Source organism: Chanodichthys erythropterus, chromosome 3 (genome assembly GCF_024489055.1).
Source record: "Chanodichthys erythropterus isolate Z2021 chromosome 3, ASM2448905v1, whole genome shotgun sequence".
Lineage (NCBI taxonomy): Eukaryota > Metazoa > Chordata > Actinopteri > Cypriniformes > Xenocyprididae > Chanodichthys > Chanodichthys erythropterus.
The window spans coordinates 35,022,837-35,242,294 of record NC_090223.1 but is presented as its reverse complement, the minus strand read 5'-3'; the positions used below and the strand labels follow the sequence as shown (position 1 = coordinate 35,242,294).

Below are 219,458 nucleotides of genomic sequence, written 5' to 3'. Positions count from 1 at the left end.
AGTATTTTTTATGCCATTACATTTTTAGAGCATAATACAATTTTTGAAAAATGATATTTTATTCATATGTTAGGCCCTATGCTATGTTCTCTGTGGTGGAAAAAATAAAAATAAGAAAATAAAACAAAAATAAAATAAGACATGAATAGACATGAAAAGGCAAAAACAATGGGATAAATTTTTAGGTTTCAGGATTTTTTATACCAAACTTTGTATAAAGATGATTCTTAACTATGTTATGAAAGATATAACAGAATGATTTGTTATACCCATTATTTTCCCATTATATACAATGTATCTACACGCTGTGTGTAATTTGCATATTAATTTTAATATTATAAATATTAATATAATAACAATTAATATACAATTATTAATATACAAACTATAATATTAATGTTTTTGGAGCAATATAATGAAAAAAGAAGTGTAACAATGGTTAATAATTGGCAAGATTTTCATAATCTAATATTTCATAGGAATATTGATATATAATTTCTTTCCTTATTCACTTTTTTGTCTCCCAAAATGCCTGATAAACATGCTTTAAGTCCTGGTGTCCTCTACAGTGGACATGTATGAAATCAATGTCCTATTTCGTAACAGACGGTCATATTTTGATTTGAAACCCCACAACATTTTCCTGAGGTGTTGATTTATGACAAACAATTTTAAAATTAGTCATATGTAAATGATAACTAAATATTATCATATTTCCATAAGGATGTTACATTTGATCACTAAATTAATGTCAGCCATTTTTAAAGACCAAGGAGAGTGAGTGGTCATGGTGAAACCTCTGAAAAGCCCTGAATGTGCTCTTTACAGGACTTAAAACTGTGACATGTAAGGTCTCAGAGAAATTCACTGAAATATATTTTCCTCTACAGAGGACAAAGCTCCATAGCTGGTAGTCAGGAGGATATATGGAAATCAAGTCCTTATGGTCACTGGTGGAGTTTGACTGTCACTGTTACAGTACAGAAGGGTCGGAGACAACAGGAAACAGGTAATAATGGATACCATGTCCTGGGGATATGCATGTTCATTTATAGAACAGTCTGTCTCAGTGGCGGCTGGTGCAAAAATCTTTTGGTGGGGCGCAATTTTTTTTTTAATATATAAATGCAGGAATGAATAGGCTAATTGTTAAATAATCATTTAACAAGTGATATTATCATGTATCATTATTGATTATCTAAAAAGTGGAAAATTCAATATTTAAAGCATGCCATAGGGCTGGGATCTAAAAATATATATCTGTATTTAATTTTTTTTTTTTTTTTAAATTCACATTCTGCCCAAGATTGTCCTAGAAACAATGTTCATATTGAAGGCTATAAAAACCAAACATGAATGTTACTGTGTAGTATATGATATATTATGTGCACAAAAGGTGGTCAAATCACATTAGGCCTAGGCTATATTCTAATATTCTAACTTTACAATCTAAAAACAAAATGTTTTTTAAAGCAGAAGTTAAATACACTAAACTAAAAATGAAAATAAATAAAAACAATAGAACAGACTAATTATTATTATGTTGATTAGGCCTACCCTATTAACAGTCACTTTACAAGGTTACTGCTATTGTACAAATACACTGTTGTATTTTAGAAATTCTACATATGGCATAATTATGTTCGCCAACAAAAACAAATTTTCAACAACAAATATTTTTAGCAAAATGTATTTGACTCAGATTGAACTCCGTCTGTATGGCGCGCATGCGCGCGGCGGCGCTCATTCACGGAAGTTTGTGCTTGCTGATGGCTCGTCCACGCCTGGCTGCAAAATGGAAATATTTTCTCGACTTTCTAACATTTGCAGATGGAGAATATACCTGTGAAATGTAAACATGCACTGAGGAAATTATTGAATGTCACTTCAGCTTAAAAAAAATATTATTAATAGCGCTATGTTTGTTTGCACCAATCGCTGCACAAGTTAAGGTTACGTATGATGACGAAAGCACGTTAGTGCTAGCCCTCCCGGAACCCATAGAGATTGCATTGCAGTGCCTGCAGTTCGAAAAAAAAAGTTTTTTGAATGGAAGTCTATGGGAGTAGTCGGGGCAAATCTCGACCAGACTGAAATCGCCCAAAAAGAGGCGGTACTCCACAGAGCGTGACTCGACGCTGATTGGACTATATCCAGAGCATGATCCAGAGGCAGAACAAACAGCCTAGCAGTGACAGCTAGCGTAACTCTGTGGTTGAATGTGATTGAAAAATCCATCCCTTTCTCACTTTGGTGGTGCGTTGCCCAATTGCCCTAATGAAGAAACCGCCCCTGGTCTGTCTATAAATTAATGCAGAAAGGTCTGTTTTCAGGCTTTGTGTGTCTTTCCTATGGGCCTAACTCACAATGACTTTTGATGCAGAGTTCTGCATATCTGCATAGTTTCGGGTCATATCTGATGGTGTCTTATCTGATGGCGTTCCTAGTACTTGAGGCCCTTGCTCAGTCTGGTCCATGGGGGCATGGGGGGTTTACTAATATATATATATATATATATATATATACATATCTGATGGCGTTCCTAGTACTTGAGGCCCTTGCTCAGTCTGGTCCATGGGGGCATGGGGGGTTTACTAATATATATATATATATATATATATATATATATACATACATATATATATATATATACATACATATAGTAAACTTAAACTTCTATAACTTTACATATATATATATATATATATATATATATCTATATATATCTGTTTTTAGTTCTAAAATAATCTGTGATGTTTCGCCTTTAAAAAGATATCAAACTTAAAGGGTAAATAACACACACAGTTTCCGCCAATCTCATGTTAATCTTGAATACCTATAGAGTTATATTGCATCCTTCATATCTCGGAAAAGTCTTTAGTTTTATCATATTTATAAAAGACACTGACTCTTTCTGGAAAAAGCCAAGCTCCTGGAGGCGTGTCTGCTGCCAGTGCCGTGGGCAGAGCTAAAGAGATCATCTGCAAGCTGCGACATTATTATAAACAAAAAGGGAACAAAAACTTTCATGTTGTTTAAATAATATGCACTTGCGTGCCGATTGCCAACAAAACACAGACATCTAATGAAGCTTTACTCACCACCTGCGATCTGCAAATCCAGTGTTGAACTGGGATTTGTTTACAAAGCATTCATCACCGAAATTCCAGGAACAAACAAATATACAGTATGTGCACAACTCCACTGCTGCCCTGGAAAAAACAAACTTCATCCACTGTTCCCTTAATACTGGGTTCTTTGGGAAGCTGAAAAATGTAATCTTCCCGTCACAACCAAAAACTCACTTCTTTGTTGACACTGTTGAAAAATCTCTCAGCTTCTGTTACCTGAACGAAGCCCGTTGATGCACGTGCTCTTGCTCTGGGTGATGTGTGTGTGCACGCTTATTAGGGAAAAGTGCCCATACAAGGAATTCCACCCTTTATAATGTGATACAGGGCCATACTCAAAAAAACTTTCTGAAACATATCCAAATCCGGAAGGAGCGTTTTTGGCACAGAAATACTACCGTCATACGTCAAAACTCATGTTTTGAAACTTTGGCCATGTTTAGCATAAGAATGCAACTCTTTAACAGTGTAAATAAGTCAGAATGCCTGAAATAGCATTAGATTCAACCTAAGAAGAACTTCTTAAGCCTTACATCATCAAGTGCAATGCAAAGCGTCGGATGCAGTGGTGTAAAGCACACCGCCACTGGACTCTAGAGCAGTGGAGACATGTTCTCTGGAGTGACGAATCACGCTTCTCTGTCTGGCAATCTGATGGACGAGTCTGGGTTTGGTGGTTGCCAGGAGAACGGTTCTTGCCTGACTGCATTGTGCCAAGTGTAAAGTTTGGTGAAGGGGGGATTATGGTGTGGGGTTGTTTTTCAGGGGTTGGGCTTGGCCCCTTAGTTCCAGTGAAAGGAACTCTTAATGCTTCAGCATACCAAGACATTTGGACAATTTCATGCTCCCAGCTTTTTGGGAACAGTTTGGGGATGGCCCCTTCCTGTTCCAACATGACTGCGCACCAGTGCACAAAGCAAGGCCCATAAAGACACGGATGAGGGAGTTTGGTGTAGAGGAACTTGACTGGCCTTCAGAGTCCTGACCTCAACCCGATAGAACGTCTTTGGGATGAGACTGCGAGCCAGGCCTTCTTGCCAACATCACTGCCTGACCTCACAAATGCTCTTATAGAACAATGGTCAAAAATTCCCATAAACACTCCTAAACCTTGTGGAAAGCCTTCCCAGAAGAGTTGAGGCTGTTATAGCTGCAAAGGGTGGGCCAACTCCACATTAAACCCTACGGATTAAGAATGGGATGTCATTAAAGTTCATGTGCACGTAAAGGCAGGCTTCCCAAAACTTTTGGCAATATAGTGTATGGGTCTAATTGACCCATGAACATCAAAATCGCATAAAAATGTATGTATTCATATTTCACTACACATTGGCGTGTTGAAACTTTGCATGCAAGTTCATGACCCTAAATGGGAAAAAGTTACAAAATTTCAAGAATAACAACAGGTTAAATATTATTCAGACAGCTTGAAAAAAATGAATATAGCTAATTTTTTAACATCTGTGGCTGACAAAATATTTTTTCTATATTGAAATAAGTGGGAAAAAGCTCCTTTTTAGTTCCGTAAAAAAACAAAAAAACAAAAAAAAAATAATAACCAAGTTGGTCTATAACCAAGAAATGTTATTATTTTGAGTCTGTACATTAAAATACATGGGTCAGATTAACACACAAACATACTATGAATTATCTGTGTATATGTCAAAACACATCAGCGTGTGTAAATGTTGCATGCATGTTCATGAACATAAAGTTCACAAAATGTCAAGAAAAATCAAACATAGCCTAGGTAAACCTGTATTTCCGACAACTCAAAAAACATGGGTTAAATTGACTCGCAACATAACACAAGGGTTAAATTAACCAACCCAATGTTCTTTCTCTCTCTCTGCAGGTCTGTAGATAGTAAGGTGAAATATATATTAGTTAACCAGGCTATGACTGTTTCCAGGAAAGATACCAATTTTTTGCAGCTCCATCCTTGCTGAAAAAAGCCAACCTAAGGTTTACTGGTCTTACAAGCTGGCCAGCTGAGAAGTGCATAAATCCTCACTAAATAACAACAAGCAGAATCTTCTTTGTCAAACGAGACTGGTGTGAAATAGGCGTCCAAGCACTCACCATAACCGATATGTTTGGTTCAACTTTAAAACATCATCAATCAAATAAAATCTAGACTGAAACTGACCAGACCTGATTTGTTTAGTTTTACAGCAATCAGGTGTTTTTAAAGGTAAATAAACAACGCAACTTGCAAACGGGAAACTCTCTCAAGAAGAAAAAAAAGAAAAGATTTGGTGTTTTCAACGTCTCATAGAGGGCGCTGGTGTGTTAGAAAATGATCCTGAGAAACATGAGCAAACCTGTCATTAAACACTTAATGATAATCACAGCGCGAGCGCCTCGATATAACATTGTGTCCCTGAGCTTTTATTTATCATGATGCATACAGTCCCTAAACCTAAAGTACATTATAAGTGCCAGCAATTTCACAGTACTTGAACATCCCCTCGCCCGCTCTCTCATTTTTTCACCTCATTGACGTCATTACTTTACAACTCGGGGCGGAGCTGCGGGCGAACATCAGCCAATGAGCGACCACACCCTCAGTTCAAATGTGAGGTGTGAGCCAATCATATCCACGCGTCTACAAGCGAAGGCGGGCCTTATCAGCCTCCGTTGATTTCGCTCTTCATCAACACGGTCTTTTTTTAAAGTTCCGTAGACGATGAGAGAAGGGGGATTGTGAGGATACGGAAAACAGGGACAGTTTGAATATTTTAAATGCTCACGGGACACAAAAAGAATCAAAAGAAGAGGTGAAGGGGTATATCTGGGCGTTTTTTGTACCATATTAACCATTTCCTGGTGTTTAAATACGGGTAGGCAATAGCTAGCGCCATCAGGCTAACGGCGTTAGCAGCTAGCGATCAACCAAACGACAAAGGAAATATAGCCAGTAAATTCACATTTCCAGAACGATATCTTTTATACGCTTTGCTAATTCGGATTGGGGCCTTATTTTTTGACCAATCACCAAGATAATAGAAAACGGCAGACTCGACCTGTTTGAATAAACCCTACAAAAATCCACTAAAATGGCGGAGCCGGACAAATTAAACATTGACTCCATAATACAGCGTCTCCTGGAAGGTGAGAGGAACTTCACATATCACTTTGACATTAACTGTTGTTCTGAAAACAAATGTGTAAAGCCAACAAATACTTGTGCATATGTGTTTGTATTGCATGTGTGTCGTATTATTGAAATCATATTTTGTGCTCTGAAAAAGCCGGGGGAAGTGGAGCGAATTAGCAGGTACTAGCCAACCATCTTCACTAATTTACTAAATCTCTGCCTGCGATTTCATCCTCAAAGTCGCATTTCTGTTATTCTAAAGAAGAGACGCAGATGACAATTGTATGCTATTTTTTTTTCATAATCTCGTAACTTTAAGGTTATGATTCGAAGTGAGCGGAAAATCTGCCAGCATTTAATTCAATGACTACTGGTGTTTTAAAGTTATTTTCATTTCTGTCTGTGTCAGGTTCACACCTGCTGTTTGGTTACCTTGAATTTCAGCAGGAGAAGTCCTCCTGCGTCTAATTAAAACTGGCAGCAATAGGATTACTTTAACTAATGAGGATGTAGTTAGTGGAAGTGCATTACAATGTGATCTTCACAATAGAGGCCTTCACAACATGACATAAGTCGTGGAAAACTTGATTACTTTCATTTCTGCTGAGATTCTACATTTAAACTTTTATTATATGAAGAGAACATTTTTGTACGTAAACAAATGGTGATAATGCAGTACAGTATTATTATTATTATTATTATTTTTCTAAATCCTTGCCAGAGTTTCATCCTTTTGGAAGTCCAATGTTGTTCAAGAGAAAATTGATGTTTATTTCTACAAAGTTTAAATATTTCAGAAAACACTTTTTTGTAATTAGTGTTAGTTCACCCAAAAAAGAATGTCATTAATTGTTCACCCAAAAAAGAATGTCATTAATTACTCACCCTCATGTCGTTCCACACCCGTAAGACCTTTGTTCATCTTAACAAATTACACAACTTAAATTAAGACAACACAAATTAAGATGTTTTAGTTGAAATCCGATGTCTCAGTGAGGCCTTCATAGGGAGCAATGACATTTCCTCTCTCAAGATCCATTAATGTACTAAAAACATATTTAAATCAGTTCATGTGAGTACAGTGGTTCAATATTAATATTATAAAGCGAAGAGAATATTTTTGGAGCGCCAAAAAAACCCCCACTGCTTTCAAAACACTGCTTCATGAAGCTTCGGAGCACAAATGAATCAGCGTTATGAATCTGCTGCTTGGAGCACCAAAGTCATGTGGTTTCAGCAGTTTGACGCATGATTCGACATGCTGATTCATAACGCTTCGAATCTTCCTGAAGCATTGTTTTGAAATCGGCCATCACTATATATGTCGTTATCTAGGTTTTTTTGGTGCACCAAAAATATTCTTGTCGCTTTATAATATTAATATTGAACCACTGTACTCACATGAACTGATTTAAATATGTTTTTAGTACATTAATGGATCTTGAGGGAGGAAATGTCATTACTCCCTATGGAGGCCTCACTGAGCCATCGGATTTAAACAAACATATTTTAATTTGTGTTCTGAAGATGAACGAAGGTCTTACGGGTGTGGAACGGCATAAAGGCGAGTAATTAATTACATTCTCTTTTGGGTGAAGAAACCCTTTAATGATAGAGGTTTGAATCAAGTAAGGATGTAGCCCTCACACTGGGAACAGATTTTCATCTCTTTAGTTACACCAGTAATGACTTTTGTACTTAATGCTTACTGATGTCTACTGAGGGTAAATATTGCAAACCATAGCACAGATGGGCTTTATAAACCTAGGCAAGCAGTTTATTAAATATCTGAATCACATCAAGCATGTGTTGCTGCATAATGGGAATGCTTCAGGCCTTTTTGTAAACTATGTTCCATCTTTCTAGCCGGTTCCGTAGCAAAGGAAGTTGAGTAAGGTGGTAAGCAGGCCCACACGGCACCTGAGCCCCCGGAACTCCACAGACACCGCCTTAGTTTCTGTGGAATTCATCATTCATAAAAATCATGCAAATCTCCTCCCCATGCGCATTAATTTATTAAATATTTTTGGCTTGATTGGGTATGCTTTCAGCTCTGTTTAGCAGTTTACTATTTTTTGAATCCATTCCACCAAATTACTGTATTTGCAGATTCTGTGTGGGCCTGGTCATGAGTAGTTGTTGTGAAGTTTAGACATGGTAATTACTGATGCTGCTGGGTCATTTGGTCTGCCTTTGCAAGAGTGATAGAATAGTTTCGATTTTATTTACTTGGCAAGAAATCTAATACCATTTTATGTAAAGAAAAAGAAAATGCACACACTGTCATAAAAAAAACACACAAAAAAACAGAGTTCCACATACGTCGTACCTTTTACCTATTGGCTTTGAATCCTGTTGGCAGCACAGCTGTGTAAACCTTTTTTTTTTTTTTTTTTTTTTTTTTTTTTCTTTCTGCAAATCGCAGCGTAAAAAAAATAAACAAGCCAGATAATGGTTGCATATAAATCTCCTTATGTAATCATGCTGTCCTTTTTTCCCCTCAAAGCTTGATGCCTTCATCCAAAGTCCTGATTCTCCTGAGGATGATATTTTTGATGGCTGCTCTTCAGATTACAGATATCGCTATGATAGAAAATATTGCATATTTTACATATAGATAATATATATTTTTATTTATCGTGACTATAATGATCATATCTACTCTGCTATTATACAAAATGTAGGGAATATTTAGTGAGTAGAGAGCTATTTGTTTACCTTTTCTCTTGACCCGAGTTGTTGTTGTCAGTGATTTTTAGGGTAGAGGAGAAAAAAAGGCCCATTGCTGTGACATGCAGATATTGTCGGACTCTGCATGCAGGCAGGTTGCACTCAAGACACAAGTGTAATACAACGTATCAGAATCTGAGTGCCCTATTTACCAAAGTTTTCTTGTGTACTTAGGTTACTGTGCTTGTAGGTTGGAAATAATTACAAGATGTTACATAACTTAATCCTCCCTTTTTAATGAACACAGTGGTGCCTTTTTTGACAGGCACTTTTTTTTCCTTTTTTTTTTTTTTTTTTTTATCCGGATCCCAAGACTTGTTTGTTGGAATGTTCAGAGATTCCAGCTTTTAAGTCTAGATCCTTTCGGATCATGCTGTTCTGTACTGCAGAGCTGTTGTGCCTGAAGCCTCATGGCCAACCAACGGAAAATCAATTGTACTGATTACAGGTGACATGAAGGAAACTTGTGCACATAGGCCGTTGCCTTTGGTTGTTTTATGCTGGTTCCTGTGTTTTCCCAGCATCTGCTAACATTTGTCATTCTGTTGAGGTGTCACATAAATAAGTTTTTTTCTTCGCCTCAGATTGTCCCTCTATCTCATTGCCTTCATTGGATTAAGTGTAGAGGGTATCACCTCTGAGAACCTGAAGCTTTCGAGGGAAACACATGGATGTCCGTGTGATGACCGTCTACGTGTCAAACCAATTAGGCGCTGGACTGTTGGCATAACTTTTTCCCCATCGCATGAGACCGCTAGATGCAAACTTGTTAAATTTCATTGATTACCTTTGTTGTTCTCTGTGATATTAAGTTAGAACTTAGCACACCTACTAGCTACAGTTCGAATGGTTTATTTATCAACCAAGTACACCCCCCATTTCGGTGGGCGGTTGAACTCTTCTCTGCACCATTGTTTATTTATACTTATTTATGGAATTTAGCACACCTAACCTAAAACACCTACTGGTTATCGTTTGAGTGGTTTGTTTGCTTGTTTGTCATATAGATCCACCCCCAACCTTGTGTTGAGTCTAAGCTCTGTGATGCTTATTGGCCCCGTGACTAACTTTAGAGCAAGTGCTGTTGGGGCATTAGCCGGCCTTAATCTGGGTTTAAAGTGACGAGCGGCAGGATCCTATTTATACCCACTTTTCACTGGCTGAGCTGACAGGCCTCCGGTCACCGTCCAGGCCCTCAGATCACTCATGTGCTGAAACCTTAAAGGCCTCCTTTTTAGCAACCCCACCTAACTGTTATGGTACACCATTTGGTGAGCATCATCTGATTTGTTTGCTCAAAAGTCCTATTAAAATGAAACCAAGGTACTTCAGTTATCAGTAACAAAAAAAAAGCGAAGTGCTTGTTCTGTAATATGGAAGTCAAATTCAGTGTATTGTTTTTCCTTTGTTGTGCAGGGGAGAAAGTGAAATGTAGCTTCCCAGGTAACTTTGACGCAAACACACACTGTTCGTGACAGAGCAGTAGCAACCATACAATATGCATTATCAATATGCTCAAACAATTAACCTGAGGGAAGATGAATATAGATCTTATTCAAATAAGCTGTGCACACAATGTCAATCACACAGGTTAGTTCAGCACCAAGTCAATATTTAAATAAAGAACTGTAACAATATTTTCATTTCATATATTATCTACATAATTTATACAATCTTTCTGCAGTATTAGAAGCATCATATGCAGACTGCATTCAGTGCCGAGTGCTGTTGCATGCATATTTGCATTCATGCGCTGTAAATAATCCTCATGGTAAAAAAAAAGCTACAATACCATTTAAAAAGTCTGTCTGTACGATTTTTATAAATGTTTTTAAAGTCTGTTATGTTAAAATGTTGTGTTAAAATATTGTGAACATATGAATACAATTTATATTATTATATAAATGTATTTTAAAATGGTAATATTTCTGTGATGACAAAGCTATATTTTCAGCATCATTACTCTTCAATGTCACATGATCCTTCAGAAATCATTCTAATATGATGATTTTCTGCTCCAGAGCAGTTCCCATTATGTATTAATGTTGTGCTGCTTAATATTTTGAGGAAACCGTGATAAATTTTTCAAGATTCTTCGATGAAAGGAAAGTTCAAAAGAACAGTGCTCATTTGAAATGGAAGTCTTTTATAATATAAATGTCTTTCCTGTAGCTTTTGGTCAATTTAATATGTTCTTGATTCCTTTAAAAAAAAAACCCTTTTGAATAGTAGAGTACATGCTTGAATGTACAAACACACTTCTTGGTAAAATAATAACTTATTATAGTGATATAATTCAAAAGTGCTCTAAGTGATCCTGGGTGGAGTAACTTCCTGTTGAGTTTCGAAGTGTTGTCAAACAAAACAGAGGCTAGCTAGACCCTCCCTCCTCCTCCTCCCCTCCCCTCCGTGCTTCCTTAAATTTCATTCTTGTCGGTTATTGGCTGCAGCATGTTTATGTTTTGTAGTCCAGGCTGCACCAGTTTGTTTTTATTGGCGTTTTCGGAGCTTGTGGCGACTACAGAGACCGCATTTTTTTTTTTTTTTTTTTTTACAGTGTGTTCAGGGGACAGGCAGCTAGCGGATAGTGAGGAGATGTTTGCTGTATGTACAACATTAACATATGGATATATAAAAAATGACAACTTAAAGGTGCTCTAAGCGATGTCACGTGTTTTTAGGCAAAAAAAAATGTCGTTACTGCAGTATGAAAAATGATACTGAGAATTGTGGCACTGCATGGCATGCAGAAATTTTTCTCTGCACTGTGAAGGATTGTGCTGGTGTCTTTTAAACAGCTGTACGAATATGTATTCAGTGTGGATGAACATTCAGTCAGCCAGCCAGTTGTTTCTCTCTGTGGAGGGAGACCTCTTCTTTACTGCTGCTTTAGATTGATAGAGATGGGTGGATGCGAAGAAGCATTTTGTCATGCACTGTAAAATTGTTTTGGCGGTAACATTGTTCAGCATTGTGATGTCATGATTTTTTTTTTTTCCTGTACTGACTATTTGTGTCCTTGGTTCATTTGTGTAAAACCACATGCTTTAAACGGTTATTTAGAGGTGTAGGCTGGTTGGATCGATTTTTGTGACTGCATAAATAAGCCATCTTCCAAATCCTTGCATAACTGCCCGATTATGTGAGTCACCAGGATACGCTCGGTATACGCTACAATATTTCTTGCCTGAAGCAAGCCATGTGAAATGTATATTTAAAACCCAGCAACTGCTTGACTACAACTGCAGGGCTGCCTTTGGGTCTTTTATCTTCCTGTTCTGAACATCCCAAGCACTGATAGATCTCTTCTGATGTATGGCCATTGTGACCTCGAAGATGTCCTCTTCAGCCCTGTCCAAAGAGGTGGCTATTTCTCCTTTTGCAGATGCTTCATATGCGCACTCTTTCATCTGCTGCTGCCAGCTAAACTCCCTGAACAGCGTGTCGTGCAGCCAGTCTAAAAGGGCATGTTTGAATAATACCACAGGTCTGTGTTGTGTGAGATGACAGTCTGTTTAGACCCTGCAAGCCTTCTGTCACAGCACGGCAGCAAATCACTTTGGGGCTCTTTTTTTTTTTTTTTTGGGTGGAGGAACTTCGAGGATGAGTACAGGATCTGTTGACCCGTGTCTGGTTGGTTGTCATGAATATTGAAAATCTGTCTGAAGTAGGGCTGGACCGAATACCATTTGAGCTTTGAAATTTCGGTAGTAATACAAAATGAATATTTGAAGCTTTGGAAAGAGGGGGCTTAACACATTCTTCCCTCTAATAAAGCCAGTGTAACGAGTAGAAATATGGTGTGGCCCCTGTAAAGGTGCCCTCGAATGAAAAATTGAATTTGTCTTAGCATAGTCAAATAACAAGATTTCAGTACATGGAAATGACATACAGTGAGTCTCAAACATCATCGTTTCCTCTTCCTTATATAAATCTCATTTGTTTATAAAACCTCAGAAGAACAGGCGAATCTCAACATAACAGACTGTTACGTAACAGTCGGGGTGTACGCCCCAATATTTGCATATGCCAGCCCATGTTCCCAACATTATGAAAGGCATTACACAAGGGCAGGACGTCTGGATGTGCACAGCCGAATCATCAGACTAGGTAAGCAAGCAAGGACAATAGCGAAAAATGTCAGATTGAGCAATAATAACTGACATGATCCGTGATAACATGATATTTTTAGTGATATTTGTAAATTGTCTTTCTAAATGTTTCGTTAGCATGTTGCTAATGTATTTTTAAATGTGGTTAAAGTTACCATCGTTTCTTACTGTATTCATGGAGACCAGAGCCATCGCTATTTTCATTATTAAACACTTGCAGTCTGTATAATTCATAAACACAACTTCATTCTTTATAAATCTCTCCAACAGTGTAGAATTAGCCGTTAGCCATGGAGCATAGCTTCAAACTAAGTGTACAATACTCACATTATCCGCCGCATGCATGACGAACACTTTGTAAAGATCCATTTGAGGGTTATATTAGCTTTGTGAACTTTGTTTATGCCCTGTTCAAGGCAAGCGTGAGCTCCGTGGGCATGGAGCACGAGAATTAAAGGGCCACACACCCTGAATCGGCTCATTTATAATGATGCCCCAAAATAGGCAGTTAAAAAAAATGAATTAAAAAAAATCTATGGGGTATTTTGAGTTGAAACTTCAGACACATTCAGGAGACACCTTAGAGTTGTAAATGCATCTTTTGAAAAAAAGTTCTAGGGCATCTTTTAAGAACTGCACGCTGCCGGTTGAACTGTCAGTCTGCATTGTATGTGTGACTCGCATTTTCTGTTGCTCATTTAAAGTCATTTCCTTTTTGTTAAGTAACGCTGTGGACGGCATAACAAAAAACAAAAAAACAACGAATATACAAATCCCAAAACTGAAAATCGAATACCAACTCACAGAACGAATATTTGGGTCCAGCCCTAGTCTGAAGTTAAATTGCACATGGTCTTCAACACTGGCCAGCTGTGCCTCAGAAGAAATATCTTTACCATGTATTGTTTTTGTTAAAAGCCATATGTGCGGTTGTGCTGGTGTGTTTGACAAACCCTAAGGAATGCTTTAAAAAACCTGCTAAATTCTGTAAATGCCTGTGCTGGGTCTTGTGCGGTTGGGATGCCTGCCTCAGAGACGCATGGTATGGTGTTTAAGTGCACTGACGTCTATGTGTGTCAAGTTTTTCATCCTCTAGTTCTTCCTAGTTTTTAAAGCACTTATTTTCTGATAACTAGGTATAATCTGACACATTTTGCTTTTTGTTTGTTTTGGCTTATTTCCAACTATTCTCAGTTGGTCTCTTGTGTTTTTTTGTTTGTTTTTTGTTTGTTTTTTTCCCAGTTAAAGGCTCCAGGCCAGGAAAGAACGTACAGCTGACAGAAAGCGAAATCCGTGGTCTCTGTCTCAAATCTCGGGAAATTTTCCTCAGCCAGCCCATCCTGCTGGAGCTGGAAGCACCTCTCAAGATCTGTGGTATGTGTCTTGTATAATTCCCACAATCATGGAAAACCTTAGAAGGACTTTAGATCTTAATTAGTAGAAATTATACTGACCGTACATTTTATTTATTTTTGTTTTGTTGCCTGTGCAGGTGATGTTCATGGTCAGTACTATGACCTTCTTCGTCTCTTTGAGTATGGGGGCTTTCCTCCTGAGAGCAACTACTTGTTCCTGGGGGACTATGTGGATAGAGGGAAACAGTCTCTAGAGACCATCTGCCTCCTGTTGGCCTACAAAGTCAAATATCCTGAAAACTTCTTCCTTCTGCGTGGCAACCACGAGTGCGCCTCCATCAACCGTATATATGGCTTCTATGATGAGTGTAGGTATCAGTATAAATTCTGAATTTGATCTTTTACAACTACATTAACATTTATAACAACTTTTGCATATACACAGTTTATGGTTTTGAATGCTCAAAAGCTATTTTTCTCCCTATCCTGTCAGGTAAGCGACGGTATAACATTAAGCTGTGGAAGACCTTCACAGACTGTTTCAATTGTTTACCTGTGGCTGCCATTGTAGACGAGAAGATCTTCTGTTGCCATGGAGGTGAGTGCAGACAGAGGTCTTCTGTCCCCATGGCAATTTTAATGTTCTGTCATAACTCCTGTATTGACTTTGCAATTTCCCTGGAGAAGTTAAAATATAGCTGTTTATAGCCATATCACTGGGAGACCATAAAGTTTGGTTTATTTGACTGGTATGAAACTCAGGGACACACCAGGGGACTAACTAGAGTCCTCAAAAAAAAGTTTAGTGTACACATCATGCAGTGTGGTTTGCAAATGACTTGAGTAATCTGATGTGGGAGTAATCTTCCCTGGAAATGAACCATAATTGATTTAGTTTATTTAATTATTTATTTTGGTGACAGTCATCTTATCCTCAAAATAATTGCTGTGCTTGGCAATGAAATGCAATAAAAACTGAACTGTTGTAAACAAAGAGCCAGTTGTAGTGCTCATATAAACATGTTTTTGCTTACAAGCTTAAACTTACGGTTCGCTAGACTATTGATTGATATGATGAATGCATATGTGGGAGAAATGGCACAAACAACCAGCATTTCCTGCACTGCTAATCTACCACCATCAAGAAAAAACAATATCATTTTGTAAGCGTGCAGTCTGAATTGAGTTCTGTTGAGTTGTCGTCACTGACTGCGCTCAAAACAATACAGGAAATGCAGCTTGACTAGTGTAGTTTGATTGATAAAGTTGGTTCTTTATATGAATCTCATTAAGACTTAAGGTGATGATACACAGGGCAACTTGTTTGAGCAATGTTGCCAGGCAATGTAGCCATGCAACATTGCTTGGGCACTTTCCCATTGAGAATGAGCAACAAATTTATATCTGGATACGTTAGATCGGTCGTGGGCAATCAGAATGTTAGCAGCCGATCACGTGACCGGTTCAGAGATTTCAGAAAAAAATGCAAACAAGATGGCGGCCTCTCACCGGCAGTGGAGTGGAGAAAGAGTATGAACTTATATCTTTTTACTCTAGTAAGTTGTCATGCGTCAACCCAAAACAGGGAATTTACCTCATATCATGCTTAAAATACCAACAGGTGTCCAATGTGATGCGTGTATACTGTAATTAAGCCATTGAATGTTTTCAGTTAAATACTAAAAAGAGTTAGACGTCTGTAGTAGCGTAGGCTGTAGGGCGTATGACACATGATTATAGCTTTTGATGCGATTGACGCGGGTTCGAATCCGCCTTTTGCTGAACTCGCTCTTCTCCCTTTTTCTATCACAAATCAGATCGGAAAAGCATTTATTTTTAATAAAAATGAAGAAAATATTTGAAAAGTCGAAAAAGTGCCTATAAAGGTGATGATACACAGGGCAAATTTTTGAGCAATGTTGCCGAGCAACGTTGCTTGGGCACTTTCCCACTGAGAATGAGCAACAAATATATATCTGGATACGTTAGATCGGTCGTGGGCAATTTGAGATCCTCCAATCAGAATGTTAGCAGCCGATCACGTGGCCGGTTCAGAAATTTCAGAAAAAATTCAAACAAGATGGCGGCCTCTCAGCGGCAATGAAGCGGAGAAAAGGAGTGTGAACTTTTATCTTTTTACGCTAGTAAGTTGTCATGCGTCAACCCAAAACGGGGAATTTACCTCATATATTGCTTAAAATACCAACAGGTGTCCGAAAGTAATGTGTGTATGCTGTAATAAAGCTATTGAATGATTTCAGTTAAATACTAAAAAGACAAAATTTTTCAACGTCTGTTGTAGCGTAGGCTGTAGGGCGTTTGATATTTGAATAGCTTTTGATGCGATCGACGCAGGTTCGAATCCGCCTTTTGCCGAACTCTCTCTTCTCCCTTTTCCTGTCACAAATCAGATCGGAAAGGCATTTATTTTTAATAAAAATGAAGAAAATATTTGAAAAGTTAAAATAAAGTGCCTAACAAGTGTTTATAATAAAGTATTTGAGTTGGCAATAGATTTGCTCCTCTCTGATTAGTTGCTGCCAACTGTCTTTTGCCCTAATTAGTTGCCCTGTGTCTCATCAGGTTGCCCGTTGACGGCAACATTGCCCAGCAACATTGCTCAAAAAGTTGCCACGTGTATCATCAACTTCAGAGTTATTGGTTTGAATTAGTCTGATTCCTTCAGTGAGTGAACTCACTAAATCCTGAATTAATCCTGAATCGTGGTTACTAAATTAACATTCGACTCTCTTATTGAATCGCAATATATATATATATAATATTATGTTTCATTTTTCATTATAATACATTAAGTTGTTGCCTTATTTAAATTTGGCTCACCAGTCATTGATGAAGGATTCTGTCATTATTACATAATTTCTTAGTCTTGCTTGTAAAGAACTTTTTGGTCATTTCTTGTGCTTGTTTTGCAGCCCATGGTGTATGGATGCTGCCTCTTATTTTTTTTTTTTTTTTTTTTTTTTTTTTTTTTTTTTTTTTAAAAAAGAAAAAAGGTTGCTCCCTAGAAATGCACTGTGAAACATAATGAATTTTCTGCTCCAGGCCTCTCTCCAGACCTGCAGTCAATGGAGCAGGTGCGACGCGTCATGCGGCCCACGGATGTGCCTGACCAGGGGCTGCTTTGTGACCTGCTTTGGGCTGACCCAGACAAAGATGTGCTGGGTTGGGGAGAGAATGACCGTGGTGTGTCCTTCACCTTTGGTGCAGACGTGGTGGCCAAATTCCTTCATAAACATGACATGGACCTAATATGCAGGGCACATCAGGTTAGTATATGCTATGCTGTGGTAGGAATGCTTTAAAGGTGCAATATGTAGAATTTTCTGTCCGCTAGAGCTCGCTAGAGGCCTATTAAAAACAAAGGCGTAGCTTGATGATTCCAAGTTTGAGCGTGGAATCTTGGGACATGTGATCTTCACCTCACAGCCGGTTGAAACGAATCGGGATAGGACTCGGGATAAAAATAATGTTCATGGATGCGATCATTAACATTACTGTAGTATGAAGCAGAGCAGGACCGAGTGTTGTGGTAGCTGAACGCGGCCGCTGGAGCGATTGTTAACGAGAGACAAATGCAACACGCCGTAAGCAGCGAAACTTTTATTATGCCACATTCGCTGGCGTTGCTTCCGTTTTTCTTGTTACCAGAGTATGAGGTAACGCAGCTCTGTTTATCATATTAGATACATTTGAGTGTGTTGAAAATGTTATAGCGTTACTCTGTGCTCGGTGGCTGTTGAGACACTTGTTGTGTACTGCAGTAAGATGGATCGATTTTAGAATATATTAAATGCTTTTAGTAATTACTGTTACTAAAAATAAAGCTGCGTCTGATTATGCTATGTTAGCTACTTCACAAAATGGTGTTTCTCTGAGGCATGGTAAAGCATGGTACTCGCAAAAAAATCAAGAAAATTGGATTTAAACAATAAGACTAAACATGTTGAGCTGTATAACAATTAGTTTTCTGTCTATAAATATATCAAAACAGATGTTACCTTGTCTATTAAAACATGTAATATATTAAAGCGTCTTTGTGTCCATGGTGTCTACAAAATAAAACCAGAAACCGAGGGTAACGCGGGTATGACGCAATTGACAGGCAGCGACTCGCACGTCCCGGAGCCTTGAGTAAAATTGCAATTTTCTCACGATTTACAAATAGTTGAAAACCATTTTGGATATTGTAAGTACTCCAGTGAACAAAATATATAACACTGGCCTAGTGGTTTTTGGATACTTTACTGCAAAATTCTTACATATTACACCTTTAACAAAGCATTGCAACATTAATAGACTCCCCAAAATGTGACGTTATCTTTTTGTGCAGGTGGTGGAGGACGGTTATGAGTTTTTCGCGAAGAGACAGTTAGTCACCCTGTTCTCCGCTCCGAACTACTGTGGCGAGTTTGATAACGCCGGGGCCATGATGAGTGTGGATGAGACACTCATGTGTTCCTTCCAGGTAAGAGATGAGCTGTTATTTTCCTCCCTTTCTTTTGCCTGTACCTGATTACAAGGCTTTCAAGTTCCTCTGCTACATCATCTAAGTATACTTTATGTATTTGCAAACTCCCTCTGTAGATTTGCATTAGATCATGCATTTACAACGATTCTGTTGTTCTGTTCCAAAACCTAGTGTGCTGCCTACAGATGCTTTTTAAGACATCATGTGCACACTCTCAGCACAAAACCAAAAAAGCTAGGCAGCTTAATTATGCTACAATCTAAGATAGCTCATTCTAAATGTGTAGTCACATTAGCAAAATGTTGGGTTGTCTATTGTCAGTATTGTAGTGATTTTTATTTATTTATTTTAAAATCAATTTAATTGATTTATTTTTATAATTTTGAAAAATGGGCTTTAAATATCTTTTGGTTTCTTTAAAATTTAAATAAATAACAAAAAAAAATAGTTTTTACTAAAATATTTGAAGAAGCTGGCATAGTGTTAAAGGGGTGGTGGTTTTATTTATTTATTTATTTATTTTTTTTCTTTCTCTCTAGGCTTGATTGTGTTTTGGGGTGCAGTTTAACATGTCTTAATGCCTACTTTTTTTTTTAAAAATGCTGTATTTTTCATATATTTTGCCTTTATTCTACACCTCTGTTTCCACTGTCATATGAACGGCTCGTTTGACTTCCTGGTTCTATGAAGCCACTCCCTCCAAAATACACAAGGTGCTCAGATTGGTTAGCTGGCCCAGTGTATCGTGATTCGCTGAAGCGTCCGGAAACGCCACACCCCTTACCATTAGTTGTTACATGTGCTTTATTGGAAATGTAAATAATGGCGTCTATATTGCTGTATAAAATTGAGCCCAAATCAGACCCAGATGAAGAGGGTAAAGCAGGACCTCTGCAATCGCGGCTTTTAAAGGATGTTTATGAATGGGATTTCATTTTGTATTTGTGTCAAAGTGTTTAGATATGCTGTCACTGCTGTTTGTTAGCTTTCAATATACAGTTTTATCCTGATTAAAGCTTTACTGTAGCTGAATACATGACTGAGCAGTCGCATTTTTGTAAAGGTAGCGTTTAATTTATAGCATGGACAGCTGCTTGTCTATGAACATAAGTTTGTTGCCGTTTGTTGAAGTATGCAATAGAATTTAGCTAACTGTTTAGCGAAGCAAAAACGCGTTGGTCTTTGTTTACGTCCTTGATGCAACCCAAAAATAGCAACAGAACTATACATTTAAAAGACCTGTACAAACAATAAAACGTACTTACAGTTTGGGGCACATAAACAGCAGCTTCTGCTTTTAAAGAACTGCTTCATCTTTCAGTAATAGTCTTGGTTTAAATCCAGCATTGAACTCGTGTAGATTCTGGAAGCTTCTTCAGCGCCGCATCCAGTGTAGAAAAATCACAGATTACAATGGTTATATTATCTTTTGATGCGTCGCTTGTGTCCGGTGTACACAACTCTTTCATTATGCTGCGCGACATGGCCTCGCCAACTTTGTTGCGTGTTCCCGGGGGCAGTGGTTTGCAGGGTTTATGATGTCACCAACCGGGAAGAAACTCGTTGTAGTCCAAACCGGTCGTTATTGTAGGCCTTAAACTGCCATAACTTTAAAAGACAATATCTCTGTTTGCATTGAACTTTCAGTGCTGTAACTTTGCAGATACTGTTTATGCTCTACCAGCAACATCACACACTAACTAAAGTTAAAAAAGTGAAATTGCAATGAACCACCCCTTTAAATCCGTTGTGGAAATAATAGCTTATTGCTAATATCAGTCCTCCAGTCAAATCAATTGTTAGTCAAGTCTCATGCAGTGGTGCTACCAGTGAAGAGTTAAATTGGTCAGTTGTGAGGTTCCATGGCGGTTAGAATGGTCCCTATGTAGTAGGGGTGTAACTGTACATGTATTTGTCCCAAACTGTACAGTACAGATGTCACTGTTCGGTTCATGCAGTTAAATGAAGAATGCAGTCACAGGCGGTCCATACTCCAATCCATACTCCAATCCAGAAGGGGGTGCGCATGGTAATGCAACACTGTTTGTTTGCTAACCCGCACAACAGGAAAAGGAGCAGAAGAAGAACAGAACATGTACAAATGACTGCTTGAAAACAATTCGTCGAATGTCTTTCTGTGCTCAGACAAAAAATACTTTGAAAGGCTTGCGCTCTCTGCTGTGCAAGAAATGGAGTGGAATGTGGAAAATTAAGTAGGGTTGGGCTATGAGCTCTGAATGTTTAAAGGTGCAATATGTAATATTTTTGCAGTAAAATATCCAAAAACCACTAGGCCAGTGTTATATACTTTGTTCACTTGAGTATTTACAATATCCTAAATGTTTAAAACTATTTGTAAATCGTGAGAAAATTGCAATTTTAACAAAGGCCCCGGGACGTGCGAGGAGTCGCGGGTATGATGCAACTGACAGGCGTTACCTTTGGTTTCCGGTTTTATTTTGTAGAAAACACCAAAGAGAACACCGATGCTTTAATATTTACACATTTTAATAGACAAGGGAACAGCTGTTTTGATATATTTATAGAATTGTTTTTCATTTAGTACTGCTCTTTGGAACCAACAGAAGATACTTTCATGTTTCCCAGAAAAATTAAATAAAATTTTTACCTTGATATTTTAATTCAAAAGTTTTCACCCCCCGACTCTTAATGCATTGTGTTTCCTTCTGGAGCATCAGTGAATGTTTTTTAATATTTGAGTTTGAGTCCCTCAGTTGTCCTCGATGTGAAAAGATGGATCTCAATATCATTCAGTCACTGCTGGAAAGGGTTCAAATATGCAAAAAATGCTTAAACTGAAGAATGCAGGACCAGGAGGATTTTTCTAAAGAACAGAGCTTAGTTTAACTGCCCAGGACAAACAAGAGACTCATGAACAACCATCACAAAACATAAAAACAGTCGTACATCATCCCGATGCTCACACACAGTATTGAGAATCAATGGTTCACATACTTATGAATGGGGTTATTTTAATAAATTCAGCTATTGTTTTGTCTTGTGAACTAAATGTAAACATCTTTAGTGTAAAATATCTTACTCAGGACAGTACTAAATAAAAAATAACATGCATTTTGTATGATCTCTCTTATATTATTAAAATTATTCACATTTTCACAGATTTTGCAAGTGGTTCACATACTTTTTTTTCTTGCCACTGTATCTTACTGCACTGTGCAACAGTGTCTCACAGCAGCCACTGAACGAACGCACAGAGTAACAATATAACACCATTTTCAACACGCTTAAATGTATGTAATATAATAAACAGAACTGCATTACCTCATACTCATGACTGGAGAGGCGGAAGAGATGATTTTTCAGTTTTGTAGCTAATTGAGACCTTTTTTTTTTTTTTTTGAAATCAGCCCTGCAAAAAGAGAAAAAAATGTATGCAAGTATGCATTCTGTTTACTGCTTAGTACACTAAAGGATGATGTACTGTATAAACCAGGGGACTAAATGCCACTAGGTGGAACAAACTGTAATTTGCACTACTGTACTTTTTTATATTATATTATATTATAATATTATATTATATTATATTATATTATATTATATTATATTATATTATATTATATTATTATATTATATTATATTATATTATATTAAACCTAGCATTGTGGATTTGTTACTTTTTCAGGTAACACTTTAGTTTAAACCTTAACTTCACTAACTATTTGCTTAATATTATGCATATTACTAAGATATTAGTATTTATAAAGCACATATTAGTGCCTTATTCTGCATGACCTTAATCCTACCAATACATAAACTTAACCTTAATAAGCAGTAATTAGAGTAGTTTAGTTAGTTTAGTTTAGTTAGTTTAGTTTAGTTAGTTTAGTTAGTTTAGTTAGTTTAGTTAGTTTAGTTAGTTTAGTTAGTTTAGTTAGTTTAGTTAGTTTAGTTAGTTTAGTTAGTTGAGAATTGAACTCTAAAACTGAAGTGTGACCATTTTTTCTTATTTTTACCAAACCGTGACCCCAAAACCAAGGTATTGTACGAACCGGACCGTGACTTGTGTACCGTTACACCCCTACTATGTAGGTAGCTCACTAGGCATTGGAACAGAGCTTATATGTACTGAAGAGCTCTCTCTGTGGGAGGACGTGTCTATATTTGGAAGTCTGTTAGCTGTCATACACCGTTGCTTACGCTTGTCCTCTGTCTTTTTTTCAGATCCTTAAGCCAGCTGATAAGAAGCTGTACTACGGTGGAGGAGGTGGAATGGGGTCAGGACGTCCAGTCACCCCGCCACGAAATTCAGCTAAGGGTGGAAAAGCCAAGAAATAACACCCGCTGGATGACCCCTCCACCCCCAACGTCGTCTCTCCTGAAAATTCCCTGTTCTCACCCTACTCTTTCTCTACCTCCCTACTTTCTTTCCGTCTCCAAACGGCTATAAAGCAAAACAGTACCCAGGGTTGAAGTCCTTTTCTCTCTCTCTCTCTCTCTCTTTTTTTTTTAATCTTGTTTTTTTTTTTTTTTTTTTTTTATTCATGTAACTTTACAAATGTGTGTTTATATATGAAACTGCGTGTGTGAGCATCGGTTACGTTTGTTAGGCTCTTTGTGTTTGTCTTTCCACCCATCCTTCCCTTCCCCTCCACCACTCATTGCCCCCATCTCTCCACCTGTCTCTGTCAGGGAGCCTCCGACGAAGTCTCTGTTTGAACGCCCAGCTAGGCTCTGGGATAGATTTGAGACGACAGGGGTCAAAGGGGGCGGGTCGAGAGGTGCGGGTGAAGTCCCCCCTCACTGTTTATGTCCTGACACCCTCCTGCATTGTTTTAAACACAGAACTTGCACATCCTGCATTAGTTAGAGAGCCAGTCTGAGTGAAATGTGATAAATGTACACACACACACACGCAGGAAGAATGGATGTGCAGAGAAAGCGCGAGGTAGAGAGAGACTGTCACAGGTGCATAATTTCCATTTAGAGATCCAGTGATTTAAAACAATCAATCATGTTGGAACTTTTTACTTTTTTTGTAGATGGATCACAACAAAAGCTTTGAAATTCTTTGCTTACTATGTGTGTTTTTTTTAGTGTCTTTTTTGAAAGACAATTATCAATAAAGAGAACTTTATTTAAACATCCTGTACTATTTATCTTACTGTGTCCCGTTCTCCCAAGTTACGACTCTCTTCCTCAGGTGTAAGTTTACTGTTGCGAATCTGTCCTGTTCTCTTTTTCTTTTTATGTATTTATTTATTTATTTTTTAACTAAAGTGGATTGAATGTAGTCTTTTAGGGTTGACCAAAGTTGACATTTGCTGAGAAGGACCGAGATTGTGCACCTAATCATTTTCTGTTTGTCTCCAACTTGCTTGGTGCTGCTTTCTCTCTGTCTGCTTCCTCTCAACAGTAAACTCAGTCTCTTCCCCTTTGCCTTCCAATTATGCTTTTGTCCTCTGACATTTTTAATAACGCAAATATTACTCTTCTCTGTCCTAATGGTCTGTCCTTCTCTTTTCACTTTTTGCTAATGGTTAGCATTATCTGGGTTTTAAAGCACTGGGTGTCTCACTCAGCTCCTGGATCTTGCTTTGCCAGCTCAACTTGTCCTTTTCCTCTAGAGATCTGTTGTCCTTTTCATTCCCCTCCCTCCATTTCAAACTGTGTGTTTTGAGTTGCCAGACAGGATTTAAAGTTTGATCCATTTAAATCTCAGAGGAGTTGCTACTGTAATTAGGATTTAAGAATTTTGTTTGCCTCAAACTCATCACACTAGTTCCAGCAGATGGCGCACTTCACAAGACACTAGTTCTTCAATGTGTTCATAAGGGATAAGAATATTGCAAAGCAATACACTAGTGTCCTCTGCTGGCTCAAAGACACTGACGTTAGTTTCTTTTTTCTCTCTCCCTATAGTGGCCTGCTTTATATGTTCTGAGATGAATAGTTTTGTAATTTAAAGCAGGGTAGCAACCTCTAAAATTGCTTAATTCAAGCAGGTCATCTTTGGTTAAGCATGTCGATTATAAACTAGGGGTGTCCAAAGTCAGTCCTGGAGGGCCACTGTCCTGCAGAGTTTAGCTCCAACTTGCCATCATACACCTGCCTGGAAGTTTCTAGTATGCTTACTAGTGAGACCTTGATTAGCTGGTTTAGGTGTGTTTAATTGGGGTTAGAGCTAAACTTTGCAGAACTGGACACCTCTGATGTAACCTATATGATGGCCTAGTTTTTAAAAAAAGAAATAAACTAAAAAAAAATAATTATCTATGGTTAACTATGCTTCAGATGCTCAAAGAAATCCCATAATTGAGATCTTCAGTTCAAAGTGTTCCTTTCATTGCTGATGTAAAATTTTTAGCCACTATAGGAGACTAGCCCTGAAAAATTAGAGTAATGAGTAATAGACGGATGTAGTGACCGCACTCCTACACACACTAATTGCTTTCTTGCATCACAGAACTGTCATATACAGAACACAAAGTGGCAACGTAACAAATCTATGCCATTCCTCATCTAGCATCTTCTGGTCAGATTCAAATCAAATATCATAACCATAATATAATAATATTGCTCTTTTCTGATAGATCTTGTATATGTTTGGGGGGGATTTTGAATGGAGTGTGTGTGCCGTCAAAAAAAACAAAAACAAAAAAGCAAAAAAAAGTTAATGTATTTCCTTTGGTTGATGGCCTTTCTATTATCTCTGATCTCCTCAGCAAGGCTGGTAGATTGTGCACATTTTGCTTCGCAGAAACACTGAGATTAAGACTTTATTAGTAGTAGAGTTATTGTTGTTTATTAATTGTACTTTTATTTGTTTTACTTAACGGAGAGCAGGATATTTAGATGATGTATTTTTTTTTCTTTCTCTTATAAAGCAATCAGGGATGTTTTTCCTCAATGCACTGTAGTACATTATTTCAACTGTACCATAAGTAGAAATAAGCCAATAAGAGGTTTCAAGAAAAGAAAAAAAAAAATGGTCTCACGATTTTGCTTTTTCAATGCAATTTGATTTCCAACCACAAATCCTGTTTCTCAGCTACTGGAAACAAAAATAAAACAAAAAAGTGTATTTGTACTGGCTGCTTTGATATTCCTTCTATATTTTTAATAATTGGGCATTTTAATGTGAAAGATTTTCCACTTCTAAGTAGGGTGTCTTTCAGTAAATTAAACTTTTTTTTAAAAAATTGATCAAGCTTAAAGTTTTTGGTAACACTTTACAATAAGGTTAATTTGTTAACATTAGTTAATGTAACATGAACTAACCATGAGCAATACATTTACTGTATTTGTTCATCTTTGTTAACGCAAGTTAATAAGAATACAGTTCAGAGTTTGTTCATGTTACTTCACAGTGAATTAAATGTTAATAAATGTTTAACAAATACATACAATATAAACATTAAATGTTAACAGATATTAATCTCGGTTTTAATAATGTGCTAGTAAATGTTGAAATCAACATTAACAAAGAATATTAAATGCTGTAGTAATGTTAAAGGGTTAGTTCACCCAAAAATGAAAATTCAGTCATTAATTACTCATCCTCATGTCGTTCTACACCTTCGTTCATCTTCAGAACACAAATTAAGATATTTTTGATGAAATCTGATGGCTCATTGAGGCCTGCATTCAAAGCAATGACATTTCTCTCAATATTTAAAACAGTTCATGTGAGTTCAGTGGTTCTAGCTCAATATTATAAAGAGATGAGAATATTTTTGTGCGCCAAAAAAACACAATATTGACTTTTCATCAATATAGTGATGGGCCGTTTTCAAAACACTGCTTCAGAGCTTTACGAATCAAATCAGTGACTCAGAGCTCCTATCAAACAGCTAAACTGCTGAAATCACATGACTTTGGCGCTCCGAGTGACTGATTCGATTCGTAAAGCTCTGAAGCAGTGTTTTGAAATCGGCCCATCACTATATTGATGAAAAGTCAATATTGTGTTTTTCTGGCGCACAAAATATTCTCTTTGCTTTATAATATTAATGTTGAACCACTGAACTCACATGAACTGATTTAAATATGTTTTTAGTAGCTTTATGGATCGTGAGAGAGGAAATGTCTTTGCTATCAATGCAGGCCTCACTGAGCCATCAGATTTTATCAAAAATATCTTAATTTGTGTTCTGAAGAATGAAGGTTTTACAGGTGTAGAACGACATGAGGGTGAGTAATAAATTACATTATTTTCATTTTTGGGTGAACTAACCCTTTAAATAATGTTAACTAATGAACCTTATTGTAAATTGTTACCAAGCTGTTTAAAAAAAACATACAGTTTCTGAATTGCTTAAATAAAGTTCTTTGTTTTGCTTTCTTTTCTACAAAATATGTTCCACCCTGACAGACAGTGTTCTCTCAGTGGAGAACGGTTAGAAAAAACAACAGCGAAACCCATGGGAAAAGGTTTTGGGCATTTGTGAGTTATTCACATGTTGGTTAAAAGGATTAGAAATCCTAATTTGGGCATTTAAGATTTTTCAACATTAAATATTTAAATCATAACTGGAGCTTAAAAAGCATTCACAACACATTTAAAAAACAGTGTTTATTGTTTTGAGACAATGTGCAACACAAATAGTACATTTAAATATTACATTTAAACCGCACAAAGAACACAGTGAGGGTAATGAATATTTAAAAAAACAAAAACAAAGTCTTAATCCCATCAAACATGCATTTTGCCTAACAAACAGACTGCTGTTTAATTGCGTAACTCGAGGAGGTCAACAGGACACGGTTACAGAGATGAGGCGGGCATCGGAGCTTCTTTATCGACCACTGAATGGTAGAAGCGTTTGGTATTTTCTCCATCTGCACTCCTATAGGTCAACCTCAACGCCGTGTAACTTCACCAGCTAATCGACGGAGGCGAAGCACGCCGAGAGCCCTGCCACTCGTCACACTAGCCAATAGGAGCGCGACCATGGATGTCAAGGATTGGTTGAATTCATCTCGACTCCAGGACGACACTTCTACGCTCGAAAACAAACGCAGTATAGAAAAATTAATGCTAGTATAATTCCCGAATCCTTTCAACGGGACTGTCAATTTTTGGGTTGGCGATCTTATATCCGCAGCAGAAAGGTATAAATCATGGAAAATGGGTCCAGCAGGAGCAGATGGCTGCGGCGCTCGTAGCCAACAGGAAGAGCTAGCCTGCTAGCTTTCAGGCGAATTTCACTACGGACAAATCCACCAGAAATTTGAAGGAAAGCCCGTCAGGTAAATATGCTGGGCTGCTTATTATACTACAAGGATATGCTCCCGCCGCTTTTGAAACCATATAATGTTCAAAATGAGCAATATACCATGTTTAGAGATTCAAATTGGACCGTGTGTGTCTGCCTGTGTTGTCCAGTGAGCTAACCGGACCTCGGTGGTTTGGGATGAAGTCCATTAACTCGACTCCCCCGAAACTGATTTATGGCCCCTCGCGCTGCTGTGACCAGTAATAACCAGCATTTATGAACTGGCGAAATCAATTACCCTATTACATCTAGTCAGGTGTGCTGTTTTTATATCAACTAACGTTAATTGGCGCGATCAAAGGTGCTCGATGACAGATGAGGGTATCACCGCGAGAGCATGTCGCCAAATGTGTTATTTTTACTATAATCTAATCTAACGTAATCTAATCTAATCTCTTATAGTTTTTTTTTTACTACCCATTTTGACTTTCATTTTCTCTTCGGCGCTGTGATTTGTGGAGCTGCTGTCTGTTTTCAGGCTCGAACTCGATCACAACTCAAGTGTTGAAGTGTTTTCAGACTCAGTCGCTGCTTTGTAGTGCGACTCCTGACCTGTCAGCGGAGAGCAAGTTTATAATATGTATTTTAATCCACCAGAGGAGGAGATTTGCTTGCAACAATCCGCAGAGTTACAATGACACTATGCTATGCAGAGTAATATAAGATTCAGTCAATGAATTTACAACTAAATGTCTTCTGTCATAAACAAGTTATATCGATGGCATTTTATTCTGCATTTGCCAACTAGAGTCTCTTCCTGAGGAAATAAGAATGATTTTGCCATACATTTTTTTTTGTTCTTCTGCTGATTACACACTGTAAAAAAAAAAAAAAAAAAAAACCTTATGCTTTGAGATTTTTAGATTCTCTGAACTATAATTAAATTTGGATTTGTATGTTTACTAAATGCAAAATGCTACATTCAGCCAATACATTTATCAAGATGTCTTGTTAAAGAACATTTTAATTAGTAACAGTGAGTTGATCTATAATTTTGGTTTATATATCTATAAGTACACTAAGATTTTTATGTTTTTTAAAGAAGTCTCTTCTGCTCACCAAGGCTTCATTTATTTGATCCAAAATACGGCAAAAAACTGTAATATTGTGAAATATTTTTACTATTTAAAATAACTGTTTTCTATTTGAATATATTTTAAAATGTGATTTTATTCCTGTGATGTCAAAGCTGAATTTTCAGCATCATTACTCCAGCCTTCAGTGTCACATGATCCTTCAGAAATCATTCTGATATGATGATTTGATGATTAAGAAACATTTTTATCAATGTTGAAAACTGTGGTGTACAATTTGATGAATAGAAAGTTTAAAAGAACAGCATTAATCTGAAATATACAGCTTTAGCAACATTATATATGTCTATACTGTCACTTTTGATCAAGTTAATGCATCCTTGCTGAATAAAAGTATTCATTTCTTTACAAAAACTTGTTTATTTCAGATAAATACTGTTCTTTTGAACTTTCTATTTATCAAATAATCCTGAAAAAGCCACTTTGGTATTTTATTTTCCCTAAAAAAATGGTTTTAAGCCAGTTATTTACATCTGTAGTGCAGGGTTGTCCAAACTCAGTCCTGGAGGGCCACTGTCCTGCAGAGTTTAGCTTCAGCTTGCCTCAACACACCTGCCTGGAAGTTTTTAGTAATCCTGAAGACGTTGATTAGATGGTTCAGGCGTGCTTAATTAGGGTTGGAGCGAAACTCTGTAGGACAGTGGACACCCTTGCTGTAGTGTGTCAGTATGAAATATCAGTTTACATTTCCAAACATTCCTTTTGTCATTAATTGTAATAATCCAGTGAGATTTTAGTATGCACAAGGAGTCTGTCAACAGCCGGTATGCTCCACACATCTGATCTGATCTTTGCATTTAAAAACGTTTTTTTCCTAGGTACACTTGCACATAGTTTTTATTAAATGGCTTTGGAGGTGGGTTTCTTCAAACATCTTGGAAACGTTGTCACAGTTCTTCTGGATTTAGGTTATAAACTATTCAGAATTCAGTATTAAAGTTAGTGAGGTTATTACTTTGATGTGTGCTATTTTACAATGGGTTATCAATATTATTGGTTTTTTTTTTTATTAATGCAGAAAGACAATTACAATAAGGCAGTACAAAATCATATAAAAGAACAGAGCACAATTCTGTAAAAAGGAAACATAAATAGGAAAAAGGGAAAAAAAGAATACAAATAAAAAAAATTGTACATCAGGGTCTTCTAATGGCTTAAATTTCTTCAATAAACCAAGTAGTCTTCTTCCACTTTGCAGTTTTACCATTCTTATAGATTTACAGAAAATCCAAAATTATTTCTGAAAAACAATGGCTTTGTTTTCAGGCACTTGCATTTATGAATATAAAATTTCCACAAAATGGAAATATTGTTCAGAAGAAATTGAATTTGTACATCTTCCATTATTATACAAAAAGTCTGTCCTTTTCAGAAAATGGAAAAAATCAAATTAACTGTCTTTTTGAGCCACTCGTAAATGTCAGACAAAAAGGCTTTACTAAATATACAAAAAAAAAAAAAAAAAAAAAAACGTGCTAAATGTCCTGTTGTTTCTATTTTGGAATCACAGAAAGTACAATTATTGTGATCAATATTGAATCTATGCCTAAGAAGCTCTAAGGATGGGTAAATATCATTAAAAGTTTTAAAGTGCATTTCATTTACTTTGGGAGGTATAGGAAAGGAAAGATACATAGTTCTTAAAGTATTAGTTCACTTACAAATTTTCCTGATAATTTTCTCACCCCAATGTCATCTAAGATGTCCATGTCCTTCTTTCTTCAGTCGAAAAGAAATGAAGGTTTTTGATGAAAACATTCCAGGATTATTCTCCTTATAATTGACTTCAGTGGCCTCCAGACAGTTGAAGGTCAAAATTACAGTTTCAGTGCAGCTTCAAAGGCCTTTAAACGATACCAGACGAGGAATAAGGGTCTTATCTAGCGAAACCATCTGTCATTTTCTAAAAAAATACAACTGTATATACTTTATGAACACAAATGATCACCTTGCATGAGCTTCCGCTTTTTGTATTCTTCAAAAAGCTTATGCTGTATGTCCTACGCCTTCCCTATTCTACTTACGGAAAAAATGGAACTGCCGCTACGTTCGTTCCGTAAGTAGAATAAGCTTTTTGAAGAATACGAAAAGCGGAAGCACATGCAAGGTGATCATTTGTGTTCATAAAGTATATATAGTTGTATTTTTTTTTTTAGAAAATGACAGATGGTTTCGCTAGATATGACCCTTATTCCTCATCTGGTATCGTTTAAAGCCCTTTGAAGCTGCACTGAAACTGTAATTTTGACCTTCAACCGTCTGGAGTGTTTTCATCAAAAACCTTAATTTCTTTTCGACTGAAGAAAGAAAGACACGAACATCTTAGGTGACATGGGGGTAAGAAAATTATCAGGAAAAGTTTATTTAAAAGTGGACTAATCCTTTAGTAATAGAGCTCTTTGGAAAAAGTTGAGTCACACATTATTTCGACTAACTTGATTTGGATATTTCTAACTAACATAACAAAAGCCTTTGGAATACAATTCAATACCTTAACATATTGCTTGTGACCACACTGAAACTTATACTTTTCACAGAAAGTCCTGTAATTCATAAAATGACCTTCCTCATCAAAAAGATGAACAACAGACCAGATACCTCTCTCCCACCAATCGCTTATAAAAAGTGGCTTGTTCCTAAATAAAATATACCTATTGTTCCAAATTGGTAAATTGTGAGGGGAAAAATTGTTTATAAATCAACTTCCAGTATAAAAGAACTTTCTTATGTAATTCTGACAATTTGAGATGGAGTTGTTGTAAAGTGAAGTCACAGCGTAATAAGAATTCAACACTTTTAAAGATACTCCTAGGGGCACAAAACAAAAAAAAAACTTATTATTTGTTAGAAAATGTTTAAGCCAATTAATTTTAAATCCCATTCATGCAGTCAAAATCTATGGCCTGTAATTGATGTGTGCTATTATACAATGGGTTGTCAATATTTTAAATGTTATTGACCACAACTGCTGTTACAGTAGGCCCAGTAACACTTTGTAATAAATTCAATATTACAGTCTAGTTTTTCTCACTGCAATTATGTTAAGAGATACTTAAATTTGTGTAAAATACAGTGGAGTTCAAAAGCCTGAGACTGCATTAATCATTTATGTTTCAAAATCTGAAAAAAAAAAGCAAAGCTTCATGGTGGACAAACACATTTAATGTAAAATAAATTGTAGATATTTCAGATTCTTTTTATAGGTCTCTAAAAATGCACATTAAAAAATGTAGATTTGTGGCACTGATCATCTGGCTTATTACAGATTGTCAGATGTTCTTGCTTGCATTGAAGCTTAAGATGCTCTTTTGAACATTCTCTCACATCATACTGCTGTCATTAGGGCAAAATAATCACATTTCATTCAAATTGTGAATAAATAAGTTGTTTTAAATGGAAATATTTTCACTAGTGGTCTCAGATTATTGGACACCACTGTAAATAATTTCTTTTACAGTAAGATGAAGTTATATTTGTAGAAAGGAAAAATCACAGTCGCTCTCCTTCTTTTCTATGCTTTATGCTTGTGTTGAATGACCTGCAGCTGTTCGAATGTGTAACTCACCAGCTTCATTTTGTTCCAGCATGTTGATGGTGGGCGACCATGGAGGGATCTTATAGAATGAGTGTGAGAGAGCTTTGTGAGACAGATGATCTGGCCACGAGTCTGGTGTTGGATCCCTTACTGGGGTTCAGCACCCATAAGATGAACATAAGGTACTTATTCAGCTCTACTCTTTTGTGCTACTGCTGTATACAAGATGGACAGATTTTATGCACAGTATTTAAAGAAAAACTATTTTTGTTTTGTTGTTCTGATAGTATTTTCATATACAGATAAATAATAAAATCTGAAATGCAATCTGTCTGTTTTACATAGTAATGTGTAAAACATAATTTGTGTCCCAATTTGCATACTATCTGCCCTGAAAAGTATTTGAAATTAGAATTAGTGAGTCCCAAATCGAAGCATGTTGAAATGTGGATTCCAAAGATATGGTCTACTTCTTCCAGTTACAATCTGAAGTGCAGATCCGTGCACACTCTGATAGCTAATATTGCCCACAACCCATTGCGTGTTGGACGAGGATTTGATTAGAACTACAAACTTGAATAAAAATTGTTAAAAAACTACAAACATGGCAGATATGTAGGTAGTAGAGAGGTTTAGATAAAGGGGTTTGAGTGATTCATAATCAGTTTATACGTGTTACCAATGTCTTTTCATCAGGTTAAATACTATGACTTTTCCCTCAATAAACTCCTAATTTACTGCTTATTATTAGTTAGTAAGTTAGTTAAGTTTAGGTATTGGGTAGGATTAAGAATGTAGAATAAGTTGATGCAGAAAAAGGCATTAATATGTGCTTAATAAGTACTAATAAATAGCAAATATTGTATAATATGCATGCTAATGAGCAACTAGTTACAAGACCCTAAAATAAAGTGTTACCAAGATATTTATTTAATGTTATCCACATTATATTTCATCTGTAACAGCATTGTGAACTTTTATAAAGATACGTTTGGTTATTAACTAAGGAGGGTTCTCCACATGAAAGCGACTGGCAGATCAACGTGCTACTACATTTCTCTCAGATATGGCAGGAAATTAAATTAAATTGAATTTGGAGGAATTTAACTGTGACAAGATGACTGACAGGGCAGTTTAAACGGTGACAGGATGCACATAACTAAGTGACAGAGCTGTCCGTTGAAGACGCAAGTATGACTAAGTAGTATGACCCAAAGCTTGCTTACTGTTCTGCTACACACTCAAAAGCATGTACTTTTTCTTCAAAAAAACAGTATATGCTTTTAGGACATAGTGTAGGCAGCATGTAGGCAAATCGGGATGCAGCAATAGACTACTGTTCAGATTTTCAGGTTCGTGTTTTTGAAAGCAGTCTCTTATGCTCACCAAAGCTACATTTATTTGATTAAAAAAAAATAGTAAAACTGTACTATTGTGTGAAATTATTACAATTTAAAATAACTCTTCTATTTTAATATATTATAAAATATAATTCGTTCCTTTAATAGTAAAGCTGAATTTTCAGCATCATTACTCCAGTCTTCAGTGTCACATTTCCTATTATTAATGCTGAAAATGGTTGTGCTGCTTAATATTTTTGTGGAAGCACTTTTTTGAAATCTTCTGTAACATTATGAATGTCTTTACTCTCACTTTTGACCAATTTAATGTGTTCTTGCTGAATAAAAATATTAATTTCTTTTTAAAAATAGGTTTTATTGGCCCCAGACTTTTAAACTGTAGTTTTTCTTCCATTTATAATTGTTTTGTTTTTTTTTCACTCTGTGAATGTTTTAAGTCCTCCCCCTGAGATCCGGCGATGGGGCTACCTCAGAGAGACCCTTCTGCGCTTCAAACGCACACATGACTTCCAGGCCACCTTTGATGCTCTGTTGGATGGGGAATGGGTCAGTGGCTATTTCACTGAGCTGGGTTCACACAGACAGGAGTTGTTAAAGCAGCATGTGAGTATAATATGTTATCCATAATTGGTGAACGTTCACCTTTCCCTGTTTGTTCGTGTGTCATCACCATCACCAAATAGGAATGTGTGAATGGGTTTTGAATGTGTAGCTGTTTTTGTGTTTAGTGAAGTAACGAAGTAGTGGTTTGCCTTTACTTCAAAATGTTTGTCTTTGCTGGATCACTTGTTTGCTATCTTGATGAGTACAGTCTCTCTGTACACATTTATTGTAGACTAGATTCATTCATTTATTCATCTGTGTGCGTGTGTTCCCTGTATGATTTACAGGATTACTGAGGGAGAATCTCTTTCATAAATAAGCAAAATGGACCAAAAATACCTTTTAAAAGTTTGGGGTCAGTAAGATTTTTTTGAAAGAAATAAATTAATTCCTTTAAATACTTTTAAAATATGAAAAGATCTTGCTGACCCCAAATGTTCGAAACAAAGTCTCAAATTTTGTAATTTTTAAAGAAATGTAAACGATAAATACCGTTTTGTGGCTCTTTAATGTCGTGACAGATTGTTGTAGCGCCTCAGATCAAGCGACTCATGAACCGATCATCTCTTTTTAATAGTTAATTTATGGCATCAAATAAACATGAATGAACCACATTTCAACCGCAAAAAAGATGTCAGTACACATAATTTAAGTTCAAGTCCACCAATGTTAATCTACTAACTTTTCCTGTCAGATAAAATGGCGGATTCTGCTTTATGATTGGTTAGATCGCCTGTCAATCAAACTCCCGGCAAAGGGTCAATTGGAATTGAATCAACTTGAGAAATCTACACTGATACCTTGCCCTAAGAAAGACAACAGAAATGTTCCTACTATGCTCTACCATAATTTGTCTCCCTGAATTTGAATCTCCAAACGCTCCAGTAGTAAACGTTCTGAGTGTGGTGTCGTGTCTGTGAGGGCTTGGCTTTTGTAATACAAGTTATTAGAATTTGGTCTGATTAAAGACAAGCACAGTGCACAGCATTAGTTTGATTCAAAGTATGGTAATTTTTGAATGTTGCAGTGTGCTTTTAAAAACTACTTCATCTCTTTTCTTCAGATGTATCGCTATATGACAGCTTTTCTGTTGGACAGTGGAGTGAACATTGAGCCGTGTAACCGCTATTCCTCTGAGACTAATGGAGCCAAAATCACATCCACCCGGCACTGGTTAGAAACACCTTTTTATATATATATCATAAAATATAATAATTATGATTTAATTAATGATCATTAAATCATCATTATTTTCCTGTATTGTCTGTATTGTATGAAGTGCTATAAAAATAAATGTCTTAACATGTAACTTTTTAATTTTGGTGAACACTATATTTGAGGATATAATAATGTTGAATTCTCCAGGTTTGTGGGAGAACGGGTGGAGGTACTGCAGGGCTGTATAGCTGAGTTAAGCCCTGAAGATAGTGCCGTGCTCAGAGCAGGAGTGAATGACTTCAGTGTCATGTACTCGACGCGCAAGAGATGTGCTCAGCTTTGGCTGGGGCCCGCTGCCTTCATTAATCATGGTGAGAGAGCCTGTATACATTTACTCATCAGTAATATTTAATTTTTCAAAATTTGGTCTTTGGTAAAGTACATGATCTGATTGTGCTTTTTTTTTTTTCTCTTGATTTTTGTTGTTTGGAGAAGACTGCAGACCCAACTGTAAGGTAAGATGCGAAGTTATGACTCTTGCTTTCATGGGGAATATTTTGAATTGCTTGGTTGTATAAAGATCCTGTACATATGTAGTGTATCTTGCAGCGTAAATGTACATTTATACAATTAATGCGTTAAACTCCTCTGTAGAGGAGTCACAATAGATCTGCACATACGGTCTGGCAATGTAAATGCAGCTTAATATAACTGTTGCTGTTTATGTCTTTAATCATTTTCAAAAGTCTGGGTCCTAGACAACAACTTATACATAGATGTATATAGAAAAAATACACTGTTCAAAAGTCAGTAAGATTTTAATACTTTTTAGCAAGGATGTAATAAATTGATATTGAGTATCTGTAAAGACATTTATAATGTTACAGAAGATTTCCATTTTAAAAAAAATGGTGTTCTTTTAACACATATATTCATAAAAGAATCCTGAAAATAATGCATCACAGTATCCACAGAAATCACCCCCGCCCCCCACACACCTTATTTAAATGACATTTGCATAATTTGTTTTACTTGTTTCCTAGCATATGACAACAGATTATAGTCAAACAGTTTATACTGAAAAGTAATTTGCTCATAATGTTTGTTTCTGTTCCTCCTGTTAGTTTGTCCCGGGAGACAAGAATGGAGCTTGTGTAAAAGTGGTGCGGCCCATCTCACCAGGGGAAGAGATTACCTGTTACTATGGGGACAGCTTTTTTGGGGAGAATAATGAAATGTGTGAATGTTGCACATGTGAGAGGTGAGAGTAAATCTGTTAATACTGCTTTAAGGCCATCTGCTATTGACATTTTAGTGATGTTAGATCTATGATACATAATTATCTCAATGGATGCATGTAATTATTATGAGCTGTATTAGGTTTTTAATGTCAATTAGGTTTCTAATGACAGAAATCCATTTAAAAGCCTTTTAAATATATTTTTATCACAAATCTAATGATGCCAATCTATGCAGGAGAGGGGAGGGATCATTTAAGAAGAGAGACCAGTTACCAGATGAGGCTTGCTCCGGAGATCCTTCAGGACAGAAATATGAGTTCAGAGAGACCGATCTAAGGCTTAACAGGAATAGGGGAAATGGCACTCCAAAGCCATTTCTCACTGTATCAAACTCTGGTATGCTTGTTATACCATTCACATTTTCTTTTCTTATATTATTTGTGTCACAGAGCAAAATGTATGTGTTTTGAGTGTACAATCACAAAGGATATAATTAAACATACCATGCAATTTCCTAATAATCTGGTGAAAAAGCGAGTATTGTCAACTAATCTCACTATTATCAACCACTTAACTCTGGCTATCTGTTCTTCTCATTTGATTCTTTGTCAGTCTTGCCAATGAGGAATACATTTTCCCAACGGACGAAGAGGAACGCCCTTGTTTTGAGCAAGATGAGAAAGACTGATAGGCGGAGGAGGGAGGAGCATTGCAAACAGGTGGAAAAGAGAACACAAAACCTCTTATCTTTTCCTCACCTTGAGCTAAAGGAGCTGAGCATCTGCCTCTATCGGCACAGCACAAATTTCCTATTAAGCTGTAAGGACCCCTTGAGCAAAGAAAGGGCCCTGCTCTACCTAATTGAGAGAGAGCGACCAAAACCAGAGAGGATCACAAAGAGCAGCAAATTTGTCTCTCCAACAGCCACCAGTGCTAACGTGAATGGACCAGAGGAGAGAAAGGGCAAGGATGGAGAAATGTTAAATGCAGATCCTGTCATTAGATTTAAACCTTTCACTCTTGGATGTGTTTCCAGTGTACATGAAAGAAACGGTATGAAGGCCAAGGGACGTAATAATGATGCATCTTCTGTTAGAATTGTCCAAAAGGGCATTTCCTCAAGGACCAGGAATATTCTTCGTAGTCGTTGGAGCAGTCTCCGAGCAAGGACTGGATCTAAACTCTCCAGATTCAACAAAAGGAGGACCAGACTGATCAAATCGAACTCTAAACTTTCTACAGACCGAAATGAATGCTCTGACTCGCAGACCAGAGTTGGGAAAAAAGGAAGTGAGGTTGAGTCCAAGGACATTACTAATGCTGTTTTAATCTCTCCTGGTAAACCGTGTCCTGATAAAAATTTACACATTGATGGAGACGCTGGAGCTAACAGTGACAAATCATCACAAACAGAGAGCATGGTGATCAGAAAGGCGCAGCAGAGAGTCTCTAGGGATCGCCTCAGGGAAGTGGCTGGCGACGGGAAACACATCAGCAGTTCCATTACTCCTAGGGAAGGTGATGTTAGTTCTTGTGTAGCTTCAGAGACCTCAGGGGATAACAAGCAAAACCACAGGCAGTCTGTCTCTTCTAGTGCTGTAAGCGTTACGCCCTCCTTGTCTTCACCATCTCTTAACAGTTCTATCTCTTTCCTCTCAGGGTCAAATCGTTACCTCAGAGTAAGTCTGGTTAGGGTGGCTATCCCAGGAAAACCAGAAGTCGAAAGTACAGGTCAGAGGAAGGCAGACAGTAGAAAAGACAAGGGTACAGCCCCACCAGCAGCATCAGTACAGCAGAGCACAAAGTTAAATGGGAGCAAAGAAAGCAATAGACAAGGTAAGAAAGGGGTAAAGGAGTTGTATTTCACACCAGTAAATATGGAGAGTGCAGATAAGTACTTAAAAGTAACTTGTGATTTAGAGATTGGCAAAACACATCCTGTTGTGAAAGAACTCGTGGATGTGTACGGTAAGGATAGCCACAGTGAGCGTGAAATTGATTGTAAGGAAGATAATAACGTTGTAACTGTTGCATCTGTTGAGGTCACAATTCCCAAAAAATCAGAAGATTCTATAAAGAAACGGAAAAGAGCAGACAAGGATGAGAAACAAACAAATGTTGAGGATATAACTGAGGTGCAAGATAAAGAAAGAGTCAAGAAGCAGGGAGAAGGAAATTACTTGAAAAAGAAAGCGTTAACGGCACATTTTGGGGGCAGGACTGTTGTTGTTAAAGAGGCAAAGGTACTCTTGACGGATATTAGAAAGAGTTTGAGTGACAAGTTTAATCAACAAGATAAAAATGCTGATGACCACCAACTTCCATGCAGTTACAGTGATAACAAAGAAGTTGATAACCTGAAGACACTATCGCTTGCTGACAAAGAGACAAAGGACAAGCATGATGCACTTAACAGAAATGAGCACCCTATTCAGGGACTCCCTGCAGCTGATCAGTCATATGTACGTCGAGATGCTCAAGTGAGACAGCCAGAAAACACTTCAGTTTCCTCAGAGCCTCCATCCATGGTTTGTCTGGATCATAGTCCCCAGAGCAGTATACCCTTAAAGAAACGAGCATTTCGAGAATCACTTGATACAGACCCGGAACAGGACGTTAATGCACCTGCAAAACCGTGTACGGATGTCAGTAACGACACAGAACTCAATTCGGACAATCTGTTACCTAAGCCAAGTGAAAGCAGTGTGGAGACAACATTGCTGAAATGTTCAGTACCAGAATCAAGTTTAACTCTTAAAGGCAATGTTGGTGTTGGGTCCAAAAAGCGTGGCTCATCCAAGTTGAAACAATGCTGTAAAGGTCTTCAGAGTGCTCGGCGTGGACCAGTAAGAAACAGTGTCAGAGTTTCTGAATACAGGAATAGCACAAGTAATGTACCTGTTTGTGAGAGGACAATCAAAGACCTTAAGAGTGAAACATCCAAAATTAATGAAGAAATGGTTAAATGCAACATGAGAGAGGAGAACCAAGCGAAAAGTGAGGAAGGAGTAGAAGGAAGAACTACAGGACCAGGGGACTGTGAGAATATGGATAATATAGAAGATGCCATCAGAGATGAGTTGTCTACCTCAGAGGATTTGGATAAGACAGAAGAAGACCAGAGGCTAAATGTCAGAATCCGCCTGAAGAGGAAAAGGGGGAAGGAGTGGGAAATGGAGAGTACAGATGAAGCAGAAAGTGTTGTGGACAAATCAAGCCCACAACAATGCTTGTCTTTAGGTGACCCTTTTAGGGCCATTTTGGATTCTGTCTCAATTTTAAATGCAGAAATGGAGAGGATTCGGGGTCATGGGGAGGCTGATAAAGGCATAGGTTTGGAGAAAGCCACCAAAGCAGTCCAAGACGTGTTAGAGCATTGCAGAAAAGAATGTGCAACTAAGAAAAAAAAAGAATCAAAAGTTTGCATCAACAAAAAAAGCAGCAAATGCACACCAAAAGAAATTGTTCAAGACACTCCCGATGTAACCAATGCACAACTCAAACAAAACTCATCTGGTCCAAAAATTGAAACGGACATTGATGATGTTAAACCGTTACCTCTGATTAGATTGTGCAGGAGAGCTGAAGGCAAGTGGGAGGTGGAATGGAAAGAAGTTCAAAATGAAGATGGGAGCGTTAATACTGTGTACAGGGAGCCAAAGAAGTTAACATCTGTCTCTTCTACAGCAGCAATACTGGAACAGATGCCTCTCAGCAAAGTTAAAGAGGAAAACCCATCTCCGTGCCAGCAAATAATGGCAGTGCGTAGTTGTACCAAGGGGACTGAGACCTTCAAAGATCCAGTGAGTTTTCAGACTTCACCTCTACTATTATCCCTTTCACCTTTATCACTTTACTCTCCCTGTTATGATGGGCTGACAGGAGTTACTAATGTCAATAGGACCACTGAAGCAAAAGAGGATATAAGAGAGCCTGTGTCAGACAATTCCAATACTCTTAAGCCTGGAGTTAGTAGGACTGAGAATAAAGGAAGGAATGACATTTGCTTGAGTCACAATTTGTTTCAGATTAATAAAAGTCTGTCAAAACTCCAGGCTCTGAGCCAGTCACAGGTATCCGAGAAAAGTGTTCCTACTAACACCAGTGTAACCTCCTCTCAGAACCAGTCTCCTCCGATCTCTCCCTTCACCACGGAGTGCAGCTTTAGTAACTATTCAGAGGATGTGCTTGACTTTCCATGTTTAAATCTTGAAAGCTACGATCAGATGCCTGCACAAAACAGCTTGGCAAGCTCTTTGATAGATTACTGTCCTGGTGAACCACATAACACGGGATCCTTCAGCAGCCCCTTCTCCCAGAGTCCCACTGATGCATGGAATCCAGAGACCCCTTACCTAGGATCCCCAAGCCCAGTGAGTAACTTCAGTAGCGGTGAAGATTTAAGCTTCCCTGATCTTGTCTTTGCTCAGTCTGACACATCCTCATCTATTGGTGCGCCTCAACTGCTCTTCAAAGATAAGTTATGTAATACAGCCACAAGTTCTGCTCCTCTTCAAGACCCTGAGAAAGATCTGTACTTGTCTGATGATGAGTTGTCAAAAAGTCCCATAGATCTCCAGGTGCAGGAAGATTCAGCAACACAGTTTCTCCCCAAAGACCTGACTATGTTTAACAATGCTTCTACAAGTGCTAAACAGCCTGTACACTCAACTGTGCGCTTGCATCCTCAGGATAAAAAGTTAAACTTTCTTGATTCCATTGTTAACACAAAGTCCTCTCAGTCAGGCCTTGCTAAAGTTGATGCTAAAGACAAAACTCATGGACCTCTCAACTTGCATAGCTCAAATGCTAAGTCCGAATCTGTCATTTCAAACCAGTCAATGCAAAGCCTACATGGTGCTGGACCTCAGAGTAACCTTGTTACACCCTTCCATTCCCTTCACGTAGGAAATAAATCAACCTCACTTGGCGAGTATTCAGGTGCATTCAACTCTGGTAATGCACATTTTCGTAGCAATGATAAGAAGCTTCCTTTTTTTCCAAACCCCAAGAATGTCCCAAAATCAGAGGTAGGCCAAAATGCTTGTCAAATTTCCATGGCTGCAGGCAGCTCAAAATCTCACAACAACCTGGAAAGCATCTTTACTTGTCCCGGACCATCAAGTTCTCACAGTGGAAAAGATTCTTCGGCTAGATGTCCTAATGCTGGTTTCTCGAGATTTACTGAAAATCTGCAAAAAAGCCCAAAGAACATCCTTTCCAAACAGTACCCTGCAAATCCCGGTCAGCAAGGTGATCACATTCACCCTGTCTATTTCATTAGCTCTAGCAAAACTACAACAAATGCTTTCAAGAACATTGCAGGTATGAAACCTCAGATCTCAAGAAATGATAAAGATCCATCCTTGCCCTCCACATATTTATTTTCCTCATCTCAAAGTTCTCAATGTTACAGTACAACACAAAGCAAACTCTCAAAACTGGAGAAACCCCATGCTGTTGTGGCTCCCACTCAAAACACTCAGCTTTCTGGAGTGTCTTCTGTTCAGCCCAGTAAGAACCAGATGTGTCCAAACGTTTCTCACTGTGATTCTTCTGATTTCAACTTCAGCTCCTCCCTTTCACCTCCTTTGTCGCAGCACAGCAGTCCTCATCTGGGACGCAGAGAAACCTCAATCAATGAGGTCCCATTGATTAAAACTCAGTCAACCACCTTTGAACACAGTCAGCCTCCTCACCAGTCTTATGTGGTAAACTTTACCGGAGATCATTCTGTGACTCTGGGGTACAGTGGCGATGGTGAAAGCTTAAATTACACTGGTTCAGGACCTGCAAATTACACTTATCATTGTCTTATGGAGCCTTCAGGAACACAAGGAAGGCTGGTTGTAGAAGCATGTGGTCCCTCAAACTTCACACCTGCTCCCTCTGTGAGTAGGTCTAAAGTCCACGGAGGCCAAAGTGGAAAGGTTCAGCAGCATCAAGGGCAGCCTGGAACTCACCCATATAATTCTCTACACTTCTCCACCTCCCACTCGCAAAGCACCACCATAACGGATCGCAAGCCTAAGAGACTGAGGCTTGTGGTGACTGACGGTACAGTGGATCTGGACCTACAATATACTGATTAATAACGTCCTTTTGTTGTTGATATGCTAAGAAGTTATTTATTTGAAACTTCATTGTAATAAGGTGTTCTTTTTGTTTTCATTAAACTTATATGGATTTATGAAAATTGTCCTGTTCTTAGCATCAAAACTTTCTTGAAATATTTAAAGACTTATTTTTATTAGCACACTTGCTTAATTATTTGTATGCTACATTTAATGAGTTTGTTTAGTACATTATTATAGAATACAATATTTTCATGCTAGTGGTTCCTGTAAGTACAAAAACAAAGGAAAATAGATATTCTGTTGATCCTGTAGTACATAAGACTTGCCACATGATGGGGATGTGGTTCTCCACCATGTGGAAACTCTATTTCCTCCTAGCCTTTTCTGTTCAGAGTTAGCAATCTAGATTGCTGTTGTTAAAAGAACATGTGTCGATCAAATGAGAGGAAAAAAAAGCGTGTATGTCAACTTGCATGGTTCAGTGGGTTTGCACATGAAGGACCAGAGCAAAGTTCATGTGCTTTTGATTTGTCAAGTTGAACAGGAGTGTGCAGTCAATGGTGCATATAATGACACATAATTAGAGCAGCTCTCAGGTGTCCTGTATTTGGATTCCTGCATGTCACATAAGAGAACTGTAGTAGCTGCTACATTAAATGCTTACAAATCACACAAATTTCTGGATCTTGCCATCTGGGATGTAATGATGTAAAGTGGAAAAGATGGGATGTTATTCAAATAAATGTATTTGAATAGCATCCCATTTTTCCACACAAATCACACACTCTTTGCAAGCACAAATGTGTTTTGCTGTTTGATGCTTTTTTTTTTTTTTTATCCAATCATTTGTCTATATCAGCTTCATGGGTTTTTGTATCATATTGGGTATTGCTTTGGTACATTGGGCAAATGCATAATTTAATAGTTACCACTTGTATTACTCTAGAGAGATGTTTAGTGTCCTTTTGGAGCTGATCCTTAATCAGACTCGCTTAACACTTGATAGAATATTGTTACGATAATGTACTGTAGCCCTGTAGGTCACCAAGACCCCAAACCTGACATCACCTCTGAACTTATATTATTATTTTTTTATTATTATTTTTCCCTCCCCAGTCCATGTCAGAGATGGAAGCATTTGTTGGCTTCTTCTCAGTTCTAACAGTTGCAGACATGAGAGCCCTGGGCTGTCCTACATGTTTTTGACATAGTTGTGTTAAGCCTTGCCTTGGTCTATAAAAAGCCAGTGTATTCATTATATTTATTTTAATATGTTCTTAACATGGTGCTTCAATATAACTTAATTTTTTGATTGTACTGAATTTAATGTATTTTACTGTTTTTTAATATCTACAATTCAGATGTCTTTTTTCCGGTATGTCTTGTATGGCCATCCTGTTTGTTACTTAGGACATTTGAGATAAATTTTAAATTGTAATGTTCCACTGTATAATTGTAAAAAAAAAATGAAAGTAATGCAATTAAAATGAAATGATTTTAAAAGAAACTGCTCTTGGTATTTAAGCATATTGAAATTTAACACTGACATTTAGTTTCTGGTATCTCTCTGTCTGTCTATCATACCCAGGTGGGGGGAAAAAGTACACTTTTATTATATATGTATGTATGTGTATATATACATTCACTCACACACACACACACACACACACACGTTTGTTTTTGTGAATTGTGGGGACTTTCCATAGACTTCAATGCATTTTACACTGAACAAACTGTACATTCTATCCCCCTACCCTGCCCCTACCCCTAAACCTAACCCTCACAGGAAACTGTGCAAACTTTTACTTTTTCACAAAAACTCATTCTATATGATTTATAAACCCATTTACATTGTGGGGACCGCTGGCTGGTCCCCACGATGTAGGTGAACTCAGGTTTATATTACATCATGGGGACATTTGGTCCCCACAATGTAATATAAACAAAAGCACACACACACACACACACACACACACACACACACACACACACACACACACACACACACACACACACACACACACACACAAAGTTACCACTTGTAGTACACTTGAACCCATGGTATACTACAAGTGGCAACTAAATACATTTTTTTAAATACCATAAAAGCACATTTTAGTTCATATTCATGGTCTCTCAAAATAGCACAGTTGAGTATGCTTAGATTTTCTTCAGATTATCTTAAGTACTAAAGAAGAATTTTTAGTATATTAAGTACAAAATTAGTGTGTGAAAATAGGGCACTTTAAGTACACTATGGAAGTGTACTTTTTTTTTTCATATATATATATATATATATATATATATATATATATATAAAATACACTGCCCTCCAAAAGTTTGGAAACACTAGAAAAGTGGGGTGTTGGACAATATTGGCATGAATCCTTTTTAATTTGTGATCATTTTGCACTTATAATGGACAATACAAACTATGAAGACATATTTTATTACATAAACAGTTTATACATAGAAAAAACAAAAATTTTTGATTCATCAAAATATCCACCATTAGCAGTTATCTGACCTAAACTGGGTTCTGATTGGTTCAATGTATTCTAAACTTAATTGTCAATCAGTCGTTGAAGCTATTAAGACCCAAAAATCTTTTACAAACCTGGGCCAAGTTTAAACCAGTAACCAGCATCACAGCTGGCAAAGGGGCATGTCTGACTTTGACATGTATATATTGTCATTATTATGTAATCATAATGAAAATTATTATTGCTGGTGTTCAATGATAATGTCAAGGTACTTTAATGTATTTGAAAAAATGATACAATTGAACCAAAAAATGATAAAGATTTATGCTGATATTGTTCAAAACCACACTTTGTCAGGGGTGTTGGAGGGCAGTGTATATATATATATATATATAATGAATCTATAAAAGGTCTCTCCTTTTTTCAACCCCACCAATGAAGCCAGCTAAACTTCCTAAATGTTCTGAAAGAGCACTACCAGTATATTTCTTGAAGGTTATAGGTCTTACGGGTTTTCTCTGCAGTGTCTGATATAGCTGAAATGCTGCAAAGACTTTATTGACTTTTTATGATCAACTGTCATTCTGATATCTTTCTATCGTCCAAACTGTTTAGTATTTACATTTGCCTCTTTTGCCTTTTACAGTGCTTTTGATTCTTCCTCATCCCCCAGTTCTCTTTTGACTTTTTGTCCACTTTCTTTCTGCTTCTTGCTGCCCATTCATCCCCTTTTCCCACTCATGACCCATTTTCTCTTTTCTCAACAGTCAGCAGAGGGTTAACTCTGAAACCAAGTGGAACAGCTTTTTTCATAACGAGGACACAGGCAGCAAGGCAGTGGATAGAGAGTGAGGCGGTGAAAGGCTAAACCTTTGAGGCACTGCGGAAAAAAAAAACGTAGGATCCAAAAACCTTACATACACCATGAATTCCTTGGTGCAGAATTAATAATTTATAAACCTCACAGTTGTAACAAAGTAGGTGACGAGAGAACTCAACATGCAATTCATGCTATTGACTCAGATCTAGTGACCCAAGCTTTTGCTTCTTTTGAAGACACTGCCTTGCTCACTGGCAAATATATGAGACAGATTTGTGCAACAAAAGAGATATACACTAGCATCCTCCATTTTATAGAGCTTGTGTGTGAGACAGGCATTAGCCTGCTTGATTCATCTGTGCTTGTTCTCTTTTTGAATTATTCAGTAATCCTTTCCTACACCGAGCCATTCTCCCTCCCTCCCACTTTCATGTACATGTAATGTTAATAAACGTTGAGTTTAGAATAGCAAAATGAACTTGCATGGTTAAGTGGGTTTGCACATGAAGGACCAGAGCAAAGTTCATGCGCTTTTAATTTATGATTGTTTCAATGCTCATGTGTCAAGTTGAATAGGAGTGTGCAGTCAATGGTTCACGTATGGCAAGCATATACTTAGAGCAGCTCTCAGGTGTCCTCTATTTGGATTCCTGCATGTCATGTAAGAGAACTGCTACATTAAATGCTTACAAATCACGCAAAATCATCCCTCTTTTGTGCTCATTCTGTCACTAGTTCAACATTCAGTTTGAACACCCTCTCCAAAATATTATGTGATGCTTCTAACTTTGAAGAGTAAATGTACATCCTAAAAGTGTAACATTATCTACATGAAGGACCAGTGACCTCACTTAGAGAGCTGTGCATATGGCGCTATTTACCGGGACCCTGGGCAGCCTGAAAGCTTGTCATGTCTGTTGAGGGTGGAAATGGATGGATAATAGATTAGGACAGTAGATAGGAGGAGGTGATTTCACCTATTTAGATGTGAAACTGGTGAAGCAGACAAACTGCCAGTATTAGTGTCTGAAGGGAATGAAATCCATCCAGAAGTGAATGATGAATTCTGCTCTTAACTGGATCTTCAAGTTCCACAATGTTTCAATGCAAATTTAGCACAAAATTGTATGAACTATACATGCTCTATGACGTTGTTTGTAAACTCTCTTCTCAGTGTGTTTGCGTGTGTATTGTCAAGGGCCGTTAGTGTTGATATAATACATAAGTATATACAGTGCTGCTTGAAAGTTTGTGAACCACTTGCAGAATTGGTGAAAAGTGAATAATTTTAACAAAATAAGAGAGATCATACAAAATGCATGTCATTTTTTTATTTAGTATTGTCCTGAATAAGATATTTTGCATAAAACAAAAAATAGCTGAATTTATAAATATGACCCCATTCATAAGTATGTGAACCATGGATTGTCAATACTGTGTGTGGTTACCTGGATGATCCACGACTGTTTTTATGTTTTGTGATGTTATTCATGAGTCCCTTGTTCTGGGCAGGTCCCAAAAACTTTTCAGATTTCCAGCATCTTCTGCATATTTGAACCCTTTCCAGCAGTGACTGAATGATTTTGAGATTCATCTTTTCACACTGAGGACAATTGAGGGACTCAAACTCAACTATTAAAAAGGTTCAAACATTCACTGATGCTCCAGAAGGAAACATGATGCATTAAGAGTCGGGGGTGAAAACTTTTTGAATTTGAAGATCAAGGAATATTGTACTTAATTTGTCTTCTGGCGAACATTTAAGTGCCTTCTGTTGCTTCCGAAGGGCAGTACTAAAATAAAAAAAATAAAAAAATTTAAATGAAATAAGAGACAAACAAGAGACTCATGAACAACCATCACAAAACAAAAAAATCATCCAGGTAACCACACACAGTGTTAAAAATCAATGGTTCACAAACTTTTGAGGGTCATTTTTATAAGTTCGGGGTTTTTTTTGTCTTGTGGACCATATGTAAACATTTTTTATTTAAAATATCTTATCCAGGACAATACTAAATAAAAAATAACATGCATTTTGTATGATCCCTTTTATTTTGTTAAAATTATTCACATTTTCACAGACTCTGCAAGTGGTTCACAAACTTTCAAGCAGCACTGTATATAACACAGCTGTATCAACCAAAGTCTTTTTGAATGTGGTTTGGGGGTGAAGTTTAAGAGCTTGGATGTTATGGACTAAGATGCAGTCAGACACAACCACATCAGAGCTACTGGTGTAAAACAGCTACTTAATTCTGAGGAACAGTTGTGTGATGAAACAAAAAGGGACACAAGTGCTATGAATCAGTCTCAAAGAGCAAGATGGGTTGAAAGAATCTGCTAGTAGAGAGATAATGGATGAGTAGGGAAAGATGTATGGAGGAGTTTCAGAGACAAAGCACCTAGTGCTATAAAGCAAAGTAAATGGTAGGAGTGATAAAAGCTTGATAACGACAGTGGATGAAAATGGAGCAAGGAATTTGTAGATGGAAGTTAAAAGCACGATTGATTTAATGTTGAAGGCAGAACCATAAAGGGAATTCCTGAGAAATATTTGCCCAAGTAGCAGGAAGCATGAAAGGAAGTGATGGAGTCATAAAGACAAACCTTTGCAGTGGAGAAAGACAATAGCAGGGTGCAGAAATGACTGTCATGTGTTTACTACTGCACTGCTTGTCCACAAGCTAAGAGTATTGTTGAGGGTTGATTTGTTGTGTATCATCACCAGTTTGTTAAATTGCTGCACAGTTGTGCAAACTGATATGCAGTCCATGTCAAACTTTATAATCTGTCTTGTATCACACATTGATTTTCAGTCATGCATGCGATGCATTGACATGATCATCTTATGTGCTATAAATCGGATCTCTCATGCACATATAAGCACATACTTTCACACATGTGACAACACAAATGCCATGCTCATTTAACCGAGCTGAATATAAAGCCAGCCAGTCACACAAATATCAAATATGTGACCCTTTTTACATGTGGTATTGACAGCAGGGTTTGACACAACTCAGAATGGAAGAATTGCCTCCAATTTTTTTGATGAGTTGGAATTTCAATTGGAAGCTGAATTGGAATGGCATGAAGTCAAATTTACTGAATTTCAGTTCCCTACCCTGATCCCTCTGTCTGTGAGGCTTTTAAAACCTTTAAAAAATCTTGTTACAACCATTGGGGCTATATGAATTTTATTGAACTTTGATCAGTTTATTAATTTATTTTTTTATTTTAATGCACCTGCACATTTTTCAAGAAGTAGCCCCTCTATAAAAGGATTCTTATTAAAATGCAATTTAAAAAAAACTATCTGAAACAATGTTTGTTTATTTATTTATTGGAGAACTTTAAGTGCTCTATTTTCTGTTTATTAAAGGGTTAGTTCACCCAAAAATAAATTCTGTCATTAATTACTCACCCTCATGTCAAACACTTTATTCAACAATATCTAGTGACGGGCGATTTCAAATCACTGATTCATGAAGCTTCAAAGCTTTACGAATCTTTGGTTTTGAATCAGTGGTTCGGAGTGCGTATCAAACTGCAAAAGCCACGTGATTTCAGTAAACAAGGCTTTGTTACGTCATAAGTGTTTTGAAATTTCAATGGTTCACCAATAGGGGCATGACATTTGCAGTTTGATACACGCTCCGAGCCACTGATTCGAAACAAAAGATTCATAAAGCTTCGTAAAGTGTTTTGAAATCGTCCATCACTAGATATTATTGTTATATTGTATTATTTTGTTTTTTTGGTGCACAAAAAGTATTCTTGTCACTTTATAACATTAATGTTAAAGGTCCCGTTTTTCGTATTTTTTTGAAGCGTTGATTGTGTTTATAGTGTGCAATATAACATGTGTTCATGTTTCGCATGTAAAAAAACACAGTATTTTTCACATAATTTACTTATCTGTATACCGCTGTTTCCACTGTCATAAAAACGGGCTGATGACTTCCTTGTTCTATGAAGTCCCTCCTTCAGAAATACGTAACGAGTTTTGATTGTGCCAGCGGTTCCTGTGTTGTGATTCGACAGCAGCTTAGCGCTCCTTGCCCGGAAAGGTCACGCCTCTTACATAACGTGGAGATGCACACGCTCAGTGTTATTGTAAACATGTCTTTAATTTTACCCTATCAATTTGAGCCGGAATCAGACCCGGTGATTGGACTGCGGGATGAAAATAACAGCGTTTCGACGACATGGCGACAAACACGCTCTACAAACGCAACTCTTGTGTATTCCTGTGGGCGGAGGTTAGTCAAAAAACTGTTGTAGTGACGTCATTAAAGAAGGAAGTAGAGGGATGTAGTCCAAACTGGCCGTTCGATGTAGGCGACTTCTGTTAAATAAAATATCTCGCTTGGCATTGAACTTTGAGCTTTAAAATTTTACAGATTTTATTTATACTCTAACAACAACATTGCACACTAACTAAAGTTTGAAACATGGGATCACGAAGAACGGGACCTTTAAACCACTGTAGTCACATGAACTGATTTAAATACGTCTTTAGTAGTTTTCTGGGCATCTGAAAGTGTTAATTATCTTGCTGTCAATGGAGGCCTCACTGAGCCATTTTATCAAAAATATCTTAATTTGTGTTCTGAAGATGAATGAAGGTTTGGAACGACATGAAGGTGAGCAATTAATGACAGAATTTTCATTTTTGGTTGAACTAACCCTTTAATCGTAAGGCGATCAGATCCAATCTGGGGATTCTCCATCAATACCCTACCCCTATAAATACTTCTGTCCTAGTAAGCACTCACTGAACCTCTTTATCCCATCTATAATTAATCTATAGTCTTCCTTCCTTCCAGATGTATTGTCAGTTCTCAATTTATGTTGGCCTTTGCCGCAGACCCGGCGTTGCTTCTTTGGACTGCATGAAAAGGTGTGTTTGCTCATAAAGTCGCTATACTGCATCTTCCTCAGTCGTTTTCACCCCATGCTCCTTTTGTCTTCCATGTAATAAATTTAGCCAGAGTTCACATTATTGCTTTGTGCAGAATGTGTAGCCTGATGTATTTTATCTTTTATTTCATTCTCAGCAACCACCATAGTCTGTGAAAGACGTCTCCTCCTTGTCCTCGTCTACAACTCCTCACAACATCAAAGAAAGCTGGAGAGAAGGAGTGTGGGAAGGAGGGGTCTGCCTTGTTTCTGGGTTCTGATGGAGAAGACGGTGGAGGAGAGGGGGAGGGGCAAAAGAGATTGTGTGTGTGTGTGTGTGTGAGAGAGAGAGAGAGAGAGAAAGCAGGTATGGAGGGAGGGAAACAAGAGGATGAGAGAGGAATGAAGCCAACCAACCAGCTGAAAGAGAACGAGCGATTGGGGCTATTTGAACGTGGCAGGGAGAAAAGGAGGGAGGGGGAGAGAGAGAGAGAGAGATCGATTGTCAGAACCGAGGAAATAGAAGTGTTACTATTGCACGGCCACTGGAACGGTGTCTGCCCGCTGAGGATATGCATTGGCTCCCAGCGCTCACCGGCTCGCAGGACACACTCTAAAATGTAATTTCCAAAGGCCTTATTGTTGCCACGGTGATTTATTTTCCTCCATTTCATTTTCCTTTCTTTCTTTGTTTTATCTGCCTTCTCTATCTCCTCTCCTTCTCTTTTTGTCGTTGTTGTATTTTTTCCCCCTTTTTTTTACCAGCTGCTGGATTTTCCCCTTCGTTTATAACTGCTGTCATTCTCTCCATTTACAAAGGAGGGATCTACAAATACAGGCAACCACAGCAAGACAGTAAGTGGGGCTTATTTCTCTTCACGCCTGTGTCGGGGTGATGCATGGAACGGGAGACTGGTGAAAATGTGCAGAGGATGAGAGATGAATGGATCCTGAAGAGGGTTTTAAGAGTAGATGCTGGCGGTTTGCCATTCAAAGTTGAACCGTTCAGATCTGGAAATATGAGCTATTGGGAAACAGAGGCGACTTGTGCATGTGCTGTATCTGCTGTAGGGAGCGAATGGTGTGAGGAGATCAGACTTGAGTTGGTGTTGCTCATTATCTGTATTTTGGCTGCAACTGCATGTCGTTTCATAAAGGGGAATGTGATTCTACATTAAAGAGACATGCTGAGGTTCGATTAAAACAGGAGATGCATGAAGCACAGAACGAATAGGTGAATAATGCATCAGCAGGTAGTAAGTTTTTCTGTATATATATATATATAAATGTGTGTTGGCGTGAGAGAAAGAGCTTGGCACAGAAAGAGATCATCATAATGATAAAATGACAAGTGAATATAAATCAGTTTGGTCTCATCTGTATTTTAAAGAGAAAAGACTGATATTGCAGTATCCTGTCACTCCCTGAAACACACCCACCCACATACATTGGCATGCATGCAGACTTACTCACCCAACAGTGCTAACGGACTGATCTGCAAGTGTGGCAGCTCTCTCATGCCATTGCTGCTCTTAAATGCCACATTAGTTTTCTTTTCTGTACACTGCTTTTTGACGTTCTTTCTCCTAAGCATATGCAGTGCATGCAGCACTTGCTGTCAAGGGGGTAGTTCACCCAAAATGGAATTTCGGTAACACTTTCCTTTAAGCCTTTATGTATAATGTATTGTAAATGTATTCATAATGTATGTTATGATGCATTATATCTTTTCATAAATAATTGTAACTAAAGTTAAAATGCATTATAATATTTGGAGATTCCTGGTTACATCTGAAATTGGTTGTTTTTAATGCATAATACTTTCTAAAGGTGTAACATAAGTATATTATAACGATAGTTACAGTTATTTATGAGAGCATGCAATGCATTATAAGGTGCATTGGAAAGCATAATTAATGCGTTTAAAATACTTTTATAATGCTTTATATATATAAAGGCTTAAAGTAAATTAATTATCAAAATTTCTATCATAGGTTATTCACTCATGTTTTATGACTTTCTTCATTCTGTGGAGCATAAAAGGTGGAATATTGAATATTACGCCAGCCGCTCTTTTCCATGCAGTTACACTGAACTTGTAGCTCAAAAAAGCCCTATAAGTGTATCAATAATGTGGTCCACATGACTAGTGCAGTAACCCAAGATTTATGAAGCCAAACAATTAAAACAGACCAAAATTTAGAACATTATTCACTTTGTTATTCTCAACGATTTATTGCAACTGATCTGAATCAATTTGAATCCACAAACACAAATTTTCATTGAATAACAGTTTAAATGTCTTTGTTTTCATCTCAAAAAGAGCTACTGTGTAACTTCAGATGATGGAGAATATTGCACCTGAGTCATATGGACCACTTTTATGATGCTTTTGAAACATTTTTGAAGCTTAAAAGCTTCAATATCCATTAAATGTAAGTGAATGAAAATGAACATGGAAAACAGCCTTTAAAAGAAGCAAGAAAGTCATACCGGTTTGGAACAATGTGTTTGAGTGAGCTTTTTTTGGATCGTGTTTATTTGGTTTATTAATATTTAATATAAAAAGCTGTGAATAGTCCAGGTACTTTTCAGGCGATTCCCATAATCACTGTTTTCGCTACAGATTGTTCTCCGCCCACAGACACACACTGGTCCTCAGACAGCCCACTGAATGCCCCTCAAGTAGATAGCAAACTCCTCATCTCTCAGGCTAGAAGTGGCACACGAGTTAATGACAAGAAATCATTCTATCCTCTACACAGATGTGAAGCGATCTTGAGGCAGCGGCAGTGTGTCAGTGTGTGCTGTTACACAGGGTGTGCGTGGGGATTTGGTTTGGGACTGTCCCCTGCCATTATCTGCTGAATCTATTATTAGAAGCCTTTATTTCTTGTGCATATCCTCCTCTGATACATTGTCTGCATGCAGAAGAGGGAAATTGTTGCAGGTCTTTGCTGCGGTCACCTGTAATTACATGATATTTGTATTTCTAGCCAGTTATTGAGAGAGAGGGAGAGAGAGAGAAAACATGGGGGAGGGAAAAATAATATGTAATGAAGCCAAAGAGAAAAGAAGCTCTGTTTAATTAGCTCTATCAGCTGATAAAAATGAAGACCACATATGGCAGAGTTTTTTTATGCTGAGTATAAAGGCAATATTTGGAAAAATCACAAAAAAAAAAAGTATTTTCTTTCCCCAGAAAATTAATAAAATATTCTTGAAACTAATGACTTGTTTTTGAGAGTATGTTTTAAAGGACTTAATTTGGTAAGATATAAAAAGATATATATATAAAAAAAAACTGATTAAGAAAATGATATTTTTGCAGTGGAGAAAATGGAGGGAAAGGTATGTAGAGTTGTAAATACTCAAAAGGAGTTTATTTCCTCACAAATATAATAAATCTCACAAATATTGATAAATTGATGCGTAATGGCATAAAAAAAAATCTATTTCTTTGCAAATGGGCAGAGAGACCAAAGCTCTCAAATATGTTTTCCTGGCACAGATATTGGGGGCAGCATGGTGTTGCCATCATTGCTTGTAATAAAACATCTCTTCCTCAGTCACACGCTGTCACAACTGTCACACGCTCTCATTTCCCACACTCACTCACTCTTCCCTAAACACACACATACACACAGAGTCTCTCCGGTGTAGTGTGAGTGGGTTCGCTTCAGGGGGATATGAGATAGGATGACAGAGTGGATAATCAGACAAAGGCACACAAAGGGAGTTAAAATTAGCCACATTGAAAGGGCCATTGATAAATTGGGAAACTAGAACACCACTGACACCCTTCTGCTCAATGCTCCGGAAAAGCCAGCCTCTCCCCTCATCTGCATTGGCCTCTCCATCTCATGCATACACATGAACGTGTCCAGAGTAGGGATGTGCGAAAACATATATATATATATATATATACGCATACCTTTTTTTCTAAAAAAAATAAAATAAAATTTTTGAAAGAAAACTTTTATGCTCACCAAACCTGCATTTATTGGATCAACAATACAGCAAAAACTGTAATATTGTAAAATATGATTGTTTTAAAGTAACTATTTTCCGTTTTACAATGTAATTTATTCCTGTGATGGCAAAGCTGAATTTTCAGTCTTCAGTATCACATGATCACATGCTTCTTAATATCTTGGCGGGATCTGTGATCCTTATTTTTCAGGATTCTAAAGTCACCATTGAATCAAAAATGACCATTCTTTCTTTTTAATGGAATATTGCAGTATTTATTATAAATGATTTATCCATGCACATCATTATTTTTTTATTTTAAATCTATGTTTTTTCTTACTCGAGAAGTTGAGATATACGCCACAAAAGGGAAGAAAAGACGATCTGAACTTCCGTTTCATGCCGACTTTAAAATAGAAATTATTTGTAACACTAAAAGTCTTTACTGTCGCTCTTGATCATTAAATTAATTCTTCCTGAATAAAAAAGTGACTAGTACTACTAGTTCCCCTAAAGTGACTACAGTCCTGATCCATCCCTAGTGCGTAGAGGGAAAGTATTTCTTTCCATTTACTTCATATTTGTTTGTATTGCCTCTTCCATGTCTTCATTTGGAGCCGTGCTGGTAGTAAGTGTACTACCGCTCCCTTTTTAGTTCAAACACTTCTCTCTCATTATGCTTAGCAGAAAGATCTCCTGTCTCACACTTGTAACCGTGGATGAGAAATTTTCTCATCTTAACATAGTAACTGCTCAAACAGTTTAACAGGCTTAGATAAATGATAACACGCTCACACAAAATCTACTGAAGTTGTGGACAGCCTGACGACTACAACACAGAACAATTGTGATGAATGTAGTCTGATGTTTTTCTCACGCTGTCCTATAAAATGAGTAGATAAAAACATGCAATCAGTTAATGTCATTCAACAAACATCTCCACCCTGAGTGTTTTCTAAAGACACACGTTTGCCTGTCTAAGCTGATGAGTCTAGGCAGTGGGCGCTACCTGGCCAGCTTGAATCGATACCAGGTGGATCAGTTTAAATTAAGCCAGCGTGGAGACTTGATATGGTGTTCACTGTTCCATTCCTATTCATTTTACTCAACTAATGTCAGGTTATATTTGTTCTCCAATCCATCCTGTGTTTTTCGCTTTTCCTGACCACTCCTCCTCCTCTTTGTCCTCTCTTTGTGCACTTTACTTCTCGGCCTCCTGTACAGTGAGTTTTTCGTGCCCTTTCGTCCTCTTCTCCCTCTCAGTGTGTTTGCCCATCTCTCCCTCCGCTAATATTTGCTGTATAGGCTCTTGGGGGGCGGGTAGTTCAAGCTTTCAGGATTTAGCCCAGTCGTTTTACGCACTTCCGCTCACGTTTTTCCTCCCTCTCTCATTCTGCTCGCGATAAAGGACTGATCTGGGACAGACGGTCTCCCTTGCGCTCTGGCCTACTTCAGCTCTGTCCTTTCTCTCTCACCTCCCAAAACTGTCTCCTCTTTTCTTCTTTCCATCTGTTTCTCCCTCTTTTGCCCTAAGTGTGTCTCTTTTTGGCGTATGGGCTGATGACTAGTGTTGTGGGAAGTTACTTGTAAAACTAATGCATGACAATATTACATTGCTCTCACTAAAAGTTACATTATTTGCTTTTGTGTAACTTTTGATCCCTGACAGCTAACTTAGAAGTGAAGTTAGTGAACTTAGTAGAAGTGCTTTGCTTGGCTTACAGATGTTTGTTTTTTTGTTTGTTTTACATAAAAGTGTTTATCCATCACATACAGGCTATACTGCGAAAAGCACACACTGATTGTCACGACAATGGCAAGGTTTTGTCAGCCGTACCTGTGGGCTCAAGGACAGAGTAGATCCACCGCTGCTCTGAGGCATCACTCAAACTCTGTTATTTTGTCTTCAACATATAATGAGTACAACAGGATTTGACTAAAATCTTGAAAATAAATCTCATGGTTCACTGAAAGAAACTTTGCCAAGCTCAGTGCATCAGTAAGTACAGTTAGCTCATTATTTTAAGTCTGACTAAAATAATTTTTTAAATGTTGTGTGAACACTTTAGTCTTTCTGAAATTGCAGTGGTTGTGTACATTAAAGGGATAGTTCACCCAAATGTGAAAAATTATCCCATAATTTACCCTCAAGCCATCCTAGGTGTATATGACTTTCTTCTTTCAGACGAACACAATCAGAGATATATTTAAAAATATCCTTAGTCCTCCAAGGTTTATAATGGTTGTGAATGGGGGGCCGCGTTTTGAAGTAAAAAATAATGCATCCATCCATAAAAAAGTAATCCATACGACTCCAGGGGGTTAATAAAGGTCTTCTGAAGTGATGCGTTTTTGTAATTATTTAAAACTTTATGAATTCAAATAACTAGCTTCTGGTGGACGACTGTACGCAGAATGCGCATGTCGACATGCGCCAAATGAGTAATCCTCTGACGCGATGTTGGAGTGTTGTGGGCTTAGACGTCTCTCGCGGTTCAAACATTTCTCTTTAAAATCATCGTTTTAGACTTATAATCCGTGACCGGTGAGTTGCTTTGATCTATCCTCTGCGCCTCCAGGTCAAAGATACTCTTCCGCCACAAAATGACTTGCGTATTCTGCGTACGGTCGTCCACCGGAAGCTAGTTATTTGAATTTATAACGTTTTAAATAGGGATATTTTTCTTACACAAACGCATCGCTTCAGAAGACCTTTATTAACACACTGGAGTCATGTGGATTACCTTTTTTTAATGGATGGATGCATTATTTTTGACATCAAAACGCGGCCCCCCATTCACAACCATTATAAACCTTGGAGGACTAAGGATATTTTTTAAAATATATCTCTGATTGTGTTCGTCTCAAAGAAGAAAGTCATATATCATTAGCCTCATAGCATAATTGCCTAAGTCATTTTTTGGCCAAATTGTGATATCTGCCTTTGAAATATGATCTGGGCAATTATGCTATGAGGCTAACGATAAACCTAGAATGGTTTGAGGGTAAGTAAATCATGGGATAATTTTTGGGTGAACTTTTAAATCTGTATGGCTTTATTTATTCTGTGTTTTTTTGTACATACAATGAAAGTCAATAACGTTCAATGGTGTTTGGAACGTTTTTAAAAATATAACATTTGTGTTCTGCAGAATGAAGAAAGTCATACAAGTTTGAAACCACATGAGGGTGAATAAATGATGACAGAATTTTCATTTTTGGGTGAACTATGCCTTTAACTTTAAGATGTTAAAGTGTAAGATTTTCAATTGTATGAGTGGGTAAATAAATATTCACAAAAGTAATACATTTTTTTATTTGAAATGGTGTAAATTTTAAGTATCATGTTACTTTACACATTACTTGTGAAAAGTGACCTGCTTATGCATTGCTCATGTTTCATCAGAATATGATGCTGCTTTGTTGGTACACCAGGCTTTTTTTTTGCTATCTTAACCAGCAAACTTCCTGGGTCAAACATCTTTACCAAAAAAAAAAAAAATGCTGGTCCATTAGCTAGATGAGCACCAAACCAAGACTAAGCTGGTCTTTTCAGAAGCAGAGTATGATGTTATTCAGATTGTCTAGTAGTTTATAATAGCTGGAGTGTTGGTGTCATGTACTCTGGTCATATCTGTCTTTGAACTGGAGAACTGGAGTGGTCTGCCAAAGCCCCCTTGCACTAACAGAGCTGTTTCCCCTTGTGACTAAAGAAAGACCCAAACACAAGTCCTGCTGCTGAGATTGGTCTAGCACTTTGGAAACTCGGGCTCAGCCAGAGTGTGATGGTGTCTGTATCAGTGTGAACACAGGGCATCGGGGTGTTTCTCACAGCAGTGGTTGAGCGTGTGTATGCACAAAAGTAGAACAGAATCCTTTTGTTGAACCTCAGAGGACAGCATTGCATCTTTCCCTCTCTATCTTCCCTCACTGCATCGCTGCAAATGCAAGAGAAATATCATTGCAGTAATGCAGCCGCATGCTGCCGTACTACTTCCTTCACACTCGCTGCATGAGGATAAGCTCATTCATGCCAATTGATCTGAGTGATTGGCCGGAGTCTCCTGCTCTTCTGTGGACCGGATCCCAGTGTATTAGAGCTAATTGCACCATTGAGAGGGAAAGAGGGATGCAGCAAAAGAGGGGGAGTGGGGCATGAATTTTCCCAGCAGTCACCAGTGCATCATCAAAGTACAGCTATTTTTAGACTCACAAGCAGTGGTGGTGAGCCAGTCGGCCCAGAACAGCAGTTTCTTCTGCCATGGCAGTGCATTACGCCCCATATTGACTTTTCTATGGACGGTTTTGCTGCTTATGCACATTTATCAAGTGTTGATGTTCAGGTTCAGTAAGATGACTCTTAGGAGTATATATAATGCCCTATTCCAAGAGTTTTCAAACTGAGGTCAGCAAGGGGCTTGCTAGGGAATCCATTGAAAATTTCAGCAAAAAAAGTTGACTGAATAAATAGACTGACATTACTGTTGTCCCCCCCCCCCACACACACACTTTTTAAAGACATAAATCATGAGATTGAGAGCCATAGCTTTATAATAATAGTATAAATTATATATAGCAGTGGTTCTCAACTAACTAAAAACCACGATTCCTCTAACAGCTTTTTTTCTTTGAAGAACCAGGGTTCCCACTGTCATATGCGGTAACTTAATTTTAAAAGTGTAATTTCTAGACTTAGAAAACTCATGTAAATTAATACAATCTCAAAACATATCAAAATGTAATTAATATAATTTTTTTAGTTATGCCAAAAATAATTTATCAGGCAGAAATTATGAGTAAAAAATATTTTTAAATAAACCTTATCCTTAATTCTTTTCAAGTAAATCATGATAGCTGGAAAATACATACATTTAAAAAGAAAGAAAGAAAGAAAAAAAACTCCTAGAATCATGAAATGTAATTTACAGAAATGAGTGTTGGGCCTTTTAAATCCCCGTTTACACTAGTGCATTTTCGTTTTAAAACGATAAGTTTTGCTACGCCTGTTTACAATTACGCCTGTCATTTACACTACGTCTGCGTTTTTGAACCTCAAAAACCGGAGACTGCAATGGAGAATGAGCTAAGAAGTGCTCATCTTCATTCAGAGGGATTATGCTACTGAGACGTGCTTAATGAAGACAGGAAACAATCCATTACTCATGAATACTTCTGCATAAAATCACATTGTTTGCAAAATCATACAGTTGCACACAAAACCTGTATTAATCCGCCAACGCTTGCTCTTCTTCTTCACTAGTTCACTAACACAGTTGTCGCTTCTGATGAGAATACCAGTTATCTAAAATGGCTATGGCTTACCCATGCAGATCCACGAGACTGAATGTAATTAAGGCAAATGACTCCATCTGGTTTGTTTATTAGGAGCGTGTTTTAGAGTTGCGCCGAACAGATTAACTTTGTGTGTGATCCACTGCATTAGTTGATGAATAGCTCGTTGGAGGCCAGTGATGCATGCCTGCTATACTTCAGTCTCTGCTCATCTACTGCAGGTCTAATGGCCACATACTTCACTGAATCTCTATCGCAGCAGCTATGCTAAACTTGCTAATGTACCTCTCAGTATGCTGACGGTTTTGGCTCATTTTATCAGTGTCAACTGCACACAGACCATCAATCAACCTTCAGCTTAGCTGCGGTGGCAGTGTCGGCTCAAGTCAACAACTAGATCAATAGGCTTTTAGAGCCATCCTACTCGTCAGTCATGTCCTTTTCTAGACTAGAGTTGACATGGAAAATTTTATGAATTCACAGGTTGTTTTGTGTAATTAGTTAGCCTACTTTTATGAATGTTTTTTTTCTTGTGTGTTTGTGTGCATTGTCTAGGCACTTAAAGTGATAGCTCACTAATTTTGTCTCACATTTTTGTTTTATTCACCCTTACTCATGCAAGTATGCATTTCTTTCTTCTGTGAAACCAAAAGAAGATATTTTGGAAACACTTTTGTTTAGGGTCCAGTTCTCACCATTAACTATTTGCTTATTAGCATGCATATTACAAGGATATTGGCTATTTATTAGTACTTATAAAGCACATATTAATGCTTTATTCTGCAAGACCTCATTCTACATCCCTTAATCCTATACCCAATACATAAACTTAACAACTTATAACATAATAATAAGCAGTAATCAGGAGTTTATGGAGGCAAAAGTCTTAGTTAATAGTAAGAATTGGACCCTAATCAAAAGTGTGACCATATATTATTTATAATGCAATATTTTTATTTTTGTTGGTATTTGGTATTACCATGAGCCTGGCTTAGTTAGCCAAGTTTTGGATAAGTGTTTTTCCAGGGCCGTGGACACCTGCTGTTATGTGTTTTAAACAAACAATACAAGGATAGATGTCTAGTGTTGGCTTGTGGGGTTTTGTATTCGAGAAAAGGAAGAGGAGAGTATAGCAAAAACAGATTCCGAACAGTTCTTCTTTCACCGAAACAGGTGCGTGTTCAAGCCTAAAGCTATTAGCCCGAAGAGATGAGCAATATGTGGCAGCATAAATTATAAGAAAACAAGAACCCATCTGTGCACTTGCATCAAGTTTTAACAATCACTGTTGGTTTGAGTTATATTTTACACGTCTTTTTAAGAACAAGTGGCAGTACCTGTTAGTATCTGTAGATTTATTACATATAGCACAAAAGTCAACCATCAGATGTAGTATTGACAATAATAGACGTTCTCTGTCAGGATGTATATTATTACATGGCACTCCTAAATACTTGATTCTAATTGGTCGCAACAACTAATTGTACCTAACAACTGTTAGGTATGTCATATTATTCATCCGAATAACAAACCGGCACTACTTTGATGTTTCACACTGCGGTCTTGCTTTCTCTTGTTACATACAAATGCAACCACCACCATCTTGCATCTCTGTTATCGAATGTAGTGAAAATGACCTCAGTATTAATATTACTATAATATTGCTGCACACTGCAGACTGATCGCTTTTTACACTTCAAAAGATTCTGAAATTACAAGCTCTAGTGCTCTTAAATGGTTTCAGGACTCAGGTCAAAGATTTTTTTAAGCAGTCATTTTGGCATTTATGTAGTTAGCCACATTTCTTTTTTTCATTTTTGTTCTTATTGTTGTCATGTTTTGTGCTGCCATTGAAAACATTGAGATTTTGACTAACTGGAAAAAAAATCATAATATTTCACCAAAAAGATATAAATTACTTTAATACTCTCTCATACTGTAGCACTGGGACAGTGTGTCCTCAGGTGTGTCAGTGCAGTTATATTGCCCTCACTATATGCTCGGTCATCCGTTCATCCCATTTATAGGAGATTAAAGTGAATGAGCCAGACCCTCATCCACACCAGGATCCCTGTGTTGATCCTCTTCTAAAGCCTGTGCTGAGCTGCAGGTCTTATTCAGAAAGCTGTGGGTGGGTCAACCAGGCAGTCAGGCATCTGGAGGTGGTGCCGCTCAGCTTGCGATGATGGATTCAGGATAGATTGGTGTGATTGGCTGGAGTGGCTGTGCACATTAATAATGGAGGCACTGCTGGTTGTATTTATAGTAACAGTGGAGGGTGGCGGCACTGCGAATGTGGAATGATATATGACAGAACCTCCCTAACCACTCAGCTTCCCGCCTGCTTGCTTGAGAGGCCGGCGTGTGAGTGGACGCCAACTGCCGTGACTAACAGCTGTAGAAATTACAGGCTATAACGTCCTGGAGACGTGCATGTACACTGGTAGACTTTGACGCACACAAACAAACTAACTTGCTTCTTTCAGTGCTCCATTTACCTGAAAACTTATCTTCCTTTCTCTTGTCTAAACTGGTCTATCCAAACACTTAGAGGAATATTTTGGGGTTCAGTACAAGCTCAATTGACAGCACTTGGCATAATGTTCATTTACTAAATGAATTTAAACTGTTAGCACTTACAATGGAAGTAAATTGGGCAATTTCTGAAGTATTTAAAAGCAAAAATGTGAAGATTATACGTTTTAATAAAAGCTCTTACATTAATTTTTCAGTTAAACCTTGCATTAATAATTTTTATTGTCATTATATGGTTTTTAGGTGTTACTTTGTCATGGTAAAAATGTTGTAAAGTTGACTAACTTTACAGAAAAGTTACAAAAAAACATGTTAACACAAATATTGTTTACGTCTTGTGGCTATACTACTGAAACAATGATATTTTAACATTCACAAATTGGCCCCATTCACTTGAAGTTACTGGAATCTTGATGTTGAATGAGCTTATTGAAACCAAATGGCATTAAGCTTTTCTTGCAGACACAATGGATGAATGTATTTTCTACTCTTTATGAAGCTTTAAAGGGTTAGTTCACACCCGTAAGACCTTCATTCATCTTCAGAACACAAATTAAGATTTTTTTGATGAAATCCAATGGCTCAGTGAGGCCTGCATTGCCAGCAACATCATTTCCTTTTTCAATGCCCATAAAGCTACTAAAGACGTATTTAAAACAGTTCATGTGACTACAGTGGTTCAACCTTAATATTATAAAGCAACGAGAATACTTTTTGTGCACCTAAATGACAAAATATCGACTTTTCAACAATATCTAGTGATGGGCGATTTCAAAACACTGCTTCATGAAGCTTCGAAGCTTTACGAATCTTTTGTTTCGAATCAATGATTCGGAGAGCATACCAGACTGCCAAAGTCACGTGAACTATTGAAATTTCAAAACACGTAACGAAGCCTTGTTTACTGAAATCACGTGATTTTGGTGCTCTGAATCACTGATTCAAAACAAAAGATTTGTAAAGCTTCGAAGCTTCATGAATCAGTGTTTTGAAATCATCCATCACTAGATATTGCTGAATAAAGTTGTTATTTTGTTATTTTTGGCGCACAAAAGGTATTCTCGTTGCTTTATAATATTAAGGTTGAATCACTGTAGTCACATGAACTGTTTTAAATATGTCTTTAGTAGCTTTCTGGGCATTGAAAAAGGAAATGATCTGGCTGGCAATGGAGGCCTCACTGAGCCAGATTCAGATTTCATCAAAAATATCTTAATTTGAAGGTCTTACGGGTGTGGAACGACATGAGGGTGAGTAATAAATGACTGAATTTTCATTTTTGGGTGAACTAACCCTTTAAGACTTACTTCTGGCTTTCTTTCAATGTAAGGTCAATGTTGTTGGCTCTTCATACTCCAACCAGTTGGCCGATCTTATGTCATTCAGGGGGCGCAGATTTTCCAGAGCTTCGATAATTATGAAAGAGGCAACATAATAATGACTGTAATGATCACATTAACATTTGAAAGCAGAAAGCTATCACACTAGAAAGGATTGATTTCATTTACATCCTTCAAATGCATTATTGCCAGATTACTGCTTTATTTTCAAATCAGCCATGGACCATTGAATGCCTAATTGATCTCAGTCTTAGAGATTAGAACGAAGAACGAGCATCACTTAAGTTGCGTCTACATCAAAAGAGTCTATTGGAATAATTTTGCAGAATCAATAACATGAATTATAAAGTTAGACTAAATATGTTCACAATAATATTCAGAAGATTATACAGTAACATCATTTTTCTTGTACTATGCCACTGCACCTCAAAATCCCATGCCTGCTTGCATCGTAACGGAGTAAAAATTATGATTCCTCCCATTCTTGTGAAATTTTTGACACAGATTGCAAATGTTTCTTTAAGCATCACTCAGATGTACAGTAATCAAATAACGCTGTCATGAAATCACTCTTCATCATTTCAGTCATCTAGCATTGTCCTGGGAGAGCGCATTCCCACGTTTCCTCAAACATAATGTGTGGCTTTGCTTGACAGCCATAGATTTGGAGTCATGTAGAATCTGGAGGAATGCTAAGTGTCTGTTCTGTTCTTTTTTATTGCTTTGAATAATTTAAAATGCAAACACAATTAGGAGGTGAAGCGCGTACATTGTCGAAGCCGAGGGGCCTGGAGGAGAGGGAGGGGGAGAGAAGTGCTGTTTGAAGTGTTGCCATATTGATTGGCCTATATAGAATAGATTAGAATGATATAAAGACTATTCCTCACATTAGTTTCCCCCTTTCTTCCACAGTATACATGTACAAAGTCAAACGTACAAAGTCAAACTTAATCTCCGGCTTCTTGATGCTTTTCTCTGTTTTCCATCCGACACTCTCCACTAAAATTAATTAGAAAATCAAGGCTTGTGTCATTAACTATCAAAGACAGAAGCTTTTAGAGGCAGTAGTTAGTGTATGTTTATGAATAATATGATTAATGCACATAAAAAAAAAACATGTAGTTGAGATAAAAGCCACTCTCATCTATCTTTATGTTTAACTCTTCATTTACGTGTAGATGCTAAGCTAATGACTTTGAATGCATGGAGAATTTGTGGAATGAAGGGTTTGAAATAAAGCTTAAAATAAAGGTTCTTTATTGGCATCCGTGGTTCCATGAAGAACCCTTTTCATCCAGAAAAGTTCAAAAGGCCCAAAAGGGGGTTTTCGCAGTGATGCCATAGAAGAACCATTTTTGGATCCCAAGGAACCTTTCAGTTAGCAGTTCTTGAATGAATGTTTTTTTTTCTTTTTTTTTTTTCCCCCATAAAGCACTATTTGTGAAATGCAAAGATTCAATGGAAGTTAAAGGTTCTTCATGGAACCATGAATGCCAATAAAGAAACTTGATTTCATTTAAGAGTGTGGAACTTTACCATTGCACAAATGGTTCTTTATAGTGGAAAAATGTTCTTCACACTAAGAAAAGGTTCTTTGGGGAACCCAAAACGGTTCTTCTATGGCACCACTGTAAAAAACCCCTTTGGGAACATTATTTTTTTTAAATGTTCAGAGACTAATAAATGTGCTATGGTATTCACAGTATATAACACAGCGTCAAATCTAACCACGAGAGCATGCCATCTGTCAGATTATACCTTTAATGTGCGGTTGATGTTTTATGGTGGTCATGTCACTCTAAGGGCTGACAGGAATATTTATTATTGATTATGTTGAAGGCGGTTAGAGAGCTGCCCACAGAACTCGGCACACTCTATTAAATACCAAGCAGCTTCATTTCTCTGGAAGATTTTCTCATATCAGTGACATCAGCACCACGTGTTGCAATATTGACATTGCTGAAAGCAGTCTAAATGTCAGGCCGCTATCATTTACACAAGATGACACTTCTTTGCAGTAGTTTATGCTCAGATGGTGCTACAGAAAAGAAAGGTGAGAAATGACAAAATTCATAACATTACAAAATACTAAATAATATTAAATTGAATGCAACTGAATAGTACAAGAACAAGCATTGGAGGGTGCAATGAAAATACACTGTACAGGACACAGTAGCTTGTATAATAGCTGACATGTCCTTTCTGTCACTCATGTTGTCAGTTTATAATACCCAAATGGAGTGGTTTTAAATTGATGGTTTTGATACTAAATAATCCAGAGGAGATCTGCACACTTCGTCAGGCACACATACATAGAAAGGCAACAACTCAATACGTAGGTTACTCAGAATGAAACAGTCTCATTATTGTTACAGCTGTTGGCAATCAAGGTCAATCATGTGAACAGCTATAGTAAACCACAATTAAAAACTAGACAACTACATTGAAGCATCATTTAAATACAAATCCAACATCAAAACATTCAAACAACCTCAAGATAACACCCAATGTCCCCCATCTTTTATACAATTTATAATTAGTAGTCCTAGAAGCAATCCATACATAGTTATATTATACTCATACTTAGGTACAAATAGGGCTACGATAACAACATTCACATTTCCGTACAAAAAAAAAATACCAATTAGAAAAATCTATTGAGATCAAGTTCTAAATTCATACCTTTGGGGAAAAGAGTATTAAGTGTATAAATATAGTACGCTTCTCTTTTTAATAAAATGTTGTTGACATCACCACTTCTTCCAGGTAATTTAAAATGTTCAATTCCAATGTACTTGAGTGTAGAAACTAAAGGTTATGTCTTAATAAGTTAAAATGTACTGCCACTGGATTTTTTTGATCATTTGTACGTATAATGCTTCGATGTTCTTCAATCCTAGCCTTTAAAGCACATTTTGTTTTTCCTATATACACTAACACACGGACATTTTATCATATAAATGACGTTTTTAGTAATACAACTGATGACACCCTTAATTTTAAATTCCTTTCCTGAATGAGGATGAGCGAAAACACTCGTTTTTGCAGTAAAATCACATTGGGCACAACTATAGTTACCTATAATCTATCCCTCCTACAGATAAATTAATGTCAGCTCTTACCAAAAGATCACGTATGTTAGCAGGACGTTTATACACACATCTTGGTGTTTTCTCAAAGACATCATTAAGGAGAGGATCGGATTTTAGGATACCAATGTTTATCTATGATCTTTTTTTATGTCTGAGCAAACAGGAGAGTATCGAACGACATTTTATTTTCTGATTTTAACAGTTTTTATTTAGAGATGTCTCTTGATTTTCATTTTCAAATCTCTTAACTGCAGACTGTATCCAATCTTCAATCTTCACCTCTCTCCCTAAATCAGTACTTTGTTGTATATATGATTCTTCAGTACTGCAAATTCGACGAATCTGATTGAATTGACTATTAGGTAAGCTATGTTTCAAAGTTGTAGGATGGTAGCTCTGTCCATGCAAAAGTGTGTTACGATCGGTGGGATTTTCTATAAAGATCTGTAATTATTTTTTACCATCCCTAATAATGCAAATGTCCAGAAAACTAACACACAAGGTTTTCATACTGCAACTCACATCCCAGTGAGGAAGACATTATTGTGTCACTGGTTGATTTGGAGCCTTTAATATTAGAAAGTGACAGCGGTTTGTATAGATCTATTTGATGGATGGCTCAACTGGTCAAATCATAGTGTGTGTGTTAAAGCACTTTCTACAAACTACAAAATATGGCCTTTTTCTTTATGTACGGATATGATGAGACACGCACGGGCGAGTGATGTATGTGAGCAAATGAAAAATTGCATGTAATTGGCTTACTGTACCATAGTGAATCAGGGTAAGACAATTAAACAACAGCAACAACACTTGCCTTTTGGAAGAAGGATTGCTGATGAATTTGGTGATTAAAATAAGTAAATATATATATTTTTTTTACTACAAGGAATTGAATATAAAGTTGATTAAAGAGTAAGTTCACCCAAAAATGAAAATTCTGTCATTTATTACTTACCCTCATGTCGTTCCACACCCGTAAGACCTTCATTAATCTTTGGAACACAAACCAAGATATTTTGTTGAAATCCGATGGCTCCGTGAGGCCTCCATAGGGAGCAATGTCACTCTGTCAGGATCCATAAGGGTACTAAAAACATATTTAAATAAGTTCATGTGAGTACAGTGGCTCAATATTAATATTATAAAGCGACGAGAATACTTTTGGTGCGGCAAAAAAAACTAAATAACGACTTATTTAGTGATGACCGATTTCAAAACACTGCTTCGGAGATTCGGAGCATAAATGAATCAGTGCATCGAATCACGATTCGGATCGCGTGTCAAACCGCCAGCAGCTGAAATCGCGTGACTTTGGCGCTCCGAACTGCAGATTCGACACACAGATTCACAATGCTCCGATGCTTCCTGAAGCAGTGTTTTGAAATCGGCCATCACTAAATAAGTCGTTATTTTGTTTTTTTTTGCCGCACCAAAAGTATTCTCGTCGCTTTATAATATTAATATTGAGCCACTGTACTCACATTAACTGATTTAAATATGTTTTTAGTACCTTTATGGATCTTGACAGAGTGACATTGCTCCCTATGGAGGCCTCACGGAGCCATCGGATTTCAACAAAATATCTTAGTTTATGTTCCAAAGATTAACGAAGGTCTTACGGGTGTGAAACGACATGAGGGTGAGTAATAAATGACTGAATTTTCATTTTTTGGTGAACTAACCCTTTAATGTCAAAATTATGAAAAAGTATGATTTGTTATATGATGCAGTTATCAATTTCAGTATTTCAAATGGTGGGACAGGCCAAAATAGTTGTTTAAAACTAGCTACTTTTATTGGATATTATCAAATGTTATATAATAGTTCTCACAACAACAAACATGATTTGTGCTCAACTGTTTTAAAAAAGCTATCAGACACCAAAGAGAACTGTATTCATGGGAAGGGTCATAATCTTTACCATTTTTTCCCATTACCATATCACTCCTCGGTTTGGCCTATGTTTGTGGAATTGAATTTTGACATCTGAAGTGTGTCTGTGAATTGCACTTTCGCGGAGGAAGAGAGAAGCATGTACTTGTTGGAGTGCGAGCTCCACTGATCCAGCTTCTTCCCGCCCTCCCTCTCAGCCATCTATCTGAAACAGACACACAGAGACATTTTAATCCAGTGCTTGCCCATTCAAATCCCTCTGATGGCTGTATCATTGCAAAATATGTCCGTCACAAAATGCCAAGTCAGCTTGGCTTGCACCTGAGGGAGCTGTGGCAAAACAGCAGTGTAACCTGTCAGGAAACTCTGTCAAACACCATCAGTTGGAGGAAGCCCTCAGGCCACAGTGATGACACATCGGCGCACGGCACTGTCTCAAACACAGTGAACCAGCTTTATTTGACATGCTAATACAAAATATGATTTACCCAAGAATGCCATCATAATTTTGTGGAAGTTTAGTTTGTGGTAAAATCCATTTGGACCCTGAATTGAATACAAAACCAATTGCAGCCAGATAGGAATTTTCAGTTTTGTTTTTAATACTCTCAAACACATTTATTTATAGATCAAATACTCAAAAAATTGTTAAAATATAGCAGTATGAAAAAAAGACGGAGTCTGCAAATACACTACCACATCTTATGGGAAACGCATTAATACTGCAGCAGCTTGGGCAAGTGAAGGATTTTGGTATTGATTCCACTCAGTTTTTTTGTTTGTCTATTCTGAGATGTATCTTTCTCTTTGATTTACTTCAGACTACATTCAATTATCTTTTCTTTCTTTTTTTTTTTTTTTGCTGTACCTGTCTGAGCTTTAATTTGTAATAGCCAAAGAGTGGCTTTTATCCCAAAGACACCCCTAGACTAAAAAAACATTTTTCTTCTTCACTTCACAATATTGATTTATTGTGGGCATATTATGTGTCTGATCCATTTGTAAGCTTTTATGATAGCTTACATAGGCTTTATTAAGTTCTTCCTAGTTTTATTGTATAAGCTGTGTCCATTAGCTCTGTTTTTAACACAAACCTTCAGTGCATTAGCTCAGAAAACCTACACGCTGACCACAACGGCTGAGTCAGTGAAGCTTTTGTGGACTGCACAGATCCAAAGTGTCCTGTTCTCTTAAAGTTCGCTTGAGGGTGTCTTTTCAGACATACAGGCAAGAAAAAAGAGAGGCCAGGAGAGTTTATTGGCAAATAAGACGAGGTAGTCTGATTGTGTAACACAGTCATTTAACAAGTATAATGCAGTATTTTGCTTCACAAACATAAACTTAATTTATTTATGTTTGGCACCCGCCAACTCTATTCTATAGGACAAATATGTAATGAAATTGATATGGAATGAGAAATTGGTTGTTCTATATAATGGGACTCTATTAGGGGTTATCAAAGTGATCATTCTGAAATATTTTGCTCACCACAAAATAATATTGGAAACTTGCTTTTTTTATATGTGACCTGGGACCACAAAACCAGTCATAAGTTGCATGGGTATATTTGTAGCAATAGCTAGTTTTCTTTCATGCCAAAAATCTTTAGGATATTAAGTAAAGCTCATGTTCCATGAAGATATTTTATAAATTTCCTACCGTAAGTATATCAAAAAACCTATTTTTGTGAGTGGATATGCATTGCTAAGGACTTAATTTGGACAACTTTAAAAGGAGATTTTCTCAATATTTAGATTTTTTTGCACCCTCAGATTTCAGATTTTCAAATAGTTGTATCTTGGCCAAATATTATCCTAACAAACCACACATCAATGGAAAGCTTATTTATTCAGCTTTCAGATAATGTATAAATCTCAGTTTCAAAAAATTGACCCTTATGACTGGTTTTGTGGTCCAGGGTCACATTTAATATATACTATATCAGTATACAGAATTTATTAATATTTTGAAAGCTTTTATATATATATATTATATATATATATATTTTTTTTTTTTTTTTTTTTTTTAGCTCATTTTTCAATTGCAGTTAGTTGCCAAAGCAACATTTCTGATTTTCATATATGTTACGTTTTCCATCTAATATTTGTTTTATTTTATTTCAGATTTATTTAACTGGAGTTTTAGGTGTACTGCCCCTGGGTTAGTTTCCCCAAAAATGAAAGTTCAGGCATTAATTATCCACCCTCATGTCGTTACACACCCGTAAAACCTTCGTTCATCTTCAGAACACAAATTAAGAGATTTTTTATGAAAACTGAGAGCTTTCTATCCCTCCATAGACAACCTAATTGCAACTTTGACACTTCATAAAGAGATCGTAAAACTAATCCATATTAATTGAGACTTGATCGTTTTACAGTATATGATACTGTACTCTTCCGGAAGCTCAATCATGCTGCATAACACACGAGAATGAACCTCACTGGTTACGCAGCATGTTTGAGCTTCCGGAAGAGGTTTGTTCTTTGCGTCATTCAGGTTCGATTGAGCTTCTGTTTATGTTTGCTGATCAATGTTTATATGTGAATAAAAGCATAAATTAAATCTGTTCATCATAAAAAACACTAAATTTTGAACTTTTTGAAGCATCAAAGTTGCAACTGCATAGGTTGTCTAAGGAGGGACAGAACAACTCTCAGATTTCATCAAAAATATCTTAATTTGTTTTCTGAATATGAAGTCTTATAGGTGTGGAATGACATGAGTCATTAATGACAGAATTTTCATTTTTGGGTGAACTAACCCTTTAAGACTGCATTCTTGACTACATCTGCATCTATCTTCTGCAGTATTATAAAAGAAAAGGACTAAAACCAGCATGGCATTAATATGTCTCATTTGTAGTGGGATGATCCGTCCTGCGTTTGTGCCATCAAGCATGGTGTCTCCAATCATTTTTAAGCATGAAAAACCCTAGCTTCAAACCCCGAGCCCACACACTCTCTCCCCCTGCAGCGTTCCGCTCTAATGTGTGTAACCTCTTTATGTGCTTCCATTCAGGAATGTTTCAGGCAAGCTCTTTTCCCATTGAGATGTCTGTGCTCTTATCAGTCTAGCCAGAAAACGCAGGCTAGTGAGACATTGTTCGGCCTCTCAGAGGTGGTCCGGACTAGAGCTGTTTTCTTGTTATGACATTATCGCCGCGCCCGTTGAGCCAGGTTTGTGCCCTGAAGAAATATGACGCTGTCATGTGCCCAATGGCTGGCTGATGAACAGGCCATGATGTGACATTACTGTCACAAGCAAGCAAAAGAAAGGTGCAAGTCGGTTGCCATTATTTTTTGTTGTTGGCAAAACATTGTGACCTTTCCCCTCTCCAACTATTTTCTACATGCTCGCTTATTCTTTCTCTCCATCTCTTTGAAACATGCTCACAAATACTCTGTATGTGGGCCGCTGCTCTGTGTAAGAATCTCACGCTCTCCTTATAGAACCACAGGTCACTGGCGATTGATGTTAAACTCAGAAGCATCATTGTGTGAAAAGAATATGAAATCACTCAGCTGTAATGTAGGCATGATGCTGAGCTGTTTCAAGAAGTGGCCCTGGAAATTTTCTCTTTTCAAGCTGTCTCTCTTCTCTTTTTTTTTTCTCTCTGTGTAATTTTACTAATTTCATATGCAAGTATGTTTTTAAGGGTGTGAGACAGATTCTGACTCAGAATAGCGTGTTTTGTCAGAGTACAGTGCTGAATGAAATAATCGGCTCCTTTTCAGTTCATAAATTGAAATTCGAATTGATTTGGCCATGGATCACAGGAAGTTGAATTGGAATTTGATCTGGAATGGCAAAAAGAGGAATTTACTGAATTGCACGCAATTAACCAACTAATGTATTCTGGGAAATTAAGTGTTATTCCACCCTGGTCTACAAAAGTTAATTTATTAAATATGATTAACAATACATACACTACTGTTGAAAACTTTGGGGTCTGTAATTTATTTTTTTTTATGTTTTTTTTTAATGAAGTGTCTTATGCTCACCAGACTGCATTTATCAAATATACAGGAAACAGTAATATTGTGAAATATTGTTTCAATCAAAAATAACTGTTTTACGCCAGTCTTCAGTGTCACATGATCCTTCTAATATTCTGTTTTTAAACAAAGACTAGATATAGAAAGACTGTTCACTCCTATTAGTTATGAATTGGAGAATCTGCAACGCGCAATATGGTAGTAAAAAAAGTAAAAGAGCCAACTGCTGATTGATAAAGTCATTGCGTCACTGTAGACTGAGACTCGCACTTATGCTGCACAAAAATGCGCTTTTTTAACGCTATTTGAGCATACGAAGCAACATTTATGGGACACTTCATGTCAGATTTTGTTGCCGATTTGAAATATGTTATTTAAATGTGAGTTCGCCAAGCAGTTTTTGAGATTTCAGGATTCCCCCATTCAAACAGATAGGACTTGGTCTTGGATGCCCGAAATAGCTGATCGGAGGCGTTGCAAATGTGGCCGCCGAGTGAACAGACTTACTTTGAAAGGGACTTTGTTTGAAATCTTATTAACAGTGTTGAAAACATTTGTGCTTTTTAATATTTCTGTAGAAACTGTAATACATTTATTTCAGGAATATTTGATGAATAGAAAGTTCAAAAGAACAATGTTTATGAAATAGATAGATAGATTTATCTATCTTTCTCTGTTTTTCTATCTGTCTGTCTGTCTTTCTATATATCAACATTCTCAATTTAGTTCTAAATGGTGCACAACCCTGGTATATTGACATTTTAGTAAAAAAAATAAAAATCTGTTAGAAATGTCAGTAGGAGAGAGGGACGTTATACACTGCATTCCAAATTATTATGCAAGTGACATATCAGTAAGATTTCAGTACAATTAACATTCAGAATTTAGTTTTTCTAAGAAAATGTTTGTTTGTTTGTTTATTTATCCATGTATTTTTAGATAACTAGTATCAATCTCAGACAAAATAATTTGCCAGATCTATGGAAACCCTACTTAGAGGTTGTTCCACATTATTAAGCAAGTCACAGTTCTGATGCAATATGGGGAGGAAGAAAGATCTTTCTGAAGATGAAAAGCATGAAATGGTGCAATGTTGTGCAAAAGGCATGAAAACAACTAATATTGTGTGAAACTGAATGGAGATTATCAAATTATCATAAGATTTGTGAGTGATTTAGAGCACAGCATAACTCGGTCAGATAAAGGCTTATTAAGGAAAGTTCCTGTCAAAAAAAATTTATTGTAATAAAAGGATAAAAGTGTTGAGCAGCAAACAGGTATTTGAAGCTGCTGGTGTCTCTGGAGTCTCAAGAAACTCTTCATGCAGGCTGGCAGTTGTGCGTAAAGATGAATTTCAGCCACTCCAAACCAAAGCTCACAAAGAGAAACATTAACAGTGGGTTTAGAAATACATGAAGACTCATTTTTAAATAGTTTTATTCACTGACTAATGCTGTACTACAATGGATGGTCTAAATGGATGGATTTCTGAATGGCTGGTGAATGGCCACCACGTTCCAACAAGACTGCGACGTCAGCAAGGAGCTGGTGGGTGATGATTTGGGCTGGAATATTGGGAAGTGAGATGGAAGGTCCCTTTAAGGTCTCTGAAAATGACTTTTGCAAGATATGTGGAGATCATACCTGGCCATTTTCAGCTATGGTATAAAGAGGAGGATAGTGCCTTCTGAAATACAATGCACTATGCACTATCCCATGCTGCAAAAAAACACCAAAGCAATAAAACTGTTTGAAAATATATTTCTAAACCCACTGTAAATGTTTCTCTTTGTGAGATTTAGTTAGTGATGGCTAAAATGCATTTTTACACACAACTGCCAGCCTGCATGAAGAGCTTCTTGAGACTCCAGAGACACCAGGAGCTTCAAATACCTGTTTGCTGCTCAACACTGGCTTTTTTAGCTGCCCTTTTAATACAATACATTTTTTTGACAGGAACTTTCCTTAATAAGCCTTTATCTGACCGAGTTCTGCTGTGCTCTAAATCACTGACAAATCTTATGATAATTTGATAATCTCCATTCAGTTTCACACAATATTAGTTGTTTTCATGCCTTTTGCACAACATTGCACCATTTCATGCTTTTCATCTTCAGAAAGATCTTTCTTCCTCCCCATATTGCATCAGAACTGTGACTTACTTAATAATGTGGAACAACGTCTAAGTAGAGTTTCCATAGACATGGCAAATTATTTTGTCTGAGATTGATACTAGTTATCTAAAAATACATGGATAAATAAAGAAACAAACAAACAAACATTTTCTTAGAAAAACTAAAATCTGAATGTTTGTTCTACTGAAATCTTACTGATATGTAACTTGCATAATAATTTGGAACACGGTGTAGTTGAGTGAGTTATATCCTCAAAATATTTTACAAATCTTGTAGTATTTTATAAACGTCTTTTGAAATTGCAGCCATTTTGGAGAAGACAGTCTGAAAGAGTGGGATCTGAGATCTTAATTAGCCCCATGGTGGAGAGTTGTCGACTCAATGGGGGAGTTTGATTTGTAGCTTCCCCTAAGGTGCATCTATGTGGAAGTACAGCTGTTTTCAGTTCTCTAATTTGATTTCTGTTATATAACCAGACCAGAATCCTTCAGAATACACAGTAGAGATTTGAGCTTTTGGCATCTTTTGCTGTGGGAATATATTTCAGATAGTTTCTATACAAATGTGAACTTGTATGGTGTCTGTTGACGAGCCCGTTTCACAATGAAGAGAGTATTTGATTTAATGACATAATTGGAAATTCCCAACACTTCAAAATAGGAGAAAATGACAGGGAAAAGAGTATCAGAAGTAGGTCACTGTTATTACCCACGTCATGAAATATGGTGTGGCGGTTATTGTTTTATGAGCTCCCGTGTAAAGATGGCTGATGGAGGGAGGGAATTGAAATGACTTGCTTCATTATTCAGAGGAGATTGCAGAATAACTCTCTGAGGACTGAAACTCTCTGAGGAGCCGAGCTTGTGTCTTAGTTGGTTGATTGGTATATGTGCTCTAACGTTTCTAATAAGCAAGATCGTGAGGTCATGAGAGACAGAAGTGAATATTGGTGCACACACGTCATCCTGTCCTACCTGTATGGTCTCTCACATGCAAAGAGCATTACGGAAGGGCACGTATGTATGTACGTGTGTGTGTGTTTGTGTGTGTGTATGCGTTTGTGTGTGTGTATGCGTTTGTGTGTATGTATCAGAGAGAAATTGGCCGCTCCAGTTTCGTGGTGTAAAAGTGGGACGGTCTGTTCCTTGGAAGTTTCCCAGTATAATGTCCTGGGGGCCGAGATACTGAAAATATCTATCTATATAGATGCTTTGTCCTACATTTAAGTGAGGGTGAAAGAGAGAGAGTGTGAGAGAGAGAGGGCAGAACACCTGAGAGTGTTCAGCGATAAAAGAGAAAAGCCATTTTAGGGATGGCGGAAGGACTATTCGGATTTTCCAGCTGAAAACTCACAGGTGGTCCTGACGGTGTGAGATGACCAGTTGGTTGTCCTATACATATGACTATTGCAGTGGGTGAATAAAGATAAACTTCAAGGGCTGATGACTGACAGGTGGGTCCAGGAGCGCAACAATAACTATAAGCCAGTTTAAGCTGGTCTCCCAGCCTGATTAGCTGAAAAGTTCCCAAAAGTTCACTAAAACCAGCTGGGAGACCAGCAAACAAGCTTAAGGCTCACATAGACTGAAATTTATATGTATTTTTGTGTAAATAACTGCTATTTCTCAAAGTCTCAACACTATAAAAAAGAAACTGAGAAAAAGTTAAAAATAAATAAGTAAATAAATAAAAGCAACATGTTGCACTGGAATTCACAATTAAAACGACAATAATAAGCCACAAGTAAACTACTTTGTTTGACCTGATTTTTTTCACTAACTACAGTTTAGGGCTGGACGATATGGACAAAATTTATATCACGATATAATTCTTAATTTTGGTCGATACGATATAATTCCGATATCGATATGAACTATATAATAGCCTCAGAAAAACTGCCAAGAACGGCCACAATGGATGTCTGTACCTACAAATGTCTGAAAAAAGAATTTGCCAAATCTATGAAATCTCTTCCTATAAAACTATATAATATTTTAGAAAAAAAAAACAGTACAAATAAATTTATGTTCAGCTTTTATTTGTATTTAGCCTTCATACAAACATAAAAAATAAACATAAGACTCAATCACTTTAGTAATATTAATATCTTTAACATTAAACAATAATGTAGGCTGATTTTATTATCCTTAATATAGATTAAAACAAAAGTGCTTCAGCCAAGATAAAGATTGTGAACAGTAAAAACAGAAAAAAACAGTGAGAAACAACAAAAACACATTGCTGGGGCAGGGACGCTGTTGAGTGTTGATGACACTAGGGGTACAACGGTTCAAATTGCTCACGGTTCGGTTCGTATCACGGTTTTAGGGTCACGGTTTTGGTACGTGCTATTAGCACATACTGAACCGTACCGAAACCGTGACCATAAAAATAGGACTACTGTCAAATAAAAATAAAGAAAATAAGAACAAACAATCAAACTACAAGCAACATCACAAATAAGTACAATAAAGCAAATATTCAAATAAAATAAACAGTGCTTTTCAGGTTTTTCAGGTATCTAACAGTAGTTTTCAGGTACAGAAAATGGATAAAGTAATCAAATATAAAATAACACTGCATATTATCCTCACTGTATAAAATAAATAAAGATGAATCATTATTGAAGTTACAAAAACTATTCAGTCAAGAGCAGTGAGTGATTTCTTTGTTATTTGTTGATTGATTTAACATTTAAAAACAGGCAGCAGGAATAGTTTTTTCCCCTTTAAGACATGCACGATCCAGTACTGTTACACATGCGCTGTCTTTCTCGACTGTTATACGTTCACTTAAGTCTTAAGACATAACTGACTATGTTTGCTAGGATACTCGCCATGTTGACATAATTTTTGTATGAATTTGTCCGCTGAAGCGCAAGACGTGAAAGAGAACTCAGTATTTGCGCGCTGACTGAAATAAGCGTGTGCGCGCTTCGGATGAGCGCACACAAATCTTCTCACAGCGCGCGAGCTCTCTTTCGCGACTTGTTCTTGAAAGTTTAAATCAGCAAGGCTTAAATGAGTTTAGTTTAAACAAAGATGCGTGTCTCACCTGCACTCGCGCGCTATCAACGGGTGATGACGGTGTAAATGACTGGACATTACAGCAGACGGCACTCGCTGTTAACAGTTTACAAAGAGTGACTGTTTTATCCATGCTTTCTGATTATCGTTGTTGTAACGTTTTGCGCATCCATCGACTGAAACATACATTATCTGAACTCTGTCTGTTTTCCACGTTGCTATTTTAAACAAAGCATATTAACCAATAGATATGCTGAGCACTGGCTGATGGCTGCCTGTCTATGTGGTGTACGTCATCACGCAAATAGCCAATCGCGTTCTGCTCTTTCTAACCGCTGCGCCTCAGAGAAATGCAGTAATGTACGTTATATATCGAAATACCGGAAATGTGTTTAAAAATCATATCACCGTTATCGAAAAAAAATATATCGCGATATATATTGATATTGAATTATTGTCCAGCCCTACTACAGTTAAAGGTACAATTTGTGATATTTTTTTCCGCTAGAGGTCGCTAGAAGCCTATTCAAAACAAAGGCGTAGTTTGATGACGCCAAGTTTTAGAGCGGAAACTTGGGACATGTGGTCTCCATCTCAATGGACGGTGCAAAAGAATAGGGATTGGAGTCTGGAAGAACTCATGTCCGTGGATGCGATTACTAACGTTACTGTAGTATGAAGCAGAGCAGGACCGAGTGTTGCGGGAGCTGAACGAGGAGCTGGAGCGATTGATCATCACACGCCTCACGAGCAGCGGGACTTTTATTATGACACAGCCTCCGGCGCCGCTTCCGCTTTTCCGGTCATGAGTTTACGGGAGCTGTCCTTGTCGACAGAACCAGCGGCAGATGGTAAACAGTAATTATGTTCCATAAATAAGTAACACAATCCACCATAAAACGTGCAAGAAGTAAATAAGGAACTGCTTGAAGCGAGCTAGTGGTTTGCTGGACGCTAGACACTACTTCCGCATTTGTCCACGGCACTGTTGTCATGTGGTTTCTACGTCAGTAAAGACGGTAACAAAGGTAACTGACGTCATTGACAGGCGACTGCACTGCCCCGTGTCACTGTTTAGAACGGGAATTTTCTCATGATTTACAAGTAGTTGAAAACATTAGAGATATTGTTAGTAATCAGCTGGACAAAATATATAACACTAGCCTAGTGGTTTTTGGATATTTTACTGCAAAAGTTTTACATATTGTACCTTCAATGCAAAATGTCTCATTCAGTCAATAAATTCTTGTCAAGACAAATATAGATAGCTTGTTCATCAAACCATCACTAAATAACACACACATTAATGGTTTTATGTCATTCTTAAAGATTATTCACTCAAAAATGAAAATTATGCCATCATTTACATTTAAAAAATATGACTTTTTTTCTGTGGAAAATAACCACATTTTTTGAGGGAATTATCACTTCAGTACTCTACAATAATTATTTCTTTTGGGATCTTGCCAGGTGAAGATCCAAAAAACTCAACACAAACCTCAATAATGCTGATAAAATGTAATCGCTTTTATTTCTACAGCATGTAAAATTAACGCATTTCATCATTTACAACTCTGATTGGGTCACATTCAATGATCAAAACTAAATAGAAAACGAACTCAAAATAACAGGAAAAGCAAGATTTAAAAAGACGCTCTACATGACACGATGGCAACCTGAGGTGCTACGTCAAACTTTAGAAACCTCGATACCGAGTAATCGCTAAACAGGTGCCATAACCTTGAAGCTCATTAAAATTGTGTAGAAATACAAAGTGGAAGTTCGCTTGGACAGAGTAAATGAGAGAAGGGACCCATGGGAGGAGAGCGAAAAAGAAAGATACCGTAGAGGGAGAGATACTGTTATCTTGCACTTGTTATCGCTCTGTGTTTCACTCTTGCCCTACAGAGGGCATCAATCACTTCCTTTGTCTTGATTTATCTCTCCTCCTCTGCTGATGATTAATTGAGATATGCTCAGTTCATTGTGTGCTCTGACATCCTTCATGTCCTTTCCAACTCTGTCCTTAAAGGAAAAGTTCACACCAAAATTAAAAATCCATCTACTTACTCACCTCCATGTCGCTCCAAACCCATATTCTGCATCTTTTATGCAAAAATTATTAGTTTATAAAGATTAAAGTTGGCATGAAATGAAAATTCACCATATCTATTTTGTAAATATTAGTTATTGATTTTATTTTGAACGATTCATCCTTGCATATGTTTCTTTTCTTTTCTTTTTTTTTCTTTTTTTTTTGACTTCATAATTTTTAATCAAAATGTCTTAATGTGAAATGACAGACTTTGGTCTGGTGATGTGTACCAAACGTCTCCAATCATTTAATCAACTTGAATCCCATCCCTCCACAATCAACTTCCAGTTTGCATTCATTTTTGAGTGCAACACCCACATCTCAGAATTTTATTGATGGATAGAACCAACATTTTTCATATCACTCGGATGTACGTCACAATGCAGAAGAAATTATCTGTAGCTACAGATTTATCGAATTCACAGGAAAGGTTCATTTAAAAATGAAAATTCTATTTACTTACCTCCATGTCCCATATGTTTATAGTAATTAGAGGTTGTCAAGCTCTGAAAAAGACAGGAGAAAATAAATAAAAAAATAATAGCATTTTTATTATATTAAAGGGAAAGTTTACCTAAAAATAAAACTTATCCCATGATTTACTCACCCTCAAGCCATCCTAGGTGTATATGACTATCTTCTTTCAGACGAACACAATCAGAGATATATTTAAAAATATCATGAATTCTCTTCCAAGCTTTATAATGGTGGTGAATGCCATCATAAAAGTAATCCACACTGCTCCAAGTGGTTAATAAAGGATTTTGTGAAGTGAAGTGATGTGTTTTGTAAGAAAAATATCCATATTTAATTTAACTCTTTCTGTTAACTCTTAATTAACTCTTTCTGTCTTTCTGAAACTTGACTTGCGTATGGCTGTTGCCGGAAGCCAGTGATTATAGTTTATAAAGTTTTAAATAATTTAAACATTTATAAACTATAATCACTGGCTTCCGGCAACAGCCATACGCAAGTCAAGTTTCAGCAAAAGAATGACCTCTGCATCCTATAGGATATAGGGGTAACGTAAGCTTAGGTAAGAGTAGACGCAGTTCTATTTTCTCAGAGGTTCATATGCAGTTCAAACAAACAATCCTTTGATAATTCTCTTTAAAAATTCTCCTTTTAGACTTCTAATTTGTGTTTTGTTGTTCTCTCTGTGCCTCTGCGTTCATCAATACGTTGGATCAGAGGTCACTCTTCCACCGGAATCTTGACTTGCATACGACCACTGCTGGAAAGTCAGTTATTTTTTAATATAACTCCAATTGTGTTAGTCTGAAGAAGATACACCTGGGATGGCTTGAGGGTGAGTAAATCATGGGATAATTTTAATTTTTGGATGAACTATCCCTTCAAGTTTTATTTGAAAATTATTGGAGGGTAAATAGAGGCTTCATGGGAGGTGAAATATATATATTTTTTTAAATCATGTCCTTTTGAAGAAAGAAAGAAAGAAAGAAAGAAAGAAAAGAAAGAAAGAAAGAAAGAAAGAAAGAAAGGATTGAGGGCAGCATTTAGATTAACATTAACTATCCCTTCTAGGTCCCTTTAGCTCTTTTTCATTCCTGTTTTTCTCAATTTTAACTCTCTCTCACATATTTCCCTGCCATTATACACCTCTTCCCACATGTGAGTTTAGCTCCTCAGTGTTCTGCTTTTTAATCTATCTGTTCAATTCACATTTCTCTCCTCACGCTGTGCCAGAGTTCCTTTTCCCTGGATCCAGAACCTGCCGAGACTAATCCCCCTCTATCACCATCCTAGCCTTCACTCTTTCTGTCTTTCATTCATTCTCTCACCCCAGCTCTCTCCACCCTTCTCCTTTTGCCCTCTATCTCAGCTCCCTCCTGCTTCCCCTCCCCTCATCTTCAATCCCCCTCATCTGTGATTAGTCAGCAGGAAAAAATATACTTTCTTCTTTTGCCAGTTTTTTTTACTCTTTCATTTTTGTCCTTATCCATATGCTTTTTCAGATTCTACCAGCTGGTCTACCTCTGATCACTGCTGTTTTTATCCTACTTTTTCCAACCTCCTCTATTTTACTACCTGTACTGTCATTACTCCCTTAATCATGTTTTATTTTTTATTAATTTATTTTTGTCTATTTCATTGCTCTGTTGAACAGTGATTTTCTGGGTGGCCAGTAGCATGAAAATGGTCAGTGTGTTTGCCCAAATCACACCCCATTTGTGGTTCTGTTTCTTGGTTTAGGGCGCCATTCATGACAAAGGAGGATTGCACAACGGCACAATTTCACAGAGCTTGCCAAAGGGCCATTAGTTTGATCTTTGGTTGTAAATAAGAGGGCTTTGTGTTTCATTTATTGTATTTCTTTCATATTGCCCTCTCTTCCCACTCCATTTCTCTCTGCCATTGTCATTTATTTTCTTTGACAGTCATATTATTTCTTTTACAACCCTTTAATGTTCCCATCACATATTTTTCACCCTTTTTCATCCCTCTGGTGTTTATCTTCTCCATTACATATTGCTGTTCCTCCTCGTTCTGTCCCTCACTCATTGTCAGATCAGGTCACGCCTGTCATTATGCATCAAACACGCCCTGTTTCATAACACTTCTCTGTTTTTTGTATTCTGTTTTATGCAGTCACCTTTCGCTTTAAAAGCGTCTTTGCTCAGCAAAGTCAGAATGAAAAGGAAGTTGCGATAATCTTATGAAGTATATCCAAATGAAACGGCTTCTTGGACAAGAAAAAAATTATTAGATTGCAATTGATTGGATTGTTGGATCATTGTGGTTTGCTATTGTCATGTGAGTGACAGGTTGTCCCACCCTCACGCCAGTAAATACATCATCAGAGAAGAGAAGAGATGTCACAGGGAGAGGAAGTTATTTTAATTAAAGATTGATTAAAGCATTAGGGCATGCAAATTAAAAAATAATGATGTGAACAGATAAACCATTTATAATAAATATTGCAATATGAATGAAATATTCATTCTCTTCTTCACTCCAGTTGATGCGTTTTCCATCGCCGTTTGACATTTTTCCTATCATACACAGAAACGACTGTTTATACATATATTGCGCGGTGTTTCCGTGACTGCCCAAAGCGTGTGCATATAAGGCACGTGATTGGTTGTCGGTTGCTAAGCATCTAGTTGTAACATTCTAACACCGCAAAAGTGGCGCTAACCCTACTCCAGAGCAGGGTTTCATAACCAAGGTTAAAGGTGCTACAGAGGATCTTTTAGTGGACTGAGAAACCAAAGACTGTTAGTGAGTTTTTGAAATGAGCGCATGCGTAAGAACAGCCCCCCTCCTTCACAGCTCATTTCGAGGGAACGCCTCCCAAACCTCCCGCACGAGTATTGGAACATGAGTGTTAGTCCCCTGGCAATCGCTGTATCGTGTTAGTGGATTCATTATGTCGGACTCACCGCAGGTAACTCATAATCTGCAGTTGTTACTCCTGTCTCCGGACAAAAACATTGCATGCGGCGCCTGTGGAGTGTGGAAAGTTACTGGAGCGCGGCGCTCGACTCTCACAAGGAACGTCACGGCAGTGATTGACAAGCCAGAGGGCCAATCGTTTACGCGATGATCGCATTAACGATTGGTTGATGTTTTTAAGGCCCTACCTCGTGCACAGATGATGTATATTAATATCATTACTTTCAGTGCACCTAATAAATAGTCTTTTATCAGTTAGTAAAGACAGTTTCAAGTAATATTGCAAAAATGTATAAAACAAAACATCCTCTTTAGCACCTTTTAAAGGCAGTTCTAAATTACAAGTGTGAAACGCTCCTTTGCTCTGGGTTAAAAGCGGTGTTTAGAACAAAGATAACCTGGGGTGAAAAGCCCTATGGTGACTCTGAGGTGGAGTATTGACACTGACAAATTATATATTTATACAACATTAGTTCCGGTCCATTAATTTGCTCAGTTGTTCTGACATTTATGCTGCGTTCACGCCAACTCTTATTTACCGGAATCTTGAGATGACAACACGTGACGTTATATTCACAGCTGTTTACGTCCCTTGACTGGGAATTATGCGTTTCTATGGCACCACTATCAACGCCTAAATGAACGTGCTTTCACGCCATATCGTAATTACTGTAACTACGAGATTCTGGCTTGTAAAAAGTGTCCACGTGTTCGTAGAGCTCGTAATTACAGCTTGTAAGCTGGGAGTTTTCTGAGAGCTCCCACATGTACCACGTGGCCGATGTACCACCTGACTGTAGATTCATTTAGGCGTTGATAGTGGTGCCACAGAAACGCATAATTCCCAGTAAAAGGATGTAAACAGCTCTGAATACAACGTCACGTGTTGTCATCTCAGGATTTCGGTAAATACAAGGTGGCGTGAACTTAGCGTGAATCTACAGCGGTCAGGTGGTACAGAGCTTTCAGAAAACTCCCGGCTTACAAGCTGTAATTACGAGCTCTGTGAGGACGTGAACACTTTTTACGAGCCAAAATCTCATAGTTACAGGAATTACAATATGGCGTGAATGCACCTTTAGTGCTGATATTTTGTCAAACAGCTGATATTCACTACTGATCAAACAAGCCAATCAAACATGTGCTTCTAGGAGCTTCTTGTGCTCTGTTAGAACTGCTGTGGCTTCCTTTGGATATATTTTTGTTGGTGGAGCAAAAATAAACCAAGTAAATGTCACTGCTTGGAAGTTAATTGTAAGTTACACAATATAAACTTCTTATTTATCAAACTATTGTATAAAACAATGTCACACAGTCATGCTAGTCTTAACAGCGTTTAAATGGTATGTAAACTGCTTCAGATGCAGTGCCTCTGCCACTTTGCATTGCAAGTGATAGGCTACATAAATAGCATAAAACTCATTCATGCACTAAAATTGAATCACGCTCATGCATAAGCACATATGAACCTCTAAGAAAATAGAATGCAATCAGTGTTGTAATTGCATTGCCCACGCATACACAATCAACTTCTCTTTTCATAAAAATTCAAGCTTAAAATGACGGATGGTCAACAAACTAAGGGTCAGAATGTTGCATTGGACTCAAAGGAAAGTCCTAAAGCAAGTATTAAGATACTCTGTCAGGAAGCATAGCTGTTTCACTAACTCTGTGGGGCACTTCACAACAAATCCACAGGCTCACAGCTATTATGATTTGTGTGCTTTGTTGAAGATGCAAATTGGGTGTAATTGTATTTGGCACATTGTCAACTTTGATAGCGCTGCTCGCTGTATATTTTACACAGTGTTGTTTTTTTTTTTTTTTTATTGAATGACTGAAATTCTTCATGCAGCTAAGCTGTTTTACGGCTATTTTCCTATCGTTCTGAATAGTTTGCTTCTGCGCTGAGGATATGGGCATGTGAGACAAAGAAATTATGTTGCTGTACCCCCAGGAACAGCTTCTGAATTAAGTGTCTGCAGAGACATTAACACCAGCTGCCCTCCAGTTCTGAGTCAATAACACTGGTGGCGGGCAGGCAATGATGTCTTGTTCAGTGCTTCAATTGCTTCTAATCTTTCTGAGGTAAAACACAGTGCTTCTAATGAAAACTCAGTTAAGGTGATGGCAGACATGGACTTTGGACAATCTATGTTGAAGAGTTGAAGTCTGGGGACCCCCAAGGTTCCCTGAGGGCATCCTGGGGTATCCGTAAAAAATTAAAGAGAGAAAGAAGACCATATTCTTATGGCTGTGAAAGATAAACGGGGGCATATTAAAATCAAATCATAAGAAAACTAATTTGGCTTGATCTTATATAAGAGGTCTTTGTACCACTACAACATCCTGTGCAAGTTTCAGAGCTTACAATGTCCTCATTATAAACAAAGCATTCATTTAAAGGCACAATATGTAATTTTTCGCTGCTCTAGGTCGCTTATTAAAAACAATGGTGTAGCTTGATGATGCTTTGATTTTGCGAAATCATGGGAGGAGTTGTCTTCATGTCTACAGCCGGTGGAAAAGAATCTGATGGATGGGCTAATGTATTAAAGATTTATTAACATTACTGTAGTATGAAGCAGGGTGTGGCTGAAAGCTGTTAAAGTGGATCGAGGCCACTGGAGCGATTGCTAATGAGAGACATGTGCGACACGCGGCTCGAGAGCAGTGGAGCTTTTATTATGCCGCAGACGAGCGCTTCCGCTGCTTCCTGTCATGAGTATGTGGGGTAACACAATGCTTATTTATCCTATTAGGTACATTTGTGTGTTGAAAGTTGTTATAATGCTACTCTGCGTTCACTCTGCACCAACTATGAGACACTTGTTGCACACTGCAGTAAGCTAGATCGATATTAGGCATGATAAACCATGGTACTCGTGGTAAATCAAGAAAACAAGATTCAAATAATAAGACTTAATGTGTTGAGCTATATAACATGATTAGTTTTCTGTCGATGAATGTATCCAAACAGTTGCTCACCTGTCTAATAAAACACATAATATATTAAAGCGTTTTTTGTGTTTCTGTGGTTTCTACAAAATAAGACTGAAAATTTGAGGGTAACGAGGGTATGATGTCTTGATAGGCGATGATTGGACACAGTCCGTGTCCTGGTTAAAATGGCTTATTTCTCTGGATTTAAACATTCTTGGTAACATTTGGGATAATGTAAGTACACAAGTCAACAAAATATAGCATTCTTCTAGTGGTTTTTCGATATTATAATTACACATTGACTTAATACATTGGCATATGCCTGCCTCTAGAGCAAGACACTGACAAATAGTTTTACTTCATCACACCATAAGCCCAGTCTACTGGCTTTCAGTCGCTTAAAGGCTGACTTGCCTACACTGGATGCAAGCATCGCCGCCGTTGTGTCAAAAAGCATATAGAGCCCATTGTAATCACTGAAGCTGTCTACACTGGATATAATATACAGATGCCTATTCACTTTACTTCATGCACTTGAGTCTGCTGACAAAAGGAGAAATACTCTTCCATTTCTCCTTTTGTCAGCAGACTCAAGTGCATGAAGTAAAGTGAATAGGCATCTGTATATTATATCCAGTGTAGACAGCTTCAGTGATTACAAAGTGTAAAGGTACGTTCGCTTTGAAGCATCCTGCTTAAACAGTACAGACTTGAGATGGATACCGGCATCAGGAACGATGGTTTATTTCTAATGACGTCCTGGATCGCGTCTGAGAATTAAGTTTGTTCATAGAATTTAATTGAAGTTTTTTTTTTTTTTGTAAACAAGGCACAGTGTAATGAGTTTGCAAAGAAACTTTTGTTGAAAGATGAAGCTACTGCAAATCGTGAGTAAATGATTTCATAATGCTTCATTTGTATGTATGTATGTATATATATCTATATATTATATGTGTGTGTGTGCAAAAAACATTATAAGTGAACCTGAAGGAACATATTAAAATAATCATTAAAAGTCATGACCCCTGTAATGTGTTAAATGTAAAGATTTTCTATTTTTACATTCACTAAATTTTATCAAATTGCTAGTTTGAAGGGTTAGTTCACCCAAAAATGAAATTTTGTCATCAAGTACTCCGTTCCACACCCATAAGACCTTCGTTCATCTTCAGAACACAAATTAAGATATTTTTGATGAAATCCGACGGTATCTGTTCCACATAGGCAGCAACGATATTGCACCTTTTGAGGTCCAGAAAGGTACTAAAGACATTGTTAAAACAGTCGACGCGACTGCAGTGGTTCAACCTTAATATTATGAAGCGACATGAATGCTTTTTATGCGCAAAAACAAAACAACAATAACGACTTTATTCAACAAATACTGCTATGCTATTTTCGTTGAAGAGCTTCAGTGTTTATGTCTGAATGCGGGCTCAGTATTGGCCAATACTGAGCCGCTGTTCGGACATAAACACTGAAGCTCTGCAACGAAAATAGCTTAGCAGTATGACAAGGGACAGACAAATTTGTTGAATAAAGTTGGTATTTTTGTTTTGTTTTTGTGCATAAAAAGCATTCATGTCACTTCATATTAAGGTTGAACCACTGCAGTCACTTCGACTGTTTTAACAATGTCTTTAGTACCTTTCTGGACCTCAAAAGGTACAATATCATTGCTGCCTATGTGGATCAGATACCCTCTGATGTCATCAAAAATATCTTAATTTGTGTTCCGAAGATGAATGAAGGTCTTGCGGGTTTGGGACGACATAAGGGTGAGTACTTGATGACATAAATTTCATTTTTGGGTGAACTAACCCTTTAAGCTTTCTGAAGACTGGTCTGACCACTGGCTATGCCAATGGTAGTTTCTGAAAGTAAAAATTCAAAAACAAAAATTTGCACAAAATTTTTGGGGAAACATAGTAAATTTAAGCTTTGTAAAAACTTTAAATACTATCTGGGAAAAATCTTTACTATTTATTACATTATTAAAAAGTTTAAGATTACTGTGATTTTTTTTTCCCACAAAACTATGCAGATAGATTTCTTAAAATATTTTCTATTGGGAAATCTGCATTTAGTTTTGTGAAAAGAATCAGTAAACTATAAAAAAGCTATAAAAAGTAAATCTTTTTTTCCCAGATATTTTAATAAATTGCTTAAGTACAATTATTTTAGTTTATGTTTTGTTTATAACATGAATATACAGCTGCCAATATAATACTATTGTGGAAAATGCATCATCACATTGAATCACATCACATTAGGATCATCTTATTTGAGAATTTTTGGCATCAAAATGTTTGAAAATCTGTGTGCGAGATTTGATTTTATGGGTAATACTGAACACTTTGGGATGCCACAGCAGATTGGCACAAGAACAAGACACATTGTCATATGATATCCTCCACATCTAAAGTGTGGGTGCAGCATCTGAGCCCTTACAGCAGCTGTGGGTGAGTGGCACTACAGAGAAGTATTTTGTTCCCTCAGCTAAACACAGTAATCCTATTTTGAAGAGGTCTGTTTGAAGGAGAGTGCTAGGCTACAGTGGTTTTGTTACTGATCTGGGACATACGAGGAGTTACAACACTGTGCTGTTTGTGTGTGTGTGTGTGTGTGTGTGTGTGTGTGTGTGTGTGTGTGTGTGTGTGTGTGTGTGTGTGTGTGTGCGCGCACAGAGACGAGTCCCGTCTGTGCTGTAATATGAGAGGTGCACGAGTGTGTACTTGTAAAGAGACGGTGGAAGCCAAATGTCTTTTCTCTGTTGTAATACAAGCAGTGCTTGACTGTCTGTACATGGACAGTTCACTCACATCATTGTAAGGAGTGTGTTTGTTTTACACAAGGGCAAGTGGGACATGAGGGGTGGTAGTCTGTGAATGAGAATTGGCTTCTTGCTGAGGGGCCGTTCCCACGGAGACTGTTCTTGCGTTCATAACCAGCTAGACGGCATTCGATGGAATGGAACAGAATGTAGGTGTCTTCAGAATTAGAACTGTTCTTAAAGGGACTGATCACCAAAAAAAAAAAAAAAACCCAAAGATATCTGTTTGAGTTAATTCAATACAATTGCAGTACATAATGATTAACTTTAATGCTTAATAAGGCATCCAAGAGCATAGGCAAAAAGCAAAAAAACTACATGCAGCTCACTGATCATTTTCAAAGTGCTCCTGTTTTTGAGAAAAACAATCAAATATTTCAGTCAAGAAATGTTTTATACATTTTTATGTATACATAATTAAAAGTTAAAAACGAAATCCTGATAATTTTAAGAAATTTTAAGAAATCTCCATAACAGAAAACAACCCTATATTTAAGCAATGTTATCAGATAGATCTGAAATGTACAGTTTTTAGCGTTTTAGCGAGTTTTTAGCTTTATTCAAGTCAGATATTTGAGCTGATTTTAAAGATGTGAGTTTCACATTTCTGCCACATACTTGACTGAATTGTGAAGCTGGTGCACAGGATGATGATGATAGAATTTTTGGGAGAAAAAGAACATATTGGGAAATAGAATTCCTTTAAAGGGATAGTTTTTAAATTTTGTCATCATTTACTCACCCTCAAGTTGTTCCAAATCTGTATGAGTTTCTTTCTTCTGTTGAACACAAAAGAAGATATTTTGAACAATGTTGGTAACCAGACAGTTGATGGACCTCATTGACTTCCATAGTAGAATAAAAAAAAATACCATGTAAGTCAACAGGTGCCGTCAACTGTCTAGTTACCGACATTCTTTAAAATATCTTCTTTTGTGTTCCACCTAGATGCCTGTGCTGTTTTTTATTGTTTTTCTTTGTACATTTTGTACATTTTCTTTGCAATAGGCAGACGCCTGTAACCATTGCGTCAAGTCTTGCTTATTTTTTCAAAGTTTCCTGCCGTGAGAGCCACGTTTTCAGACCATGTTAAAAGATGTTTGTCTTGATTCTGTTCCATTTCACTGAGTCTCAAAATGTAATGCTTGTGGAACTTGACGTTTAAAATACAGAGCCATGTTGTGAACTTGCGACAGTCAAAGATGTCACTCTAGTGCATGTTTAAAAATGCTGCAAATGCAAGAACACGTCCTGCATGAATGGCCTGTTGCAACTTGGTGGGAGCCACTGAGTGATGGAGTGATGTGGGATTGTTTGTTCTTTATATTCTCTCAAACTCCTACTTCTGTTCTCTCAGTCTGCTCTCTCCTCCTCTCATCATCCACCTCTCGCTATTTCTCATGCCTGCACTCCTCCTCTCTTTTCACAGTGTGTCTCTGGGGATGATGCCGTTGCCGCTGGTGCCACTCTCCCTGTCGCCATGACGATGCCGCTCAGCCCCCTCTCCAGCGACGAGGAGCAGCAAAGGATGCTGGGAAACAGTCAACACCTATATCCAGGGGCGGAAGAGGAAGAGGAAGAGGAGGAGGAGGAGGAAGAGGAAATGGACGATGATGGCGTGGACGAAGAAGGCGAGGAGGAGAACGGAGAGCTGGAGTTGGACGACGAAGAGGAAGTGGACGATGAAGATGACATCAGGCGAGGACCAGGGCGTTTGAGAGGAGGCAGGGAAGAGGGGCACAGGCAAAAAGGCACAATGGCTGGACGACTCCCAGGAGACAGACCGCTACGACCTGGCAACCCGGGCCATGCGGCCAACCCGTATTCGTCCAACCCTGGACCCACCCACCAAACTCCGGCTAATCAGCAGCAGCAGCAGCAACAACAGCAGCGGAAGCTACGAGAGCGGAGTTCGAGCAATGCACCTGATGATACACACATAGCTATGATGGTCTTTCGGATTGGCATTCCTGATATCAAACAGACGGTTAGTCACACACACACAAACCCACACCTGTTTCCCAATTACCCACTCATACACTATGCAATATCCGTCTTTTGCTAACCATGCCTGGTTGAGCCCACAGCATACATATTAACCAGGCAGTCAGAGCGCCGCCAAACACCATTCAAAAAACCAATTAGGCGAATACTGGGAGTGATCTAAGTATACAAATCTGAAAAAAAGGGGGCAGGAATAAATTACACAGATTGGAAAAGCTCAAATGTTCAGTGCCAGTGTGAACATCTGAAACAGTCTGGAGCGTGTGTTCTGCTATGTCAGACCTCGCTCTCCCCTCAAAAGGGACAGATGTTTTCTTGGTCAATACACATGACTTATGCTGCACAGAAGACCTGCTATGCTTGCACTTATCTCCCTCACAGTACCTTATACATGTATAAAATGTGAATAGACTTTGAAATAGATCCCAGAGCGCACCAGCTGGTGAGCCACACTCTCAACAGATGCACATATAGTGCTGCTGCTGCCACCACAAAGCAGCCATTAGTACTTTCAATAAGTTTGTTTACATGCACTTTAAAAGTTCGATTTCAGTCGCACTAGAGCAATAATTCATCTTTTTTACATGCTTAATCTCGCACCAGTCCAGTTTCCTCAAAAGCTGAACTAACAGACCTCCTTGATGTGATTGTAGTTCGGCTTAGTAAACACATCGCATTCTCCGAAAAAAGGGGTGATGCGTAATGTGCGTTTAGTCCTTCAAATATTCAATTAAGCAATGTACCTGACGGACGAGTTGATGAAGATTGCAGCTCGATTATTGCTGCATATGTACACTTCAGTTCAAAAGTTTGGGGTTAGTAAGAATTTTTGGGGGAAGAAATTAACTATACTTTTATTTAGCAACGATGCAGCATTTAATTGATAGTACAAACATTTACTGTATAATGTTACAAAATATTTCTGTTTCAAATAAATGCTGTTCTTTTGAACTTTTTTATTCATCAAGGAATCCTGAAAAAATGTATCTCAGTTTACATAAAACAATTAAGCAGAACAGCTGTTTTCAGTACTGAAGACTGGAGTATTGGCTGCTGAAAATTCATCTTTGCCTTCACAGGAATAAATTACACTTTACAATATAATTATTAAAGGGTCATGAAACCCCCCTGTTTTACCCTGGTCGTTCACACCTCTGAGCTGCAAAATCTTTGTTAAAATGGGCGTGTAAAGCTGGAAAAGTGGGAGTGTAGAGGGGGAGAAGAGGGGAGAGAACAACCAATGAATCACAGACATACAACACACTCATTATACAGAATAATGAATATTAATATATGAGCACTGAGAAAATGACAACAAACTCCCAAGCACAAGGGAGAAATGCGAAAGAATATTTAATAGGGCGAATAATAGGCTACTTTGATTACGTTTACGAGCACTGCAGTCTCAAAATCAGTCTTTTGTCTATTCGAATAATCGTGTCGTCGCGTTCAGATAGGCTACACTACTGTATCAGTGTCCAATTCATTTGAAGAAGACTTGATGAAATATGTGTGCATAACTACACCGTGCTGGTTAATGTTTGGTGCAGGAGAATATGTGAAATAAAAACTTTAAACACGGATACTTTATTCTGTATGAGCTATGTGTCACGTGGCTAGTGTTGTTAAACTCATCGTGGAGCTCCGCGCTGAAACCGAACATATGCGCGCTCCGCCTGTGTATCATAAAAACAATCGTATTTTCCATGTGTTCGTATTCAAACTCCAGTTCTGACCGCATCGCGAGCAAAATACAAACACCACACGTGCTGCTGTGCTGAGGGAAACAGCCTACGGCTCGCGTATTTGAACGCAGCTAGAGCAGGCAGAGGTGAATGAGCAGCACTTTTGTGACATTTGAATTCTCCGCTGTAATGTGATCTCGCGCGAACATATTTTTTTTTTTGTGCTGGTAGATTACAGCAAAACAATCCACATGCACCCAAACCTCTGCTCTGGTTGCGTCTCAGGAAAACACATTGTGTTGTAGCACTGAAGAAACGAGCACCAAGAAACATTGTAGTAATATTACTGTTTTGACTTAAAATAAATCAAATAAATGCAGCCTGAGAATGAGGGACTTCAGTCAAAAAACATGTTACCTATCACAAACATTTGAACAGGAGTGGTACTTAGTGAACCAACTGAACTCAGTTCAGTTTCATCAGTACTGAGTCCAATGATTCTCCACTGACGCTTTAATTACTCATTCATGTCAGGAAGAGTTTCAAATAAATCATTGACATGTCCAATTACTTTGAACTCTTAAACCATATTATTTCATACATCTCTTTATATGGTATATGGCTTTACGGGATTCTGATTGCTCAGGAATCTATATTTAAATATGGGCTGACGCTGGCTGGATCTGCTGAAATTGCCCCCCGAGTGAACACTCATACGGTCTGTGTGCTCGCGTGTGTGTGTAAGTAGATTTTATCCAAACGTGTCCTCCATGCAGATGTGCAAACGTCAGCAAAATTCTGTTTTTCCCAGATAAAGCAAAAAGAAAGAGCGAGTGAGAGAGAGAGAGAGAGAGAGAGAGAGAGAGAGAGAGAGAGAGAGAGAGAGAAGAAAACAGAATAAAAGAACAAGGGAAATTAAGTAAAAGGACTCTAGTCAAACATCCAATGGTAAAAATCCTGCCCAACAAAAATCCTGTAAACAACCGAATGACTTTCAAATGGAAACAGACTCAAGGTGACCTCAACTGTTTTAGATGGAGAGGAAGAGAGAGGATCTGGGTTTAAAGTAGCCCAGTTAAAATGTTCAAGTGAAGCTCTTTTTCACAAGACTTGTTAAGAGGTCGTGATTTGAGGAATGAAATCTCCACTGCTGTAATCCGTTTATTGTACATCACAAATTAAAGCAGCCACTTTTAATTAAAGTCACTGTGGGCCCGTTTGCCAAGAGGGATGCAAACAACGGCACTGCTCCCTCCCAAACCAGAAACGCATGACAGTGTCGTCTAGTATGTGTTTATAGATGTGCTTCACTTTCCTATCATGCCCTCCAGCCCTCCCTATAGCTGTGGGAAGTGGCAAAAGATTAATGATTCATGAATAATATGATTATGCTTGATAATTGAATTAAAATGGTTGGTAGACCTGGACCCAGAGTGCTCTTTCAATGGCAGTCAAACTGAATGCAGCTGCTTTGCCACCCAGTCGACCAATGACTCAACAGATTGCATTTTTATTACTTGCTATTTGGCACCGTACAGTATATAATTTATACCAATTCAATCCAACTCATTTCACATTTATTTGAATAGCACTTTTCATAATACATATCATTTCAAAGCAGCTTTACAGAAAATGCATGTGTCTACATTACAATTTAGAGTTTTATCTGTTATCAGAGGTGACTAAGTAATATATTTCAGAAATGTACATAATGCAGTTAGCCAACATCATGAATTCATGTGTTTATTTTAATATTAATGTTGTACTATTATAGCTTTTATTATTTTGAATGAGCTTTTTTTTATATTTTCAGTTTATTTAGATTTTTAGTAATTTTATGTATGTCATTTTTAGTAGTTTTTATCAGTTTTAGTTTGTTTTATTTCAGTTAGTAATTTTATTACTCCAGCTTAAACTTATTTCAGTTAGTTGACAAGGCAACATTTAATATGTAATATTTATATTTAATTTAACATAATTTATATATATATATATATATATATATAATATTCGTAGTTAACCCCTTAGCATTCCTGTAAAATTTGCCTATAATGCCTAAAAAAAGGCATACCCAAAGTAAATTGCATGCTGTTCTTGAACCATTTCACTTCATTTCAAAATCACTCGTGTTGAATTTTAACGCATTAACAGTTTGAAAATATTGACCTTAAAGCAGGCCTATTCCTCTTCAATACAAGTTATATCTCGAAAAACATGAATGAACATCAAAGGTATGTTCAAAGGTATGTTAAAAAATATTGTACAACTGACCGGAATGTATCACGTCTCATGTTCTCATTTTATCTGTGTTTCAACCATGAAAAGACGTCAATAAAACAGCTTGTGAACAATAGGTCACATCATGTTACATTTACCTCAGGAATGTTTTCCAGTGTTCACAGCTCCTTAGCTATCTATATATTAAAAAACACTAGAGAGGAGCTTATTTAATGTTAATTATATGTTTGTGTAAATTTGCCATGAAGACAAGAAGTGCTTATGAAAACTACCTTATGTAATACTAAGTTTTATGCATTTCAGTTTTTATTTGAGTGAAATTATTATATCTGAAAATAAACAGCAGCTGAATATAATACATCTGCTGTCAATTGTACCCTCTAATATTGTAGTGTACCAAATGAAAGGTTGCTCTGTTTGCAACATTATTTGGGAGAGTTTTGTTTTCAAGGTATCGGTATCGGCATAGGCTGATATCATTGTGAATAATTGGCTATTGGTATATCAGCAGAGAAATTTAGTATCGGTGCATGGTTTTGGTCTCTTTTGAAAGGGCGTTACAGCAGGTTAATAATAACAACACTGATGATACATCATATGATTGTGAGCTTTAGACATAGCCAAGCAAATATTTAAGTCATACTTTTTCTAAAAAAATAAAAACAATTTGGCCATCTACAAATTAATTTGTTAAAAATAACTCAGTTGGACAGGATTTTATTCTTGCAACCAACTGCCAAACCAAAAGCACAGGATTGTGGGATATCTGCATTCAAATATTGACCAGATGGAAGCATTTAATAGACTGGATGTTGATCTAGATGAACATTGGATTTGGATGTGCCTGGTAAGGCGGCATATTTAAGGTTTCGGACAGCCTTTCTCTGTCTGTCTTTCTATTTTATTCTTAGTTTTTAGTAAAACTGAACAGTATTTGCTCTGCTTATCCCCTCTCTCCTCTTGTGTGATTGTGTAATTAATGTAGGTGTGCGTATGTGCATTTGTGTGTTTGTGAGGGGGAAGTTTGTGTATGTTTGTGTGCGAGTGAAAGAGAGAGACAATGAGTGGTCTCTTTCTTTGTTCCAGTTATCCAAAGCTGCCTATTTAGTCCAACAAGCCACTAGCAAATTGTAATTAGTATAATATTGGTAGATAGATGAAAAAGGATGGCAGTGAAACACCTGGAGGTGATCTGAGCTGATTCGAAACACTCTGCCAAACATTTTTCTTGCGATTTTAGCCCATCTGCTACACCTGCCTGTGCAAAAATGATATATGACTCAAATGCTGCAATATAGTTTTGATTTTTTTTTTTGTTTCGATCTATTAATTTTTAATCAAAATGTCATCTAAATGGATCTTCCAGTGAAACGACAGACCTCTGACAAATGCCAGACTTCTCCAATAATTTAGTCCTCTTAAACCCCACCCCTTTCTTACAATCGACCTCAAGCTCACAATCAGATCTGCCTTCAACCAATTAACAAGCAACAATAGAACCAAGTTCACACCTTACTTTTTTTTCAATACATTTTACTCAGATGTATGTCACAATACAGAAGAAAAGATCTTTGTGACTTTGTTACAAATAATGTTATGATATTATTATTATATTATTATTATAATGTTATTGTTGTTAATAATGTTATTGATCTGTATACATTAAAGAAGGCAGTCAGGTGTGGAAAACTGTCAATGATGTGTTATTTAAAATACCCAGAATGAGATTCGTCTAACTTTCAAATTCTGTTTCATGTCTTTCTCTCCTATGCCTTCCTGATTTGTGTCTTGCCTCAAACCATGTTCTTTTGAGTCTCTCTCTCTCTCTGTTTCTTCTGTGTAGAGTAATACGTCCACATAATCCCAGTACATTAGGCCTGCTCTACATACCAGCTAATTCACCCTCAATAAACTGCAATTGCTCGTTAATTGTGGTTTAATGAGTTCGGGGAGAGACAGGAGGTGCACAAACACAACCGAGCAAATGTAGGGCTGCGGGAATGCCCACTCACCCTGTAATGCGCTACACGCTTTTGGACACCGATTTTACATCGGACTTCAAACCAGTTCCAGAATTGTTTATCGTACAAAATGTACATTGAAATGTATTAATATTACAACAAACTGCATAGGAACTTCAAGCAAAAAGATAAACATGACGGAATAGGAAAGCTGATAATTTTCTAAGTGCATGTGACTTTTTTTTTTAGTCGAACAGCTGTGTTGGCAGTGTGGGGCACTGAACCCTGAGGGGCATCAGGGCAGTAACAGAGCGACCCTGCATCTCACACTCATTAACCACAGAGTCTGCCTGCAGGTCTATGAACCAGTGATCGCTGAGAGAGCTGGGAGCTACAGCAAAGAAGTAAAGAGGGAGAAAGAGAGTGAGCGCGATGGAACAAGATAGGACAAGATAAGTCAGGAAGGGAAAATATTACTAAACTGCAAAAAAATCTTCATCAGTATTTTGTCTATCAAAACATCTTTAAAACAAGATACATCTACTGTACTTGATAACCAAACATCCATTAAATAATAAGACCTGTTTTTAGAGAATTCACTACTGAATTCACTACTAAGTCAGATTTCTTAATGTTTTTTTAAAGAGGTCTCCTGTACTCACTAAGGCTGCGTTTATTTGATTAAAAAAGTAAAAAACGCAATATAGTGAAATTATTGTAATTTCAAATAACTTTTTTCTATTTTAAAATATTGTTTTTTAAATGTATTATATTCCTGTGATAACAAAGCTGACGAGCATCAGTGTCACGCGATCCTTCAGAAATCAGTCTAATATGATGATTTGATGCTCAAGAAACATTTCTCATTATTATCAATGTTGAAAACCGTTGTAATTCTTAATATTTTTTTTTTTTTTGGAAACTATAATAAATTTTTTGCCAGTATTCTTTTTGTAACAATGTTAAAGTCTTTATTGCCACTTTTAATCAATTTAATGCATCCTTGCTAAATAAAAATATACATTTCTTTCTGACCCCAAACTTTTGAATGTACATCGGCAATGTACGCGGCCCTCCAAAAGTTTGGAAACACCCCTGGCAAAGTGTGGTTTTTGGTTCAAATACATTAAAGTACCTTGACATTATCATTGAACACCAGCAATAATAATTTTCATTATGATTACATAATAATGGCAATATATACATGTCAAAGTCAGACATGCCCCTTTGCCAGCTGTGATGCCTGGTTACTGGTTTAAACTTGGCCCGGTTTGTATTGATTTTTGGGTCAGCACACCTTAATAGCTTCAACAATTGATTGACAATTAAGTTTAGAATACAATGAACCAATTAAAACCCAGTTTAGGTCAGATAACTGCTAATGGTGGATATTTTGATGAATCGAAAATTTAAGTTTTTTTCTATGTATAAACTGTTTATATAATAAAATATTTTTTCGTAGTTTGTGTTGTCCCTTATCAATGCAAAATTATCACAAATTATAAAGGATTCATGCCAATATTGTCCAAAACCCCACTTTTCTAGGGCGTTTCCAAACTTTTGGAGGGCAGTGTATATCTTTTTTTAAATTTGTTTGTATTTACTCCATTGGCTTTACTTTAAAGGATTATTTTTTAATTCATTGATTAGTTTGCTTTCAAATGACCCCCGGAGCCGGGTGGAGTACGTTTATGATGGATGGATGTGGATGGAGACACTTTCTTCAGCTCATACTCGTGACCCCTGTTCACTGCCATTATAAAGCTCGGATGCGTCAGGATATTTATTAATATTTCTCCAATTGTGTTCATCAGAAAGAAGAAAGTCATATACACCTAGGATGGCTTGAGGGTGAGTAAAGCTTGGGCTAATTTTCATTTGAAAGTGAACTAATCCTTTATGCATAAACCTCACTAAATTTGGTTGAGTTATTCTTTTAATAATAATAATAATAATAAAAACTCTCAGTATGAAAATGTTTTTTTTTTCCAGTGGAAGAGGAAAAAGGTGCAAAAGATGTGGAACTGTGAAGATTAGATGTGAGTGGTCATTAAGATGGCAATGAAAGAAAGAGCGAGATAGAGGAGGAGGAGGCAGTGAAGGTTATTTCCCTATAGGTCTCATTAAAGGCTACTAATCCCCCTGCTCTTGCCCTGCAGAAATGGCCCTGAGGGAGCCCACAGAATGAGAGAGAGAGAGAGACATATGGAGGGTTACATTAAACAATGTACCAATCGAACATGAATAAACACTTTAAAACATCATGTTACATTTGCATACATGAGACTGCTTCAGAACAGCGATGGTTTCCTTCTTTATCATTGGGATAGTTACTCTTTTTGAGCATATTTTCATGATAATGTATTGAAATTGAAAGTCACAATGGTGTTTTACAATGGTGTTTATATCTTTACTGAACACCATGTGAGATGTTGGTTAGAGCTGTCCAGCCTTTTTGAGTTTTTAAAAGTTGGGTGCAACAAGACAACAACCTAAAAGCACAGGATTATATCAAAAACAACAGAATGACTTCAGCAGGCCCAGTCCTGACCTCAACTCAACTGAGATGCTTTGATATGATCTTAGGGGTGTGATTCACTCATGACATCCCAAGATTATTGCAGAGCTGAAACAGTGCAGAATTCCTCATGACCTCCAGCAAGTCTGATCCGCAATTACAGGAAACATTTGGTTGAGGTTATTGCTGGCAAAGGAGCAAACCGGTTATTAAATCCCACTATTCTTATTCTTATTTCAATCTGCACTGTGAATGTTTCCATAGTGTGTTCCAGAAAGAACATTTTTGTGTTATTTGTTTAAGCAGACTATGTTTGTCCATTGTTGATAACATTTTATGAACATTTAATCTACATGTAAATCATATTTCCTACAACTGTACACACTGGATTTCTGTAATGGTTCAGGCTTATCTAGAGTAAGGTAAAAAATATTGGTTTGTCATGCACAGCAATCATTACGTGTTATATCAGCAAATTTTGGCTTTTTTTTTCTATTATATATGCATATATTATACACATTCTGTAGATATCTCAGCCCCCTGAATCAATAATGAATCAGGCTAATCTAAGACATAATGAGGGACAACTAAACACAATTATGTGCATTTTTTGTAATGGTCACAATAGCAAATCTGTCCTAACGTGACCATATTCTTTCCTCATTGTTATTTGATAAAGACTCATTGATTGGTCTGACAGTCAAAAGTGCAAAAAATATGATTTTGTTCATGTATGTATATGCACAATTTCTTTCCTCCTGAGGGTGTTGGACATACAGTAATAGAGATGCTGATGCTTGTGCAATAATGTAAAATGATTTATAACACACTTAGCCATGAAATCTCAAAGATTTGTTCCCACTAACTTAGTACAATAAATGGACTATGAGGGCCAGTCTCATCGGAGCAGAACAGTTTTAACTATTAAACCAACTATTAAGCATTTTTGATATTTTAACTTTAACTGTATGTTGTACCTCTTGGCACCGAGCTTAATGAGAAAAAGTAGAGAGGGAAAGAATAGAAATCAAAGTAATGGACTCAAAACAGAATATTAGATAAAGAACAGAGAAAAACAAGTACGAAAAAGCCAAACGATGGAAAATTGAGGGAGAGATGAAGCTCTTAAACAGAATCATTATCAACTTAGACCAGGGGATGCAAGCAAAGACATTTAGGTACATCTTGTTTAATCAAATAATCTGTTTAGAACCTTTATCTATAAATTGTTCCTCAACATAGGATGTCACGCTTATTGTCAGGGGGGAAAAAGAGGACAGTATTATGAAGAAGTCTGTAGTTTGGATCTGAAAATAATAGCTCTTAGATTAACCGCTAAATTACTGTAATTAGATATCATTAAAATAAATCATTTTCCAGGTTGATTATCATTCTAACAAAATTATTGTAATCACAAGGGTACAAATGAACTCACATCTGCATCTGTTTTGTGCACCTTTTTTTTATCATTTGCATTTTTGTGCGTACTGTGTAGTGTTAAAAGGATAGTTTACTCAACAATGAAAATTCTGTCATTATTTACTAACTCTCAACTTGTTTCATTCCTGTATGGCTTTTATTCTTCCATGGAAGGCTGCAACAACTAATCAATAAAATCGATAATGAAAATCGTTGACAATGAATGGCATTATTGATTAGTCGCGTCTGCCCACCGTGCACAGAAAACTTCCACCAGCCGCGTCAAAATTACAGCACTGAATAATGCATTTCTATGGACAAAATGCATCTAAAAATGGTGGAGGAATAGTTGAGCTCCTGCGGGAAAGGTACATGATCCAAGCTGCCCAAAACATGAGAATTCTTTATTTTAAGTTTCAAGTTAATGCATTAGCGTAATGTTTAACATGGCTTTCCCTGTCAGGCACTTTGACAGATGAGTGTGCTTTTTAATGTGTGATATGTTTCCTCAGCGGGAAAACTTTCATTTTACAGTTATATCCTTATTTGTAACTGTTACATTTTCATGTGAGTGTTTCCATTTTGCATGAAGGCTCATCCAGCGTTAAACTTCAGACTTAACTGAATGACGGGACGCATTAGAGAGGGAGAAAAGCAAAAATACTCATTTTGTTGAAATGCCTGTTGGATGTTAAATCTAGGTTTAAAAGTCCACATGTAATTCAAGTATTTTATAAGAGAGGTACATGTCAAGGGATAACTGCGTTTAATTGAATATAAATCTAAGACGTTTACATTTACAGGATAAAGAAATGACAGTAAGAGGTTACTGTGCTCAGAGTGAATGTGTGTGTTCCTGCAGAACATTCCTCTTATCTGTTTACACTGAGTTTGTGTTTTTCTTTATTATCTTTCTTATTATCTTAATTTTTAATGTAGGGATTTAAATTGTCCTTTTGCTTTATAGCTCTTTTAACTACAGCAGAGATATAGATATATTCACTATATGTTTTCATAGCATTCAGTTGGGCAGAATGTGGAATAGTTTGTTTTGTCAATCAAATAAAATAAAATAAAAAAGAATGTTTGTATTTTTAATCTTAGAAATAATCGGCCAACTAATCGATTATCAAAATAATCCTTAGTTGCAGCCCTAGAACACGCAAAGAGATGTTTTGAAGAATGCTCTTATCCATTCAGTGAAAATGGATGGAACTAGCTGGTTTCCAGTTCCAAAAACATAAAAATAGAATAACGCACTATAAAAGTAGTCCAAAGGACTTGTTATGCACCATATTTCATGTCTGAAGCCATATGATAGTTTTGCACAAGACTCATTTATTGAAATACTTGCATTGACAGATGTGGTCACATCCATGTTTACTATATGGAAGAAGACTGGCTGCATCCGAAATTGCATACTTCCCTACTATATATAGTACTAGGCGAAAAACAGTATATGACAAAAGCAGTATGTCCAAATTCACAGTACTCATAAAACCCAGATGACCTACTACTCCCGGCGAGAGGATATGCATACGATGGACTCTTTACTATCCCATGAGACCACGGGAGAGGATTTGTGAATGGCAGAGAAGTGACATAACTGATGCTGGTTGATCACATGATAATGGCAGCATGGTGAACGTAGTACATCCGGATTATATTCATACTACACACAGTCATGCTATATAGAATGTACTTTTTTTAGCGGCTGTAAATGAATTACTTATTCAAAATAAGCACCAACTCAAGAGAGTGTGCGATTTCGGACGCAGACATGTTTTTTGACTTCAAAAGAGGAAAGAAAGTCTTATGGGTTTCAAAAGGCATGAGGGTGTAGAAATGATGACAATATTATTTTTAGGCAAACTATTCCTTTATGCATATGCAAGATGTTTCACATGTACGCACTGAAATTGAGTGATCTTGACATGCCAAATTGTATGTGGAGTCATCCACTACACCTATGACCTCTCTCCAGCAGAACTGCCCCCAGTGCACATACACTCCTTAAGATCACACTGAAACACATACACCATACCATAGCGCACATAGGGACTGCTGAGATGTTTCTATGGCAACCTGCAGCTTGCTCCACTAATGAACTGGTTGCCATGGTGATGGGGATTGGCTGTGCGCAAAGTGAGAGACTGAATAACAGAGGGAGGAAGAAATTTCACACTTCTCTTTGCCACTGCACATATATACACACACACACACACACACACACACACCGTGGTAGAGCGAGCAGGAAACTGACCGTTTCGGACTTAAACCCTAAACACAACCACGGACCAATCACAGCAACTCCTCAAGGTCAGAGGATGGGATTTAATTCCAGCACTCCACTGCAGGGCCATCCCATTTTCACAGTTGCTGGAACAGCACTGCTGTCCCAAAATCCAGCCTGAGCAGCTCGAAGCTAACATGTCCCTTAGCCCGGAGCTTGTGCTCAAGCTAGGAGGCTACAAGAAGGTTTAGGCAATGTCATAGCAGGAACTGTGCGGAGTGGGGTGTGCCACAAGTCACATAGGAATTCCTGACGTTCCAAATCATCTATTACGGCACCTGAGCAGGCTATGGATTATAGCTATTACTGCAGGCTAATTAATCAATTAGCATTGCCATTTAGCACTACCAAGGTGACCAAAGTCTCAAATGAGATGTTAATGAAGCTGATGGACAGTTGCTGGTCAGGGGTCTGCTAATCCCACAAGCAGTGCTGTTTCACCTGAGTGAATCACAACGTCTCCCTCTAGTGCACATTGGACAGAACTGTCTTTTTTCCCCTTTTAGAGTCAATAGGGATAAACATGGTCTGATTTTGTAGTTATTATTAATTAATAAAAATGTAGTATATTTGTTTATATGATCAAATAAAGAACAAAAGATCCACACCCGCTTGTGTCTACAGGTTCCCACATGTATGACTGCCGAATCATTTGATCTTGATCTATATGTGCTTTGTTGCATGATAAAAAAACTAATAATTAATTCATTTTATAATTCTACTGATCTACACACCCCCTCCCCCAAAAAAAGGTTTGAGTGCAGTGATCTTATCTTTTTTTTCTATTTATGTACATATAAATAAAAATATGAAAACAAATACTTAAATTATAATTTAAAAATATAATACACTATCATTCAAACGTTTGGTGCAATTTTAAGAAATTTATGTTTTTATTATCCAAGGGTGCATTAAATTGATCAAAAGTGATATTTATAAAGTTAGAAAATATTTTTATTATTTCAAATAAATGCTTTTGAGCTTTATATTCACAAATAAATTGGATTTTCTGTATTTTGCACAAAAATATTAAGCAGCGAACTGTATTCTACATTTATAATAATAATAAATGTTTCTTGAGAAGCAAATCATCATATTAGACTGATTTCTGAATGATCATGTGACACTGGAGTAATGATGCTGAAAATTCAGCTCTGCATCACAGGAATAAATTACACTTTAAAACGTTTAAAAATAATAATATTTCACAAAATTATTGTTTGTACTGTATTTTTATCAAATAATCAAAGAGACTTTTTTCAAAAACATTAAATCTAATCGACTCCAATCTTTTGAATGGTATGTCTGTATATACATAAAATATATTAAAAATTGAAATGTAATATTATAATATTTTAATATAATAAAAAAAAGCAAATAGCCGAATAATTTAGTTTTTCTAACAGCCTCCCCCCCTCTCTGTCTCTGTAGAAGTGTCTGAGGTTCAACCCTGATGCAACCGTATGGAAGGCGAAGCAGCAGGTGTTGTGTAGTCTAACCGAATCTCTAAGGGATGTTTTAAACTATGGCCTTTTCCAACCTGCTACTGACGGGCACGATGCCAAGTTCCTGGAGGAAGAGAGGCCGCTCCGCGAGTACCCACAATCCTTTGAGAAAGGCGTACCCTACCTGGAGGTACCCTTCCTTTTATTCTCCTCATCATTTTAGGCATTTTCTTTTTTAAAACTCTTGTTCTATAATTGAATGTGAATGTTGGTGCTAGGAAACTGCTGCTTCAAATTGTTTGTTGCCTAGGAGATGATAATTCTTTAAGCGGCTTCTCTGGTAACTATGAATCTTAATAACCCTGATATGGTTTATTGGAGATTGGTCTTGCAAAGAAAATGATTAATTTTTTATTATTATTTGTAGAGCACAGAGCAATTACTGTTACACAACAATAGTGAACTCAAAGTCTAATTCATTCACAAGAAGCTCTTTTCATCTGAAGTTAATCTTCAGTAAATATATTTAAAAGCCATACTTTTTAACAATTACTATGGAAAATATATAGCTAATATAGCGAATTAATGCTTTAGTTTTTTCATTTGTAACAAAAATTAATTACAGAATATGATTAACATCAACTAGGCTTTTCATAATTTCTGCTTGTTCAGTTGCAATGCTTGATACTTTGATACCTTGAGGTTGATCATAAGTGTTTATTAATTTTTAGCTTTTATGTTGTTTTCATTTTAATTTTAGCCACTCGAGTACTTCAACTTAAACATATTTGTTTCAGTTAGTTGCAACATTTAGAAATGTCCAGTTTTTAAAAAAAATTTAAGTAATTCTTTTATTTTATTTAGCATTATTATAATAATCTAAAAACATTTGTAATAGTTTAAGTTACTATTATCTGATATACACAACAATGCTATGAAAAGGAAAAGGAATTGTCCCGTAAACAGAAGTCAGTCCACCAAGAAATTTAGTCCTGCCTCCAAAGGACAGTTTAGACAAGTTAACTGATCAAAATATAACTTTCTTTTCTGAATAATTTGTGTAAGAAAACAGAGAACTGCTTTTTAAGCCTCCTTATATTACATTACTGTAAACATCTGACTGATGAAAGTGTCTTCCACTGATTTTGACTAATTTCCTTTCGCACAGTTCCGCTACAAAACCAGGGTGTACAAACAGACAAATCTAGATGAGAAACAGTTGGCCAAACTACACACTAAGGTAAGGCCTCGCCACAGAAATCATCTTATTCCTGGTTGCAAACAGAAATATTTAGTGAACGTGTTAGTATGTGTTACATACAATAATTAGCTTATCCTCAGGGCACTTAATGGCTGTGAGCCATGAGTTGTATTTGTCTCCCCCTACAGGCCAGTCTGAAGAAGTTCATGGACTACATCCAGACAGGCGCTGTGGAAAAGGTAGCCAAACTTGTAGACAAAGGACTTGACCCCAACTACCACGACCCTGATTCAGGAGGTGAGGTGTCAGGCACTGCTCTGTTTACTTCCTGTGAGAGTTAATGGACTTCCCATTAGTGAGATGAATAATGAATTACTGCCAGCAGTGCATGAACTGGACCACACACACATACTATATGCTTATGGAAATAGGGCTGCATGAATATTCAATGAGTGTTTACAGGAATGGACATTTGCATCTTCTCAAGCGATCCATGCAGTTTCTAACAAAAGTCATCTGGAGTTTAAATTATGCAACAAAAGCGTAAGGTTAACGTTAGACTCAGTGGCTGCTTCGTAAACAAACAAACAAACAAAAAACCCAATTACTGCTCTTGGGCAGTTTAATGAGATGAGACTATTACTGCAGCTCACTGGTTCAGTTCAATGCGTGTCAACAGAGGAAAACCACTGAATAATTTGAATGTAACAGGGCAGCATCTTTTATGGCATATTAACACATGTTTTCAGCGCTTTGGCGAGCATTTGGTGAGCTGGAGACGTGGCCAGACATGCCGTGAAAGTCAATTTTATGGACCAGATGACAATGCAGAGTAATATTAGCATTCATTTGCGGCAGAGTGTGATGTGCGAGACGGCTACCTTGAGTGTTGTTCACAGTTTGTGTCGTCTGCGTTGTCACAGGCTGACAGTCACTTCTCAAAGCAGACCCTGCTAACGTGGAGGAGTGAGAACTGCTGCACCATTAGCAACCACTAGGGGGCTGATCTGGAATACTGTGATATTCTGTTGCATAGTTGACCCCAAAATTAAAATAATCCCACCTTCGTGTTGTTCTAAACCTGTATAACCTATATAATGTTTTTTTTCTGTATAACACAAAAGGAGATATGTACTGAAAAATATCATAAAGATGTTAACCACTGAAACTGAATCAGTTGAACTCAAAATCTGGATCAGTCTGATTTGTGATTGAATCTTTGTGAACTGGATCAACTGATTTATTAAATAGATAAATAGACAAACTAGGGTTGATGCTAAGATTAAGACAAAGAAAATATGAGAATAACGTACTTCCACATTGCTTGTAAATATATACATTTGCCTCATAGATTAATAATTCATCATTGGTGTACTTAAATGTATTTGGGACAAATTTGTACCCAGAAAAAAATCCCCAAACCTGATTTGTAATAATAATAAAAAAATGAATAATAAAAATGTTTTCTGTTAGCGTTAGGTAGCTGTATATAAAAACAATAGAAGTAAAAGCTAAGTAAATGTGTGTGTGTGTGTGTGTATGCGTGTTTTTGTGACATATCAGGACACAAATGTGTATAATGTTATGGGTATGACATAGGTATTACAAAAACTTATGAGGACATTACCCCATGTCCCCACTTTTCAAAAGGCTTATAAATCATACAGAATGAGTTTTTGTGAGAAATTAAAAATGTGCACAGTTTCCTGTTATGGGTAGGTTTAGGGGTATGGTTGGTGTAGGGCGATAGAAAATACAGTTTGTACAGTATAAAAACCATTATGCCTATGGAATGTCCCCACAATTCACAAAAACGTGTGTGTGTGTGTGTGTGACAGAGACGCCACTCACTCTGGCCGTACAGACTGAGCCGGGCGGAGGGGAGAACATCAGATTGCTGGTGATGGGGGGAGCTCACATTGACTTTAGGGCAAAGGATGGCTTGACCCCTCTCCACAAGGCCGTCAGAGCACATGGACACACTGCCCTACTGGTAACGCATTCACAAAACCACAACAGAACCTCAGACTCATGATTAGGATGAAATAAATTATGCTCATAATGAAATATTCATATTTAAATCTAATCATCTGTTTTCTTTTTTTGTTTTTAGACGCTGTTGTCTTTGGGGGCATCTCCTGATTATAAGGACCGCCGTGGGCTCACACCTCTTTACCACACTGTGCTGATAGGGGGCGACACCTCCTGCTGCGAGACCCTCCTGTACCACAGAGCCAAGCTGGGGCTCCGTGATGAGAATGGCTGGGACGAGACCCATCAGGTACAGAGAAATGCTGAGAAGAAGACTGTGTGTGACATATGCAGGATACACGTGCTATTGCATAGTTGTCTGTGAGTGTTATTTTAAACATACAATTTTATTAAATTCAGATTTTCAGTGATTCTTATGCTGAGAAAACAATTTTATATTCTTTCAAAAACATTGAAAAAAAACCCCATACATTTCATCTATTATTTTGTTGTCCCTGGGTTTTTTTAAGTACCTCCACAGTACCTTCTTCAGTAAGACTCAAGTACCGCTTCACAGAGACTAACCAGAAATGTTCCTTTTGACTCATATTATATATCATTTAGCATTATAAGGAGTAATATTATTATGGGTACTATTTCAGTGATTCACTTTAAACTAAAAACTGTCAATACAGTGGGTTGAAAACATTCGCCAAGTTTCTGTTCCCTTAAAAAAGTCAACTCAGCTTTTTTTGCCATTCAAGTACAGGGGGAAATCATACTGAAACTTAATCAGAGAAAGTCCTTATGGGGTATTTGACTCATAAATGAAATCCAGATGGAATGTTTAACAAAAGTAAAGTAATTTGCAGTCTTTTATGGTGGAATTTAATAATCCTCAAAGCTAAAAAGTATATTAAAGGGTTAGTTCACCCAAAAATGAAAATTCTGTCATTAATTACTCACCCTCATGTCGTTCTACACCCGTAAGACCTTCATTCATCTTCAGAACACAAATTAAGATATTTTTGATGAAATCCGTTGGCTCAATGAGCAGGGGCGATTCTAGGATTTTGATTTTAGGGGGGCTCAGCCCCCAATAAGGGTATGATTAAAAAAATATTATTTGACTGACTGTTGCTCATTTGCAGACCTACTCCCGCACGACAAGAAAAAATGTTGTATATCCATCTACAATGAAATATAAATTGTTTTAGTTTTTTTAGCTTTTTAGCCTTTATAATCAACAATACGGTTGGATATTCATAAAGTCACCCCATGAAAATTGATGTCATTTTAAGTATTTTAACTAACCAGCTAATATTCATTAAGAATATAGACAAACCATGTATTAATGTAATTGTCTATTGGCAATATGATTAATCTGTTCTATATTTATTTCTATTTATTAAAAATAACAACATGAATTATCAATTTGCCACTTCTATAAATCAAGTACAAATCTAGTATAAATAGTAAATCAAGAAAATCAAAAATCCCTTTACTCTACGCTTACTCTAATTTATGTATGACACTCCTCCTGATTCATTATTACTTAATACAAAACTATATTTAATGATACAAAACAAAATAACTCCACATTCTCTCTCTGGGCCATCTAGTGCTTTCAGACAATGATGTGTGTCATTTCTGTGCATGGCTGCATAATGTAATGTCAAAATACATTATAATATGTCTGTAATTGTAAAAAGTAAATTAAAATAAATCATGATCGTTTTCTGAATCTAAAGTATGTTTTCATGGGTGTAAATCACTTCATTTTTGTAGGGATAAAAAACAACTATCACACAAGGGCTGAAGGTGAACGCAGCGAAACGTATTGGTATTGGATGAGAAACCGAGCCGTCCCGTGTGCTCCCAATGCTCCAGTAACATTACATTATGTAAACTGCAATGCATTTATGACAAAGAACTGCACCGATGCAGATGTAATATCATAGCATTAGCAATCTATCAATAAATGCACGCACACACGACACACACCTTGTGCTCTCTGATGTTCGCTCTGCTCGGCGCCCCTGCAGATTGAAATATGCGCTAAATCCAAGCAGACTCAGATAAGGGGAGGAGCCGAAACTTGACGCAGCTTGCCGCCGTTTCAGATGAGTTTTTTTAAAGGGGACTGAAGCGATCAAAAATTTATTAATCAAATATTTTTTTAGGGGGGCTGGGCAGAAGTTTAGGGGGGCTGAAGCCCCCCTAAAAAGGGCCTAGTGACGCCCCTGTCAATGAGGCCTCCATAGACATCAAGTTAATTTACACTTGCCCAAATGCCCAGAAAACTACTAACATTTAAAACAGTTCATGTGACTACAGTGGTTCAACCTTAATGTTATGAAGTGACGAGAATACTTTTTGTGCGTCAAAAAAAACAAAATAACCACTTTTCAACAATATCTAGTGATGGCCGATTTCAAAACGCTGCTTAGAATCTTTTTTCAATTCAGTGGTTCGTAGCGCCAAAGTCACGTGATTTCAGCAGTTTGGCAGTTTGAAACGTGATCCGAACCACTGATTTGAATATTCGAAGCAGTGTTTTGAAAAAAGTGAAAAGTTGAATAAAGTTTGTTGAAAAGTGGTTATTTTGGTTTTTTTGGCGCACAAAAAGTATTCTAGTCGCTTTTTAATATCAAGGTTGAACCACTGTAGTCACATGAACTGATTTAAATATGTCTTTAGTAGCTTTCTGGGCGTTTGAAAGTGTTAATGAACTTGATGTCAATGCAGGCCTCACTGAGCCATCAGATTTCATCAAAAATATCTTAATTTGTGTTCTGAAGATGAACAAAGGTCTTATGGGTGTGGAACGACATGAGGGTGAGTAATTAATGACATTATTTTAATTTTTGGGTGAATTAACCCTTTAATTCACTGTAAATCTTTACAAATTTTAATGAAATACAAACATAGTGTATCGGTAACAGAGACATTTTTGAATTTCTTTCAAGTACCACTGGTGGAGAATCTCTGCTGAGTCCTTCTCCTCTCTTTGTGCATGTGTGCATTTCCATATCTATTTTGATTCTTTCGTTCTCTTCCTCTCACTCACACATTCACTGCGGTGTTAATTAGCAAAGGTGTCTGTTCTGACAATGTATAAAATCTATTCTTCTCTCCCTCTTCTTCCTTCCTCATGTCAAATGACTGTTTCTGCCTCTTCCTATCCACTTCTCTTTTTTTCTTTCCTCCTCTCTGAACGGTCCTGTGGATCCTTTGTCCATCCTATTTCCTTTCCCTTTCTCTCTCTCTCCCTCTCTCCAGGCTTGTCAAAATGGGAACTCTCAACACTTAGAGCACCTACTTTTTTATGGTGCGGATTCCTCATCCCAGAACGCCTCAGGAAACACTGCCCTGCACATATGTGCTTTATATAACAAGGTATAACTGCCGCTCTAGGCACAAAAAGCAAACCAAATATCAAAATCTAAAAAATGTCCATCTTACACCAGAATGAATTTTCAGGGTGTTTTATGCTGGTTTGGTGCCATGCTCTTCAGCAGCAAAATTAAAGCCATGCTTTTCACAACTGGAAAAGCTAGTCACTAGCATGGCCTTTCTAGTGATGTTTTGAAGATCCCTGTCAAGATTTCATTATTTTGAGTACAAGTGGTGTATTTACTGCAGTGCTACATTTTTATGAACTGTGCTTATTATAGTTTATGGCCAGCATCAGATGTCTTCTGTATAATTCTGCCGTTTAGGAGAGCTGTGCCCGAATTCTGTTGTATCGAGGAGCCAATAAGGACACAAAGAATAACAGTGGGCAGACCCCCTTCCAGGTAATTATGAGACTGTCACTTGCAGGTTGTTATTTCGATTTGTTTTTCAACACTTTGCATATTATTAACAGCTTAAACCAAGCAATTAAAGAAAACCAAACTCCTCCAAACACTGTTCCAGCCTTTTATATATCCAACATCCCAAAAATACATTCTTTACATCTACACACACACACACACACACACACACACACACACACACACACACATATATATAAAATATATATATATATATATATATATATATATATATATATATATATATATAATATATATATACAGCTATGGAAAAAATTAAGAGACCACTTAACATTGATTTCTGAACTTGGAGTGGTCTCTTAATTTTTTCCATAGCTGTATATATATATATATATATATATATATATATATATATATATATATATATATATATATATATATATATATACTTAAAGTTAATGTGAAGAATATAACAAGGTATAACTGTATTTTTTTGAATGTTAAAATACATCCTTCAGTTCCAGTTAAATGAGACAACTCTAAGTTATACTTTATTATTTTCATTATTATTATGCTAAGATCAATGTGTTGATAGCAAAACTGGAGAACATTTGTTTTTGTTTTTTTATTAGTCTTTATGATCAAGTTTTTTTTAATTAAATTTAAAAAAAAAAATTGTGCTTGTAAACACATTTTTTATTTTTGCACTCCCATCTGGTGATGCTAGTGGCACAGAAATGACACATTTCACTTTCTGTTCTGAAGTTTGTAGTGTGTTATCGTGAAGCGTTTTTGTATGCATTGCGAGTCCCAGGTGGAGTGAAGCTGCAGTGAGCTGAAATAGTTTTACTTAACCTCAGCCATCTCCACAGACCCAGCTGTGATCATGCGTTTGTGTTTAATATGAAGGAAAGTGGATGTGTGTGTGTGTGTTTGTTAAATATTGTGTTATTCCCAAGCCTTGCGTCACTGTGCGTCATTCACAGATGCAAATATTTAGCGTGTGTGAACTTCTTTTCTAGGTGGCTGTGATGTCTGGCCATTTTGAGCTGGGAGAAATCATTAAAAACCATCGAGAATCAGACGTAGGTAAGGAGCGGAGATTTATTTTGGTTGTGCTGGTATTTTTATTCTGTGTAAAATAATTTATTTGCTCTGCAAACTGAGTGTCATTTGGTGCATGATACTTTTGTCTCTCTTTAGCTGTGTAGCGATTCACAGTCCCTAAGCAGTGTTCACTGCTCCCTACACACTCAGCAAGGGAAATGTTGAAGTTCACTTCATTTGTATTGCTTCGCAGCATCATCAAGCACAGACGACACATGCAGAATATATTATGAAGTCTATTTCGTAGGACAATATTGGGCAATTTTCTGTCTCTTTTTGCATCTGTTCTCTCTCTGTATTACTATTTTTCTCCTAATTTGATGTCAGTTCCATTTTTGGAGTCTCCGAAGTTCGCCCCCCAGAGGAGGGAGAGTTCACGTACTCTTGGATTGCCCCATCCTCACCCCTTTATGAGGGCCAACAGTGACAACAGTATGAATGTACCAGACTGGATTGCCTTTCCCAACGCTGCTGGATCAAACATTGTCTCCGTGCAGGTAATTTATGAGTTTGTGTGTGGTGTTTTTTTTTTTTTTTGCACAAATTTATATTAATACTTTATTTCTGCAAGAATGCATTAAATTAATCAAAAGCGACACTTTACTCAAAAAAAAATGAAGAAGGATCTTGTGACACTGAAGACTGGAGTAATGATGCTGAAAATTCAGCTTTACCATCACAGAAAATGAATTATATTTTAAAACATATTAAAATAGATTTTTTTTTTTTAAATTGTAATAATGTTTCACAATTTTATTGTTTTTACTGTATTTTTGACCAAATAAATGCAACCTTTTTGAGCATAAGAGACTCTCCTCTTTCAAAAACATAAAATCTCAAACTCAAAACTTTTAAACGAGTAAAAATGTGAAAATTATACATTTTAAAATTAGAAGTTTAAATTTATAAAAACTTTCCATTAGCATTCCAAACTTTTGAAAGGTAGTATACAATAGTTATATAAAAATATTAAATATGTAAAAACAAGGTGAAAATTATACATTTGAATCCATTAAAGCTATTCATTAGCATTCCTGTTCATCTCAATAAGAGGAATTAAAGGACTAAATGGGCCATACTAACCAACCAAACCTTGAGCCTTTGGTTTGACAGTGTGTGTATAATAATGTTTTACTCTGTTGGTTTGGACAAAATACTTACCCACAGATGTTATCAGAGCATTTTTTATTGTTACTCTCCTGCTCATTGTATTTATGTGTATCTGTCAGGGTCTAAAGCATGGCGGCACCTTGCGTAGCTCCAGCAGTCCCCGTGGAGCACGAACCCGTTCCCCGTCCCGTGGCCGAACAGGTGACAGAGACGATCGGAGCCGGCAAACACGTGGAAGACAAGGGTGAGAAAGATAGAGTAAAAAAAGGACAAGGTTATAGCTTGTCATTCAGTGAACTCTATGCCTAAATCATCATCAATATTCACGTCCTATGAAGACAGACGCCTGAATGAGTAGAGCCAGTAATAAATGTGCATAAATGAATGTTAACCCTGTTGTCTGATATGCGTGCCTTTGTACAGGGCGGGCTCCATCAGTAGTCAGGGCACAGCAAGCGGGCAGCGGCGGCGTCTCTACAGCGCCGTGCCTGGCCGTGTCTTTGTGGCCACCCGCTCGCACACGGCCCAGGGGGACCGCGAGATCAGCTTCAACAAGGGAGACAAAGTCAAAGGTGAATGTGTGTGTGTGACTCTTCGTGGACAGGAGCAATGATATGCTGTCTGTCGGCTAGAGTGCCATTAAATGTGTCTTTGTTTCTGTATGTTTTTCACAGGTGTGGATAAACGTTGTCTGTGTATGTATTCTGGTGATATGTGTTGGTATGTCAGTATATGTCTGTTTGTGAGCAATGCCAATGTGCATGCAAGTGTGTGTGTGTGTGTGTGTGTGTGTGTATGTATAATGCTAGTGAAAATGTTTCGATCTACCACCACAGCTTGCATATATGCATGTCCCATCATACATTAAGTAAACTCTTAAGTGATGGTGACTTTGCATGTGATTTGTGATGTGTGTTTCAGTGTGTTTGTGTGTACCTAAGAGTGTTTATCAGGGGCATCATGCACCGTTTTGGTCAAATAAATGCAGCCTCGGTGAGCATAAGAGACTTGTTTAAAAAAAAAAAATTGTACTGACCACAAACTTTTGAACAGTAGTATAAATATGAATGTAAATCTATGGATATACATTTTTTCGGCTTAGAAAGCCAAATTCATCATTGAGCTAGATAAATCTCTGACTGTTTTAGATGCATTCATATTGTTTAAATCTATTAATTTCAAAAACTGTGTCTGACATATGAATAGAAGTTCTCCCCAAAAGTTTCTAATATGGGACAGTCATGCAAAAGTCATGGAAACGAACTGGTCAAAAAGGATGTGAAACATGTGTTTATAGCCATGTATGAAAAAAAAAAAAAAAAAGGACTACAAAAAGTCATGAACTGCAAAAGCAATACAGTTTAAAGAAAATAATTAATGGAAGGTGCAACTCAATTAGATGTAAATTCATAAATGAGTGATTTCTGCCACAGCATTTTAGATAAACCCTTTTTACCACAATAATCGTGTAACTTTATAATGAAAGATTGTATTTGCATGTGTTTGAATGTGTATTTGTGGCTATACACTGTTCAGATGTTTACTGCTCACACACACACACACACACACACACACTGTTGTTTCTCTCTTGATTCTCTCAGTGCTGAGTGTGGGCGAAGGAGGCTACTGGGAGGGGACGGTTCGAGGGCGCACGGGCTGGTTCCCCTCTGACTGCGTGGAGGAGGTGGCTCTCCGCAGCCTAGAGACTCGTTCAGGTGAGACTCCTCTCTCACACGCACACACATTACACACACTTTATAAGTATCAAAGACATCCATGCTACACTCTGAGCTGTCGTTTTGATAGTCCCAGATGTAGTTGTAGGACAGTCGGACTGCCACAGCTTCTCTGTGAAGTTGTGATATCAGACTCGGTGAGGGAGAGCAGCTATGATGACTATTAATAGTTTACAGCAATACTGGAGTGTGAGAGGGACCGATTGTGCCATTTCACACTAGCTAAATTCTCTGTGGTTTGGGCCACCGTGCTCTGACAGAGCGGGAAACTACAAGTCAGACATATATTTTCTTGTCATGCTGTAGTTACACCTTCATACACACAAACTCGTGATGATGTGGATGCGGTTGTGTTTGCGTCATTCAGAGAGCCGCAGTGAGAGAGCCAAGCGACTCTTCCGACATTACACCGTTGGATCCTACGACAGCTTTGACGCGCCCAGGTAAGAACAATTTTACACTTTTTATGTTGGTGGATTGCTGATGTGTTGATTGTAATGAAGGACTTCCTGGTAAGAAAACCAGTTTAGAGGTGGTTTAGCTAGTGGACCAGCATACAATACTCACTAAAGCATAAAATACAGTATAAAATACAAAAATGAGTTGTTAAAAGGAATCTTGCTGGTAAAGGTAGTTAAGCTGAGTATAAATAAGCTGTTCATTTCAACATGCAGATTCTTTTCTCACAACTGAAAAATCGAAAGTGATGTGCATGCATTCTCGATCATTTGCTCACCTCTCATGGGTTTGACTGAGTTTCGTTCGTGCACGTGGAGAGTTTTCTGTCAATTCTTCTTCTGAACTGCTGCCGTTGGCATCAACTCACCTGAGGAGGCCTTGGCGCCTTTTCTCGCACTGCTGTGAATGTGAGTGAGTGATAGACTGACAGGCATGGAAATGGTGATGCCAGTGTGTGATTCATGCATCGCAATGTTTGCGGCCTGTGAAGCTGGTTTTGGAAATCAGACGCAAGTCTGTTAAATTAATTTCAGGATTAAATAGCTGAGGTTGACATTGAAGAATGTGATGTGTCACTTTAATGGTTTATGTACAGAATAATTTCTGTAATATATTTTGTATAAAGCGATACATGCATTGATTGTAATTCTAAAATAAATCTGAATTACAGCTTACAGATTGTTCAGATATTCTGTGAAAAAACTACTTTACATCTAGTTGTTGTGCCGTGGTCATTGAAGTGGTTAAAGTGTGACATAGCACAGCTCATGCTCTTAGTATGAAGGTTGGTAATACGAGACGAGTGTGTGTGATATATGAATCCGGCGTTACTCTTGCTGAGGGTAATAATTGAAAAGTGATTTGACCAATAGTGTGCAGGCATTGTACATAATCGAACAATTGTGGCATACGAAAATTTGATATCTACACGTCTATGGAATGTATGAGGGCTGTAGAGCCCTCAATATCAAAATCCCTGACATTTAGAAATCCCAGTGGGATGCACGTCCAGACGTATAGTATGGTCACACTACCTTATTTTGTTACAAACTAAATAAGGTAGTTATTTGTGCAAAAAAGATGTTTTTATGACACTATCCTTTTGGGATCCACTACAAACATTTTTACAAACAGTCTTTAATTTACAGAGCCCCTAAAGGGACAAGGTGATGGAAAAAATATAAGATGGGAGAAAAAAATATATTTAAATGATTTTGCGTTTGCTCGCAAAACTTCTCCTGCATTCTTTGCGAGCAAACGCAAAAGCATTGAAATTTTTTTTTTTCCCTCCCATCTCATATTTTTTCCACCACCATGTCCCTTTTATGGAAGCTTGTTTCCGCCACTGAATAAAAAAAAAGGTAATGACTTTTTATCTCACAATTCTGACTTTTTTATTGCAATTGCAAGTTTACATCTCGCAATTCTCACTTATTTTCTCAGAATTGTGTGATATAAAGTCGCATTTTCGAGTTATATTAAGAATTGCTTGATATAAACTCATAATTGCGAGTTATAAAATCAGAATTTCGTGATATAGTCGCAATTGCATGTTGTAAAGTCAGAATTGTGAAATAAACAAGCAATTGTGAGTTATAAAGTCAGAATTGTGTGATATAAAGTTACAATTGTGAGTTATAAAGTCAGAATTGTGAGATAAACAAGCAATTGTGAGTTATAAAGTCAGAATTGTGTGATATAAAGTTGCAATTGTGAGTTATAAAGTCAGAATTGTGAGATAAACAAGCAATTGTGAGTTATAAAGTCAGAATTGTGTGATATAAAGTTGCAATTGTGAGTTATAAAGTCAGAATTGTGAGATAAACAAGCAATTGTGAGTTATAAAGTCAGAATTGTGTGATATAAAGTTGCAATTGTGAGTTATAAAGTCAGAATTGTGTGATATAAAGTTACAATTGCATGTTATAAAGTCAGAATTGTGAGATAAACAAGCAATTGTGAGTTATAAAGTCAGAATTGTGTGATATAAAGTTGCAATTGTGAGTTATAAAGTCAGAATTGTGAGATAAACAAGCAATTGTGAGTTATAAAGTCAGAATTGTGTGATATAAAGTTGCAATTGTGAGTTATAAAGTCAGAATTGTGAGATAAACAAGCAATTGTGAGTTATAAAGTCAGAATTGTGTGATATAAAGTTGCAATTGTGAGTTATAAAGTCAGAATTGTGAGATAAACAAGCAATTGTGAGTTATAAAGTCAGAATTGCATGATATAATCACAATTGCATGTTATAAAGTCAGAATTGTGAGATAAACAAGTAATTGTGAGTTATAAAGTCAGAATTGTGTGATATAAAGTTGCAATTGCATGTTATAAAGTCAGAATTGCGAGATAAACAAGTAATTGTGAGTTATAAAGTCAGAATTGTGTGATATAGTCGCAATTGCATGTTATAAAGTCAGAATTGTGAGATAAACAAGCAATTGTGAGTTATAAAGTCAGAATTGTGTGATATAAAGTTGCAATTGCATGTTATAAAGTCAGAATTGTGAGATAAACAAGCAATTGTGAGTTATAAAGTCAGAATTGCATGATATAATCACAATTGCATGTTATAAAGTCAGAATTGTGAGATAAACAAGCAATTGTGAGTTATAGTCAGAATTGTGTGATATAAAGTTGCAATTGCATGTTATAAAGTCAGAATTGTGAGATAAACAAGCAACTGCGAGTTATAAAGTCAGAATTGCATGATATAATCACAATTGCATGTTATAAAGTCAGAATTGTGAGATAAACAAGCAATTGTGAGTTATAAAGTCAGAATTGTGTGATATAATCACAAGTGCATGTTATAAAGTCAGAATTGTGAGATAAACAAGCAATTGTGAGTTATAAAGTCAGAATTGTGTGATATAAAGTCGCAATCGCATGTTGTAAAGTCAGAATTGCGAGATAAACAAGTAATTGTGAGTTATAAGGTCAGAATTGCGAGATATAAACAAGCAATTGTGAGTTATAAAGTCAGAATTGTGTGATATAAAGTTGCAATTGCATGTTATAAAGTCAGAATTGTGAGATAAACAAGCAATTGTGAGTTATAAAGTCAGAATTGTGTGATATAAAGTTGCAATTGTGAGTTATAAAGTCAGAATTGTGAGATAAACAAGCAATTGTGAGTTATAAAGTCAGAATTGTGTGATATAAAGTTGCAATTGTGAGTTATAAAGTCAGAATTGTGAGATAAACAAGCAATTGTGAGTTATAAAGTCAGAATTGTGTGATATAAAGTTGCAATTGTGAGTTATAAAGTCAGAATTGTGAGATAAACAAGCAATTGTGAGTTATAAAGTCAGAATTGCATGATATAATCACAATTGCATGTTATAAAGTCAGAATTGTGAGATAAACAAGTAATTGTGAGTTATAAAGTCAGAATTGTGTGATATAAAGTTGCAATTGCATGTTATAAAGTCAGAATTGCGAGATAAACAAGTAATTGTGAGTTATAAAGTCAGAATTGTGTGATATAGTCGCAATTGCATGTTATAAAGTCAGAATTGTGAGATAAACAAGCAATTGTGAGTTATAAAGTCAGAATTGTGTGATATAAAGTTGCAATTGCATGTTATAAAGTCAGAATTGTGAGATAAACAAGCAATTGTGAGTTATAAAGTCAGAATTGCATGATATAATCACAATTGCATGTTATAAAGTCAGAATTGTGAGATAAACAAGCAATTGTGAGTTATAGTCAGAATTGTGTGATATAAAGTTGCAATTGCATGTTATAAAGTCAGAATTGTGAGATAAACAAGCAACTGCGAGTTATAAAGTCAGAATTGCATGATATAATCACAATTGCATGTTATAAAGTCAGAATTGTGAGATAAACAAGCAACTGCGAGTTATAAAGTCAGAATTGCATGATATAATCACAATTGCATGTTATAAAGTCAGAATTGTGAGATAAACAAGCAATTGTGAGTTATAAAGTCAGAATTGTGTGATATAATCACAAGTGCATGTTATAAAGTCAGAATTGTGAGATAAACAAGCAATTGTGAGTTATAAAGTCAGAATTGTGTGATATAAAGTCGCAATCGCATGTTGTAAAGTCAGAATTGCGAGATAAACAAGTAATTGTGAGTTATAAGGTCAGAATTGCGAGATATAAACAAGCAACTGCGAGTTATAAAGTCAGAATTGTGTGATATAAACTCTTGCAATGTCTGTTTTTTTCAAAATTATGAGTTTATATCTCGTAATTCTGAGGAAAAATTCAGAATTGTGAGCTAAAAAGTCACAATTATTTTTTAAATTGAATTATTCTGTGGTGGAAATAAGCTTCCATACCCTTTAGAGGCTCAGTTTTAATTAAGTCTTTTTTGGCACTAAAGAACTCTAAATATATCTAAAGAATTTTTAGATATTTTGACCTGGAAAATGAGTGTATATGTAAATGTGTGCTAAATGAAGTTTGACCATTGCCTTCACATCTTGTGTGTTTTGCAGTGTTTAACAATGCAGCGCAAATTAAAAGAGGTTCAACGTTTAAAAAGTGTTCATTCCACTTCCCTGCTTCTTGCGTTTTTAAACACAAAAACGGGTTCTGTGTGAATAGCCTCCAAGTCATCATCAGTAATCTACTTTTATAGGATGGTTCACATAAAATGTGTCATCTACTCAGGGCTATCGTCAGGGGCTTGGGAAAACGAGGGGAGTCACTGAAGTCCTCTATGTTGTATCCTGGGGGAGCAGGATGGGTCTAAAAATATTGTCCCAGCCCCTTTGAATTTAAGTGACAGTCTAATGAAACTTTGCACAAGACTGTAATATCTGTTTTTGGTGGCCATATTGTACTCTCATTCTCTTTCTCAGTCTGTCTAGTTGTCTGTGAGTCGTGTGCTGGTAAATTAACACTGCTGAGCTCTTTTCATTAGCGCCTCACAGTAAACAAAGCTGCTTCATGTGATGTCTTTCTGTCCCAGCCACAGAGAGAGCTCACACTCACCTCATCCCAACAGCCTGCACTACAACACACAATACAAGCACAGCAAATTATTTACATACAAATATACACATTATAAATCACATTCATTATTATACTCTGAATCTCGCAGGTCACTCGCTCCCATTCGCGTACATGTAGAAATACACTATCGCACACATTAATACTCTTTACTGTGTTTTCAGTTTCAAATTATTTCACCCCTCTATTTTTGGCTTCCTCACCCCCTTATCCCGCTCTTACTCTCCCTTGTGCTCCCTCTCTCTCTTTTAATTCCTCCCATTTTACTCACCCCCTGCACTCTTTCATTTTCTCTCCATCACCCTCCCACCCCTGTGGTGACTCCATCTGGAGGTCAGACTATGAAGGGCACTAAAGAGAGAGAGAGAGAGCAGCTGAGCAGCAGCAAGAAAAAAAATGAGCTCCTGATTTTAATGTTGTTTTAAGATAAGACAGACATTCAGTTTTGATAAATTTCAAGAATACAAGACTTCTACAACTTATTACCTACAAAAAGAATTTAAATTAATCAAGAAAACTAGCTGACAGTAGGCCAAAAGGTCTTACAACTGCCACAGAGAGAAAAGAAGAGCTCTCAGAGTGAGTACAGATATACTACATGAGATCTGCAATCAACTGCCTATATTTTGGGAAAAGATTTGCCCAAAAACTGTTTTTTGAACAAATTAAGCTACAATATATGGGTTAACTCCAGTGGATATCGGCATGTTTATAAAACAACAACAACTACCAGAATATTTGAACAATGACATCTAAAGCTACCAATGAGATCTTAAAGAAAAGACATAAAGAAATACATACACACAAATACTTTTACAGCATATATTAATCTAGATTAATGTTTCTACATATTCTGCAATACATTAATACATTTTAAGGTTAATAGTTTAATAGTAGTTAATGTATTATCAATAAACATCAAATAACAATTAACACATTTTATACTGGTAAATTAATATTAACCTAGATTAATAAATGCTGTAAAATTCACTCTTTTGTTATTCAAAATGTCTCTCCTTCCTCCAACCTCAGTTCTTCTGTTTTCATCTCAGACCCACTTTTCCAAGACCTCACAGATCACTGAGTCCTTTCTGGCATTGCCTCACCACCTCCATCATTGTCCTTCTCTCGACGAGTCATTTTTAATGGCAACCTCCTCTCTCTGCTTCATCCCTCCTTGTCTTCCTTCGGTCGGTGCACATTCAATTGTGTCACAATTCCAGCGCCCCTGTCCCTGAGCACCCTGCAGCACTCTCTTTTTCCCTTTCCAACGCACGTGATCTCTTTATAGGACAGTGATCTGTGAAATAGGGTCAAGGACGTACAGTATAATTTCAGGTAAAAGTTCACCAAATGAGTCCTGCGCGGTCTTGCAGTGAAAATGTGCCAGCAAGTTTTCTGGCATCGATACAGATATGAGAACACGTGTACAAATACATACTGTACTGTACAGGCACACATACGCCTTCTGCCACTATCCACACTTCCTTACCCCTTCTCTTCCTGCTGCTTCTCCCTCTCTTTCGCTCACTCTCGCTCTTTCTCCCCTCCTCTCTCTCTCTCTCTCTCTCTCTCACTTCATCACACACATGCTCTGAATGAACAGCGGTGTGGTGTAGTACCATGTACCAGGATAGAAAGAGTGTGAGAGTTGTAGAAAGAGGAAGAATAAGGCAGTAGATTGTGGATCCAGCAATGCCGTAGAGAGAGCGAAGGAGGCAGAGGGAGACGGAGGGGGAGGGCAAAGAGGACCAACATCGACATCCAACGAAAGAGGCTTTGACAGAGATGATGTGAGTTCTTGCTTTCTCTCCCCTTTAGCTCACTCTTTCTCTTCTTGTTCATGTCTCTCTCTTCCCAGTTCCCTCATCCCTGACCGTTTTCCTCCTGAGGGACGGAGATGCGCGGCTGTGTTTCCCTCTTTTTCGATTCCCTCGCTCCCTCTCCTCCTGCATTCATAGGTTCCGCTTTGTTTACAGACATTGTTAAAGGAGGGGGGAGGTGACACGGGTAGGGGGAGGGGTCTTTCTCTACCTACTTGTGTTTGCGTTGTCCGGTGGGTACATTGTGTGTTTGTCTTTAAAGGGATAGTTCACCCTAAAATGATCATTCTGTCATCATTTATTCACTATCATGTTGTTTCGAAACCATATGAGAACTTTAGCAAATGTCTGAGCTGCTCTCTTCCATATACATTTGAAGGTGATAGGGGACTCTATCACTGTAAAAAGTAGTCCAAAAATAGTTTTGTAGGTATAAATTAAGGTGTTTTGGTCGATTCAGCGATATTAAATAATGTTTTTGACTTGGATAAAAACAGTTCATTAAGATGTTACTTTTTTTCAGTGTAGGGCAGTGGTTCTCAATCGGGGGACCGAGGCCCACTAGAGGACATCAGCTAACCTCTAAGGGGGCGTAGGCAGAACTTTATTTTTGGCCGGGCCTGGGCAAAAGTGAGCGAGCACTTTTACGTAGGGTCCTTCACTTTCCTACATATTCCTTATTTCCAAAAGCAAACTAACTGACTCAATATTCAGGTAATTACAATAATTTTTTCTTTTTTTTTATTGAAAATTAACTGCAGTAGAACACGCACAGTACTGTAAAACTACCATGTCTTCATCACAAACATGTTTGTAACTCCGTGGGGGGAAAGCATGTCCAGTGTCAACATAACCAAAATGTATTAACGATAGGCCTAAGCACTAAATACTGTTGCATGTTTCAATACTCAATAATGTTATAACAAAGCTGTGTAGAAACAATCACTCACGTCTGTTCAATTGACCCTTCGCAAAGGCCCGCCCCCCTTAGTTACTGTTGCTTTGTCCGACAAGCCGTGGCTCTGTCACACCACACACAGTGAAAAATACATCGCAGAGCAAAGAGGACACTGACAACATGTCAACAGACAAGACAGAGCAGGTTATTTATGATATTAAACAAAGTCCCAGCTTTCAAATTGTGTAATTTTTTTAAGAAATTTGAACAATAAAAACCATTTTGTGGCTCTTTAATGTGTCGTGACAGATCGCTGTAGCGCCTCAGCTCAAGCGGCTCATGAACCGATCATCTCTTCCTACTAGTTAATTTATAGCACCACTGAGGTCTATCTTATAACTCCTGACTGCTTTGTAGGACAACATGGCAGATTCTGCGTTATGTTTGGTTAGATCGCTGGTTAAACTCCCGGCGAAGGGTCAATTACGAATAAAAAACAGCTGTGGACAATTATGAATTAAAGGGTTTGTTCATCCAAAAATGAAAATTCAGTCATTTATTACTCACCCTCATGTTGTTCCAAACCCGTAAGACCTTTGTTCATCTTCAGAACACAAATTAAGATATTTTTGATGAAAGCTGAAAGGTATCTGAACCATACATAGGCAGCAATGACATTGCACTTTACAAGGCCCAGAAAAGTAGTAAAGTCATTGTTAAAATAGTTGACGTGACTACAGTGGTTCTTTTTATTTTTGGGTGAACTAACCCTTTAAGTCATACAACATTGACAAAAAAGAGCACCTAGAATGGCTATTTCAGGATTTGAGATGTTATAATAATGTTTGTAATGATAATAAAATAAATGAAACAACAGTACTTTAATAAATATTATATTTCTACAATAACTGGGGGGCCTATTCATCATAGTGGCTGGGCCTATGCCCATCAGGCTTGTCTGTTGGCTACGCTCCTGCTAAGGAGGCCTTAAAATGACTTAAAAGCATTAAAATCAGCTAACAACTAAAAATCAAGATACCTCTGATTTTTAATTCACTCCCTAAACAACCCTAAAGGATTCTCACAGTCTTGAAAAACCTGGATATATGAGGTAGACTCATTTTAAAAGTGTGATTTCTAGACCTGGAAAAGTCACATAAATTTAACAAAATCTTTTATCCCCATGGGCATCTTTATAATGAATATACATTTTTGTAGTTATGCCAAGAAGCCAAGGGTAGAAATTGTGAGTAAACTATATTTTTAAGAATCATTATTCTTAATCTTTATCCAGTAAATCATAACCAACTGGAAAAGTCATGAAAATTCATAGGTTGAAAAGAGTGGAAACCCTGAAAAATCTTTGAATTATATTTTGGAGTCCAAAAAGTTGAAATCTACCACTCTAGGGGCTGTCAAGAAAAAAAAAATCATAAAAATTAGTCTTTACAACTTGTGCACTATTTTCCGAAGTCATCTAATTTCATATGATAAGATTTCTGTACAATATAGCATACATGAATTATCTGTAGCAGATCTATACAGGTGGAGTTTGGGAAGGTGGAGGGTTTCTGAAAGCGCACTGCAACTGTTACAGCAAATGCTGACCAAGTTCCTAATGGTTGAGCAGTGAGCTTATTGGCTACTGATACAGCAGGAACCAATCAGCTGTGCCCTATAGAGAATGATGTGATTGCAAGCAGATTGAGTTAAGGATCTATCAGCCGGCGTCATCTAGCGTTTCATGTCAGAACTTTGTATTTGTGTGAAAGCAGTCATGATTTAAATTTTAAAGTCATGATTCCCTGAAAATCTGGCTTCATAACCATTCACTTTCATTGTATTTTTGGTGTGAACTATCCCTTTAAGGAAAGAGAGAATGATTTTAAGGGTTTTTAGCATCCACTCAAGGTCATTGCAGAAATAAGGGGTGGTGTCAGTGTAGAACTATGATAATAAGAGAAGACGGGGGAAAAAGAAAGGGCAGAGAGGGACAGAGTGTGATAGGTGTGGGAGGACAAGCGGAGGAAGAGGAAGGAACAAAGGTCAGATGGACAGAAGGTGGAAGAGGAAGCAGATGGGTGTGGAAGTGTATACATCTGTCATGGTGCAGAGACAGGAACAGAGCAACAGGTCCAGAAGTTAAGAAAAATACACCACAAACGAGCAATACCCACATTCTTACATTTGAGTCAGGAAGAAGAGTTTGAGATCATTCTCATGGCCTTTCCTTTACAGATATCCCCACTAACAGTAGGTTGTGCAAGAAAACATATTATCCACTAGGCTCTGTCCAGTGGAAAGTGAGATTAATATTAATCTCTCATACTCTTCATGTTTGTGTAACAGTGATTACTCAACCGTGTACCAATGGTAGCATGCGTGGCTAATGTCGCTGTCCCATGGTCTTCTTATTAGTCGGATTAACATGTAGAGACTCTCGGACCATTACAAACATTGAGCTCATTAACACGCCAATGACTTTTTGACTATTAATTAATTTTATGTAATTATGTGAATTATTTTTTTTCAATTATTAATTATAAATCAGTCATGTTTATCTCTTCACAAAATACTTTTTGTGTTCTTTCATACATTTAAAGATTAATGTCTTAATTAGACAATCCCTTTCAGTCTTTAAGGTTTTACAGTAACTCTTGTTATTAATGCTTTTATAATACATAACTTCAGTCTTATTACTCAGATGTTTATTGCAGTAGTTTTGTGGCTTTTAGTCAATTAGAAAATAATATGTTTATAAACATAAGTATTTTTGTATTGTTATTGTTTTGCCTAGGCATATGATCTTCATCTCTTTGAAACATAAATGTAATGTAAACAGAAAGGTATTTAAGAGTTGTTTTCAAAACAAGAGACAAGATGATTACTATTACAATGCATTCTTACTAGTGATCGACCGATATTGATTTTTTAGAACCGATACCGATAATTTGTGTTTATGTGCCTGATAACCAATATTTATTTACTGTTATACTTCTGTTTTTGACACGATTATGCATAGAAACGTACTCGGTTACTAACGTAACCTCGGTTCCCTGAGATACGGAACGAGTACTGCGTATGGGGAAAGGTCTCCTTTTCCCCCGTTACTGAAGCCTTTTTCCATAACGCAGTGCAACTGCACCGTCATTGGTTCACTCATAGACAAGTTGTTGAACCAATGACGGCGCGGCATAGCTGCGTGGCCTATGGCGTCAAGCGCGCGAACCTTCCCGCCGGATGGGTGGGGTTAAGGGCTATATAAGCAGGCATTTTGCCATAGGATTTCAGGTCAATCAACTGAAGCGACGACACTGAAGCTGCAGCCTCGTGGCACGGCATGTATCGCAGTACTTGTTCCGTATCTCAGGGAATCGTGGACTTGGCCAGACGTGGGCCAGCGCATCTTCCTCCTTTGAGAAATAAATTGGGTAGTGAGAGTTGTCTTCTGAGGCGAAGAGGTCTACCTCTGCCTTCCCGAAGAACCAGATTCTGAGAAACGTCTGGGGGTGGAGCATCCACTCGTCTGAGGGGACGTTGCTCTGAGATAGCATGTCTGCTCCCAAATTGCGACTGAAACCTTATGTAAGTTTATGTAAAATTTGTGTAAGACACCACTGTCATGCGGTCCGACTGGACTAAGACGTGGAATCCTGTCAGGTGTGCCTGAAACGCATGAAGGGCTCGGATCACTGCCATCATCTTGAGGCAGTTGATGTTCAGATGGCTCTCCTCGAGAAACCACGAGCCGAAGGCCGGACTGCCCTCGCAAAGAGCACCCCAACCTGAGTGGACGCATCTGTCGAGAGCACCGTCCTTCTGGACACCACCTGTAGGGGTACTCCTTGACTAAACCATGTAGGGTTCGTCCAGGGTTTCAGAGCTGTTAAAAAGGCTCGATTGACCCTGAGACGCAGCGTGAGGAGGGACCTGAAACTTCAACCAGTAATCGCAGAGGCCGCATCCGGAGAAGGCCGAGCTGCAGAACCAGGAAGGCAGAAGCCATTAGCCCTAACATCCTCTGGAAGAACTTCAGAGGGAGACAGGCTTGTTCCTGACAGAAACCGCGAGCTGCTGAATAACCAGAACGCGCTCTGGTGAGACTACAGCCATCATATGTGCTGAGTCGAGAACTGCACCCAGGAACGTTATACGCTGGCTGGGGAGCAGTGAGCTCTTGGCAAAATTGACCTTGAGACCCAGGCACTCCATGTGGCTGAGTAACATGGATCATTGATGTTCTATCTCTGCTTGCGACTGGACTAGAATGAGCCAGTCGTCGAGATAATTGAAAACCCGGATTCCCATCTGTCTCCGAGGGGAAAGCGCCACGTTCATGCACTTGGTAAAAGTGCGCGGAGCTAGGGACAGCCCGAATGGAAGGACCGTGTATTGGTAGGCCACACCCTTGAATGCGAATCTTAAGAATCGCCTGTGATTGGGAGCTATCTGGATGTGAAAGTATGCATCCTTCATGTCCAGCAAGCAGAACCAGTCCCGGGGCAAATCTGCGCGAGGATCTGTTTCAGCGTTAACATCTTGAATTTCCATCTCATGAGGGAATGGTTCAGGAGTCTGAGGTCTAAGATGGGTCTGAGACCGCCATCACTCTAGGGCAGTGAATCTCAACCTTTTTTGATTCATGGACCCCCATCATATTTGGAACCATCCTCAATGACCCCAGAATAAAAATGGCTCAGTGGTATCATTAATGTCTTTGTGACAACCAAATGCAATCAAGTATAATTTACTACTGCTACGTTTGTTGATTTATTGTCCTATATTTAGTCATATTGTCAGGTACATTATACATATATTATCTTCCTCTTTTATGGGAACATGTCAATGTCAAAATATACAAAAATTAATATTCAGATATTTTATAAGGACCTCCTGGCATTATGTCAAGGACCACTAGGGGTCCATGGACCCCTGGTTGAGAAACTGCTCTAGGGGATGAGGAAGTAATGGCTGTAAAAACCTGACTCTGTCTCTGAGGGGGACACTATTTCTATAGCCCCCTTCTCTAACAGAGACATCACTTCGGCTCGGAGGACGTGAGCATCGTCCGTGTTTCCTAAAGTGGGAAGCGGGGGTCTGAGAGCAAACTGGAGTGAGTAGCCTTGAGATATTATCCCCAGAACCCACTTGATGCTCCGGGGATGGCCATTCCAGGCCCGCGTGACAAGGGGTTGAATGGCGTCGGGCCGCTGGGAGGGGGCCCGCACATCGGCGAGTTTTTAGAAATGCTCATGCATCCTCAATGAGGACGCTCATCTTCATTGAACATGGCTTGCGGGGTGAAACCGGCAAACGACACGCTGAGAAACAGATATATGCTTCTTGGAAAAAATACACATCATGAGTCCCATCTGAGTCAGGGGAGAGTGTCAAGGTATATTCAGCCGAGCGGTGTCGGAAGTGAGACCGCTCTTCCTCAATGAACATGGCTTGCGGGGCAGAGCCAGCAAGTCACATACATAAACAGAGGTCCAGCATAATGAGCATGTTAGTTCCACCGAGCACGAGTGAGCATTGAGCTCGCTTTCAGTGAGCGCATACGTCCTCATGAACGTGGCTTGCAGGGGAAGGGTCGGCAAGCGACGCGCAGAGAGACTGGAATAAATATGCTACATCGACTGATATACTGAATATATAAATAACATAGGTCTCACCCGAAAGGGGTGGGGGGGGGGACCGGCGAGCGAAGGGCATTAAGATAAGGAGAAATGCACTCAATCAGATAGAAAATGTATCACGAGTCTCACCTAAGTCAGGGGAGAGTATCATGTCAAATTCAGCTGAGAGTAAGAGCAAGCATCCTCAACGAACGCGGTTTGCGGGGGAGGACCCGGCAAATTATGCTTTCGGAGAGACGGCATTTGAAGCAAACGCCAGCGAGAAAGTTGAAAAATAAGCTCTGTACTCACCTGACGGAAGACGGCAGGGGATGAGCTGAATGCTCTCAGATGCTGAAGGTGGCACGAGGGCGGCGCGGTGAACAGCTGCTAGAGAGCAAGGATCCGCGGAGCGAGGGGCTCTGCATGTGTCACAGCTGTGGCGCGGCATTGAGGCAACGCCGCTGCCGTGAAAACGGCGATTGAGCTCTTTTAGAGCAGCGAGAGCCGCTGCTCTTTTAGAAAGCGGCGATAAGCCGTGAGAAAATGCTCTGTAAACGGCGCCGGATGGCGGCAGGAGACGCGCTGAGGGGCTGCCGGAAGCGGGAAGGGGGCGGCTCGAGAGCGGCGCTCGAGGCGGCAGTCTGCGAGGATGCCGGCTCTGTCTTCTTCCGGCGGTCTCAGCTCAGTCCGCTGCGGGAGCCTCTTCGACGGCGGCGAAGGCTTCAGCCAGAGATCAGCGAAGAGTGATGTGAAGTCGTTGCTGAAGGAGAGAGAACTGAAATCCTCCCACCCTCGCAGACTGCCGCCTCGAGCGCCACTCTCGAGACGCCCCGTTCCCGCTTCCGGCAGCCCTTAAGAGCGTCTCAATGCCGCGCCACAGCTGTGACACATGCAGAGCCCCTCGCTCCGCGGATCCTCGCTCTCTAGCAGCTGTTCACCGCGCCGCCCTCGTGCCTGCTTATATAGCCCTTAACCCCGCCCATCCGGTGGGAAGGTTCGCGCACTTGTCGCCATAGGCCGCGCAGCTATGCCGCGCCATCATTGGTTCAACAACTTGTCTATGAGTGAACCAATGACGGTGCAGTGCGTTATTGAAAAAGGTTTCAGTAACGGGGAAAAAGGAGACCTTTCTCCATACGCAGTATGAGTGAAGTATCGAAAGGGAAACAAAATAAATCTTATTTATATACCAATAAATAGAGGGATCTGTAAGTGCAAAAAATAAAAAAGTTCAGTTACTAAGCTGTTTTTTTTCGAAAATTAGTAGTCTGTCATGTTCATTTTAATCTTCATATTACAAAACTAATTTTATTTATAAAAAGCATTAGCAGAAACACTAATGATAACAATAAGCTAAATAAATAAAGAATGTCTGTTTTCAGTTGGAGAAAATAAATTAAAGACAGGAGTCATATCAACTTTGCAGAAATGTAATACTTCATTTTAAACTACATTTTTAGTAGTTATTTATAAGCTGTTTAATAGGCTAAATAATAATAAAATAATTCGCTGGATAATGTTGAATAACTGAATAATATTCTCTGGAATATTGGAATATAACAAACAAAACATTGTATTTTATTGCATTTCTCAACTGGTATGTTATATCAGAATTATTAATAATGTTTTAGGCGTTCTAGATTATGAAATATCTGATGACAAAGCGCTGTTTATCTATGCATTTGCACAGAACTACACTCAAACTGCAATCGCTCGCGGATAATAAATACGTAATTTCCATAGAGTTGTGTTTACTTGGATGTTTTTTAGCGAATTTATGGTTATATAGTAAATGTTTATATAATTACGGTGTTTTAAACAAGTGAATCTTGTTAAAAGTTACACACAGTGGCCGTGCTGCAGTATTTCCTGAACAGCAAAATGCAGACGACTTCACGAGACTAATGAAGAACGTAGACAACAGAGAGAGAATTAAATTCAGCGCTTTTATTTCCAACATGTGCTCATTCATGGCTTTATTATTTAATTCAAACAAATCATCTTTATAGGGACAGGACATTACTGATTGTCTTACGTGACTCAGTGAGCTTTATGCATAAACTAGATACATTTCAGGCATTTATGTAACACATCTAATGGCTGTGTTAAATAATGTTTACTAATTACAGCAAAGCAGGTAAGTGTACTTTACCTGTGCACGCCGTTGTCTCGTCTCCCCTCAGATGTACTGTATTGGCGATCCTGTGCGCAATTCTCAAAACACCCACAAGATGGCGATGTTTATCGGTAAATCTGATATTACAAAACCGATATCTGATTATGGTAAAATGCTTAAATATCGGGGAAAATACCGGTAATTCGATATATCGGTCGATCTCTAATTCCTACAGTTGATATTTTTGTTTGATTATTATGTTACATAAAGCATATACTGTAACACCGAGTCTACACCAGACACGACTTTTGTCGCTTCGCACCGCAACAGCTAAAAGCTGTCTACGCTGAGGGGAATGTCTACGTAACGGGGAATTTGTTTACTGTTTACTGTCAGGAATTTGTTGTGTCGCATCGCGTCGCTCCAAACCGCATCTGTTGTAGACAGTATCACTGATTATAATGGGTTCTATTGTCTTTTGACGCGTTGTGTAGACACGGTGTACACTACACTAGCATTAAAAAGTTTGGGGTCAGTAAGATTTTTTTAAAAGAAGGAATTCTTACTTTAATTCAGCAAGGATGCATTAAATCATTGATCAAAAGTGACATTTATTACATTTGTTACATTTATAATGTTACTAAACATGAATGTTACAAAAGATTCAAATAAGACACTATCCACTATATAAAAAATTGTGTTTTAACAAAGTAATCATAAATGTTTCTTGAGCAGCAAGGATCATGTGATACTCAAGACTGGAATAATGAATGAATACTGAAAACTGAGCTTTGCCATTACAGAAATATATTTTAAAATACCGTATTTTCAACTAGAAGACTGTCAGTCAGTGTACAATAAATCTGACGATTGTGAATCAGGTGTGACCACAGGCAACGGCTTTGAAAAATCCACCAGTGTGAGGAAACAAAAAACAAATGTTCATTCAGAAGCTTGTGATATTGATGATGTAATAAGCGGATGGTGGTTCAGAGCTGTAGTGCTCTACGGCTACCCGACAAGAGCACTAGAGAGTGCTCTATCTCTCTCTCGCTCGTTTCCTGTCTCCCTACCTCTCAAACGCTGCTGCCAGTTTTATGAATGGGAAAACAGTGACTAGTGGAGGCAGTGATAGAAACATCGCTCTGTTCAACTCACACGGGTGCTGAAGAAGAGAGGAAAAGCCAGATGTGTACATGAGAAGGACTAAAAGAGAGACAGATGTGTGTGTGTGTGACTGGTGAAACTGGTGCTTGGCATTTCAATTGCACCTTCTCAAAGGTTTGACCCTCCTATACTGCAGCAGGTGTGTGTATGCACGCATTAGGCATGTTCTGTTTTTCTACATCAGAAAGACTTCTGTGAGACTATCTTTTTTTCCATCATCTCATGCCCTGAATGTTGTTTCGTTTTTCAGGTGCAATGATGAGTTAATTTACTGTAAAAACGCATCTCGAGGCACCTGCGTTTGATTCCAAGCTTTATTAAAATGCAAAAACGTGTCTTGTGTGAACGGCCCCTTAGCATCCTTTACATTCAATGCATGCATTAGCTAATCAGCAAACAAACTCGGTCACCTCGAGCCCCGCTCTCTCTCTGTCCCTTCATCAAATTACATCATTTCTGTCCTCTTTCATGCTAAACCATGTCTTCCAAGCACACATTCTCTCTCTCTCTCTATCCCTCTATCTCGCCCTCCCTCCCTCTCTTTCTCCTTGCCTCGCTCACTCTCCCTCCTCCTCTGTCGCAGTCACAGTGAACCATCGCTCTCTCTCTCTCTCTCTCTCTCTCTCTCTCTCTTTCTCGCTCTCTCTCTCCGTCTTAAGTATGAAAGGGTTGGGAGAGCTAGGCCCTCGTTCTCACTCTCTCCGTCTCTCTCTCCTCCTCTCCTCCCCTCGCGCGGCTCTCGCTCGCTGTTCTCTGGCTGGAAGAGGAGCAGCAGTAGGAGGAGGAGGTGGAGGAGGAGGAGGAGGAGGGGGGGGAAATGGCGATGGGAGGATGCGGAGAGGAGGATCTCTCTCTCTCCCTCTCCCTCTCGTCGTCCTGGCCGTCTCTAGGCCCTATGAATCGCAGCGTCTGGTTCATTTACAGGTACTGGCTGTTTTCATGTTTTTCTCACGGCTGGGAGGGAGGGAGGTGGGCTAGAGAGAGCGCCGCATGTGTGCACGGAACGAGCCGGAGTGATGGAGTGGATCGACAGGCAGGGATGTGTTGCAATGCACGCGTGTGCGCACGTTCGGACGTGTGCGTGTGTCTATGTGCGGAAGAGCGAGCGCTCGCTCGCGCATTAGCCAGCGTAACGCGTCTCCACTGCTGCATGCATGCGTGTGTGTGAGTGTGTGAATCGCAGCTTCTGTCTCTCTGTTAACGGCCGCAGAATACAATGTCTGCCTCCAGCTAGATACACCGTTGCTCTGATGGACAGAATGCTAAACCGGTGTGTGTTTCTGTGCACGCGAGTGCGCGTGTGTGTGTGGGATGGAGAGCGAATGTGCTGGGCTCTATTAGCTGCTGATTTAGAGGAGCTCCAGCTTCACTGGAAGGGATTGATGCTGTTGGGTTTTCTATCATGTGTGTGATTTGCATGTGTACATTCGAGGAATTAAGAATGATTGTTCACGAGGGGGACGTTTGCGCTGGTTTCTCGTAACCCCTGCGGCGTTTCATTGTGGAGTGTGTTCAGTTTGATGTGGTGCTGATCTTGTACAGTGTCCGTTTGGCTTTTATTAGACCTGTCTTGGGTTAAAACTCTCAAAGTTCAACAAAGAGAACTGTTCTTCATCATGTGGATGCCTGCAATGTGGTGTTTTGTCACCATGAAGACGTCTTAATAGTTGTAAATTGAGATTGTGTAGGCTTCACCATATGTTCAGCGGTTACGGATGCCGCTACTGTATAAACTGTGTCTGTATCACTTCATAGGTCGAAACTTAATGCCTGAAGAGGAGAGAGAATTGCGAGATGTGTGTGGAAGAGAGGTTCAACGGGTTGTGAGATGTCTGTAACTTTAAAAAGGGTGTGCCAACTTGAAGCGAGACCATCACTTTCTGCACATCAATTCATTCCTGGCTTGTTTTCGATCTGGGCAGGGATGAGTGGGTGATATGGAGAATGGCCACCGTTGGCATCCCTCTGTGCAGGCGCGATGGAAGATATGTGAGGAGGAGTGCGGACGGACTGTTGGAGAGAAGAGAGGACTGAGATAGAAAGCAGGGTAGGAGGTGACACACAGAGGAGTTACTGAAAGAGTTCACAGGGAGATATGAGCGACCCCCCCGGCCCCGGGTTCGTGTTCTTTAAGAGGTTCACTGAAAGCTTTTACATTTGGCTTTTAGATGGAGACTGGAGTTCAGAAGCATTCAAGGAGAGAGAGAGGAGAAAGAGAGAAAGAGAGAGAGAAATGAACAGATGGAGTGGGTTGAGGGCTGAGCCTGTGTACAGTGTGACTATCAGCATGTGGGTACAGTATGGTACAGTTGAAACTATCTCAGCAGCACCTGACTTGCACTGGACACACAAGCATTCACACAGACTTGCATTGAAAACAAACATGCAACACAGATTATCAGGCTACAAAGTGACACTTTTACTTTTTACTACAGTAATTCTATAATAGTACAGTAATTTACAGTAATTAGTTTTTTTTTCTACATAGCCCCTACACTATATTTTACATTATGGTCTTTTACAAGACTAACAATTTACCACAAAAAGTATCATATTTATAATTTGTAATACACTTGTATTTTTGGTATACACCTATATAAACTCAGCAAAAAAAAGGAAACATCCCTTCAGGATAATGTATTTTAAAAGATAATTTTGTATATAAACTTTACAGATATTTATTAGAAAGGGTTTGTTTTTGTTCTATGAACCATAAACAATTATTGCACATGCACCTGTGGAACAGTCCTTAAAGCTGCAGTCCGTAACTTTTTTTGGTTAAAAATGATCCAAAATAAATTTTTGAGCAAGTACATAAGCAGCCAGTGTTCAAAACTATCTCATTATCTTGTCTCGATTCACACTGGTAAGCTTGTAATAATGTTTTATAATAAGAGCGACATGGTGGATTTCCGCAGGAAATTCGAGCATGCAGCAGTTCCTCTGTGCGTCATTACGTCACGTCCGTAAACAGAAAGAAGGAGTCCAGGCTAGTCGGTTTTATTACGTGAGGATGCAGCTGGTAGCGGCACATTTATAGCCTTTTCTCACAGCAGCTGAAATAATTAAACTTATCATTTTGATGGCGGATTGTAATCCAGAAAGGTCCAAATGACAATCATCAGTGACAACTGGAGATTCACCCGTAGTCAAAAAGCAAAAGACTTTGGACTGTTGAGTGGTTACAGAAATTGAAATCTACAGATACACACTAAATACACATAGTCATAATTATGCTGATGTTGTTAACATTAACGATTTGAGAACAAAGTATAACAGTAATAATAATTTGCATGGTTTAGCATGATCCAAGCTAAGCGATCGTTAGATTTAATCATCATTGGCAGTGTGATTTATTGTAGACCTGATACCTTTTTCCTCAGTTGGTCAGAACAAAAGTGGCAGACATGTTACTTACTTGTTCAGACGATATTTTCCAGTGAAAATTCTTATATTGGTCATACTTTCAAGACGTAGAGTCTGTGCTGTGACTGACAGCAAGCGTTAGATTCATCCACGCTGACGAGCTGTGCCGAGGAACAACGCACGTACAGATAACTGTTCCGCATATGGCTGCAATTGCAGGTTTCAAACAAGAGATGGCGACAAAGAGGAAAAATCACGGACTGCAGCTTTAAGACACTAACAGTTTACAGACAGGAGACAATTAAGGTTACTGTCTCTGAAAAACACCAGGAGAAAGGTCCCTATATTGCCATAGACCTGCTGCAGGATGCATGAGGACTGCAGATGTGGCCAGAGCAATAAACTGCAATGTCTGTAATGTAAGATGCCTAATTGCTACAGGGAGACAGGAAGGACAGCTGATCGTCCTTGCGGTGCCAAACCACGTGTAACAATGTGTTCAAGTTCAAGTGTCTTGGTGGAAGAGCGGAGTTATATCTCACAGCAAGAACTGGCAAATCTGCTGCAGTCTATGAAGATGAGATTCACTGAAGTACTTAATGAAGTTGCTGCTAGTTGTTCAGTTTGTCTCAGTTGTTGAATCTTTCTTTCTTTCTTTCTTTCTTTCTTTCTTTCTTTCTTTCTTTCTTTCTTTCTTTCTTTCTTTCTTTCTTTCTTTCTTTCTTTCTTTCTTTCTTTCTTTCTTATACACATAAAAATTGTTAAACATACACTATTACATTTTGCACTTTTAGCCCTGCCTTTATTCTAGAACAGTTTGTGGAAATTTTTCAGACCAGAAGATGAGTTTTCAGCCACCCGTTTAGGGAGTGTACAGGCTAGGGCCAGTGTCTTTTTTTTTATTTTTTATAAATCACCAGCCATATTGCAAACTGAGCAGTTTTAACAGAAGTTTGTGGGGGAAAAAACACATGAAAAGACACTTCCTTTACTGTGTAAATAAAACCAGTGTTTGTGGGCTCAATGTGTTACACCAAACTCATCATACTGTAATTTAACATAACATAATTTATTTGATTTGCTCATCTGTGTGGATTAATTTGCTAATTCTCTTTGCATGCAGGAATTTCTTGCACTGTAAATGTAGAACTTTAAATTAAAGAATTAAAGTATTAAGAAGTGCAATTCAGAAGCAGCATACCTAAAATCCCACACCACAATTCAGGCCTGAACTTCCATTATTTTCAATCCGGGGCAGCCAAGGGTGTTCTAGGAGAGTGCGTTAAATACGCTCACATGTTCAGTGCACTAATATATGTGCCTGTACGTGATGATAAACGTGATGCACACCTGCAGCGAGTTTGGAGCTGTATAGCATGAAGGCAGCATCTCTGATGCCATTTATCAGAGCTGCAGCACATGATTCATGAAATCACTGGCCATATGACTCATGGACTGGCAGAGACACTGTTGGACAAACAACCACACTGACTCACTAACACAGTAACTGACTCATATAAACTCACTGAAACCTATACCATCTTAGTATCAGCAGCATAACTGACTACTGACTTCACACATTCACAGATATATCAGACCAGTGACTGAATGACAGTGAGATATATAATGACTGAAGAAAATGTGAATAATTTCAACTGCTCGTGAATCATTCAGGAACACTCAGAATCTTAATTCACTCCTTAAGAAGCATTAACTCATTTTTTGTTTAGATTTTTAAATGCCCTGTCATAACTGTTCCCACTACCAAATACCATATATATACACAAAAATTTACCACAAAAATGAATATATAGTATGTATTTTATGATATAGATCTCACAATTCTGTGGATTCGGTCAAACATTTACTTCCTTTGCAAACCTTGAGCATTGAGTTGCATTGCTAAACCTATTACTATTCAGAGCAATCGGTCCTTTGCCTAAATATAGATGTGATCTCAGACAAAACAACCAGTGTTTTGCTGTGACCAGTTATGTACTTGGCCCAACATACTCTGGTTTGCTTTTGAAAACATTATGTTTGGGCGTGTTGCTGAGATCCCTTCGAGGTGAACATTGGCATGACTAATTCTGTTCAATATGGCTGCCAAGTGTGTGTACTGTATCACTCACTGTGCATGTCTACATATTAGTCTGGCTAGTTCCTATATCTAGTTCTGGCCGTTGCTTAGGCAACCGCCAACATCTCACTTACAGTGCCCATTGCACACACAAACATCACATAGAAGATCTGCAGTCTTTTTCCCATCTACACAACAGCAAGATTGTGTTATTGCGGTGGGTGGACTTCTGCCCCATCCACTGCTGTGTGACGTTTGAGCTACATTCAAGATTGGCACGATGTTGTGAAGGTTTGTGCAATGGATGAACTTCAGACAGCCTTCAAATCAAGCCTCGGTGACTGGTTTCCCGCCAAATTGTTCTTGTAATGCTGTTTAGAGAAGGAGAATCGCCATGTGCGGTCTGACCTGCTGTTGTGTTTTGCATCGACTTAGTCCCTCTCCTCTGGTCCTCGGGCAATGAGAGGATACTGTTTGTTAAGTCTCCTGAACACAGAGCTAAAAGATGGGGATATTGTGTTCTGAACTGCAATGCACTTGTTGACGCAAGAGCACGGATGCCAGAGTATTGTAAACAAAGCTGTGGAGTCAGTCAGTGGGGCTCTGCTGTGAATGGAAACCACTAGTGAGAGAACTATCTGTAGCACTATATTTTACAGTCCTGTTTCGCATGAACATACTATGTACTTATTGTAGTAATGACACTAACTAGGTACTAACCCTGAACCTACAGTTTCTAACTACAGTACAGTCCAAAAGTTTGGAACCACTAAGATTTTTAATGTTTTTAAAAGAAGTTTCATCTGCTCACCAAGGCTACATTTATTTAATTAAAAATACAGTAATATTGTGAAATATTAATACAATTTAAAATAACTGTGTACTTTTTAAATATATTTGACAAAGTAATTTATTCCTGTGATGCAAAGCTGAATTTTCAGCATCATTACTCCAGTCTTCAGTGTCACATGATCCTTCAGAAATCATTCTAATATGCTGATCTGCTGCTCAAGAAACATTTCTGATTATTTTCATTGTTGAAAACAGTTGTGTATTTTTTTTTTCAGGATTCCTTGATGAATAGAAAGTTCAAAAGAACAGCATTTATCTGAAATACAAAGCTTCTGTAGCATTATACACTACCGTTCAAAAGTTTGGGGTCAGTAAGAATTTTTATTTTTTATTTTTTTGAAAAGAAATGAAAGAAATGAATACTTTTATTCAGCAAGGATGCATTAAATCAATCAAAAGTGGCAGTAAAGACATATATAATGTTACAAAAGATTAGATTTCAGATAAACACTGTTCTTTTGAACTTTCTATTCATCAAATAATCCCGAAAAAAAATATTGTACACAAATATTTTGTACAATTGTACACATTAAATGTTTCTTGAGCAGCAGATCAGCATATTAGAATGATTTCTGAAGGATCATGTGACACTGAAGACTGGAGTAATGATGCTGAAAATTCAGCTTTGCATCACAGGAATAAATTACTTTGTCAAATATATTCAAATAGAAAACAGTTATTTTAAATTGTAATAATATTTCACAATATTACTGTTTTTACTGTATTTTTAATTAAATAAATGTAGCCTTGGTGAGCAGACGAAACTTCTTTAAAAAACATTAAAAATCTTAGTGGTTCCAAACTTTTGGACTGTACTGTGTATATATTTTAAAATATAATTTATTCCTGTGATGGTAAAGCTGAATTTTCAGCATCATTACTCCAGTCTTCAGTGTCACATGATCCTTCTGATATCATTATAATATGCTAATTTAATGTCCAAGAATAATTTCTTAGTGTGTTCAATGTTGAAGACAGTTGCGGCTCAATATTTTTATGGAAACTGTGATACAATTTTTTTTTCAGGATTCTTTGAGGAATAGGAAGTTTGAAAGAACAATCTTTTGTAACACTGCAAACATAAATGCAACTTTGTCAAAATTAAATGCATCCTCTCTGAATACAAAAATCTTACTAAACTTTTGTATAGTAGTGTATATTATATTATATGCCTATATAGATATATTTCTATTTTTCCACTATGTGACATCTGTGTCCCCACTGTTGAAAAGCACATTAGCATTGAAAAAAAGTGGCACTTCTCCTTTAAAGAGTCAGTACAGGCTGTCCTGTAATGTATGCGTTCATACACTGTACTCCGCTTTTCTCTGGCCTCTGACCCTCCCCCCGCCACCTCCTTCATGGCTTGTTCAGGAATTAAGTGTTTTCCTGACGCAGTGGAGATATTTACCATCTCTTCTCTTTTATCTGCCTCTTCTGCCGCAATCTCTCTATCCTTTCTTTCTTTCTGTCTTTCTTTCTTTTCTTGCTTTCTTTTAGTGACTACATAATCAAGGAGAAGACAGTCCTCCTGCAGAAAAAAGACAATGAGGGTTTTGGCTTTGTCCTGAGAGGAGCCAAGGGTAAGAGTGTGGTGCCAATTTAATTGGGGTTTTGTGGGGTTGAACCCTCCAGAGAAAGTCAAAATCAGGTTGGGGGATTTAAAAATATACAAATTATTCTTGCAAATAAATATGTTTAAGCATTTTATTAGCAACAAAATTAGATCACAGTTTTGTCATTGTGCCCTAAATATTCTCTCATTAACAGGGTCATCACAATTTATCACTAAAAAAAAAAACATTTGTTTTTATTTAAACCATCTTTAATATTATTAAAGTTTGGGGTGGCAAAACACAGTTAGGTTGCGTGACATTAACCACAACTGACTGTGCCCCAAAAATTACTGAAAAAAAATATTTTAATAAGTTGACCTCCTGAAAATCATTGAATAATTCACATACTGCATAGGAGGGCACATGTACTCTTGTTCTTTCTCTTTCTCGCTTACACACACACAGAGAGAGAGAGAGAGAGAGAGAGACAGTTATACTGTTCGATTCCAAAACTGGTGTTAGAAAATTTGACACAAATCATATTTCATCATTGTTTATCGTTTTCCTTTCTCATAATGATCCATGTATTGTAAACCTAAATGAAACATTCTGGATATGCACGCTAGACTGATTATATAAATGTTCTCTCTTTGTAGCTCAGACCCCTATAGAAGAGTTTACTCCCACCCCAGCCTTTCCAGCACTGCAGTACCTTGAGTCTGTCGACGAGGGAGGCGTGGCTTGGAGAGCTGGTCTGCGAATGGGAGACTTCCTTATCGAGGTGTCCGCAGAACTGCATCATGGAACTTGTATTCTGTTCCTCCCTCTGTTTCATTACTTGAAGTCTCTCTAGAATTGTCCTCATTACTCATGCTCTCTTTCTCTTTCTGTATCTCTCTGTATATTGTTTCTTTCTCTTCTCTAGGTGAATGGTCAGAATGTGGTTAAGGTGGGACACAGGCAGGTGGTCAATATGATCAGGCAAGGTGGCAACAGTCTCATGGTCAAGGTTGTCATGGTTACCCGGAATCCTGATATGGAGGAAGGGGTCAGAAAGAAAAGTAAGAGATACAGATTCACACAGCAAAGACAACAGTGAAGCATTATAATGGTAATGATGATCTTGACACCGGTGACTCTCTCTTTCCACACAGTCCCACAGCAGAGTAAAAGACTGAGCACACCGGCTATCGCTCTACGCTCCAAATCCATGACATCAGAATTGGAAGAGATGGGTAAGGCGTGTGAAATGCAAGGATAGAAAAATGAAGGGATTAAAAAAAGCTAGAGCCCAACCTTTCCCAACCTTTTTTTGACCCCTAGAGCCAAACCACTAGTAGTTTAATTTCAACTCATATTATACTGGATATCATTTAACATTATCAGTCAATCAAGTGACACAGTAGTCTAAATGCACATATACTACTGTTTAAAGGTTTGGGGTCATTAAGATTCTTTCTATTAAAAAAAATTGTCTTATGATCACCAAGGCTCCATTAATTTGATCACAATACAATAAACACAGTAATATTGTGAAATATTATTACTTTTTTTTTTTTTTTTTTAATTTTTACAATATTTTTAAAATGTAATGTATTCCTGTGATGTCAAAGCTGAATTTTTGGCATCATTACTCCAGTCTTCAGTGTCACATGATCCTTCAGAAATCATTCTAATATGATGATTTGATGATCAAGAAACATTTATTATTATTATCAATGTTGAAAACGGTTGTGCTGATTAGTAATGTTGTAGAAACCATGATACAGCAAAATCTTTTTAAGCACTCCCTGCTTATGTAACCCCTGGGGTTTGCATACTCTCGGTTGGGAATCACTGCACTAGAGGACAGAACCAGAGGGCTTAGAGAGAGATAGGACAGTGAAGAGAGAAATTCAAGAGAGGATGAAAGAGCCAAATGGAATAGTTTGAATGGTCAGAAGGAGCAGGGTTGGAAGAGGAGAGAGTGAATCGAAAAGTAAACTATCACAGTGATGCACTTAAAGGATGATGGAGGGAAGTGTATGAACAGGATGGCATAGAGATAGAGAGGAAAAGAAAGCGAGAGACAGCATTAAGAATGTTCTTTCACTGTTCTTTCAGAAGTTCCACACTGTCACTACCAGCACCCCCACTACAGGTAACCCCCCAAAAACTGTCCCCTCCCAACCTTTATATCCCCCTGCCTTCCACCTTGTCCCTTAATCCTCCACCTGCAACCCCTGTTAGCTTTAACCCCAAACCTAAAACACCTCCTTTGAGGTCATACACCTCTGGCTGTCAGAGAAAAACGTTCCTGAGCACTGCTCGTGTTGCTGTAGTAACGCAGCGGGCGATGGGCATTGCTAGAGAGGTGCGGTGTGTGCTGGCCCAAAGTGTCACCATCACTTACAGTCATTTAGTTTACCAATAGGGCTTCTATAACATCAGTGGAATCAGACTAATCATTTCAACGGTCCACCTTTAAATCGATGTATTATATACACCTTCCCCTATCAACTTTCAAAGCCTAAATCACCCTACCTTACCTTTGTAGTCCATTGAGGCATGTTTTACCCTTCTCCTTTCTCTTCAGCCCCAGCAATATTCTCAGAGCTCACAGCCCGCTTGTGGCACTGTGTCTACTGTAAGGTCCTCAACTCTTTCCTCAGTCCAGTTTTCATAATTCAGTAGTCAGGGTTAGTGTGAGGGTAATGCAATTCTGTAATAGTGAGTACTGATTAAAGTGCTCAATCAGAATGGCTGGCTTCAAAGCAGTTTCTGGAAATCTGGATGTACAGGTTTTAATCAGTCCGTCAGGAAACATAGTAGTGTTTACAACAAACACTTCTAATCAAGAACTGATGTTGCCTAGTTGGTGGTACTGAATCTTTACAAGATATTCAATGTTTTGTTCTAGGCACTTAGTAGCATGTAAATGAGAAATTATTGTGCACAACTATATATTTAGTAGAGATGGACAATATATCGGCTGTCATCAATATCGGTCCCATGTTTATGAAAGTTACATTTTCCCATTTAGCTTATATTAAAGAAATGGCCATGGGTGTATATAATTTCTTTATTTCCAGTGGTTAAAAGCTCTACATTTCTATACCTTATATTGGCCAAAAATAAATGTAATTATCAGTAATTGTTATCTACCCAAATTTCCACATCTGTGCATCTCTAATATTCAGCTTATGTTTTCAGACAATGTTTTCCACAGTTACATTTACTTGGACTGCTGTGCCAATATTTGAACGAATTACCACTTTGTTGCATACTAGTTTATTATTGTGGTGTCACATGAAAATCAAAGTGTGGTTGGTGTGCTATGTAGATCCAGACGTTAATGTCAGAAGTCTGAAGTCTGATGTAGGTCATATAATAGTAATGCATGTCTGCTGTTACATTTTTCACTGTTCAAGTTAATACCCATGAAGATAACTTGATCAGAGTGGTTTTGATGTGTTACTGATGTATCTTCTCAGTGTACTGAGGTGTCTCAGGTGTTTGTACAGGAATAATGTTACCTCGTACCATGTGCCTAATCAGATGCAGCAATTTAATGTGAGTGAAGAGCCCTTACCTTTTTAGACGCACTCACCTCTCCACCTGGTGCAGTGTGCCACCTCACTGGCTGCCATGCTCTAAAGATAACCGAGATTGAGCTGGCATTAATGTCTCACTGCACAGGTACCTTATAAAAAAGGCAGTTAAATGAAAAAGATAGAAACATCTCTATGAAGACAAAAGGGCAGATGATTAGTCTTTATAGGCAAGCAGATCGACCCCTCCTCTAATTTCCCTGGAATCCCTCAGCTTTCTATGCACACAGAAACACTTAGACACACACATACACTCCCTACAAACTCACTTGTGGCTTTTTGAACCTTTCCTTCACACTTTTGTCGCACAGGTTGTTTTTAATGATTAAAGCCCTAACTAATCTGTCTTATAACCTCCCTGATCTTTTTTTCTGTCCTGGCATTCCATACACAGTGGACAGAGGTAAGAGGCACTTCAATTTCTCTTATTTTGCTAAGGTTGCATGTGTACAGGATTGGGAGTGCATTTTATGTGTATCCTGGGAAGGAGCTTAAATAAAATTGTAAAAAAGTGTTTAACCTCTTGTTACTTGTTAGTTGAAGGGAATATGATTGCAGCATTAACAGCTCATAGAGTATTCCTACAGGCTGATAGTTTTCCACCTTACATTGACTCTCTGTTTGCTTGATCACAGCCTCTGCCCCATGGAAAAAAAAATCAGGTAAAGCTCTTTGTTCCACTCTCTGTGTCTTGTATGAGACACTTGACCTAATGGGTCTGCAAATATTTCTTATGGGATAAAACCTGTCCCTCTGTTACAGAGTTCGAGTCTTCACAAGCTACAGAGAAGAAGAGGACAGTTTATCAGATGGCCTTGAGTAAGAGGATCAATAGTTTTATACATTATGTCATATGTCTAGTCATACATAAAGTTAAGAAATAAAGGGATATTTCACTAAAAAAATGAATATTCAGTTATCATTTATTCACCCAAAACTGTATGACCGAGCACCAAAGGAAAGTTTAGCAGAATGTCTGAGCTGCTGTCTTACAATGAAAGTGGATAGAGTCCAGGGCAAAAAAGCACCGTGAAGCATCATAACAATAGTCCAAGTCTTGTGAACTATATTCAACTCTTCTGAAGCCATATGATCTGCAGGATTTTATTTAAGGGTATGCACAGAAAGTGGGAGGTGGGGTTCACTTCAACTTTCTAAGGAGCATTTTTAATTTTCTTGAGAATATGAATTCCAGTACATTCATTCATGTAACTACTGGCTAACACACATCTAGAGACCCTTCAGACAAAACAATCAATGAACACAACACCTGAGCAGAACGAAAATGTGTTTTTGACAGCACACATTTTAAATGTTTTAAAACACAAAAACAACAAAACGTGACACAGTGGTCAAAAAATATACATCTAGTGTATGTTTACATAGCAAAACAATTTAAAACAACACAGGCGTACACCTTTTCCTTGTGAACGACCGCTTATTAACCTGACTTAGCACTAGTTGAAGTTTCTCAGTTACCTCAGCCTTTTATTTCAATTGATTGTAGGTATGAACATCCACTTCCTCCATCGTTCTGTTTGTTCTCTGTGTTATTGCATATGCTGACTGAGAAACTGCTCCAAATGATTCAGTGAAGTGATACGAATGAATCTAACTGAATTGCAAATTGATTCAGACTGTTCAGCAAACCTGTTTGGCCATCTAGTACTGACACAAAAGAATGATTCATTGGCATTGCTGGTTCAGCCGACATAAATATGAGAAACATATTATGCACATGGTATGCACAGAGTGTACAGTCGCAGGCACCACTGCGGTATAGTATAGGCTGAAATTTAGTTTATAATTCATTGACAAACTTGCTTGACAGCCGTGAAAAAAGTTTACTTTTGCTGTATGGAAAAGAGCAGCTTGGGTATTCTGCTACAAATAACTCCTTTTTTGTTCCATGGAAGGAAAAAAAAGGATTTCAAAAGAAATGTGGCTAATAAAGTAATTATTATTTATTTATTTATTTTTCATTTTTTGAGTGAATAATTCCTTTAATTCAAACTAATTGAAGCTAAGAATAAATTGTTTCTAAATTAATTAATTCTTTCTTTTTTTTCTCTGTATTATTCTATGTCAGATAAACTGGATGAGATTTTAGCCGCAGCACAGCAGACCATCAGTACTAATGAAGCCCCAGGACCCCGGGTTCAGGGGGTTAAAAGAGAACGGGGCAGAGGCTTTTATAATGAGGTGTGTGTGTGTGTGTGAGAGAGAGAGAGAGAGAGAGAGAGAGAGAGGCCATTGTAGTAGTTACTCATGAGTACTATCACAAAGACCTTGATTATGAATGAGGTATATATGATGGTCAGAATATACTGAGCTATGTTTTTGTAAAATTCCATTAGCAAATTTGCAGACTTTTAAAAATTGGTCCATAAGGTTCAATGAAAATCATCTACTTTCTCCCCATGTCTTCTGGCAGCCAAATTTCGACCAAACAGGAATGGGGATGACATCATCTGGGGCAGGGCTAGGCTACGATCGTGGTCAATTTGTGTCTGGCCATGGCCCCCCGCACGGTATGCTGCGACAGAAGTCCATCGGTGAGGCTGTCTGTTAGTCCATCTGTCTGTCTGCACACCTGTCTGTCTGTTTAACCATACTGCTATACGTCTATGGTATGTGCATTTAGAGCACTCAAAAGAGTGCAACTGTGGGTTTGCCTTAATGCTTATCATCTGTAATGCTGTATTGCTCTAGAGTAATGACTGTACATTTCAGTTTGTTGAAACAGTGTGTCATTTCTTGTGTCATCAGGTAGTCATTGTGTGTGTGTGTAGCATTTATCCTTTTATAACATACTGTAACTAATACTGTATCTAAAGTCTGCACTGCCACAAAACAGCATTGCAAAAAAAATTTGAGCGGTGAATGGCTTGTATATGTTCATGCTGGGAGATCAGTTATGGTAATAAGCAGACAAGCTGACAGACAGACAGACATACTACAAGATGGTCTCATTTTTGTATCCCGTTTTGTTTGCCCTCTGCTCATTTTTAGGAAATGAAGCTATCTTTTCTTTTCCTTCTCTTATTCTTTCTGACTTCCAGCTGTCATATATTCTCATTCTCTCTCAAGCATATTTTTCTCTTTTTCTCTTTTTTGTTTTGGAACACATTATCATTTCTATTCATTCTACCTTCATTACTTTCCTTGAAAATGTATTTAATCTCTCTCCTCTTTATTATCTTTTTCTGCAGGGGTTCCTGAGGAGGAAAAACATCTCCTTCATCCTCCAGCCATGAAGTTTGCCCGCAGTCTTTCAGTACCTGGCCCAGATGACATACCTCCTCCCCCTACTACAGCTCCCCCTGAGCCCCCTTTCTCCTCAGCTCCACCTCTTGGCTTTAGGGGCAAGACATCCCAGCAACCATCTGTTTCTGTGTCCCAATCCACTTCCTCTTCTGCACATTATCAGCTCTACTCACAGTCAGTACATGTCACTCATGGACCCAGGGACAGGTCTCCTGGACCACCTACTGGGTCTGGAACCGGGGACATCCCTTATTCCCATGCTCAAGCCCACCCCTCTGTGCCAAGCAGGACTGCCTCCAGGAAGGTTATTGGGTACACAGGGGACCATGCAGGGGCTGGAGGAGCAGCAGGGGCCAAGGCTGCAGTGTTGAGAAGGGGCTACAGCAATGCAGTCCCACCCACCAGTGTCGCTACTGTGATTCCCCAACAGCAGCAGACTACACAGAGCCAACCTTCCAGGATGGACCGCAGTACAGCTGGGACAGGAGCAGGGGCAGGTGGTGTACCGAAAGGTGGTGCCCGGAGAGGGAAGGGGCCCTTGGTGAAGCAGTCAAAAGTGGAGGATCTGCGTCAGGGCCAGGGCACACTGGAAGGGAAGGGGTCCATGGAGAAGAGCTCCATTCCCATCCCAACCATCATTGTTAAAGCCCCCTCCACCAGCAGCAGTGGTCGCAGTAGCCAAGGCAGCAGTGTGGAGGCCGAACCGCCTCCTCCAGGAGAGAGTGACAGTTCTAAAACCCAACCTGTTGTTCCCCCACCTGCACCCACTGTTCCACCGCCAGCCCCTCCATCTATACCTGCTCCTCCACCCCCATCACTGCCATCACTTCGTACTCAAGAGAGTTTGGACTTCACCAGCCAGTTTGGTGCTGCCATAGTAGGGGCAGCTCGCAGGGATCGAGAGCGATTCCATGAAGCACGACGAAAGAGTGCCTCCTTTTTTCTTTCTGCTGAGGAAGAGTTGGGTGGAGCAGGAGGAGCGGGAGGACGGACCCAGACTTCCCAACAGCAGCTGAGTTCCCAACCTTTACCACGTCTGCGACCATCAAAATCTATAGATGAAGGCATGTTCTCAGGTGACACTTTTATCCACCACACACGCAGTATGCCTCCTGCCTTTGGTCTGCCTGAGTACTCCTCACCTGCTCCTCCTGGGGATTACCAGCCTAAGTCTGTACCTGCTGACTTCTATGGGGCAGGAGGCCGACAACAGCAGCAGCAGCAGCAAGTCTCTACGACAACTTTCATTCACCCATTAACAGGGAAAGTCCTGGACCCTTCATCCCCACTAGGCTTGGCATTGGCTGCACGGGAACGTGCCTTGAAAGATGATGGTCGCATACGTAGGGAGAGGACTACTGAACACCATTTTAGCCGTCAATTGTCCAGCATTGGGGCCTTTCCCTCATCCACTGCACAACCAACATCACACATCTCTTACTCGATGGCCTCTTCTTCCTCTGCAAACTCTTCTGCTGCTCAGGCTTCGAGCTCCTCCTCATACCTTGTTACCTCCTCATCACTAGCTGCCACCACCACATCCACTCGCCCTCCATCTCCCAGGATCCTGCGTGGAGCAGGGAGTAGTTGGGGTGAAGAAGCAGGGGTAGGAGAGCGTGCAGATAGGGAGGCTGCTGGCACCTCTGCTCCCAGAGAAGGTCTAAGGGTTCGTTTCTCTGAGGACAAAACTGTCCACACGCACCACTATCAGTCTCCGCACTATCAGCCCACCTACAAGGAGCGTGAAAGAGAGCGTCAGAGAGAGAGGTCACGAGAGAGAGAAAGAGAGAGGGAAAGAGAAATAGAAAAAACTCAGACCCAGTTACAGCAACAGTCTACACAGCCAACAACCCAGCAGCCTCGACGCCCCTCGTTCTTGAGGATGGAGAGTGAGGCTGGGGCATACATTCTTTCATTAACACCACCATCCCCTCCTTCAACAGCAGCCCCTACACGTCCTTCAGCAGGAGCCGCAGGTCAAGGTGGAAGTGGCACAGGTCTGATGGTTCTTCCTCCCCCAGCTCCCTCAGTAGATGCAGATGATGAGTTTGTTTTTGCTGATCCTCTCCCTCCACCTCTGGAGTTTGCTAATAGTTTTGATCGTGGTTTGAGTTACTCTGCAATGATGTCTCACAATGTGACAGCCCGTCAGCAGCTTCATCCTCCACCACCACCTCCCCCACCACCTCCTCCCCCTCCAAAAGACTCCTTTATGGGTGGGTTCCCACCTCACACACCCCTGCCTTCACCCCAGGCAGGAGATTCCACAACTTCCAGTCTTACTTCTTATGACAGTGAGGTTGCCAACCTAACCCAGTCAGCCCCGTCTCCCTCTTCATCTTCCCCCAACCCTCTACCACCTCCCTCCCCCTCTACCTTGCAGCCCTCTGGGCCACCTCCACCTCCCTCTGTATCACCTCCGCCACCACCCACTTCCTACCATAGACCATTTGGCTTATCTCAGCCGCAACACTTATACAACAGTACACATTCTGCTGGGCGCTCCTCTTCTCCCACACCACCTCCTCTCTCTATTCCAGCTCCACTCGCTTACCGGGGAGCCCCAGTAGCAACATCCACCCCTGCAACTTCTGTCTCTCTCAGAGGCTCCTCAACTGTGACCGCAAGCTGTTCCACAACTGCTTCTACAACTGTCACCTCTTCTACTACTACTTCTGCTGCCGCTGTCACACCACACACACGCATGGCAACTGTCTCCACAGTAGCTACAGGGAGTAGCAGGCGGCCTAGCGCAGAGCATCATCCACCACCCTGTGCAGCTGCAGCTAAGAGTGGCGAGTCCCAGGAAACAGTGGTAGATTCTGGAATTGAGGAGCTGGACAGCCGAAGCAGCAGTGACCATCACTTAGACAACATTCTTGCACTTAGTGGTAGTGGGGTCAGAGAGAGGTTAGAGAGAGCAGGGATGGGTAGCATAGGAGGAGTTGGAGAGAGAGGTGGGTCGACAGAGGCTGACAGAACAAGTGGGGCAGACTTTTTAGAGTCTTACATGAGCTACCTTGATGGACAGACTTTTGAAATGCACAATGCCAAAGCCGCCAGCACTGCATCCACTTACCCAAAAACACAGAGGTACAGAGACGGCAGCCGGGCCGGAGATCTTCGGCGCCAAACCAGCACGGCACCCCCTGCCTTCCACCGTCGTAGGGAGGAGGAAGAGGAGGAGGATGAGGCAGAAGAGGGAGAGGAGGAAGATTTGAATGCCCGTGATGGCTATGGGATGAGGGAAGGGCCAGGGATTGCTCGCTCCTCTGTAATGTACTTTGACCGCCCCCGCACTCCAGAGATAAAACCTCTGTGGGGTGATGGGTCGGCCGGGACAGCGCAGTCCATGGGGGAGGGAGGGGGCCAGACTGTGGGGACATATGTGGAGGCACGTAAGCTGCATCCTCCCGTGTCTGGTATGAAGGCAAGCATCATCAACGAACTAAGCACCAAATTACAGCAGAGAAGCAAAGGCACGGAGAACTGGGGGGCTCAGAGATCACTGAGCAGACATAGGTATTTGTGTGTTATCAGTATAGGTATATGTGCATGACTATGTGTTAAAGGGTTAGTTCACCCCAAAATAAAAATTCTGTCATTAATTACTCACCCTCATGTCGTTCTAAGCCTGTAAGATTTTCATTCATCTTCAGAACACAAATGAAGATCTTTTTGATGAAATCTGAGAGATGTCTGTCCCTTCATTGACTGCGTTTGCAACTACCACTTTGACGCTTCAAAAAGTTCATAAAAAGATTGGAAAACTAATCCAAATGAATCGAGCAGTTTAGTCCAAATTTTCTGAAGAGACTTAATTGCTTTTAATGATGAACAGATTAAATTTAGGCTTTTACTCACATGTAAATATTGGTCAGCGAACATGAGCAGAATCTCAACCAAACCTGAATGACACACAAGAACAAACCTCTCCCAGAAGCTCACATGTGCTGCGTAACAAATGAGAATGAACCTCACTGGTTAAGCAGCACGTTTGAGCTTCCGGAAACGGTTGAACATTAAAGCGTGAACTTTTTGAAGCATCAAAGTGGTCATTGCAAAGGCAGTCAATGGAGGAACAGACATCTCTCAGATTTCATCAAAAAGATCTTCATTTGTGTTCTGAAGATGAACGAAAGTCTTACGAGTTTGAACGAAATGAAGGTAATTAATGACATGATTTTCATTTTGGGGTGAACTAACCCTTTAATGTCTGCATGGTGGCCTTGAAAGGAGGCATGTAGCATGAGAATTTCTCAGCTGCATGAGCATTGTGTGATTTGGGATGTCATAAGTCATCAAAATCTGAGCCATTTAGTTAAAGGTCTCTTTGGGTATTTAGAATAACGGTTAATTTGCAACAGTGCTCTAGAATAGTTTTGTAACCGCCATTTTTATTAACAGTCTCAAACACCAATGAACTCTGCGTGTGTACTGTGTAACTGTGTCTGTTTAAACTGTTCCTCTCTTTTTGTGATTTCTGCTTTTTATTGCACTGTCCATGTCCATCTGTCTGTCGCACATCAGACACAGGTAACTGCTGCACTATACCTCCTTGCTCTCTCTTGCTCTTTACTGTCAAACTCTTTTTTTTCTTTCTTCCTCTCTCTTTTTGTACCATCTTTTATTCTTTTGTCTTAATTTGTGTTGTGTTTTTTCTTATTTCAGGTTCTCAGAGGACTCCACAGGTGCACTGAGTCCTCCCTCTGTCCGCTCTAGCTCCCCATCTCCTGTTCATCTCTCTCAGCCTGCCTTGTCTCCCTCCCCCACCCCATCCTCCCAGCCTCTCTACCCAAACTGGGCTCGATCTCCTTCCCCTCAGCCCCCTGCTGCCTCATCCCAGCCTCCTCCCCGGTCCCACTCACCTGTTTCTCCCTCTTCATATTCGCCGTACCCCACCTCACCCAAACACAGGCCCGTTTACCGCACCAAAGCCCTGGAGTTTCAATTTATCCCCAGCCGAGAGTCTCGCAAGGCAGAGTCACATCATGCCCAGCGCAGACGAGCACCCAGCCCGTTAATTTCTCCGTCTGACCGCCCCAAGCTTGGCCCTCCCCGTCCCTCTTCTCTTCCTATTCTCCCCACCACACCCCTATATAGCAGCCTGTATGACCTCCGTGGTTCTATTACTCCACCCTCACCTGCCAATCCCCTTGGAGATCCCTACTTCTCCCCCTCTCCCCCTCTCTTTGCCCCATCGGGTGCTCCCCCGCCTCCGAATTCCTCTCTGGTGGTCTCTCGCTCACTGTCTCCCACCCACTTCCTGTCAGGGACTTCATCCCCACCCCTCCACCCCATTCCTCCACCCACTTGCCTGAGTTACCCTCACCTCCCACCCCCTTCACCCACCAAACCCTTCGCCTCCAAACCACTCCCATACTGGACCAAGTACGACGTTGCAGATTGGCTGGGCTACCTGAACCTGGGTGAGCACAGGGAGCGTTTCCTAGACAACGAGATTGATGGCACGCACCTGCCCTCTCTTACCAAGGACGACTACCTGGACCTGGGTGTGACCAGGGTTGGCCATCGCATGAACATAGAGAGGGCGCTCAGGAGAGTGATGGACAGGTGAGAGGAGAGAAAGAAGGGGAGGCAGAGAGACGCAAGGGAGGACAGCGATGAAGAGGGATTAGGGTGAGAAAGGGGTAGTGCATGAGCAAAAAAGCTAGTACAGATGAGGTCAAATGTTGATATGCTATTGATTGCTAACTTCTGGGAACATTTGGAGTGGGCTGCTGCATGAGGTCCTGGATGGCATGGGGAAAGAGTTGGAGAACAGAAAGAGGGGGATGCGGGAGAACACAACAAAATTTACTTCCTTATAAAGACTTTCCACTTTCCCCCCCCTATCATCAGGCTGTCTTCTAGCACTTTCCCCATTTCCGCCCTCTCCCCTCGAGATGAACGGACAGACAGAAGGAGAGATGAGGCCAACCGGAGTTGAGAGAAAAGGAAAGATGAGGTGACAACTGCTGCCATCAGAGATTATTCCCTGAATGAAGAAAAATGCAGGAAGAGGTGACTTCGATATCAAACTGCCGGCTTGCAGATGAAGTGATACAGGAGAAAGAGAGAGAGTTGAAGGCCTGTCGAACTGTGAACGCCTGCGCTTACATGTGTGATTCAGTCAACAAAAACATGAACACCCACATACACATCCAAACATATCAACATTTAATCAGAACACATAGTATGAGCTTGCAGGCACTCACAAGGTGATCAAAATGGAAATAACTGAATGAATCAAATAGGGGAATCTTAACTCCATGAGGAAAACCAAGGTTACAACATGAGAAGGTAACACTACATATCTGAGCCAAATAATTTGAGGGAAACAATCAAACTGCTCTTTAGCTTTGTTGTTTTTCTGTAGTTCTTTAGGAAGAGATAGGGAGAAAGAGAGATATTGAAACCTCCTTTGCTGTCTTTTCTCTTTTTCTCAGATTTTGGGCCGAGTCTGTATCACTAACAAATATTTACTAACGGTCTCATTTTTAGAGCAGGTTCAATGGAGACCAATGCAGGGAGGGCAAGTACTGACAAACCTCCTGTCTGGCATGACTAGGGAAGCCCTTAAAATAGAGGTCAGTTTAACGGCAGGCACTTATTTGGTAAGACTGTGTTTATGCGTGGGTTCTTGTTTGTTTGTTTGTGTGTGTGTGTATGCGCGTGTGTGTGTGTATGATAATGTGAAAGGTTATCACTAGAGGCATGACCGTGATTTGTTAAGTGTTTTTACCTCACCAACGGAGGGATTCTATTTTGCCGAAGCCAGATTGGGGCTTGTGCTTATCTTGTATTTCACTAGAACTTCTTTACCTTCTCATGTCTTATAATGAAATTCTATATATATATATATATACATACACATATATATACACAGACTGGTCACTGTATTACAAACCCGTAGCAAAAATAAGTGCCCAGACCAACAGAACAGACACACAAGCATTCTACCACATACACACATGCAAACAGTACATTCTCACCCTACTGATAGCAACATATACAAACGTACAACAACACCTGTCGATGACGATACACTCATCTTTTATTTGTATACCATAATGGGACACAGTAAAATATCTATGTATGGATACAAGATGAAGATCATGTTAAAACAAGCAAAAAAATCTTTTAAAGAAGGAAGATGATACAACATTGTAAAAAGAAAAGTATATATATATATATATATATATATATATATATATATATATATATATATATATATATATATATATATATATATATATATATATATATATATATATATATATATATATATATATATATATATATATATATATATATATATATATATATATATATATATATATATATATATATATATATATATATACTGAAAATGTATCAACATTTTTACCACAGACTCTCAAAATATAGAGGTGACTACGACTTCAGCAAAGCTATTGACGATATCAAGGCTCCATTTTAAAAGAGGGGACAACATGGAGAAGAGGGAGAGGGAAAAACCAAACTGCCTGTATTTCTCTGTTTCCAAGTCACTCTCCCTCTCTCCTTCCAAAAAACACTTTCTATGGAGTAAAGGCAAGACGAACATGCACTCTGACGTGTGAGGGATATGTGCTAATATGTTTTAATACAATGATTGTTCCTATAACAATTTTTAAACTCTAAATGGGTCTGGAATTCTGTTGTTGATTTAACAAGAGATAATGTTATTTATTGCAGTCACTGTTCTCATCGTCCTTGCTGTTATCGCTATGAGCTGCAGTGTTTCTTGTTTGTTTCTGAGCGCAAACGCTGGACGGGTGTTTATTCTTGACATCTTTTTTTTTTTTTTTTAGTTTGTGACCACATGGAATGTGTTCAGATCTTTGGTACCTCTAGGACTTAAATTAGAGACGAGACTTTCACATCTTACAATGTCCCTCACCCTCCTGCTTTTCCTTTCCATGAAAAAATTATTGTGACATCACTTTGTATGCAAGGACTATCAAGGAGTTTATTGTCTGCGGCAGTATATATACCCTTTACATTCATATTCCCTCACACAAACTAATAAGTAAATCTAGTGACCTCCAGCCTTCATCTCCCACATCACAAATAGTTGCTCAATCAATTAAAAGGGCTCCTCATCCTCACATTGCATTTCCTTTCATGAGTTCTTTCTCTTCTTTTCATCTGCTGTCACCTTGAGTCCAAACCATATGTCACCTTTATGTTACCTTCCTGTCTGTGTCTCTTTCAGGACCATCAGTAAAGATTTCAACCCCTCCATCTCCCTCTGCCCATCTTGCATCTGTTCGTCTTCTCAGAACGAGTGTGGATTCATGCATCATTCATCACAGCTCTCGGTTTACCATAATCACCAACACTGGATAAAAAGTTTGAAGAACTTAGTGTATTTTTGATGTTTAAGACTGGTAAGTATAGTGATGTTGATAACAGTAAGGACAATGAAAGAAATTATTCTGATATGAAAAAAAAAAGGATTCCAAGTTTTAAAGAATCTCTGTCTTCCAAATGTTTAACATGAGTTTAATGTGTAATCGAATCATGCTTTCTACACATCCTGTGTTCTCTGTTGTCTCATCTCACAATCAAATTCATCAAACTGATTTGCTTCAATAACAGCTGGTGTTGTACCCTCTCACTTTCCTGTATTGTCCACTAGGTGGAGTAAAAGTCATACGGTTCTCTCTTCCCGGACAGTTTAAATATTACAACTTCTAACAACAACAGAACAGTATGCAGACAGCTTTTCACACTGCAGAATTATCCATGATCATGCTGAGGATCCATGCACATTGAAGATCACATAGCCATTAAAGGGTCTGGACAATGTGACCCATGAAGAGGTCAAAGATCACACACAGGAACAATTGATGCAGTAGCTGTCCAGGGTGTGCAGAAAGCATATTTTTTCTTTTAAATTGAAGAAAATTAACTATGAACAGATAAGAGGTTATTTACAAATATATATGTGTATGCGAGTATACATATATAAACATATGAAATACAAATGTTTAAGAAATGAATAAAGGCTATTAGAATTATAATAAATGATGCAGGAATTACTTTGGAGTGTCTTGTTTTTTACTATATTGTTCAATTTAGGTATTTTAACCATTATATAGCCTAGTTCTTATAAATGTACATCCCTTGCAGAGTCTGCAAGACGTATAATATTGGAAAAAATAAAAGGGATCATAAATACATTTAGTACTGCCCTGAATAAACTTTAACAAAGATGTTTACACTTGGTCCACAAGCCAAAATAACAGCAGAATCAACACAAACTAGCCAGTTCTTATTACTGTATATAGCTTTCTCTGATCAATGACTACGTTTTGTGATAAGAAAACGCAAGCACAACTGATTAGTGAAGCTAAAAATTACACATTCTTTGGCCTTCCAGCATCTTCTGCACATTTTCTCAAAAGGAATATTTGGAGGACTAACAACTCGTACTCATGAGACTCGTACACCATTACAAAAAGACAAATGTTCAAGGCAGCAACACTAAATTAAATGGGTTTTAAACAGAATTATCTGCTCAAATTATTCTCAGAAATATATTTTATGCATTTTCTGAATGGCAGCAAGATTTTCACACATTTCCCTTACCATCTTTAGAGTCTCTGACTGCCAGAAAGATGTGTTCCTCATCGAGTTAAACATTGATATTTTTCCCTTGCTAATCACCCAATTACATGCTCACTGGTGGTTTTGACTTTAAATTGAACATTCAAAATCACATCATGACAAGTACTATACAAATTTTTGAATTTTGTTTGAAATAGGCTAGGTTTGAATTGCAGCCAAGTCTTCCAGTTCTCACACCTTTACCCCATTAGAGACTTTGGCTATAGAATCGAAGATTTAGAACAATTAGAATTTAAAGACCAGAATACCCAATTGCTAGTCAGTTCCCTGAATTACCTTAACTTCCCCAGACCAAGAAACAATTTGAATTGATTTTAAATATGACTATGGGAACCATGGTATAGGGATTGACCCCAAAATGAAAAGGCTCACTTACTCAACCTCGAGCCGTTTCTAATGTGTATGAACTACTTCTGCTGAACATGTTATTTTGTAGAATGCCAGTAACCAAAAAGTGGATGGGCCCATTGACTTCTATAGTATTGGGTGGGGGCTCGAAACAGCTTGAGTAAAACATTTTTGGGTGAACTATCCCCTTTGAGCATATCAAAAGCAAACTGCATACATATGTAATTTGGGAAAAAAAAAAAAAAGGCACAAGCCTGAGGGGGCTTAAAGTCTCATTTAATGGTTATCAAACATGTGAAACTACATTGAAGAAAAAAGGTCAGCTATAAACATTTATACAAACATTATGCATTTGCACTTACGGAAAAAAAAAAAAAAGCTTCATTAAACTGCATTTGCAAAAAAGGCGGAAGCTCGTCCACAGGCCACGATAAGTCAAGTCTCACCAGGTTCCACTCTGTAAGAAAAAGACATAGGGTTTTTTGATTATGCATCTCCCTTTTAATCCCTTCTTTGATTGCATTTCAACAGCACTTCTCAGGTTCTGCCATGTCAAGAGCAGAACTGCACGTTGTCTACACATAAGCTCAGAGCCCAGTGCTAAAACATCACCGAAGCGTTTTACAAACCTACACCAGTTTACATTCATTATAAAGTGAAGCAGCAATATCTCACCTGAACACAGCAGAGAGAAGTCCTGATTTATTCAGTCTCTGCAAAACAAAGCAGTAATCAGATCTCCGCAGGTAAAGGCTAACATTAAGACGAGTTTGAACCACTCAGTCTCAAAAACAGATCAATTTCATAAACAGTACAAACGTACCTTAAACAAGGCAGAAGTATTTAACATACTTAAGTAAATTCGATTACTATCCGCTCACTTGCAGTGTATCATCTATACGTGACGCGCCACGTGGTACAGGTAACTTTGCGCTGACTAATCAAATTACACTATGAACAAACCTCTAGTAATCTTTTTTTAATTGTCAATCATAATTACAAACCCCCTAATAAACAGGAAACACGTATAAGTTAAACGAACAAAAACCCAAGTACTTACCAGGACATACCGCACTCCCCCTTCCAAAGCAAAGCCGACTGAGGACTCTACAGCCGGCAGCGTGGCGGTTTATATATCCCGAGTAGGACCTTTAGGCGTCCGTTAATATCGCCTTTCCAAAAAGACTCTTGTTTAATTTTATAAACATGCATTTTAAAAGTGATCTGGGGCCTGTTTCATAATACAAGTTTACCAGATAATCCAGGTTTATTTCAGTAAGTCTGATTTATTGTTATGATTTGGTTCAAAACAAATAGACTAACTGAAATAAGCATAGCATATTTGGTAAACTTGTTTTATGAAACAGGCCCCTGTTTTCTTTCTAGATGTTTTGTTTGTATTAAACCACTTGTTCACTAAATTTATTTAAAGGATTAAAGGATCACTTTCAAATTAAAATTTCCTAATTATTTACTCACCCCCCATGTCATCCAAGATGTTCATGTTTTTCTTTCTTCAGTCGAAAAGAAATGAAGGTTTTTGTTGAAAACATTCCAGGATTTTTCTCCTTATAGTGGACTTCAATGACCTCCAAACAGTTGAAGGTCAAAATTACAGTTTACAGCAATCCCAGACGAGAAATAAGGGTCTTATCTAGAGAAACCATTGGTCATTTTCTAAAAAAAAAAAAATTATATAGGTTTTAACCATAAATGCTCATCTTGAACTAGCTCTCTTCTTCTCTATTTGAATTCCAGCAGTGTAGACACTGCTAAGTGTATTACTGCCCTCCTCAGGTCAAAGTTTGAACTAAATTGTCATATATAATATGCTAGTGCAAGTATATAATAATTACTTCAAACTTTGACCTGTGGAGGGTATTTTGTATCTTTTTATTATTATTAGTTTAATACCTTAATAAACAGTGAGGAAAATCTTTCTCTGTAACACTTTATAATACCTTTGGTTACATTTTATGTAAATATTCACAAATTTAATGTCATATTTGAATTTAAAATATTTTCTTCTTCTTCTCATTATTATGATCTTAGGCCCCGTTTACACTTTTTGTTTTAAAATGAAAATGATCCTCGTCTACACTGGTGTTTCCACAGCGTTTCAGAAACGACCTCCGTCTACACTACATGACCGAAAACGGGTGTCACAGGACCGTTTATGCACACTGGGCATGTGCGTACAAGTGTAAACAGTCACCTCTTGTGCATGTAGACAGCTGCAGTATTAAAAAATGCAGAGTTTAACTGCACAATGGCTGCTAAAAATGACAACAAAGCCAGCAAAGATTGCAGTTCAGTCTCCATGTTATTGATTACACAATCGTCAAGGATACGCAGAGTGAACATGGACAGCCACGCCATCGTTTTCAGAAGTCTCCGTTTTGGTCCGTCTAGACTGAAACACAACCCCGGGGTTTTCAAACTGAAACGGGCTCTGTAGCGTTTTTGAAAGTCTCCTTTTTCGAGATTTGAAAACGCTGGCGTAGTGTAAACGACAGGCGTAACCATAGCAAAACTTATGCGTTTTAAAACGAAAACCCACTAGTGTAAACGAGGCCTTGAAGGGTCTGTTCACCCAAAAATGAAAAATCTGTCATTAATTACGCATTGTCATGTCGTTCTACACCCGTAAGACCTTCATTCATCTTCAGAACACAAATTAAAGGATTAGCTCACTGTATGTCCTACGCCTTCCCTATTCAACTTGCGGAACGAACGTAGCGGCAGTTCCATTTTTTCCGTAAGTAGAATAGGGAAGGCGTAGGACATACAGCGTAAGCTTTTTGAAGAATACGGAAAGCGGAAGCTCATGCAAGGTGATCATTTGTGTTCATAAAGTATATACAGTTGTATTTTTTTTTAGAAAATGACAGATGGTTTCGCTAAATAAGACCCTTATTCCTAGTCTGGTATCGTTTAAAGCTCTTTGAAGCTGCACTGAAACTGTCATTTTGACCTTTAACCATTTGGAGTCCATTGAAGTCCACTATAAGGAGAAAAATCCTGGAATGTTTTCATCAAAAACCTTCATTTCTTTTCGACTGAAGAAAGAAAGACATGAACATCTTGCATGACATGTGGGTGAGTATATTATCAGGGAAATTTTATTTAAAAATGAACTAATCCTTTAACCAACTTGTTCACTAAATCTTTGTCTGTGGTTGAATTCGGAAGAGTATACACTTTATATACATATATAATAGGTAATTGTGTGATTTTGGGGAGATTTTGGCTGGAAGAATAGCATAAAAGAGATAAAACAGAGAAAACAGAGAGAGTTAATTATATTAATATGAGATTATGAAAATATATCTGAACCACAGAGGTATGTGGGATGGGCTCTTGCCAGTGTGTACAACAGCTGCCATATTTTTAATACTGAGTCATACCCTGCATCCCAATGTGCATACTATATCCACCCTAAATAGTATTGAATATTACTAATGTCACATACTATTTAGGATGAATATATGCACATTGAGATGCAGGCGTAGACTTTGTTCAACACAACACAACCACTGGATGTGCCGGATAGCTGAGACCATGGACATTTGTGAGGTAGGTACATTTTGATAGTAATAAATTTGACTGTTACAGACACAATTCACAGAAAATGAAATAATTCTACCTAATTAGGGGTGGTAAGTAAAAAGAAGAAGTGTGCAACAGCTATGGGTCTCTCTGTCTAAGGTTATTCTTAAATGAAACACTAATTGTTTGGCCTGAACCCACTTCATGACTGAGCTCTGCTCATTTGAGAGAGAGAGAGAGAGAGAGAGAGAGAGAGAGAGGGAGAGGGAAAGAGAGAGACAGGGAGAGGGAGGAGTGTGGTCATGTAGTTTGATCCACAGAGCGAAAGGTCTGGTTATCCGCAGCTGCTTCGGAAAGAGGGGGAACTAGAGAGGAGAGAAAGAGAGTGACAGGAAGCCACCTTATTAAACACTGACAGCGGCTCAAAGACAGAGAAGAGGAGAAAGACGCTGTCCAGAACATCCCATTACCATATGGTGGCCTTAAAAGTGGAAAATTTAGAAGAAAGGGGGTGATCTGTTACTTTGGAAAAGAAAAGGGTAAACTAAAAGGAAACTTTCCCTGGAAAAGTTAGAGGTGAGTTTGTTGTCTGCATTTACTCTGCCATTAATTTATTCCTGATGTGTTTGTGTCAAGTTAGATCACATTGCGTTGATGAGTTCTGCAGCATTCATAGACTATTTCTGTCTGATGCATTCATAAGTTGCTATATATTTCTTCAGTGTGTGGGTGTGTGTTGAGTTATGTGTGACACTCAAAACGGGGACAGGGGGAGGAGAGAGAAGGAGAGCCAGGGTGGGTGAGGGGTATGGGGGTTTGAGGGGCTTTGAAAAGGGGGAGAAAAGAGAAAATAAGAGGGAGATTCACAGCAACGTCATGATGATCTTTTCAGAAATGGGTCATTCCCTTCTCTCAAAAGTTACAGAGACTTTCCAGCAGTTTTTAATCTCCATTTTGATCAGTTTGATTGTACTTTGTCTTCTCTAAAATGCTATTCTTTGTAATCTGCTACTTTTTGTGGCGTTTTACAATACCACAAAAGTTCAATCTAAGTTCCCTCCCAAGTAGTGATGATTTAATTCAGTTGAGAAGATGTGTTTATCCTTTCATTTACTTACACATAACATTGCATGAGGCTCCAGTGTAACACAGAGAGATGGGTTACGATTAGAAGAAGAAACTCTTCTGGAGTCGTTTAGGTTAACCTTACAAAAAAGGCTGAATGTAAACAGGTAAAATTCTGAAAAATTAAAATATTGTTATCACTTACTCACCCTCATGTTATTCCAAACCCGTATGACTTTGTCTTCTTTGGAACACAAAAGCATGTCTTGATGAATGTAACTGATATTTTTTTTCCATGTCATTGCTGTGAATACAGACAAGTATGTAAAAAAAAAAAAGTGGCTTGTGCAATATATTTCTTATAAGTCGTATTAGTCATAATTTTGGGTGGAAAACAGACTCAGATTTTAATATTTATTCACTGAAATTCTTCCCCCACAGTGAGCTGATAACTCGACAGCCAGTAATCAGTTCATTGATCAAATTAATAGTTGAAATTAAAGTCGGGTGAATTTACAAATTTATTTACTAATTGCTTCGTATTGATCTTATTGTGAACAATTCATCCATATATGCAGTCAAACCAAAAATTATTCAGACATTTTTTATATATTTTTACTAGTGGGTACAGGACACTATAGTTCATTTATGTAAGTGAGGATAGCTAAATAAAGTAAATTGTGACATATTATACTCAAAAATTCTTCACACAGTGGACTACCAGTAAAATTGATAAAAATTTGGAGCTAAAAATTATTCAGACACTTTGACCTGACCATGTTTTGCTTAAGTGTTATCTGACATAATTAAGATTTTTTTTTTCTGACACAGTTTAACTCTGAGATCTTGTCATATTTTATTACCATATAGTGAATGAACTGTATTAATGAATGAAATGTTCAAGGTGTCCGAATAAATTTTGGTTTGACTCTATGTTTAATTTTTAATCAAAATGTCATAAGTGAATCTTCCAGTAAAATGACTTCTCCATGGTGACGTATCCTGGACTTCTCCAATCAGTTAGTCCTCTTCTGCCGCCTTCATGTGCTATAGGAAATTTCCTACTTCCCAGTTCCCACAAGTTGTGATTACGAGCTCATTCGCATTCAAAGTTTGAATTGAGTGGGCGTTCATGTCCAATTTGTTAAATAGGAAACTAGTATTTACGATAACTCCGATAGCATGTGAAGGCAGCATTAAACCACATCTTTTTTTTTTTTTTTTTTTTACAATCGACCGCAAGCTTGCTTTCAGATGTGTCTCTGTCCAGTCAAAAACTGATGGATAAAACAAAGTCCCCACCCAACAATAATCTGTTTCCCTCAGATGTACGTCACAATATGGAAGAAAAGATCTGTAGCTACTTCCATAACATTGCAACTTTAGAAACTGGATCTGTCTGGTTCATGAATGTTCCATTCAGATATCATAGCAAAGATCCAACTTAGGAACAACTTTTAGCCTGTTCATCACTAAAAAGACTTGGAATGTAGCGTATGAAGCCACTTTTCTGATTCTTTAATGGTGTTTTTGCATCCTTTTTGAAGCTTGAAAGCTTCAACCTCTGTTCAACAAACCACATTTTTCAAAAAATCTTTTGTCTTCCAAACATCAAAGAGTCATGATGGAACAACTTGGTGATGAGAAATGAAAGACAGCATGTTCATTCATTTTATGTGAACTTTGCCTTTAAGCTTGTGCTCCCTGCTCATATTCTCTGAGAGGCTGTCTGGAGGGAGAGGGCCAGAGGGGGAACAGGAAGTGAGGTTAAAGTTCAAATATAGGGTCATTTACAATACCCATGACCCCTGCAGTGCAGGAAAGGGGATAGAAGAGAACATTTAGCTTAATGCCCTGAGGGACATAGACCCATGTGAGGGATTGAGAGAGAGAGAGAGAGAGAGAGAGAGAGAGAGAAGACAGACAAATAACAGCTTGTTCATGCACTTCCCTTCTGTCATCTTGTTCTCTCTCCATGTCTTGTGACAAAATGCGCTTTATTGCATTTGCAGAAACAAATGGCCACAGGCATGTTGGGCTGTCAATGGCATGTATTTCTGGCATGTGTGTGTTTGGGGCAGCTCAAACATGTGCCTGTGTGGGCTTGTCGGACCGGCCACATGTGCCAGTGTTTGTAAGCTCGTGAACGTGTTTCAGAAGAGAACTAGTGTGTTGATGTGTGTGTTGGTGAACTTTCACCCCTGTTTATTTTGGGATGGCTCAAGTTTCAAAGCCCAGAGCTCTAGATCAAACCAGATTATTGAGCACTATCTGTCTCACTAACTCTCAAACCCACTTCAACACTCATTCAACACTTCATTTTTTTACACTTTAAGTCAGTAACATTTTTCATCCAGAAATCTCTTTGATCCTCTTTAAATAACCTAACTATCCTCCTTTCTTCATGTACTTGACTTCAGGACCATTAAACTTGTTTGTTGGAGCCATGCACTTTCTGACGCAGTTCGTAAACTGTAGATCAAATAAAAGAAAGCTTGTAAAACACAACACCCCGCCAGCATGCTTTCAGACACAGTAGGATGTTCAGCTCTGTCACACATATCTATTGTCTGCCTGTTAAGACGATCTAGAAGTAACTTCCAGCCATTTGTCCTTCTGACATGTCAAACCAGCAAAACTATTGAGATCTATTGTTCATAGCTAATTTTGCTGTAAAAATGCATCATTAACTTTTTTGTTTGTTGTATTGTTTGATACGTCAGTCGTCTTGAACTAGTGATGTGGATGCGGATTCACACACACACTCACACAAAATGTTTATGGCTGTCGACGCCATTGTAGAAATTATATTAATTTGTCAGCAAGGATTAATTTAATGCACAGTTGAAACTGTAAAATAAAAGGGTGGTTGCCAAGGTGAAATAGTATTCGGCTGGTCATGTGATCTCAAGATGTCAGCTTCCATGAGACCACCCACCCCATATAGAATAAAAAATCTTCATTTCATGTGAATATAGATGATTTTAATCATTTTTCAAAGGTACTTTTTTTTAATGAGGAAATTTAGTGCCCATTTAATGCTTTAAAATGTTGTTTGCCATATCTCTGTTCCAGACTCACCATGTCAACGCTCCCGGCTGAGACAGGCCCTGAGGATGCCAACAATCAGAGCTTCTGGATGGTAAGTGAGAGGGGGAGGAAGGACAGCAATGAGTCAGACAGGATGATGGACCTCTAAGAAATACCATCCGCTTCTGGTTTGTTATTGATGTGTTACCAGAAATGCACATGGGTGATTGACTTGACTTGGTTTTAACACCCAAACAGTTTGATTAACAACAGATGACAAGATTTGTTCAGACATAAAGAGAAATGGTTAACAAAAGCTACTGAATACTCTCTATTAACCAAATGAAGATTAAAATTCAAGTCAAGTGATTTTACTTTGAGACCATTTCAGCATGTTTTAAGGTTTTTTTAAACTTTAATCTCCGTCTATAAATTTCATCCATTGTGCCTCCACCCATTTTAATTAGCTCAGCTTTTGTCTCTCAGCTCCTTAATTGGTTTGCTTTTCTGTTCTCCAATACTGTTGGGAATCACGCAGTTGCTTGCCTTTTAATAGCTTTATAACCTTTTTACATTTGTTGACTAGTTTTTTTTGTTGTTGTTGTTGTTTTTTTACCATTGTAGGAAAAAATGTTATAAAATATTACTCAGTAATACAGTATTTTTCTACTGTAGAAATTCTGTGGTATTTTAGGATGTCCTGAGGCTTGTGGATATGTGAATGCCTACACTATCTTTACTCATGAGGACATCTTGGTATATATATATATATATATATATATATATATATATATATATATATATATGTGTGTGTGTGTGTGTGTGTGTACTTTATTTATTATTGCACTTATAATATTCCTAATAGGTTCTTGTCATACTGATAATGGTAATTATGTGATGATACTGCATATATAATTACATATAAGCGCTGTTAACTGTCATGTTCATGTTCAGACTTATATTTAGAGCAAATAGCAAGCACTTATTTAGCAGTTGCTTTTATCCAAAGTGATTTGCTCATTTCAGCATTCCCCTTGGAGCAACCTGATGTTAGTTACACATACACATATACACTTGTTCCTGTGTCATACTATTATTGTCTTTATTTTTAACTAATGATCATTGTTGGGGAAAGTTACTTTTAAAATTATTCATTACAATATTGCGGTACTCCCTAAAAAATTAACCAATTGCATTACTTAGTTATTTTATGGAAAGTAATGCATTATATTACTTTTGAGTAACTTTTTTTCACCTGGGCTTTTTTTAAAAAAAAGTTCTATATTTGACAAATGTTAAGGCCCTTTCAAACCAAAAGTAAAAATGAATAAACCTCAGGCTGAACGAAATGCAAATTCACACCTGCACAGTAGAGGGCGCAGCCCTAACAAATGCAGAGGATGCAGCGCAAACAGAGAGGCTGTACATTAATTAAATGATTAGCTATTTCCCCACAAAAGCTGTTTAATCAGCATAGTGAAGCCTCTCATCTATTATCATCCATTCAAAAACGGCCTATTATTTCCTTCTCTGCCGGGGGCGTGGCGTTAGCATTAGCCGTTACGCTTTCTTTGGCTAAAGGTCGCAGGCTTGTCTTCCAGTGGCTTTGGCGCAAACAAACCTTTCAGCTGTGCTGCCATTCTGGATTGCGGACGAATAGGATGCAGGAGAAAACATTTCAACACTCTTACTTTACCACAATGGGCATTAGACATTTGTTAATATATTAGACATTGGTTAATAAATTGTATATTTGTGTAATTTAACATTTCATTATTGCAGGTTTGCGTAATATTCTGTAATATTCATTCATTCTGCTTTTTCACGTGAGATGAGTAAATGTATGTTCACATTTAGTCTAGAACTACAATAACCATCATGTTGACACAGCGCACACCCCCCTCTGCACTTACTCCAGATTTCTCTCAACATGGGGACAGGAGAGGCGTCAATAAATGTAAAAAAACAAAGTAACTTGCGTTACTCATTTGAAAAAGTAACTTTTTAAGTAAATTGAAAAGTAATGCGTTACTTTACTAGTTACTTGGAAAAAGTAATCTGATTACGTAACTCGTGTTACTTGTGATGCATAATCCCCAACACTGGTAGCCTAACAAAAACATGTTTGCAGTTTTAGATTTTTGCTTGACATTATTTAATATATTAAATAAATATATTATTTATATTCTTTCTCTTGGGGACTGTTGGCTGGTCCCTACGAAGTAGATAATTTTAGGTTGTATGTAAGCAATAAGGTACAAGAGGCTGTGCTGTATCGTGAATAAGTCACGGCTGAAGGGCGTTGTTAGGCACGACACGAAGCGGAGTTCAACCGTGACTTATTCACGATACAGCAGCACTAGCTTCTCATACCTTATTGCTTTTATAGAACCACACAATACAAATATTAAACCCAAGAAATATGTATCAATGCAACTTTCATGAAGTAAACTTTCACTAAAAGCCTTCCTTCCGCCGGAAAAAAATAGTACCTGACCGTGAACAGCAACAGACGTTAACGTTACATTATCATGCTATTAGATGGCGGCAAAGACTGTCTTTATGAGTGTGTCAGTCAGTAGAGAAGACTTTTACATTGAAAAGACAACTGACAACGCAACTGACAAATGCTTGGACTAGCGCTGTCAGAACCTTAAATGTTAAAAGTACAAGATAATACATCGGACATTTATCAGATGTATTATGAACATAGGACTGACCTGAAAGAAAATCTGGATGCAGGTAATACTGTAAATTCACTCACTCGATCTCTTTCTCAAAGTAACGTACTCTTCTACACAATACAGTAAGCTTCAATGAACAATATCAATTGAGAACAAACAGCTTACGTTGCTAAGAGTGGTTGCTAAGGGTGTTGTGTAGTGATACACTGAACCGTTGAGTGAAGCAGTCATATATCTTGTTTTATTGTGTTTAAAACACAGCTGTTGACCAATCAGAATCAAGGACAGGAACTTACCGTTTTATAATATAATTTTTGGGATCAAATTATCTAAAAATGATTATTAAAATATGTTTATTGATAAAAAAAATCATTTTGAATCTAATTTTAATTTAATTTTGCATCTGAGTGAGTTATTTATTTGTTGTTATTATCTATGCCATCTAGAGCTCCCACTTCATGATATCGGTATGAAGCTGTTTAAGATTCTCCTGAACTCTCCTCTTAGCCTGAGCGCTTTTTGCTGATTTGCCATCCCATCTGGAGCTTGGCCAGTGGTACTGTTTTTCGGCGAAATGCTCTGACCACTGATGTTTAGTCAGTTTACAACCACACTGATATCGCCTGCAAGGATTTTGTTGCATCCCCTACCTTGTAATTGGCTGGCGGCTGACCAGAACTGAGCGCAGTAGGGTTTTTGTGTTCATCCTAGATGCTTTGATTGGTTAACCACAGCATTGGCAGAAGATTGCAGTGATGAAATGCTGAAAGTTTTAGCCAGAGTTGAATGGGGTTTATATTTAAATAGGCTTGTCTGTTCAGCGAAACAGTTCTTTTTAAATACTGTGCAGCTTTGAGTCCAGCTGAATGTTATATTCCGTTTGACAGGGACTGTGTTATTCTTTTCAGTTTCTGTGATTCTCTGATTGGTTGGCAGGTGCTGCTCTGCACCGCTCTTGGCCGGAGTTGAGATTCCTCAGCTGTTTTTACTTTTTTCTCAGACTGGAGAAAGTACGTGGTGCAAACCACAGCTAAGAGAGAGAAAGAGAAAGAGAGAGAGAAACAGAAAGTTCCAACAAAGAACAACACAAAAGGAAGATGCAGAACAGAGCGATGAATTGATAAAATTGTGGGGGAGCCACTAATGGTTGCCAGCAAAATAGTAAAACAGGCTCCACATCAGCAAACACGACGGCCATTCTGAAATTGTCATTATGTTCACCCTCCTCCCTCATTCTCTCTCATTTATTGTGTTATTGCAGTTAATCAACCCCTTTCACTGCGGTGTCCATGTGATGCTTCACTCACCGTGGCCTGAATTCTCAAGTCTCGCTGGTCCTCATCTAGTCACAGATGTTTTTCAGGGGAATAATGTTTGAATTGTGCTCTGGTTTTCCACACCACATGTTGTCTTCTGCCGTTTATATTAGAAACAAAGCTTACGCTATACTGATAACTTGTCCAATCCATAGCAAACAAACCCAGTGACCCTGCTGGAAAAGAAATTAGGCCAATCGCTCAGATGAGAGAGGGACGTTTTCTCTGTGTCTTAAGAGTAAATACCTCATTCTTGACCTCTTAAACAGCCTATTAACCTTTAACACCAAGTGCTAGTCTTTTATTTTCTCTTCCCTCTATATTTTACAATTAACCTTACACTTCTGTCCATGTTCTGTCTGTCTGTGTCTCAGCCAGGGAACTACCACCGGACAGTGAAGAGGACCGAAGATGCCTTCCAGGCATGTAATGACATAGTGGCGTGTTTCCAGGAAAGGGCCAGGGTTGAGAGACAGTACGCGCAGCAACTTAGTGAGTGGAGTACCAAATGGAAACCCCTAGTGGATGCGAGTGAGTACTGCAGTTTTATCAAGAACTTGGACACAGTACACTACCGTTTAAAGGTTTGGGATTGGTAAGATGTTTTTGAACATCTTATGCTCACCATGGCTGCATTTATTGGACACGGTAAAAACAGTAATATTGTGAAGTATTATTACAATTCAAAATAACTGTTTTCTACTTTATTATATTTTAAAATGATGGAATTTTCAGAATGAATTTTCTGCGTCATTGCTCCTGTCTTCAGCGTCACATGATCCTACAAAAATCATTCTAATATGATGATTTGCTGCTCACGAAACATTTTTTATTATTATCCATGTTAAAAAAACAGCTGTGCTGCTTCATATTTTTGTGTAAACCGTATTAGCAGTGTAAACTGCTTTTCAGGATTTGTTGTTAAATACCAAAAGTCTCCTCTGCTGGCATAGAGGTGAGCACAGGTAGAAAGTGGAGGGTCCAGGAGGCTGTCGACCAGGCTCAAGCGCGGTTGGTGGGGTTAGTGGTGTCAGGAAGAGCAGGGCATGGTTGTATCCAAAGACCTCGATACGACAAGGCCCGGGGAATGGACAGGTGTCAACTGGTACAAGAGAAAATCCGAGCAGGGGTGGTGGAAAGATGTATCAGTAGGATGGTAGGGATGAGACAACAAGGGGCGTGGATGTGGTGGGAACAGGTGATGGACTGAAAGATCTCATGGTCTGATCTTTGGAAAGTGGAGCCACACTGGATTCAGATCCTTATCAGATTAGTCTACGATGTCCTCCACAGTCCAACCAACCTCTGCCTGATAGACACCCCTGCATGCCCACTATGCCAAAAAAGAGGATCCCTGGAGCACATATTAAAGGGTTAGTTCAGCCAAAAATGATAACTATGTCATTAATGACTCACCCTCATGTTGTTCCAAACCTGTAAGACCTCCGTTCATCTTCAGAACACAGTTTAAGATATTTTAGATTTAGTCCGAGAGCTTTCTGTCCCTCCATTGAAAGTGTTTGTACGGTATACTGTCCATGTCCAGAAAGGTAATAAAAACATCATCAAAGTAGTCCATGTGACATCAGTGGGTCAGTTAGAAGCTTTTGAAGCATCTAAAATACATTTTGGTCCAAAAATAACAAAAACTACGACTTTATTCAGCATTGCTTCTCTTCCGGGTCTGTTGTCAATCCGGGTTCACGACTCCACAGTGACGCTGCTGACATGTTATCCGGTGCGCCCGAGCTTCGTTTACAGTCTGAGGGAGACGCACGCTGTATTCAAGCTATTCTACATTGTTTGTATTTTGGTATTGCTATATTTTTTAAAATGGTGCGTAATCGCCAATTACGATTTGTCCTAATCGTCAAAAAAAAAAGACGTAAAAGTGCATTACCAACGCCGACAGATGAAAGGATTCAATGGAATCAATTCAATGGAAAGGATTCCGGAAGAGAATACAATGCTGAATAAAATCATAGTTTTTGTTATTTTTGGACCAAAATGTATTTTCGATGCTTCAGAAACTTCTAACTATCCCACTGATGTCACATGGACTACTTTGATGATGTTTTTATTACCTTTCTGGACATGGACAGTCTACCGTACATACATTTTCAACGGAGGGACAGAAAGCTCTCGGACTAAATCTAAAATATCTTAAACTGTGTTCTGAAGATGAATGAAGGTCTTACGGGTTTGGAACGACATGAGGGTGAGTCATTAATGACATAATTTTCATTTTTGGGTGAACTAACGCTTTAAGCTGCTGCCCTAAAGCCTTGGGAGAGGGACGTTATTGTTGGCGCCACAACCAGGTGCTAAGGGTCATTGCAGAAGCCATCAGCACAGGGATCTCTCTCAGCGGCACCAGCAGCCAGCACAGTGCTTGATTGCATTTGTCAAGGCTGGGGAGAAACCACCACGCAGCAGAAACCCATCTGGTGGACTGCTGGCAACAGCCCAGCCTGGCAGCTAAAGGTCTACCTGGGAAGGCAGCTCAAATTCCCAGAAACCATCACCAAGACCATGCTTAGGCCTGACATGGTCCTCCTTTCGGAAGCATCTAGACAGGTGGTCCTACTGGAATTGACTGTGCCCTGGGAAGACTGAATAGAAGAGGCATTTGAACGAAAGCAGGCCGAGGAGATGGCAGGTGAATGTCATAGCAGCGGATGGAAGACCTGCTGCCTCCCCATCAAGGTTGGCTGTTGAGGGTCCTTAAGCTCTGCAGGGCCCTTAGGCTCTTGGGAAACAGAGGACTGCACATAAAAAAAGCCATCAGGAACATCATGGATGCCGCTGAGAAAGCATCTAGATGGCTGTGGATCAAAAGGGGTGATCCTTGGACCACACAAGCTACCTAGACACAAGTCGGGGACTGATCACTCCCGGCTGAGTCGCCTGGGCGAGGGTTTATGTTGTTGAAAGACCAGAAAGACCCGATGACCCCAGGTTACATCACTGATGATGTGTCTAGGTTGCAGCAGTAAGGTGTATATTAAAATGAAATAGAGCCCAAACCTTTGAACGGCAGTGTACGCTACTGTTCAAAAGTTTCTGGTCAGTATACATTTTTGTTTTTTTGTTTTAAAGAAATCATTATTTTTACACAGGAATAAATTACATGTTAAAATATATTAACAGTTATTTTAAATTGTAATAATATTTCACAATGTTGCAGTTAACTGCATTTTCAATCAAATAAATGCAGACGTGGTGAGCAGAAGAGACTTCTTTCAAAAGTCTTCTTTCAAAAACATGGAAAATCTTACCGACCCCAAACCTTTGAACGGTAGTGTATGAAAATAACATATTGCTTACTGTGTATTAGGCAATATGTACTATAATTAGCAATAGTGATGTTTTAAGTCATGTTGCTTATGTTGTTTTTCAACATCAACAACTTAATGCTAAATGGTTGTCACATGACCTGTTATTTAAGTTCAGAAATAATCAATTATTATTTTGCATTATTTGATGATTATTGTTAAAAAATAATAAAATGTAATATTTTGCATTTTCAACAAGTTCAGAAATAATCAATGATTATTTTGCATTATTTGATGTTATTGTTCTAAAATAATAAAATATTTTGCATTTTCAATCACATTTTGAATGTGTAGAACACAACACAATAGAGTATTTCCTACTGTGTACTGTGCAGTATGTACTGTACATTGCATCTCATATTTAAAAGTTTGCATAATAATATTAATTGCATAATATTAACAGTATTTCCCACATTTTAGTAAATGTATGTCTTAAAAGCATTCAAACATTTTGGATAATGTTGAGTGTATGGGCTACGTACTGCATACTGAAAAAATAGTATGAGTAGTATCATTTCGAACGTACAGTAACATGCAAGACTTTTGTGGAGAACCATTGCACATATGATTAAGGATCTGTGACTTGCATTTTACATGAGATGCCCACATGATGAAGAGGTTTCTTTTTTGTGACCCTAAATGGTCCTCTCATTTATTTCATGAATATGTTTGTCTTTGTCCAGGTCCTCTCTACGGCTCTCTGTTGCGAGCATGGCAGTGCTTCCTCTCTTCTGCTGACCGCCTCTCCTCGCTGCACTCCTCCATCTGTCGTGCTCTGGTGTCAGAGGACGGAGATCGCATCCGGACGTGGCAGAAGGACACTTTCCATAAGAAGATATTTGGAGGTTTCAAGGAGTCCCAGGATTTTGAAACCGGTTTCTCACGTGCTCAGAAGCCCTGGGCCAAGAGACTGAAGAAGGTAGAAATGGCACTAAATTCACTTGTTCTGAAAACAAAACAAAAAAGTCTCAAGATAAGCATGTATACATATAGTAACTGTGGAATAACTGCCGAATAATGAACTGCTGAATTATTGAAAATGAATATTTACAGTATGCAATACTGAGTCTGACCACTAAATGTGTGTGTGTTTTTGTGACAGTTAGAGAAGGCCAGGTCGGCGTTTCACAAAGCTTGTCGCAAGGAACACGTGGCCCGTGAGCGGGAGGCCCATGCCCAAGGCAACCCTGACATTGCCATCGAGAAACAGAGGAAGATCCAGGAAGAGACCGAACTGGCTCACCAGGAGACAGAAAAGGTGAGAGTTGTGTGGAGGAAACTATCAGAAAGAGAGAGAGAAAATGCAGTTTCAATTACCCTTTATCATCTTAATCAGGAAAAGAAACAGAAAGAACTGGTCATGTTAGTCTTGTGACATAATATTTGATTGGCATTCAAGGGATATGGGTTGTAATTTAGTTAATATTTATATTCATTTATTATACAAATATGTTTCTAATTATATATTTATACACATCAAGCGACACATCTGACTGATTGACTGCAAATTCCTGTGTGCAGGTGCGAGCCCGCTATGAGAAGGTTCTTGAGGAAGTGACACGTTATGCTCCGCGCTACATGGAGGAAATGGAGTCTATCTTTGACCAATCGCAAGAGGAGGAGAGGAAGAGGATAAGCTTCCTCAAACAGGCTTTCCTGTCCATCCACAGACACTTGGATGTCACCAACAATGACAGGTGTGTGTGAGAAGGGTCCTTCTAAAAATCTCAATTTCGGTTTTACTCACAATGAGTGAGTTAAACAAGTTTTCTCTCTCTCCGTTAGTGTAAAAGCCGTGTACAATGAGCTTCATAACACTCTGATGTCCATCAGTGAGCAAGAAGATTTGCGCTGGTGGAAGAATACACATGGACCGGGGATGCCCACTGACTGGCCTCAATTTCAGGTTTATATTGCAAATACATTTATAGTGGCAAACATTAACTGAAACTTCAGTGTTCAGTGTCTCTGATATTTTGGATTCTCATTCACTATAAGTCTATGGGTTTTTTCACCCATTTTATCATCTGCAATGAGAAATGTGCAGTAAGCCACATTCATTCATGTCGAGAAAAAACAAACTGTAATGGGGTTTGTTTTAAGGTATCGTTTTGAAGTTAATGCATTCCTGAGGGTGTTAGAGTGACGTTTCTGTTGTTATCTGTGATATTCATGTATCTCACTGAGGCACATCTTCAGATAGACTGCGTTCTGTTGTGCCAAAACCCACATTTACTCCTTCACTCACTCACACTTTTGCTCCCTTTCTATTTCAGGAGTGGACTCCAGACAAGAAGCATAAAAAGGGAAAGAAGGAGGTGGAGCAGAAAGCAGCAATGATGGAGAGAAGGTCAGTGTACTACATTGATATCTGCTGCAGGGCTCTTACAGCACAGTGCTGTCCGACTGTTATTCGCTACAAACCTGACTTGGACTTCAGGCCTTGTTATTGTTTGCTGCTGTGTATTGACCTGAGCTCAGCCGCCTTGGTTAGTGTCGCTCAGACAAGCTTCACAGGACATCCCGTAAGAATGAATTGGAGTTCGAACAGTGTGATTTTAAGTAAAATACAGTAGCAAACATTGAGTGGTTATTATATACTATACTTATAAGAAATGTGATATTGCAAAACATTTTGGTCTTTACAAAAAGAAAAAATATATATACAGTATTGTGAAGTAAATCTGTGGAGGCATGCTGATCACAAACAACACATTCACTATGGTACTGTGAACCCTTTACTTACTATCGACAATACAGTACAATGAACTGTCAGACATAATTAAGTCATAATTAAGACAAATAGATAAAATTATTGAATACTAAGTCAAAATTATGAGATGCTAAGTCATAATAATGAGATAAAACATCAAAATTTGCATACTAAGTCAGAATTATGAGATACAAAGTCGAAATTATGAAATAAAAAGTCATAATTATGACAAATATGTTTGTCTTTTTGTCATAATTAAAACTTTTTATCTTATAATTTTCACTATTAACTCTGACTTTTGCCTCAAACTCCTAATTACAGGTATTTGTTAAAGGCACAATATGTAATTGTTCACTGCTAGAAGTTGCTTATTAAAAAATAAAGGCTAGACGCTTTGATTTTGCGAAATCATAGGAGGTGTTGTCTTCACATCTGCAGCCGGTGGAAAAGAATCTGATGGTACTCGGTCAGGTTTCCCTGGTTTCTACAAAATAAAACTGTAAATCGAGGGTAACGCAGGTATGATTAGAGCTGCACGATTAATCGCACGATTAGAAAAATAACATTGAAATTGCGCTTAAACGATTTTACTTAGTGCGAATATGAAACCGCAAAGGTTGCGATTATTTTTTTATGTGCAGCTTGTCAATGAAGTATGGCTCCAAATGCTAATCCACCTGAAAGCACTGGAAGTTCGAGTCGCTTATCATTTAATAACATGTTTTTATCCAAACTCACTTCATAATGACAGTTGAGCATCCTTCTGTGAGGTGATGTGGCTTCTTACACAGAATAAGGCAGTCGTGTTTTTATTAGTCATGTTTAATCAATCAAAGCGTTTCAATCTTCTGTTTATTCAGCTACAGCCATAGTATGATGCTCATAGGGATTTCCTGGAATGATGCGTGTTATCTTCTTGTGCAGCAGGGCATATTTGGAGTTTCTGTGCAAGAGCGCCCTCTGGCTTTCAGATGGAGCAGCATTTACTACTGATCACAGAGCTGTGCTGCATTGACAAGCTGCGCATAAAATAATCGCAGCCTTTGCCAAATCTTGTGTGGTTTAATTGTGATTAATCATGCAGCCCTAGGTATAATGTCATTGATAGGCAACGCACGGACACGGTCTCTGTCCTTTTTAAATTAAATTGCTTATTTCTCTCTTTAAAGATTCTTGGAAACATTTGGGATAATGTAAGTACACAAGTCAACAAAATATATAACATTGTTCTAGTGGTTTTTGGATATTTTAATCCAAAAATCTTACATATTGTGCCTTTAAGTTTAGGAATTGGGTAGGATTAAGGGGTGTAGAATATGGTCATGCAGAATAAGCTTTATAAGTGCTAATAAACAGCTAATATCCATGCATGCTAATAAGCAACTAGTTAATAGTGTGAATTGGACCCTAAACTAAGGCGTTACCTTTTTTCTTAATGCGGAAATGGGCTTCGAACAAAAGGCAACAATACAAATTTGATTAAAACTATTCAACTATAAGGTAGGAGTGGTCTTCAACATGTTTAATGCAGGCCTTAGTTTATTGACTTTTTCTGTTTTTCCTCCTCGTCTCAGTGTAATGATTGGAGGAGTGAGAGTCAGAGCTCTTTATGACTATGTTGGACAGGAGACCGATGAACTCTCCTTCAAAGCAGGTAAGCTGTCTTTGTGTTTGTAATATTGTCTATATGATGTACGTGTATGCTGATGCTTTCTGTGTGTTTGTATTCAGGTGAGGAGTTTCTGAAGATCGAGGATGAGGATGATCAGGGTTGGTGCAGAGGCATGATGGACGGAGGGAAAGAGGGCCTTTACCCTGCTAACTACGTGGAGGTGGTGTAGATTCACAGGACGACACAGAGCTCCTGCTCTGGGGTACATAAATGCCTACAGGCGCCCAGGTTTAAGCCTATTTCACAGCCATGTTTATCGAAGTTTGCTTTGTTTTCTCTGAGCGAATGACAGTTGGTACACAGGTATGGGTTTAGAGCTGAATTATGTGCGTGAGGTTGGGATCTGAACAAGAAAATGCATCCAAAGTGCTTTTACTACGATCTTACTTGAGAACATTGTAATGTACGCCTGGTTTCACAGACAGGTCCTAGATTAAGCCAGGATTAGGCTTTAGTTAAATTAGGACATTTAAATAGCTTTTATAAAAGTCCCTTCAGACAAAACAACGGTACTGACCTATTTTAAGATATGTTAGTGCAAGATTCTTTCAGTCAAGACAGCTCAAACATCCATTTTATTCTGGTACTAGCTTAAGCCTTGTCTGTGAAACCGGGCAATTATGCTTTATTGTGCGTCACATTGTGGCTTTAGATCAAAATATGCAGAGATTTTCATACGATTATGTTATGAATAGGTACCAAGATCCTCTAATATATATATATATATATATATAGAGAGAGAGAGAGAGAGAGAGAGAGAGAGAGAGAATATGAACTGCATTGTCTTGATGCATGCATGAGTATTTTGAGAACAATGTCTCACACCAAAGACTTCAGTGCATATTTACATTTTATCAGTGAGAATTGTTATATCTGATGCCTGTGTAAAAGGGGCCAGATGGGTATGATGTCAGTTACAGCTGCGAATTTCACGCAATGTGTTAATAGGTATGATAATATGCTATATTTTATCCGCTTTGGTCTTGTTGTTAAACGTCACTTGTCTCACATTTAGTAATTTCAGTTACACAAAGGCAGTATTAATCAACACCACTTTAAAGTGATAGCCATGGGACCCATTACGGTCTCTTCTTGTGTATTTCTGTTGTGTTTATGATGTCATTCTAACCAAAGAAAAAGTATGTATGCAAATGAGCGCAGTCTTTATTTGTGCAGTAGTGGGGGTAAATTACATTGAATCAGGGCCATCACTAATCTAATGCAAATACTACCAGTATTAAAAGGGATACAGATTACTGCGAGTCTTGTTCTTATTAATCATCTTGGAAAAACTTTCATTATGCACGTACATATTATTATACATAATGCACATTTTATTATTCCTGTTCATATTTCATTCTGTGCTTGTCCCGAGGCCACATGCTAGTGCAAATATATGGGGCTTTAAATAAATAATCATGTGTGTGTGGGTTTTTACTATTTAGGGATAATTTGCTATAACATTTTTAAAAAGATATGTAATGTTTTTGAAAAAATATGCTCTCTAAGGCTGCATTTATATGATCAAAAATACAGTTAAAACAGAAATATTATTACAATTTAAAATAACTATTTGAATATATTTGAAAAATTAAATTTCTTTCTGTGATGTCTAAGCTGAATTTTCAGCTTCACAACTCCTGTCTTCAGTGTCACATGATCCTTCAGAAATCATTCTAATATGATGATTTGTGGCTCAAGAAACATTTATTATTATTATCAATGCTGAAAACAGTTGTGCTGCTTCATATTTCAGTGGAAACCACAATACATTTTCTTCAGGATTCTTTAATAAAATAGAAAGTACAAAAATGAACAAACAAACAAACAAACAAAAAATGTAACATATATATATTTTTAATTAGAAAAATAGAAAACAATAATCTATGCTATGTCCTCAATTATAGCTGAGTATGTATATGTGAGGACCGGTTTGAGATTTAGAGGACAAAGAGAGTAAAGTGAGGACATTTTGACTTGTCCTCACTTTCTGAGATCCCTTTAAAGGCCTGTTTGAGGGTCAAGACATGGTTTTTAGGGATCAGGTTACAATTAGGTTAAGGGTTAGGTTTAGCCACTTAGTGTAATGGGTTAGGGTAAGGAGCCAGAGATTACATTGTGTCCTCACAAAGATAGATGTTCAAGAATGTGTGTGTGTGCATACTCATATGAGTCAGCCTGCTCACGTATCTCAGGATTTCAGCTCCACTGGACCCCACAGCACATCTTTTATAGTGTCAGATCATTCAGTGTGTTGCCCTGAGTGGTTGTCACACACATTCTCACTCACATACATGCTTATCATGCATCATGAGTACATGAGTCAGAAATGTTCCCACTCTGGGCTTGGTTTTCCTAGGGTCAGTTCCTTTCCCACAGTTTTGAGCAACATTAACCTTTCACATTTGCAAAAATAAGCACAGGCCACAAATGTGCTGATTACTGCTCTCTGTCTGCATAAAATACCTTACAGGGAAAATAATAAAGCTTAGGCTAAGTAAAGCTGGCATAAGCTATGAGTAGGTCAATGACGCAACCCAAAAATGTGCTTTTACTTCACAGTTTTTAAAACTCTCACAGACACACTGTTTACCAAGCAAAAAAAAAATTTTTTACTCTGTCTCTCATTGCATTTATGACAGTAAATATAGCCAAACTTTAGAACAGTGAGGGCAGCTACTTACAGTATTAGGTCTAGTGAAGAGGCCTAATAGGAAAAATATTGTCCCAGGCTCTGTTTAGTTTATCCACAATTCTTAAATCCCAGATGCTAGGTCGACGGCCGCCCTACTGACTGTCCATATGTTGCGCCTCTGCCACTGTGGTCTCTGTGGTCAGTGCTGGCAGCACTGTTGCTACTTGGGTGGGTACCGTCACCAAACAGGACACTGAAGGGTTTTAAACTTCTCCACTAGCAGCTTTGGGAATATTTTGTACAAAGATTCGTCTATTGATGGTAAATGAAGCCTTTTTAAAAAATCATCTTCCTTCTACATTTCTGTGAGGGTTCTGACGAAAGGGAAAAACATCTCTTATTTAAAATAAAGGTCATGTTCTGCTCATAAAATCTCCTAATATCACCACGACAGGACTTTACAAAGGCATCATGTATTATATTTTGTGTATTCTACAAATCAACATTGGCTGAGATCATAGGTATTGTGATAATACATTCATTTTTGTACACCATTAGTTTTACAGTTACAGTAACACACACATTTTATGTGCATAAAAGTCTCACACATATCATGAAGTTAATTAATATTCAAAGATCATAAGATTAATATTCATTCAGTGAGAACAGAACATCTCACACTCAAAATGGAATAGAAACCAGTACATGGAAACCATAGACTAAGCAAAGAGAATGACTATATTAATTTATGGTGTGAACACTGTGTTCTGCTGAACATTAGCTACTATGACTGTCTGTCAGAAAGAACATTGTATTCCAAACTCATCCATGCTGGATGCTTAGATCGATATTATTTTCAACGGACACCAAGTGCCTCTCAAATTTCAGAATATGCCTGCCCGCATTTTCTCATAAGCTGATTATTTTACAATAATGATGTGCTCTATTTATCATTTCAAGTGGGTAATTGTTATGTAACTTCTATAGAAATAGAAATAGAAAGCAAGGCCTACATTCTACTGTCGTGTCAGCCAGCAGGGGGCGTTATTGATTCATGAAGCAATTAGCTTTGATAACTGATGGTCTGTCTGTTACAGCTAAAGCCCTAAACGCTTACATTGAACACGACTGAGTCTCAACTATTGTTGCTTCAAGACCTACATTTTATATTGCACATCAAGTGGCAAGTTTTTTGTACAAAGGTAAGCAAAATAAAAGTCCTTAAAATTGCATGTACCCCCCAAAAAATGCTAAAGTATTAGCTTTACATAGACTGAAAAGAAAAATGTTGTAGGTAAATAAAACAACAGAAGGGTAATTTTAGGCTTAGCACACGAAACAACAATCCCTAGGCCTAATATACTGTATTAGCATTAGCTAGCCGTATTTCTAAATGATTAATTTGCTCCAAAATGCCAAGTATGATTGGACCCAGAGCCTGAGAAACCAATTTATTTTGCTATCCTATAGTTAGTAACATTAAGCATTCTTTCCCCGTCAGACTCATTTTTGTCACTCGCAAGTTGGACCACCGACACATTCACACTCACACCAAAAAAGAAGCGAGTCGTTATATTTTGCAGAAAGACTCTCGTGATTATGGAGAAATATGTTTATTTGAAGCGTCAAGTAATTGAGCCTACTAATGCCTTATGCAAACAAACATGCGTGGATGTATGTTGATGATTTTTATTCTATGAGTCTTTGATAAATGCACATAAATGTGTATGAATAACTGTGCGGGGGGTGACTCACGCTCTTCCAGCGAGGTACATATAGCATATGAGCGGTTCAGCAATCTGTCATTCAGACTCCCCCTCACTGTTGTGTGTGTGTGTGTGTGAGAGAGAGAAACAGAACGAGAAAGATCAAGAGAGGGAAAGTCACAGTCACGCTGAGACATGGAGATTATATCCTGTATTTGAGTAGCTCTGTGCAAGTTTATACTTTCCCCTTGAACAAAAATAGATCTTCTAAATTTTAGTCTTAGTTTCTGTGCTAATTTTACACAGCTATCCTAAATAAATTACACACCTATCGCTGTGATACATGATTATTTGAAAAATAAGTTCAACAAAAGCATATACCATCCTCTGAGCTCACAACAGGTTTGTAAGTTATCGTTAAAAAATCAATTATCCACCCTATGTTGAGAAACAAATTAAGTTTTTATTTCAGGGACCCGGTAGTGTCCAACCAAATTTTCCTTAGTGGAAGCTTTAAGATAACATACCGGTAAGATTATACAACTCTGAAGAATATTTCATGTCCATTTTATTCATTTTGTGATAAGCCATATAATAAGCGGGATAATGTACAGCAGCCAGTCATTATCACAAAATAAACCCCTTCTGGGTAACACCAGGTCACCGTGTCTGGGTTTATTTTGCGATAATGATCGGCTGACTGTACATAACACCTTACAGCATATGCTCACAACAACCCCATTCTGAAAAAAACATAGTGACTAATCAAATGCATAAACGGAAAGCTTCAAATACTGAAAGAAAAGCTTCAATTTAGAGCAAGACCACAGTCTTCACTGGTGTGCAACAAAGCTGCCTGACCCCCTACCTGCTACCATGATTAGAAGAATACAAAAGTGTTTTGGCTGAAATTGGCATCCAAAGAAAATTTCCACCAAGAATAAAGTTCATCAGTCACCCTGACCCTGGAGCTGTGCTGAAAAAGCAGATAGTTATAAGATGGCTAGTCGTCAACCAATCACAGATTTGTGCCACACTTGCAGCCTAATTCCATGTAACCCAGTTAGGGTGCAAATAAACAGTGCTGCAGAGGTTATTGAGGCATCAGCACAGACTTGATGAGGACACATTTTGGTTGGTTGCTTATCATTTTCAAAATTTTTAGAGTGACCTAAAGCACAGACTAAGGGCAAGGAAAATACTAGTTAAAGGGGTTGGCTCGCCCAACAATTAACATCCTGTGAACCATCCTTACTCATCATTACCTCATTTTGTTCAGAAACTTAAAGGGTTAGTTCACCCAAAAATGAAAATGCAGACATGTTATGAATCAGTGTATCGAATCATGAATCGGATCGCGGTTCAAACCAGCCAAACGGCTGAAATCACGTGACTTTGGAGATGTAGATTCGCAGATTCGATACACAGATTCACTATGCTCCGATGCCTCCTGAAGCATTGTTTTGAAATCGGCCATCACTAAATAAGTTGTTATTTTGTTTTGTTTTTTGGCGCTCCAAAAATATTTTTGTCGCTTTATAATATTAATATTAAATGACTGTACGCACATGAACTGATTTAGATGTGTTTTTAGTACCTTTATGGATCTTGACAGAGGAAGTGACATTACTCCCTATGGAGGCCTCACAGAGCCATCGGATTTGAACTAAAATATCTTAATTTGTGTTACGAAGATTAATGAAGGTCTTACGGGTGTGGAACGACATGAGGGTGAGTAATAAATGACAGAATTTTCATTTTTGGGTGAACTAACCCTTTAAACATGGAATATAGTGGACTTTTATGTTTTTTTATGGATATTCTTTTGTTGTTTGGAGAAGAAAAGTTTGGATATTCTGCTAAATAAAATATTTTACCTTCCTCTGAAGGCAAACAGGTTTTAGACGAAGGTGTGAAAATTATGACAAAATTGTTATTTCATATTCCTACAACAAAGCAGCTGATTGGATTTATCATGAATATGGACCTCAAGAGAGTGTTTCTCACCAGACATCATAAAGTTGATGAGCTGAAACACTTTTGTAAAGAGGAATGGTGAAAAATCTCACCTGAACATTGTGCATCTGAACAGCAATTGCAAGAAATTTTTTTTGTGGAGGTTATTGAGGGTCAACCAGTTTTTTAATCTAAGGGTTCATATACATTTCCCACCCTGCACTATAACTGTTTATACAATTTCTTTAGTGATGATTTAAAAATTGTTACTTTATTTTGTGAGTTATTTGTTTAATCAAACTGTCTATTTTATGACCCATCCAAAGGTATACATGTTTCCCGTAACTGTATCCCTTGCTCAAGGGTGCTGTGGTGATGATCTGGTATCTCAATATGATCTTTATGGCCTTTACCTGGTATTGAAACAATTAGTACTGTTAGACTGCAGCAACACAATCAGATCACTTAAATGTCTAGATGTGTAGGCATCTAAAAGCCTGTGAATTGAGCAAGGTTTGGTATAGGACACTCATTTTTGTTGTTTCGTTTTCCCCATATGGAGTCCATTAACTCCATGTGTTAAGGAGCTTATTGTGTCACATCATATAAAACCTCTGACAGAAAATAGTAGAGCTTCAAGTCATTCTTCACACTAACAGCGTGAGTGGGAGAGACAGCAAGAAAATGTGTGTGTGTGTGTACTGGGTCAGTTAAGGGAACAGACTTGTGCTGGCTTTATGTGCTCAATTCATTAACTGCACAAAATTATAAGTAATCAGGAAATGGTTATTCTAGCTTCTTAATTAGCCTAATTAAATTAGAGTTTGGTTGGGGAAGAGGGACTTGAAATAGTGCTTGCTTGTGTGTATGAAACATCCTCAGAGAAGCTGAATGCTCAGATGGGCAATACACTGGATATTGTATGAGAGTGTGTATGAATGAATGTGTAGGAAAAACTGGGGCTAGACATCCTCTTGAGATAGATTGGAAGTTATCTTTGTAGCTACATACAGTACCTTAATTGTTATGGCTTTGGTACGTTTGAACTGTCATTGCCACAGGAAAAAAAAAAGAGTTCCCAGTTGATTGGACCATGTTGTGTACCATTCAGAAATGAAATGAAAATGCAAATCAAATTCAAATCCTGAATTTAAATTAAGGTAACAAATTGGATGCAGAGTTGCAATTTGTATTTGAATGTAAGAACAGATTTTAAAATAAACTCAATTAATTGACTAATTTTTACTGGAAAAGCCAAGTTTGTCAAGTTATTGAACATAGAAAACACTAAATAATCCATTAAACAGAGAAAGTAAAAGATAACATACAGAAATATCAACAAATATGTTTGGTCAACAAGTATTGGAATTAATAAATTAAAGCTGCAGTCCATAAGTTCTGCCTCTTTGTCGCCATCTCTGTTTGAAACCCGCAATTGCAGTTATATGCAGAATTATTATTGTTACGTGGGTTGTGTTTCGGCTCGACTCCGTGCGGATGAATCTAATGTTTGGTGTCAGTCACCACATCGATGCGGATACTGTACTTCAGAAACACAGATTCTGCGATTTGGATGTACGACCAAAATAAGAATTTTCACCAGAAAATGTCATCTGAAGGAGTAAGTAACTGATCTGCAATATTTGTTCTGAAAAAAAGCATTAGGCCTACAATAAATCGCGCTGCCAATGGTGATTACATCTAACGATCGCTTAGCTCGGATCATGCCAAACTGTGCAAATTATTATTACTGTTATACTTTGTTCTCAAATTGTTAATGTTAACAACATCAGCATTGTGTGACTACGTGTATTTAGTGTGCATTAGCGTTACTTGTAGATTTCAATTTCTGTAGCCTCTCGTCCGACGTCTTTTGCTTCTGTCTACGGGTGAATCACTGATAATTGTCATTTGGACCTTTCTGGATTACAATCCACCATCAAAAAGATAAGTTTAATTATTGCAGCTGCTGTGAGAAAATGCTATAAATGATCCGCTACAAGCAGCCTCCTCACATGCCATATAGTCTACTAGCTGGGACTCCTTCCTTTCTGTTTACAGACATGACGCAAAGATGAACGGCTGCATGCTTGAATTTCCCGCGGAAACCCAAATGTACCGCTCTTATTATAAAACATTATGACAAGCTTACCGTTGTGAATCGGGCTAAGGTAAGGAGATGGTTTTGAACACTGGCTGGTTATGTACCAGCTCAAAAATTGATTTGGGATCATTTTTAACCAAAAAAAGTTACAGATTGCAGCTTTAAATTTATACATTCAAAACACATGTGACAACTTGCCCCATTCTTACAATTATATATTAAAAAAAAACTCTCTGTGTGACATCTATCCCCTGTCTCCCCTATAATTTTGGCTGTACACCCCTAGACAGCCATCAGTGCAATCTCTCTGAGTGACCAGTCTCAGGTAGCAGCAGGAGGGGGAAGGGCCAAGAGGGAGAGAGAGAGAAATAGCCTCCATTAGCAGAGAGCTGGAGCCTGTAGAGGTTAATCATTACTTCAGCATCACTTCTTCAGCTGAGAGCCAGATGGCTGAGTGGAACCCTCACAGAGACAGAGCAAGAACTGAAAGTAGCACCCCCTGCTGGACTACACATACACAAACACATGTGTACACACACACATTGATACACTTGTCTCCAGATTTCTTCTTCTCCACAGTGTGACTGTTCCGCCTGAAGAGTGGCGCTCCTCAGCGCCAGGCACAAACGACTGAGTGAGCATGTAGCTTATTTGCCTCAGTAATGGCTCTGTTTCCATAGCTCCATCATGTTAAGGGAGATATCATGCACATGGGTTTCACATTGACTGACCAATATCACTCAGAGTGCTTGTAGTCAGGCGGCCCTGAGGGCTCTTTGTTTAAAGACAGGGATAAACACTTTGGCGCTTTGTTAGGTTTCCAGAAGTTTCTGTCTGTAATAATTACTTTCTGTGTTGTTGGTTTTTTCTCCCCTAAAGCCCAATAGTCTCCTGTCACTATGCTCCATCCCTCATCAGTATTTCTGTCTTTTCCCCATCCTCTCAGTCACAGTCTAATGGTCATGCTTAATTGGCAGCTGTCTAATTGCTTCTCATTAGCTTGTGAAACCAAACATCCCTGACACAACAAATAAACAAAGCCTTTTTTCATTTGCTTCTTTTTTTTTTTTTATTCCTTCAGGTCCCACACTACCCCATCTTCCCCCGCCTCATCGAGATTTCTCTCAAAATGTTTGTCTTTTATCTCATTCGTTTTGATCTGTTTCTCTCACAACTACCCAGGTTCAACGGAAAGGCTCTGCATTTCCCAGGATGTGTCTTAATATGGCCATTTCTAGGAGTGTACTGCTGTCAAAATCGTTCCAGTTCATTGAAATTGAAATTCCCAGAATGCATCTGGAGAGAGATAGCAGAGGAAATACAATCCCCAGGTGCATGGCTATCATTGTAGTGATGCGTGACGCGGGCTGATGACGTAAAACAGTAAGTGCCGTCAGTCATGACGGAAGTCTTGACTATGGTGTATGGCACAGTCTGACGTGCAAGATGGTCGCTGACACAGCAACTTTTTTTGTCCGGCTTTCTCACTGTGGTCGCAGTCTCACAAGTAGCAGTCGTAAAGGACAGAAAAGGATGCTCAAGTCTAATCAGAGAATGAGTAGAGATTAGTTTATACTCAATGTGCATGCAAAGGGAAGAATTTTACAGTACATCTGAATGCTTTTATGTTTATACATTATCCGTTTTACTTAAAATGCAAGACTTGCCCATTTTTAATGACTTTCATGCACTGTACTTTTTAACAGATTCTATGAAAATACATTATGCTGCAATGCAACTGTAGATAGAAAGATAAATGCTTGATACCAAATATACTTAATGTGTGACTTCATAGTGAGTGTTTAGTAAATCAAGGCCTTTATAGCTGAAAGTGATGGTTGACATAAAAGTTTGACGGCTATCCAGTGTAGGATTTATATCCAGTCTTCAGTGTCACATGATCCTAATGCTAATGCTGATTTGGTGCTTGAGAAACATTTCATATTATAATCAATGTTGATAATAATATTGCTTAATATTTGTGTGTGAACCATGTAACATTTCTTCACCCCCATGTCATCCAAGATGTTCATGTTTTTCTTTCTTCAGTCGTAAAAAAGTGAAGGTTTTTGAGGAAAACATTCCAGGATTTTTCTCCATATAGTGGACTTCACTGGGGTTCACCGGGTGGAAGGTCCAAATTACAGTTACAGTGCAGCTTCAAATCACTCTATAAGATCCCAGACGAGGAATAAGGGTCTTATCTAGCAAAACAATGTCATTTTCTAAAAAAAAAAAAAAAAAAAAAAAAAAAAATATATATATAAAAAATTATATACTTTTTAACCACAAATGCTCATCTTAAACCTCTGCGATCCACACGCATGATGTAATTACGTTGGAAAGGTAATGCGTGACATAGATGAAAGTACAGATCCAGTGTCTACAAAACAAACGTGCAAAGAATAAGCCAAATGTCCATTACAAAAAAAAGGAAAAACAATGATGTTGGACAATTTTGAAGTTGGAGAAAATGAGATGGATTTTTCACCCTACCGCGATACTTCCACCTACACCACGCGTCAACTTTTCAGTAAGTGCTAAAATGCAGAGCAGTGCAAGATGAGCATTTATTTTATTTTTTTTAGAAATTGACTGATCATTTCACTATACAAGACTCTTATTACTCAGTTGGCATCGTGTAGAGCCCTTTGAAGCTGCACTGAAACTACAATTTAGACCTTCCACCCATCGTACCCCAGTGAAGTCCACAATATGGATGAATGTTTTCCTCAAAAACCTTAATTTCTTTTCGACTGATCTTGAATGACATGGGGGTGAGTAAATTATCAGGAAATCAGAAAAGTGAACTAATCCTTTAATGAGTAGGAAGTTTAAAAAAACAATTTATTTGAAATAAAAATATTTTGCCACATTATAAATCTCTTTACTGTCACTTACTGACTCCAAACTTATTATAGATTTGTTTTATGTGCTGTGCTTTAGCAGTTTGACAGATTGTACATAAACCCTCTCAGAAGAGTCTTTAATTTCATCCCTTTTAAGCACCATACACAATCAGACGGACATGGTGTTGACGGGATAGTCCACCCCAAAATGGAAATTCTGTCATAATTTACTCAAAACAGATTTTACAATCAAACATTTGATGTGTCCTATTGACTTCCGTAGTATTTTCCCCCCATACTTTGGAAGTCAATGGGGCCCATCAACTGTTTGATGAACCATATTCTTCAAAACATCTTCCTTTGTGTTCAGCAAAGAAGAAAGAAATTCATACAGGTTTGGAATAACTGGAGGGTGAGTAAATGATGACAGAATTTTCATTTTTGAGTGAACTATCCCTTTAAGTTAATTGTCAGACCCCTACAGTCTTTTCCATTATAATGCACTTCGTCTAGCTGTTTTTGAACACAAAACTGATTCTCCATGCCAAATAGTCAATTTTGATAGCGGCTAGATATCGGAATGCAACACAGCCTCTCTCTTCATTTGTCTACCTTCCTGCATCTCTTCGTATTTGGCAGTGTTTGAGTGTCTGGTAACCTGTGTCACCTTTAAATTTATCCACCATGTACTTTCATACCCGTACAGAGAACTCCCAATTCCAATTCTCTTCTCCGTGCAGAGTGCTTTAGTGGCCTGCTGGCCAACTCCATACAGTCAGCAATGCATCAAGCTTTAAAATGGACATCTGCACAGCAGAGCCGTTTAGCCAGAGAAGTGTGATATATAGAGCCCCTTGTTTCAGTGGTGAAAAACATCAGCCCATGTGAACGCAGACGCCTCCCTATGCCACCACTCTGCTTTTGCCACAGTATAACCCTGGGCTGTGAGAAATGTGTGAACAACAGTATTTGCTTTGAAGAGAGACACTGAGGAGATGACTGCTTCGGGTGAAGTGCACTCGCTGTTTTTTTTTCAGCCACTCTATCACTCCCATGCAAACAGCCACACGCAAAGTATGCCAGAGGACTGAATATTCATCACTTTTCTCTTTAGCTTAAAAGCAAAGGGACGTGATCATGCCAAGTAAGTCTTAGAAACACATTTTGTCATAACACAATCTGATGTAACCAGACACATAGGCACATTTTCTCATAGATCCACATAAGCAGGCATGACTTTGCAATGTAGCATGCATTTATACTTGTATATCATTTCATGCTCTTTAATCATTCGGATTGATATCCGATTACACATTCAGTTTAAACTTGGCCATGCACATGTCTTGGATAGAAGCCTAATCTACTGTCCCTGGGCTATATGCTAAATTCTGCAGCAAAGTTTTTAGTTTTAACACTCTCTTTGCCCCATATGGCAATTAGCATTTAGGATTTGCGGTTACTCCATTCATGTGTCTCATTCATGACTGCCCATTTGAATGTGGCTCACAGCATTCCCAGGCTTCCTTATGGTGATGATGATACTAATGCCAGGCAGCAAAATGTTTGGTCGAATGCTTTCTTAGCCCCGTAGGGCTAATAGTTTCACGGTTACTTCATTCATGTGTCTTACTCATGTTTGCTCATTCAAAAGTGGGGTTTTCGTTTCCAAATTTCCGGATGGTGAAGCTAGGGTTTTGAAGACAACTGATAATAATATTATTTTACCTACACTGACACTATAAAAATGAATTGAACATTTAAACTGAATAACTTTCTTTGCAATATCAACTTACTGAACTAAACTGAATCAATATTGAACTGACTTGAGCTGCTTTACAGCTAAAATTTAATTTGTTTCATTTATGATGAATTTTCAACAGTAACACTGTTATTGTTCTGTTTATTAATTTAAAGCAGCTTTGAAACAATCTGCCTTGTATAAAGTGCTATATAAATAAATGTGCCTTGACTTTAAGCCATTTGGGATGAGTGAAGTTGAATCATATTTCATCCCTAATGTGCATGCAATGTAAACAATCTAACAAGCTAATTTTTGGGTTGCTAGATTTAAAGAGCGGATCAAAAAATGAAAGGTTTTTCCACATTCATGTTCTGCAGTTTCATTTCTAACATATTAATGCCTGAATGTCATTGTTTATATATTATCAGTTTGCTTAAAAAATGCAGTCCTTACAAAAACCATGAAGTGATTTAGGAAGAGTGAAGTTTACTTATGTAAGCCTCGTGAGAAAAGGTCTACAGTGTTTCTCAACCCTCGTCCTGGCGGACAACAACATGAAAACATGGATTCATCCTGCCATGTTTATGGTTCATCCTGCTAGTGGTGTAATGGTGAGGGGGATTTTCTTGGCACACTTTGGTCCCCTTAATACCAACTGAGCGTCGGTTAAATGCCACAGCCTACCCGAGTATTGTTGCTGACCATGTCCATCTCTTGATGACAATCTTCTGATGGCTATCTCCAGCAGGATAGCGCACCATATCACAAAGCTCAAATCACCTCAAACTGGTTTCTTGAACATGACAATGAGCTCGCTCTACTCAAATGGCCTCACCAGATCTCAATCCAATAGAGCACCTTTGGGATGTGCTGGAATGGGAGAGTCACATCAAGGAAGTGCAGCTGACAAATCTGCAGCAGCTGGGTTATGCTATAACATCAATATGGACCACACTGAAAAAAGTGAAACTACTGTGTTGTTCATTTAAAGTGCATTTTTACATTGGACTAAGTGAAAATCATGGTTTCTGGTTTAAACCTGTTTTTTTCAGTTTGCCTTAAAGCAAATAACGAAGCCCCTAGAACAAATTAAAAACAACAATTTGACTTAAGTAGTATTTTTACTTTAAACCAGATGTTTTCATGTCACGTGACCACATGACGTCACATCAACTAACTGCTCGCGCCACCAGCCAGCATTTTGCCATCCGCCATTATCGCTTCGAGTCTGAAGACGGTCCGTTGCCCAGGAAATCTTTTAGACAAGGTAAGCATTCGAAAATGTGTTATTTTAACGAAAATAATTGTTTTTCATTCACATTTATGGTTAGTGGCAGGATGGACAATTAGGTTATTACTTTACAGACAACTGTGTTTGTGCACATGTTAGCTAAAGCTAGCCAAACCAAACCATGCTATCGCAATACGCATGTTGCCTCAGTGTGACAAATACAAGGTTAATTTAGTTGTTATTTCACTGTGATGTAAGGAAAATATAATGGTAATTTAGTGTGATAAGGCTCGTTTGTCTCTAACAAAGTTAGTGCTCGCATAAACTACAACAGCTTTCTCACATACACTGCAGCCGTCAAATAATCTAATGTTGGTTAAACATTGATTCCGCGGGAGCTGTTACGTTATATGAGACGTTAATTGTAATGTCGGAATCAGTTAATGTTCGTTTGAGCCTATTTGTGTATAGAGTCGGTAATTGTTTTTTTTTTTTTTAAACGGACAACAATTATTCGGATTTCACATAGGCAAACGGCTGAAGCGGTGCCAGTTGTTGGAGATGCGTTTCCCAAAAACATCGTTATCCATCTAACATCGCTAATTCTGTCGTTACTAACTTAGTTAAATGATTCTGTGTTTCCCGAAACCATAGTTCAAACGAACATTCACAAAAAGCATCGCAAACTTGTGTGGTTGGAACGACAGCTTTCTTGTTTTTTACGACATATGGACTTAATCATTATCTTGAGCAAAATAAGCAAGCTCTCATTAAGTACAATGTATATCTTTTATTTTGAATATATACAAATGTCATTTACATATTTTAGTTTGTCAAGAGATTTTAAGCACCGTTTTTGAAGAGTGCGCATGTGTGTACGTGCTCTAGTACGCAAGTAACGTTAAGAGATTGAATCTGGAAAGCAAAATGACTAAGAAAAATGAAAGTTATTAATAAAACTTACTGAATTAGAAAATGAGTTCTGATTGACAAGGAAGAATTCATATTCCATTGTTTCTCCTGTCAGCATAATGCAGTTTAGTACAATATCACTACAAAAGTAGGGACTAATTAATAATTACAGTCTAGTGATTATGGATAGTGCTAATTGCCCCAACAAAAAACTAAGATGTGAAATCTCACCTTTTCCTTTGTTTTACAGGTTGGATTTTGTTCCCTGGAAATTCCAGAATTTTGCCCTAATTGCTGAATTTGGTGAGTACCAATGTAAACATCTGTGAACATTATTTTTATGTTTTAAATAGGAAACACTAACACTAGAGAATAGCTTTTAAATTACCACAGAGTAGTGTCGTCACGGTACCAAAATTCCAGTAGTCGGTACCGATACCATGAAAATGTTATGGTTCTCGGTACCAATTTCGGTACCACAGTAAAATTTATTGGAACTATTTTACTATTTTATATAGCCTATTTTAAAAACATTAAATATGATTTGGAGTGTGTGTGTATATATATAGGCTACCTCAATTAAATAAATTTTGAAATATAAAAATAAATAAATAAATAATTAAATGCTCAAACATCCATTGTGTACTGTTGAAAAAAACAGCATATGCTGGTAAGGTAGGTTTTAAAGCTGTATGCTGGTCAAACGCTGGTCCTAAACTGGTCTTGCTGGTCCATACTAGTCCTAAGCTGGTCCTGGACCAGCATAAACCAGCTCAAACCACCATACCAGCTTCAAAACCTACTTTACCAGCATATGCTCGTTTTTTCAACAGGGGTAAAAGACGTGTTTATTTTAAACAAATTTAAATTCATATTCACAAATTCATTAACAACTCTATTTTGACAATTCTGGTTAAAAAAACTGCTAAGACAGCATAAGGCCTTATCAATTTGACTTAAACAAATATTCAGAATTTACTAAATAATATTGACTGTGAAATTTCTTTTCTTTTTTTTAACCAGAATTGTCAAAAGACAGTGTTGTTAATCATTTAATTTGTGAATATGAATTTAATGTAAGTTATGACCAATTTTGTACTGCAACTAATATTATTGTTTTCTTGTTTTGACTAGATCCTTTTGGATGGGCAGACATGGCAGTCAAAAGGCCAGCCAAGTTGCGTGTTATTCTGAATCCTGATGACACCAGGAAGCTAGTTTTGCCTGGTGGAATTCCAGAGTCAATGGAGCAGCTTATGGCTGAAGTTAGGAAAGTGTGTGGGTTAAATGGCAATTTCAGACTGCAGTACCAAGACAGAGACTTTGGAGATGCACTAGTGAACTTGACATCTACTGTGGAACTTGAGGATTTGACAACTGTCAAGGTCATCCCAATATCTGATGTTAGATGTTTTATTGTGCTTTATTGTGTGTAGTCTGTGTGAAGCTCTAAATATTGGAGAAATTTGGATACAGGATGTTTTATTGTGTTAGATCTTGTATTCAAAAACCTTTTTAAAACCATTTTATTTTAATGTTTTTTCCATCTATTGTTGATTAAGGCTAGTCTAACTGGCAGCAAAAGTCATTTGGCTTTATTTATTTTTATTTTTGTATGTTTTTATTATTTTTTATTTTTTGACTGAGAAACTGATTCATATATTAAAGACATCACAATAAAACACAGGTCTATTGAAGAGAATAATCATGTCTTTATTTAAGTAACATTTTGTCTTGTGACTAAAGAGAATAAATTGATTTAGGTGTTATTAAAAATCTAGTTTGTACTGAATCAGAAATTTAACTTGAGTAAACTTAATAAAATTCCTTGTAACAAAATTACAGCAATTTTTTTAGTTTAGTCCAAAGTAAAAATTATACTTGGATGTTACGGTAAAAAGTAAGTTTTTCCAAAGTAAAAATTTTAAGCTGTACTAAAGTAAAAATAATGATTTGGTCTCCATAAAAACCAATATTTTAACTTTGTTTCAATGTATTTTTTTTACCTTGGGCTGAAGAACTATTTTGATTGATATTAAAATAAAATTTAAAGTTTTAACCAAATTAAAAATATAGTTTGAGAAAAACTAATAAATTTAGCTGTAACAAATTACAGCAATTTTTTTAAGTTGGTCCAAAGTATCATTTTTTTCAGTGCAAAATCTCTTGGGAATATACATCTTTCTCTCACACACACTAAATATCTTAAATACATCTTGGAGGACATTTACTTTTGATCTTATTTGCTTTTGGTTGGATAGCTAATCGAGTAGTAAAACACATGAAATATGTACTCCCATAAAGCTAGTCTTTCTTTTTTTCCTGCTGCAGTATATTTGTTGTGATAGGACATGGTAAATGGTTTGATGTCAATTTAGGTGATGTATTTAATGCTTAATTTGGTAAAAAACATTATTTTAAAGCTTTTGCTTATTGATCTTTGTGTTCCTCACAATAAGCCTTTATTAAAGTCTGTGTGGTTGCAGTTTCAGACAAACTATGCCAGGAGAAGAGAGAAAAACCTCTGCACCCTTCTGAAACTCTACAGTATATGGTGGAGATGTTTGCAATGAAGCATAAATATTTTATAGCAGGCTGTAGTGAAGAAGACTGAACATAAATCTGTACCACACATTGTGGTGGTGAGAGAGAGGGGGGAAAAAATGGGGGTACGACTAAAGAGTGGAAAAGTGAGAGTCACAATGATGGTGCAAGAAAGAGTACGGGGATGAGCCAAGAAGACAGAAAGATGAAAGTCACTGCAAGGAAAGTAAAAAATGAAAGAGGAAAGGGAATGAGAGATGTGGGCGACTCACTTAGAGATGGTTGTCATGGTAACAAAATAAAATGGAGAACTCAAAAAGGAGCAATCCAGTGAAGAAGGGCAGACAAACTGTTGCGGATGAGAGGGGTGAACTTGGTCACTGAGGCTTGAGACGTTATCAGCACGGCGCGCCACCTTGCTGTACCTCTCAAGTCTGGTGCGAGATTTTACAGACGGAGTCAGGAGTCAAAATGGATAAAAAATAAGGTCAAACGTCACATTAGATGGCTCTTCACGCTTAACGTGATTCGCACAAGAAGGGCATATCCTGGATCAACATCACCCATTTATTGCTCTCTGATTTTAGAGGTCGTGTTATGGCTATACTTGTTGACATAATATTGTTGCATGCAAAGGATGTTGATCCAGGAATAGTGATGGGGATTGTGAGAACCATTCCAGTTCCTTATCAATTCCAATACAGATTCGTTTAGTAAGTCAAATCACCTTTATTTCTATAGTGCTTTATATAATTCAGACTGTTTCAAAGCAGCTTCACAGTAATAAACAGGAAAATAACGATCAATAATGTAAACTTCATTAGCTATAAGACAAATTCCAATTCTGGTGTAAAGCAGCTCTACAGAAGACAATATTGTCATTATTTAGCTTCAGTTCGATGTTGATTTAGTTCAATAACTGTGTATGAAAGGAGTTCAAGTCAGCTATAAGCAGCTTTAAAGAAGAAAATAGTGTTACTCAGCTCAGTTCAGTTCAAATGTTGATTCAATTGAGTTAAAGGTGCCCTGGATTCAAAAAATTTAATTTACCTCGGCATAGTCAAATTACAAGAGTACATGGAAATGACATACAGTGAGTCTCAAACTCCATTGTTTCCTCCTTCTTATATAAATCTCACTTGTTTAAAAGACCTCAGAAGAACAGGCGAATCTCAACATAACACAGACTGTTACGTAACAGTCAGGATCATTAATATGTACGCCCCCAATATTTGCATATGCCAGCCCATGTTCAAGGCATTATGAAAGGCATTTAAGGGCAGCCAGTATTAATGTCTGGATGAAAGGGATTAGACAAGGGCAGAACTTCTGGATCTGCATAGCTGAATCATCAGACTAGGTAAGCAAGTAAGGACAATAGCAAAAAATGGCAGATGGAGCGATAACTGACATGATCCATGATAACATGATATTTTTAGTGATATTTGTAAATTGTCTTTCTAAATGTTTCGTTAGCATGTTGCTAATGTACTATTAAATGTGGTTAAAGTTACCATTGTTTCTTACTGTATTCATGGAGACAAGACTGGCGTTATTTTCATTTTTAAACACTTGCAGTCTGTATAATGCATAAACACAACTTCATTCTTTATAAATCTCTCCAACAGTGTGTAATGTTAGCTTTAGCCACAGAGCACCATCAAACTCATTCAGAATCAAATGTAAACATCAAAATAAACACATGCTGCATGACGAACACTTTGTAAAGATCCATTTTGAGGGTTATATTAGCTGGGTGAACTTTTTTTATGTTGTTTAAGGCAAGCGCGAGCTCTTGGGGCGTGGAGCACGAGATTTAAAGGGCCACACACCCTGAATCGGCTCATTTCTAATTATGCCCCAAAATAGGCAGTTAAAAAAATGAATTAAAAAAAATCTATGGGGTATTTTGAGCTGAAACTTCACAGACACATTCAGGGGACACCTTAGACTTATATTACATCTTTTAAAAAAAGTTCTAGGGCACCTTTAAATAAAGTCAATATTGCAATATTGTAAAGAAGGCTGCGTCAGTCAGTGAAAGAGTCATTATACTGATTCACATGAGTAATAAATATACATAATTGTTAAGGCCTGATCTTTTTGGCCAGTTAGCAGTTAATTTAGTTTTTTTTAACTGCTTACACACATTTTCAGAACTCTTCTTTTCCCAAAACTTTACACACAAATCCAAGAATTGCACACACAAAATGCAAAATGCCTCACATCTCTTGCAAAATGAAGCACTGCATTCAGAATATTACAAACAGATCTCAAAAGCAAACATTACATTGTAAACAGCTTTGCCATAATATTCTATTTCTGGATATATCATATACACATAGTTATACAAAACCCAAAGCTCTTCTTTCATAAGCTCCTATATACATTTCTGTACAAGACTGAAAGTAAGCAGAGAGATGTTGAAAAATTCACAGTAAACATAAAAGCAAGATTGAAACCAAACCATTTCTTCTTTTACTGTAAGCATTTGTGTTTGTGAATACAGTATTACACAGTACGAAAGGAAAGAAATACATCAACCATGTGTAGTTGGACAGAAACAATGTTTGTGTTTGAAAAAGGAAATCAAGATACTTCCTGTTAGATTTTTGTGTGTTACATAGAGAACTGTGTGATGTGTTTTGCAAAAAGTGTTTTATGAAATTGAAAAGAGTCGAAGGCCAAGGATTAGTGTATGGGTTTGCAGATACTAGATATTTGTTTTTGTAATACATGAAGACAGATTCAGTCAATGAATAAGTTGTTAGACAGGTTCATATATGAATTCTATATACTGTATGAATATCTTATAACTCATTAAAAAGGACTTAAAAGAGTCAGAATCACATTACCAATTAATTTACTACTTGAAGACCCATTAAGTAAATAAATGAGATTGGTTCATATACAAAATCTATATGTGAATAACTCTAATTAACTCATTAAAAAGAACTGAATTAAAAGTCAGACAACGAGTCAACCAAAAGTCAGAATCATATTACTAATTTATTTAGAACTTGAAGACTGAGGCTGTGTCTGAAAGCACATACTCTCTTGAGTAGGTACTTTTTATGAATAAGTAATCACTTCATGACTGCTAAAGAAGTACGTTCTATAGTATGAATCTGTTTAGTAATCTGTTTTACATTCACCATGTTGCCCTTATCATGTGACCTGCAGCGACAGTTGCGTCATGTCACCACCACCAATCCTCTCCCGTGGCCTCATGGGACAGTAAAGTGTTCAAAGTATGCACACTTCAGAATCTCACTGAAAGAAGTAGGTCTTTCGGGTACTTTATGCCTGCTCTTTTATAAATACTTTGAATTCGGACTTACTTCTTTTGTCACATACTGTTTTTCGCTTTTCGGATGCAGCGTGATTCAGTCAATGAATGAGTTGTTAGACTGCTTCATATTTAAACTCATGCATCCAAGAGTCTTTGATTCATTAAAGTGCCCCAATTATGGATTTTTGAAAAATACCTTTCATGTGTATAACAGCTCTAAGTGAATGAAAACATCCTGCAAAGTTTTAAATCTAAAAGTGCACCGTATATAAAATTATTGTCTCTCAAAAGTAAGAGTCGACTCTGAGTCAATTAAACGAGTCGTTTGTAAAATTAATCCCAAACTCATTAATCAATCCCATTGTGACGTCACCGTGAAATATTAGCATATTGCCCGCCCGCATATTGCACATATACACATATTACAAATTCATTTTTTCAACATTACCACAGCAGTGTAATCTTTTGTTCTTTTCCCATCATTTTACTGACGACTGCTTCTCAAACCTCGGGGAGTTAAACGCAGGATTCACAAAACACTTGGTCTTAAAATATGGATCATGACCAGTTTATTTGGACCAGCTTGCTCCTCTGAATCTCAACCTGTAAGTATGATTAATAAATGATGTTTATATTTTCTAGCGATCGTTCAAGATTCGTAGTTTTGTATGTTATGTTGTGTAACGTACACCCTAGTCTGTCTCCAGCTAACCGGCTAACTCACATTTCTGTAGTTCTGCTATTCAGATGTGGGTCCAATATTGTCTAAAAATGTGTCGATTAATGCAGCTTGTCGGTCTTATTACTTGGAGTAATGATCAAGGATGGAGCATGACTTTTGTGTACAAGTCTAATGCATCAGCTATTCACGTTTGTTCTCTAACATACTGTTTTTATTATTACAGTAGTATGGAGCTCTATCTGTATTGTAATAGGATGTTAAGATGCTAGTCCACGCTAACTAGTTGAAGTATTCTCTCTGTAAACAGTAAACACCCACTATAATGATAAAGCCATTTCTCTTTGTTAAAGGGTTAACGTTAGTTCACCCAAAAATGAAAATTCTGTCATTTATTACTCACCCTCATGTCGTTCCACACCCGTAACACCATCCATTAAGGTACTAAAAACATATTTAAATCAGTTCATGTGCGTACAGTGGTTTAATATTAATATTATAAAGCGACGAGAATATTTTTGGTGGGCCAAAAAAAAAAACACACACAAAATACCTACATATTTAGTGATGGCCGATTTCAAAACAATGCTTCAGGAAGCTTCGGAGTATTGAATCTGTTGCTGCGTCCCAATTCGCATACTATGCGTCCTAAATAGTACTCGAAAAAAGAATTAGTATGTCCCAAATCGTAGTATGTTGAAATGAGTATTCCAAAGATACCCGGATGGTGTACTTTTTCCGGTTAGAATTCGAAGTGCAGATCCGTGCACACTTCTAACGGCTAATATTGCCCATAACACATTGCGCTGTGTACGAGGATTCGATTAGAACTACAAATACGAATAAAAAGTGTTTAAAAACTACAAACATGACGGACGTGCGAGGTACGACGGTTAAGATAAAGGGGCTTGAATGATTAATAAGCAGTGTCTAACCTGACAAAAATATATTTATTAAATGTTATCCACATTATATTTCATCTGCAACAGCATTGTGAACTTTTATAACGATGTGTTTGGTCATTAACTTTTAAATGCATCATTATGCAAAGATGAGGAGAGTTCTCTGCATGAAAGACCCATGACTGGCAGATCAACGTGCGACTACATTTCTCTCCGAAACGGTAGGAAAATAAATGTAATTCAATGTGGAGGATTTTAACTGTGACAAGATGATTGACAGGTAGTTTAAACAGTTACAGGTTGAGTAACTAAGCAACAGAACGTCCGTTAAAGACGCAGTTATGACGAGGTAGTATGTCCCAAAACTTGCATACTCTTCTACTACACACTCAAAAGTATGTACTTTTTCTTTACAAAAACAGTACATACTTTTAGGACGTAGTATAAGTAGGCGAATTGGGACGCAGCATGTGTGTCGAATCTGCAGTTCGGAGCGCCAAAGTCACGTGATTTGGGTTTGAACCGCGATCCGATTCATGATTCGATACACTGATTCATAATGCTCCGATGCTTTCTGAAGCAGTGTTTTGAAATCGGCCATCACTAAATAAGTCGTTATTTTGTTTTTTGCCGCACCAAAATATTCTCGTCGGTTTAAAATATTACTATTGAACAACTGTACGCACATTAACTGTTTTAGTACCTTTATGGATCTTGACGGAGGAAGTGACATTACTCCCTATGAAGGCCTCACGGAGCCATCGGATTTGAACTAAAATATCTTAATTTGTGTTCCGAAGATTAATGAAGGTCTTACGGGTGTGGAACGGCATGGGGGTGAGTAATTAATGACAGAATTTTCATTTTTGGGTGAACTAACCCTTTAATAGGTATGACGAAAAAGTCTGTACACATCTGGCCTGAATGTTTATCTTATGTTAGAGGTTTTCAGCTTCGCTTGGCATTCTGATACAGTTCCCACAGGTGCACCTACATAAAGTATAACAGTAACGCTGCTATCACGTCCTATAAACAAATAAGGTGACACTTACCATATAGAAACGCTGTACTCCAGTCGTGATTGCGAATCAGTTTCTGGTTGATCGACTACTTCAGACGTTTCATCGTCAGATTCGGGCTCGAATTAATATGGTAAAGGGCAATTCCAGCGTTATGGACGTGACATTTGGAGTCAAAACTTGAAATATAAACGCTCAAAGAATGCATTTAATAGTAACATATTGAACCGTCTATTTATATATTCATAATCCCTTACTAAAGGAGTCCAGACATTAGAAAAATGTCAGTCTATTCAACTGTTTTATATTTTAGATGAGGGAAATATACAGCGTTACGGACGTGACAAAAAAAGTCACTAAGATTTGGGTGACAACATATTTTTTAAGAATTCTGTGAATTACATTGAGCAAACCAAAAGTAATACTGCCCACTGAATGAAGAAGGGTTGGCTCTCCACAGAGCATAAAATAATAATTTTATTTAATTTTTCATGTTCGCATTAATGAGGAAAAAACAATGTTACGGATGTGACAGTTTTCCGTTACGGATGTGACCGGTCTGAAAGCGGCACAAAAGACTTGGTTTAAAACTGCTTTAAAACTTTCACAGAGACCTCAAGCAAGCATTTAAACCACCAAATACTGAAATCTGGGATACCAGTATGGTAAGACTCCACAATTTATCAAGTTTTTACTAAACTTTATACAAATGTAACGTTATACTCTGTAGTGCAAAAGGTTATGGATTAGACCTATTTCTCATGTTGACCAGCATGTGCGTTGTTCAAGAATCAATTTAGAGACCATGATTTTCCTTCTTACAGAACTGCTTGCTAAAATACATTGACAAATATTTATGTTTATCATAAAGCAGTTTAAAATCGCATGTTTTCCCCACAGTCAGGTGAACCGATTGACACTATTGCCAATCGCAATCATGTCAGTTTTATGTTTTGTGTCTAAATGACCACACGGTTTTTCGTCTAGTTTTCAGAGTTTAAAGCGGAGTCTTGAGTCAAAATGATCAAACTTTATTTCAAGTCAAAATTATTGCAATCTTATTATTTTCATTTTGTCAGCTTGATCGCGCGGATTGTGATCAATATAGGCTAGGCTATTCATTTTTAACCAACCGGTAACGCGACATCCCAATTCTCGAGGGAAGTGTCCTATGAGACACAATGCTCTTCTATAAGTTGTACTGTATCATATAGGCCTACCTTTTGATGTTCATATTTCGTTCTCTGGCAAGAGGAAGAGAAGATCGGTTCATGTGCACCTGATCCGCCGCTTACAGGCGCTGCAGTAGCTAATCTGTCACGCGCCGTAGGCTATTAAAGAGCGACATCTATTGTTTAAATTTTGTTATAAAATCGACTGAATTTGAAAGTTAAACCTTTTTCATATTAAAACTAACAAAGCACAAAGAGTATTGCGATTATTGGATATGTTCTGATATGGTAAGCCTGAAACAGATGATAGCAATATAAAGAAGCAAACTCATAGGATTTAATATGAAGCGTCCGTAACGGTCACGTCCGTAACGCTTATTATGGTTGTTCAGAGCAACGTAGTGAAATGAATTGTTGATCCTAATAAGCATAAACATAATTTAGCTTTGCATATAAAGTTTCAAGTTATTTGCATTTATAATTGTTATATGACATAAACTTAATCTTTAAAACGTTACGGACGTGACAGAGTTCTGAAGCGTCCTGACCTCTTTATTCTAGCTCTTATAAATTCATCAGGCAGTGCTGTTATGACTAAATGAGTGTATTTATTTCTCAGGCATGCCTCCATCTTTCTACACAATGCTTACTGCTAAAATAAAGTTTAAAAAATGGGGTCTTTGATCCCTTTTTTGAAAGCATGAAATATGGTTGGTTGAAAATTTAATTTAAGCATTGTTGCTTACCACATATATTGTGGATAAACAAGGCAATTTTCTTAAAATTTCTGTTAGAGCACATTAATACAGTATATTACAGACCTAAATGGACAATTTAAAAAGGGTTTTGTTCTTTTGGTTAAAACTTTTTTTTTTCATGGTAAAGATGACCTTTGCGTGGAATTGCCCTAAAGTCGATGCTATATTTTCTGTCCATATGTTGTATACAATGTCTTGTGAACTGATAGCTGTCATTCAGTTATGGCAATGGGCGTACGGTGTGCACAGTAGACCAATCACAAAGGATTGAGCCATCTGACCAATCAGAGCAGTGTAGGCTCACGGAAATGAGGGGTTTAGAGAGACTGATTCTCTGAACTGCTTCAAACGAGTTGTTTACAAAAGATTGAAAACTTAGGTGAAATTAAATGTGAATTATGACAAACTTAAAGTGTTTTTGACCTTTCATGCATGCAAACCTGTTGTAGGAGACTCCCAAAACAATATTAGGAACCTTAAAAAAGGCATAATGAGGGCACTTTAAAAAGAGCTGGCTTAAAAGAGTCAGGATCACAAAAGTAATTCATTGGTGAATCATGCTAAATTGAGTTGAGTTGAGCAGCATTGAAGGAAGAATATACACGTTGAAAAACCGTTAACAGAACAGAATGTCATGACAATCTTTTGACTCCAGTATTTTTTTGTACAAGGATTAGAATATCCAGGAACACGTCCTACTAGTGTAAATCACACTGTACAGGTCTTCATGGGCTCATTATTTTGTGCACCTGAAAACCTCTCAAGAGCTGAATTGTAGCATTTCCTCAGCCAGAAATGGGTGTCCAAGAATATGTACATTTCTGTGTGCATGAGTGTGTGTAAATACAATTTTCTTGTAGGAAACAGGAGCAGTGTCAGTACATGTTCCCTCAGTGACATGAGCTCAGTAAGGACAGTGCCTGCTGCCTGAGGCCAAGCTTTCAGTTTCCTCTCTCTGAGCCCTTTTTTTTTTCTCAGATCTTCTCTCTCTAACCTGTCTCGCTCTCTTTTAGTATGTCTTTAAGTCTGCCCCCCTCCCCTCCTCTCTCTCGATAGCCTTGCTGCTGTGCTCTCTCTCTTTCTCTCTCTCTGCCCTGTCCTCTCCTGTTGTCTCCCTCTGTTTCTCAGTGTGCACTGCTCTGACAGTTAGCAGAGGCAGCTGTTTACACTCATTTATACCCCAATCATTGTGCTCAATGCTTCAGGCTGCTTCTCTACGTGCCCTTTATTTCAACAGAATCCTCATCAATACTGTATACGATTGAGCATAAATCATCAGGAGGCATTCGTGTTTCTGAAATAGCTTTATTACCGGGATTCATAATGACAGCTGAACAGTCACTATAATTTCTGCACTTCTAAATTGACTCTTTGCTGTTCTATATGTTGTCAAAAGGAAGAATTTCGAGGCACAGTCATTCTGTGTTTCACACTGTATGAATTTTCAGTGCAGCTGTATGTGTGAGATCCTGCCACCATCTCATAGATGTCAGAATAAATGACCAGTAAACATTCAAGCACAAACTGATTGGCTTTCCCGATAACTTGAATAATCTCTGATTATTAGAGCACAGTATGGGCATTTGTATTCATTGTGTGTTGACAGATGCTCATATTTCTTTATTAGTAGGATTACAGCACCTTTGGTAATGAGTCTCTATAGTATCACCCCTGGAGGACTGTAACATTGGACAGTTTAGACAGAGTGATTTGCATATATTCTGATTCTGTACCTAAACTAATTTTGATCTGATCACAAAAGCCCCCTTGGCTATAAGTTGGATATATTAATAAAGCCCACGCTGTTATCCCATCTGAAATAATTACATAGGAACTGTTGTAGTTAATGAGTCCAAATATAAGAGATTATCCTGTCAGTCTAATTTATATAATACAGGAGTATTATATAAATTAGACTGACAGGATAATCTCATATCAGTGCGTCAATTATAAAGTGGCTTTCTTTCATGGGGTTGACTATTTCAGAGAAACCTTTTTTTTTTTTAAAAAAAAAGAATGTTAAATTACTAATTTATTACATTTTCAGGGAGACATCTGTCTAGGTTTTGCACAGTTATTATTTTGCATTAGTTAAAAAAAAAAAAAAAAAAAAAAAATATATATATATATATATATATGGAACTAATCCAGCCAATGACAGTGCAGATGATATAAAAGTATGTATATATATATATATATATATACAGATTGATACATATAAAAATGGTAGCCGGCAAGAAGCTTGTGATCCAAGCTGAAGTGAGAAAGAAAAAAAACAAAAAGAAAAATATGAAGGAGAGAATGGTAATCATGCATGCTAAATATCTCATGCCGGGTACACACTGCACGATTTTAGCCCAGTTTTGCTGAAATTACAGACCAATGCCTGAAATCCGAGGCAAATCGGTTCTTGTTCATGTGAGTGACAATCGGGTAGTGTCAATCTGATAGAAATGCATATGTATCAATGATGCCCATGACATTATATCTGGACCAGTCTGTGATTCAGGATATGTTTACATGACAACAATGTATTAAAATGGAAACATTTTTCCTTTGCGCTTTTCTCGTACAGACGACAAAGTTGTCAAAACAATCCCTTTGACATGGATCTGCGAAAATGACGAAAAACACTGCATTATGCTGCCAGGCCAGTAGTTGGCGATGTCACTTTGTAGCAGGGTTTCTAGGTTTTCACAACAAAACCTGCAAAATTGCTGCTGAAAACTAGCCCAAAACTAGCTCAATAGATTAGTAGGAAAATCTACATTTTTGGTGGGGTTCCCCTGGTAAAATTTGCATTCCAGGGGCTAAATATAATGTTATTTGGGGTCACTTCAACCCGCGACAAGAGTGATAAAGTATAGCCCAATTCCGTGGGAAAACCGTGGACTAGGCTACACTGCTTTGTAAAGAAACACTATGCACCTTTAGACTGAACACGTAATATTCATGCGCATGATGTCACCATTTTCACAAATTCGCATTTTCTGTGTTTTGACTGGAAATCACATCAGCACACCAACACTAGTAGAGACGCAAGATCAGAAATAGATGGGTCAGATTAAGGCAAGCTCACACTACTACTTTTGGCTGCAGATTGCTGTCGCAGACAGATTTCCAAGGTCTGTGACAAAACTCCCAGATCGCAGCCAGATTGGTGCTCGTTGCGGTTGCCGATGCTTTTTAAGTATCAGCAGGTCATCGAGCCTGTCTTGAGCATCTGTGATATTTTCAGACCTCCACGTGATCTTGTAGTGTGTGCAGTGCAACGACAAGGTGGAACTAATCCATCCAATGACAGTGCAGATGATATAAAAGTAATGATTTCATAATCACTTGCATGAATTTCTTGCATGAATTTATGTGAATTTTTGCTGTTGGTCGGGACTGCCTCTTGACCAAATGTCTTGTAGTTTGTGCATCTTGTCAGCATTGTGTTGTGTGCATGCTGCTATGACAAGACGATGACAGATGACAAGAAGCCTTGTTGTGCAGTGTGAAGACCACAGCAATTCAGGTAGTCTTACAGTCTTGTAGTGTGAGCTTGCCCTAAGGGATACATCCAAAATGTGCAATGTTGCTGTGCTTCCGGGAACACTGCTGGAAAATACTGGTGTAATGTACACACAGCAGCAACTAAATGGTATCCAAAACAGTTGTGTATAGTGTGAGAAGAACAGCGATCCGACGACTTTGAAAATCGTGCAGTGTGTAACCGGCATCGTGGGCATCAGCACTCAGAGCACGTCTTTGATAATACGCACTATGCGAGTGTCACTCACGTGAATGATTACTGATTTGCCTCCGATTTATTTGGCATTATTTTCCACAAAACTGTTGGTGAGTGTAAATTGGGGCTAAAAAAGATTTGTAGACGTAACACAGGCTTTGGTTGTAAATGACTCGTGTGTTTAGTTAATCGGTTGAGTGAATGATTCACCCAGTGACATGAAAGACTCATTTATCACCACCTACTGGTGCAGCGATGTAACCACAGACTGAACTAATTAGTGAATGAATAATTTAGGTCTCATTTACACTGCAGGTCTTGATGGGTCACCGTGATTTTGCCAATTAAGACATGTTCCTGGATCAACATATTTTGTTCCTGGATCAACATATTTACCGCAGGTAACTCATAATCTGCAGTTGTTACTCCTGTCTCCGGGCAGAAACATTGTATGCGGCACCTGTGGAGTGTGGAAAGTTACTGGAGCGTGCAGCCGCGCTCGTCCCTCACAAGGAACGTCACAGTGATTGACAAGCCAGAGGGCCAATCGTTTATGCGATGATCGCGTCAACGATTGGCTGATGTTTTTAAGGCCCTACCTCGTGCACAGATGATGTATATTAATATTATTCCTTTCAGTGCACCTAATAAATAGTCTTTTATCAGTTAGTAAAGACAGTTTCAAGTAATATTGCAAAAATGTATAAAACAGAACATCCTCTTTAGCACCTTTTAACCTATCCCTAAAATCAGAGGGGAAAGATAGTTGAATAACTCTGATGTAGAAGCACCTAACCCGGGTTGCAAGCCTAAACTTGACATAAACGGTAAACTTGTCTCTCAAATCTGATTGGTTGATTGGAATGTTGATCCAGGAACATGTCTTACTTGGCAAAATCACGTGACCAGTCTTGATGCCCAGTTCCGATATGTTGACTATATCCGTACATATATTCTTTTATAAGTAACCAATTTCTGATATCTGCAGTTACTACTGACCCGGAAAGCTTAGGCCCAAAAGGAAGTGAAAATGGATGCAGATGAAATGATAAAAAACTTTTTCTTTCCGCACCATCTTCAAAACAGGTAAGCAAAACATTGGCCCGCGCCTTAGACTTCATTGCGCCATTGATAAAGTCACGTGATCACGGTTGGCGTACACCTGAGTTGACGTCATTCGCCAAGTCGCTTTTTCTACGACTCGCATTGATGTGAATAAGCGATCTGTCCGGTCACATGGCAGGCGCAAATGCATGTATGCGACTCCTGTCACATATGAGGCCTGAATCCGATCTGAGGATATCGGAATTCGTGTGCTTTTTCATGCTTAGCTAACGTTACACGTTTATGGGTCATATCCGATCACTTCCATGTAATCAAATGCGGCCTTTGTGAATGTAATAATAAAGATTCGCGAGACTAGCTTGTAATCTCATTTTAATGATTACTGGAAAGTTTGAAAAGCATTTTTAAATACACTATGAAAAGTTATTCTTTTTTTTTTTTTTTTGAATACAAGTATATTAGTGAAATCTCTCATCTCTCTCTCTCTCTCTCTCTCTCTCTCTCTCTCTCTCTCGCCATACATCAGTATGTGTTTAGCGCTGCACGCGCACTGGAGCCCGTGAGCGGAGACGAGGCTCGTTTAGTATTCCGTGCACAAGGCGAAGGAGGGAGAAGGGAGGGAGGGCAGAGAGTGAAATAGAGAAAAAACGAGGCTGTGAAGACAGGCGAAAACACAGAAAGAGAGGAAGAAGAGGGGAGCGGAGAGACACCTCCTCTGTCCCTCTCGGTCTACTCTTTGGCATCCGTCTGTCCCAGGTGCGGTATTTCAGCCTTTATCTGTCTTTGGGTGTGCGGGGCGGATGTTATGATGTTGCTGTTGTAACGCGTCGCATGAGAAAAAATTAATATTTGGATGAATGTGAGCTCGGAGAAGAGAGTGTGCATATGATGTAGACAGTCGTTCCGTTCGATATCTGCATTGCTTTAAACGGTACAGACTCTCTACGGATTGTTGTCTTCAGGTTATCCATAATAGGCTATATCTGTCTATTTGTGTGCGCGCGCTTATGTGTTGTAAAGGTCTGCACGTCTGTCCGGTATCGTCGTGCAAAAACCTCTCAGTTGCTTTAGTAATCCTCGTTTATCTATTTCAAAATAATGCATGCATATGTGCTGAGCATCGTGACCTCGCATTTTCAGATGTGCATATATATGTGTGTGTGTGCAACAATGTATAGAATGATTATCAGTCACTTAGACTCTTATGTCACTTATGTAATTCTGTTCTTAACTTCCATATTTTCTTCTCTATATGCTTAATCTGTACATGCATATGTAATATGCAAGAGGACAGAACATTAAATGTACATATGAAGCTGCTTCCCTCCTCTTCAACCCCTTATCAGTGTTCCTTCCCCTCCAAACCCCACCCCTCCCCACAGTCTTCAAAGGCAGGCTTACATGGGCTTCTATCAGGCACAGGACCATAATTATGCAAATATTAATACGTCCATATGGAACCGTCACTGGAATCCTCTCTGTCGCTCACTGACAGCATATAACGGCATTCGTAAAAGCCATATGAGGGGGCGATTAATTCCCCCCACAATGTGACGGAGCGGGTGATGACGTTGCCTGGCTGTCGGGCTGCCGAGAGCTTCCCTCTACACTCTATCTGTGTGGGAGCTGAATCTTAAAGGCTGGTGCAGAACGTCACCAGTATCCCAGGGTTCCTCGCAGTGCTCACTGCTCTTTCTTTTTCCTGTGTTTTCCTGTGTGATCTTATGGATAATTTAGATACTCTGAGGGCCTGGACAGTGGAGTGCAGGAGAGAGAGAAAAAGACTGAGGATGGGAGGGGACGACAACCAGGCCCACATGAAATCTGCAGATTTTCTCAGAAGTGGGACGCGTGTCATTCATATGATTCTAGAAACTTCCCACCCCCCCTTGCATATTTGTTTATTAAACACTTGGGCTAATTTGATTACTCTTGTGCTTTACGTTTTAGAATTCTCCAAAATCAATGCAGAAAAAGTCTGGGCCTGAGGGCAGGCCCGGATTAAGAACACATTGGGCCCTGGGGCTATAGCAACACTAAGGGCCCCCTTTCATATGATTGCCATGCCACAGTGTCTTGTACCACAAGAATTTTTTTTTTAATTATTATTATTTTTATATTTTTTAAAAATTCCTTTTATCAAATCATTTTATATAAGCACACTAAATATTCCATGCTATTAACATATTTTAAAAAATATTTAACATATAAAATATTTAACATATTTTAAAATTATATTGCATATATTGCTGACACAATAATTCTTTCCTCTGATTAACACAAAATAAACTATTTTGAAGAATGTGGGTAACCAAACCGTTGATGGTCCCCAGTGATTTCCACATTATATATATTTTTTTCCTACTATGGAAATGAATGGGGACCAGCAACTGTTTGGTTACCCACATTCTTTAAAATATTTTCTTTTGTGTTCAACAGAAGAAAGAAACTCATTCAGGTTTAAAACAACTTGAAAGTGAGTATGTGATGACAGGATTTTAATTTTTGGGGTGAACTATCCCTTTAAGCACAAGGGTCCGCATGCTATTAGGATGCTGTCACTTTAAGACCTGCACGCGTCCGATTTTCTCAACTCACTTCAGACATAACCAACTGTGTTTATGTAAACCTTTTGTGTATTTGACAGTATTATAGCGCAATCAGACGCGAAAGATGAAGTCCAGTAGTCAGGTGCTGTTTGACAGGCTTAAGTGTGTGTGCACGCTTCGGGTGTATGGGGTTGGGGTCAGAAAAAGCGCATCTCAGAACAGCACACGAATGACAGGTTTAACTGGCTTTTAAAGCACATGCAAATAAAGAACTTGTGATTGCGAATAAGTGCAGTGTCCCGTGAGTAACTCTACCGCTGTGTTAACGTGTGATGTGAATGTGTCGAGGTCGAGATGTACGGATGCGGCACCAGAACTGCAACTGATAAAATGTACTTCAAAGGCAGAAAGTGGAGACAAGTCACACGACATTGGTGTTCGTCAAAAAAACAGTAGGAAAGTTAATTCGGGATTTTTACACGGGTGATGATGATGAGAGAAAAACACTGACATTCTGAATTCAAACGGCAATAAAATCAACCGACTCGTCCCTGTAAATGTTGAAAACACCTTACGTTTTAATGAGAAACAATTACTATCCGAATAGGGCTTAACTCGTAATAAAAATAATAACTTGATGCAGCTGCTATCTCACCTTTTTCAACGTGTAAAGCACGCAGATCGGCGACGGTGTCGGGTGAAGATAATTGTGAGCTGCCGCTGCACGCGGGGTCTTCCACTGGCTCGGATGTTTTATGTGAACCGAAGCAGTTAGTTTTGTAATTTTTGCTGTAAGATTAGCATCCCTTTTCTCCCTTTCAAGCTTATTTTTCATTTTTTGCGCAACACTATCACTTTTTTTAATCATTTTGAACACCAGCGAGGCTGAACAAGCAATAAAGGCCAATTTTCTAGTCTACATGATGCGATGCGATAGCATAATGCAAAGAGGCGTTTCCCGGTGTCATGTCGCGAATTGTAAAGTGATTTTGATTGGACAGTGATTTATCAGTCAGGCACATTTTCCAATCATTTTTTCTTGTTATTTATTAGACACAAATCAACCACCTTTGACTTGTCAATCTCATTTCCTCCAGCCAATCACGGGCCCCCTCTACCCGCGGGCCCTGGGGCTTCAGCCCCACCTAGCCCTTATGTTAATCCGGCCCTGCCTGAGGGTAACTTTCACCACAATAGCTGTGTGCAGGTTTGACTGTTTTTGTCAAAAAAACTGGACTAAACTCCTTTTAGACAATGTTACAACATGCTCGAAGCTACTTCAGCTTGCAACCACAAGCCGCAAAGGCCCAAAGTATCCTTTTTTACAGTGATATGTAATATCACCCCTGTCTTTGGTCCGCGGCAGAGTTCCGGTTGTGTAAATGACAGCAGCTGTTGGCAGGGCAGTTTTAATTTGTGTTTAGTGGCCAGTGAATATACTGGACACAGGAGGGGATGGAGAAAGTGTCCAAGAACTCAAAGCATCAGATAGAGAAAGTGTCCAAGAACTCACAGCATCGTGGCAGATATGAGCAAGACGATGATGATGGCATGATGCAGTGATCTGGCTGAGTGTTCATAAGCAGAGGTTGTGACCGCGCTGAAGGCCATTTAGCCTGGTTTCCTCTTCCAGTGCATGAAATCAGTGATTTAAGGGAGTGGAAGGGTACCAGGCAATAAAAGAGGAAGGAAGGGTTAGAAAAGCGTAAGAGCATTGGAGGGAGGGAGATGAAGAGAAATTGCTACACAAGTCTACTAAAACTGCGTTGTTATCATTTATTCATTCATTCCCACTTTGCAGGAAGTCTGGAAACGCTTTGCTTTGAAGCCAGAGGGGTAAAGAAAATTACTGTTATCTTCCAACAGGTTTTAAAAAAAAAAAATGCAACAGCCTTACAGAAAACAAAAGCAGATTAGACTCCCGATGACATTGCAGATAAGACCACAGGCATGGGGGTGATACAGTGAGTGAGAGAAAAAGGGAATGTAAAAGAATGAGAGAAAGAAAAACCACAACGGCTTCATTAAGAAATTACTCTAATATCCTATTGGTTATACTTAATGGATTTACATCCCTTGTCAATAGAAGTGTTCAAATTCATAGCCTCAGTAGAGAAGAAAAGGATTAGCCATCATTTTTCTTTTACAATTAGTCTCAGTCACATCTATCAATTTCAGGGGAATAAGGGAAGTTGTGAGGCAGGTTTCCATTGAGTAAAGAGGAAAGACGGGAAAACTTCAAAAGGAGGCAGGGGACTGTGGAAACTACAAATTCTGTGTATATAAGGAATGTTGAATGTGCAATTCAATTTATCTTAATGGCTCTATAAGCTAAATTTAATAATATTTACAGTAGCTGATAACATTTATATATAGGCTGCTATTGAAACCAGCCTATAGTTACAAATTCATATAGTCTTCGAACAGAAGAATATTTGCTTGTTTTACCAATAGATAGACATATTTTTTTATAATTTATTATAATTATTATTATTAAAGGGTTAGTTCACCCAAAAATGAAAATTATGTCATTAATGACTCACCCTCATGTCGTTCCAAACCCGTAAGACCTTCATTCATCTTCAGAACACAGTTTAAGATATTTTAGATTTAGTCCGAGAGCTTTCTGTCCCTCCATTGAAAGTGTTTGTACGGTAGACTGTCCATGTCCAGAAAGGTAATAAAAACATCATCAAAGTAGTCCATGTGACATCAGTGGGTCAGTTAGAAGTTTTTGAAGCATCGGAAATACATTTTGGTCCAAAAATAACAAAAACTACGACTTTATTCAGCATTGTATTCTCTTCCGGGTCTGTTGTCAATCCGGGTTCACAACTCCGCAGTGACGCTGCTGATGTAAGATGCTGCTGACGTGTTATCCGGTGTGCCTGAGCTCGTTTACAGTCTGAGGGAGATGTACACTGTAAACAAAACAACCTTTGCAAACATGTCTAAGGATTTTGACACAGAGGAAGACATTTTTTTGTTCAGCCATATTTATTTGAACCCGAATACACGGACGAAGAGGTAAGTCATGAACGCGGATTCACAACAGACCCGGAAGAGAATACAATGCTGAATAAAGTCGTAGTTTTTGTTATTTTTGGACCAAAATGTATTTTCGATGCTAAAACTTCTAACTAACCCACTGATATCACATGGTCTACTTTGATGATGTTTTTATTACCTTTCTGGACATGGACAGTCTACCGTACAAACACTTTCAATGGAGGGACAGAAAGCTCTCGGACTAAATCTAAAATATCTTTAACTGTGTTCCGAAGATGAAGGTTTGGAACGACATGAGGGTGAGTCATTAATGACATAATTTTCATTTTTGGGTGAACAAACCTTTTAACAATACTTTAAAAAAATAAATAAATAAATAAACCAAGCTTGATCTGCATGCATTTTTGGTGGGTAGATGATGACTGAATTTTAAAGCTATATTTGTCCCATTTAAATATTAAAGACACAAATATTGTTCCATTTGGAGATGGATTAGATGGATCAGAGACAGCTCCTAAAACATTTGATTACATCTGTATAATCTAGATTTGACACTGGAAAATAGCCCAAAGAGCCACAATACTGAAGCAGAATGCCAGACTTAAAAGAGAGGAATTTTATTAGCTATAAAGTTTTATATTTGTGCAATCTTACTCAGATGTACCATAATGTGTATGCTTTGTGTGATGTGCATATATTTGATCCTGCGTGTCTTCATCTAATGCCAGATTCTTAAAGAATGGAGGACACTGCTTCGAGCCATTTTGAGATTTGTCTTTTTTTCAGATTTTACAGCATCTTAACCATTAGCCTACAAACTGGTCAAACTAAATAGGCCATCGGACATTGCCTGCGGGACAAAAGGAATTGCATCATTCTTCATTGGCTTGAATAATTTGACCTTAGGGCTGAGGACAGAACCTCAGACCCATCTGCTGTAGAAACGGGCAGTGACCTGAGTGACTGCTGCCCATCTGTAGTGTTGACGGACAGCCCCCTGACACATCTCCACTTAAGACACCTGACAGTTATGTAGTGAATGCCAGGTGTCTTATGTATGAACAGTCAGCGATATTATCATTGTCAGTAACTTGCCTTATGATAACACACATTTGTGAGCGCTGGCTGCAGTTATTTAGAGGTTATTAGGACCTGTTGTATCGTAGGATGGCCTCATTTGACACGCTTCATCATGTCCGCCAAAGCGGTCTGCAAATCCGCTTGAATGGATCAAACTGGTGGAAATAGACTAATTATACATTTAAAAATGAATCCACTTGGACATTATTGCTTTCAGTCACGTCCAAATTGATATAAACATGATGATCTGTGAGCCATTTTTAGAGGCCACTCATATTTTAGATTTAAGCTGCGCCACTTTGCCTGTGACATTTGTTTGAAGCAGTTTACAAGGATTTATTAACTAATAGTCAAAAAAGGTGATTATTTATGATTGGAAATCTACAAAATAACTAAACAAAATACGCTTTTTTACTGTATTATAGTTTTTAAGTACTGGAAAATGCTTAAAAATGCATGAACTTTAAATGTGATTTGTTTTTCATTTTATAAATGATAAATATTATAAAATTACTTGTGAAGTCCCCCAGATACTGTGCTAGATGTTAGTTTTGTGGCTGTGATTCAAACTCACAGTATTCATTTTGTGATTGAACAGAATTTGATTTATTTAATTTTTTTGATTTTTGGTCCGGCATTTGAGGTCATCTCTTCTGCTTTGGGATCGCTTACTGTTGTCTGTCATTCAATGACACAGCGACCTGATCTAGTCTTTCTGCTTTCCGGTTGAAACTGGACATCTGGGTATTGTGTGAATTGTCTAGACACTAAACAGAGCTGCAACCTTAATGTTTCCGTATGTAATGGCAATGCAATTATGGTCGTTTTGATGGATGTCACTGAACATTGACCTTTCTGGTTGTTTGTGTCCGTGTACTTACCCATGTAATCATTGCATTTTATTATAGGTTTTCATCAGTAGTGTGTGATTGGAAAGGGGCTTTTGTGGCCTTTATGACATGATTGGACAGTGGCAATTCCACCTGGCTTGCATTTGATTGGACAGTGACCATACAGGTTGCTGGGGTCCCTGTTGTGGGCTATTGCTTTTCCTGGAGCTATTGATTGAGACCTGGGCAGCAGTCAATGGAATGTCTGAGACCGGTTTCATGTTCTGTTGTCCAAGTGTTTCATGTCAGTGTCACTTGCATGGATTTTACCACCACATTATTCTATTCCTGCTTTTTTCCAGATGCACAGCCCATAATGCCCCATATTTTATTATAGTATATCGCTTGTAAATTCCCATCCTCTAGACATTTACACTAACATCAAGATGCTTTTTCCGTCTAGATTTCAAGGCCACATGCTATATGCCCTTTTCTATATTTGACTTCCTTTTCTTCTCAAGCTTTATAGTTTATGTCTCTTTCTCACTTTCTCTTTCATTGCCTCTTTCTCTCACCTGCTTCTCTGTCTCTAACTTCGTTCTGAATCGACCTGGCATTTCTGGACAGTGGCACTGTAGTTTGCTGCCAGACGGCCATCTTTCAGATTGAGATATGCTGCATTTTTAAGTCAAACACAGACAGATTTACAAGCAGAGCCATTGGTGAAGAGAGCAGACAGGAGTTTTGGTTGGGGGGGCTTTTTATGGGCTAATCTGAGGCTTATTTATACAATGGAACAAAGATCTGAGATGGACAGATAAATGGACCTCAATCTGTTTGGGTTTCCTTTAGATGATGTTCCAGAGTGATAGACCGCTCAGACACGCTGATTAGGCAACTACGAGGAGAGGGCCAAAAGAAGGATTTAACGAGTGTGTAGGTGAACATCTTGACCAGAGTCCTGCCCTGAATGACTTATAGCTGTACTTAAGGCTTTGACTGATTGATTGATTGATGGATCAGAGCAGAGAAGACAGACGGAAAAGATGCGGCTTGCTGGAAAGAAACCATCCACCAAAGACCAATGACATTTTACAGACCTGAAAAGCATGAAAGAATAGTCTATCAGGATGATAGATGGATAAGCGGCTCAATAAGAGGAGGTGTCCCGTCAGAGAGAGAAACAGATCAGACTTCTTGAGCGATTTTAGCGGCCAGAAAAACTCTCAGATGATCATTAAATTGATTCACATATTGATAGATTTGCACACTTTTTCTGGGCTTGCACTGTTTTAGCTGATGCAGAGAGGGGATGAAGAATGGACGGAAAGGGGTGGAAAGAAACACTTGGAGGAGGGCTGAGACACGGAGTGAAAGATAAGGGAAATGAAAGGTGGAGCTTTGACCTGGTTTTGTGAGACAGAATGAGCACAGAACAAAGGAAGAATACTGAGAGATCTCATATATACAGAACCCCATGCTGACAAATTATACACGCTACTCCTCGGCAGATGCATCGCTACAATGCCGTCTGCATGTATCAAAACACAGATTTGTTACTTGTATTTTAGGTTCTTCATAATATATCATCTTAAAAGGAATTTCAAAAATCATAAAGTTTTGATCATTGTATGCTAGATTGCGAAAAATTCATTACTGCAGTCTTTATGGTAGCATATTGCATTAATGTCCTTTTTATGTAAAAAGGGGCTTGTAGCTGTACTCCTTCGTGTAGATTTGACCTTTATTCTAATCCATTAATGAAAAGCTTCTTGGAATTACAAATTGATGAAGTAGTGCTGTCGTGTTGATGTAATAAAATGTTGTGAATATACTTAATTTGAACCTTAAATGCTTTTATCCTCCACATGAGAGTTTAAAATGTGCCCATTCAAAAGCATGAAAATACAAGGTTTGTTTTATTAGATTATGCTCTTCATCTGCACTGTGTTGTGAGCGTGAGCTGTTCTTATTGGCTGTGCTGTGTGATCGTGTTGTGTCATGCCCCATTTTCGCTTTTGGTGTGGACAGACAAATTGCCTGTCACTACAGTCTTGTTGTGTTGCACCCCGTTAGGACACTGTGTCAACCTTAAAGGTGAAGTGTGTCTACTGAGCTACAATGTTAAAATACTTTCTTTAATTATTTTTTGTTCTTTTTTGGCAAGGGCACTTCTTACTATCATTTAAAAGTTTGAGGTCAGTCATTTTTTTAAGGATCAGGGGTGCCTTTAGATAATCAAGAGTCCCCTGGGCTACAGGATTACAGTAGGCTCTCCTACCCCAAATAAAAATTTCATTAGGCCATTAGTCAATATAGTCATTTAAATTTTTACTCAAGTATGAATAAATTCTACTGGCATAGAAACATTTTGTCCTTGTTTTTCTAGATGAAAAATGTAATTAAATTTTTAGTGAACGTTACTCTCGATATTTTTTTTTTATTTTTTTGTTAGAAAGGCCAGTTTTGAAGATGATTTGAAGCTGAGATGCAAGTTCATCCATCATATTAACCGACAACATCTTTAATACCTAAATGAGAGAAGAGTAGTGCACAGACCACAAAACCTTCAGATGACAGAATATATCTACGTTTTTGTAAGTTAAATCTGCAAAAACTAAATCTGTGCTTTGAAAAGAGCGTCTCTCTTGCACTGTATGACGTTAATGATAGGAAACAGTCCGGTTTCATTCACACAGCAGGGCTTGTGATTCCTGAAAATGTATGGGTGTGAGTTCAGTTATAATGCAGTTGTCACTGCTGTAAACTCCCATCTATGAAAATAATTATTTAAAAAAATATATATTATTTTCTCCCCAGCAAAGGCCCCTGGGCTTCAGCCCATGGAAGCTTGTGCATTAATCCGCCCCTGGTAAGGACACATTAAATTGATGAAAGAGGAATGATATATACATAATGTTGCAAACATTTTTTTTTTTTTTTTTTAAATAAATGCTGTTCTTTTAAAAAGATTATCATATCAGAATGACTTTTGAAGGATCATGTGACACTGAAGACTGGAGTAATGATGCTGAAAAGTGAGCTTTAACATCGCAGGAATAAATTACATTTGAACATATTTTAAAATAGAAAACCATTGAATTGTAATATTGTAACAATTTTATTGTTTTTACTGCATTTTTGATCCAATAAATGTGCCTTGGTGAGTGTAAGAGACTTTTGAAGTTGTCTGTAATAATTATAAAATTTAAAATATCTCAGATAATATGTAGAGACAAAAATAATTATGTCACCCATACACAGCAACATTGGAAAAACCAATAGTGTGAGTTTGGGGTGGAGCTATCAATTTATCTGACCAATTCTTCTGAAAACATTATTTATTACAGAAATAACACACCTCAACCAAACGGAAAAGCAAAAACCCAAACCTCACACTGTTGGTTGAGGCAATGTGTCAGGCAGCTCAAATTAGCAATACGAGTTTAGCATTGTTAATGGAATAGAAAATACACTTCACCTTTAATCTTCAGAGTATCATTACAAGATAAACTTGTTTTGTGGTTGACCACATCCTCGTTCCCGAGATACACTGTACAAGGAGAACTGTCTGTCTTTGGGAAGAAACTGATATCCAGAATGAACGTTTCTTCTCTGCATGCCATTGAGCTCTGCAAGCCCAGCGGGTTGCCTTTATAATTTAACCATAATTTTACAGCAGTTTTTTTAATGATGTGTGCCTCATTTTCTCTCTCCCTCTCTCTCTCTTCTTCTCTTTTCAGGCAATTTCAAAGCTCCCGTAGAACATTCCAGAAATACAGCCATGGACCACAATGAACATTAAAGCTTGAATGAAAAAACAAAGAGACAAATCTAGTGGAAATACACTACACGTCTCAGATTAAACCCTGCCCTGATGCTGCTTTAAGGACTGAGCCTGAAAACACTCTCCTCTTCCCTGACTGATGATTTAACTGAGAGTAATAGCCCACAAAATCTAGGCTATGTTTTCTGAACAACAAACCTAAATATAGTCTCACAGTATATTCATTGAAGAAAATATTTGTCTGATTTGAATTCCC

The 219,458-nt window shown here is 38.1% G+C and overlaps 4 protein-coding genes, 3 long non-coding RNA genes and 1 other non-coding gene across 9 annotated transcripts; 6 read left to right on the top strand and 2 right to left on the bottom strand.

The window, feature by feature from the left end:
* Nucleotides 1-5,780: 5,780 nt before the first annotated feature.
* Nucleotides 5,781-24,913, top strand: ppp1caa (protein phosphatase 1, catalytic subunit, alpha isozyme a). Its single transcript, XM_067381946.1, has 7 exons — nt 5,781-6,245; nt 14,316-14,447; nt 14,566-14,796; nt 14,922-15,026; nt 17,492-17,715; nt 18,780-18,914; nt 23,121-24,913. The coding sequence occupies exons 1-7, from the start codon at nt 6,191-6,193 to the stop codon at nt 23,232-23,234; spliced, it is 996 nt and encodes a 331-aa protein (XP_067238047.1). The 5' UTR covers nt 5,781-6,190; the 3' UTR covers nt 23,235-24,913.
* Nucleotides 24,914-27,849: 2,936 nt separating this feature from the next.
* On the top strand, nt 27,850-43,362 carry kmt5c (lysine methyltransferase 5C). Its single transcript, XM_067381945.1, has 9 exons — nt 27,850-28,148; nt 32,853-32,985; nt 34,602-34,767; nt 35,831-35,940; nt 36,133-36,296; nt 36,421-36,440; nt 37,050-37,186; nt 37,402-37,562; nt 37,779-43,362. The coding sequence occupies exons 2-9, from the start codon at nt 32,873-32,875 to the stop codon at nt 43,256-43,258; spliced, it is 6,351 nt and encodes a 2,116-aa protein (XP_067238046.1). The 5' UTR covers nt 27,850-28,148; nt 32,853-32,872; the 3' UTR covers nt 43,259-43,362.
* Nucleotides 43,363-46,504: 3,142 nt separating this feature from the next.
* Nucleotides 46,505-51,747, top strand: LOC137013674 (uncharacterized). Its single transcript, XR_010893758.1, has 3 exons — nt 46,505-46,623; nt 51,379-51,452; nt 51,610-51,747. It is a non-coding gene; the product is annotated as an uncharacterized lncRNA (long non-coding RNA).
* Nucleotides 51,748-51,889: 142 nt separating this feature from the next.
* shank1 (SH3 and multiple ankyrin repeat domains 1) lies at nt 51,890-156,644 on the top strand. The gene is made up of 29 exons (XM_067381943.1): nt 51,890-52,071; nt 52,271-52,306; nt 91,455-92,012; nt 105,575-105,778; nt 106,757-106,828; nt 106,978-107,086; nt 108,628-108,782; nt 108,903-109,070; nt 112,043-112,159; nt 112,483-112,560; nt 113,562-113,628; nt 113,974-114,143; nt 114,876-115,000; nt 115,180-115,328; nt 116,358-116,471; nt 116,860-116,935; nt 141,368-141,450; nt 142,080-142,204; nt 142,349-142,484; nt 142,578-142,658; nt 145,408-145,416; nt 145,649-145,675; nt 145,776-145,832; nt 147,103-147,215; nt 147,448-147,568; nt 148,226-151,802; nt 152,952-153,854; nt 154,143-154,870; nt 156,520-156,644. Exons 3-28 carry the CDS (start codon nt 91,506-91,508, stop codon nt 154,228-154,230), a joined length of 7,431 nt encoding a protein of 2,476 aa, XP_067238044.1. The 5' UTR covers nt 51,890-52,071; nt 52,271-52,306; nt 91,455-91,505; the 3' UTR covers nt 154,231-154,870; nt 156,520-156,644.
* A 1,905-nt stretch (nt 156,645-158,549) lies between these two features.
* LOC137011523 (uncharacterized) lies at nt 158,550-159,384 on the bottom strand. Its single transcript, XR_010893486.1, has 3 exons — nt 159,346-159,384; nt 158,961-158,998; nt 158,550-158,742 (listed from the first exon to the last, which is right to left on the bottom strand). It is a non-coding gene; the product is annotated as an uncharacterized lncRNA (long non-coding RNA).
* LOC137018246 (small nucleolar RNA SNORD88) lies at nt 158,816-158,905 on the bottom strand. Its single transcript, XR_010894874.1, has one exon. It is a non-coding gene; the product is annotated as a small nucleolar RNA SNORD88 (small nucleolar RNA).
* A 2,753-nt stretch (nt 159,385-162,137) lies between the features above and the next one.
* On the top strand, nt 162,138-179,035 carry si:ch211-51c14.1 (protein kinase C and casein kinase substrate in neurons protein 1). Of its 2 annotated transcripts, none has more exons than XM_067374412.1 (10): nt 162,138-162,410; nt 165,975-166,041; nt 170,304-170,421; nt 173,948-174,183; nt 174,367-174,522; nt 174,786-174,961; nt 175,050-175,170; nt 175,541-175,614; nt 177,552-177,631; nt 177,709-179,035. In XM_067374412.1, the coding sequence occupies exons 2-10, from the start codon at nt 165,982-165,984 to the stop codon at nt 177,816-177,818; spliced, it is 1,131 nt and encodes a 376-aa protein (XP_067230513.1). In that variant the 5' UTR covers nt 162,138-162,410; nt 165,975-165,981; the 3' UTR covers nt 177,819-179,035. The 2 variants fall into 2 exon arrangements, with proteins under 2 accessions (XP_067230513.1, XP_067230507.1); XM_067374406.1 differs by having other exon boundaries at nt 162,139-162,410; nt 170,304-170,460; nt 177,709-179,034.
* Nucleotides 179,036-191,773: 12,738 nt separating this feature from the next.
* Nucleotides 191,774-194,458, top strand: LOC137011501 (uncharacterized). The gene is made up of 3 exons (XR_010893481.1): nt 191,774-191,907; nt 193,034-193,086; nt 193,918-194,458. It is a non-coding gene; the product is annotated as an uncharacterized lncRNA (long non-coding RNA).
* The last annotated feature ends 25,000 nt before the right edge of the window (nt 194,459-219,458 follow it).

Bases quoted from the DNA above. Each gene is read 5' to 3' on its own strand.
- ppp1caa (XM_067381946.1), top strand. From the start codon at position 6,191: ATGGCGGAGCCGGACAAATTAAACATTGACTCCATAATACAGCGTCTC. The intron at 6,246-14,315 runs GTGAGAGGAACT...TTTTTTTCCCAG, and splicing joins AATACAGCGTCTCCTGGAAG to TTAAAGGCTCCAGGCCAGGA. The intron at 14,448-14,565 runs GTATGTGTCTTG...TTGCCTGTGCAG, and splicing joins AGCACCTCTCAAGATCTGTG to GTGATGTTCATGGTCAGTAC.
- kmt5c (XM_067381945.1), top strand. From the start codon at position 32,873: ATGGAGGGATCTTATAGAATGAGTGTGAGAGAGCTTTGTGAGACAGAT. The intron at 32,986-34,601 runs GTACTTATTCAG...GAATGTTTTAAG, and splicing joins ACCCATAAGATGAACATAAG to TCCTCCCCCTGAGATCCGGC. The intron at 36,441-37,049 runs GTAAGATGCGAA...TCCTCCTGTTAG, and splicing joins ACTGCAGACCCAACTGTAAG to TTTGTCCCGGGAGACAAGAA.
- shank1 (XM_067381943.1), top strand. From the start codon at position 91,506: ATGACGATGCCGCTCAGCCCCCTCTCCAGCGACGAGGAGCAGCAAAGG. The intron at 141,451-142,079 runs GTAAGAGTGTGG...CTCTCTTTGTAG, and splicing joins TGTCCTGAGAGGAGCCAAGG to CTCAGACCCCTATAGAAGAG. The intron at 147,216-147,447 runs GTGTGTGTGTGT...GTCTTCTGGCAG, and splicing joins GCAGAGGCTTTTATAATGAG to CCAAATTTCGACCAAACAGG.
- si:ch211-51c14.1 (XM_067374406.1), top strand. From the start codon at position 165,982: ATGTCAACGCTCCCGGCTGAGACAGGCCCTGAGGATGCCAACAATCAG. The intron at 174,184-174,366 runs GTAGAAATGGCA...TTTTTGTGACAG, and splicing joins GGGCCAAGAGACTGAAGAAG to TTAGAGAAGGCCAGGTCGGC. The intron at 177,632-177,708 runs GTAAGCTGTCTT...GTTTGTATTCAG, and splicing joins TGAACTCTCCTTCAAAGCAG to GTGAGGAGTTTCTGAAGATC.